Raw genomic sequence first — 283,032 nt, 5'->3', positions numbered from 1 at the left:
AGTCACCAAATATTTAAATATTTAGATTTTCTTCTACTACTTTAAACTAGGTTTGTGCTGCTGTTTAATTATGTAATAACATTGTTTGATCACAGATTGAACCTCTATTAAGCTCTTTTAGTAGGCTATTCCAGTTTGTAATGCTTAGATTTGTAATAGTTTTTGAAAGAGCTTATAATCATTTGTTTTTCTTATATTGTCATACATAACTGCTCTCTTTGCTGTCGTGATGGTTTCAAATGAATGAAGTAATTTTTTGAAGAATTGTCTTTCTTGCCTTGAATATTCATAAACTTTATGGTTTTAAGTCAATATTATCGTCAACTCTGCTTTATGGATAATGTAACGTTCACTAGTTCTTAGTTTTTTTCTCCATGACTTTCGTGCAATTTTCACAAATATGTGGTACATTTTTACAACTCTAAGTAAACAAATTCAAACAGATTCTAAAAAGTTCTAAACTCCAAGCACATGACTTGTGTATATTATTGGGGCTAATCATGTTGATTAGGGTGGTATTCTTTCACTTTTCATCTATTTTGTCTATGCACTTTAATCAACCTGTAATGATAGTATCATAATGTTCAAGACATTGCAGTAATTTCCACATCTAGCCTACTTTGCACAGCTTCCCAGGGAACCATGTCCACCTAAACTGTCGGAGTTGCCACCTACATAGTTTGTAAAGAGTGGTTAAGGTGTAGGCTACTGATGATTTATGATCGTTTTGTTGTTATTCAAGTAAGTACAACCAAAGACGCCTCAACCCCCTGTGGTATTAGAGAGACCCCACCAGTGCTGGTATGTGAGACAACTGTTCATTTGAATGTGGAGTCTGATGATGACAATGCCCTGTACTGTCTGATGAGAGAGGAGGATGAGGAGGAAAGTTCTGATGAGTGGGTGCCGACTGATGAGGAAGATATTTCAAAGGATGGATGTTGCGTTGGACTCCAATTGCTGTGACGACAACCTCTGACAACGAACCACAGCACTCTCACAATAAACCACCTTCCCCACTCTGTCCAGACCGCGGCATGTTCATTAGGTTCAACAGGGATCAAGCCTTACCGCTGCCTAGACTGTAGCAAGCGATGTGTTTCCAAGACCGCTCTCAAGCTTCACAGTAGAGTCCACCAGGAGAGCTATATGCACACATGTAAGTATTGCCTCAAGCAACTAAGGACCAGGCCAGACAAACTGACCCACGAAGAAAGTAATCTGGGTGACAAGAGTCCCTATCAGTGCCCTGACTGCTCGAAGAGATTCAATTATATTAACATACGGAACAGCCATCTTTGGAGCCACCGGTGCCCGAAGAGGTACATTTGTCATATCTGTGGTAATGAGTGGCATCAGGTTCATTATTTCCAGCGACACAGAATGGACCACACTGGGGAGAAGCCCTAGAAGTGCAAGGTGTGTCAAATGTCCTTCAACCAAGTTAGCCACCTCAAGTCTCACATGCGCCTCCATACAGGGGAGCGACCCTTCAAGTGTCAGCAGTGTGAGAAGGGAGGAGGGGGGGGTCAGGTGATAAACTCTGGGACTGAGGAGGACAGACAGAAGGTAGGGAGTAAGGAGTTAAACTCTGGGACTGAGGAGGACAGACAGAAGGTAGGGAGTAAGGAGTTAAACTCTGGGACTGAGGAGGACAGACAGAAGGTAGGGAGTAAGGAGTTAAACTCTGGGACTGAGGAGGACAGACAGAAGGTAGGGAGTAAGGAGTTAAACTCTGGGACTGAGGAGGACAGACAGAAGGTAGGGAGTAAGGAGTTAAACTCTGGGACTGAGGAGGACAGACAGAAGGTAGGGAGTAAGGAGTTAAACTCTGGGACTGAGGAGGACAGACAGAAGGTAGGGAGTAAGGAGTTAAACTCTGGGACTGAGGAGGACAGACAGAAGGTAGGGAGTAAGGAGTTAAACTCTGGGACTGAGGAGGACAGACAGAAGGTAGGGAGTAAGGAGTTAAACTCTGGGACTGAGGAGGACAGACAGAAGGAAGGGAGTAAGGAGTTAAACTCTGGGACTGAGGAGGACAGACAGAAGGAAGGGAGCAAGGAGTTAAACTCTGGGACTGAGGAGGACAGACAGAAGGTAGGGAGTAAGGAGTTAAACTCTGGGACTGAGGAGGACAGACAGAAGGAAGGGAGTAAGGAGTTAAACTCTGGGACTGAGGAGGACAGACAGAAGGTAGGGAGTAAGGAGTTAAACTCTGGGACTGAGGAGGACAGACAGAAGGTAGGGAGTAAGGAGTTAAACTCTGGGACTGAGGATAATTAAAAGGGTGGAGGCTCTAGACCTAAGGAACAGAGGGATGGTCAGGATTCAGGAACCAAACTCATGGCAAGAGAGAGAGAAATTGGAACCAAGAAAGAAGAGGAGCCAGAGCCGTCTACACTAGACGTATAACCCTGAGGAGTTGGTGGAGGAGAAGGAGGAAGAAAGCAACAGTGACCCAGACTTCAACCCAGCAGAGGAGGAGAAAAAGAAGGGCCACAAGATGAGGAAGTGGAAGGGGGAGTGTGAGACCGGACCTCAGAGAAGATTGTGTTCTGTAAGTGTTACTGAGTAGGCTGATACCCCATTTCATGGGTGTACAATCCATAGGCTAGGCTGTATGTACAGTGCAATATGAATGTCAAATACACACAATATACTGACTGGAAAGGTGATTTCCCACAATCAAAGTCCTGCAATAAGAATTAATACTTGTGTAAACTCTACATAGTTGTGCTCTGTGTGTGTTACTGGCTAGGCTGATATCCCATTTCATGGGTGCACAATCCATAGGGTAGGCTGTACATTGCAATATAAATGTTCAATTCACATAGGTTGACTGGTGAGCTTAAAGTTGCCCATTTCAGTGGTATCAGAGTCCTGCATTAAGAGTTAGATGCTAATATTTCTGTAAAATCTTTACAGTTTTGTTCTGTGAGTGTCACTGGGTAGGCTGATACCCCATTTCATGGGTGTACCAGCCATAGGTTAGGGCAGTGCTTATAAGAATGCCCCCAATTCAAATACATCCACAGTGCGATTTCAACAGTTTTTTGGGGGGGTCGAATGAACTAATATAATTGCCTTTTGTTGCATTTATATAACAACATTCCAACATTGTTTAGCATTATCTAGTCCATTGTGGCATGATTCCACCCTTTTTATCCGCTTGGATTAGTCTCAATAGTGGACTTTTATTTCGAAGGCGAACCGCCGATTCCATTATTGTTGCTCACAACTCACTGGTGAAGGAAGTCTACCACCAATAAGAGATGGCGAGACAAAGTTGGTGTACGGTCCCTGGTTGCGGTTTTTACAGAAAATCTAGGGCAACAGGTAATGCATTTCACCGTTATCCAGTGAAAGACCCGGAAAGATGCAAAAGATGGTTAATAGCTGTCAGACATATTAAATACGATGTCAAGACTCCAGTTGCCACTCTGAACAGCCTACGTGTATGTAGCACGCACTTCAGGGAAGATGATTACGAGAGAGACTTTCAAGCAGAAATTATGGGGACTAAGAACAAACGAAGACTCAAAGATGCCGCTGTGCCATCTATTTTTCCATGGACTCGATCGGCAGTACCAAAATACAGAGGAGCGTTCGAGAAGAGAACGCGCGGAGGTAGGCCTTCTCATGGGAGCTGTCGTGCTTGTAGCTAGCGGTTGTTGTCTATCACTGTACTCCCATTGTGGCTCAAATGACTGTGCATGACAATATCCCTTTCGGTGTCTTCCAGGTTCTGGCCTCAATAGAAGGTCTCAATATGACTTCAAAGGTGAATCAACCAGCAACAACAGCAAGCTCCTCGGCCATATATGTGAGTTGAGGAAAGATAGATCTACTGTGACTCGTTCCACATATTTTTTATTTTGCCAGTCCCTTTCCCAATACCTGCTGCAGCCTACAAACTAGCCGTTGATCATGATTCTCAGGTCCATTACTTTACACACAAGAGTCATTGGACGAAGGCGTCTTCTGTACAGGGGAGTTTTGTTACGAGCCCAAAAGCTTGCTCAGAAATCATTGGTCTGAACATTACCCCGCATCGCTTGCGGTACGGTTTTAGTCACATAAAATTACCTCCTCTTTCATATCAGCAAGGGGGGAAAAAACGAGTTTAATTTGATACACACCTTTTATAGGGCTAATTCGTGTTCTCCCACGGCTGTATCACCACGTTACAGCTATCTAGTATGCTCTGAAAACTCGACAGAAGAAAGCCGCCAGAAATGTGTTGTCACTGAAAAAGATGTTGGCTACAACTGTGATAAAGGAGCGTACAGTAAGTGCATATTTTAAATTATGAAAGTAATGGGCTTTATGCTTCTAGAACGGTATCGCAATCCAGTCTACCTCTGAAAGTAACCTTGGACAATTAAGGAGTAACGGTTGACAACATTTGATTTCAGTCCAACTATAAGCATAAGTGGACTATCACCCTCAGGAACCACCTGTAGTTTTTGATTGTCCAAAGGCTAGTTCTGGTCTATTTATTCATAGTTCCGCTGCTGAGCAGATAGCTTCCATGTCATGATTATATTAACATCAGAAATACTTTTTGGATAATGGTCATAACATTTTTACATGGTTTTTGAAAATGGGTGTCCATCCTTATCACGGATGAATATTCACAAACCGTGTTATCCCATTGTTCATTAGAACAAGTCATTTGTCCCTGTTGAACTATCACAGAACATCTTGATCATGGAATTAACACACAATAGTAATGGGATTTGTTTTCCTTCCCCAAGGCGGTGGGAGGGACAGTTTCCCAGGCTCGCCTGGACAGAGAACAGCTCCTAGACGACACTGGTTCCTTGACTGTGGAAATCACTGAGGAGTTGTTTGGCAGTGATCATGATAACAATGATGATGTGGCCACTGCACCTTATGAAGAGGAAGATGTTCTGTCTTCAGAGGAGGAACCTGAGGAACCCAAGAAGAAGAGAAAAAACAAGGATAGTTCAGATGAGTGGGAGCCGTCTGATAAAGAACATACTGAAATACTAATGGACTTTTCGTATGATTCCTCTGAGGATTTGGAAACTGTTGGTTCCTCTGACCTAACAGAAGGGGCCGAAGCTGCTACTTCTCAGACAGACAGAGAGGAAGACGGTAAGCTTGTAGTTTGGTGGTGCGATGAATGTGGAGCTGAGCCTGAAGTCACCTGCACCACACGGAGACATAAGATGCTGTACGCCTGTGCTCTGTGTGTGGGTGAGGGCGAACAGGCTGTTGGATTTGACCAATTCTACATGCGGTTCGATGACCTATCCAGCCTAAAAGTTCATGTGCAACTCGAACACAACACCAAAGTTTGTCAACGCGCACTCTGCCCAGACTGCGGCAGGTATCACTTCAAGAAAGACCACGTGTGTGTACACAAGATCAAGAAGATCCCCTGCCTAGACTGTGGTAAGCTATTTACTTCCCAGACATCTCTCAAGCTTCACATTAGAGTCCACAAGGACAGCTTTGTGCATGCATGCAAATTCTGCCTCAAGAAATTTAAGACCAAGCCAGACACATGAGGAGAGCCATCCCCAAGAGAAGAGTCCTTATCAATGCCCTGACTGCTCGGAGAGATTCAATACTTTTAAAAAACGGAACGGGCACCTTCAAAGCTGCCGAGGGCCAAGGAGGTACATTTGTGATGTCTGTGGCCAAGAATGAAATGGGTTGAATGCACTCAATAGGCACAAAATGCTACACACAGGGCAGAAGCCATACAAGTGCAAGGTGTGCCACATGTCCTTCAACCAAGTTAGCCACCTTAAGTCCCACATGCGCCTCCACACAGGGGAACAACCCTTCAAGTGTCAACAGTGTGAAAAGTGCTTCAATCACAACGTCAGTCTAAAGAACCATGTCCACCGCCATCATGGTCCAGAGTCTCAGGAGCAGGGGGAGAGAGAGAGAAAGCTGACGAGTCAGGAGCTAAACTCTGGAGCAGGGTGGATGCTCTAGTCCTAAAGAACAGGGAGAGGGTCAGGAACCAATCCATCAACCTGAGCAGGAGAGAGAGAAGAGGGAACCGAGAAAGACGAGGAACAAGAGCAGTCAACGCCTGACATCTGACCCTGAGGAGTTAGTGGAGGAGGGGGTGAGGCAGATCAACAGCGACTCAGACTTCAACCCAGCAGAGGAGAGGACCACAAGTAGAGGAAGAGGAAAGGGTAGGCCAAGAGGGAGACCGAGTACCACTGGGAAGAGGAATGGAGCTGTGGAAGATTTAGATTGATCCCCTCAGTGTCGTGTTCATTAGGGCACATCATAACAAAACATTTTACAATGGAAAATGAGAGTACAGATAGAACATTCCTGTTTCACTTTGTTTTGTAGCGTTTCACTCTGTTTCATGCTTACTGAACATGACCCAGAATGAACTCTAACATGAAGTATGGGGTCAATGAGTCTTATAGATTTATGAGGCAAAGGGTTGTTTCTGCTATACAGTTGTATGAAAACACTACTGTAAAGTCTACTTCATTGTTACTAATAGAAGTGATTCAAATCAAATGACACTATTGATATTTACAAAAACATTGTTTGTTACTGGGTTGAAAAAAAATATATATACAATTTATAGTCACCAAATATTGAAATATGTAGATTTTCTTCTACTACTTTAAACTACGTTTGTGCTGCTGTTGAATTATGTAATACCACCTCTATTAAAGTCTTTAGTAGGCTATTCCAGTTTTTCTTATATTGTCATACATAACTGCTCTTTTTGCTGTCATGATGGTTTCAAATGAATGAAGTTCTATTTTGAAAAATGGTCTGTTTCTTGCCTTGAATATTCATAAACTTTATGGTTTTAAGTCAATATTATTGTCAACTCTGCTTTATGGATAATGTAACGTTCACTAGTTCTTAGTTTTTTTCTCCATCACTTTGGTACAATTTTCACAAGTCTTAAGCACGAACATCCAAAAGGATCATCAACATTTCAAAACGCCAAGCACATTTTCGATTGACTGAGTAAAACAAACAAATTCACAAAGTCACTTGTTCAATGCACCAAATCACTTTACATTTGGATACATATTCAATCTAAGTATCTGCTTTTCAAAATGAAATATTCACTTTACTTTTGGTCTGATTATCTTGTAATTTGTTAACAATATAATTATCTCTTAATCAAACTACTCAAAACAAATAACTACTAAACCAAGAGAATGTAGTGCCTAGTTAAATTATTTACATTTACATTTAAGTCATTTAGCAGACGCTCTTATCCAGAGCGACTTACAAATTGGTGCATTCACCTTATGATATCCAGTGGAACAACCACTTTACAATAGTGCATCTAAATCTTTTAGGGGGGGGGGGTTAGAAGGATTACTTTATCCTATCCTAGGTATTCCTTAAAGAGGTGGGGTTTCAGGTGTCTCCGGAAGGTGGTGATTGACTCCGCTGTCCTGGCGTCGTGAGGGAGCTTGTTCCACCATTGGGGTGCCAGAGCAGCGAACAGTTTTGACTGGGCTGAGCGGGAACTGTGCTTCCTCAGAGGTAGGGGGGCCAGCAGGCCAGAGGTGGATGAACGCAGTGCCCTTGTTTGGGTGTAGGGCCTGATCAGAGCCTGAAGGTATGGAGGTGCCGTTCCCTTCACAGCTCCGTAGGCAATCACCATGGTCTTGTAGCGGATGCGAGCTTCAACTGGAAGCCAGTGGAGAGAGCGGAGGAGTGGGGTGACGCTGTGAAGTTCTATATTTATTCCTCATAAATGTATCAATTTGACATGAATTTCTGTTAGAAGGTAAAACCAAATCATGAATGGATGTGGCTGTAAATACTAGGTCATCATTCTCCATCAGCCAGTGTGTGTCAATAGGACAAAGTGGAAAGAGCCACTCTGCTACCATTTGGAATTGTAGTGTACAATGCACTGCTGAAGTGCCTGGGTGGTATATAACAATATATTCCACTCATTATCAGACTTTCATTGATACACTGTAAGCTGTCAAGCAGAGTGACTGGCGATACTGTATCATTTGACAAGTCAAGTAGAAAAGGCAGTCTTGTACAATGTTGCATTGGGCAGAAATGGCATACAACACCGTGCTACGTTTTTACAATAGCCAACTTCTTTACAATACTCCTATTTCTGATGATTTATCCTATGTACAGTACCAATCAAAGGTTTTTCTTTATTTTTACAATTTTCTACATTGTAGAATAATAGTGAATACATAAAAACTATGCAATAACACATATGGAATCATGTAGTAACCAAAAAAGTGTTAAACAAATCTAAATATATTTTAGATTCTTCAAAGTAGCCACCTTTTGCCTTGATGACAGCTTTGAGCACGCTTGGCATTCTCTCAACCAGCGTCACCTGGAGTGCTTTTCCAATAGTCTTGAAGGAGTTCCCACATATGCTGAGCACTTGGTGGCTGCTTTTCCTTCAATCTGTGGTCCAACTCATCCCAAACCATCTGGTGTGGCAGGTAGCCTAGTGGTTAGAGTGTTGGACTAGTAACCAAAAGGTTGCATGATTGAATCCCTGAGCTGACAAGGTGAAAATCTGTCTTTCTGCCCCTGAACAAGGCAGTTAACCCACTGTTCCTAGGCTGTCATTGAAAATAAGAATTTGTTCTTAACTGACTTGCCTTGTTAAAAAAATTGATTGAGGTCAGGTGATTGTGGAGGCCAGGTTATCTGATGCAGCACTCCATCATTCTCCTTCTTGCTCAAATAGCCCTTACACAGCCTGGAGGTGTGTTGGGTCATTGTCTTGTTGAAAAACACCTGATTGTCCCACTAAGCCCAAACCAGATGGGATGGCGTATCACTGCAGAATGCTGTGGTAGCCATGCTGGTTAAGTGTGCACTGAATTCTAAATAAATCACAGCGTCACCAGCAAAGCACCCCCACACCATCACACCACCTCTTCTATGCTTCACGATGAGAACCACACATGCAGAGATCATCCGTTCACCTACTCTGCGTCTAACAAAGACACGGCAGCTGGAATTAAAAATCTCAAATTTGGACTCATCAGACCAAAGGACAGATTTCCACCGGTCTAATGTCCATTGCTTGTGTTTCTTGGCCCAAGCAAGTCTCTTCTTCTTATTGGTGTCCTTTAGTAGTGGTTTCTTTGCAGCAATTCAACCATAAAGGCTTGATTCACGCAGTCTCCTCTGAACAGTTGATGTTGAGATGTGTCTGTTACTTGAACTCTGTGAAGCATTTATTTGGGCTGCAATTTCTGAGGCTGGTAACTCGAATGAAATTATCCTCTGCAGCAGAGGTAACTCTTGGCGGACCTCATGAGAGCCAGTTTCATCATAACGCTTGATGGTTTTTGCGACTGCACTTGATGAAACTTTAAAAGTTCTTGAAATTTTCCAGATTGACTGACCTTCATGTCTTAAAGTAATGATGGACTGTTGTTTCTCTTTGCTTATTTGAGCTGTTCTTGCCATAATATGGACTTGGTCTTTTACCAAATAGGTCTATCTTCTTTATACCTCCCCTACCTTGTCACAACACAACTGATTGGCTCAGACGCATTAAGAAGGAAATAAATTCCACAAATTAATTTTTAACAAGGCGAACCTGTTAATTGAAATGCATTGTTGGTGATTCCTACATGAAGCTGGTTGAGAGAACGCCAAGAGTGTGCAAAGCTGTCAAGGCAGAGGGTGGCTACTTTGAAGAATCTGAAATATAAAATATATTTACTTCTTGATTCCGTATATGTTATTTCATGGTTTTGATGTCTTCACTATTATTCTACAATGTAGAAAATAGTAAAAAATAAAGAAATACCCTTGAAAGAGTAAGTGTGTCCAAACATTTGACTGGTACTGTATGTACTGTATAAAGATAATGCAACTGTAAGACTGACATATTTCTCAACACAAGAAAATAAAGGAAAGCCGCACACTCTAAGAGCTCAGATGCAAAAATTTAATAACCAACGTTTCGACAGCGAAGCTGTCTTCATCAGGGTATATTTCTCAACACAACCTGCCATTGGATACAAATTATAAAAATATTATGTATGGGAAATTATATTAACCATCTACTATTTAGTTCTAAAGAACAGTTTTGAAATGTGTGTTTTGTATTATTTGCTATTGGATTGAATTGTAGTTAAAATGACTAAATTGTGAGCCAATCATTATCTGATGTATTGGGGACCAAAAAAATGTTCTCATGGTATTTCACATAAAACTTTGATTTTGCATGAATGACTCAGGGGTGTGTGAAACCCAAATGAATGCACAGTAAAAGGTTCTGAATATAAGATAGGGGGCATTACAAGTGTTATCAGTTTAGAGTTTTGTAGATAAAAACACTTCACCACATCCTTGTGAAAATAGCACCAATGCGATTGAAAAAAACTGTAATGATGCTTCTAGTATAGTAGTAACATGTTGAACATACCTGCTTCTCTGTCATGTAAAGGGTAGTCAGTTCATAATATCACAACTATCTGCAACAGTCAGAATGTTGCTCCCTCCTGAAGATAACACAGTATTAATCAATACATTTTTCTTATGAAGCCCAGTTGTCAAATACCCTGCAAAAGCAGGCAGGCACCATCCAACCCAAACCTGCAAAACATCATCATCATCCAGTGCTGGAGAGTGGTGATGGCATTTTGGGCCCAGCAGGGGGCACTGGAGCTGTGGAAGTACTGGACTGGAGTATGGGATCAGGATGCTGTTTTGTTATTTCAACCACTCATTTCCCCCCAGAATCATTGCTGAGGAGAGTGGAAGCAGAAATGTTATGGTATATTACCAGGGAAATGGAGGAGAAGGCAAAATGTACCCTCCATCTCATCTACTCAGTGGGATACCGGAATGTTTGACATTGCAGTGACCTTGGATTGAAATTGACATGCAGGGAATACAATTTTTACATTGATTTATATGGCTCAATTGATATAAACATATGCAACTTAGCAGGCAGTTTTATCCAAAGCGAAGTATAGTTTAGTGAGTAGGCTACATACATTTGTTGTATGTGTAGCCTATGTGATCCCTGTTGGAACTACCTTCTAACCGATCAGTGTTGAGGCAACCCTGTCAGTTCCCTTATCATGTATATGTGATCATAATGCAACTGAAATACATTTCCACAATGCTCAAAGGGCTCACCAGACCCATCCTGTGTATAGCATACCTGTTGTGAATAATAAGAATAATGGTGGGGACGCTACTTTATCTTTGTGAAGGCTATATCTTTTGATGTGCAGCCTTGACCAACATGCATTCATTACATACAGCTGCTGCTGATGTTTTTTTTATGTTAAAACCGGATTAATTTTCTCCCCCGTTATTTTTTGTTATTCTTTCTGTCTCTGTGGACGGGCCCAGTGAGAGTGGTGGATGATGTCAGAAATTAGGTTAAAACCTCTTTATTCCTCTGACCCGGTCGGGTAGCAGAAGCCTTTCACAGATAAGCGTCTCTGATGGTCTTTTTTCCTTCACTCTGTTCTGTGGTGCACATTATTCCTAAGTTTCTCTCTCCCTTTCGCTCTCCTCTCTCTCTCTCTCTCTCTCTCTCTCTCTCTCTCTCTCTCTCTCTCTCTCTCTCTCTCTCTCTCTTCACTCTCTCTCTGCCTCTCTCTCTCTTGTTCTCTTTCTCTCTCGCTCACTTTCGTCCCAAAGATTATCTGCAAATGCACTGCCACAAAGCTACAATCCTCTTGACTCCAAGGCTGTTTTCATCCGAGGTTCTCCTCTGTCCGCTCAGTATTTCATGATACTTTACTGTAATAACTTCCCTGTTAATAAAACACATTCCGTGGCTAGTTGGGACTGTTTTCTGCTTGCAACAGCATTGTCCCAACACTTGAATAATTCTCTGAGTCTTTTCTTGAGTTTTGTATTTGGATATCGGGAATATTTTTGTGTCTGTGTGGGAGGATGTGTGTGTGTGTGTGTGTGTGTGTGTGTGTTGGCTACTGTTGTTTTTTAAAATGCCAATGTCAGGTCTCATTAGCTAGGAATGCTGATCCATCCTTTAAAGGAGGTTAAATGCTCATCTCAAGCCTAGAGGTGCTAACCTTCTCTCTTCCTCCCTCTTTCTCTCCATCTCCTTCCTCCTCTCTCTTTTTTCCATCCCTTTCTCCATCTCACTTCTTATCTCTCCATCCCCCTCTCCCTTCCTTTCTCCTCCTCACTTCTTATCTCTCCATCCCCTCTCCTTTCCTTTCTCCATCTCACTTCTTATCTCTCCATCCCCCTCTCCCTTCCTTTCTCCTCCTCACTTCTTATCTCTCCATCCCCTCTCCCTTCCTTTCTCCATCTCACTTCTTATCTCTCCATCCCCTCTCCCTTCCTTTCTCCATCTCACTTCTTATCTCTCCATCCCCTCTCCCTTCCTTTCTCCATCTCACTTCTTATCTCTCCATCCCCTCTCCCTTCCTTTCTCCATCTCACTTCTTATCTCTCCATCCCCTCTCCCTTCCTTTCTCCATCTCACTTCTTATCTCTCCATCCCCCTCTCCCTTCCTTTCTCCATCTCTCTTCCCTCCTCTCACTCCTCTCTCTCGCCTACCTCTTTCCTCTCTCCCCCTCTCTCTTTCTCCCCTCCCTTTATCCCCCCCTCTCTCTCCTTCTCTCTGGGTCTGGGAGTATATGAGCTCACCTGTGAGTGGAGAAAAGAGAGAAGAGAATCCCCTCAGTGAGACCTCTTGTGATTGGAGGAGGAGAATCCTTTCAGTGTTGGGCTTTCTTTCATTTGTGCGGGAAATTCTTTGATGTTACGCGGATACCATTTGAGACCACTGAATAAAATGAGGATTTGCAATTTATGTTCCAGATGAATTTTTTCCTCCCTCCCCTCCCCTAACCGTCTTTTGACTGTGTTATTGGAACGTTTCTTGTTTTCATCTCCAAACCACAGTTCTATTTTCTACTCAAACCAATTTTAGAATTCACATCTTGTGGTGCCCTTCACATTTGATCTGGTTCTGCAGTAAGTAAAACCATCACAATAAACTTTATAGGCTATGTCAATTATATCCTCTTCATGCCTTGGCAACAATAGCCTTCTGATGGAGGCGTTTAGTGGTCCACTTAGCCACAGACCGATAAGACATTGGCAGCCACTTGAAATCAATTGAGCCGTGCCTTTACTCCTCTTTATAAATCCTCACTGCTGCATCTCCAGCCAGCCCCTTCTCAGCCCCATGCATGGATGATTAGGTCAGGCCTGTAGAATGGACCAGCCAGTGAAATAGCAGAAGCTAACATTCCACATTTGAGTTGGAGATCGAGTATGGACAGCCTTCTCTTAACCAACTCAGTGGCCTTGTGGTTAGAGTGTCTGCCCTGACATCGGAAGGTTGGGAGCTCAAAACCCAGTTGAGTCACACCAAAGACTGTAAAAATGGGACCCAGTTTGTCACTGCTTGGCACTCAGCATTAAGGATATACTGTAAGTTGGGGTTAAGGCCCTGTGATAGACTAGTGTCCTGTTCAGGGCTGTGTACATCAAGCTGACTCACACTACAGGAGATGGGCTCCTGTGAGCCATTCTGGCTTGCTCGTGCAAGGCTACTTTACTTCTCTTCTCCAGGGAGCCTATCTCTATCTACTCAATGTTTCATGGCTTTATTTCCTCCGCAGCCCCCCTGTCATCTGAGGTTTTCTGCTCTCTCTGACAGGGCAGGCAGGAGGTGTGTGTGTGATCATTGCTTGCTCATATACACGCAGACCTGAGGTGTGACTCGAGCGATAATGGTGTGTACACACACACTCACTATCCCAGGATAGTAATTTCTACAGACGATATTGCCGTAGACAATATAGACTCACACACACGCAAGGCAACATTGTTTCCCATGTGCACTGCACACACACACACTCCAGCCTAAGTCATCATAAGCACAGTACACACACTTCCTCCCAGAGCTTAAGCCAGCTGATAGCCATCTCTGTGTTTTCAGATGACCAGTGATGACTGATAATCTACGAGCTCTCTGACAAACTATCTTACCACCTAAACATGTCCAATAAGAACACAGATTTTCACTTTTGGTGTGCCCTACTGAACATATTCCTGATGTTAATCCACAATGAACTGAGTCTTTTTAAAAACATTTTTACCTTTATTTAACTAGGCAAGTCAGTTAAGAACAAATTCTTATTTTCAATGACAGCCTAGGAACAGTGGGTTAACTGCCTTGTTCAGGGGCAGAACAACAGATTTGTACCTTGTCAGCTCAGGGATTTGATCTTGCAACCTTTCGATTACTAGTCCAAAGCTCTAACCACTAGGCTACGCTGCCGCCCCTCAAAGTCTAAACAAACATGCAAAGAAGCTTCCGATGGTTTCTGAAGTGCCTTAGCCCCAAATATATTGCTCCAGAGACCTGTGCAAGGTAGAGTGGCTTTGAGAGTCACAATGACTGCACCTCACATCTAACTAGTGAGTGAGTTGACCCTGTATTATGTTTGTCACTATGGTTACCACCCCTGGGTACCTTCAGATGAAGATGTGATGTTGATGCGGATGTTGGTGGTGGTTTGCCCTTCGGCCCCTCTCCTCTGTGTGTCAGCCCCAGAACCCTCATCACGCTTCCCCAGACCTCTGTCACTTACCCCGGGGACTCGCCAGCCAGCCAGGTGAGAAAAGCACGCAACAGGAATAAAAATTACTATGACCTATTTATGTGTGTGTGTGTGTGTGTGTGTGTGTGTGTGTGTGTGTGTGTGTGTGTGTGTGTGTGTGTGTGTGTGTGTGTGTGTGTGTGTGTGTGTGTCTGTGTGTGTGTGTTCGGTCCCTGGAGCAAGGTTGTTTGGTTATAATGGATTTTCGTTATTTTCTTCTCTATATGCTGTGTTTTCAACAAAGAAATGTCACTCCGACGAGCAGATTGGTCGGTATATTTTAAAAAGCAGTAGTACAGCAGTGTCCTGTTGGGTTGTTGGTCACTGCCCTGACAGGACAGAGAATTCAGGGCTGACATCAGCTGTGCACTTGAGATTGTTAGGCTCTTGTTAAGTTAGCTCTCTGAGACTGGACTGTCTCTCTGGACGCCTATGGGGGATTGAATGCTATATGACAGTCGTTCCCAACCCTTTTCTGTTACTGTATTACCAACTGCATTTTGCTGTGCCTGGAGTACCCCTGAAGTACCCCCTCATGTACATTTTACCAGTAAGCCTATGGTCTCATGAGTCTTCTCAAGTGCCCCTTGTGGATAGTCCAAGTACAGGGGTCCTAGAACCCCTGGTTGGGAACCGCTGCTACATGACAAGGCTGTTAATGACACACCAAATTAAAGGGCACATTCCAGGTTGTCGTCATTGTAGTCGTGATGCCCAATTTGTCAGATCTCACAACACCTAGAGAAGTGTTCAACATCTCGGCAACCACATTAATATGAAATAGAAAATATCTTCTTCTGAGACTGCAATGACGACAACCTGGAACACCACCAAAGAAGACGCAATAACGTCAAAGAGTATTTTTCTGTAGCATTTCAATGTTGCCGCCATGGCCTCCTGCTGTTATTTATATTTCTCCTCAACCACGAAACACAACAGTTTAATTACAATAATTCATCGCCATACAGTCAATTAACGAACTTGACAGAGAGAGACGCAGAGATAGAGAGAGAGTAGCGTTCAGGAGCATGCAACTTGGAGTCTAAAAATACCTTCATTGATATGTATCTGGAGTAAATCAAAGAGTACATGCCAAAAATGTCAGTTTTATGTGCTTTCACATTCTCTCTCTCTCTCTCTCTCTCTCTCTCTCTCTCTCTCTCTCTCTCTTCAGCACTCAACTCATGCATAGTGAAATGGAGGGTGATGATTTTGTTGGAGGCTATGGCATGTTTAAAGGAGACCAGGAAGAAAAAAAGGGGGTGGGAGGGTCTGGAGGATAGGAAGTGAGAGGGTTTCCAGGGGGTGGGAGGGTCTGGAGGATAGGAACTGAGAGGGTTTCCAGGGGGTGGGAGGGTCTGTAGGATAGGAAGTGAGAGGGTTTCCAGGGGGTGGGAGGGTCTGGAGGATAGGAAGTGAGAGGGTTTCCAGGGGGTGGGAGGGTCTGGAGGATAGGAACTGAGAGGGTTTCCAGGGGGTGGGAGGGTCTGGAGGATAGGAAGTGAGAGGGTTTCCAGGGGGTGGGAGGGTCTTTAGGATAGGAAGTGAGAGGGTTTCCAGGGGGTGGGAGGGTCTTTAGGATAGGAAGTGAGAGGGTTTCCAGGGGGTGGGAGGGTCTGGAGGATAGGAACTGAGAGGGTTTCCAGGGGGTGGGAGGGTCTGTAGGATAGGAAGTGAGAGGGTTTCCAGGGGGTGGGAGGGTCTGTAGGATAGGAAGTGAGAGGGTTTCCAGGGGGTGGGAGGGTCTGTAGGATAGGAAGTGAGAGGGTTTCCAGGGGGTGGGAGGGTCTGTAGGATAGGAAGTGAGAGGGTTTCCAGGGGGTGGGAGGGTCTATAGGATAGGAAGTGAGAGGGTTTCCAGGGGGTGGGAGGGCCTGCAAAAAGGTTTGAACAGATGTGTGGTTTTTAGGTGATGAAAGAGAGTTTTTTTCTTTTTCACTTGTATTTATTTAACCTTTATTTATACAGGTCGGTCAATGAATAATAATATTCTCAATTTGATACCTTAACCACCTCGTAAGACATAGATGGCCAAAATAGCCAGAACATGGCACTTACCTTTATACCCATTCACAGTATTCAGCCACACATCCGTAAATAAAAACAGACATCTGTTCGACACTCTCTAGGTGTGATAACATGATGCTACACTCGGATGGGCTTTTGATAGGTTTCTAGGACTAGACAATCTGATACAAGCAGACATTCTTGTTTCATCCCCGTCCTGCCCCCACTCAGAGCGTGTACAATAAAGCAAGCCAATCGGGTGACAAAATAAAAATGAGTACAATAACCTAGTTCTGCGTTGAGCACTCACATTATGAATGGTTGTCAATGTGAGCTCAGACAGACCGTAGCCCAGAGAGCACCATCGGCATATCACATTAAAGTTACTCTAGCCTACATAGCTAGACCTGGGTTCAATTAATATTGGAAATAATTTCAAATGCTTTACCTGTGGTTGACTAAGCTTGCCTGGCTTGATGTACCAATATAACAGTCCCAAAACTGCTGACCCCACCCATATAGCACACCAGGCAGGCCAGAGCAAACGCTCAAAGTATTTGAAAGATTTCAAATAGTATTTGAACCCAGGTCTGCATGTAGCCGCCATGCTATGAGGCATGAGGCAATCTTTAGGTTTGCTTTTCTGACTGACATCCTACATAAGAAAAGTAGTTCCTCCAGAGTTATGCTGCTTCAGTTGAATCCACTTGAGAGCCCTGACATCAAGCCATTAAACTTTAACTTACAGTGGTGTTTTAGCTCTTCTGCTTCCAGATTAGCAGTTCAGTGCATTTCTGTGTCAGTTCACTGGGTTGAAATTAATTTCTCCGCTAATTTAGTAATTGCACACGAAAGCCTTTTTATCTATGTGTTGGATAAGCCTTGGTAGCAGCATCAGCCAGACAGTCACTACTATTACCTACAGGTAGGCTATTATGTTTATTACCTTCACACTGATCAGAACACGGCCTATGACATATCTGGCCTCACATGCAGGCTGCTCCACACATCGTCAAGCCAGTTATAATACTGAACAAATGTATTTTTTAAATATCATTTGTTTTTCTTTTTCTTATTAAATCAAGACCCTGTAAAATGTGTCCCAACACCAAGTGTGTCTACAACCTGTAGAAATTGGGCCAACACCAAGCTGAATGTTAGTGCTAGAGCTGCAGCCTGCTCTCTCCATTATAGCTAAGCTGCTTTCACTAGTCTCTGATATATAGGACTTACCCACCTCTCACAGTGGAAGGGACTGTGTATATATGTGCATGTGTGCGTGTGTAGCTGGCTAGTGCTTATTGCAGTGGGTGGCGTCTGCAGCAGAGTGGGGGTGTTTACAGTGCGGGGGTAAGGGGGGCATGATGTGATGTGATGAGGACGTAGCAGGGTGATGAGTGACTCTCCATCCCATAATCTCTCTTTCTCTTTGTGTCTCTTCCCCTTCCTCTCTCTCTCTCTCTCTCTCTGTGCTTGGAGGCCGGAGGAGAGTGACTCAGTGTGTGTCTCCAGTGGCGTCCCCTATCCTCCACTCTCCCTTCCCCTGTTCTGCGAGTGTGTGACAGACTCCCATAGAGACGTTGGCTGGCGTGGGACGGCTGGATGCTGTCTCCTGGATAGACGTGACATCCCTGACATGGCTGCCTAGCCTGCCTCTCGGCGAGATGCCAGTCTGCTGCGGCCCGTCCGGGCATCATTTGGGCATTTACCAGCCAGCACAACATTTCCTGGTTTAGTGAGTCCTCTCCTCACAGGCTCAGACACTCAGCATGGTGTTGTGACACTGTCACTGGCTGATGTTACGCTCATTTGTCAGTTGGTTGCGACGTGAAAACGTTTGTGGTGCTGGTGTGGGACAGCTGGTGTGGGACAGCTGGTGTGGGACAGCTGGATGCAGTATCCTCACTGTGTCCTTTCTGACATCCTGCCTCAGCGCGACACAACAGCAGACTACTAGTGCTGATTAATCCTTTGGACACATTACAAACAACCTCCTCTTACTCATCTGCTTATTGTTCTGTCTAGCATTTCTATTTCTCTTCCTCCAGCTGTTTGTCTCCATTATCTTCAGAGGGTATTTGTAATCGTCTGGAGTCCTGTTGTTGATAATCCTCCCGTTGCTGCAGTGCTGAATCTCTGCTCCAAGGTGGCATTACTGCAACATCACACCAGGTGTTGTGTCTGTTTCTGTTTATGCAGAGCCTCCTGTGCTGTTGCATCCCTAGACATCCCTAATCCTCGGCAACAACACACAATAGTTAATCCCATCAGGGTCTATTGTAGGGTGGGAATAAAGACACATGCTGGGGAAGGGAGTTATTGCTCTAAGGGCTGTTTGTCTGATGTTTGTAATGTGCTCTCACAGAGACAGACGAATCCTAGAAAGCTGGAGGTGGCGCACATACACAACCTTTCAAAGGTTTGGGCTCATTTAGAAATGTCCTTGTTTTTGAAAGAAAAACTTTTTTTTTTGTCCATTAAAATAACATCAAATTGATCAGAAATACAGTGTAGACATTGTTAATGTTGTAAATGACTATTGTATCTGGAAATGGCTGATTTTGAATGGAATATCTACATAGGCGTACAGAGGCCCATTATCAGCAACCATCACTCCTGTGTTCCAATGGCACGTTGTGTTAGCTAATCCAAGTTTATCATTTTAAAAGGCTAACTGATCATTAGAAAACCCTTTTGCAATTATGTTAGCACAGCTGAAAACTGTTGTCTGATTAAAGAAGCAATACAACTGGCCTTCTTTAGACTAGATAAGTATCTGGAGCATCAGCATTTGTGGGTTCGATTACAGACTCAAAATGTCCAGAAACAAAGAACTTTCTTCTGAAACTTGTCAGTCTATTCTTGTTCTGAGAAATGAAGGCTATTCCATGTGAGAAATTGTCAAGAAACTGAAGATCTCGTACAACGCTGTGTACTACTCCCTTCACACAACAGCGCAAACTGGCTCTAACCAGAATAGAATGAGGAGTGGGAGGCCCCGGTGCACAACTATTTCACCTTTATTTAACCATGTAGGCTAGTTGAGAACAAGTTCTCATTTGCAACTGTGACCTGGCCAAGATAAAGCATAGCAATACGACACATACAACAACACAGAGTTACACATGGAATAAACAAAACATACAGCCAATAATACAGTAGAAAAAAAGAAAAAGTCTATATGCAGTGAGTGCAAACGAGGTAAGTTAAGGCAATAAATAGGCCATGGTTGTGAAGTAATTACAATATAGCAATTAAACACTGGAATGGTTGATGTGCAGAAGATGAATGTGCAAGTAGAGATACTGGGGTGCAAAGGAGCAAGATAAATAAATAAATATAGTATGGGGATGAGATGGGCTGTTTACAGATGGGCTATGTACAGGTGCAGTGATCTGTGAGCTGCTCTGACAGCTGGTGCTTAAAGCTAGTGAGGGAGATATGAGTCTCCAGCTTCAGTGATTTTTGCAGTTCGTTCCAGTCATTGGCAGCAGAGAACTGGAAGGAAAGGCGACCAAAGGAGGAATTGGCTTTGGGGGTGACCAGTGAGATATACCTGCTGGAGCGCGTGCTACGAGTGGGTGCTGCTATGGTGACCAGTGAGCTTAGATAAGGCGGGGCTTTACCTAGCAGAGACTTGTAGATAACCTGTAGCCAGTGGGTTTGGCGATGAGTATGAAGTGAGGGCCAACCAACGAGAGCGTACAGGTCGCAGTGGTGGGTAGTGTATGAGGCTTTGGTGACAAAACGGATGGTACTGTGATAGACTGCATCCACTTTGTTGAGTAGAGTGTTGGAGGCTATTTTATAGATGACATCGCCGAAGTCGAGGATCGGTAGGATGGTCAGTTTTACGAGGGTATGTTTGGCAGCATAAGTGAAGGATGCTTTTTTGCGATTTAGGAAGCCAATTCTAGATTTAATTTTGGATTGGAGATGCTTAATGTGAGTCTGGAAGGAGAGTTTACAGTCTAACCAGACACCTAGGTATTTGTAGTTGTCCACGTATTCTAAGTCAGAGCCGTCCAGAGTAGTGATGCTGGACGGGCAAGCAGGTGCAGGCAGTGATCGATTGAATAGCATGCATTTAGTTTTACTTGCATTTAAGAGCAGTTGGAAGCCACGGAAGGAGAGTTGTATGGCATTGAAGCTCGTCTGTTAGTTAACACAGTGTCCAAAGAGGGGCCAGAAGTATACAGAATGGTGTCGTCTGCGTAGAGGTGGATCAGAGAATCACCAGCAGCAAGAGCGACATCATTGATGTATACAGAGAAGAGAGTCGGCCCGACAATTGAACCCAGTGGCACCCCCATAGAGACTGCCAGAGGTCCGGACAACAGGCCCTTCGATTTGACACACTAAACTCTATCAGAGAAGTAGTTGGTAAACCAGGCGAGGCAATCATTTGAGAAACCAAGGCTGTCGAGTCTGCCAATAAGAATGTGGTGATTGACAGAGTCGAAAGCCTTGGCCAGGTCGATGAAGACGGCTGCACAGTAATGTCTCTAATCGATGGAGGTTATGATGTAATTTGAGGAAGCACTTTTTATATAACAGCATACATGTTTTCCCATTTAGCATAGAAGAACATCATTGCTTGCAGTTAGAGTTTATGCCAGGCTAAATAAGACAACTCTCTCTGTCCTCAAAAGAGAGAAGGATGTGAAGAACGCCTTTAGATTTGCTAGTTTGGTCCTTATGAGCTGGCTGGATGTAAGTGGGTGAAGGGACGGTTAGCGGTCACTGGTGGTTTACTGAGCTGCTGACGGTGTGTGAGCCTGGTCTGGCTGGCATCTCGTCTCTAACTTGCTTGACTGGACATGGTGGAGGAAGCCGCAGCACTAGCTGCACTGGCTAGTATAAATAATAGCCTTACCGAATGGGGACCATTAGCTACAGCAGTATTATGTCTGATCTGATGGGGAATTTTGCTCCGGCCAGAGACAGTTCTGAGGAAGAGCTTTTTACATCCATGCTTAACACACAGGCCTCGGAGCGAGTCGGGGCACCCAGAGAGTTGTAGATTGAAACTAGAGCCCCAAGTCTGTCTCATAAGGCTTCTGTTCTATGTCAAATGTTCTTGTAGTTCTACCCCATGTATTAGAAGGAGCATGAAGAGCATGGACCTGGGGTTGAGTGTTTGGGAAATGCTGTTTGAAGGGTTTCGCTACGAGCATCACAATGGTTACTATAGCATAGCTCTTAATAAAACTGAACTGGAAGATTCAAATACTGTGCAGAGCAGTGGAGCACCACAGTCTTTGTCCTGGGCAGGGAGACCCCAGACGTTTCCAATCAAAAGAGAATATTGCATTTATTGGAAAATATGTGTTGTGTCTCTCCCTCAAACAACATGCCCCCTCAAATGAAGTCTTCTATTTTTTGGGGGTTACTTAGACTTTACCCAGGGCCCTACGGCCCTAATTACTGTACTGTAGTCTAGACCCCTCCACAGTATGAAAAGCACATAGTTATATTATTTTCATTTTCATAACCTACAGTACACTGTAATAAAAAAAGGGTGCTACAGAAGCTATGTAGAACCAGCACGGGTTCAATGGCTCTCGCCATGTATGGCCCTCAAGAAGGTTCTAGCTATTGTGGAGGATGAATCAGAATTAGTTGGGTAACATAGATAATTAAGATGTTTTATGTGTATAATATGCTTATGTGATATAATTGTCATTAGAATGTATCCCTTTGGACTCTGGTGTCTTTCAGTTGCACGTTTCCCTCAGCTGGGGCTCAGTCACATGGGGCCCAGAGAGGGGAGAGGCCAGACTTGTCTTTTACATGTCCCTGGTGCTATGCAGAATATCAGAACGGGAAGAGGACAGACACTGGTCTATACAATGAAAACTGTTGACACAGCAGTTGCTGTCTGCTATGTTTAATAGATATCTTTCATACAAAATGTAACCTTTGTGAACTGTTCCTAAGATCTGTTGTTCGTCATGTACGTTGAGAGGGGTGGATCTTGGGTATAAAAGATCTTTGTACTTTTGTGTAACCCCTTTATCAATGGTTCATTAGAGATAGCTCATCATTGAAGGTCAAGTGCTTTTGCAAAAGCATCTTAATTATTAAAGATGTAGTTTTAAGTATAACTCTGAGTGGTGTGTGAAGTTTGTAACTCTCCTCATTTGGTAATGCAGAAATTAGCCACCACACGATACAACCGCAAAGAAGCCTTATTTCTACCCTTTTATTTGTAGAACATAGAGTGGAATATAGCGACTGTGAGAGGTAAAGTGACAGACCAGGCTGTTGGCTGTAAATTACCTGGGTTTTGATGAGTCATAACAGGCTATTAACATAAAGGACTGATTAATCATTCAATCGTAATTAACAAGTAGATGTAAATAATTGATGCTCTCTGTATAGCCACAGCATATTATACAATGATTCATATTCTATATTTCTACTGTATATTCCCCTATAAAAATACATGTTGCTATACTGTACTGAGACTCATATTCCTCATCATACAGTTGTATTTTCTGTTGTTATTAGGGATGCTAGTAGTTTATAATATAATATTACTATTATATACACTTCGCATACAAAACATTAAGAACTCCTGTTCTTTCCATGACATAGACTGACCAGGTGAATACAGGTGAAAGCTATGATCCCTTATTGATCCCTTATTGTTAAATCCACTTCGATCAGTGTAGATGAAGGGGAGGATTGTTAAGCCTTGAGACAATTGAGACATGGATTGTGTATGTGTGCCATTCAGAGAGTGAATGGCCAAGACAAAATATTGAAGTGCCTTTGAACAGGGTATGGTAGTAGGTGCTAGGCACAATGATTTGTGTCAAGAACTGCATCGCTGCTGGGTTTTTCATGCTCAACAGTTTCCCGTGTGTATCAAGAATGGTCCACCACCCAAAGGACATCCAGCCAACTTGACACAACTGTGTGGGGGGATCCTAATGTGTGGTATACTCAGTGTATTAATATCATAATGTAATGATAGCGATGGTATCTGTAGCACTGTGTTAATGCTGCTATTATTCCTTCACATAGTATACCACAATAGGCTATTAGGGATATAGGTTTCTGCAGGACGAGGAGCCCAGCTGTATTTACCATTATCGTTAGTGGTAGTGATAATAGTGATTACACATTATACTGGCTATAGTCTAGTTAATACTATTCCTTCAGACACCACAAATACTCATTACACTATTCGTGTTAGTGCTTTCTGCAGGAGACAGATGGGGTGAACAGTTTAACAGAAAGAGTGCTAAAATCTGAAAATAAATCCACTTTTTGGCCCAGCAGCTAAATCTGACAGTCCAAGTTAGTCTTGAGTTACTGTTGTGGGTAGAGAGCATATGGTAGGCTGGGAATCCGGAATGCAGACTGAGTCTCTAATTAGTTCAATGGTCCAAATGAGGTTACTGCAGTGAAGGAACAAGAGGAGGTGTGTATGTGTGTGTGCGTGCGTTCCTGCGTGGGTGCATGTGTTATTCAGAAGAAGCGGGGCATTAAATGAGCGTAAAACATTCTGCACTGCTTCATTATGTAAAGAAATCAATAAGCTACAGCTAGTTCCATGCTCTCCTCTCCTCCAATCCTGTCTGCCTGTCTGCCTGTCTGCCTGTCTGCCTGCCTGCCTGTGTGCGGTGAACAGATGCTAAACAACGATTGTTCTCCTCTGAAGTTCAACGACTAATTGTTTCTCTGGAGGATCCAACCTTTCTCTACTGTGGCAAATGGAAATGTCATAATGTACCAATGTGTTACTGTTATGTTGGTCTGAGAGAGGAGTGTGCACTGGAGAAGTAACACATTTGTGTTGTGGTTTCAGTTCACCTGAGCCACCGTGGATTTCAGAAAGGCTACATCACGCTCTCACAAACGTGACATGACACCTGTCAAGACTGGGAGATGACTGGATGACTGTTTTTCATCTCTGTTTCTGGTCCCCAGTGCACCAGCTGGCCTGGCCTCATTCCCCAGTCTGATGGAGAAGAGAAAAAACAGAACATCAGAGGCTCTCTCTCTGTCGCTGTGTTCCTCTGTTTCTCTCCCTCTCCTTCCCTCTGTTTCTCGCTTCACTCTCCCACTCCCAGCTCTCTCTCTCTCTCTCTGTCTGTGTTTCTCACTGTAGTCTCTGTTTCCTTGTGTTCCTCTCATCTTGACCATGTAATATTAAAGTCAGAAGGGACAGGCCTGCTGTTTCCACTGAGGAACTTCTCTGAGCGGAGGAAAGAGAGAACAAAATAGGAAAAGACAGAGAGAGTAGAAAAGAGCAAAATAGGAGGAAAGAGAGAGAGCGAGAGGAAAAGAGGAGGAAAGGGAGAGAGCGAGAGGAAAAGAGGAGGAAAGAGAGAGAGCGAGAGAGGAAAAGTGATGTCACACACATACAGCCCAGCCAGCCCAGAGAGATGAATGTGGTCTGACTACATCTCCCCTTTAGCTACATATTAATATTCACAAACTCTCCAATCCTCCTGCGTCGCTGCATCCTCCAAACTGAACCCTGTGAATAAAGGTGGAGGCTATTAGTTTACAACATTGTCAGGAAATACGACACTTTCTGTTGAAGTCGAACAAGAAATAAAGATCTAGAGGTACTATACAGTGTATTCATAAAGTATTCAGAAAGTACTTTTTACACATTATTTTTACGTTACAGCCTTTTTCTAAAATAGATTAAATAAAAAGAATCCTCATCAATCTACACACAATACCCATAATGAAACTTTGTTTTATTTTAGCAAGTTTATTAAATATACAAAACAGAAATATCTTATTTACGTAAGTACTCAGACCCTTTGCTATGAGACTCGAAATTGAGCTCAGGTGCATCCTGTTGATTGATCATCATTGAGATGTTTCTACAACTTGGTTGAAGTCCACCTGTGGTAAATTCAATTGATTGGACATGAATTGGAAAGGCACACACAGCCTATGGTCCCACAATTGACAGTGTATGTCAGAGCAAAAACCAAGTCATGAGGTTGAAAGAATTGTCCGTAGAGCTCCGAGACAGGATTGTGTCGAGGCACAGACCTGGGGAAAGGTATCAAAAAATGTCTGCAGTATTGAAGGTCCAAGAACACAGTGGCCTTCATCATTCTTAAATGGAAGAAGTTTGGAAACACCAAGACTTTTCCTAGAGCTGGCCGGCCCGGCCAAACTGAGAAATCGGGAGAGAAGGGCCTTGGTCAGGGAGGTGACCAAGAACCCAATGGTCTCTCTGACAGAGCTCCAGAGTTCCTCTGTGGAGATGGGAGAACCTCCAGAAGGACAACCACCTCTGCAGCACTCCACCAATCAGGCCTTTATGGTAGTGGCCAGACGGAAGCCACTCCTCAGTAAAAGGCACATGACAGCCCACTTGGAGCATGCCAAAAGGCACCTAAAGCACTCTGATTATGAAAACAAGATTCTCTGGTCTGATGAAACCAAGATTGAACTCTTTGGCCTGAATGCCAAGCACCACGTCTGGAGGAAACCTGGCACCATGCCTACTGTGAAGCGTGGTGGTGGCAGAATCATGCTGTGGGGATGTTTTTCAGCAGCAGTGACTGGGAGACTAGTCAGAGAGAGATCCCTAACAGAGCAAAGTACAGAGAGATCCTTGATGAAAACCTGCTCCAGAGAGCTCTGGACCTCAGACTGGGATGAAGGTTCACCTTCCAACAGAACAATGACCCTAAGCACACAGCCAAGACAATGCAGGAGTGGCTTCGAGACGGGTCTCTGAATGTCCTTGAGTGGCCCAGCCAGAGCTCGGACTTGAACCCGATCGAACATCTCTGGAGAGACCTGAAAATAGCTGTGCAGCGACACTCCCCATCCAACCTGACAGTGTAACGGCTGTCTGTAAGAGGGAACCAAGGTGCAGCAGAGGATGTGTTCATCATTAGAATTTTAATTCAAATAAACAAGAGAACACTACAAAATGAACAAAAACTACAGCATACAGTCCTGTTAGGAAAATACTCAAACAGAAACAATTACCCACAAACCCCAAAGGAAAAACATGCTCCTTATGTGTGACTCCCAATCAGCAGCAACGAGCATCAGCTGTGCCTGATTGGGAGCCACACACATGGCCCAAAACAAAGAAATACCAAAACATAGAAAAAGGAACATAGAACGCCCACCCAATGTAACACCCTGGCCTAACCAAAATAAAGAACAAAAAACCCTTCTCTATGGCCAGGGCGTTACAGACAGAGTTTGAGAGGATCTGCAGAGAAGAATGGGAGAAACTCCCCAAATACAGGTGTGCCAACCTTGTAGTGTCATACCCAAGAAAACTCGAGGCTGTAATCTCTGCAAAGGTGCTTCAACAAAGTACTGAGTAAAGGGTCTGAATAATTATGTAAATGTGATATTGAATTTTTGGGGGGGTCATTATGGGGTATTGTGTGTAGATTGATTTTTAACTTTACATTTTTTTTTTAGCTAGGCAAGTCAGTTAAGAACAAAGTCTTATATACAATGACGGCCTAGGAACAGTGGGTTAACTGCTTTGTTTAGGGGCAGAATGACACATTTTTACCTTGTCAGCTCGGGGATTCAATCTAGCAACCTTTCGGTTACTGGCCCAAAGCTCTAACCACTAGGCTGTTTAATACATTTTAGAATAAGACTGTAACGTAACAAAATGTGGAAAAATTCAAAGGGTCAGAATACTTTCCCAATGTACTGTACATCACATGCATGCTAAAACTACTATTTCTCAGTTTGAATTAGAAGTTGCAATTTTTTTGGTGTGTGTTGAAAATTGTTTTTTTTGAGTAGCCTGGAATCCAAACAGAATAATATCACTCCGTGTCACTATTCAGCTTGGATTCCAGGCTATGATTTGAGGGCAGATAGCTGAAAGCCCATAAACTGTTTGTGGCTGAGAGCCGACCAACTCACATCCAACCCAATACCATGATCTGCAAAGGAAGCCTGGTATAAAATACACTTTATTTTTTTCCCTCATCTTTCTCTTATCTATCTTCTTAGTTCTCACTGCCTAACCCACCCGATCGGCTAGCTACATACTGTAGAGCATGTGTGCAATTAACACTGACCAGATGGTCCAAGTTTTACATTCAATCAATGGGTGTGATGATGAGGTGATGGGGAGGGATGCCCAGTTCTCCCCCAGGGGTCTGACTACATTACAGCATGGCATCAGCATGGCTGCATGGTCACTGATCCGTGGCCACATCCAACATGTTTGATCAGGAGACTCTCTCTGAGGAGGGAAATGTATTCACTTTGAAATTGAAATACATGCTGGGGAGTATAATTACTGTATAGTACTGATAGTGTTGTGTGTGAGACAGGTGATTACCGTATAGTACAGACAATATGTTGAGTGAGACAGGCACCCACGTTGTCATACATTTTTTAAATATAATGCATACATTATTTATGACAAGATGTGGCTGTTAATTTTGATGGTGATTTTATAGGTGGAGGTGGTGGTGGAGGTGGTAATGGTGGTGGTGTGGATGTGGAGGTGGTGTGGTGGTGGAGGTGGTGGTGGAGATGGTGTGGTTGTGGAGGTGGAAATGGTGGTGGTGGTGTGGTTGTGGAGTGATGGTAATGGTGGTGTGGTTGTGGTGTCTGGTGATGGGGCAGGAGTGAATGCACTGGGAGCCCTTAATCAGACCCCTGCACGCCAGCGACACAGGACTATTATAGTCGCCAGCAGTTGGGACTTGAGTGGCAGCTGCTCTCGGCAGACCCCTCGGTGACTTAGCAGCCCTATTTAGGATCCACACTGCTCACCCCAGCTGGGGAGAGGCCTAGAAAAGGTGGCCTAAAAATTGCCAACTCATTCCATCCTGGATAGGCTACCGCACTTATCGGGAGTTCCACTCAGTGGTCGAAAATGCAAAATAAAAGAATTCGCCCTGAAACTGGTGACATGGAACATTAGAACTCTTTTGGACACTGACGATAATAGCGTTCGACCTCATCGGAGAACAGCTTTGATTGCTGCAGAACTAAGGCGCTGACATTGCTGCTCTGAGTGAGACCAGGTTCCTGGATGAAGGTTCCCTGAAAGAGGAGGGAGAATGCTACACCTTCTTCTGGAAAGTTTACCCTCCAGGTGAACAACATCAGCATGGTGTGGGACTGGCAATTAAGAACAGCCTTTTACCTAGCCTCACCAAAACACCTGTCAGCATAAGTGAAAGACGCATATCTCTCCTTCTTCCTTATGCTACTCTTCTCAGTGCATACGCACCAACGTTACCATCTGAAAATGAGGCAAAGGACTGCTTCTACCAGTCACTAAATGAGGACCTTCACCGCATCCCCAGGAATGACAAGATCTTTCTGCTGGGTGACTTCAATGCTGGGACAGAACAACAGGATATGGAACGGAGTGCTGTGTAGGCATGGTGTTGGCCAGGTCAATGAGAACTGCATGAAACTGCTAACTCTATGTGCCGAGCATGATCTCATTGTCACAAACACCTTGTCCCAGCATAAGAACAAATGTGAAACATCATTGATGCATCCACGCTCCAAACATTGGCGCCTAATAGACTACGTCATAGTGATATGTTCTGACACTAATGGCGTACTGCTGACACGTGCCATGAGGTGTGCAGAATGCTGGACAGATTACCGTATGATACTTGCTAAACTCCAGGTGAGAATACGTCCCACCCAACGCCTGCACCATCACAACCTTACTGAACAATGCGCACAGGGCTACTCTCAACAGACCCACATCTGCTACCCTCCGCTAGCAATGCATCACGCAGGGAAGTGCAACCTTGCATGCTCTGCAGAACAAATGAGGGACAACTAAGGCACAGGAAATCCAAATGTATGCAGACAAAAACGACATGCACAATTTCTACAACTCAACTAAAGCTATCTATGGCCCTAGAAGTCGATCCATCACCCCCCTGAAAACAGCTGATGGTCTAACTCTCTAGAAGGACCAAAACCAGATCCTGAGGAGGTGGGTTGACCACTACTCAATCAGCGCTCTCCTACACACCACTCCATCCTGGAAGAACTGCCTGTCCGTCCACCCATTCAAGACCTCAGCCATTCGTCAATCTTCCAAGAGGTGTAATCAGCTATCTGTTCCCTCAAGAACAACAAGACTCCTGGCGCTGACAGCATCCCGGCAGAGCTACTTAAGAAGGGAGGTTACTTCTGCACCAGAACGCTCCGCCTTCCTACATCACTGAGGTTTGGGACCGGGAGATCGTCCCCCAACAGTGATGGGAGGCAAACATTGTCACCAACTATAAGAATAAGGGTGACAAGTCCATCTGCGGCAACAGCCACCATTCTGGCTGTTTCCGGCAAGGTTCTGGTCAAGGTGATGCTACACAGATTGGGGGAACAACATCACAGAGGAGCTGCTGCCAGAGTCAAAATGCGGCTTCAGAAAGAACAGGAGTACGGTCGACATGATATTCACGGCACGGCAACTCCAGGAGAAGTGCCGTGAAAAACATCAGGACCTTTCCAAGGCCTTCGACACTGTGAGCGGGGAACTACTATGGGGCATTCTACTCAAATTTGGCTCTCTAGACATATTTGTCAACATCCTTTGCCAGTTCCATGATGGGATGATGGCTCGGGTGGCAGGAGTCAATGCCCTTTGGAGTAAGCATTGGTGTGAGGCATGGATGTGTGCTGGTACCTGTACTCTTTAACATCTTCTTCCTATGTGTCACCCAGCCTCTCCACAAGGAACTTGAGGACAGCAGAGGGTTTCAGGATGGATGGAAACCTATTCAACATCAGGAACTTGAGCTGCAGTATGCTGATGACTGTGCTCTTGTGGCCCACACTCCGGAAGACCTTCAGTCCGTACTTGTAGTGGCTGTGAGGGTCTATAGCAGGAAGGGATTATCAACACCACCAACATTTACATTTTAGTCATTTAGCAGACGCTCTTATCCAGAGCGACTTACAGTAGTGAATGCATACATTTCATTTCATACATTTCTTCCCTCCATACTTGCCCCCCGTGGGAATCGAACCCACAACCCTGGCGTTGCAAACACCATGCTCTACCAACTGAGCCACCAAGACAGAGGTGGTCTGCCAATGGAGACCCACCATGCCTGTCTTCACTGTTGAACACAAATCACTGGCAATAGTCCCGTCCTTCAAATACCTGGGCAACATCCTCTCGGGGGACTGCAGCATCGACCTCGAAATTCAAAATAGGATCAAGCAGGCATCAGCTGCCTTCGGGAAACTCAGATGCAGGGTCTTCCAAAACAGGGATCTCCACCTCCATAGCAAAGTGGCCGTCTATCAAGCCGTCTGCATCACCACGCTTCTTTACAGCTGTGAAGCCTGGGTCACCTACAGTCGCCACAACAAGCAGCTCGGGCGATTCCACATAAGATGCCTTCAGTGCAAAAATACTTGCTAAGACCAACTGCAAGAGAGGCTATGGTCACTCAACACCAACTGCGCTGGCTTGGGCATGTCATTAGAATGTCTCAGGAGCGCTTGCCGCAGAATATCCTGTATGGCCAGCTACATCTTGGCCGGCGGTCTGCAGGGGGGGCAGATGAAGAGCTACAAGGACCAGCTGAAAATGTTGCTGATGAAGTGCAACATCAAACCCACAGACCTGGAGGATGCTGCTGCCAACTGTTCCACCTGGTGGCAGCTCTGACAGAGCGGTGTACAGAGGTGGGAGGAGGAGAGGAGCACAAAGAAACATCAAAACAGCTCATGACTTCCCCTGCCAACACAGACAGCATATGCCCCACCTACAATAAAGTTTGTGGATCTAGGATTGGACTCTACAATTCACTGTTAACTCTGAAGTGGAAGTCATCATCAGATATGATGGACTACCTATGCGTGCATGGTGGAGGTGGTGGTGTGGTGGGGGTGTGGTGGTAGTTGTGATGGTAGTGGTGATTGTGATGATGGTGGTGGTGTAGTGTTGGTGGTGTGGCGATGGTGGTGGTAATAGTGGTGGTGTGGTGGTGGTGGTGTGGTGGTAATGGTGGCAATGGGGGTGTGGTGGTGGTATGACGGTGGTGGTGGTTTTGGTGGTGGTGTGGTGGTGGTGGCAGTGTGGAGTGGTGTTGGGGGTGGTGTAGTGGTGGTGGTGTGGTGGTGGTGTGGTAGTGGTGTTGGTGGTAATGGTGGTGTGGTGTGTTGAGGTTGGGGTGGTGTGGTGGTGTGTTGTGGTGGTGGTGGTGGAGTGTTGTGGTGGTGGTGTGTTGAGGTTGTGGTGGTGGTGGTGTGTTGAGGTTGTGGTGGTGGTGGTGTGTTGTGGTGGTGGAGTGTTGAGGTTGTGGTGGTGTGTTGTGGTGGTGGTGTGTTGAGGTTGTGGTGGTGGTGATGTGGTGGTGTGTTGTGGTGGTGGTGTGTTGAGGTTGTGGTGGTGGTGTGTTGTGCTGGTGGTGGTGGTGTGTTGTGGTGGTGGTGTGTTGAGGTTGAGGTTGTGGTGGGGGTGGTGGTGGTGTAGTGGTGGTGTGTTGTGGTGGTGGTGTGTTGAGGTTGTGGTGGTGGTGGTGGTGTGTTGAGGTTGTGGTGGTGGTGGGGGTGTGTTGTGGTGGTGGTGGAGTGTTGTGGTGGTGGTGGTGGTGTGTTGAGGTGGTGGTGGTGTGTTGAGGTTGTGGTGGTGGTGGGGGTGTGTTGTGGAGTGTTGAGGTTGTGGTGGTGGTGGTGGTGTGTTGTGGTGGTGGTGGAGTGTTGAGGTTGACTTTGCAGGAGGTGAAATAATAAGAATGATAGAGGTGAGATAGGCCTATAGTTAATTCTGAAGTAGCTAGCATAGGATGAGCAGGTGTTTCGAGGTGGTTAATTGTGTATAGGAACCTTGCCTGAAAACAGTAGACCTAGCATTTAGCTCAAAGGGATAACACATTCTTATGGCGTACAGGAGACTTGTGTTCAAACCAAGTCGGTCATAGAAAACATGTGGCTTTCAACCTATGGAAAATCTTCCTAACCTCCTCCTGACCACACATGCAGCTTCAGCCCCACTGCCATGACTTGAGTTGAAGGTTGTTATGAAATGACCAAAGGAATGACCTTGCACCAAGTGGAGGAGAGAAATCTGATTAGACATTTCCGTGCTTGAGTCAGACGCAACCTGTCACGTAACCGAGCCGACAGTTTGTTGGATGTGAATCCAGGCTAGAAGAACCGTGAACTGCAGTAGTCACACAGGAGGAGGCGGAGTTGGAGTAGCATTATGAGCAACCGTGCTGTTTAAGTGTACAGCTTAGCACTCTCCTGTCTCTCCTATGCTAGCAAATGAGTGTGTGTGTGTTTGTGTGTATGTGTGTGTATGTGTGTGTGTGTGTGTGTGTGTGTGTGTGTGTGTGTGTGTGTGTGAGAGATCATGTTCGTGTACGTGTATGCTTGCGTTGGTCTGTGCATACGTGTGTTTATGTGTGTGTGCGCATGCATGCGTGAATACGTGCATGTGCATTTGTGTGTGTGTTAGCAAGCCAGCTAGCCAGCCAGCCTCCTGTTTGCTGGGCAGCAGATGAGCCTTATCAGTATTCCAGTGGGCACCTCTCCGCTACATGTGCAGCTTTCTCTCTCTCTCTCTCTCTCTCTCTCTCTCTCTCTCTCTCTCTCTCTCTCTCTCTCTCTCTCTCTCTCTCTCTCTCTCTCTCTCTCTCTCTCTCTCTCTCTCTCTCTCTCTCTCGTCAGAGCAGCTGCCATTGGCCATGCTCAGATGGTGATAGTCCTTATAACCAGTCACTGAGGTAGAAATACTCTGGTTTTCATCATGGTTTATTAGCTCAGGGGCTACTGTTTGGAGGGACATAGTCTACTGTTTGGAGAGAGAGAGTCTACTGTTTGGAGGGACATAGTCTACTGTTTGGAGGGACATAGTCTACTGTTTGGAGGGACAGAGTCTACTGTTTGGAGGGACATAGTCTACTGTTTGGAGGGACATAGTCTACTGTTTGGAGGGACAGAGTCTACTGTTTGGAGGGACATAGTCTACTGTTTGGAGGGACATAGTCTACTGTTTGGAGGGACATAGTCTACTGTTTGGAGGGACATAGTCTACTGTTTGGAGGGACATAGTCTACTGTTTGGAGGGACATAGTCTACTGTTTGGAGGGACATAGTCTACTGTTTGGAGGGACATAGTCTACTGTTTGGAGGGACATAGTCTACTGTTTGGAGGGACAGAGTCTACTGTTTGGAGGGACATAGTCTACTGTTTGGAGGGACATAGTCTACTGTTTGGAGGGACATAGTCTACTGTTTGGAGGGACATAGTCTACTGTTTGGAGGGACAGAGGCTACTGTTTGGAGGGACATAGTCTACTGTTTGGAGGGACATAGTCTACTGTTTGGAGGGACATAGTCTACTGTTTGGAGGGACATAGTCTACTGTTTGGAGGGAGATAGTCTACTGTTTGGAGAGAGAGAGAGTCTACTGTTTGGAGGGACAGAGTCTACTGTTTGGAGGGACAGAGTCTACTGTTTGGAGGGACATAGTCTACTGTTTGGAGGGACATAGTCTACTGTTTGGAGGGACATAGTCTACTGTTTGGAGGGACATAGTCTACTGTTTGGAGGGACATGGTCTACTGTTTGGAGGGACATAGTCTACTGTTTGGAGGGACATAGTCTACTGTTTGGAGGGACATAGTCTACTGTTTGGAGGGACATAGTCTACTGTTTGGAGAGAGAGAGTCTACTGTTTGGAGGGACATAGTCTACTGTTTGGAGGGACATGGTCTACTGTTTGGAGGGACATAGTCTACTGTTTGGAGGGACATAGTCTACTGTTTGGAGGGACATGGTCTACTGTTTGGAGGGACATAGTCTACTGTTTGGAGGGACATGGTCTACTGTTTGGAGGGACATAGTCTACTGTTTGGAGGGACATAGTCTACTGTTTGGAGGGACATAGTCTACTGTTTGGAGGGACATAGTCTACTGTTTGGAGAGAGAGAGTCTACTGTTTGGAAGGACATAGTCTACTGTTTGGAGGGACATAGTCTACTGTTTGGAGAGAGAGAGAGTCTACTGTTTGGAAGGACATAGTCTACTGTTTGGAGGGACATAGTCTACTGTTTGGAGGGACAGAGTCTACTGTTTGGAGGGAGAGAGTCTACTGTTTGGAGGGACATAGTCTACTGTTTGGAGGGACATAGTCTACTGTTTGGAGAGAGAGAGTCTACTGTTTGGAGGGACAGAGTCTACTGTTTGGAGGGACAGAGTCTACTGTTTGGAGGGACATAGTCTACTGTTTGGAGGGACATGGTCTACTGTTTGGAGAGAGAGAGTCTACTGTTTGGAGGGACAGAGTCTACTGTTTGGAGGGACATAGTCTACTGTTTGGAGGGACATGGTCTACTGTTTGGAGGGACATAGTCTACTGTTTGGAGGGACAGAGTCTACTGTTTGGAGAGAGAGAGTCTACTGTTTGGAGGGTTGGTCGAGCAGTAGAGGTTGGAGTCACAAATTGTGTGTCTGTGTGTGTGTGCTCATCAATGTGCGAGAATTTGTATACATCCAGTCCAGTTAAATCATTTCCACATCCAGTCCAGTTAAATCCACTGAACCTTTTTTCCAGTACTCTTATCTCTTCGCTGTGTCTGTTTCAACACAGACGGGACAGGGCGGTAGCGACACCACTAATATTCCACCAAGTCCAACATCCTGGGCATGATGATATAGCGGCTGCTGGTCCTGGCATTCTGCATGATACCCCTGTGATACCGCTGTGATTATCTCCTGTAATCTTTAATAATGTCCCACAGTTCAAGACTCAGAGCAATAAGCTGCAGCTGCTCTAGCTAGCTGGCTGTGTGTAGTGGGAAGCATGTGTGTTTTTGTGTGTGGGTGCGTGTGTGTGTGCCTGCGTCCGTGCTTGTGTCCATGCATGAATGTGTGAGTGCCTGTGCACGTCTTTCTTTGTGTGTGTGTGTGTGTGTATGTGTGTGTGTGTGTGTGTGTGTGTGTGTGTGTGTGTGTGTGTGTGTGTGTGTGTGTGTGTGTGTGTGTGTGTGTGAGAGAGAGAGATGAGTACTGAGCAGTGAGCTGGCCCTGCTGGCCCTTATGTCCTGCATTCTGGCCTGTTGTGGCTCTAAGGGACCGATCTTGTGACCTCACGGGATTACCACTTTATCTTCTATGGGAATCATGCCCTCAATCCCCACCCTCTCCAGCCCCCTACTGCCCTCGCCCTCTGGACCCTTCTAGCCCTCTGGACCACTCCAGCCCTCTCTAGCTCTCTAGACCCCTCCAGCCCCCTCTGGACCTCTCCAGCCCTCTGGACCACTTCAGCCCTCTGGACCACTTCAGCCCTCTGGACCACTTCAGTCCTCTGGACCACTCCAGCCCTCTCTAGCTCTCTAGACCCCTCCAGCCCCCTCTGGACCACTCCAGCCCTCTGGACCACTTCAGTCCTCTGGACCACTCCAGCCCTCTCTAGCTCTCTAGACCCCTCCAGCCCTCTGGACCACTTCAGTCCTCTGGACCACTTCAGCCCTCTGGACCACTTCAGCCCTCTGGACCCCTCCAGCCCTTTCCAGCCCTCTCTAGCCCTCTGGACCCCTCCAGCCCTTTCCAGCCCTCTCTAGACCTCTGGACCACTCCAGCCCCCTCCAGCCCTCTGGACCCCTCTAGCCCTCTGGACCCCTCCAGCCCTCTCTAGCCCTCTGGAACCCTCCAGCCCTCTCTAGCCCTCTGGAACCCTCCAGCCCTCTCTAGCCCTCTGGAACCCTCCAGCCCTCTCTAGCCCTCTGGACCCCTCCAGCCCTCTCTAGCCCTCTGGAACTCTCCAGCCCTCTCTAGCCCTCTGGACCCCCCCAGCCCTCTCTAGCCCTCTGGACCCCTCCAGCCCTCTCTAGCCCTTTGGAACCCTCCAGCCCTCTCTAGCCCTCTGGAACCCTCCAGCCCTCTCTAGCCCTCTGGACCTCTCCAGCCCTCTCTAGCCCTCTGGAACCCTCCAGCCCTCTCTAGCCCTCTGGAACCCTCCAGCCCTCTGGACCCCTCCAGCCCTCTCTAGCCCTCTGGAACCCTCCAGCCCTCTCTAGCCCTCTGGAACCCTCCAGCCCTCTCTAGCCCTCTGGAACCCTCCAGCCCTCTCTAGCCCTCTGGAACCCTCCAGCCCTCTCTAGCCCTCTGGAACCCTCCAGCCCTCTCTAGCCCTCTGGACCCCTCCAGCCCTCTCTCTAGCCCTCTGGAACCCTCCAGCCCTCTCTAGCCCTCTGGAACCCTCCAGCCCTCTCTAGCCCTCTGGACCCCTCCAGCCCTCTCTAGCCCTCTGGAACCCTCCAGCCCTCTGGAACCCTCCAGCTCTCTCTAGCCCTCTGGAACCCTCCAGCCCTCTGGACCCCTCCAGCCCTCTCTAGCCCTCTGGAACCCTCCAGCCCTCTCTAGCCCTCTGGAACCCTCCAGCCCTCTGGACCCCTCCAGCCCTCTCTAGCCCTCTGGAACCCTCCAGCCCTCTCTAGCCCTCTGGACCCCTCCAGCCCTCTCTAGCCCTCTGGAACCCTTCAGCCCTCTCTAGCCCTCTGGAACCCTCCAGCCCTCTCTAGCCCTCTGGAACCCTCCAGCCCTCTCTAGCCCTCTGGACCCCTCCAGCCCTCTCTAGCCCTCTGGAACCCTCCAGCCCTCTCTAGCCCTCTGGAACCCTCCAGCCCTCTCTAGCCCTCTGGACCCCTCCAGCCCTTTCTAGCCCTCTGGAACCCTCCAGCCCTCTGGAACCCTCCAGCCCTCTCTAGCCCTCTGGAACCCTCCAGCCCTCTCTAGCCCTCTGGACCCCTCCAGCCCTCTCTAGCCCTCTGGAACCCTCTAGCCCTCTGGACCCCTCCAGCCCTCTCTAGCCCTCTGGAACCCTCCAGCCCTCTCTAGCCCTCTGGACCCTGCAGGTCTGCAGGGTTGTGTGTTTGCATGGCTGGGAATGTGTTTGGAGTCTGTGTGTGTAAAGTGTGTTTTCAGGGGTTGGGGTATGCTGTGCATGTGCATCATGTATGACTGCCCTGGTATGTTTGAATGGGAACTGACCAATGGCTATAACAACAAGTGTCTCTCCATGAGGGAGATTGATGGAGCTGGACCGGGCTGCACCATGCTACGGCCCAGGACATGAACGGGAGAAAGCACCAGGTCATATTGTCAACAAGACAGCATGGTTCATCATTCAGAAACATACAACAAAGTATAAGTTCAAATGTTTTAACTCTTAACTCATTTTACTTGGGAAGGCAAATAAAGTGCATATACTGTAAGTTTATATCAAGAGCAAACAATACTTTTCATGTGAACATGTAATGGAAATTATATGATTAAAGGTTTGACTAAATGATTTCACCCTGAAAATGTATAACCGAGTGATTATAAGGTTAATGTACTAATGTGTGTGCATGGGACAAGCTGAGACTTTAATATTTAGCAATGTAAGTGAGACGTTCAAGGAAAAGGGAAACTGTTAACAGACAGCAGACAACTTGGGACCACGGAGGAACTGATAACAGGAAGAATGGCTCCCCACCCAGGGAGGGGAGAAACCTTGAGGCTTACAGTGGATTGGGTACCAGGTGCAAGATATGAGAAACAATGTATGTGTTGTAGAAAAGTTTGTAAACTGCATCGTCAGTGTTAGAGAAGAGGAGGGGCATTCATATGACCAAATGTCAGGTATAAAAGGCTGTGTACATTGTATAATGGGAGAGCTCTCGTAAATAAACATTCTGACCAATTGTAAGCTGGGTCTCCATCTGCTTCATTCAACCAGAATCTTACACCCTCTGGGGGGCAGACTGAGTAGTTTCATTGAAGTTCGGTTTAAGAACATTGATAACTTATTTCACGTAACAGAACACTGAATCATAAATCATTACTCTATGTGCTTGACATACATCACTTTGTTTTGAGAATTCACCAAGGCTTTGAAATGGGGCCACGCGGACACTCTCTCTCCCTCTTTTCCTCACCTTCTCCCCTTTCTTCCCTCACTCTCTCTTACATCCCTCTCTCCCTCTCTCTCCCTCTTTTCCTCACCTTCTCCCCTTTCTTCCCTCCCTCTCTCTCCCTCCCTCTTACATCCCTCCCTCTTACATCCCTCTCTTACATCCCTCTCTCTCTTACATCCCTCTCTCTTACATCCCCCTTTCTTCCATCCCTCTCTCTCCCTCCCTCTTACATCCCTCCCTCTTACATCTCTCTCTTACATCCCTCCCTCTTACATCTCTCTCTTACATCCCTCCCTCTTAAATCTCTCTCTTACATCCCTCTCTCTTACATCCCTCTCTCTCCCTCCCTCGTATATCCCTCTCTCTCATACATCTCTCTCTCTCTCCCTCTTTTCCTCACCTTCTCCCCTTTCTTCTCTCCCTCTCTCTTCTCTCCCTCCCTCTTACATCCCTCTCTCTCTCTTACATCCCTCTCTCTCTTACATCCCTCTCCCTCTTACATCCCTCTCTCTCTCTTACATCCCTCTCTCTCTTACATCCCTCTCTCTCCCTCCCTCTTACATCCCTCTCTCTTACATCCCTCTCTCTCTTCCATCCCTCTCTCTCCCTCCCTCTTACATCCCTCTCTCTCTTACATCCCTCTCTCTCGTACATCCCTCTCTCTCGTACATCCCTCTCTCTCGTACATCCCTCTCTCTCTTACATCCCTCTCTCTCTTACATCCCTCTCTCTCGTACATCCCTCTCTCTCGTACATCCCTCTCTCTCTTACATCCCTCTCTCTCGTACATCCCTCTCTCTCGTACATCCCTCTCTCTTACATCCCTCTCTCTCTTACATCCCTCTCTCTCGTACATCTCTCTCTCGTACATCCCTCTCTCTCGTACATCCCTCTCTCTTACATCCCTCTCTCTCTTACATCCCTCTCTCTCGTACATCCCTCTCTCTCGTACATCCCTTTCTCTCGTACATCCCTCTCTCTCGTACATCCCTCTCTCTCGTACATCCCTCTCTCTCGTACATCCCTCTCTCTCTTACATCCCTCTCTCTCGTACATCCCTCTCTCTCGTACATCCCTCTCTCTCGTACATCCTTCTCTCTCTTACATCCCTCTCTCTCGTACATCCCTCTCTCTCGTACATCCCTCTCTCTTACATCCCTCTCTCTCTTACATCCCTCTCTCTCGTACATCCCTCTCTCTCTTACATCCCTCTCTCTCTTACATCCCTCTCTCTCGTACATCCCTCTCTCTCGTACATCCCTCTCTCTCGTACATCCCTCTCTCTCTTACATCCCTCTCTCTCGTACATCCCTCTCTCTTACATCCCTCTCTCTCTTACATCCCTCTCTCTCATACATCTCTCTCTCTCGTACATCCCTCTCTCTCGTACATCCCTCTCTCTCGTACATCCCTCTCTCTCGTACATCCCTCTCTCTCGTACATCCCTCTCTCTCGTACATCCCTCTCTCTCTTACATCCCTCTCTCTTACATCCCTCTCTCTCTTACATCCCTCTCTCTTACATCTCTCTCTCTCTTACATCCCTCTCTCTTACATCCCTCTCTCTTCTCTCCCTCCTTCTTCTCTCCCTCCCTCTTACATCCCTCTCTCCCTCCCTCGTATATCCCTATCTCTCTTACATCCCTCCCTCTTACATCCCTCTCTCTCGTACATCCCTCTCTCTCTTACATCCCTCTCTCTCGTACATCCCTCTCTCTCTTACATCCCTCTCTCTGGTACATCCCTCTCTCTCGTACATCCCTCTCTCTCTTACATCCCTCTCTCTTACATCCCTCTCTCTCTTACATCCCTCTCTCTTACATCCCTCTCTCTCTTACATCCCTCTATCTTACATCTCTCTCTCTCCCTCTTTTCCTCACCTTCTCCCTTCTTCTCTCCCTCTCTCTTCTCTCCCTCTCTCTTACATCCCTCTCTCTTCTCTCCCTCCTTCTTCTCTCCCTCTCTCTTACATCCCTCTCTCTCCCTCGTTTCCTCACCTTCTCCCCTTTCTTCCATCCCTCTCTCTCCCTCCCTCTTACATCCCTCTCTCCCTCCCTCGTATATCCCTATCTCCTTCCCTCGTATATCCCTATCTCTCTTACATCCCTCCCTCTTACATCCCTCTCTCTCGTACATCCCTCTCTCTCTTACATCCCTCTCTCTCTTACATCCCTCTCTCTCTTACATCCCTCTCTCTCGTACATCCCTCTCTCTCGTACATCCCTCTCTCTCTTACATCCCTCTCTCTCTTACATCCCTCTCTCTCATACATCCCTCTCTCTCGTACATCCCTCTCTCTCTTACATCCCTCTCTCTCGTACATCCTTCTCTCTCTTACATCCCTCTCTCTCATACATCCCTCTCTCTCTTACATCCCTCTCTCTCTTACATGCCTCTCTCTTACATCCCTCTCTCTTACATCCCTCTCTCTTACATCCCTCTCTCTTACATCCCTCTCTCTCCCTCCCTCGTATATCCCTCTCTCTTTTACATCCCTCTCTCTCTTACATCCCTCTCTCTCGTACATCCCTCTCTCTCTTACATCCCTCTCTCTCTTACATCCCTCTCTCTCCCTCCCTCGTATATCCCTCTCTCTTTTACATCCCTCTCTCTTTTACATCCCTCTCTCTTACATCCCTCTCTCTCCCTCCCTCCCTCGTACATCCCTCTCTCTCTTACATCCCCCTCTCTTACATCCCTCTCTCTCTTACATCCCTCTCTCTCATACATCCCTCTCTCTCTTACATCCCTCTCTCTCTTACATGCCTCTCTCTTACATCCCCTCTCTCTCCCTCCCTCGTATATCCCTCTCTCTTTTACATCCCTCTCTCTCTTACATCCCTCTCTCTCGTACATCCCTCTCTCTCATACATCCCTCTCTCTCCCTCCCTCGTATATCCCTCTCTCTTTTACATCCCTCTCTCTTTTACATCCCTCTCTCTTACATCCCTCTCTCTCCCTCCCTCCCTCGTACATCCCTCTCTCTCTTACATCCCCCTCTCTTACATCCCTCTCTCTCTTACATCCCTCTCTCTCATACATCCCTCTCTCTCTTACATCCCTCTCTCTCTTACATGCCTCTCTCTTACATCCCTCTCTCTTACATCCCTCTCTCTCCCTCCCTCGTATATCCCTCTCTCTTTTACATCCCTCTCTCTCTTACATCCCTCTCTCTCGTACATCCCTCTCTCTCATACATCCCTCTCTCTCTTACATCCCTCTCTCTCCCTCCCTCGTATATCCCTCTCTCTTTTACATCCCTCTCTCTTTTACATCCCTCTCTCTTACATCCCTCTCTCTCCCTCCCTCCCTCGTACATCCCTCTCTCTCTTACATCCCCCTCTCTTACATCCCTCTCTCTTACATCCCTCTCTCTTACATCCCTCTCTCTCCCTCCCTCCCTCGTACATCCCTCTCTCTCTTACATCCCCCTCTCTTACATCCCTCTCTCTTACATCCCTCTCTCTCTTACATCCCTCTATCTTACATCTCTCTCTCTCCCTCTTTTCCTCACCTTCTCCCCTTTCTTCTCTCCCTCTCTCTTCTCTCCCTCTCTCTTACATCCCTCTCTCTTCTCTCCCTCCCTCTTCTCTCCCTCTCTCTTACATCCCTCTCTCTCCCTCGTTTCCTCACCTTCTCCCCTTTCTTCTCTCCCTCTCTCTTCCCTCCCTCTCTTTCTGGGAGAAGGACCACACACACCTGTCACTGATTGGTGTCCCCTGACGGTATTTGGAGAGGGGAGTGAAAAGAACGTAACGCTACCAGGGTTAGATACGACCGCTCCATCAGTATTCAATTCATCACACACACAGACACGCACGTACACACACACATCCAGGGAGTCATACCTTGAGCTCTGCTGTAGTTCAAAACCGCTCTATATGAGTGAATAGAAATGTATATCACTATGAGGATTAAAATGTATGTGGGTAAATGTTAATATAAGGGGTAATATAATCACTATTTTCATAATTTGACTGTATTTATATTAAATATCACGCGGTAACTACAATTATTCATCTCACAACATGGGATGTGATATAGGTTGTTTATTTTGTTTTGTAAATACAGTACCAGTCCAAAGTTTGCACACACCTACTCATTCCAGGGTTTTTCTTTATTTGGACTATTTTCTACATTGAGGAATAATAGTGAAGACATCAAAACTATGAAATAACACTTATGGAATCATGTAGTAACCAAAAAAGTGTTAAACAAATCAAACTATATTTTATATTTGAGAATCTTCAAAGTAGCCACCCTTTGCCTTGATGACAGCTTTGCACACTCTTTTAATCAAGTATGAATAGATCCATTTCATGTTAAATGCTCTGGTATCCAGAGGGAAATTATATGTTTTATACTGTGGTACAGTATTGTGCAACAGGCTGTTCTTTCATGGTGAGTGGGTCTACATAATGATGTGGAGAAGAAACATGTAATACTCTAATTTCTGCTTTCATTTTCTGGTCATTCTGCTGAAATGGAATAACAAATATCCTCTATAATATTAACATACTATTATTTTCTTCTTCTTCTTCTACTTCTTCTTGTTAATTTTCTTCGCTCTCACTCTCGCTCTCCCTGTTTCTCCCCCCCCTCTCTCCTCACCCTCTCTACTTTTTGTCCTATTCAAATCTGAACTCTTCTAAGAATAAATGTGAACAGATGCAAATGAGAACAAGTGATAAAATCAATGTTTAATCAATGCTTATATGGTGAAAAATGCAAATGAGGATGAGTGAATGAATGTTTAATGAAACACTTGTTTAATGAAAAGGACTTATTAAATAGCCAGCGAGCTGACTTAGCGATGTGTGACAGACTGCCCCACAACGGCTCATGAAAGGAGCACCATTATATTTAGGAAAGGAGGTGACACAATACATGTAGATGAGAAAATGCTACTAATCAGTTGGACATGATTGACAGAGAGAGGAAGGGTGTGTGTGTGTGTGTGTGTGTGTGTTTCAGTTCCTCCTCTATGTGTGTAGGATACCATTGTGTAAACAGAGAATCCAATGAAACTTTAATGACATGGGCTTTCTCAGTGACATGTGCATAGCTTTTCTCTCTAGCTGGGTTTGATGTGAGGGCCAGGCTGAGGCCACACAAGGGAGGAGATATTACAGCACCAGTCTCATTAGCCTGTGTTGTCGTATTCTCAGATCTCACACGACAGAGAGAGGGAAGGAAGGAAGAGAGGAAATAATGGATATTTAATCTGGGCTGATCCTGTCTTCTGGATGGAAGCTGTGTGTGTGCGTGTGTGTGTGTGTGTGTGTGTGTGTGTGTGTGTGTGTGTGTGTGTGTGTGTGTGTGTGTGTGTGTGTGTGTGTGTGTGTGTGTGTGTGTGTGTGTGTGTGTGTGTGTCACTGGGAACGCGTGCTGCATGCATACGTGCATGTAGTTTAAGTATGTTTGCTCTACTCCTGGGATTACCTTTCATCTCAATGTTAATTGAGCCTGATCTGCCGCTGAAGTTCACTGTATTAAAAATCTTCGCTGACTACCATCGCCATCATCCTCTGTTCCTGGCCCATTCACCTGAGTAAATATGAAGAGTAATTGGTTAGTTAGCCTGTTAGGGCTAGGGGGCAGTATTGACACGGCTGGATAAAAAACGTACCCGATTTAATCTGGTTACTACTCCTGCCCAGTAACTAGAATATGCATATAATTATTGGCTTTGGATAGAAAACACTCCAAAGTTTCTAAAACTGTTTGAATGGTGTCTGTGAGTATAACAGAACTCAAACGGCAGGTCAAAACCTGAGAAGATTCTGTACAGGAAGTACCCTGTCTGACCATTTCTTCCCCTTCTTGATTATCTCTATCCATTACAAAGGATCTCTGCTGTTACGTGACACTTCCTACGGCTCACATGGGCTCTCAGAAGGCGGCAAAAAGCTGAATCGTGGCTTTGCAGGCTCTGGCTGAAACAAAGTAGCGCGTTTGGGTAGTGGCTGGTTACAGTACTGTGAGACTCAGGCTCGTGCCCGCGTCGACCGAAAGCTTTGTTTTCTTTCCTCTGTTTACCTAAAAGGAGATTCCCGGTCGGAATATTATCGCTTTTTTACGAGAAAAATGGCATAAAAATGGATTTTAAACAGCGGTTGACATGCTTCGAAGTACGGTAATGGAATATTTCGATTTTTTTTGTCACGAATTGCGCCATGCTCGCGACCCTGATTTACCATTTCGGATAGTGTCTGGACGCATACGAACAAAACGCCGCTATTTGGATATAACGATGGATTATTTTGGACCAAACCAACATTTGTTATTGAAGTAGCAGTCCTGGGAGTGCATTCTGACGAAGACAACAAAGGTAATCAAACTTTTGTAATAGTAAATCTGATTTTGGTGAAGGCTAAACTTGCTGGGTGTCTAAATAGCTAGCCCGTGATGGCTGGGCTATGTACTTAGAATATTGCAAAATGTGCTTTCACCAAAAAGCTATTTTAAAATCGGACATATCGAGTGCATAGAGGAGTTCTGTATCTATAATTCTTAAAATAATTGTTATGTTTTTTGTGAACGTTTATCGTGAGTAATTTAGTAAATTGTTAGTAAATTCCCCGGAAGTTTGCGGGGGGTATGCTAGTTCTGAACGTCACATGCTAATGTAAAAAGCTGGTTTTTGATATAAATATGAACCTGATTGAACAAAACATGCATGTATTGTATAACATAATGTCCTAGGGTTGTCATCTGATGAAGATCATCAAAGGTTAGTGCTGCATTTAGCTGTGGTTTGGGTTTTTGTGACATTATATGCTAGCTTGAAAAATGGGTGTCTGATTATTTCTGGCTGGGTACTCTGCTGACATAATCTAATGTTTTGCTTTCGTTGTAAAGCCTTTTTGAAATCGGACAGTGTGGTTAGATTAATGAGAGTCTTGTCTTTAAAATGCTGTAAAATAGTCATATGTTTGAGAAATTGAAGTAATAGTATTTCTAAGGTATTTGAAAATCGCGCCACGGGATTCAACTGGCTGTTGCGTAGCCCAGAGAGGTTATTAAATGGGAACTGACCAAAGTATATGGCAACGCAGGAGGAAAGTAATTGCAGAGGTTGTGGTCGTGTCATATAGTTCATACAGTACAATCTTGATGTGTGTAGAGTACACTGGCATAATCATGCCTACCTTATATGAGGTGTTGAGTAGGAGTCATAGGAAACGGATCAGCCATAGTGACAGTTCTTGTCACGCCCTGACCTGAGAGAGCCGTTTTTCTCTGTTTAGTTAGGTCAGGGTGTGATATGGGGTGGGCATTCTATGTATTGTATTTCTTTGTTTTGAGCCGAGTATGGTTCCTAATCAGAGGCAGCTGTCTATCGTTGTCTCTGATTAGGAATCATACTTAGGCAGCCTTTTCCCACCTGTGTTTGTGGGTAGTTGTTTTCTGTTTTGTTATCTGTGACCTGACAGAACTGTTGACTCGTTTTGGTTTTGTTATTTTGTTTGAGTGTTTCATAGTGAAATAAAATCATGAGCACTTACCACGCTGCGCTTTGGTCCCCTTCTCATTACGACAGCCGTTACAGAACTACCCACCACCAAAGGACCAAGCAGCGTGGTCAGGATGAATGGACCTGGGAGGAAATCCTAGACGGGAAGGGACCCTGGAGGCAGGACGGGGAGTATCGCCGTCCGAAGGAGGAAATAGAGGTAGCGAGAGCAGAACGGCGACGCTATGAGGAACTAGCACGGCAACAACGGAGGCCCGAGAGGCAGCTCCAAAATAATTTTGGGGGGGGGGGCACACGGGGAGATTGGTGAAGTCAGGGTTGAGACCTGAGCCAACTCCCCGTGCTTACCGTAGGGAACTCCCCGAGCAAGCACCGTGTTATGCGGGGATGCGCACTGTGTCGCCAGTGTGCAGCTACAGCCTGGTGCACTCGGTGCAAGCTTCCCACAGTTGCCGTACTAGAGTTGGCATTCAGCCAGGAAGAATTGTGCCGGCTCAGCGTTCCTGGTCTCCAGTGCGTCTCTTCGGCCCAGGTTATCCTGCGCCAGCTCTATGCAAGGTACCCCTGTTCACCAGCACAAACCAGTTCATCCTGTGCCAGCGCTACGCCCTTGCCGGGCTAAAGTAAGCGTACAGCCAGGACAGGTTGTGCCAGCCCTAAGCTCCAGACCTCCAGTGCGCCTCCACGGCCCAGTATACCCTGCGCCTGCTCTGCGCACCCAGTCTCTAGTGCGTCTCCCCAGTCCGGTGAGACCTGTTCCGGCTCCACGTAAGAAGCCTCCAGTGATGATCTATGGTCCGAAGCCTCCAGTGATGATCCATGGCCCGGAGCCTGTAGTGATGATCCATGGCACGAAGCCTCCAATGATGATCCATGGCCCGGAGCCTGTAGGGATGATCCATGGCACAAAGCCTCCAGTGATGATCCATGGCCCGGAGCCTGTAGGGATGATCCATGGCACGAAGCCTGTAGGGATGATCCACGGCACGAAGCCTCCAGTGATGATCCATGGCCCGGAGCCTGTAGGGATGATCCATGGCACGAAGCCTGTAGGGATGATCCATGGCACAAAGCCTCCAGTGATGATCCACGGCACGAAGCCTCCAGTGATAATCCATGGCACGAAGCCTGTAGGGATGATCCACGGCACGAAGCCTCCAGTGATGATCCATGGCGCGGAACCTGTAGTGACGATCCAAGGCACGGCGCCTCCAGAGACAGTCCCCAGTCCGGAGCCTCCAGCAGCAGTCTGCAGCCCGGAGTCTTCAGCAGCAGTCTGCAGCCCGGAGTCTTCAGCAGCAGTCTGCAGCCCGAAGTCTTCAGCAGCGGTCTGCAGTCCGGAGTCTTCAGCGACGGTCTGCAGTCCGGAGTCTTCATCGGCGGTCTGCAGTCCGGAGTCTTCAGCGGCGGTCTGCAGTCCGGAGTCTTCAGCGGCGGTCTGCAGTCTGGAGTCTCCAGCGGCGGTCTGCAGTCCGGAGTCTCCGGCGCTGATCCACGGTCCGGTTCCTCCTCCGACGATCCACGGTCCGGCAATACAAAAGCGGAGGGATCAGCGGGCGGAGTGGGGACTACGCCCCGAACCGGAGCCGCCACCATGAGTAGATGCCCACCCGGACCCTCCCCTATAGGTTCAGGTTTGCGACCGGTATTCCGCACCTTTGGTGGGGGGGGGGGTACTGTCACGCCCTGACCTGAGAGAGCCGTTTTTCTCTGTTTAGTTAGGTCAGGGTGTGATATGGGGTGGGCATTCTATGTATTGTATTTCTTTGTTTTGAGCCGAGTATGGTTCCTAATCAGAGGCAGCTGTCTATCGTTGTCTCTGATTAGGAATCATACTTAGGCAGCCTTTTCCCACCTGTGTTTGTGGGTAGTTGTTTTCTGTTTTGTTATCTGTGACCTGACAGAACTGTTGGCTCGTTTTCGTTTTGTTATTTTGTTTGAGTGTTTCATAGAGAAATAAAATCATGAGCACTTACCACGCTGCGCTTTGGTCCCCTTCTCATTACGACAGCCGTTACAGTTCTATTTATGAGGTACAGAATTGTATTTTACTCTATTTATGTCTGAATGCTGTTTGTATGTATTGTGTGTTCATCTACTGCCTGCTGTAATGCTAATTGCCCCTGGGGGATAATAAAGTAGTTAACAGAGTCTCTATTCTCCTGGAAATAATATGACTGTGTTTGTTCCAATTTACACTTTACAGTATAATGAACTAACATCTGACTGCTCTATTTTCTCTCACTTCCGTACGTAGTTAGCCCTGTTTGGCTCTAGTATTTTCTTAATCTTATATCTCAGAACAAAACTGTCCATATTAGATTATTATTATTTCCATGTCATTCCAGATGGTAGAAACCCCATAGAGAGGGCGGAGCCACACTGGTCAATTATACAGAAATAAACAGTTTTCCCCCAATTACTTCAGATCCTTATTTAGTTCAATGAGCTTTATCCAAGTATGAGCTATCTGCTGAGAGGACAGCTTGCCAAATCCTCCACTCAATCTCCTGTTTGACCTTCCCACACCCCCTCACACACCACGGCTTCACTACCACCCCCACATCCTTCATCCACCTCTCTTTCCCTCTCCATCCCATCCCCTCCGCTACAGTTGTGTAATGGGGAAATGGGCGTTAACAAAAATATTGTCAAACTGCATGGAAAGCATAGGGGAGGAAGGAAGCCTGGTAAGCATATCCAGATAGCCCCATTTGAATTGCTAATTTGAGCTCCAAACTAATAATGTGGCGAGAGAGAAGGAGAGGAGAGACAGAGAGATACATAAAAAGGGGGAGAGGAGAGAGAGAAAGAGAGAGAGAGATGGGGAGAACGAGAAAGTGAGAGAGCTGGAGAAAGAGGGAAGAAAGAGAAAGAGAGTGTGTGAGAGAGAGAGTAAGGGAGAAAAAGAGAGAGAGGTCCTTAATAAAGCAGAAGAGGTTATGTAGCTGTGTAGCTGCAGAGTGATCAAAACATTTTAAAACAGAGCAGCCTTGAGACCCCCCTCCAGCGCACCGCTCCCCCTGCCTCCCTATCTCCCCCTGCCTCCCTATCTCCCCTGCCTCCCTATCTCCCCCTGCCTCCCTATCTCCCCCTGCCTCCCTATCTCCCCCTGCCTCCCTATCTCCCTCTGCCTCCCTATCTCCCTCTGCCTCCCTATCTCCCTCTGCCTTCCCCCCTCTCCCCCTGCCTCCCTATCTCCCTCTGCCTTCCCCCCTCTCCCCCTGCCTCCCTATCTCCCCCTGCCTCCCTATCTCCCTCTGCCTTCCCCCCTCTCCCCCTGCCTCCCTATCTCCCTCTGCCTCCCTATCTCCCCCTGCCTCCCTATCTCCCCCCTGCCTCCCTATCTCCCTCTGCCTTCCTATCTCCCTCTGCCTCCCTATCTCCCTCTGCCTTCCCCCTCTCCCTCTGCCTCCCTATCTCCCTCTGCCTTCCCCCCTCACCCCCTGCCTCCCTATCTCCCTCTGCCTTCCCCCCTCACCCCCTGCCTCCCTACCTCCCTCTGCCTTCCCCCCTCTCCCCCTGCCTCCCTATCTCCCTCTGCCTTCCCCCTCTCCCCCTGCCTCCCTCTGCCTCCCTATCTCCCTCTGCCTTCCCCCCTCTCCCCCTGCCTCCCTATCTCCCTCTGCCTTCTCCCCTCTTCCCCTGCCTCCCTATCTCCCTCTGCCTTCCCCCCTCTCCCCCTGCCTCCCTATCTCCCTCTGCCTTCCCCCTCACCCCCTGCCTCCCTATCTCCCTCTGCCTTCCCCCCTCACCCCCTGCCTCCCTATCTCCCTCTGCCTTCCCTCCTCTCCCCCTGCATCCCTATCTCCCTCTGCCTTCCCCCTCTCCCCCTGCCTCCCTCTGCCTCCCTACCTCCCTCTGCCTTCCCTCCTCTCCCCCTGCCTCCCTATCTCCCTCTGCCTTCCCCCTCTTCCCCTGCCTCCCCCTGCCTTCCCCCCTCTCCCCCTATCTCCCCTGCCTTCCCCTTTTCCCCTGCCTTCCATCTCCCCCTGCCTCTCTGCTGTTCCCCTGCCTCCCTCTCCCCCTGCCTTCCCCTCTCCCCCTGCCTCCCCCTCTCCCCTGCCTTCCCCTCTCCCCCTGCCTCCCCCCTCTCCCCTGCCTTCCCCTCTCCCCCTGCCTCCCCCCTCTCCCCTGCCTTCCCCTCTCCCCCTGCCTCCCCCTCTCCCCTGCCTTCCCCTCTCCCCCTGCCTCCCCCCTCTCCCCTGCCTTCCCCTCTTCCCCTGCCTCCCCCTCTCCCTCTGGTTCTGTTGCTCTGTCACCATCCTCTCAAATCCCCTTTTCTCCCTGTTTTTTGGATGAGAACCCCCATAGCCTGAAAGAGGATGCAAATGTGTGAATGTGTGTGTGACAGAGAGAGAGACAGAGAGAGGACCAGAGGGAGAGAGAAAAGAGAGGAGAGCTTTGTTTGAAATGTTTAAATTGGCCAGGATTTGTGCAAATCCACTGATCATTTTTAAATGAATAAGGAAACATGCTTTTGTCCCCACTAATAGGCTGTCCAGATAGCGTGAAAAGGTCTGCGTTGGGATTGAGTGTGTGCCTGTTTCTGCATCTCTGTGTGTCTGTCTGTCTGTCTGTCGGTGTGTGTGCCTGTTTCAGCATCTGTATGTCTGTATGTCTGTCTGTCTGTCGGTGTGTGTGCCTGTTTCAGCATCTGTATGTCTGTATGTCTGTCTGTCTGTCGGTGTGTGTGCCTGTTTCAGCATCTGTATGTCTGTATGTCTGTCTGTCTGTCGGTGTGTGTGCCTGTTTCAGCATCTGTATGTCTGTATGTCTGTCTGTCTGTCGGTGTGTGTGCCTGTTTCAGCATCTGTATGTCTGTCTGTCGGAGTGTGTGCCTGTTTCTGCATCTGTATGTCTGTCTGTCTGTCGGTGTGTGTGCCTGTTTCAGCATCTGTATGTCTGTCTGTCTGTCGGTGTGTGTGCCTGTTTCAGCATCTCTGTCTGTCTGTCTGTCTGTCGGAGTGTGTGCCTGTTTCTGCATCTGTATGTCTGTCTGTCTGTCGGTGTGTGTGCCTGTTTCAGCATCTGTATGTCTGTCTGTCTGTCGGTGTGTGTGCCTGTTTCAGCATCTGTATGTCTGTCTGTCTGTCGGTGTGTGTGCCTGTTTCAGCATCTGTATGTCTGTCTGTCTGTCGGAGTGTGTGCCTGTTTCAGCATCTGTATGTCTGTCTGTCTGTCGGTGTGTGTGCCTGTTTCAGCATCTGTATGTCTGTCTGTCTGTCGGAGTGTGTGCCTGTTTCAGCATCTGTATGTCTGTCTGTCTGTCGGTGTGTGTGCCTGTTTCAGCATCTGTATGTCTGTCTGTCTGTCTGTCGGTGTGTGTGCCTGTTTCTGCATCTCTGTGTGTCTGTCTGTTGGTGTGTGTGCCTGTTTCAGCATCTGTATGTCTGTCTGTCTGTCGGTGTGTGTGCCTGTTTCTGCATCTCTGTGTGTCTGTCTGTTGGTGTGTGTGCCTGTTTCAGCATCTGTATGTCTGTCTGTCTGTCGGAGTGTGTGCCTGTTTCAGCATCTGTATGTCTGTCTGTCTGTCGGTGTGTGTGCCTGTTTCAGCATCTGTATGTCTGTCTGTCTGTCGGTGTGTGTGCCTGTTTCTGTATCTCTGTGTGTCTGTCTGTTGGTGTGTGTGCCTGTTTCAGCATCTGTATGTCTGTCTGTCTGTCGGAGTGTGTGCCTGTTTCAGCATCTGTATGTCTGTCTGTCTGTCGGTGTGTGTGCCTGTTTCAGCATCTGTATGTCTGTCTGTCTGTCGGTGTGTGTGCCTGTTTCTGTATCTCTGTATGTCTGTCTGTCTGTCGGTGTGTGTGCCTGTTTCAGCATCTGTATGTCTGTCTGTCTGTCGGTGTGTGTGCCTGTTTCTGCATCTCTGTGTGTCTGTCTGTTGGTGTGTGTGCCTGCATGCGTGTCTTGTGTATGTAAGTGTGCAGTGTGTGTGTGTATACGTCTCTACAGCATGTTCAGGCCATCCTCCAGTCTCTCTATGTAGGTAGACGTGACCAGTCCACGCATCAGAAGACGTTCACTATGGCAGAATCAGCATCAGCAGTCACACTGCATACTGTATACACCTTTACAGACGAGCCAGTCTACATGTGATGGGTGGAGAGATGCTCAGTGCCCTACGTCTTACAAGTGATGGGTGGAGAGATGCTCAGTGCCCTACATCCTACAAGTGATGGGTGGAGAGATGCTCAGTGCCCTACATCCTACAAGTGATGGGTGGAGAGATGCCCAGTGCCCTACATCCTACAAGTGATGGGTGGAGAGATGCCCAGTGCCCTACATCCTACAAGTGATGGGTGGAGAGATGCTCAGTGCCCTACATCCTACAAGTGATGGGTGGAGAGATGCCCAGTGCCCTACATCCTACAAGTGATGGGTGGAGAGATGCCCAGTGCCCTACATCCTACAAGTGATGGGTGGAGAGATGCTCAGTGCCCTACATCCTACAAGTGATGGGTGGAGAGATGCCCAGTGCCCTACTTCCTACAAGTGATGGGTGGAGAGATGCCCAGTGCCCTACATCCTACAAGTGATGGGTGGAGAGATGCCCAGTGCCCTACATCCTACAAGTGATGGGTGGAGAGATGCCCAGTGCCCTACATCCTACAAGTGATGGGTGGAGAGATGCCCAGTGCCCTACATCCTACAAGTGATGGGTGGAGAGATGCCCAGTGCCCTACATATGAGACTAGCCACATCATGTGATGCACAGTGGATACCTCACACACCATGGCTGCATCCGAAATGGCACTCCTCCTCTATGCACTACTTTAGGTCAGAGCCCTATGAATTACTGACCAATGTGTACTTGGAATAGGCTGCCATTTTGGACGCAGACATGTATACTGACATCACTCAGGGCCCACTGGATTCCATTGGGTCACACAATGTCTCTAGCTACAATGAATGTGTTCGATGTAGGTCATTGAATGTGATGTGACACTAGCCTGGTCCCATTCTGTATTTGCTGCAGCCAACTCTAGTTTCTATCGTCCGTCATGGCACACATGTGTTTGGCATGACAATGGATGAGCACAGAGAAGTGTGAGTGTGTGAGTGTGTTAGTGTGTGTGTGTGTGTGAGAGAGAGAGAGAGAGAGAGAGAGAGAGAGAGAGAGAGAGAGAGAGAGAGAGAGAGAGACTCTAAGTGAGCCTGGCCTCGCTATCGAGAGAGGCCTCCATTGGCAGACCTGGCTTTCAAAAGACAGGCTATGTGCCCACTGCCCACAAAATGAGGTGGAAACCGAGCTGCACTTCCTAACCTCCTGCCAAATGTATGACCCTATTAGAGACCACAGGAGGCTGCTGAGGGGAGGGTGGCTCATAATAATGTCTGGAACGGAGAAAATGTAATGGCATCAACCACATGGAATCCATGTGTTTGATGTATTTGATGCCATTCCCCTGATTCCGCTCCAGCCATTACCACAAGCCTGTCCTCCCCAATTAAGGTGCCACCAGCCTCCTGTTTTAGAGATACACATTTCCCTCAGATTACACAAACCCTGAAAGAATTTGAAAACAAGACAAATCTTGATAAACTTCCTTATCTATCAAGTAAAATACCACAGTGTGCTGCCAAATCAGCTGGACTTGTGACCACAAGAAAAGGTCAACCAGTGGAGCACAAGCACCATTGTAAATACAACCTATGTGTATCTGTTTATTTATCTTCCCTTTCATACGTAAAACTTTTGCCTCATTGTTACAACAATGTACATGGCCAATGATATAACATTTGAAATTAAACTTTTGTGTGTGTAATGTTTTCTGTTTATTTCCCTTGTTTATTTCCCTTTCGTTTATTGTCTATTTCACTTGCTTTGGCAACATAAACGTTTGTTTCCCATGCCAATAAAACCCATTGAATTGGAGACAGAGAGAGAGAGAGAGAGAGAGAGAGAGAGAGAGAGAGAGAGAGAGAGAGAGAGAGAGAGAGAGAGAGAGAGAGAGAGAGAGAGAGAGAGAGAGACCCAGGGTTCTGCCTCACCTGACAAATGAGGTTAGTTCAGTCACAGCACAGAGTGAATTTGATCATCTTTCTGGTTTAGTACTATTTGATCATCTTCTGACTGCACTCTGTGCTGTGACTGAACTAACCTCATTTGTCAGGTGAGGCAGAACCCTGGGTCTCTCTCTCTCTCTCTCTCTCTCTCTCTCTCTCTCTCTCTCTCTCTCTGTATTCAATTCAATGGGTTTTATTGGCATGGGAAACAAACGTTTATGTTTAGATCTTATCTGTCGGAAAGATATCAGTTTGTCTCTGTGAATGGTTTGTCCTCTGATAAATCGACTGTAAAGTTCGGTGTTCCTCAAGGTTCCGTTTTAGGACCACTATTGTTTTCACTATATATTTTACCTCTTGGGGATGTCATTCGAAAACATAATGTTAAATTTCACTGCTATGCGGATGACACACAGCTGTACATTTCAATGAAACATGGCGAAGCTCCAAAATTGCCCTCGCTAGAAGCCTGTGTTTCAGACATAAGGAAGTGGATGGCTGCAAACGTTCTACTTTTAAACTCGGACAAAACAGAGATGCTTGTTCTAGGTCCCAAGAAACAAAGAGATCTTCTGTTGAATCTGACAATTAATCTTGATGGTTGTACAGTCGTCTCAAATAAAACTGTAAAACTTACTCTGGACCCTGATCTCTCTTTTGAAGAACATATCAAGACTGTTTCAAGGACAGCTTTTTTCCATCTATGTAACATTGCAAAAATCTGAAACTTTCTGTCCCAAATTTATGCAGAAAAATTAATCCATGGTTTTGTTACTTTTAGGTTGGACTATTGCAATGCTCTACTTTCCGGCTACCCGGATAAAGCACTAAATAAACTTCAGTTAGTGCTAAATACGGCTGCTAGAATCCTGACTAGAACCAAAAAATATGATCATATTACTCCTATGCTAGCCTCCCTACACTGGCTTCCTGTTAAGGCAAGGGCTGATTTCAAGGTTTTACTGCTAACCTACAAAGCATTACATGGGCGTGCTCCTACATATCTTTCCGATTTGGTCCTGCCGTACATACCTACACGTACGCTACGGTCACAAGACGCAGGCCTCCTAATTGTCCCTAGAATTTCTAAGCAAACAGCTGGAGGCAGGGCTTTCTCCTATTGAGCTCCATTTTGATGGAATGGTCTGCCTACCCATGTTAGAGACGCAGACTCGGTCTCAAACTTTAAGTCTTTACTGAAGACTCATCTCTTCAGTAGGTCCTATGATTGAGTGTAGTCTGGCCCAGGTGTGTGAAGGTGAACGGAAAGGCTCTGGAGCAACGAACCGCCCTTGCTGTCTCTGCCTGGCCGGTTCCCCTCTCTCCACTGGGATTCTCTGCCTCTAACCCTATTACAGGGGCTGAGTCACTGGCTTACTGGTGTTCTTCCATGCCGTCCCTGGGAGGGGTGCGTCACTTGAGTGGGTTGAGTCACTGACATGGTTTTCCTGTCTGGGTTGGCGCTTTGTGGGCTATACTCGGCCTTGTCTCAGGATGGTAAGTTGGCGGTTGAAGATTTCCCTCTAGTGGTGTGGGGGCTGTGCTTTGGCAAAGTGGGTGGGGTTATATCCTGCCTGTTTGGCCCTGTCCGGGGGTATCATCGGATGGGGCCACAGTGTCTTCTGACCCCTCCTGTCTCAGCCTCCAGTATTTATGCTGCAGTAGTTTGTGTTGGGAGGCTAGGGTCAGTCTGTTACATCTGGAGTATTTCTCCTGTCCTAACCAGTGTCCTGTGTGAATTTAAGTATGCTCTCTCTAATTCTCTCTTTCTGTCTTTCTTTCTTTCTCTCTCTCGGAAGACCTGAGCCCTAGGACCATGCCTCAGGACTACCTGACTACCTCCTTGCTGTCCCCAGTCCACCTGGCCGTGCTGCTCCTCCAGTTCTGCCTGCGGCTATGGAACCCTGACCTGTTCACAGGACGTGCTACCTGTCCCAGACCTGCTGTTTTCAACTCTCTAGAGACAGCAGGAGCGGTTGAGATACTCTCAATGATCGGCTATGAAAAGCCAACTGACATTTACTCTTGAGGTGCTGACTTGTTGCACCCTCGACAACTACTGTGATTATCATTATTTGACCATGCTGGTCATTTATGAACATTTGAACATCTTGGCCATGTTCTGTTATAATCTCCATCTGGCACAGCCAGAAGAGGACTGGCCACCCCTCATAGCCTGGTTCCTCTCTAGGTTTCTTCCTGGGTTTTGGCCTTTCTAGGGAGTTTTTCCTAGCCACCGTGCTTCTACACCTGCATTACTTGCTGTTTGGGGTTTTAGGCTGGGTTTCTGTACAGCACTTTGAGATATCAGCTGATGTAAGAAGGGCTATATAAATACATTTGATTTGATTTGTACTATTGTACAAACAGAGACGTGTGAACCAAAACTACATATCTTACTGTTATAGCCCTTTCCTGCAGGCAATGACCAAAAGTGCCCTCTTTGGCCTCATGGGTGGAATGTTATTAATATTTGTCATGATTTCATTGTTATTAATTTTTAGTTTTTTAATTAAGATGAAATTCCAATGTTTCTAAAGCAAATAGTTTCGTTATATTTCAGTCTTTTGGGATGTATATAAAGTGTAATATTGCGATGCAAACTCAAAATTGAATTCATTTCAACTCTGTATCTGACATGGCTCAGGTGTATTCTGTGAAATACTACCAAGAATTACTCTGTGTGACCCTGATTTAGCCCACTGCAGTAAAATGTTAATCACATGACCTTCTCTTGTGGACGCAAACACAGGGTTAATTGCTTTGAGGGTTACAGTACTACATGAACTGCTACCTGTTTGAATTTTCAACAGCATAGTTAATTTTTAACAACCTGTATTCAGCCATAAAGCAGTTTTTTTCCTCTTATAAAAAAATACAATTTTATACAACAAAATGATTAATTTAACACTGAGTACGCTATGGCTGTTCACATCCCTTCCTCTGTCTGATAACTGACATATTGTTTACTCTAAACTACTCTCAGCTCTGCACTCCTCCACCCTGCACCTGTACCTGCCTGTTTAGACGCCTGCTCGCCAGCCCTGCGGTGTCTGTGTTTGTCGACTTAACTCTGAGCAACACTCTAATCTGCCATTAAGACAGGGGGAAGAGGCTTACTGGTGTTTCTCTTACAAATCCACTCCCAGCCGCCCCACAAGAGCCTAGACTTCACTTCCCACAGGATTAGTGTTGTAGAGCTGGGCTACCATCACCACTGGCAGGAAGACCTGATGGAGGAAGAGAGAGGAGGAAGGGGAAGGGAAAGGGAGATGGAGAGAGGCAAGAGAGAGGAGAGAGAGAGGTAGAGGGAGAGCGAGAGAGGAGAATGAGGGAGAAGGAAAGAACTAGAGAAACGGAGAGGGAGAGGGAGAAGGAGAAGGAGAAAGAGAAGGAGAAGGAGAGGGAGAGGGAGAGGGAGAGGAGGAGGAGGAGGAGGAGCGGGAGAGGGAGGAGAAGGAGAAGGAGAAGGAGAAGGAGAAGGAGAAGGAGAAGGAGAAGGAGAAGGAGAGGGAGAGGGAGAAGGAGGAGGAGGAGAAGGAGAAGGAGAAGGAGAAGGAGAGGGAGAGGAGAGGGAGAGGGAGAGGAGGAGGAGGAGAGGGGAGAGGGAGGAGAGGGAGAGGGAGGAGGAAGAAGAGGGAGGAGGAGGAGGAGGAGGAGGAGAGGGAGAGGGAGAGGGAGGAGGAGGAGAGAGGAGAAGGAGAAGGAGAAGGAGAAGGAGAGGGAGAGGGAGAGGGAGAGGGAGAAGGAGGAGGAGGAGGAGGAAGGAGAGAAAAGGAAAGGAAGGAGAAGGAGAGAGGAGAGGGAGAGGGAGAGGGAGGAGGAGGAGGAGGAGAAGGAGAAGGAGAAGGAGAAGGAGAGGGAGAGGGAGAAGGAGGAGAAGAGGGAGAGGGAGAGGGAGAGAGAGATGGAGAGAGAAGGAGAGGGAGGAGGAGGAGAAGGAGAGAAGGAGAGGGAACTGGGCGAGATAGGTATCTTATTTCCAGAGGGCCTTCCTCTTTGTGCTCTGTGTAAATATCACTTATTGACATTGTCACTTTGTCTCTTACCCCTAAGACCTTATCCAAACAGAGCGTGTCAATCAAACAGGAGATGACTGTCCTCTATTCCCAGCAGCAGTAGTAGCCTATAGGCTGTGAGACACACGGTCGTGATACACTGTCGTGAAACACTGTAGCCCCTGGAGTGAACTGTATAACACTACTGTATAACACTACTGTTATTGTATCACACCACTGTATAACACTACTGTTATTGTATAACACTACTGTTATTGTATAACACTACTGTATACCACTACTGTTATTGTATCACACTACTGTATAACATTACTGTTATTGTATCACACTACTGTATAACACAACTGTTATTGTATCACACTACTGTATAACACAACTGTTATTGTATAACACTACTGTATAACACAACTGTTATTGTATCACACTACTGTATAACACAACTGTTATTGTATCACACTACTGTTACTGAATAACACTACTGTATCACACTACTGTTACTATATAACACTACTGTATTATACTACTGTTACTGTATAACACTACTGTATAACACAACTGTTATTGTATCACACTACTGTATAACACCACTGTTCTTGTATCACACTACTGTATAACACTACTGTTATTGTATCACACTACTGTATAACACTACTGTTATTGTATCACACTACTGTATAACATTACTGTTATTGTATAACACTACTGTATAACACTACTGTTATTGTATCACACTACTATATAACACAACTGTTATTGTATCACACTACTGTATAACACAACTGTTATTGTATCACACTACTGTTACTGAATAACACTACTGTATCACACTACTGTTACTATATAACACTACTGTATTATACTACTGTTACTGTATAACACTACTGTATCACACTACTGTTACTGTATAACACTACTGTATCACACTACTGTTACTGTATAACACTATTGTTACTTTAAAACACCACTTTACTGTATTAGACTACTGTATCACACTACTTTATAACACCACTGTTCTTGTATCACACTACTGTATAACACTACTGTTATTGTATCACACTACTGTATAACACTACTGTTATTGTATCACACTACTGTATAACACTACTGTTATTGTATCACACTACTGTATAACACTACTGTTATTGAATGACACCACTGTATAACACTACTGTTATTGTATCACACTACTGTATAACACAACTGTTATTGTATCACACTACTGTTACTGAATAACACTACTGTATCACACCACTGTATAACACTACTGTTATTGTATAACACTACTGTATAACACTATAGTATGACACTACTGTTACTGTACAACACAAATGTATCACATTACGGTTACTGTATAACACTACTATATCACATTACTGTTAGTGTAAGGCACTACTGTATTATACTACTGTTACTGTATAACACTACTGTATTATACTACTGTTAATGCATTACACTACTGTATCACACTACTATTACTGTATAACACTAATGTATCACACTAATATTACTGTATAACACCACTGTATTATACTACTGTTACTGTATACCACTACTGTATTATACTACTTTTACTGTATTACACTACTGTATCACACTACTGTTACTTTATAGCACTACTGTATTATACTACTGTTACTGTATAACACTACTGTATTATACTACTGTTACTGTATAACACTACTGTATTATACTACTGTTAATGCATTACACTACTGTATCACACTACTATTACTGTATAACACTACTGTTACTGTATAACACTAATCTATAACACTACTGTTACTGTATAACACTACTGTTACTGTATAACACTACTGTTACTTTAAAAAACCACTTTACTGTATTAGACTACTGTTACTCTGTAACACTACTGTATAACTTTACTGTTACTCTAAATCACTACTGTATAACACTACTGTTACTCTAAAACACTACTGTATAACACTACTGTTACTGTATAACACTACTGTATTACATTACTGTTAGTGTAAGGCACTACTGTATTATACTACTGTTACTGTATAACACTACTGTATTACATTACTGTTAGTGTAAGGCACTACTGTATTATACTACTGTTACTGTATAACACAACTGTATAACACTACTGTATTACATTACTGTTAGTGTAAGGCACTACTGTATTATACTACTGTTACTATATAACACTACTGTATCACACTACTGTTACTGTATCAGGTCTCGTGTGGCTCAGTTGGTAGAGCATGGTGTTTGCAACGCCAGGGTTGTGGGTTCGTTTCCCGCGGGGGACCAGTGGGAAATGTATGTATGAATGTATGAAATGTATGCATTCACTACTGTAAGTCGCTCTGGATAAGATCGTCTGCTAAATGACTAAAATGTAAAATGTAAATGTATCACACTACTGTTGCTGTATAACTCTACTGTATCATACTACTGTTACTGTATAACACTACTGTGTCGCACTACTGTTACTGTATAACACTACTGTATTATACTACTGTTACTGTATAACACTACTGTGTCGCACTACTGTTACTGTATAACACTACTGTATTATACTACTGTTACTGTATAACACTACTGTGTCGCACTACTGTTACTGTATAACACTACTGTATAACACTACTGTTACTGTATAACACTACTGTATAACACTACTGTTACTGTATAACACTAATCTTGCTCTATAACACTACTGTTACTGTATAACACTACTGTTACTGTATAACACTGCTGTATAACACTACGGTTACTGTATAACACTAATCTTGCTCTATAACACTACTGTTACTGTATAACACTACGGTTACTGTATAACACTACTGTATAACACTACTGTTACTGTATAACACTACTGTTACTGTATGACACTACTGTATAACACTACTGTTACTGTGTAACACTACTGTATAACACTAATTTTACTCTATAACACTATTATTACTGTATAACACTACTGTTACTGTAGAACACTGCTGTATAAGACTAATATTACTGTATAACACTGCTGTTACTGTATAACACTAATCTTGCTCTATAACACTACTGTTACTGTATAACACTACTGTTACTGTATAACACTGCTGTATAAGACTAATTTTACTCTATAATACTACTGTTACTGTATAACACTACTGTTACTGTATAACACTACTGTTACTGTATAACACTACTGTTACTGTATAACACTGCTATATAAGACTACTGTTACTGTATAACACTGCTGTATAACACTACTGTTACTGTATAACATTACTGTTACTGTATAACACTACTGTTACTGTATAACACTACTGTTACTGTATAACACTGCTATATAACACTACTGTTACTGTATAACACTGCTATATAACACTACTGTTACTGTATAACACTGCTGTATAAGACTAATTTTACTCTATAACACTACTGTTACTGTATAACACTACTGTTACTGTATAACACTACTGTTACTGTATAACACTACTGTTACTGTATAACACTGCTGTATAATACTAATTTTACTCTATAACACTACTGTTACTGTATAACACTGCTGTATAATACTAATTTTACTCTATAACACTACTGTTACTGTATAACACTACTGTTACTGTATAACACTACTGTTACTGTATAACACTGCTGTATAAGACACATTTTACTCTATAACACTACTGTTACTGTATAACACTGCTATATAACACTACTGTGACTGTATAACACTGCTATATAACACTACTGTTACTGTATAACACTGCTGTATAATACTAATTTTACTCTATAACACTACTGTTACTGTATAACACTACTGTTACTGTATAACACTACTGTTACTGTATAACACTGCTGTATAAGACACATTTTACTCTATAACACTACTGTTACTGTATAACACTACTGTATAATACTAATTTTACTCTGTAACACTACTGTTACTGTATAACACTAATGTTACTGTATAACACTACTGTTACTGTATGAGTATTTTTACTCTATAACACTACTGCATCACTGTGACTCAGGCATGAATGACTAACATAGATCTCTCTGACGGCTGTCACTGTCATTTTTATATTTTTCCTTTTAGTCATTTAGCAGACGCTCTTATCTAGTGACTTACAGTTAGTTCATTCACCTTAAGGCATTTAGGTGAGAAATCCACAGATCACAGGCATAGTAAGTCATTTTTTCCTCAATAAAGTAGCTATCAGCAAGGTCAGAGCTAGTAAGGATAAAACAATGAAGATATGAAAAGGTGTGAGTGCTCGTTCACGGAAGTCTTTTTTTTGTCCTTCCGTGATAGTGAAGGGAGCACTGTAGCCAGAGAGTGTGTGTGCGTGTGTTCTCGTGTGTGTTCTCGTGTGTGTTCTCGTGTGTTCTCGTGTGTGTTCTCGTGTGTGTGTGTTCCTGTGTGTGTGTGTTCCTGTGTGTGTGTGTGTGTGTGTGTGTGTGTGTGTGTGTGTGTGTGTGTGTGTGTGTGTGTGTGTGTGTGTGTGTGTGTGTTTGTGTGTGTTAGGGGTCTGTAATGGAGCGGCCCTGACAAGCAGATGGCTGGCAACAGTGCCCAGTTTACCCCCACATCCCTACCTTCCACCCCCCACCCTGGTCTGTCTGTGGACTGGCCCAGAGGGCTACACGACCCACCTGGACAGTGGTGGCTTCCTCCCATACGTACATACACACACACCAGTGGAGGCTGGTGGTATGAGCTATAGGAGGACAGTCTCATTGTAATGGCTGGAATGGTACCAAACACGTCAAACTCATGGAAACCACTTGTTTGACTCTGTTCCATTGATTCCATTCCAGCCATTACAATGAGCCCGTCCTCCTATCGCTCCTCCCACCAGCCTCCTCTGATACACACACCACTGATACTGTGTGGGTAAATTATGTGTCAGAGAGCACCTAATACATTTATCTTAGTAGAAAACCAACCACTTACGCAGAACACTAGCAAGGCAGGCACTACACTATCTAAGTGAAAGGACATTTTCTTCTCCACAGCATCGACGGTACCAAACTCCTCCAATTTCCACCGACCAGTTGCCATGGTGATGGTAAGTAAAGCAACCACCTGTGGGTTTTTCGTTGCTGTAAAGATTCCAGGTAGCACCCACTACAGACATCGATGGATTGACTGAATGAATAATTTACTTTGGCAGAGACTCAGTCCTGAATGAAGAGGCTTACAGGCCTGCTCTTATCACCCTACTGGGCTGAGCCAACCTGACTGCACTGACTTGGTTACACATCCACCACGTCTGCTGAAACTGTCTGGAAAGGACAATGTGAAAAGAAAATATCAGAGCCAGCACAGTACAGTTTGTGTCAACAGAATATTGTGAATCAGGAGTTTTCATTTTTATTTTCTTAGCCAGAATAGTCCCCTCAGTAACAATTGTTTTCCAAGTAGTCCCAGGAGGTATTGGTGACACCAGTGACCCCCAGCCCCAGTGAGAGAGTCCCATGCTCATCCACTCAGAGGGGTGGAAGCAGTGATTCAGGCCTGGGTCAGAGGAGCCGAGACCCCCAGAATCACTCAGCAAGATGGTGGAAGGAAGGACGGACTCCCCTCCTGGTCCTCCTGCTGCTGCTGGATGCCAATCTTCAGAGCTGCCGTCTCAGCTGGGTTAGGAGAGGATGTGTGTGTGTGTGTGTGTGTGTGTGTGTGTGTGTGTGTGTGTGTGTGTGTGTGTGTGTGTGTGTGTGTGTGTGTGTGTGTGTGTGTGTGTGTGTGTGTGTGTGTGTGTGTGTAAGGCAAGGAGGGGATCTTATTTTCCACTGAACAGTACTCAACCCCTGACCTCCCCTCCACTCCACAGTCACCGCCGGCAGTTGCTATGGTTACCACCAGCACCGTTAAGGCGGTAGTAGTTACATCCCCTGTTGTTGGAAGCAGTGCTGCTGTGAAGATTGTAGGAAAAGATATCAAATTGATATGAACCTCCTCCCAAAGTGTAATTGACCGTACTGGAGAGATACAAGCCTCTGTCACTACCAGTACCTATTTCTGGCCTTGAACAAGGTTATGTTTGGTTATCTAAAAATACAATTATGCATGTTTCTGGTCTAGAGTAGGTATGTCTGTGTGTAGTAGTTTGATGTGCAAGGTCCTATCTGGAACCTAAAAGGGTTCTTCGACTGTCTCCACAGGAGAACACTTTGAATAATAATTTTGGTTCCAAGTAGAACCATTTTGGGTTCCATGTAAAACCCTTTCCACAGAGGGTTCTACCTGGAACAAAAAATGGTTTTTACCTTGAACCAAAAAGGATTCTCCTACGGGAACAGCCGAAGAACCATTTTGGAGCCTCTTTTTCTAAGAGTGTAGTGTGTGGGTTGTGTGTGTTTGTGTGTGTTTGTTGACTCGCTGCCAGTGGTTTTTCTCATGCCAGCCTTCAGCCTGGTGAGCGAGAGAGTGAGCAAGAGAAACAGCCTATGGGCTGCGCAGCTGCGTACGGACAGCTCCCATTGGTGGGGGTTAATGAGGTGGCGAGAACATCTGCATTGGAGCAGGCCACGGATGAGTAAAGACACAGTGCCTACCCTGAACTGTGGGAGAGAGAGAGAGCAGTGGCGTCATGCCCATAAGTGGCACAAAGGCTCGTGCCCCCTCAGATTTGTCCTGTTTTTTTATTTATCAAATGTTAAATAACTTACTAAACCTTACTTTTAAGCCCACGTTTTATCTTAATTATTTATAAAAAGATCTGTCAGCGGTATTTTGCAGAGGGACCACACTGACTGGACCAAGCAAAGAAACCCCCCCTATTCTTCCTAGTAAGTGGTTCCTTCCAAGGTGCACAGAGCAAAAAGATGCCTAGGCAGGACACTAGATCCTTTAGTGCGCACAGTATCGTCAGTGGAGGAGGAGAGAGAGTGTAGAGTGACACACAGCATTTGATTTGATTTTAGCTGACGGTGCTGGGCAGGAGGTATGTTTGTAATCAAGTTATGTAGCCTATTGATTCCTTCTTGATGAACAAATAAAAAACATTTTAGTTTTTTCTCTGTAATACTAGCCAACTAGAAATGTTATGAAGTTGACTTTAGCTAGCCAGCTAGATAGATTCCCAATCTCCTAACCTCATAACTAGCTACCAAGCCATTTCAGGCTATCAATCAAGTTAGATTAGCTTGTCTAGCTGGCTTAGCTAAGATAACCTATGCATATACATATTTTTACATAGAATTAGGCATAGCGATTATGGCTCTAGCTGTTTCAGCAGTTTGAGAAATGCTAAATTCTTCAAGTTCCGGGGGGCAGCACCCCTCTGGACCACCCCCCCATCCTCATGTGCTTCGTGTACCCTCTAAAATAATGTGCAAGATGCCCCTGTGAGAGAGGAAGTGGGTGTGTATTTGTGTGTGTTTTGTGTGTGTGTGTGTGTGTGCGTGCGTGCGTGTGTGTGTGTGTGTGTGTGTGTGTGTGTGTGTGTGTGTGTGTGTGTGTGTGTGTGTGTGTGTGTGTGTGTGTCCGTCCGTGTGCGTGTCTCTACGTGTCTGGAAGGAAGGAAATTCATTAGTCAGAATATTATGATTGAATGTAATCTTTCTATATATTATAAATGTTAGTCTGTTAGCATGTAGTATTCATGCTAAGAGTACAAGTACTCCTATGTACTGTTTATGAGTGTGTGCATCCCCGCGCCCATACAATATACTCTCTCTTTGTGGTTCTCTGCAAATGGGATGTACCATGAATCACCAGAGCCCTGACATATCTATACAGTAGTATGTAGCCCATGATTACATATCCCTATTTACACTAGAAAACCCCATGACAATGGACAGTGTTACTATGTAGAGCCTCCAGCAGAGGATTTGACAGTCCGGGCCAATCGTCCTCATTGTCTCCCTCATCCTGAGATTCTATAGAATGAACAGATTAGTCAACCAGGGGGGAATGTGCTGTTTGGTTTGACAAAGGCAAGACAGAGGACGATTGCTTGAGTAAGCGTGTGTACATTTATATGTCTATTTTTGCACATAATGAGAGCAAACGTGTATGCATGTGGATTTGATGAATTGATTTATGGCTTGTGTCTGTGCACGCGCGCATGTGTGTGCATGTGTTTGTGTGTGCCTGTGTGCATGTGTTTGTGTGTGCCTGTGTGCGTGCGTGTGTGTGTGTGTGTTTGAGAGACAGAGAGAGTGAAAGGCAAAGAGAGCCAGCCAGCCAGCCAGCAAGAGAGCGAGAGAAAGCGAGTGAGCGAGAGAGAGAGAGGGTGAATATATTCCTCTATACCTAGCACTCTGGGGTTGAGTCACTGCAGATGGAGCGGCAATCATGCTGCATTGCTACACGCTTCTTTTCACAGCGTTATTTTTTATGACACTCCTCCCTGAGGATGTGCAGGCCTTAAGGAGGCTTCTGACTGTGGCACATTAACGTGGCCTGCTGCCATTACCAAGTGACTTCTTCTCCAACATCCCTATACATAATATTTCTCCTGTGGGTCATTGTGGGTCATTGTGACAATCCTTATAGCACCAGTACATGGAGCATGTGAACAGAATACGCAAATAGAATGGAAATCTCTCTGTCATGCTCTCTCTCTCGCTCCCTTGCACTCCTTCTCTCCCTCTCTCGCTCCCTTGCACTCCTTCTCTGCCTCTCTCGCTCACATGTGCTTTCTCACTCTTGCTTCCTCTCTCTCTCTCAATGCTCTCTCTCTCTCTCTCTCTCTCTCTCTCTCTCTCTCTCTCTCTCTCAATGCTCACTCTCTCTCTCTCTCAATGCTCTCTCTCTCTCAATGCTCTCTCTCTCTCTCTCTCTCTCTCTCTCTCTCTCTCTCTCTCTCTCATACAACATACAGGTAACTGCCAAAATTAAGGAAACACCAACATAAAGTGTCGGCGTTGGGCCACCATGAGTCACCAGAACAGCTTGGCATAGATTCTATAAGTCTCTTCAACTCTATTGGAGGGATCTGACACCATTCTTCCACTACAAATTCTATAATTTGATGTTTTGTTGATGTTGACGCCACTCCAGAATCTCCCGTAAGTGTTGGGTTGAAATCTGGTGACTGAAACACACATACACACAATTTAAACCCCATGCTCCTTGAGACCCCTCTTTCAAAGTAACTGAGATCTCTTCTTCTAGCCATGAGGGCCAAAATAATGGTTAACTGGGCATTTTTACATAGTCTGTGGATGTGAGTACAGAGTATTAGCACCCGCCCCGGCCCCCTCTTTCTCAAAGCTAAGTATTCAGATCAAGTTCTGCACACGTGCTTTTTTACGCACACATTTTTCTACGTAGCTGCTGTTCACACTTCCCCTCCCTTCTCGTTTCTCTCTTTCCTCACCCTCTTCTGAACCATGGTGATGTAGCCTATGTCTCTGCCTCATCTCTGAACAGCTGAAATAAAAACTGTCTTGAGATGTTGCTTCAATATATCCACATAATTTCCCTGCCTCATGATGCCATCTATTTTGTGAAGTGCACCAGTCCCTCTTGCAGCAAAGCACCCCTACAACATGATGCTGCTACCCCCGTGCTTCACGGTTGAGATGGTGTTCTTTAGTTTGCAAGCCTCCTCCTTTTTCCTCCAAACATAACGATGGTCATTATGGCCAAACAGTTCTATTTTTGTTTCATCAGACCAGAGGACATTTCTCCAAAAAGTACGATCTTTGTCCCCATGTGCAGTTGCAAACCGTAGTCTGGCATTTTTATGGTGATTTTGGAGCAGTGGCTTCTTCCTTGCTGAGCGGCCTTTCAGGTTATGTCGATATAGTACATTCATCTCTAGGAGACAGAACGCGTCTCCTTCCTGAGCGGTATGACGGCTGCATGGTCCCATGGTGTTTATACTTGCGTACTATTGTTTGTACAGATGAACGTGGTACCTTCAGGCATTTGGAAATTGCTCCCAAGGATGAACCAGACTTGTGGAGGTCTACAATTATTTTTCTGAGGACTTGGCTGATTTCTTTTGATTTTCCCATGATGTCAAGCAAAGAGGCACTGAGTTTGTAGGTAGGCTTGAAATACATCCACAGGTACACCAGCAATTGACTCAAAGATGTCAATTAGCCTATCAGAAGCTTCTAAAGCCATGACATCATTTTCAGGAATTTTCCAAGCTGTTTAAAGGCACAGTCAAGTTAGTGTATTTAAACTTCTGACCCACTGGAATTGTGATACAGTGAATTATAAGTGAAATAATCTGTCTGTAAGCAATTGTTGAAAAAATTACTTGTGTCATGCACAAAGTAGATGTCCTAACTGACATGCCAAAACTATAGTTTGTTAACAAGACATTTGTGGAGTGGTTGAAAAACGAGTTTTAATGACTCCAACCTAAGTTTATGCAAACTTCCGACTTCAACTGTAGGTCCTCTCGGCGTGTGTCCTCTATGTGTAGGTTCAGGGGGGGTCCCACAGGTCTGGGAGAGTGTCTCGCTGGTCTGGGCGGGGAGTCTATTAATCTGTTGCTCCTGTGTGAGGTGTTGTGGCTGTGGTTGAGGGCGATGTCCTTTACGGTCCTGGCAAAGGTGGACTCAGCGCCTTGTATAGGTGGACCTGGTCATAAAGGCTGTTCAAGTCCAGGGTGGAGTGGTGGGCCAGGTAAACTTGTGGTTTTGAGGCATGGTCACAGGAAATACTTGCATTTACCCACTGTATGGTAGCAGGGTGGAAGTATTTTCATGTTAGCAGGGTGGAGATAACCACTTGTGCATTGGGGAAAGTAGAAGAAGCTTTTTCAATCACTCCCTTCAGTGCTGTGGCCACCCTTTCCTGTTGTGTTCTCAGGTCGTTTGTGCCTGTGTGAATTATTATGTGACTAGGTGAACCTAGTTGGTCCTCAGACAGAAGGTCTAGAGCACTAGGTGTTTGGACAACAGAGTTCAGACACACTGTGATTGGAAAAAAGTTTAGTTTCTTCAATATATTTCCCATTTGAGTCCACAAGGAGTACAATCTGTGTCTTGTGTATGTCCTCAGTGGGTGTGAGGGGGTTGTCAGGAGGGCTATCAGGGTGGCTGACAGGGGGGGTGCTCAGAGGGGGTGAGATCCCCTGGGCTTGGGGTTCTTCATTTGTCTGTTCTGCTGTGATGTCGACGCTATGGTCAGGGTCTGGTGTGGACTGTTCTGCTGTGGTGTCAATGCTTTTGTCGGGAGCTGAGGTGGGCTGTTCTGCTGGTTTCTCTGCGGGGGTGGCCACCTCTCTAGTGAGTTGTTCTCTGTCACACGCCATCCCCCTCACCCTCTCCTCCAGCAGTCTGATCCTCTCCACCATCCCCCTCACCCTCTCCTCCAGCAGTCTGATCCTCTCCTCCATCCCCCTCACCCTCTCCTCCAGCAGTCTGATCCTCTCCACCATCCCCCTCACCCTCTCCTCCAGCAGTCTGATCCTCTCCACCATCCCCCTCACCCTCTCCTCCAGCAGTCTGATCCTCTCCTCCATCCCCCTCACCCTCTCCTCCAGCAGTCTGATCGTCTCCTCCAGCAGTCTGATCCTCTCCTCCATCCCCCTCACCCTCTCCTCCAGCAATCTAATCCTCTCCTCCATCCCCCTCACCCTCTCCTCCAGCAGTCTGATCCTCTCCTCCATCCCCCTCACCCTCTCCTCCAGCAGTCTGATCCTCTCCTCCATCCCCCTCACCCTCTCCTCCAGCAGTCTGATCCTCTCCACCATCCCCCTCACCCTCTCCTCCAGCAGTCTGATCCTCTCCACCATCCCCCTCACCCTCTCCTCCAGCAGTCTGATCCTCTCCTCCATCCCCCTCACCCTCTCCTCCAGCAGTCTGATCGTCTCCTCCAGCAGTCTGATCCTCTCCTCCATCCCCCTCACCCTCTCCTCCAGCAATCTAATCCTCTCCTCCATCCCCCTCACCCTCTCCTCCAGCAGTCTGATCCTCTCCTCCATCCCCCCTCACCCTCTCCTCCAGCAGTCTGATCCTCTCCTCCATCCCCCTCACCCTCTCCTCCAGCAGTCTGATCCTCTCCACCATCCCCCCTCACCCTCTCCTCCAGCAGTCTGATCCTCTCCTCCATCCCCCTCACCCTCTCCTCCAGCAGTCTGATCCTCTCCTCCATCCCCCTCACCCTCTCCTCCAGCAGTCTGATCCTCTCCTCCATCCCCCTCACCCTCTCCTCCAGCAATCTAATCCTCTCCTCCATCCCCCTCACCCTCTCCTCCAGCAGTCTGATCCTCTCCTCCATCCCCCTCACCCTCTCCTCCAGCAGTCTGATCCTCTCCTCCATCCCCCTCACCCTCTCCTCCAGCAATCTAATCCTCTCCTCCATCCCCCTCACCCTCTCCTCCAGCAGTCTGATCCTCTCCTCTAGTGCTCTGTTCTTCTCCTGCTCCTGCTTTCTATATTGTTGAAGTTGTCTCACCACAGTCCAGAGTGCAGATATGTCTCTATCCACCTCCAGCTCTCCGGGTCTGGTTAAGGGGGTGTTGTTGTGCCAGACTGTTGTCTGGGTCTGGGTCTGTGCTGACTGGAGTGTAATCACCTGCTGTTCCAGCTCCACCTGCCTTACCTCCAGCTGGGTAAATGTATCCTTCATTTCAATGAGGGGGTAGTACTCTGTGCTGGGAGGTTGACTTTCCGCTTGGGGTTGCTCATCTGTGGGGTTATACAGTGAGGGAAAAAAGTATTCTCTTTAAAAGTGTGCTCCTAATCTCAGCTCGTACCAGTATAAAAGACACCTGGGAGACAGAAATCTTTCTGATTGAGAGGGGGTCAAATACTTATTTCCCTCATTAAAATGCAAATCAATTTATAACATTTTGACATGCATTTTCTGGATTTTTTTGCTGTTATTCTGTCTCTCACTGTTCAAATAAACCTACCAATAAAATTATAGACTGATCATTTCTTTGTCAGTGGGCAAACGTACAAAATCAGCAGGGGATCAAATACTTTTTTCCCTCACTGTATAATGAAGAGGTCTGGTCTGACCCGCTCGGGGTGGGGGTATCTTTCTCAAGGGAGAGCTTCTCCTGCTGGGCTAATTCTTTGATTAGGTGAAAGTCCAGCTGAAACTGTTTGGGGTTGCCCTGTACTAATACTGTTCCAGACTTATAGAGATTTATATTAGCTGACTCAGAGTCCTAGTTTTCTAGAATTCGGAGTTTCCACCCCTCGTTAACACCCCCCTCTTAACAGAGGGGTAGTGTGATAATATAGCACTGTGCCATGCCAGGGGATGGTCTGGTTAATATAGCACTGTGCCATGCCAGGGGATGGTCTGGTTAATATAGCACTGTGCCATGCCAGGGGATGGTCTGGTTAATATAGCACTGTGCCAGGGGATGGTCTGGTTAATATAGCACTGTGCCAGGGGATGGTCTGGTTAATATAGCACTGTGCCAGGGGATGGTCTGGTTAATATAGCACTGTGCCAGGGGATGGTCTGGTTAATATAGCACTGTGCCAGGGGATGGTCTGGTTAATATAGCACTGTGCCAGGGGATGGTCTGGTTAATATAGCACTGTGCCGGGGGATGGTCTGGTTAATATAGCACTGTGCCAGGGGATGGTCTGGTTAATATAGCACTGTGCCAGGGGATGGTCTGGTTAATATAGCACTGTGCCAGGGGATGGTCTGGTTAATATAGCACTGTGCCAGGGGATGGTCTGGTTAATATAGCACTGTGCCGGGGGATGGTCTGGTTAATATAGCACTGTGCCAGGGGATGGTCTGGTTAATATAGCACTGTGCCAGGGGATGGTCTGGTTAATATAGCACTGTGCCAGGGGATGGTCTGGTTAATATAGCACTGTGCCAGGGGATGGTCTGGTTAATATAGCACTGTGCCAGGGGATGGTCTGGTTAATATAGCACTGTGCCGGGGGATGGTCTGGTTAATATAGCACTGTGCCAGGGGATGGTCTGGTTAATATAGCACTGTGCCGGGGGATGGTCTGGTTAATATAGCACTGTGCCAGGGGATGGTCTGGTTAATATAGCACTGTGCCGGGGGATGGTCTGGTTAATATAGCACTGTGCCAGGGGATGGTCTGGTTAATATAGCACTGTGCCGGGGGATGGTCTGGTTAATATAGCACTGTGCCAGGGGATGGTCTGGTTAATATAGCACTGTGCCATGCCAGGGGATGGTCTGGTTAATATAGCACTGTGCCAGGGGATGGTCTGGTTAATATAGCACTGTGCCAGGGGATGGTCTGGTTAATATAGCACTGTGCCAGGGGATGGTCTGGTTAATATAGCACTGTGCCAGGGGATGGTCTGGTTAATATAGCACTGTGCCAGGGGATGGTCTGGTTAATATAGCACTGTGCCAGGGGATGGTCTGGTTAATATAGCACTGTGCCAGGGGATGGTCTGGTTAATATAGCACTGTGCCAGGGGATGGTCTGGTTAATATAGCACTGTGCCAGGGGATGGTCTGGTTAATATAGCACTGTGCCAGGGGATGGTCTGGTTAATATAGCACTGTGCCAGGGGATGGTCTGGTTAATATAGCACTGTGCCAAGGGATGGTCTGGTTAATATAGCACTGTGCCAGGGGATGGTCTGGTTAATATAGCACTGTGTTCCAGGGGATGGTCTGGTTAATATAGCACTGTGCCAGGGGATGGTCTGGTTAATATAGCACTGTGCCACCAGGGGATGGTCTGGTTAATATAGCACTGTGCCAGGGGATGGTCTGGTTAATATAGCACTGTGCCAAGGGATGGTCTGGTTAATATAGCACTGTGCCAGGGGATGGTCTGGTTAATATAGCACTGTGTCCAGGGGATGGTCTGGTTAATATAGCACTGTGCCATGCCGGGGATGGTCTGGTTAATATAGCACTGTGCACCAGGGGATGGTCTGGTTAATATAGCACTGTGCCAGGGGATGGTCTGGTTAATATAGCACTGTGCCAGGGGATGGTCTGGTTAATATAGCACTGTGCCAGGGGATGGTCTGGTTAATATAGCACTGTGCCAAGGGGATGGTCTGGTTAATATAGCACTGTGCCAGGGGATGGTCTGGTTAATATAGCACTGTGCCACCAGGGGATGGTCTGGTTAATATAGCACTGTGCCAGGGGATGGTCTGGTTAATATAGCACTGTACCAGGGGATGGTCTGGTTAATATAGCACTGTGCCAGGGGATGGTCTGGTTAATATAGCACTGTGCCATGCCAGGGGATGGTCTGGTTAATATAGCACTGTGCCAGGGGATGGTCTGGTTAATATAGCACTGTGCCAGGGGATGGTCTGGTTAATATAGCACTGTGCCAGGGGATGGTTTGTGTGGAATATGAGGTTGCTGATGTTCCCATTTTTATAATAGTCAGCAAAAAAGTGTCTCGTAATTTTCCATAAGGAGCTTCATTTTGTGATCTTTTCTTGTATTATCATTCTTTACATACACAGAGTACTGTATTTAATGACCTCTGAACAGCGGGAGGCAGCTTCTAAGGCCTCTCCATTTGGTTGGAGTAGACTGTTCCACTCTCCTGCCATTGTTGGGCTAAAGGGCTTTGACACCTCTCACTTGACACGTCAGTGCTAATTGAAGTTGTATCAAGCTTGGCAGCCTTAATTTAGCATTCAGTTCTTATAAAGTAACGTCATGTATTTTTCTTCTTGGCTTTTGGAAATAAAATATAGCTTCAGACTAAACATTACTCACTCAGTTCCAGGTAGGATGGTGTTTTCAGGTTTCTGTTGTTTTCCAGAGCATTTGCTGTATAGCGTTGGAATAATAATCTTTGGTAGTTATAAGACTTCCAGGTGATTACGTAATTACGTCCAAAATCAGGTTGTAGGTTTTGAGTTTTGATTTGGAGTGAAGGTTATGTTGTAGAGAGTAGCATCCTGTATATGTCCCTGACAAAAAAAATCTAAATCTATCTTTTTTTAAGAACATGCTTAAAAATGCAGGAGCTCATCTGCTCATGACTCTCTTTCTCTCTCTCTTCCCCCTCTCCCTCTTTCTTTCTCTCTCTCCTCTCTCTCTCTCTCTCTCGTTCTCTCTCTCCTTCCCTCGCTACCTGTAATTCATTGTCTCTTCATTCCTTGTCAGTCATAAGTCTGTAGCTACTTTGGCTGGCCAGCACAAATGAAACTCCACTATCCATCATCAAATATCAGCTCTCAGTACTATCCTCATTCAGTTTGCTTTGGGTGGAGTAAAGATATTGGAACACATACTGTGTAGATTCATTGTTCATGAATTAGACATGGGAATGTTTTTGAAATAGATGTATCACAGTAACACCCTCTGTGGAACAAACCAAAACTGTGTCAGTGCCTCAAAATGCAAGAAGAAACAGCTTCATTACCATTTCTGTGTATTGAGAGTCTCTGCTTTATTGGAAAAGAACACCCTGAACAACAATAGACTGGCAGTATTATCATGTAGGAGGGAGATGGTGGGAAGGGAAGGCCACTGAGTCTCCAGATGTCACGATAGCTCTGGGTGTGTGTGTGTGTGTGTGTGTGTGTGTGTGTGTGTGTGTGTGTGTGTGTGTGTGTGTGTGTGTGTGTGTGTGTGTGTGTGTGTGTGTGTGTGTGTGTGTGTGTGTGTGTGTGTGTGTGCTTGCATGTGTGAGTGAGTGAGTGAGTGAGTGAGTGAGTGAGTGAGTGAGTGAGTGAGTGAGTGAGTGAGTGAGTGAGTGAGTGAGTGAGTGAGTGAGTGAGTGTGCATGGGTGTGTGGATGCGTGGATGTGTGTGTGGATGTGGATGTGTGTGTGTGTGTGTGTGTGTTTGTGAGAGAGTGTGTGAGTACGTATGTGTGTGTGAGTGTGTGGGTGCGTGAGTGTGTGTGTGCGTGAATGTGTGCATGCATTTGTGTGTGTGTGACCTACATACCACTGGTTTACACAACAAGCTCTCACAGCCTCACGTCAGAATTAGACATTCGTCCATGTTTCCCAAACGTCAAATGTTAAAGTGTTTAAGGTTACGTTTAGTCATTAACTCTGAATGGTTAAGGTTAGGGTTACGTTTAGGCATTAACTCTGAATGGTTAAGGTTAGGGTTACGTTTAGGCATTAACTCTGAATGGTTAAGGTTAGGGTTACGTTTAGGCATTAACTCTGAATGGTTAAGGTTAGGGTTACGTTTAGGCATTAACTCTGAATGGTTAAGGTTAGGGTTACGTTTAGGCATTAACTCTGAATGGTTAAGTTTAGGGTTCAGTTTAGGCATTAACTCAGAATGGTTAAGGTTAGGGTTCAGTTTAGGCATTAACTCAGAATGGTTAAGGTTAGGGTTCAGTTTAGGCATTAACTCAGAATGGTTAAGGTTAGGGTTCAGTTTAGGCATTAACTCAGAATGGTTAAGGTTAGGGTTACGTTTAGGCATTAACTCAGAATGGTTAAGGTTAGGGTTCAGTTTAGGCATGAACTCAGAATGGTTAAGGTAAGGGTTATCATAAGGTGAATGCACCAATTTGTAAGTCGCTCTGGATAAGAGCGTCTGCTAAATGACTTAAATGTAAATGTAAATGGTTAAGGTTTGGGAAAGGCTTAAAACAAACATTTAAAAAACGACTTTCTATCGCTGGATTAAAACATGCAGCATTTCGAACCAGAGGCAGATGCTTAGGCCCATTTTCCATCCCTGTCCTTCATTGACTGTTGCCTCTAGTGGCCGATTTCCCTGTCAGCTCCCAACGTCCTCAGACGTGGATGGACGTTGAATACTGACTTGTATCACGGGTGACTTGGCTGGGTTTACATCACATTAAATCATTCTTCCGTCTTCTGACTAATACAACGAGGCATATCACTCCCTCCTCCTCTTTAATGAAAATTACGATAAGGTTCTTGGTGACGGGGAGGGAAAATGCCTTCCCTTGTCTTCTCTGACACTCAGAGGGTTTTGTCTGAAAAGTACTCACAGTATATGTAGATTGGCCGCCCGCTCGGACCAAGGGACGTGACATAACGTAATGTGTGTGTATATGTGTGTGTGTGCGTGCGTACGTGCGTACGTGCGTGTGTTTTTCTATGCTGTGTGTGTGTGTGTGTGTGTGTGTGTGTGTGTGTGTGTGTGTGTGTGTGTGTGTGTGTGTGTGTGTGTGTGTGTGTGTGTGTGTGTGTGTGTGTGTGTGTGTGTGTGTGTGTGTATGAGTGGGGGAGGGGTTATATGTGTCAGTGAGACATTGAGGGAGATCCACAGCAGCTGAGTCCATCTGTGAGTCTGAGTGTGATCATGTGAACATGTGCATGTGGGTGTTTCAGTCAGTCTATAGTCAGTCTATCACTCAGTCCTTTTTAAGAGGTCTGAACTGGAGTAGCTGAATCCTCATGACAGAGTGTGTATGCTGCTCTCCCCAGCTCCTCTTTTAACCCAATAAACCCAGCTCAGTACTGACACACTCTTCAAAGATGACCTCCATTTAGTTTCAAGCACTAATACACATGACATATGATATGGCAGGCTTATTTCCCAGCTCACAGAGGCATAGAGGATGGTATTCTTCTTCTCTCTCTTCCATTTTTCGCTCTCTGCTCTCTGCAGCCTCATTCGCAGAACTGTCACACAGACCAGGTCTCTTTCTCGTCACCAGACACGTTGAGGCTTGTTAAGGAGGGCTTCTCTTTTATTCTTGTGTGTGTGTCTGTGGGGATATGTACAATTTATTTTGTGCTATTTGTGGTACACTTGCATGCACGCTCACACACACATACGCACATATGCACACACACACACACACACACACACACACACACACACACACACACACACACACACACACACACACACACACACACACACACACACACACACACACACACACACACACACACACACACACTAGTATATAATCCATCAAAACACTCTGCATTATGGTTCCATCTTTTCTGGGGTTGTGACAAGCCTTTTTGCTTCACATGGTTGAAATGAAATCCAATTATATCTGTAATGGCTTTCCAACTCTTCATTTTTTTAAGAGCCAGCTTGAATCCTCACTGCGTGGCCTCAATGTCTTCCATAATTCACTGCTATTCTATGGAGAGCTGAAGCGGATAGTGTGTATTTTTTTGCCGAGTTTGTCCCGATCACCCTTATGGGACCATAGTAATGTATAATGTGTGTAACGTGAGTGAACTCTCATCAGACGTTCTGCTTCCATCCCCTGGCAAGTGTGTTCCAGGGTTATAATGATGGCTGTCGATTTGATTTGCATATTTTAATGAAATGGGTTGAATTTATAATTAATCACTTCCCGTATTTATGGGGTAACTTCTGGTGTTTGTCCTTGACTTGTCAGCTTCAACTGTCTTTCTGCCTGACGTATCACACACAGCAGACACAGCAGACACAGTGTTACGCTCTCTGATGGGTACAACGTTGGGATGACACCTTTAAACTTTTATCTGCATTCTAAATCCCACAGCGACCTCTTTTCTGACAGAAGTGTCCTACATAACAAAGATGTTCTCTTCTGGGAGAGAGAGGGTGTGTGTGTGTGTGTGTGTGTTTGTGTTTTTGGGTTTGTGCGTGTGTATGCGTGTGCTTGTGTGTTTGTGTGTGTGCGCGCATGTGTATATATTATGGGTGTGTGTGTGCCCAAATGTGCGTATGTTTGTGCACTTAACTGTGTGTGTGTGCCGGGTTTCCCAAACACCCAATACAGCTATTAAATAAAAGGCTTGACAAATTGAACACGAATAAGGGGAAGCATGTTACCATGGTAGCCAGTAAACCTCTGTGTGTCCTGTGTGAGTTGCTGAGTAGGCAAGGCCAGCATCACCACTGTACTTTACTCTATATAACCTGAGAGTCTATTATCTCAATGCTACACTCTCACTGGTGTCTCTCTCTGTGGTCTCTCTTCAATATAGCCTTAAGTCTTAGCTTAGCAACGTCTTTTGGAGTATTCATTATGTATTAGCTAGTCATGCTAACTTAATGGTAATGGATGGGACTGGGATGAGGCAGAGGCAGGCAGTGTGGGATCAACTTTGGCACTGAGAGCCAAAGGGTCAAAGGTCATGAGTCGTTTATCAACGTCAGCTCTCCCATCGACGCTAATCTGAATGCTAACGTCGCTGACTATTCTCCATCAACGACTCTGGATCCAAATGAGATCATTTGTAGACTTGATTAAAATAATCCATTATCATAGAGCTCAATGTGTAGAACAGACAACATTAAAACACCCCATTATCGCCTGTTCCACCCCCACATCGGTCAGTCGGACTGTCTCGGTGTCATGTGCACATTTGAATCACCAAGCAAACAATGATGAGGCCCTGAAGTCACCTGTCCCACACAAAGCCTGTATGAGAAAAACAAAGCATTTTAGGGATTTGTGTGAGAGAGCATTAGAGGAAATCAACAATGTACTGTATATTCATGTCAAATAACATTTCTGTATGTGTCAGAGTATGTGTTGTGTAATGTTCCTATAGACACTGCTAACCATGTAAATGTGGAACCAGGAAAGATTGATTGATCTCATCGTTCCGGTTTTGGGGGGTAACAGCCACAATATTCTCATGAGAGAGATTACTAATCAACGGCCACAGGCATGACGGTGATGATGGGGATTTTGGATCTAGCTAATATTGGATTGTATGGAGATTAACAACAGCAGCTAGATGATGACTCTCTCTCTCTCTCTTTGTCTTTGTTCACATCTCCATCTGAACTGTGGGGAATCGCTATCTCATTGCTCTGCCTCGTTCTGCCTCGTCTCTCCAGGGGGATTCCCCCTACTATCAATGGAGTCCCATCTACATGGAAATCAAAACTGATGGATGTGCAGATGTGGGAACAGGATTAGAAGGAAAAAAAATATTTCCTCTATACGTCTCGCTCATAATAAGGCACAGGCACGACCTATTACTGAGAACAAACATAACACCGTATCCTGTGAAGGAAGCTATAGCATACATGGTTGGGCAAGCGTGAACATATTAGGGTGGAACGATAACAATGTGGACCATATGTAAGTCCTGTGGACTCCCGCCTCTCTAAACATTTGATTTTCCAGGATGTGGTTCCTTTGTCTGTGTGTTGGAAACTAAGGATTAGTTGTCACCTCACAGGACCCAGCTGCCTGACCACAGTGATGTCACTGACCTGTTTTGTTGTTATTGGCAAGATGGATGAGTATCTAAGAGAGGTACAGTAGGGTGGGCGACGCTGGAGCTGATGGCCAAGGGAGGGGAGAGGGAGGGGAGGGGAGAGGGAGGTGGGAGGGGAGAGGGGAGGGGAGAGGGAGGAGGGAGGTGGGAGGGGGAGGGGAGAGGGAGGGGAGAGGGAGGGGAGGGGAGAGAGAGGTGGGAGGGGAGAGGGAGGTGGGAGGGGAGGGGAGAGAGAGGTGGGAGGTGGGAGGGGAGGGAGGGGAGAGGGAGGTGGGAGGGCAGTGGGGAGAGGGAGGTGGGTGGGTGGGTGGGAGAGGTGTGGGAGGTGGGTGGGAGAGGTGAGGGAGGTGGGAGGTGGGTGGGAGAGGTGAGGGAGGTTGGAGGTGGGTGGGAGAGGTGAGGGAGGTGGGAGATGGTGGGAGAGAGGAGGGAGGTGGGAGGTGGGTGGGAGAGGTGAGGGAGGTGGGAGTTGGGTGGGAGAGGTGAGGGAGGTGGGAGGTAGGTAGGTGGGAGAGGTGAGGGAGGTGAGAGGTGGGTGGGAGAGGTGAGGGAGGTGGGAGGTGGGTGGGAGAGGTGAGGGAGGTGGGAGGTGGGAGGAGAGGGAGATGGGTGGGAGAGGTGAGGGAGGTGGGAGTTGGGTGGGAGAGGTGAGGGAGGTGGGTGGGAAAGGTGAGGGAGGTGGGTGGGAGATGTGAGGGAGGTGGGAGGTGGGTGGGAGAGGTGAGGGAGGTGGGAGGTGGGTGGGAGAGGTGAGGGAGTTGGGAAGGGGGTGGGAGAGGTGAGGGAGGTGGGAGGTGAGAGGAGAGGGAGGTGGGTGGGAGAGGTGAGGGAGGTGGGAGGTGAGAGGTGAGGGATGTGGGAGATGGGTGGGAGAGGTGAGGGAGGTGGGGGTGGGTGGGAGAGGTGAGGGAGGTGGGAGGTGAGAGGAGAGGGAGGTGGGTGGGAGAGGTGAGGGAGGTGGGAGGTATGTGGGAGAGGTGAGGGAGGTGGAGGTGGGTGGGAAAGGTGAGGGAGGTGGGAGGTGGGTGGGAGAGGTGAGGGAGGTGGGAGGTGGGTGGGAGAGGTGAGGGAGGTGGGAGGTGGGTGGGAGAGGTGAGGGAGGTGGGAGGTGGGTGGGAGAGGTGAGGGAGGGAGGTGGGAGGTGGGTGGGAGAGGTGAGGGAGGTGGGTGGGAGAGGTGAGGGAGGTTGGAGGTGGGTGGGAGAGGTGAGGGAGGTGGGAGGTGGGTGGGTGAGGTGAGGGAGGTTGGATGTGGGTGGGAGAGGTGAGGGAGGTGAGGGAGGTGGGAGGTGGTGGGAGAGGTGAGGGAGGTGGGAGGTGGGTGGGAGAGGTGAGGGAGGGAGGTGGGAGGTGGGTGGGAGAGGTGAGGGAGGGAGGTGGGTGGGAGGTGAGGGAGGTTGGAGGTGGGTGGGAGAGGTGAGGGAGGTGGGAGATGGGTGGGTGAGGTGAGGGAGGTTGGATGTGGGTGGGAGAGGTGAGGGAGGTGGGAGGTGGTGGGAGAGGTGAGGGAGGTGGGAGTTGGGTGGGAGAGGTGTGGGAGGTGGGTGGGAGAGGTGAGGGAGGTGGGAGGTGGGTGGGAGAGGTGAGGGAGGTGGGTGGGAGAGGTGAGGGAGGTGGGAGGTGGGTGGGAGAGGTGAGAGGTGGGTGGGAGAGGTGAGGGAGGTGGGAGGTGGGTGGGAGAGGTGAGAGGTGGGTGGGAGAGGTGAGGGAGGTGGGTGGGAGAGGTGAGGGAGGTGGGAGGTGGGTGGGAGAGGTGAGAGGTGGGTGGGAGAGGTGAGGGAGGTGGGAGGTGGGTGGGAGAGGTGAGAGGTGGGTGGGAGAGGTGAGGGAGGTGGGTGGGAGAGGTGAGGGAGGTGGGAGGTGGGTGGGAGAGGTGAGAGGTGGGTGGGAGAGGTGAGGGAGGTGGGAGGTGGGTGGGAGAGGTGAGAGGTGGGTGGGAGAGGTGATGGAGGTGGGAGGTGGGTGGGAGAGGTGAGAGGTGGGTGGGAGAGGTGAGGGAGGTGGGTGGGTGGGAGAGGTGAGGGAGGTGGGAGGTGGGTGGGAGAGGTGAGAGGTGGGTGGGAGAGGTGAGGGAGGTTGGGTTAGAGGGGATTAGGAAACCACACAGTGGCTTCTGATTGATAAACAAAGTGATTGAAATAGATGTATCACAGTAACACCCTCTGTGGAACAAACCAAAACTGGGTCAGTGCCTCAAAATGCAAGAAGAAACAGCTTCATTACCATTTCTGTGTATTGAGAGTCTCTGCTTTATTGGAAAAGAACACCCTGAACAACAATAGACTGGCAGTATTATCATGTAGGAGGGAGATGGTGGGAAGGGAAGGCCACTGAGTCTCCAGATGTCACGATAGCTCTGGGTGTGTGTGTGTGTGTGTGTGTGTGTGTGTGTGTGTGTGTGTGTGTGTGTGTGTGTGTGTGTGTGTGTGTGCTCTTGATGTTTCATGAAACATGGAGATTGCAGACCAAAAGGGAAAGACAGACTCCATCTGTGAAAAGCATTGAGATTACTGTGTGGGTAAGCCAAGAGAGACATGTCAATCAACCACTCTGTTTGTGATACACAAACACCATACTCACGTTCTCTCTCTCTCACACACTCACCCACATACAGGAGAGTGGGGCCATATATAGAGGAGGGGGGCCACCCCAACCCTGCCGTTGCCATTTGTAATGTGAAGGATGGATTGCAGTCAGTAACTAATCAATCACACACAAAGGTGAGAACACAATACTGGTCCATTTGAATAATAGACAGAAAACTTTTCTCTCTTACAAAATATATTCTCCTTATGTTTTGAATTAATGTAATTTAGACATAGATTAGACATTGATGTCAAATTCATATTTTATGGCACAGTATAGAGTCTAGACAAACTTGGATGGCAGGAAACTTCTATTTGATATAGAATGATGTCAGGCAGAAATATCTGTTTTCTGCAGAATGTGCAGATTTTCCCTGCGATGATGAGTAGAGAAGTCCCACACTGCTAGCTAGAGCTCCTACCCCCTACTAGGACCTGCCTCTCTGAAAACAGCAGCCTTCATCTGTACACACACACACACACACACACACACACACACACACACACACACACACACACACACACACACACACACACACACACACACACACACACACACCGACCCCCAACTGTTCATCTATAATGCACAAGGCCTGTTGCCTTGTAGGGCCCGCCGGGTACGCTCAGAGTCCAACTCAAGTCAGGGGTGAGGTGTGTGTGTGTTTGTGTGTATGTGTGTGGGTGTGGGGGGGTGTACCCTTTCCTCTGAGCCCCCCCTACCCGGCCCACCCACCTCACGCAACAACAGAACGGTACAGGTGGTGTCATTGTGGCTGTGTAACAGTGATTGAAGCTGACTGGCTCCCCTACACCTTTCACCCCACTGTTGGAGGGGGAAATAGAAATCAATATGGCCTATGATGAGGAGACTCAATGGGACAGAATGAAGGGATGGAGGGATGGAGGAGGGGGGTGGGGGTGGTCTTGATAGATGGCTGGTTAAGGAACCTGATGATGGCTGGTTAAGGAGCCTGATGATGGCTGGTTAAGGAACCTGATGATGGCTGGTTAAGGAACCTGATGATGGCTGGTTAAGGAGCCTGATGATGGCTGGTTAAGGAGCCTGATGATGGCTGGTTAAGGAGCCTGATGATGGCTGGTTAAGGAGCCTGATGATGGCTGGTTAAGGAGCCTGATGATGGCTGGTTAAGGAGCCTGATGATGGCTGGTTAAGGAGCCTGATGATGGCTGGTTAAGGAGCCTGTTGATGGCTGGTTAAGGAGCCTGATGATGGCTGGTTAAGGAGCCTGATGATGGCTGGTTAAGGAGCCTGATGATGGCTGGTTAAGGAGCTTGATGATGGCTGGTTAGGGAGCCTGATGATGGCTGGTTAAGGAGCCTGATGATGGCTGGTTAAGGAGCCTGATGATGGCTGGTTAAGGAGCTTGATGATGGCTGGTTAGGGAGCCTGATGATGGCTGGTTAAGGAGCCTGATGATGGGTGGTTAAGGAGCCTGATGATGGCTGGTTAAGGAGCTTGATGATGGCTGGTTAAGGAGCCTGATGATGGCTGGTTAAGGAGCCTGATGATGGCTGGTTAAGGAGCCTGATTATGGCTGGTTAAGGAGCCTGATGATGGCTGGTTAAGGAGCCTGATTATGGCTGGTTAAGGAGCCTGATGATGGCTGGTTAAGGAGCCTGATGGATTGGTCTTTAGGATTTCCAGAAATTAGCCAGATATTTGATTGTCGAAACAACATGAGAACATTTACCTCCTCCTCTTACTGAGCGAGGTGAGGTGAGGAAGATATCTGCCATGGCTGGCTGCAGTCTTCATATTCAGGCTGGGATCATTCACTGTAGATATTGTCCAAGATAAGCCTGATGTGTGCTCTCTTATGAGAACTAGAAGTCCATGGGCAACTGGTTTCCCTCTGCCCCTTCCCCCCTTTTATTTTTGTGAAACGCTTAATCCTCTTCCTCTTCCCCTCCCCCTCCAAACCAGACCATCCACTCTAACGGATCCCCCTTTCTACATTATTCTCCGTGCACATAATTTTTTTTCTGTCACTGGGGGCCCACTTTCCCCGCCCACTCCCCTAATTTTAGCTTGAAACTAGAATAGCGGAGCCAAGAAATAGTTAATCCAGGGCTGCTTCTATGATTGGCCGCTGTACACAGCGCTTGAGCCACCTTGAATGAGAGACAGGGGTAACTAGGCAACTTCAACGGCGGTAAAATCATTTAAAAAATAAAATATGTCCACGAAACACTGAAATAGTAAAATTGTCGAAAAATGAGAGGCGACCCAATGTGATTTTATGGTGTGCGTGTCCGGCAAATTGAATTAACGAATGGATTTTCTTCTCTCTAAGAAGCGAAAACAGATCGCGCAAATGAACCGGAACCTGATTTGGATTAAAACGGTTAAACTGGAAATTTCAGCGTAGCTGTCATATGAAAGGGTAAGTGTCAGATCTTTAGTAAACATATTTCATATTATAGGCTATTTTACAATCAAGTTGAGGTTAGGCTATGTTATGTGATGCTAAAGAGCTCACCTACACGTTTTTTTGCCTTGATTTCTGATGAGAATTGTTGTTAGAACTGTATATTAGGTGACCGAATGACAATAATTCGATTTCAGAGATGAAGCTTTATCATTATGTAGCCTAGGCTATTTCTCTGAACTGAATGTTGTATTGCTGTAGCCTACATACCGGATCTTCTGTTAACCAGTCGCAGTTGGCCGGAATAAAATGCGCACAGCCACATTTCCATAATTTTCATTTGAAAGTTGTCTGACTCATATTCTGATGCAGTATGACAGGGGAACATTTTAAGAATAGACTTTAATTTCATCGGAACCACACACACCAGCTCGGTCCAAGGTCCCCTGTTGGAATGACAAGCCCCCTTCAGGCAGATCAAGCTCTCCAAACGACTCACCGGGAGCGTTTTCAAATTGAGTGGATATTTCTATATAGGAAATCGAAATGAAAATACATTTGACAGTAGACTTGTGTTGAACTTAATGATAGATAGGTTACCCTTGTTGCAGTTCAAGCTATGGTACTCGAACAGTATGCTCACCAACTATAACGGTCTGTGAATGCATCCGTTTGAATTGGGATGCAGCGTGCGGTACCTGTGGATGGAACCGAAGCGCTCAGTGACGCCGGGCGGTGTGAGATATCGAAATCTCTGCGGGAAATCATAGAATATGCTTGGGGTCTAGGCCTACTAATCACGGTTCATGGTTCATTCTTGTGAAAAATGTTGATGTTTGGAGGAGCTTTCATGCGCGCTTGGAGGTTGTCTCTGCTGCTTCACCGCGTCAAATCACCCCTTAATTGATGGTCTTGTCTTCTCCTAGAGAGGGTGGTGTGGGTGGGCTGTGTGGAGTTTTATAGGTTAGTGTGTGGAGTCGAGATGTTCTATTTGGATTCTGTTGAAATATAATTAACCAGAAATTCCTCATGCTTTAGACCTTTTATTGATGGCCTATAGTTATCAATATCCTATTTATATGCAATGGACGAGACATTGAAAAGAACCAGACTCAACCAGACATTTTCTTGCGGGAAAAATAACAACCAACCCAGCCATCCATCCTTCTGGCTGGCACTGGACAGTGAATAGGCAGTGAGCTCAGTGTAATTGTTCATCGGACTATCAATAATCACTTCCTACATGGAGGAGAGCGTAGAAGATTGAACCATATGTACAGTATGGTGGTCAGTGGTGATTGCATCAACAGGTCATTTGAAGGAGTGGCTCAACCTTTCAACCAGCGACGACCTCGAAGACAAGTGATAGGAATAAGGCATTACTTGAGTGGCTGGCTGGTATCAGACTGCTCCAGATAGCAGTGGCACAGACTGAATTAGATTCTAACAGCTAATGATGTGAACAACAGAGTGATTGATTGGTTTAGAGGCCTGAGGGCCTGTTTGTGGTGTGGCTCCACTGTTTATCCACAAAGATCAGTGTCAATACTGTAGCACTGCAGGGGGCAGAGTGGCAGGGTTCAGGCGTGTCTTCTTCTATAATCTGACAAACTCAGTAAAGGCCTTTAAAAAAGTCCTGCTACCCATCTGAGCAGAAGCAGTGCGTGAAAACACACGTGCCCGCACGCGCGCACACACACGCACACATTATGTTATTCTGTCCTCGAGGTGGCCTAAAATTCATTTCCATTCAAAATCTTATTTTCCCTAACCCCTAACCCCTAACCCTTTCCCACAACCCAAACCTTAACCCTCACCCTAACCTTAACCCGTAACCCAAACCCTAAACCTAAACATAACTCCTAACCCTAAACCTAAACCTAACCCCTTAGTTCAAAATAGGTTTTGTCGTCATGGGTACGAGGTATAATTTTCCTTGTTTTACTATCCTTGTGGGAACATTTGGGGATTTTAGGTTCCCACAAGGATAGAAGACCCCCCCCCCCCCCACACCCCACACACACATTTTCTGTTGTATTCAGTTTAATGCAGCAGTCCCATAACAGTTCCTTGCAATCCTCTGGTGGGTTGTGAGGCTTAGATGGTACGGCACAAAAACATTGAAGAGTATTAACTTCTGCAGCAAGCAGCTCTTTGTTGCCCTCCCTGTGGAATGTAAACTCCTGACAGCCAGGCAGCAGAACCAGGGAGGGAGTAGGGGAGCTATGCTAACGGATTAGGACTCTAATGCCTTTTCCCCAATCTGAAACTAGTGTAAAAAGAAAAAGAGTGAAATAAGATGTTCTCTTTTTACATTTCATGTTGTTTCCCTGAAATCTGATGTTACAAGAATGAACAACATAGCCTACCTACCCTGTCTGTTGTTATTCCATGAAGCACGCTCCCAATGCTTGCTTGTTTTTGTTACTCTTCTCCACTTTTCCAAAGTGATGTGATTCTTCTTTTGTCCCACTGAAAGCTTTCTTAAATCTGATGTTTTCTCTTCTGTATTATTACTGCAGTAGCATTACCTCAAACTGAACTCCCACAGGACTCCTCCTGTAAGGCCCTGAGGTGCTGCATCTTCAAGAGCAGTGGAAACATACACGAACATGAAGGGCTGTATAGAAGAACATTGTCGCTGCAGCGGCCTAAATCTTTTATAAGAATTTAATTCACTGAGTTAGCTCAAATAAGAATGAACTTTCATTGTGCTCGTATCCCTCTCCCGATCTTGCTTGTCACCATGAAAGAAGATGTTAGCCAGGTGGACAGGTGCAGGTTAGGGGTGAAATGGAGGCGGACATTTTAGATTAGGTACAATGAAGTATTTTGTTCAGATTAAGTGAATTGTGGGAGTTTGTTTCAGGCAGGTGTTTGGTTGGCGTTATGTCATCATGAGAGGTGCTTCGTGTGGTAAATGAAAACATCTTGAGATTTCTATCTGGATTAGGCTATTTTGAGTACATTTTTTTTTCAATTATCCAAATCAAAGTATCCTACACTTTCTATGATGAGAGTTTGAATGATGAGGTCAGCTGATCCCAAATCTGACGACTGTGTCTGAAACAAATGGTGTAGAAAAGTCACAATCATCATTATTTTATTGTGCAGACAGAATACTGGTTGTCATCACAATATCCTGGTGACTGATTTGACCTGAAACATCTGATGAACAGTGAGTGAGAGAGTGGAGTTTGTCAGTGGGTGTGTGAACCACAGAGTCAGACTACAGCGTCTGGCCTGGACACTGAGCCAGAACAGCCAGAACAGCCATCACTCTTTCTGGCCACTCCACTTCCAAGGAACTGCATGGAATCTCCAGTGCATCACTGACACCCACCATCACTGGGGAGATGTAGCATGCCAAACCAATGAATCATTAAGACTCAATTGTCTGGGAGGTGTGAGGCAGCCTGCCATATGCCTCCAGGTTCCAATGCAATCTGTACCAGAGTTTCTACTGTACCATACAATTTGCTATAGTTTTTGTAGTATCACTGTATGACTGTGATATAGCCTACTTATGTGACTTTAAGTCTGCTGATGTAAACCATAATCCAGCTCACAGGTGTGTTTTGGTGTTTTCCAATCGATCGTCTGTATGGGTATATTTTTGGTGGGTTTTTCAATACAAAGCCGCCCAGTCTTTGTATTGATATGAGCCGCCCGCCAAGTCTCAGTACTACTAAAATGAGCTGCCCAGCCCAGTCTCTATTGAAATGAGTCACTGTGACCTTCAGCTCAACTCATGTAGGGCCAGTTGGCACCATATGAAATAACCATCCATCTATTGAAGTATGAGGCTGCGGAGCTGTAGATAAATCTAAAGAGGGCGAGAGAGGGAGTGAGAGAGGGAGTGAGTGAGGGAGGGAGTGAGGGAGTGAGAGAGAGAGAGAATGAAAGAAAGAAATGGAAGAGAGAGGCCTCTTGTCTGTATCCGCTTCAATATTGACTTCACTCCTCACTGCCAAGGAGAGGCAGCATGTGATTGCAGAGATCTATCCATCCCCAAATCTAGTTTGCCTCATCACTGCCAAGGTAACAGACTCACTCACCTCATCACTGCCAAGGTAACAGACTCACTCACCTCATCACTGCCAAGGTAACAGACTCACTCACCTCATCACTGCCAAGGTAACAGACTCACTCACCTCATCACTGCCAAGGTAACAGACTCACTCACCTCATCACTGCCAAGGTAACAGACTCACTCACCTCATCACTGCCAAGGTAACAGACTCACTCACCTCATCACTGCCAAGGTAACAGACTCCACTCACCTCATCACTGCCAAGGTAACAGACTCACTCACCTCATCACTGCCAAGGTAACAGACTCACTCACCTCATCACTGCCAAGGTAACAGACTCACTCACCTCATCACTGCCAAGGTAACAGACTCACTCACCTCATCACTGCCAAGGTAACAGACTCACTCACCTCATCACTGCCAAGGTAACAGACTCACTCACCTCATCACTGCCAAGGTAACAGACTCACTCACCTCATCAGTGCCAAGGTAACAGACTCACTGACCAAGACAAATGGAAGAAGAAAGGGGTAGAGAAGAGCCCTTCAAGCACAGATTCAGTTGTGTGCTATATACATCAAGCAATAGTAATACAACACAGTTCATGTGTTGCATTAGGGATATATTTCTCTCTCTCGCTCTGTGTGTGTGTGTGTGTGTGTGTATCTGTCTGTGCGGGTGCGTGTGTGCGTGCATATGTGTGTGTGTGTACTGTATGTGTGCATGTTTGTGTGTGTCCGTGCATATGTGTGTGTTTATAATGTGCGTGTGTGTGTGTGTGTGTGTGTGTGTGTGTGTGTGTGTGTGTGTGTGTGTGTGTGTGTGTGTGTGTGTGTGTGTGTGTGTGTGTGTGTGTGTGTGTGTGTGTGTGTGTGTGTGTAAAAGTAGGTGAAACCCATTTACGTGGCTGTAGGTTTAGGTGATGAGGGAACTCATCGTCAGAGTAGTTCTGCCCCAGTTTGTCTATTCCAACACGTGCCGTTCCAACTGCAACTCCTCAAGCGTTTTCACCGCATTACCCAGAAACCCCATGTTCGTGTGACCCAATTTATCGAACACTCCTCCCCATTCATCTGCTCTCACAGATGCACTAGTTAGAGGACTAGAGGAGGCTCTGTCAGTGTCAGAGCATTCATCACCTTTGAGTAGTAAGGTCTCTACAGTTTCATCCCTTCACCACTTGATACTAACCTACCTCAGACTAGAGTAGTTCTCCATGTGTGGTTGATGGTGTGAGTCATGTTTCAGGAGTACTAGCTAGATGAAGTGGTGTGTCTGTATGTTTTCCATTTTCAGCAGGAATTTTAATTTACATTTTTTATTTACAGACAGCCAGGGGCACACTCCAACACTCAGACATAATTTAAAAACACAGTATTTGTGTTATTGAGGCCGCCAGATCAGAGGCAGTAGGGATGACAACATGTTATATTAATATATGTGTGAATTGGACCATATTGCTGTCCTGCCTGAGCATTCTAAATATAACAAGTACTTTTGGGTGTCAGGGAAAATGTATGGAGTAAAAAGTACATCTTATCTGTAGGAATGTAGTGAAGTAAATGGAAAAGTTGTCAAAAATATAAATAGTAAAGTACAGATACCCAACAAACTACTTAGGTAGTACTTCAAAGTATTTTTACTTTGTTATTTTACACCACTGGACTCAAATATAGGCTATCAAATATAATGTGATGTGGATTGGAAAAAAGCTGAAAATGACATTGACTCAGTGCAGTTTTCTTCAATCGCTTTGGTGCAATTTTCACAACTCTTAGTACAAAACTCAAAACAGATCATCAAAATGTGTTTGTTTTAAAACTCTAAGCACATTTTTTTTAAATTAAGTACAACACACAAAATCACACAACCACTTTTTCACCAAACTTAATCAGTGTTTCATCTAGAAATATGTTTCACATTGCAATACATGTTCATATAAAGTTATTGGCATTATGTTCACATTAATATTGATATAATTCTCTTCTCATTTGTTAAATACATAATACATTATTACTTACTGCTCTTCCGACTGCTCTTAATTGACAAGCACTTAACCATTTAGTAAACCTATATATTTTATACTAGTTTGTCTACTACAGATTTTGAGAACAACATATTGAAAATGTATGTTTGTAAAGTAGAAACACATAAAGTATAATATACTGTATACTGCAATGTACTATGATGACTATTATGATTTTACTTCACAGTAAGTTTGAAAAAATCTGATTTTGACCAGAGCAGATCATGTACTGTATGTCATGCATTAAGACTCAATTGACTAAACATTCATCCAAAATTAAGTTGCTGGGGTCTTTTTGATGGGGTCACACACTGATTTACTAAAATGTTATTGGCCAATACAGTACTGTAATACCATAATATATACCATTTACATAGCAGACGTTTTTATGCTAAGTGACAACAGTTAGTCCACACATTTGCGTTTCTGACACCAGTGGGAATCGAACCCACAACTCTGGTGTTGCTAGTGCCATGCTCTTACTAACTGAGTGATACAGGACCACTACAATATATAATAAGTACAATAAAATACTGAAAAATACAATGCATGAATATAATACAGGTGGAAGATGTATGATTGCCATCCCCATGAGAGTACTACCGTCCTTCAGGTCATGGATGAGGCATACAATGTCTTCAATCCAGACCTATATCAGGCTTGGATTTGCCATGTCAAAAGGTTTTTCCTCAGGGGCATGAACAATGAAGACATTTACTGTGATTTTGATGAGAACCTGTGGCCAAATGCTCAAGACAGGCTTGATGCCAACTAGTCCCTGCTTAACCTGATGTTTCTAATAATATAATACCTGCCACGTTACAAGTGTTACCAGTTTTGTACAAAGTTTTGAAAATTCACCACATACAGAGCCTTCAGAAAGTATTCAGACCCCTTGACTTTTTCCACATTTTGTTAGGTTACAGCCTTATTCTAAAATGTATTAAATAGTCCCGTCCCCCCCCCCCATCAATCTACATACAATACCCCAGGTTTTTAGAAATGTTTTAGAAATGTTTGAAATTTATAAAAAAATTTAAACAGAAATATCACATTTACATAAGTATTCAGACCCTTTACTCAGTACTTTGTTGAAGCACCATTGGCAGCGATTACACCCTCGAGTCTTCTTGGGTATGACGCTACAAGCTTGGCACACCTGTATTTGGGGAGTTTCTCCCTTTCTTCTCTGCAGATCCTCTCAAGCTCTGTCAGGTTGGATGAAAAGCGTTGCTGCACAGCTATTTTCAGGTCTCAACAGAGTTGTTCGATCAGGTTCAAGTCCGGGCTCTGGCTGGGCCACTCAAGGACATTCAGAGACTTTTCTCGAAGCCACTCCTGCATTGTCTTGGCTGTGTGCTTAGGGTCATTGTCCTGTTGGAAGGTGAACCTTTGCCCTAGTCTGAGGTCTCGAGCACTCTGGAGCAGGTTTTCATCAAGGATCTCTCTGTACTTTGCTCCATTCATCTTCGCCTCGATCTTGACTAGTCTGCCAGTCCCTGCCACTGAAAAACATCCCCACAGCATGATGCTGCCACCACCATGCTTCACCATAGGGATGGTGCCAGGTTTCCTTCAGACATGACACTCGGCATTCAAGCCAAAGAGTTCCATCTTGGTTTCATCAGACCAGAGAATCTTGTTTCTCATGGTCTGAGGGTCTTAAGGTGCCTTTTGACAAACTCCAAGCGGGCTGTCATGTGCCTTTTACTGAGGAGTGGCTTCCGTCTGGCCGCTACCATAAAGGTGGAGTGCAGCAGAGATGGTTGTCCTTCTGGAAGGTTCTCCCATCTCCACAGAGGTTCTCTAGAGCTCTGTCAGAGTGACAATCGGGTTCTTGGTCACCTCCCTGACCAAGGCCCTTCTCCCCCGATTGCTCAGTTTGGCCGGGCGGCCAGATCTAGGAAGAGTTGGTGTTTGCTCTGACATGCACTGTCAACTGTGGTTACCTTATATAGACAGCTGTGTGCCTTTCGTAATCATGTCCAATCAATTGAATTTACCACAGGTGGACTCTAATCAAGTTGTAGAAACATCTCAGGGATGATCAATGGAAACAGAATGCACCTGAGCTCTTTTTTGAGTCTCATAGCAAAGGTTCTGAATACTTATGTAAATAAGGTATTTCTGTTTTTTATTCTAAAAACCTGTTTTCGCTTTGTCATTATGGGGTATTGTGTGTAGATTGCTGAGGATTTGTATTTATTTAATCCATTTTAGAATAAGGCTGTAACGTAACAACATTTGGAAAAAGTCAAGTGGTCTGAATACTTGCTGAAGGCACTGTACTTGTGAAAATAGCACCAAAGCGATTGAAAAAAAACTGTATTTGTCACGTTCGTCGTAAGGATGGGACCAAAACGCAGCGAAGAAAACCAAAACTTAATCAAAAACAACGACGAAAAATAGTCCTGTGAGGCACACAGCTACACACGGAACATCTACCCACAAAAACCCATGGAAAAACACCCCTACTAAATAGGACCTTCAATTAGAGGCAACGAGGAACAGCTGCCTCCAATTGAAGGTCAACCCAATAAACTAAACATAGAAATAGAAAAACTAGAACGAACATAGAAATATACTAACATAGAACATTAACCAAAAAACCCCGAAACACATTAAACAAACACCCCCTGCCACGCCCTGACCAAACTACAATAACAAACAACCCCTTTTACTGGTCAGGACGTGACAGTACCCCCCCCCTAAAGGTGCAGACCCCAGATGAACCTCAAACAAAAAAACACAAAAATAAACACAAAAACAAAAATAATCCCAAACTAAAGGGAGGGAAGGGAGGGTGGCCACCATCACCGACGGTTCTTGTGCTACACCCCCCCAATCCTCCTACTATGGAGGTGGCTCAGGCTCCGGCTTTAGTCCCCAACCTAACCTGTCCACCCCCGCTGAAGGCTCGGGGCTAAGGCGCGTCGCTGGAGACCTCAAGCTGATGCGCGTCGCTGGAGACCTCGGGCTGATGCGCGTCGCTGGAGACCTCGGGCTGATGCGCGTCGCTGGAGACCTCGGGCTGCAGGGTGACTCTGGCTGCGCCGGTTCCGGAATGGAGGGCGACTCTGGCTGCGCCGGTTCCGGACTGGAGGGCGACTCTGGCTGCGCCGGTTCCGGACTGGAGGGCGACTCTGGCTGCGCCGGTTCCGGACTGGATGCCGTCTCTGTCTGTTCCGGACTGTGGGCCGTCTCTGTCGGTTCCGGACTGTGGGCCGTCTCTGTCGGTTCCGGTCTGTGGGCCGTCTCTGTCGGTTCCGGACTGTGGGCCGTCTCTGTCGGTTCCGGACTGTGGGCCGTCTCTGTCAGTTCCGGACTGTGGGCCGTCTCTGTCGGTTCCGACTGTGGGCCGTCTCTGCCGGCTCCGGACTGTGGGCCGTCTCTGCAGGCTCCGGACTGTGGGCCGTCTCTGTAGGCTCCGGACTGTGGGCCATCTCTGCAGGCTCCGGACTGTGGGCCGTCTCTGCAGGCTCCGGACTGTAGGACATCGCCGGAAGCACTAGACGGGGAACTGTCGCCGGAAGCTCTGGACAGGGCACTGTCGCCGGAAGCTCTAGACGGGGAACTGTCGTCGGAAGCTCTAGACGGGGAACTGTCGTCGGAAGCTCTAGACGGGGAACTGTCGTCAGAAGCTCTGGACGGGGACTGCGCACTGAAGGCCTGATGCGTGGGGCTGGCTTTGGAGGCGCCAGACTATTTTCACGCACCTTAAGGCTAGTGCTTGGAGCAGAAACAGGACGTACTGGACTGGGCTGACGCACTGGAGGCCTGGTGCGTGGTGCTGGCTTTGGAGGCGCCAGACTAGAGACACGCACCTCAGGGCTAGTGCGAGGAGCAGGAACAGGGTACACCGGGCCATGAACAAGCACTGGAGGTCTGGAGCGCACAGCCTGCACCACCCGTCCTGGCTGGGTAGTCACAGTAGCCCTGCACGGGTGGAGTGCTGGCACAGGGCGAACTGGGCTGTGCAAAGGCCTGATGGCTGCTGTGCGTAGAGCAGGCGCAGGCGCAGGGTAGCCTGGGCCTAGGAGACGCACTGGTGGCCAGATGTGCTGCGCAGGCATACTCCTACCTGGCTGGATGCCCACTCTAGCACGGCACTTGCGAGGGGCTGGGATCGCTCGCACCGGACTGTGCGTGCCTATGGGCGAGATCGTGCGCACTTCCGCATAGACCGGCGCTCTTCTCCCTGCCAAACGCTCCCCATAACAAGCACGGGGAGTTGGCTCAGGTCTATTGCCTGACCTAGCCACACTCCCCGGGTGCCCCCCCAAAAAATGTTCTTGGGGGTGCCTCTCGGGTTTGCCAATCGGCGCGTATAATGCCTCGTAACGGCGCCGCTCCGCCTTGGCTGCCTCCAGCTCCTCCTTAGGACGTCGGTATTCCCCAGCCTGGTGCCATGGTCCTGCCCCATCCAGAATCTCCTCCCAGGTCCATGACTCTGTATAGTCCTCCTGTTGCTGCTTCCTCCGCTGCTTGGTCCTTTGGTGGTGGGTAATTCTGTCACGTTCGTCGTAAGGATGGGACCAAAACACAGTGGGAATGTGTATACTCATCTTCTTTAATACGACGAAAACCAAAACGAACACTTAATCAAAAACAACGACGAAAAACAGTCCTGTGAGGCACACAGCTACACACGGAACAACTACCCACAAAAACCAATGGAAAAACACCCCTACTAAATAGGACCTTCAATTAGAGGCAACGAGGAACAGCTGCCTCCAATTGAAGGTCAACCCAATAAACTAAACATAGAAATAGAAAAACTAGAACGAACATAGAAATATACTAACATAGAACATTAACCAAAAAACCCCGAAACACATTAAACAAACACCCCCTGCCACGCCCTGACCAAACTACAATAACAAACAACCCCTTTTACTGGTCAGGACGTGACAGTAATGAAATGCCTTGTTTACACCACTCTGTTTTCTCAAATGCGTGGGTTTAATTCGGCCAGAATTCATTGTTGAGTGGCCTTATCTGTGGAGCAGAACCAGTTTTCCATACAGCTGCTGAGGTCAGATCCAGAGGGATAGGACCTACTCTCTCCTATATGATTCTAATGTGTGTGTGTGTGTGTGTGTGTGTGTGTGTGTGTGTGTGTGTGTGTGTGTGTGTGTGTGTGTGTGTGTGTGTGTGTGTGTGTGTGTGTGTGTGTGTGTGTGTCGGTGTGTGTGTGTCGGTGTGTCGGTGTGCGTGTATGCGTGTGTGTGTGTGTGGTAGAGATGTCCTCTGTAGGAGAGGTTTAACCCCATGCAAAGAGAACCATCCTACCCTGGCTAGCTACATAATATTGGCAGAAGGAGCACAATAGCACAGTGTTGCATCGTCAGTCACATCATGCCTCTGACATGATGTCATTGTTCTGCCCCACTTTGTCTGATTCCAGCTCTTCTACATTACTTAAACTCTCCTCTACAGAACTCGTTGTCAACATGTTACGTTAGACAATCATATTTTAAAGCAGGGTTTTCGCTACTGGTCTTGCTGTGCAGACTTTTGTTTAACCATTGCTAAGACAATATGAATAGTTTCATTCCAAAACTCTATATATACATTTTCAGAAATGTTGGTAATTTAGCTTTTATTGTTAAAAAAAATCATGAAAGAGATTGGTGTGTTTTTTCACTATCCAATGCTGGCATGGGTTGTTTAAAATCTATCACTTGATGGTTTCATTTCAGAGAGACAAATAATAATGTTTTGTTGCAGAACGCTGTATATCCACCTCACTCTCAGAGAAGTATGTAGTACTGCTAGGCTTTACACAGTCAAATGTGACAAATAACTACATTTCTTTTAAAGAACTGTACAAATGATACATTTGTGACATCAATATTTTACAAATTCTATACAGTAATATTTTACATTTGAGTCATTTAGCAGATGCTCTTATCCAGAGCGACTTACAGTAAGTGCATTCATCTTATGACAACCACATATCACAGTCAAATATACAGGATACAAACATTCCATTCCACCTAAACAATGGATATATAGCGTTTTGCAAAAAAACACAAAATCTATTAATAAAAAAATCTGAGAACAGTAATATTTTACACACACATGAAGGTACCCATAAGCTATAATTTCTAATTAAAAAGAATTGTAGATATAGTGTTTTGGGAAAAAAATCCTCATATTCTAAATATTCACAAAGCATCTCAGAGTAGGAGTGCTGCTCTATGATCCTTCCTGTCCATATAGTCCATATAATTGTATTCATTATTATCTAAAAGACAACTGATCCTAGATCAGGACTGTTACCCTGAGAGTTGTAAATTCACAGCCAAGTCTTGAGAATTGGAGACCCTTGTTCTGAAGACTTAAAAGTCTTTACTGTACCATGAGCATCCCATATCCCATAGCATCCCAAGCTGACAAGGTACAAATCTGTCGTTCTGCCCCTGAACAAGGCAGTTAACCCACTGTTCCTAAGCCGTCATTGAAAATAAGAATTTGTTCTTAACTGACTCGCCTAGTTAAAGAAAGGTAAAAATGTAATTAAAAAGAAATATCTGGTCGTAGATAACTTTTCATATATTACTAAAGGGGCTAGCCAACCAAGCAATATGTGAGTTCATGACCTTGGCGGTTGGCATTGTAGCGACGGCAAGAATATTTCACTTATCATTAGCAGCATGATTAACTGCCAATGGGCTGTGGTGTGGTTATACCCCTAGCTAATCTCCTGAGTGTGATAACATATGAGATGACAACAGTTTCACACCCAGCTTCACACCTCCCTCCCAGCCTCCCGCCGTGGCGGCTCCATTCGTTGTGGTGCGGCGTGGTGCTTCGCGGCCTAATCACTCATGTGAGATTAATGAGCAACATTGAGGAGACGTTGAGGTGTGTTGGGAGCACACCTAATTACTATAGCTGACAGACTGCACTGCAATAAGAGGGATAGGCGAACATGAAGGAGAGAGTCTGTGTGTGTCTGTGTGTGTGTGTGTGTGTGTGTGTGTGTGGCGTGTGCGTGAAGGAGACCGTCATCACCACCACCACATCAATATCTGGCAGGTAGTTAGTGAACGTGGTTAAGAAATACCAGCCTGCCCTCTGGGCAATGAGGTCAGGTACTGTAAATGTACAACCTTGATTGATATTTGATTGAGTTGTCTGTGAACGTGAATTCAATTTGAAGCCAACCAAACCTTGAAATAATTTTTAATTGAAACCTGGGTTAATTTAAGACAAGAACAATGTTTTGTTTCTTGACTGCATGATTGTCTGTGTTTACTGGAACTGCTCTCTTAGAAAAGAGGTCTTTGGCCTCATCATTGGGACTTCCGGGTTAAACGTGTCACACTCATTCCATGGAGGGCTGAGTGTCCGCGGTTTTCGCTCCTCCCTTGGACTTGATTGATGAATTAAGGTCACTAATTAGTAAGGAACTCCCCTCACCTGGTTGTCTAGAGCTTAATTGAAAGGAAAAAACTAAAACCTGCAGACACCCGGGCCTTCGTGGAATGAGTTTGACATCCCTGCTTAACGGTGTATGTTGATGGCTTTTGGCTAATTCAGTCTAAAAGCCACGTTGTTGCAACGTGATGACGTTGATAATGAGGCATGGTGAAATAACGTTGACACAATGTTTGACTCAACCAATGTTTCCCTGGTGGCTATGTAAAGCATGTTCCAAATGATAACCTTTCAGATGACCTTTCAGATGACCTTTCAGATGACCTTTCAGTTAGTCAACAGGGCAGACTGCCTGGCAATGCCAATGGTTTTTCCCAGTCACTTTGTGCATCAAGACTGTTAGTTATTTTTCGTCTCACAGAAGCGGTTTGTTAATTAAGGTGTTTGACCTTCAAACCACATGACTACAATACTCTACAATCAAGATGTTTTTGTATTAAAATGTATTAAAGCCATATTAAATAACTCTGTCATGACAAAATATTGTGGTCACAGTTGAGTTGACATAGTGTTGGCTCAGCTCATACATGTTTTATTGTATCAATGACCCTTTTGCAATTATGGGAGACATCTCTCAGCTGTTTATTTACTGTTGTTCAAAGATAAACACAGAGATGGAAAAATAACCTTTAATAGTTTCATTAATTACTAGCTGCATGAAATAATGACCACACTGAGCTACTCTGTCTTCTTTTGTAAAGTTCAAAGGAAACTTCCCTCAACTCTCTGTTCATAACTAGGAGAGAGAGAGAGAGAGAGAGAGAGAGAGAGAGAGAGAGAGAGAGGATGATTTCGATGGAGAAAGGCTGGTACAAAAATACAGAGAAAATGAGAAAGAGAGAGAAAGGGAGAGACAGAAAGACAGAGAGAGAGAGAGAGAGAGAGAGAGAGAGATGATTTCGATGGAGAAAGGCTGGTACAAAAATACAGAGAAAATGAGAAAGAGAGAGAAAGGGAGAGACAGAAAGACAGAGAGAGAGAGAGAGAGAGAGAGAGAGAGAGAGAGAGAGAGAGAGAGAGAGAGAGAGAGAGAGAGGGAGGAAAAGGGACTCAGAGCCAGAGAGATGTGTTGTCTTGGTTGAATACGAGGTGGTTGTGTTCCTCCAGGCCTCCTCTCCTGGAGCCGGCCCAGTTCTCGCCCACTGAATGTGCTAAATAGGCTGTTTGAACACACTGTTTAGACACTGAGACATAGCACAATAACAGAACAAATCAACAGTGAATTAAAGACTCCTCAGGGAAGCCATAGAGAGACATCGAAGGGGGTTGCAGCTTCCTACTGCCCAATTACTCATCCTAGGCTACCTTGGTCCAGCCTCTCCTCACACAGACTAACGCACAGCAGCATGCACACTGCCTGTATTTCTAGACATTAGGAGTCACGTTAGGAGACCAGACCTATAGAATGAGACATTTTACATTTTACTCATTTAGCAGACACTCTTAACCATAATTGTTTGTGTAAGTCGCTGTGGATAAGTGCCTTGCTCAAGGGCACAACAACAGATTTTTCACCTAGTCAGCTGGGTGAACCAGTGACCTTTCGGTTACTGTCCCAACGGTCTTAACCGACAAGCTGAGACTTGACATGAAGAACGATAGAAGACTTATAGAGCATATAATGTAGATGTACATGAATAAGTGGGAATTGTCTTTTCTTTTGATCTCTGTAATTTGCTTGGTTTATTACTGTCGCCAAAGCAAGGTAGTTGCTACACTCATTCCTAAGCATAAATATGTCTTTGATGATACAATGGCATAGCATCAATCTCAGCAATATACAGCTATTGAATATAGTTCAAAGAAACCTTAGTAAGACTCATATCTTCTATGATTTATGTGTGGATGCTGTATGTTTTCTTATTTATGTCACATCCCAGACTTGAAGTTCCCTCTTCTCCCTATTAAATGCGGCGCTTTGTGCTGGAAGCTGAGCTGATAAACTGGCTAATGTAGGAGCGTTTTAGAGGGCAGGCCCTCTCTAACCCTGTGCCCACCCATTCCTGGCCCTGTTGAAGCTGTGGCGAACTGCTCCAAGGTTTATTTTGACATAAATTCGCATGGCAAAGAAGCAACTGTGCTGGCAAATACTAATTTAGTTTACCAGCTGTATCCAGTGAACCTGAAGTGATCAGGAGGCAAATTAGTATACTGCTGCAACGCATCACATGAACAGAAGAGAACAGTATGTTTCTTTCACTTTCTCCCTCATTCCTCTTTCTCTTCTCCCTCATTTCTCCCTAATTCCTTTTTCTCTTCTCCCCACACTTTGACCGTTGTGTCTTTTCAGTGGCTAGGCCCAGAGCTCTTCCATCATGTCAGGAATGAGGTTAACTAATGGAGCATGAAGGGGCAGCCTGATATCAGATGCCGTCAGTCCTCTCGGAAGGCCAGACAGACGGTTCAATCAGAAATCTATATTTTTTTGACTGTCTTTGGCTCTATCCAGCACTATGAAAATGACTGTCTCTCTAATCAGTTTCACTGTTAACACCTGGGTTTACATAGTAATGTAACGGCTGTCGTGAGAGAGAGTAGACCAAGGTGCAGCGGAGTTAGTGTTCATCATTGAATATTTAATAGCAGAAAGAACACTATACAAAAATAAGAAAAAACCGACAGCTAAACAGTCCTGTCAGGTGCAAAACACTAACAGAAACAATTACCCACAAAACCCAAAGGAAAAACATGCTCCTTATGTGTGACTCCCAATCAGCAACAACGAACTTCAGCTGTGCCTGATTGGGAGCCACACACGGCCCAAAACAAAGAAATACAAAAAACCTAGAAAACGAACATAGAACGCCCACCCAATGTAACACCCTGGCCTAACCAAAATAAAGAAGAAAAAACCCCTCTCTATGGCCAGGGCGTTACAGTACCCCCCCGCCCAAGGTGCGGACTCCGGCCGCAAAACCTGACACTGAAGGGGAGGGTCCGGGTGGGCCTTCTTACGGCGGCAGCTCAGGTGCGGGACGTGGCCTCTGCTCCACCCTCGGCGTCGCCCTCTTAGGTGGCGCACCTGGCCACGCCGAAGGTCTGGTGGGCGACCCTGACTGCGCCCGGCTGGCGGGCAGTGATGGTTGCGCCCGGCTGGCGGGCGACCCTGGTTGCGCCCGGCTGGCGGCGATGGCTGCGCCCGGCTGGCGGGCGACCCTGGTTGCGCCCGGCTGGCGGGCGTTCCTGGCTGCGCCCAGCTGGCGGGCGTCCCTGGCGGCTCCAGCGGCACTGACTCAGGATTTACCAGGCTGAGGAGACAAGCAAGAGGCCTGGCCCTAGGCACAGGCACAGGACTCACCGGGCTGGCGGGCGGCTCTGACTGCTCCGGACAGGCGGGCGGCTCTGGCGGCTCCGGACAGGCGGGCGGCTCTGGCGGCTCCGGACAGGCGGGCGGCTCTGGCGGCTCCGGACTGGCGGGCGGCTCTGGCGGCTCCGGACTGGCGGACGGCTCTGGCGGCTCTGGACTGGCGAGACCCACTGGAGGCCTAGTCCTAGGAGGCGGCACAGGACGGACCAGGATGGGGAGACCCACTGGAGGCCTGGTCCGAGGAGGCGGCACAGGCTTAACCAAGATGGGGAGACCCACTGGAGGCCTAGTCCTGGGAGGTGGCACAGGACGGACCAGGATGGGGAGACCCACTGGAGGCCTGGTCCGAGGAGGAGGCACAGGCCTAACCAGGATGGGGAGACCCACTGGAGGCCTAGTCCTCGGAGGTGGCACAGGACGGACCAGGCTGGAGAGATCCACTGGAGGCCTGGTCCGAGGAGGTGGCACAGGACGGACCAGGCTAGAGAGATCCACTGGAGGCCTGGTCCGAGGAGGAGGCACAGGATAAACTGGGCTGTGGGGGAGCACTGGAGTTCTAGACTTGATGCTCTTTACCCATACTCCAGGCTGAATGCCCACTTTGGCCCGGCACGGGGGGAGAGCAGGCATTGGGCGAACTGGGCCCTCCCAGCACTCCGGAGACACAGTGTGCAGCGCCGGCGCAGGATAACCTGGACCGAGGAGGCGCACTGGAGACCAGACGCGCTGAGCTGGCACCATCCGCCCTGGCTCGATGCCCACTCTCGCATGGCACTTGCGGGGGGCTGGAATGTAGCGCATCGGGCTATGCACGCGCACTGGAGACACCGTGCGCTCCACAGCATAACACGGTGCCTTACCAGTACCACGCTGCTTCCGGTAAGCACGGGGAGTTGGCTCAGGTCTACCGCCTGACTCCGCCAATCTCCCCGTGTGCCCCCCCAAAAAAATGTATTGGGGCTGCCTCCCGTGTCCGTCGCTCTCCCTTGACAGGTTGTTGCAGTGGTCAAATAATTGATCCCATGTCCAGTCAATCCTGGACTCCAACACCTCCAGCGACCAGGATGCCATGACTTCCCGAGCGCGCTGTTTCCTATAGTCCTCCTTGTGCTGCTTCTTCCTCCGCTGCTTGGTCCGTTTTTGGTGGGTAATTCTGTAACGGCTGTCGTGAGAGAGAGTAGACCAAGGTGCAGCGGAGTTAGTGTTCATCATTGAATATTTAATAGCAGAAAGAACACTATACAAAAATAAGAAAAAACCAACAGCCAAACAGTCCTGTCAGGTGCAAAACACTAACAGAAACAATTACCCACAAAACCCAAAGGAAAAACATGCTCCTTATGTGTGACTCCCAATCAGCAACAACGAACTTCAGCTGTGCCTGATTAGGAGCCACACACGGCCCAAAACAAAGAAATACAAAAAACCTAGAAAACGAACATAGAACACCCTGGCCTAACCAAAATAAAGAACAAAAAACCCCTCTCTATGGCCAGGGCGTTACAAGTAATTGTTTTCCTTACATTAGGCACTGGGGTGCGTCTGATTATCGGTATAATGTTTTTGGAACTATTCCATTGGTTTTATAATGCCAGGCAAGCCAACTGCAGTACACCTAGTATTTGAGAGAAAACAGAAGTAATAATTACATTTATGGGCCCATAATGATCTAGTAAATACTTGGAAACTACCTGGTAACAAAGTACATCATTATAAGCGAATTGTATTACCAATTTAATTCAATAGTAATTTAAAGTAGGCCTAAATAGGCTACCAGAAAATACCGAAAAACCATTTCCACCAAGGCCTTGCACTGTAAAACCTTTTTGTTTGGGCTCACAGATGTAATAACACAATTAATTGGTAGCCTGGAAACAGTGATACATTGAAGTGTAACCTCAAAGACCGCTGTGTGGCTCATATAGAGCGGTTAACCAATTATAAGTAGCTAATTATCTATCCACCAGCAGCAAATTATGTCTTATCTCATAATGGAGGGCTATCAAGCACTTGATAGGACACCAGAGACCAGAGACTATCATTCATTGTGAGAGCTTGATAACAATGGATGAATCCATAGAGGTAACGCCTCCTGAAATGTGTCAAGCCCAAAGAAGAAACCTTGTAAAAACACTCATATTTTAGAACATATTAGGCCTTGAAGTACTGTAGAGAGTACATGGTCGCTGTTGGCTGGGACCAACCTAGGTGACACGAGGTAAAACAGCAGGGTAAGTCTCGCAGGCGCCGGGCTGGCGCTGCAGCTCGCTCAGGCAGGTTGTGACACTCCTGTCCCCATCCATAAGCTGGGGGGCGTTTTGTAACAAAGATGACCGGTGCTAGTTGCCAAAGCCAGTCTGTCAAACAAACGGACCCACCACCCCCAGGCCACGCCAGCCTTGGCAACACAAAAACCCACACAGATGATCTTGGGACAGGCCGGGCCTGCTAGTCGACAGACGGCACACACACAGGCTGGTTCTAGAGGTGTAATAGGTCGTAGCCGGTGATGGATGACCGTTTGACCTCTGTTACCCATCTGTCAGATAGCTGGGGACTAGTCGTAACATCCCAGCCTGATATTACACTGAGATTGTGTTTTAAATGCTGCCTCAATTAACAAATACAGGTCAACTGGAAATAGAATGACATGATGTTGGCTTATATTCACACCTATCAGAAGTTCTGTTTATGACTATTGATGCTGGTTAACATGACTGACGTACTGTACACATAAAGGAAGCTTTAATGTCATGATGGAGATTGAATTTAATATTTCATATTAAACGTATTTATTTATAAAGCAGTTTTTGATGGGATTTGAGTTTTTCCTTTGGTGAAATTCAGAACATCAATTGTGTTTGACATGTGTCAGTATCAGGGGATACAGGCAGTCACAGATAAACATCAAAATGTAAAGATCTGAAGTGAAACCTAACTTGTCGTTTGATTACTATGTATGTCCAGGGAGCTGGTTAAAGATCATTTAATATCTCACCGTGTTGGCAACATCTAAAAAATGGAATCAAAAGAATGTTAAATCAGTTCCAATGTTAATGGAAAAATGAAGTAATATTATAATACTGCATGTGTCGTATTGAATGTCCCGGGGATAATCCTTTTCTTGTCTTTGCAAAAACATACTCTGAGCACATCACATCGTACTCCATTTATGCCGTATGACAGGTTATATATACCTGATACCCAAGGGCTCTGGCTTTGCCATGCAGAGGTGTGTGACTGACTCCCTCCACAAAAATCAATAGCTTACTCAGTGATTGATGTTCTCAGTGATAAGAGGAGAGAGTTGTCATATTTCATCAGGCTTCCTTCCTCACACGGCAAGAGGCTGTATTTGTTAGCTAATCCCGTTACGACGGCAGCACCAGATGTTTTGACTGGAGAAGGGGAGGGGGACAGTCGGGGCAGGGGTGGGGGCGGACTATCCCCTGAGAATGATTTCATTTTTGAAAATATGTTTTACTTAAATCAGCCCCCTGAAATCTCTCTCTCTCTCTCCCTCTCGCTCTCCTCGTCTCCTAAACTGAGTAGAGACACGAGTATGGAGGTGTAGAATAAACGGAAGTGAAATTGACTGACTTCAAAAAGGAAATGTTCGCTCAATCCCTCACACTAGAAACATGAGAAATATAAATGAGCTGAATGAATAAATAAAGTCTCCAGGCTTTGACAGACTGACTCTTAACAGCTCAGAATGAGAGGAGAAGCTGTGATGAACACACACACCAACGCATGACACTCCATCACTCATTAACTCTGACCCAAATCATTAGAGACACTGGAAGCTGTTAAAACACAGAGCAGATTGTGTGTGTGTGTGTGTGTGTGTGTGTGTGTGTGTGTGTGTGTGTGTGTGTGTGTGTGTGTGTGTGTTTTTGAAAGAGTGGTTTGTGTGTGTGCGCGTACGTGTGCGTTTGTGTGTTGGTGCGTGCGTGAATGTGTGCATAAATGTGTGTGACCTACATACCACTGGTTTACAAAAGCTGTCATACATCACATTAAATCACTCTTCCGTCATCTAACTAATACAATGAGGCATATCACAATGAAAATTACATTACGATAAGGTTCTTTGTGACATGGAGGGAAAATGCCTTCCCTTGTCTTCTCTGACACTTGGAGGGTTTTGTCTGAGAAGTACTTATCTGAGAAGTACAGTTGAAGTCGGAAGTTTACAGACACTTAGGTTGGAGTCATTAAAACTCATTTTTCAAACACTCCACAAATTTCTTGTTAACAAACTATAGTTTTGGCAAGTCGGTTAGAACATCTACTTTGTGCATGACACAAGTCATTTTTCCAACAATTGTTTACAGACAGATTATTTCACTTATAATTCACTGTTTCACAATTCCAGTGGGTCAGAATTTTACATACACTAAGTTGACTGTGCCTTTAAACAGCTTGGAAAAATACCAAAAATGATGTCATGGCTTTAGAAGCTTCTGATAAGCTAATTGACATCATTTGAGTCAAATGAAGGTGTACCTGAAGGTGTAATTGTAGACCTCCACAAGTCTGGTTCATCTTTGGGAGCAATTTCCAAATGCCTGAAGGTACCATGTTCATCTGTATCAACAATAGTACGCAAGTATAAACACCATGGGACCACACAGCCGTCATAACGCTCAGGAAGGAGACGCGTTCTGTCTCCTAGAGATGAACGTACTTTGGTGCGAAAAGTGCAAATCAATCCCAGAACAACAGCAAAGGACCTTGTGAAGATGCTGGAGGAAACAGGTACAAAAGTGTCTATTTCCACAGTAAAACGAGTCCTATATCGACATAACCTGAAAGGCTGCTCAGCAAGGAAGATGCCACTGCTCCAAAACTGCCATAAAAAAGCAAGACTACGGTTTGCAACTACACATGGGGACAAAGATTGTACTTTTTGGAGGAATGCCCTCTGGTCTGATGAAACAAAAATATAACTGTTTGGCCATAATGACCATTGTTATGTTTGGAGGAAAAAGGGGGAGGCTTGCAAGCTGAAGAACACCATCCCAACCGTGAAGCACGGGGGTGGCAGCATCATGTTGTAGGGGTGCTTTGTTGCAGGAGAGACTGGTGCACTTCACAAAATAGATGGCATCATGAGGAAGGAAAATTATGTGGATATATTGAAGCAACATCTCGAGACATCAGTCAGGAAGTTAAAGCTTGGTGGCAAATGGGTCTTTGAAATGGACAATGACCCCAAGCACACTTCCAAAGTTGTGGCAAAATGGCTTAACGACAACAAAGTCAAGGTATTGGAGTGGCCATCACAAAGCCCTTACCTCAATCCTATGGAAAACTTGTGGGCAGAACTGAAAAAGCGTGTGTGAGCAAGGAGGCCTACAAACCTGACTCAGTTACTCCAGCTCTGTCAGGAGGAATTGGCCAAAATTAACCCAACTTATTGTGGGAAGCTTGTGGAAGGCTACCCGAAACGTTTGACCCAAGTTTAACAATTTAAAGGCAATGCTACCAAATACTAATTGAGTGTATGTAAATGTCTGACCCACTGGGAATGTGATGAAAGAAATAAAAGCTGAAATAAATAATTCTCTCTACTATTATTCTGACATTTCACATTCTTAAAATAAAGTGGTGATCCTAACTGACCTAAGACAGGGACATTTTACTAGAATTAAATGTTAGGAATTGTGAAAAACGGATTTTAAATGTATTTGGCTAAGGTGTATGTAAACTTCCGACTTCAATTGTACATGACATTATCTGCCTCATAAGCGGACTTGAATCATTCCCCTGGTGAAATGCTCGCAGGACGACAGTGAAACTGTAACGGTCGTCGTACGTCATAGACCAAGGCGCAGCGGGTTGAGTGCTCATCTTAACTTTATTAGAACACGTAACAAACAAAACAAGAAAACGATCGAACGAACAGTGTTGCAGGCTAACACACAGCAGTACAACAACAACTTCCCACAAAGGGACAGGTGAAAACAGGGCTACTTAAGTATGACTCTCAATCAGCAACAACGATGTACAGCTGTTCCTGATTGAGAGCCATACCAGGCCAACAAAGAAATACACAACATAGAAAAACACAGAAAAACATAGAAATACAAAACAAGAACATTACCCAAAAACCCCGGAACACATAAATCAAACACCCCTCTTACATAAATACATATCCTATTAAACCCCGAACCACAAAAAACAAATACCCCCTGCCACGTCCTGACCAAACTACAATAACCAATAACCCCTTATACTGGTCAGGACGTGACAGTACCCCCAAAGGTGCAGACCCCGGATGCACCTCACACAAAAATAAACACAAAATAAACCCCCCAAACTAAAGGGAGGGAAGGGAGGGTGGCTGCCGTCACCGACGGTTCCCGTGCTACACCCCCCCTCCCCAATCCTCCTACTGTGGAGGTGGCTCAGGCTCTGGCCTTAGTCCACCACCTAACCTGTCCACCCCCGCTGAATACCTCTGGCTGAGGCACGTCGCTGTAGACCTCGGGCTGAAGCACTTCGCTGTAGACCTCAGGCAGAAGGACGATTCTGGGAGCTCCGGACTGTAGGACGACTCTGGGAGCTCCGGACTGTAGGGCGACTCTGGGAGCTCCGGACTGTGGGCCGTCTCACTCGGTTCCGGACTGTGGGCCGTCTCTCTTGGTTCCGGACTGTGGGCCATCTCTATACGGGGCACTGAAGGACGATTCTGGGAGCGCCGGACTGTGGGGCGACTCTGGGAGCTCCGGACTGTAGGGCGACTCTGAGAGCTCCGGACTGTAGGCCCCTGTAGGTCACCTGGTTCCGGACTGTAGGCCGTCTCACTCGGTTCCGGACTGTGGGCCGTCTCTCTTGGTTCCGGACTGTGGGCCATCTCTAGACGGGGCACTGTCGCCGGACACTCTGGACGTGGCACTGTCGCCGGACACTCTGGACGTGGCACTGTCATCGGACACTCTGGACGGGGTACTGTCGTTGGAAGCTCTGGACGGGGTACTGCCGGAAGCTCTGGACGGGGTACTGTCGTCGGAAGCTCTGGACGGGGTACTGTCGTCAGAAGCTCTGGACGGGGTACTGTCGTTGGAAGCTCTGGACAGGGACTGCGCACTGAAAGCCTGATGCGTGGGGCTGGTAGTGGAGGTACCAGACTGGAGACACGCACCTCAGGGCTAGTGCGGGGAGCAGGAACAGGACGAGTTGGACTCGGCTGACGCACTGGAGGCCTGGTGCGTGGTGCTGGCTTTGGATGTGCCAGACTGGAAACACGCACCTCAGGGCTAGTGTGAGGAGCAGGAACAGGACGAGTTGGACTGGGCTGACGCACTGGAGGCCTGGTGCGTGGTGCTGACTTAGGAGACGCCAGACTGGATACACGCACCTCAGGGTTAGTGCGAGGAGCGGGAACAGGATACACTGGGCCGTGAAGGCGCACAGGCGGTCTTGAGCGCAGTACTGGCACCACCCTTACTGGCTGGATGCCCGCTTCCCCCTGGCAAATGCGGGGCGCTGGCACCGCGCACACTGGCCTGTGAATGCTCGGCCTCGACGCCGTGTGCATCACCCCATAGCACTGGGCCTGACCAGTAACAAGCTGCCTCCGATAAGCACGGGGAGTTGGCTTGGGGCTTAACCCTGGCCCAGCCAAACTACCCGTGTGCCCCCCCAAAAAAATTGTTGGGGCTGCCTCTCATGCATCCTACGTTGGGCCCGCTCTTCGCTCCACTTTCACCGTTCCTCCCTCACTGTCTCCACCTGTTTCCATGGCAGGGTCTTGTCCCCTGCCATTACCTCCTCCCATGTCCAAAATGTCCTCCACTCCCTTCTCTCCCTGGACCAGGATCCTTCCTCTTCCTGGGCCCGCTGCTTGGTCCGTTGGTGGTGGGAAGTTCTGTAACGGTCGTCGTACGTCATGGACCAAGGCGCAGCGGGTTGAGTGCTCATCTTAACTTTATTAGAACACGTAACAAACAAAACGATCGAACGAACAGTGTTGCAGGCTAACACACAGCAGTACAACAACAACTTCCCACAAAGGGGCAGGTGAAAACAGGGCTACTTAAGTATGACTCTCAATCAGCAACAACGATGTACAGCTGTTCCTGATTGAGAGCCATACCAGTCCAACAAAGAAATACACAACACAGAAAAACATAGAAATACAAAACAAGAACATTACCCAAAAACCCCGGAACACATAAATCAAACACCCCTCTTACATAAATACATATCCCATTAAACCCCGAACCACATAAAACAAATACCCCCTGCCACGTCCTGACCAAACTACAATAACCAATAACCCCTTATACTGGTCAGGACGTGACAGAAACGCTCACGGGGCAACAGTGAAATGCTCGCGGGCGACAGTGAAATGCTCGCGGGGCGACAGTGAAATGCTCGACAGTGAAAGTAAAATGCTCGCAGGGCAGCAGTGAAATGCTCGCAGGGCGGCAGTGAAATGCTCGCAGGGCGACAGTGAAATGCTCGCAGGGCAGCAGTGAAATGCTCGCAGGGCGACAGTGAAATGCTCGCAGGGCGACAGTGAAATGCTCGCAGGGCGACAGTGAAATGCTCGCAGGGCGACAGTGAAATGCTCGCAGGGCGACAGTGAAATGCTCGCAGGGCAGCAGTGAAATGCTCGCAGGGTGACAGTGAAATGCTCGCAGGGCGACAGTGAAATGCTCGCAGGGCGACAGTGAAATGCTCGCAGGGCGACAGTGAAATGCTCGCAGGGCGACAGTGAAATGCTCGCAGGGCGGCAGTGAAATGCTCGCAGGGCGACAGTGAAATGCTCGCAGGGCGACAGTGAAATGCTCGCAGGGTGACAGTGAAATGCTCGCAGGGCGACAGTGAAATGCTCGCAGGGCGACAGTGAAATGCTCGCAGGGCGACAGTGAAATGCTCGCAGGGCGACAGTGAAATGCTCTCAGGCCAACTAGCTCTCACAGTTTCACATCAGAATTACAAGTGTTTAAGTGTTTAAGGTTAAGTTTAGGCATTAACTCAGAATTTTTAAGGTTAGGGTTAAGTTTAGGCATTAACTCTGAAATCTTAAGTTTAGAAATGAACTCTGAATGGTTACGGTAACGGTTATGGTTTGGGATAGGCTTAAAACTAAAATCCTTAAAAACAACTTTATTACTGAAACCTACTTGAAGGTAACAGCGCTCACTGTTGCCCCTAGTGGCAGGTTTTCACGTAATCTTCCGACGTACTCAGGTATGGATGGACATTGAATGCTGACTTGTATCACTTGTGCCCTGGCTGCACAGGCAGCGCAACCCACAGGGCCAGACATTTACATGCTCACACGCAGAGAAACAGTAATGACTAGGCAGGTTGCAGTAACCTGTTGTTTTGGGAAATGTAATGTAATGTCTTTTGTGTCTGGCCTCTGAGTAATAGCAGGGCTGAAGACTCACCTGCAGCGATGGAAGAGAGGAGAGGAGCTATTGCTCTGGACTCGATAGGAGATTTCTCTCTGTCTCGGTTTATCTCTCTCTCTTGCATGCTCTCTCTCTCACACACACACACTCTCTCTCTCTCTCTCTCTCTCTCTCTCTCTCTCTCTCTCTCTCTCTCTCTCTCTCGCACGCGCCCACATACAGTACAATGTCACACAATGTCACAGTAGACGCATGTGCACAATGCCATGTGAGCTACTGAGCAGAGCTGCTCTTTTTGTGGACAGACACAGGGGAGTAGAGGTTTATTCTGTCAACAATGAACCATCACCATGCCAACCACATTGTTGTTCTCGGTGTCAGCCTTGGCCTTGGCTCTGCCCACATGTTAGCAGAAGATGATTCAAGGACATTAAGCACGCTGGTGGTTCCAATTCAAAGTGCGTGTGAGTTTGTGAGGTTGTGTGTGTGTGTCTCTGCGTGTGTGTGTGTTCCAATTCAACGCTCCCATGCCAACATTCTCTCTCTCCACAGTTCTCCTCTAGAAAGTCTGCTTCCTGTTTTTCTTCTGTAATAGAGAGCAAATTACAGGAAACACTGACCATGTATGGGGTGTATAACTTGGTAATGTTGTTTGCTTACAGCTATCTGGGATTCGGTTTTTTTAAGGAAATCGCCAGCCTGCCACTTGTTTTGGTAAATATCAAGAGTTCAAATGACCATGAAACAGATTCCCAGATCCCAGATTGTACCTTTTAAACACAGAAATAACCTTGGTGATCTAGATGGAAACAAACATGTGACAGCGAGACGAGATAATGACTACACAGTTGAGTGATGAATTCATATCTGTCGTTCTCATGCTTTAATTCATGTAATAAGGACTAATGCTGGAATGTGTTTGTCATGTCAATTACCAGTGACTAATTTCACACACACACACACACACACACACACACACACACACACACACACACACACACACACACACACACACACACACACACACACACACACACACACACACACACACACACACGCACACACTGTCATTAGCTAAGGCTAAATGTCTTCCCTGTCTCTTTGACTTCCAGTGCTAATGGAGGGAGGGACAGAGGTGTACAACAGAAGGACAGTCTCTGAAGTGTCCTACCAAAGAGGAATACCAGTACTCAACCTGGACTAAAGAATAATACAGTACAACAACAACCCATGTGTTCTCTTTGGAAGGAGGAATTCACCAATCACTAAATGGGATCTGCACTAAAGAGCAATAGAGGGACCATGTAATACTTGACCTTATTTGAGGAACATCTAGCCACCATGTTAGAACTAGTCTGAAGCATTCAGAAGGACCGGTACAACATCTACCCGTCATCAGCTCTACCAGGATGGGTCCACATTGAAGGAGATCTGAACCCCTGGATCTCTTCACCAAAGAGGAATAACACCAGGCTTCTCACCATGGACTTGGAGGAAAACTCTGTCCTAGACCTGGAGTAGAGGGAGTAGTGGCTCTGTCCTAGACCTGGAGTAGAGGGAGTAGTGGCTCCATCCTAGACCTGGAGTAGAGGGAGTAGTGGCTCCATCCTAGACCTGGAGTAGAGGGAGTAGTGGCTCCATCCTAGACCTGGAGTAGAGGGAGTAGTGGCTCCATCCTAGACCTGGAGTAGAGGGAGTAGTGGCTCCGTCCTAGACCTGGAGTAGAGGGAGTAGTGGCTCTATCCTAGACCTGGAGTAGAGGGAGTAGTGGCTCTGTCCTAGACCTGGAGTAGAGGGAGTAGTGGCTCCATCCTAGACCTGGAGTAGAGGGAGTAGTGGCTCTGTCCTAGACCTGGAGTAGAGGGAGTAGTGGCTCCATCCTAGACCTGGAGTAGAGGGAGTAGTGGCTCCATCCTAGACCTGGAGTAGAGGGAGTAGTGGCTCCATCCTAGACCTGGAGTAGAGGGAGTAGTGGCTCCATCCTAGACCTGGAGTAGAGGGAGTAGTGGCTCCATCCTAGACCTGGAGTAGAGGGAGTAGTGGCTCCGTCCTAGACCTGGAGTAGAGGGAGTAGTGGCTCTATCCTAGACCTGGAGTAGAGGGAGTAGTGGCTCTGTCCTAGACCTGGAGTAGAGGGAGTAGTGGCTCTGTCCTAGACCTGGAGTAGAGGGAGTAGTGGCTCTGTCCTAGACCTGGAGTAGAGGGAGTAGTGGCTCTGTCCTAGACCTGGAGTAGAGGGAGTAGTGGCTCTGTCCTAGACCTGGAGTAGAGGGTGTAGTGGCTCTGTCCTAGACCTGGAGTAGAGGGAGTAGTGGCTCCGTCCTAGACCTGGAGTCGAGGGAGTAGTGGCTCCGTCCTTCCTGGAGTAGAGGGAGTAGTGGCTCTGTCCTAGACCTGGAGTAGAGGGAGTAGTGGCTCCGTCCTAGACCTGGAGTAGAGGGAGTAGTGGCTCTGTCCTAGACCTGGAGTAGAGGGAGTAGTGGCTCTGTCCTAGACCTGGAGTAGAGGGAGTAGTGGCTCTGTCCTAGACCTGGAGTAGAGGGAGTAGTGGCTCTGTCCTAGACCTGGAGTAGAGGGAGTAGTGGCTCTGTCCTAGACCTGGAGTAGAGGGAGTAGTGGCTCTGTCCTAGACCTGGAGTAGAGGGAGTAGTGGCTCTGTCCTAGACCTGGAGTAGAGGGAGTAGTGGTTCTGTCCTAGACCTGGAGTAGAGGGAGTAGTGGCTCTGTCCTAGACCTGGAGTAGAGGGAGTAGTGGCTCTGTCCTAGACCTGGAGTAGAGGGAGTAGTGGCTCCGTCCTAGACCTGGAGTAGAGGGAGTAGTGGCTCTGTCCTAGACCTGGAGTAGAGGGAGTAGTGGCTCCGTCCTAGACCTGGAGTAGAGGGAGTAGTGGCTCTGTCCTAGACCTGGAGTAGAGGGTGTAGTGGCTCTGTCCTAGACCTGGAGTAGAGGGAGTAGTGGCTCTGTCCTAGACCTGGAGTAGGGGACAGGGGGTAGGGGACAGGGGGTAGGGGACAGAGGGTAGGGGACAGTCGGGTTGTGGGCAGTCCAAAGGAGGTAGGGTGTGTGTGATAACCATCCTGGAGTAGGGGATAGGAGAATAGTCCACGGGAGGCAGCAGAGGAGTGATAACCCCATGGTGGATCTGCTGTGAGGAGGACTGAGGACAGGAAGGACCCAGGAGGATGTCATCAGCCGGAGGAGAGTCAGCCAGCTCGGAGCTCAAAGCAGATGTCAAAACCAGCACTCTGAGACGGGAGTCCAGGAGGACTAAAGGTAATAAATCTAGATGCAAACACATTAAATACATGGATGTAATGTATGCTATGAACCCCCCCCACACACACACACACATTAAATACATGGATGTAATGTATGCTATTAACCCCCCCCCCCAAACACACACATTAAATACATGGATGTAATGTATGCTATGACCCCCCCCACACACACAAACACATTAAATACATGGATGTAATGAATGCTATGACCCCCCCCCACACACACACATTAAATACATGGAAGTAATGTATGCTATGACCCCCCCACACACACATTAAATACATGGATGTAATGTATGCTATGAACCCCCCACACACACACACATTAAATACATGGATGTAATGTATGCTATAAACCCCCCCCCACACACATTAAATACATGGATGTAATGTATGCTATGACCCCCCCACACACAAACACATTAAATACATGGATGTAATGTATGCTATGAACCCCCCACACACACACATTAAATACATGGATGTAATGTATGCTATGACCCCCCACACACACACATTAAATACATGGATGTAATGTATGCTATGAACCCCCCACACACACACACACATTAAATACATGGATGTAATGTATGCTATGAACCCCCCCCACACACACACATTAAATACATGGATGTAATGTATGCTATGAACCCCCCCCACAATAACATTAAATACATGGATGTAATGTATGCTATGAACCCCCCCCCCCACACACACACATTAAATACATGGATGTAATGTATGCTATGACCCCCCCCACCACACACACATTAAATACATGGATGTAATGTATGCTATGAACCCCCACACACACACACACACACATTAAATACATGGATGTAATGTATGCTATGAACCCCCCCACACACACACATTAAATACATGGATGTAATGTATGCTATGAACCCCCCACACACACACATTAAATACATGGATGTAATGTATGCTATGAACCCCCCCACACACACACACATTAAATACATGGATGTAATGTATGCTATGAACCCCCCCCACACACACATTAAATACATGGATGTAATGTATGCTATGAACCCCCCACACACACACACATTAAATACATGGATGTAATGTATGCTATGAACCCCCCCCCCCACACACATACATTAAATACATGGATGTAATGTATGCTATGAACCCCCCCACACACACACACATTAAATACATGGATGTAATGTATGCTATGAACCCCCCCACACACACACATTAAATACATGGATGTAATGTATGCTATGAACCCCCCCACACAACATTAAATACATGGATGTAATGTATGCTATGAACCCCCCCACACACACACATTAAATACATGGATGTAATGTATGCTATGAACCCCCCCCCACACACACATTAAATACATGGATGTAATGTATGCTATGAACCCCCCCCCCACACACACACACACATTAAATACATGGATGTAATGTATGCTATGAACCCCCCCACACACACACATTAAATACATGGATGTAATGTATGCTATGAACCCCCCCCCACAATAACATTAAATACATGGATGTAATGTATGCTATGAACCCCCACCCCCACACACACACATTAAATACATGGATGTAATGTATGCTATGACCCCCCCCACCACACACACATTAAATACATGGATGTAATGTATGCTATGAACCCCCCCACACACACACACACACATTAAATACATGGATGTAATGTATGCTATGACCCCCCACACACACACACATTAAATACATGGATGTAATGTATGCTATGAACCCCCCCACACACACACACACATTAAATACATGGATGTAATGTATGCTATGAACCCCCCCCACACACACACATTAAATACATGGATGTAATGTATGCTATGAACCCCCCACACATAACATTAAATACATGGATGTAATGTATGCTATGAACCCCCCACCCCCACACACACACATTAAATACATGGATGTAATGTATGCTATGACCCCCCCCCACCACACACACATTAAATACATGGATGTAATGTATGCTATGAACCCCCCCACACACACACACACACACATTAAATACATGGATGTAATGTATGCTATGACCCCCACCCACACACACACACATTAAATACATGGATGTAATGTATGCTATGAACCCCCCCCACCACACACACATTAAATACATGGATGTAATGTATGCTATGACCCCCCCCACACATTAAATACATGGATGTAATGTATGCTATGACACCCCCCCACACAAACACATTAAATACATGGAAGTAATGTATGCTATGACCCCCCCCCACACACACACACATTAAATACATGGATGTAATGTATGCTATGAACCCCCCCCCACACACACACACACACACACATTATATACATGGATGTAATGTATGCTATGAACCCCCCCCCCCACACACACACATTAAATACATGGATGTAATGTATGCTATGAACCCCCCCCCCACACACACATTAAATACATGGATGTAATGTATGCTATGACCCCCCCCCACACACACACATTAAATACATGGATGTAATGTATGCTATGACCCCCCCCACACACACATTAAATACATGGATGTAATGTATGCTATGACCCCCCCCCCACACACACACACACAAACACATTAAATACATGGATGTAATGTATCCTATGACCCCCCCCCACACACAAACACATTAAATACATGGATGTAATGTATGCTATGACCCCCCCACACACACAAACACATTAAATACATGGATGTAATGTATCCTATGACCCCCCCCACACAAACACATTAAATACATGGATGTAATGTATGCTATGACCCCCCCCACACAAACATTAAATACATGGATGTAATGTATGCTATGAACCCCCCCAAACACACACACACACATTAAATACATGGATGTAATGTATGCTATGAACCCCCCCCAAACACACACAAACATTAAATACATGGATGTAATGTATGCTATGACCCCCCCCACACACATTAAATACATGGATGTAATGTATGCTATGACACCCCCCCCACACAAACACATTAAATACATGGAAGTAATGTATGCTATGACCCCCCCCCCACACACACACATTAAATACATGGATGTAATGTATGCTATGAACCCCCCCACACACACATTAAATACATGGATGTAATGTATGCTATGAACCCCCCCCCACACACACACTCACATTAAATACATGGATGTAATGTATGCTATGAACCCCCCCACACACACACATTAAATACATGGATGTAATGTATGCTATGAACCCCCCCACACACACATTAAATACATGGATGTAATGTATGCTATGAACCCCCCCCCCACACACACACATTAAATACATGGATGTAATGTATGCTATGAACCCCCCCCCCACACACACATTAAATACATGGATGTAATGTATGCTATGAACCCCCCCCACACACACACATTAAATACATGGATGTAATGTATGCTATGACCCCCCCCACACACACACATATTAAATACATGGATGTAATGTATGCTATGAACCCCCCCCCCCCCACACACACATTAAATACATGGATGTAATGTATGCTATGAACCCCCCCCCACACACACACTCACATTAAATACATGGATGTAATGTATGCTATGAACCCCCCCCCACACACACATTAAATACATGGATGTAATGTATGCTATGAACCCCCCCACACACATTAAATACATTGATGTAATGTATGCTATGAACCCCCCCCACAATAACATTAAATACATGGATGTAATGTATGCTATGAACCCCCCCACACACACACATTAAATACATGGATGTAATGTATGCTATGACCCCCCCACCACACACACATTAAATACATGGATGTAATGTATGCTATGAACCCCCCCCCCACACACACATTAACTACATGGATGTAATGTATGCTATGAACCCCCCCACACACATACATTAAATACATGGATGTAATGTATGCTATGAACCCCCCCACACACACACACACATTAAATACATGGATGTAATGTATGCTATGAACCCCCCCACAATAACATTAAATACATGGATGTAATGTATGCTATGAACCCCCCCCACACACAACATTAAATACATGGATGTAATGTATGCTATGAACCCCCCCCCACACACACACATTAAATACATGGATGTAATGTATGCTATGACCCCCCCCCACACAAACACATTAAATACATGGATGTAATGTATGCTATGACCCCCCCCACACACAACATTAAATACATGGATGTAATGTATGCTATGAACCCCCCCCAAACACACACACACACATTAAATACATGGATGTAATGTATGCTATGAACCCCCCCCAAACACACAAAAACATTAAATACATGGATGTAATGTATGCTATGACCCCCACCCACACACATTAAATACATGGATGTAATGTATGCTATGACACCCCCCCACACAAACACATTAAATACATGGATGTAATGTATGCTATGACCCCCCACACACACACACACATTAAATACATGGATGTAATGTATGCTATGAACCCCCCCCACACACACATTAAATACATGGATGTAATGTATGCTATGAACCCCCCCCCACACACACACTCACATTAAATACATGGATGTAATGTATGCTATGAACCCCCCACACACACACATTAAATACATGGATGTAATGTATGCTATGAACCCCCCCCCCCCACACACACATTAAATACATTGATGTAATGTATGCTATGAACCCCCCCCACACACACACATTAAATACATGGATGTAATGTATGCTATGAACCCCCCCCCACACACACATTAAATACATGGATGTAATGTATGCTATGAACCCCCCCACACACACACATTAAATACATGGATGTAATGTATGCTATGACCCCCCCCCACACACACACATATTAAATACATGGATGTAATGTATGCTATGAACCCCCCCACACACACATTAAATACATGGATGTAATGTATGCTATGAACCCCCCCCCACACACACACTCACATTAAATACATGGATGTAATGTATGCTATGAACCCCCCACCACACACACATTAAATACATGGATGTAATGTATGCTATGAACCCCCCCACACACATTAAATACATTGATGTAATGTATGCTATGAACCCCCCCACAATAACATTAAATACATGGATGTAATGTATGCTATGAACCCCCCCCCCCCACACACACACATTAAATACATGGATGTAATGTATGCTATGACCCCCCCCACCACACACACATTAAATACATGGATGTAATGTATGCTATGAACCCCCCCCACACACACATTAACTACATGGATGTAATGTATGCTATGAACCCCCCCACACACATACATTAAATACATGGATGTAATGTATGCTATGAACCCCCCCCACACACACACACACATTAAATACATGGATGTAATGTATGCTATGAACCCCCCCCCACAATAACATTAAATACATGGATGTAATGTATGCTATGAACCCCCACACACAACATTAAATACATGGATGTAATGTATGCTATGAACCCCCCCACACACACACATTAAATACATGGATGTAATGTATGCTATGACCCCCCCCACACACACACATTAAATACATGGATGTAATGTATGCTATGAACCCCCACACACACACACATTAAATACATGGATGTAATGTATGCTATGAACCCCCCCCACACACACACATTAAATACATGGATGTAATGTATGCTATGAACCCCCCACCACACAACATTAAATACATGGATGTAATGTATGCTATGAACCCCCCACACACACACACACACATTAAATACATGGATGTAATGTATGCTATGACCCCCCCACACACACACACATTAAATACATGGATGTAATGTATGCTATGAACCCCCCCCCCACACATTAAATACATGGATGTAATGTATGCTATGACACCCCCCCACACAAACACATTAAATACATGGAAGTAATGTATGCTATGACCCCCACCACACACACACACACATTAAATACATGGATGTAATGTATGCTATGAACCCCCCCCCACACACACACACACACACATTATATACATGGATGTAATGTATGCTATGAACCCCCCCACACACACACATTAAATACATGGATGTAATGTATGCTATGAACCCCCCCCACACACACATTAAATACATGGATGTAATGTATGCTATGACCCCCCACACACACACATTAAATACATGGAAGTAATGTATGCTATGACCCCCCCACACACACATTAAATACATGGATGTAATGTATGCTATGACCCCCCCCCCCACACACAAACACATTAAATACATGGATGTAATATATCCTATGACCCCCCCCACACACACACAAACACATTAAATACATGGAAGTAATGTATGCTATGACCCCCCCCCACACACACAAACACATTAAATACATGGATGTAATGTATCCTATGACCCCCCCCCACACAAACACATTAAATACATGGATGTAATGTATGCTATGACCCCCCCACACACAAACATTAAATACATGGATGTAATGTATGCTATGACCCCCCCCCACACAAACATTAAATACATGGATGTAATGTATGCTATGAACCCCCCAACACACACACACACATTAAATACATGGATGTAATGTATGCTATGAACCCCCCAAACACACACAAACATTAAATACATGGATGTAATGTATGCTATGACCCCCCCACACACACATTAAATACATGGATGTAATGTATGCTATGACACCCCCCACACAAACACATTAAATACATGGAAGTAATGTATGCTATGACCCCCCCCCCCACACACACATATTAAATACATGGATGTAATGTATGCTATGAACCCCCCCACACACACACATTAAATACATGGATGTAATGTATGCTATGAACCCCCTCCCACACACACACTCACATTAAATACATGGATGTAATGTATGCTATGAACCCCCCACACACACACATTAAATACATGGATGTAATGTATGCTATGAACCCCCCCCACACACACACATATTAAATACATGGATGTAATGTATGCTATGACCCCCCCCACCACACACACATTAAATACATGGATGTAATGTATGCTATGAACCCCCACACACACACACACATTAAATACATGGATGTAATGTATGCTATGACCCCCCACACACACACATTAAATACATGGATGTAATGTATGCTATGAACCCCCCCCACACACACACATTAAATACATGGATGTAATGTATGCTATGAACCCCCCACACACACACACATTAAATACATGGATGTAATGTATGCTATGAACCCCCCCCCCACCACACACACATTAAATACATGGATGTAATGTATGCTATGAACCCCCCCACACACACATTAACTACATGGATGTAATGTATGCTATGAACCCCCCCACACACACACATTAAATACATGGATGTAATGTATGCTATGAACCCCCCCCCACACACACACATTAAATACATGGATGTAATGTATGCTATGACCCCCCCACCACACACACATTAAATACATGGATGTAATGTATGCTATGAACCCCCCCACACACACACACACATTAAATACATGGATGTAATGTATGCTATGACCCCCCCACACACACACACACATTAAATACATGGATGTAATGTATGCTATGAACCCCCCACACACACACACACACATTAAATACATGGATGTAATGTATGCTATGACCCCCCCACACACACATTAAATACATGGATGTAATGTATGCTTGACCCCCCACACATTAAATACATGGATGTAATGTATGCTATGACACCCCCACACACACACATTAAATACATGGATGTAATGTATGCTATGACCCCCCCACACACACACACATTAAATACATGGATGTAATGTATGCTATGAACCCCCCCCACACACACACACACATTATATACATGGATGTAATGTATGCTATGAACCCCCCCCACACACACACATTAAATACATGGATGTAATGTATGCTATGAACCCCCCACACACACATTAAATACATGGATGTAATGTATGCTATGACCCCCCCACACACACACATTAAATACATGGATGTAATGTATGCTATGACCCCCCCCACACACACATTAAATACATGGATGTAATGTATGCTATGACCCCCCCCACACACAAACACATTAAATACATGGATGTAATATATCCTATGACCCCCCCCCCACACACACAAACACATTAAATACATGGAAGTAATGTATGCTATGACCCCCCCACACACACAAACACATTAAATACATGGATGTAATGTATCCTATGACCCCCCCCCCACACAAACACATTAAATACATGGATGTAATGTATGCTATGACCCCCCCACACACAAACATTAAATACATGGATGTAATGTATGCTATGACCCCCCCCCACACAAACATTAAATACATGGATGTAATGTATGCTATGAACCCCCCCCAACACACACACACACATTAAATACATGGATGTAATGTATGCTATGAACCCCCCCCCCAACACACACAAACATTAAATACATGGATGTAATGTATGCTATGACCCCCCCACACACATTAAATACATGGATGTAATGTATGCTATGACACCCCCCCACACAAACACATTAAATACATGGAAGTAATGTATGCTATGACCCCCCCACCACACACACATATTAAATACATGGATGTAATGTATGCTATGAACCCCCCCACACACACATTAAATACATGGATGTAATGTATGCTATGAACCCCCCCCCACACACACACTCACATTAAATACATGGATGTAATGTATGCTATGAACCCCCCCCCACACACACATTAAATACATGGATGTAATGTATGCTATGAACCCCCCCCCACACACATTAAATACATTGATGTAATGTATGCTATGAACCCCCCACACACACACACACATTAAATACATGGATGTAATGTATGCTATGAGCCCCCTAACACACACATTAAATACATGGATGTAATGTATGCTATGAACCCCCCCACACACACACATTAAATACATGGATGTAATGTATGCTATGACCCCCCCCACACACACACATTAAATTCATGGATGTAATGTATGCTATGACCCCCCCCACACACACAAACACATTAAATACATGGATGTAATGTATCCTATGACCCCCCCCCACACAAACACATTAAATACATGGATGTAATGTATGCTATGACCCCCCCACACACACACATTAAATACATGGATGTAATGTATGCTGTGACCCCCCCCCACACACACATTAAATACATGGATGTAATGTATGCTATGAACCCCCCCCACACACACACATTATATACATGGATGTAATGTATGCTATGAACCCCCCCCACACACACACATTAAATACATGGATGTAATGTATGCTATGACCCCCCCCACACACAAACACATTAAATACATGGATGTAATGTATCCTATGACCCCCCCCACCACACAAACACATTAAATACATGGATGTAATGTATGCTATGAACCCCCCCCACACACACACATTAAATACATGGATGTAATGTGTGCTATGACCCCCCCCCCCACACACACATTAAATACATGGATGTAATGTATGCTATGACCCCCCCACACACAAACACATTAAATACATGGATGTAATGTATGCTATGACCCCCCCCACCACACAAACACATTAAATACATGGATGTAATGTATGCTAAGACCCCCCCCCACACACACATTAAATACATGGATGTAATGTATGCTATGACCCCCCCCCCACACACATTAAATACATGGATGTAATGTATGCTATGAACCCCCCCTCCACACACACACATTAAATACATGGATGTAATGTATGCTATGAATCCCCCCCACACACACACATTAAATACATGGATGTAATGTATGCTATGAACCCCCCCCCACACACACACATTAAATACATGGATGTAATGTATGCTATGAACCCCCCCACACACACACATTAAATACATGGATGTAATGTATGCTATGAACCTCCCCCCACACACACACACACATTAAATACATGGATGTAATGTATGCTATGACCCCCCCCCACACACACACATTAAATACATGGAAGTAATGTATGCTATGACCCCCCCACCACACACACATTAAATACATGGATGTAATGTATGCTATGAACCCCCCCCACACAAACACATTAAATACATGGATGTAATGTATGCTATGACCCCCCCACACACACACATTAAATACATGGATGTAATGTATGCTATGACCCCCCCCCCACACACACACATTAAATACATGGATGTAATGTATGCTATGAACCCCCCCACACACACACATTAAATACATTGATGTAATGTATGCTATGAACCCCCCACACACACACATTAAATACATGGATGTAATGTATGCTATGAACCCCCCCCACCACACACACATTAAATACATGGATGTAATGTATGCTATGACCCCCCCCACACACACATTAAATACATGGATGTAATGTATGCTATGAACCCCCCACACACACACACATTAAATACATGGATGTAATGTATGCTATGACCCCCCCACACACACACACATTAAATACATGGATGTAATGTATGCTATGAACCCCCACACACACATTAAATACATGGATGTAATGTATGCTATGAACCCCCCCACACACACACTCACATTAAATACATGGATGTAATGTATGCTATGAACCCCCCCACACACACATTAAATACATGGATGTAATGTATGCTATGAACCCCCCCCACACACATTAAATACATTGATGTAATGTATGCTATGAACCCCCCCCCCCCACACACACACACATTAAATACATGGATGTAATGTATGCTATGACCCCCCCCACACACACACATTAAATACATGGAAGTAATGTATGCTATGAGCCCCCCTAACACACACATTAAATACATGGATGTAATGTATGCTATGAACCCCCCCACACACACACATTAAATACATGGATGTAATGTATGCTATGACCCCCCCACACACACACATTAAATTCATGGATGTAATGTATGCTATGACCCCCCCCCCCCCACACACAAACACATTAAATACATGGATGTAATGTATCCTATGACCCCCCCCACACAAACACATTAAATACATGGAAGTAATGTATGCTATGACCCCCCCACACACACACATTAAATACATGGATGTAATGTATGCTATGACCCCCCCACACACACATTAAATACATGGATGTAATGTATGCTATGAACCCCCCACCACACACACATTATATACATGGATGTAATGTATGCTATGAACCCCCCCCCACACACACACATTAAATACATGGATGTAATGTATGCTATGACCCCCCCCACACACAAACACATTAAATACATGGATGTAATGTATCCTATGACCCCCCCCCACCACACAAACACATTAAATACATGGATGTAATGTATGCTATGAACCCCCCCCCCACACACACACACACATTAAATACATGGATGTAATGTATGCTATGACCCCCCACACACATTAAATACATGGATGTAATGTATGCTATGACCCCCCCCCACACACAAACACATTAAATACATGGATGTAATGTATGCTATGACCCCCCCCACCACACACACACATTAAATACATGGATGTAATGTATGCTAAGACCCCCCCCACACACACATTAAATACATGGATGTAATGTATGCTATGACCCCCCCCACACACACATTAAATACATGGATGTAATGTATGCTATGAACCCCCCCCACACACACACATTAAATACATGGATGTAATGTATGCTATGAATCCCCCCCACACACACACATTAAATACATGGATGTAATGTATGCTATGAACCCCCCCACACACACACATTAAATACATGGATGTAATGTATGCTATGAACCCCCCCCACACACACACATTAAATACATGGATGTAATGTATGCTATGAACCCCCCCCCACACACACAAACACATTAAATACATGGATGTAATGTATGCTATGACCCCCCCCCCACACACACACATTAAATACATGGATGTAATGTATGCTATGACCCCCACACACACACATTAAATACATGGATGTAATGTATGCTATGAACCCCCCCCCCACACACAACACATTAAATACATGGATGTAATGTATGCTATGACCCCCCCCACACAAACACATTAAATACATGGATGTAATGTATGCTATGACCCCCCCCACACACACATTAAATACATGGATGTAATGTATGCTATGAACCCCCCCACACACACACATTAAATACATGGATGTAATGTATGCTATGAACCCCCCCCACACACACACATTAAATACATGGATGTAATGTATGCTATGAACCCCCCCCCCCACACACACATTAAATACATTGATGTAATGTATGCTATGAACCCCCACACACACACACATTAAATACATGGATGTAATGTATGCTATGTACCCCCCCCACACACACATTAAATACATGGATGTAATGTATGCTATGACCCCCCACACACACATTAAATACATGGATGTAATGTATGCTATGAACCCCCCCACACACACACATTAAATACATGGATGTAATGAATGCTATGACCCCCCCCCACACACACATTAAATACATGGATGTAATGTATGCTATGACCCCCCCCCCCCACACACACAAACACATTAAATACATGGATGTAATGTATGCTATGACCCCCCCCCACACAAACACATTAAATACATGGATGTAATGTATGCTATGACCCCCCACACACACACATTAAATACATGGATGTAATGTATGCTATGAACCCCCCACACACACATTAAATACATGGATGTAATGTATGCTATGAACCCCCCCACACACACACACATTAAATACATGGATGTAATGTATGCTATGACCCCCCCCCCACACACACAAACACATTAAATACATGGATGTAATGTATGCTATGACCCCCCCCCCACACACACACATTAAATACATGGATGTAATGTATGCTATGACCCCCCCACACACACATTAAATACATGGATGTAATGTATGCTATGACCCCCCCACACAAACATTAAATACATGGATGTAATGTATGCTATGACACCCCCCCACACAAACACATTAAATACATGGATGTAATGTATGCTATGACCCCCCCACACACACACATATTAAATACATGGATGTAATGTATGCTATGAACCCCCCCCCACACACACATTAAATACATGGATGTAATGTATGCTATGAACCCCCCCCACACACACACTCACATTAAATACATGGATGTAATGTATGCTATGAACCCCCCCACCACACACATTAAATACATGGATGTAATGTATGCTATGACCCCCCCCCACACACACACATTAAATTCATGGATGTAATGTATGCTATGACCCCCCCCCCCCACACACACACACAAACACATTAAATACATGGATGTAATGTATCCTATGACCCCCCCCCCACACAAACACATTAAATACATGGATGTAATGTATCCTACGACCCCCCCCCCCACACAAACACATTAAATACATGGATGTAATGTATGCTATGACCCCCCCCACACACAAACACATTAAATACATGGATGTAATGTATCCTATGACCCCCCCCACACAAACACATTAAATACATGGATGTAATGTATGCTATGACCCCCCCCACACAAACATTAAATACATGGATGTAATGTATGCTATGACCCCCCCCACACACACACATTAAATACATGGATGTAATGTATGCTATGACACCCCCCCACACAAACACATTAAATACATGGAAGTAATGTATGCTATGACCCCCACACACACACACATTAAATACATGGATGTAATGTATGCTATGAACCCCCCCACACACACATTAAATACATGGATGTAATGTATGCTATGAACCCCCCCACACACACACACTCACATTAAATACATGGATGTAATGTATGCTATGAACCCCCCCCACACACACATTAAATACATGGATGTAATGTATGCTATGAACCCACCCCCACACACACATTAAATACATGGATGTAATGTATGCTATGAACCCCCCCACACACACATTAAATACATGGATGTAATGTATGCTATGACCCCCCCACACACACACATTAAATACATGGATGTAATGTATGCTGTGAACCCCCACACACACACATTAAATACATGGATGTAATGTATGCTATGAACCCCCCCACACACACATTAAATACATGGATGTAATGTATGCTATGACCCCCCCCCACACACACACACATTAAATACATGGATGTAATGTATGCTATGACCCCCCCCCCACACACACAAACACATTAAATACATGGATGTAATGTATGCTATGACCCCCCCCACACAAACACATTAAATACATGGAAGTAATGTATGCTATGACCCCCCCCCACACACACACATTAAATACATGGAAGTAATGTATGCTATGACCCCACCCCCACACACACATTAAATACATGGATGTAATGTATGCTATGAACCCCCCCACACACACACACATTAAATACATGGATGTAATGTATGCTATGAACCCCCCACACACACACACATTAAATACATGGATGTAATGTATGCTATGAACCCCCCCCACACACACATTAAATACATGGATGTAATGTATGCTATGAACCCCCCCACACACACACATTAAATACATGGATGTAATGTATGCTATGACCCCCCCCACACACACACATTAAATACATGGAAGTAATGTATGCTATGACCCCCCCCCACACACACAAACACATTAAATACATGGATGTAATGTGTCCTATGACCCCCCCCACACAAACACATTAAATACATGGATGTAATGTATGCTATGACCCCCCCCCCACACACAAACACATTAAATACATGGAAGTAATGTATGCTATGACCCCCCCACACACACAACACATTAAATACATGGATGTAATGTATCCTATGACCCCCCCCACACAAACACATTAAATACATGGATGTAATGTATGCTATGACCCCCCCACCACACACACATCAAATTCATGGAAGTAATGTATGCTATGACCCCCCCCCACACACACAAACACATTAAATACATGGATGTAATGTATCCTGTGACCCCCCCCCCCACACAAACACATTAAATACATGGAAGTAATGTATGCTATGACCCCCCCCCACACACAAACACATTAAATACATGGATGTAATGTATGCTGTGACCCCCCACACACACATTAAATACATGGATGTAATGTATGCTATGAACCCCCCACCACACACACACATTAAATACATGGATGTAATGTATGCTATGAACCCCCCCCACACACACACATTAAATACATGGATGTAATGTATGCTATGAACCCCCCCACACACACACATTAAATACATGGATGTAATGTATGCTATGAACCCCCCCCACACACACATTAAATACATGGATGTAATGTATGCTATGAACCCCCCCCCACACACACACATTAAATACATGGATGCAATGTATGCTATGAACCCCCCCACACACACAAACACATTAAATACATGGATGTAATGTATCCTATGACCCCCCCCCCACACAAACACATTAAATACATGGATGTAATGTATGCTATGAACCCCCCCCCCCACACACATTAAATACATGGATCTAATGTATGCTATGACCCCCCACACACATAAATACATGGATGTAATGTATGCTGTGAACCCCCCCACACACACAGACATTAAATACATGGATGTAATGTATGCTATGAACCCCCACACACACACACATTAAATACATGGATGTAATGTATGCTATGAACCCCCCCCACACACACATTTACACATTAAATACATGGATGTAATGTATGCTATGACACCCCCCACACAAACACATTAAATACATGGAAGTAATGTATGCTATGACCCCCCCCACACACACACACATTAAATACATGGATGTAATGTATGCTATGAACCCCCACACACACATTAAATACATGGATGTAATGTATGCTATGAACCCCCCCCCCCACACACACATTAAATACATGGATGTAATGTATGCTATGAACCCCCCCACACACACATTAGATACATGGATGTAATGTATGCTATGAACCCCCCCACACACACATTAAATACATGGATGTAATGTATGCTATGAACCCCCCCCACACACACATTAAATACATTGATGTAATGTATGCTATGAACCCCCCCCCCACACACACACATTAAATACATGGATGTAATGTATGCTATGACACCCCCCCACACACACACATTAAATACATGGATGTAATGTATGCTATGACCCCCCCCACACACACACACATTAAATACATGGATGTAATGTATGCTATGAACCCCCCACACACACATTAAATACATGGATGTAATGTATGCTATGAACCCCCCCCACACACACACTCACATTAAATACATGGATGTAATGTATGCTATGAACCCCCCACACACACATTAAATACATGGATGTAATGTATGCTATGAACCCCCCACACACACATTAAATACATTGATGTAATGTATGCTATGAACCCCCCCCCACACACACACATTAAATACATGGATGCAATGTATGCTATGAACCTCCCCCCCACACACACAAACACATTAAATACATGGATGTAATGTATCCTATGACCCCCCCCCCACACAAACACATTAAATACATGGATGTAATGTATGCTATGAACCCCCCCCCCACACACATTAAATACATGGATCTAATGTATGCTATGACCCCCCCACACACATTAAATACATGGATGTAATGTATGCTGTGAACCCCCCCACACACACACAGACATTAAATACATGGATGTAATGTATGCTATGAACCCCCCCACACACACACACATTAAATACATGGATGTAATGTATGCTATGAACCCCCCCACACACACATTTACACATTAAATACATGGATGTAATGTATGCTATGACCCCCCACACACATTAAATACATGGATGTAATGTATGCTATGACACCCCCCCACACAAACACATTAAATACATGGATGTAATGTATGCTATGACCCCCACACACACACACATTAAATACATGGATGTAATGTATGCTATGAACCCCCCCACACACACATTAAATACATGGATGTAATGTATGCTATGACCCCCCCCACACACACACTCACATTAAATACATGGATGTAATGTATGCTATGAACCCCCCCCCCCCACACACACATTAGATACATGGATGTAATGTATGCTATGAACCCCCCCCACACACACATTAAATACATTGATGTAATGTATGCTATGAACCCCCCCCACACACACATTAAATACATTGATGTAATGTATGCTATGAACCCCCCACACACACACATTAAATACATGGATGTAATGTATGCTATGACACCCCCCCACACAAACACATTAAATACATGGAAGTAATGTATGCTATGACCCCCCCCACACACACACACACATTAAATACATGGATGTAATGTATGCTATGAACCCCCCCCACACACACATTAAATACATGGATGTAATGTATGCTATGAACCCCCCCACACACACTCACATTAAATACATGGATGTAATGTATGCTATGAACCCCCCCACACACACATTAAATACATGGATGTAATGTATGCTATGAACCCCCCCACACACACACATTAAATACATTGATGTAATGTATGCTATGAACCCCCCCCCACACACACACATTAAATACATGGATGTAATGTATGCTATGAACCCCCCCCACACACACATTAAATACATGGATGTAATGTATGCTATGACCCCCCCACACACACACATTAAATACATGGATGTAATGTATGCTATGACCCCCTAACACACACATTAAATACATGGATGTAATGAATGCTATGACCCCCCCACACACACACATTAAATTCATGGATGTAATGTATGCTATGACCCCCCCACACACACAAACACATTAAATACATGGATGTAATGTATCCTATGACCCCCCCCACACAAACACATTAAATACATGGATGTAATGTATGCTATGACCCCCCCCACACACACAAAACACATTAAATACATGGATGTAATGTATGCTATGACCCCCCACACAAACACATTAAATACATGGATGTAATGTATGCTATGACCCCCACACACACACATTAAATACATGGATGTAATGTATGCTATGAACCCCCCCACACACACACACATTAAATACATGGATGTAATGTATGCTATGAACCCCCCCACACACACACACATTGAATACATGGATGTAATGTATGCTATGAACCCCCCCCCCCCACACACACACATTAAATACATGGATGTAATGTATGCTATGAACCCCCCACACACACACATTAAATACATGGATGTAATGTATGCTATGAACCCCCACACACACACACATTAAATACATGGATGTAATGTATGCTATGACACCCCCCCACACACATTAAATACATGGATGTAATGTATGCTATGACCCCCCCCACACACACACATTAAATTCATGGATGTAATGTATGCTATGACCCCCCGCACACACACAAACACATTAAATACATGGATGTAATGTATCCTATGACCCCCCCACAAACACAAACACATTAAATACATGGATGTAATGTATGCTATGACCCCCCCCCACCACACAAACACATTAAATACATGGAAGTAATGTATGCTATGACCCCCCCCACACACACACATTAAATACATGGATGTAATGTATGCTATAACCCCCCCACAAACACACACACATTAAATACATGGATGTAATGTATGCTATGAACCCCCCCCCACACACACACATTAAATACATGGATGTAATGTATGCTATGAACCCCCACACACACATTAAATACATGGATGTAATGTATGCTATGAACCCCCCCCACACACACACATTAAATACATGGATGTAATGTATGCTATGAACCCCCCACACACACACATTAAATACATGGATGTAATGTATGCTATGAACCCCCCCCACACACACAAACACATTAAATACATGGATGTAATGTATCCTATGACCCCCCCCCCCACACAAACACATTAAATACATGGATGTAATGTATGCTATGACCCCCCCACACACACATTAAATACATGGATGTAATGTATGCTATGAACCCCCCCACACACACACACACATTAAATACATGGATGTAATGTATGCTATGAACCCCCCCCACACACACACATTGAATACATGGATGTAATGTATGCTATGAACCCCCCCCACACACACACACATTAAATACATGGATGTAATGTATGCTATGACCCCCCACACACATTAAATACATGGATGTAATGTATGCTATGACCCCCCCACACACAAACACATTAAATACATGGATGTAATGTATCCTATGACCCCCCCACCACACAAACACATTAAATACATGGATGTAATGTATGCTATGACCCCCCCCACACACACATTAAATACATGGATGTAATGTATGCTATAAACCCCCACACACACACATTAAATACATGGATGTAATGTATGCTATGAACCCCCACACACACACACATTAAATACATGGATGTAATGTATGCTATGACCCCCCCCACACACACACACATTAAATACATGGATGTAATGTATGCTATGACCCCCCCACCACACACACACATTAAATACATGGATGTAATGTATGCTATGACCCCCCCACACACACATTAAATACATGGATGTAATGTATGCTATAAACCCCCACACACACACATTAAATACATGGATGTAATGTATGCTATGAACCCCCACACACACACATTAAATACATGGATGTAATGTATGCTATGAACCTCCCCCCCACACACACAAACACATTAAATACATGGATGTAATGTATCCTATGACCCCCCCCCACACACACACATTAAATACATGGAAGTAATGTATGCTATGACCCCCCCACACACACATTAAATACATGGATGTAATGTATGCTATGAACCCCCCCACACACACACACACACACATTAAATACATGGATGTAATGTATGCTATGAACCCCCCCCACACACACACATTGAATACGTGGATGTAATGTATGCTATGAACCCCCCACACACACACACATTAAATACATGGATGTAATGTATGCTATGACCCCCCCACACACATTAAATACATGGATGTAATGTATGCTATGACCCCCCCCACACACACAAACACATTAAATACATGGATGTAATGTATCCTATGACCCCCCCACCACACAAGTAATGTATGCTATGACCCCCCCCCACACACATTAAATACATGGATGTAATGTATGCTATAAACCCCCCCACACACACACACATTAAATACATGGATGTAATGTATGCTATGAACCCCCCCACACACATTAAATACATGGATGTAATGTATGCTATGACCCCCCCCCCCCACACACAGACATTAAATACATGGATGTAATGTATGCTATGACCCCCCCCCCCACACACAAACATTAAATACATGGATGTAATGTATGCTATGAACCCCCCCACACACACACACACATTAAATACATGGATGTAATGTATGCTATGACCCCCCACACACATTAAATACATGGATGTAATGTATGCTATGACACCCCCCACACACATTAAATACATGGATGTAATGTATGCTATGACCCCCCCCCCCACACACAAACACATTAAATACATGGATGTAATGTATCCTATGACCCCCCACACACACACATTAAATACATGGATGTAATGTATGCTATGAACCCCCCCACACACACACACATTAAATACATGGATGTAATGTATGCTATGAACCCCCCCACACACACACATTGAATACATGGATGTAATGTATGCTATGAACCCCCCCACACACACATTAAATACATGGATGTAATGTATCCTATGACCCCCCCCACACAAACACATTAAATACATGGATGTAATGTATGCTATGACCCCCCCCCACACACACACAAACACATTAAATACATGGAAGTAATGTATGCTATGACCCCCACACACATTAAATACATGGATGTAATGTATGCTATGACACCCCCCACACACATTAAATACATGGATGTAATGTATGCTATGACCCCCCCCACACACAAACACATTAAATACATGGATGTAATGTATCCTATGACCCCCCCCCACCACACAAACACATTAAATACATGGATGTAATGTGTGCTATGACCCCCCCCACACACACATTAAATACTTGGATGTAATGTATCCTATGACCCCCCCCCACACAAACACATTAAATACATGGAAGTAATGTATGCTATGACCCCCCCCACACACACAAACACATTAAATACATGGATGTAATGTATCCTATGACCCCCCCCCCACACAAAAACATTAAATACATGGATGTAATGTATGCTATGACCCCCCCACACACACACATTAAATACATGGATGTAATGTATGCTATGAACCCCCCCCACACACACATTAAATACATGGATGTAATGTATGCTATGAACCCCCCCACACACACACACATTGAATACATGGATGTAATGTATGCTATGAACCCCCCCACACACACACACATTAAATACATGGATGTAATGTATGCTATGACACCCCCCCACACACATTAAATACATGGATGTAATGTATGCTATGACCCCCCCCACACACAAACACATTAAATACATGGATGTAATGTATCCTATGACCCCCCCCACCACACAAACACATTAAATACATGGAAGTAATGTATGCTATGACCCCCACACACACATTAAATACATGGATGTAATGTATGCTATGAACCCCCCCACACACACACACACATTAAATACATGGATGTAATGTATGCTATGAACCCCCACCACACACACACATTAAATACATGGATGTAATGTATGCTATGAATCCCCCACACACACATTAAATACATGGATGTAATGTATGCTATGAACCCCCCCACACACACACATTAAATACATGGATGTAATGTATGCTATGAACCCCCCACACACACACATTAAATACATGGATGTAATGTATGCTATGAACCTCCCCCCACACACACAAACACATTAAATACATGGATGTAATGTATCCTATGACCCCCCCCCCCCCACACAAACACATTAAATACATGGATGTAATGTATGCTATGACCCCCCCCACACACACATTAAATACATGGATGTAATGTATGCTATGAACCCCCCCACACACACACACACATTAAATACATGGATGTAATGTATGCTATGAACCCCCCCACACACACATTGAATACGTGGATGTAATGTATGCTATGAACCCCCCCACACACACACACATTAAATACATGGATGTAATGTATGCTATGACCCCCCCACACACATTAAATACATGGATGTAATGTATGCTATGACCCCCCCCACACACAAACACATTAAATACATGGATGTAATGTATCCTATGACCCCCCCCACCACACAAACACATTAAATACATGGATGTAATGTATGCTATGACCCCCCCCCACACACATTAAATACATGGATGTAATGTATGCTATAACCCCCACACACACACATTAAATACATGGATGTAATGTATGCTATGAACCCCCCCCCACACACACACATTAAATACATGGATGTAATGTATGCTATGAACCTCCCCCCACACACACACAACACATTAAATACATGGATGTAATGTATCCTATGACCCCCCCCACACACACACATTAAATACATGGAAGTAATGTATGCTATGACCCCCACCACACACACATTAAATACATGGATGTAATGTATGCTATGAACCCCCCCCCACACACACACACACATTAAATACATGGATGTAATGTATGCTATGAACCCCCCACACACACACATTGAATACGTGGATGTAATGTATGCTATGAACCCCCCCACACACACACATTAAATACATGGATGTAATGTATGCTATGACCCCCCCCACACACATTAAATACATGGATGTAATGTATGCTATGACCCCCCCCACACACAAACACATTAAATACATGGATGTAATGTATCCTATGACCCCCCCCACCACACAAACACATTAAATACATGGATGTAATGTATGCTATGACCCCCACCCCACACACACATTAAATACATGGATGTAATGTATGCTATAAACCCCCCACACACACACATTAAATACATGGATGTAATGTATGCTATGAACCCCCCCCACACACATTAAATACATGGATGTAATGTATGCTATGAACCCCCCCCCACACACAGACATTAAATACATGGATGTAATGTATGCTATGACCCCCCCCCACACACAAACATTAAATACATGGATGTAATGTATGCTATGAACCCCCCCCACACACACACACATTAAATACATGGATGTAATGTATGCTATGACCCCCCCACACACATTAAATACATGGATGTAATGTATGCTATGACACCCCCCCACACACATTAAATACATGGATGTAATGTATGCTATGACCCCCCCACACACAAACACATTAAATACATGGATGTAATGTATCCTATGACCCCCCCACCACACAAACACATTAAATACATGGAAGTAATGTATGCTATGACCCCCCCCCCCACACACACACATTAAATACATGGATGTAATGTATGCTATAAACCCCCCACACACACACACATTAAATACATGGATGTAATGTATGCTATGAACCCCCCCACACACATTAAATACATGGATGTAATGTATGCTATGAACCCCCCCACACACAGACATTAAATACATGGATGTAATGTATGCTATGACCCCCCCCCACACACAAACATTAAATACATGGATGTAATGTATGCTATGAACCCCCCCACACACACACACACACATTAAATACATGGATGTAATGTATGCTATGACCCCCCCACACACATTAAATACATGGATGTAATGTATGCTATGACACCCCCCACACACACACACATTAAATACATGGATGTAATGTATGCTATGACCCCCCACACACACACACATTAAATACATGGATGTAATGTATGCTATGAACCCCCCCCCCCCACACACACACTCACATTAAATACATGGATGTAATGTATGCTATGAACCCCCCCCCCACACACACATTAAATACATGGATGTAATGTATGCTATGAACCCCCCCCCACACACACATTAAATACATGGATGTAATGTATGCTATGAACCCCCCCCACACACACACATTAAATACATGGATGTAATGTATGCTATGACCCCCCCACCACACACACACATTAAATACATGGATGTAATGTATGCTATGAACCCCCCACACACACACATTAAATACATGGATGTAATGTATGCTATGAACCCCCCCACACACACACATTGAATACATGGATGTAATGTATGCTATGAACCCCCACACACACACACACATTAAATACATGGATGTAATGTATGCTATGACCCCCCCCACACACATTAAATACATGGATGTAATGTATGCTATGACACCCCCCACACAAACACATTAAATACATGGATGTAATGTATGCTATGACCCCCACACACACACACACATTAAATACATGGATGTAATGTATGCTATGAACCCCCCCCACACACACACAGACATTAAATACATGGATGTAATGTATGCTATGAACCCCCCCACACACACACACACACATTAAATACATGGATGTAATGTATGCTATGAACCCCCCCCACACACACATTAAATACATTGATGTAATGTATGCTATGAACCCCCCACACACACATTAAATACATGGATGTAATGTATGCTATGACCCCCCCCACACACACATTAAATACATGCATGTAATGTATCCTATGACCCCCCCACACAAACACATTAAATACATGGATGTAATGTATGCTATGACCCCCCACACAAACATTAAATACATGGATGTAATGTATGCTATGAACCCCCCCACACACACACACACATTAAATACATGGATGTAATGTATGCTATGACCCCCACAAACACATTAAATACATGGATGTAATGTATGCTATGACATCCCCCCACACAAACACATTAAATACATGGAAGTAATGTATGCTATGACCCCCCACCACACACACACACATTAAATACATGGATGTAATGTATGCTATGAACCCCCCCACACACACATTAAATACATGGATGTAATGTATGCTATGAACCCCCCCCACACACACACATTAAATACATGGATGTAATGTATGCTATGAACCCCCCACACACACATTAAATACATTGATGTAATGTATGCTATGAACCCCCCACCACACACACATTAAATACATGGATGTAATGTATGCTATGAACCCCCCCACACACACATTAAATACATGGATGTAATGTATGCTATGACCCCCCCCACACACACACATTAAATACGTGGAAGTAATGTATGCTATGACCCCCCCACACACACATTAAATACATGGATGTAATGTATGCTATGAACCCCCCCACACACACACATTAAATACATGGATGTAATGAATGCTATGACCCCCCCCACACACACACATTAAATTCAGGGAGGTAATGTATGCTATGACCCCCCCACACACACACATTAAATACGTGGAAGTAATGTATGCTATGACCCCACCACACACACATTAAATTCAGGGAGGTAATGTATGCTATGAACCCCCCCCCACACACACATTAAATACATTGATGTAATGTATGCTATGACCCCCCCCCCACAAACACATTAAATACATGGATGTAATGTATCCTATGACCCCCCCCACACACATTAAATACATGGATGTAATGTATGCTATGACCCCCCCCACACACACACACATTAAATACATGGATGTAATGTATGCTATGAACCCCCACACACACATTAAATACATGGATGTAATGTATGCTATGAACCCCCCACACACACATTAAATACATGGATGTAATGTATGCTATGAACCCCCCCCACACACACATTAAATACATTGATGTAATGTATGCTATGAACCCCCCACACACACACATTAAATACATGGATGTAATGTATGCTATGAACCCCCCCCACACACACATTAAATACATGGATGTAATGTATGCTATGACCCCCCACACACACACATTAAATACATGGATGTAATGTATGCTATGACCCCCCCCACACACACACATTAAATACATGGATGTAATGTATGCTATGAACCCCCCACACACACATTAAATACATGGATGTAATGTATGCTATGACCCCCCCCACCACACACACATTAAATACATGGATGTAATGTATGCTATGACCCCCCACACACACACATTAAATACATGGATGTAATGTATGCTATGACCCCCCCCACACACACACATTAAATACATGGATGTAATGTATGCTATGACCCCCCCACACACACACATTAAATACATGGATGTAATGTATGCTATGAACCCCCCACACACACACATTAAATACATGGATGTAATGTATGCTATGAACCCCCACCACACACACACATTAAATACATGGATGTAATGTATGCTATGAACCCCCCACACACACACATTAAATACATGGATGTAATGTATGCTATGAACCCCCCACACACACACATTAAATACATGGATGTAATGTATGCTATGAACCCCCCACCCACACACACATTAAATACATGGATGTAATGTATGCTATGAACCCCCCCCCCACACACACACATTAAATACATGGATGTAATGTATGCTATGAACCCCCCCCACACACACATTAAATACATGGATGTAATGTATGCTATGAACCCCCCCACACACACATTAAATACATGGATGTAATGTATGCTATGACCCCCACCACACACACATTAAATACATGGATGTAATGTATGCTATGAACCCCCCACACACACACATTAAATACATGGATGTAATGTATGCTATGAACCCCCCCACCACACACACATTAAATACATGGATGTAATGTATGCTATGAACCCCCCACACACACATTAAATACATGGATGTAATGTATGCTATGAACCCCCCACACACACACACATTAAATACATGGATGTAATGTATGCTATGAACCCCCACACACACATTAAATACATGGATGTAATGTATGCTATGAACCCCCCCACACACACACATTAAATACATGGATGTAATGTATGCTATGAACCCCCACACACACACATTAAATACATGGATGTAATGTATGCTATGACCCCCACACACACATTAAATACATGGATGTAATGTATGCTATGACCCCCCACCACACACACACATTAAATACATGGATGTAATGTATGCTATGACCCCCCCACACACACATTAAATACATGGATGTAATGTATGCTATGAACCCCCCCCCCCCCACACACACACACATTAAATACATGGATGTAATGTATGCTATGAACCCCCCACACACATTAAATACATGGATGTAATGTATGCTATGACCCCACACACACACACATTAAATACATGGATGTAATGTATGCTATGACCCCCCACCACACACACATTAAATACATGGATGTAATGTATGCTATGAACCCCCCCCACACACACACATTAAATACATGGATGTAATGTATGCTATGAACCCCCCCACACACACACACATTAAATACATGGATGTAATGTATGCTATGACCCCCCACACACACACATTAAATACATGGATGTAATGTATGCTATGAACCCCCCCACACACACACATTAAATACATGGATGTAATGTATGCTATGAACCCCCCACACACACATTAAATACATGGATGTAATGTGTGCTATGAACCCCCCACACACACATTAAATACATGGATGTAATGTATGCTATGAACCCCCCCCACACACACATTAAATACATGGATGTAATGTATGCTATGAACCCCCCACACACACACACATTAAATACATGGATGTAATGTATGCTATGACCCCCCCACACACACATTAAATACATGGATGTAATGTATGCTATGAACCCCCACACACACACATTAAATACATGGATGTAATGTATGCTATGAACCCCCACACACACATTAAATACATGGATGTAATGTATGCTATGAACCCCCCACACACACATTAAATACATGGATGTAATGTATGCTATGAACCCCCCACACACACACACATTAAATACATGGATGTAATGTATGCTATGAACCCCCACACACACATTAAATACATGGATGTAATGTATGCTATGAACCCCCCCCACACACACACAATTAAATACATGGATGTAATGTATGCTATGAACCCCCCCCACACACACATTAAATACATGGATGTAATGTATGCTATGAACCCCCCCCACACACACATTAAATACATGGATGTAATGTATGCTATGACCCCCCCACACACACATTAAATACATGGATGTAATGTATGCTATGAACCCCCCCACACACACACATTAAATACATGGATGTAATGTATGCTATGAACCCCCCCACACACACACACATTAAATACATGGATGTAATGTATGCTATGAACCCCCACACACACATTAAATACATGGATGTAATGTATGCTATGACCCCCCACACACACACATTAAATACATGGATGTAATGTATGCTATGAACCCCCCACACACACATTAAATACATGGATGTAATGTATGCTATGAACCCCCACCACACACACATTAAATACATGGATGTAATGTATGCTATGACCCCCCACACACACACATTAAATACATGGATGTAATGTATGCTATGAACCCCCCACACACACACATTAAATACATGGATGTAATGTATGCTATGAACCCCCCCACACACACACATTAAATACATGGATGTAATGTATGCTATGACCCCCCCCACACACACACATTAAATACATGGATGTAATGTATGCTATGACCCCCCACACACACACACATTAAATACATGGATGTAATGTATGCTATGAACCCCCCCACACACACACACATTAAATACATGGATGTAATGTATGCTATGAACCCCCCCACACACACACACATTAAATACATGGATGTAATGTATGCTATGAACCCCCCACACACACATTAAATACATGGATGTAATGTATGCTATGACCCCCCACACACACACATTAAATACATGGATGTAATGTATGCTATGAACCCCCCCACACACACACATTAAATACATGGATGTAATGTATGCTATGACCCCCCACACACACATTAAATACATGGATGTAATGTATGCTATGAACCCCCCCCACACACACACATTAAATACATGGATGTAATGTATGCTATGACCCCCCCACCACACACACATTAAATACATGGATGTAATGTATGCTATGAACCCCCCCCACACACACACATTAAATACATGGATGTAATGTATGCTATGAACCCCCCCACACACATTAAATACATGGATGTAATGTATGCTATGACACCCCCCCACACACACACATTAAATACATGGATGTAATGTATGCTATGAACCCCCCCACACACACATTAAATACATGGATGTAATGTATGCTATGAACCCCCCACACACACATTAAATACATGGATGTAATGTATGCTATGAACCCCCACACACACATTAAATACATGGATGTAATGTATGCTATGAACCCCCCCACACACACATTAAATACATGGATGTAATGTATGCTATGAACCCCCCCCACACACACATTAAATACATGGATGTAATGTATGCTATGAACCCCCCCCCCACACACACATTAAATACATGGATGTAATGTATGCTATGACCCCCCACACACACACATTAAATACATGGATGTAATGTATGCTATGACCCCCCCACACACACATTAAATACATGGATGTAATGTATGCTATGAACCCCCCCACACACACATTAAATACATGGATGTAATGTATGCTATGAACCCCCCCACACACACACATTAAATACATGGAGGTAATGTATGCTATGACCCCCCACACACACACATTAAATACATGGATGTAATGTATGCTATGACCCCCCCCACACACACACATTAAATACATGGATGTAATGTATGCTATGAACCCCCCCACACACACATTAAATACATGGATGTAATGTATGCTATGAACCCCCCCACCACAACACATTAAATACATGGATGTAATGTATGCTATGACCCCCCACACACACACACATTAAATACATGGATGTAATGTATGCTATGAACCCCCCACACACACACACACATTAAATACATGGATGTAATGTATGCTATGAACCCCCCCACACACACACATTAAATACATGGATGTAATGTATGCTATGAACCCCCCACCACACACACATTAAATACATGGATGTAATGTATGCTATGAACCCCCCCCACACACACATTAAATACATGGATGTAATGTATGCTATGAACCCCCCACACACACATTAAATACATGGATGTAATGTATGCTATGAACCCCCCCACACACACATTAAATACATGGATGTAATGTATGCTGTGAACCCCCACACACACACACATTAAATACATGGATGTAATGTATGCTATGACCCCCCACACACACATTAAATACATGGATGTAATGTATGCTATGAACCCCCACACACACACATTAAATACATGGATGTAATGTATGCTATGACCCCCCCCACACACACACATTAAATACATGGATGTAATGTATGCTATGAACCCCCACACACACATTAAATACATGGATGTAATGTATGCTATGACCCCCCACACACACATTAAATACATGGATGTAATGTATGCTATGAACCCCCCCCACACACACATTAAATACATGGATGTAATGTATGCTATGAACCCCCCCCCCCCACACACACATTAAATACATGGATGTAATGTATGCTATGACCCCCCACACACACACATTAAATACATGGATGTAATGTATGCTATGAACCCCCCACACACACATTAAATACATGGATGTAATGTATGCTATGAACCCCCCCCACACACACACACATTAAATACATGGATGTAATGTATGCTATGAACCCCCCACACACACACATTAAATACATGGATGTAATGTATGCTATGAACCCCCCACACACACACACACATTAAATACATGGATGTAATGTATGCTATGAACCCCCCACACACACATTAAATACATGGATGTAATGTATGCTATGACCCCCCCACACACACACACATTAAATACATGGATGTAATGTATGCTATGACACCCCCCACACACACATTAAATACATGGATGTAATGTATGCTATGAACCCCCCACCACACACACATTAAATACATGGATGTAATGTATGCTATGAACCCCCCCACACACACATTAAATACATGGATGTAATGTATGCTATGACCCCCCCCACACACACACATTAAATACATGGATGTAATGTATGCTATGAACCCCCCCACACACACATTAAATACATGGATGTAATGTATGCTATGAACCCCCCACCACACACACATTAAATACATGGATGTAATGTATGCTATGACCCCCCCACACACACACACATTAAATACATGGATGTAATGTATGCTATGACCCCCCCCACACACACACATTAAATACATGGATGTAATGTATGCTATGACCCCCCCCACACACACACATTAAATACATGGATGTAATGTATGCTATGAACCCCCCACACACACACACATTAAATACATGGATGTAATGTATGCTATGAACCCCCCACACACACACACATTAAATACATGGATGTAATGTATGCTATGAACCCCCCCACACACACATTAAATACATGGATGTAATGTATGCTATGACCCCCCCACACACACACATTAAATACATGGATGTAATGTATGCTATGACCCCCACACACACATTAAATACATGGATGTAATGTATGCTATGACCCCCCCCACACACACACATTAAATACATGGATGTAATGTATGCTATGAACCCCCCCACACACACATTAAATACATGGATGTAATGTATGCTATGAACCCCCCCACACACACATTAAATACATGGATGTAATGTATGCTATGAACCCCCCCCACACACACATTAAATACATGGATGTAATGTATGCTATGAACCCCCCACCCACACACACATTAAATACATGGATGTAATGTATGCTATGAACCCCCCCACACACACACATTAAATACATGGATGTAATGTATGCTATGAACCCCCCCCACACACACACATTAAATACATGGATGTAATGTATGCTATGACCCCCCCCACACACACACATTAAATACATGGATGTAATGTATGCTATGAACCCCCCACACACACACATTAAATACATGGATGTAATGTATGCTATGACCCCCCCACACACACACATTAAATACATGGATGTAATGTATGCTATGACCCCCCCACACACACATTAAATACATGGATGTAATGTATGCTGTGACCCCCCACACACACATTAAATACATGGATGTAATGTATGCTATGAACCCCCCCCCCACACACACATTAAATACATGGATGTAATGTATGCTATGAACCCCCCCCCACACACACACATTAAATACATGGATGTAATGTATGCTATGAACCCCCCCACACACACACATTAAATACATGGATGTAATGTATGCTGTGACCCCCCCCCCACACACACATTAAATACATGGATGTAATGTATGCTATGAACCCCCCCACACACACACATTAAATACATGGATGTAATGTATGCTATGAACCCCCCCCACACACACACATTAAATACATGGATGTAATGTGTGCTATGACCCCCCCACACACACACACATTAAATACATGGATGTAATGTATGCTATGAACCCCCCCCCACACACACATTAAATACATGGATGTAATGTATGCTATGAACCCCCCCCCACACACACATTAAATACATGGATGTAATGTATGCTATGAACCCCCCCCCACACACACACATTAAATACATGGATGTAATGTATGCTATGAACCCCCACCACACACACACATTAAATACATGGATGTAATGTATGCTATGAACCCCCCACACACACATTAAATACATGGATGTAATGTATGCTATGAACCCCCCACACACACACATTAAATACATGGATGTAATGTATGCTATGAACCCCCCCCCACACACACATTAAATACATGGATGTAATGTATGCTATGACCCCCCCACACACACACATTAAATACATGGATGTAATGTATGCTATGACCCCCCACACACACACATTAAATACATGGATGTAATGTATGCTATGAACCCCCCCACACACACACATTAAATACATGGATGTAATGTATGCTATGAACCCCCCACACACACATTAAATACATGGATGTAATGTATGCTATGAACCCCCCCACACACACACATTAAATACATGGATGTAATGTATGCTATGAACCCCCCCACACACACATTAAATACATGGATGTAATGTATGCTATGAACCCCCCCACACACACATTAAATACATGGATGTAATGTATGCTATGACCCCCCCACACACACATTAAATACATGGATGTAATGTATGCTATGAACCCCCCCCCCACACACACATTAAATACATGGATGTAATGTATGCTATGAACCCCCCCACACACACATTAAATACATGGATGTAATGTATGCTATGACCCCCCACACACACACACATTAAATACATGGATGTAATGTATGCTATGAACCCCCCCCACACACACATTAAATACATGGATGTAATGTATGCTATGAACCCCCCCACACACACACATTAAATACATGGATGTAATGTATGCTATGAACCCCCCCACACACACATTAAATACATGGATGTAATGTATGCTATGAACCCCCCACACACACACATTAAATACATGGATGTAATGTATGCTATGAACCCCCCACACACACATTAAATACATGGATGTAATGTATGCTATGAACCCCCCCACACACATTAAATACATGGATGTAATGTATGCTATGACCCCCCCACACACACATTAAATACATGGATGTAATGTATGCTATGAACCCCCCACACACACACATTAAATACATGGATGTAATGTATGCTATGACCCCCCCCCACACACACACATTAAATACATGGATGTAATGTATGCTATGAACCCCCCACACACACACATTAAATACATGGATGTAATGTATGCTATGAACCCCCCACACACACACATTAAATACATGGATGTAATGTATGCTATGACCCCCCCACACACACATTAAATACATGGATGTAATGTATGCTATGAACCCCCCCCACACACACACATTAAATACATGGATGTAATGTATGCTATGAACCCCCCACACACACACATTAAATACATGGATGTAATGTATGCTATGAACCCCCCACACACACACATTAAATACATGGATGTAATGTATGCTATGAACCCCCCCACACACACATTAAATACATGGATGTAATGTATGCTATGAACCCCCCCCACACACACACATTAAATACATGGATGTAATGTATGCTATGGACCCCCCACACACACACATTAAATACATGGATGTAATGTATGCTATGACCCCCCCACACACACACACATTAAATACATGGATGTAATGTATGCTATGAACCCCCCCACACACACATTAAATACATGGATGTAATGTATGCTATGAACCCCCCACACACACACACATTAAATACATGGATGTAATGTATGCTATGAACCCCCACCACACACATTAAATACATGGATGTAATGTATGCTATGACCCCCCCACACACACACATTAAATACATGGATGTAATGTATGCTATGAACCCCCCCACACACACATTAAATACATGGATGTAATGTATGCTATGAACCCCCCCACACACACACACATTAAATACATGGATGTAATGTATGCTATGAACCCCCCCACACACACATTAAATACATGGATGTAATGTATGCTATGAACCCCCCCACACACACATTAAATACATGGATGTAATGTATGCTATGAACCCCCCCACCACACACACATTAAATACATGGATGTAATGTATGCTATGAACCCCCCACACACACATTAAATACATGGATGTAATGTATGCTATGAACCCCCACACACACACATTAAATACATGGATGTAATGTATGCTATGAACCCCCACACACACACATTAAATACATGGATGTAATGTATGCTATGAACCCCCACACACACATTAAATACATGGATGTAATGTATGCTATGAACCCCCCACACACACACATTAAATACATGGATGTAATGTATGCTATGAACCCCCCCCCACACACACACATTAAATACATGGATGTAATGTATGCTATGAACCCCCCACACACACACATTAAATACATGGATGTAATGTATGCTATGAACCCCCCACACACACACATTAAATACATGGATGTAATGTATGCTATGAACCCCCCACACACACACATTAAATACATGGATGTAATGTATGCTATGAACCCCCCCCACACACACATTAAATACATGGATGTAATGTATGCTATGAACCCCCCACACACACACATTAAATACATGGATGTAATGTATGCTATGAACCCCCCACACACACATTAAATACATGGATGTAATGTATGCTATGACCCCCCCACACACACACATTAAATACATGGATGTAATGTATGCTATGAACCCCCCCACACACACATTAAATACATGGATGTAATGTATGCTATGAACCCCCCCACCACACACACATTAAATACATGGATGTAATGTATGCTATGAACCCCCCCACACACACATTAAATACATGGATGTAATGTATGCTATGAACCCCCCCACACACACACATTAAATACATGGATGTAATGTATGCTATGAACCCCCCACACACACATTAAATACATGGATGTAATGTATGCTATGAACCCCCCACACACACATTAAATACATGGATGTAATGTATGCTATGAAACCCCCCACACACACATTAAATACATGGATGTAATGTATGCTATGAACCCCCCCACACACACATTAAATACATGGATGTAATGTATGCTATGAACCCCCCCACACACACACATTAAATACATGGATGTAATGTATGCTATGAACCCCCCACACACACATTAAATACATGGATGTAATGTATGCTATGACCCCCCCACACACACACATTAAATACATGGATGTAATGTATGCTATGAACCCCCACACACACACATTAAATACATGGATGTAATGTATGCTATGAACCCCCCCACACACACACATTAAATACATGGATGTAATGTATGCTATAGACCCCCCCCACACACACATTAAATACATGGATGTAATGTATGCTATGAACCCCCCCACACACACACACATTAAATACATGGATGTAATGTATGCTATGAACCCCCCCACACACATTAAATACATGGATGTAATGTATGCTATGAACCCCCCCACACACACATTAAATACATGGATGTAATGTATGCTATGAACCCCCCCCACACACACATTAAATACATGGATGTAATGTATGCTATGAACCCCCCCACACACACACACATTAAATACATGGATGTAATGTATGCTATGACCCCCCCACACACACACATTAAATACATGGATGTAATGTATGCTATGACCCCCCCCACACACACATTAAATACATGGATGTAATGTATGCTATGAACCCCCCACACACACACATTAAATACATGGATGTAATGTATGCTATGAACCCCCCACACACACACATTAAATACATGGATGTAATGTATGCTATGACCCCCCCCACACACACACATTAAATACATGGATGTAATGTATGCTATGAACCCCCCCACACACACACATTAAATACATGGATGTAATGTATGCTATGAACCCCCCACACACACACATTAAATACATGGATGTAATGTATGCTATGAACCCCCCCACACACACATTAAATACATGGATGTAATGTATGCTATGACCCCCCCCCCACACACACATTAAATACATGGATGTAATGTATGCTATGACCCCCCCACACACACACATTAAATACATGGATGTAATGTATGCTATGAACCCCCCCCCACACACATTAAATACATGGATGTAATGTATGCTATGACCCCCCCCACACACACATTAAATACATGGATGTAATGTATGCTATGAACCCCCCCACACACACATTAAATACATGGATGTAATGTATGCTATGAACCCCCCACACACACACATTAAATACATGGATGTAATGTATGCTATGACCCCCCCCACACACACATTAAATACATGGATGTAATGTATGCTATGACACCCCCACACACACACATTAAATACATGGATGTAATGTATGCTATGAACCCCCCCCACACACACACATTAAATACATGGATGTAATGTATGCTGTAGACCCCCCCACACACACATTAAATACATGGATGTAATGTATGCTATGAACCCCCACACACACACACATTAAATACATGGATGTAATGTATGCTATGAACCCCCCACACACACATTAAATACATGGATGTAATGTATGCTATGAACCCCCCCCACACACACATTAAATACATGGATGTAATGTATGCTATGAACCCCCCACACACACATTAAATACATGGATGTAATGTATGCTATGAACCCCCCCACCCACACACACACATTAAATACATGGATGTAATGTATGCTATGAACCCCCCCCCACACACATTAAATACATGGATGTAATGTATGCTATGAACCCCCCACACACACACATTAAATACATGGATGTAATGTATGCTATGAACCCCCCCACACACACATTAAATACATGGATGTAATGTATGCTATGAACCCCCCCCACACACACACATTAAATACATGGATGTAATGTATGCTATGAACCCCCCCACACACACATTAAATACATGGATGTAATGTGTGCTATGAACCCCCCCACACACACATTAAATACATGGATGTAATGTATGCTATGACCCCCCACACACACACATTAAATACATGGATGTAATGTATGCTATGACCCCCCCACACACACATTAAATACATGGATGTAATGTATGCTATGACCCCCCCACACACACACATTAAATACATGGATGTAATGTATGCTATGAACCCCCCCCACACACATTAAATACATGGATGTAATGTATGCTATGACCCCCCCACACACACACATTAAATACATGGATGTAATGTATGCTATGAACCCCCCACACACACATTAAATACATGGATGTAATGTATGCTATGACCCCCCCCACACACACACATTAAATACATGGATGTAATGTATGCTATGAACCCCCCCACACACACATTAAATACATGGATGTAATGTATGCTGTGAACCCCCCACACACACACATTAAATACATGGATGTAATGTATGCTATGAACCCCCACACACACATTAAATACATGGATGTAATGTATGCTATGAACCCCCCACACACACATTAAATACATGGATGTAATGTATGCTATGAACCCCCACACACACACATTAAATACATGGATGTAATGTATGCTATGAACCCCCCACACACACATTAAATACATGGATGTAATGTATGCTATGAACCCCCCCACACACACATTAAATACATGGATGTAATGTATGCTATGAACCCCCCACACACACATTAAATACATGGATGTAATGTATGCTATGAACCCCCACACACACATTAAATACATGGATGTAATGTATGCTATGAACCCCCCACACACACACATTAAATACATGGATGTAATGTATGCTATGACCCCCCCCACACACACATTAAATACATGGATGTAATGTATGCTATGAACCCCCCACACACACACATTAAATACATGGATGTAATGTATGCTATGACCCCCCCCCACACACACATTAAATACATGGATGTAATGTATGCTATGAACCCCCCCACACACACATTAAATACATGGATGTAATGTATGCTATGACCCCCCCACACACACACATTAAATACATGGATGTAATGTATGCTATGAACCCCCCCCACACACACATTAAATACATGGATGTAATGTATGCTATGAACCCCCCCACACACACACATTAAATACATGGATGTAATGTATGCTATGAACCCCCCACACACACACATTAAATACATGGATGTAATGTATGCTATGAACCCCCCACACACACACATTAAATACATGGATGTAATGTATGCTATGAACCCCCCCCCACACACACATTAAATACATGGATGTAATGTATGCTATGAACCCCCCACACACACACATTAAATACATGGATGTAATGTATGCTATGAACCCCCCCACACACACATTAAATACATGGATGTAATGTATGCTATGAACCCCCCACACACACATTAAATACATGGATGTAATGTATGCTATGAACCCCCCACACACACACATTAAATACATGGATGTAATGTATGCTATGAACCCCCCACACACACATTAAATACATGGATGTAATGTATGCTATGAACCCCCCACACACACACATTAAATACATGGATGTAATGTATGCTATGAACCCCCCCACACACACACATTAAATACATGGATGTAATGTATGCTATGAACCCCCCCCACACACACATTAAATACATGGATGTAATGTATGCTATGAACCCCCCCACACACACATTAAATACATGGATGTAATGTATGCTATGAACCCCCCCACACACACATTAAATACATGGATGTAATGTATGCTATGAACCCCCCCACACACACATTAAATACATGGATGTAATGTATGCTATGAACCCCCACACACACACATTAAATACATGGATGTAATGTATGCTATGAACCCCCCCACCACACACATTAAATACATGGATGTAATGTATGCTATGAACCCCCCCACACACACACATTAAATACATGGATGTAATGTATGCTATGAACCCCCCCACACACACATTAAATACATGGATGTAATGTATGCTATGAACCCCCCACCACACACACATTAAATACATGGATGTAATGTATGCTATGAACCCCCCACACACATTAAATACATGGATGTAATGTATGCTGTGAACCCCCCCACACACACACACATTAAATACATGGATGTAATGTATGCTATGACCCCCCCACACACACATTAAATACATGGATGTAATGTATGCTATGACCCCCCCCACACACACACATTAAATACATGGATGTAATGTATGCTATGAACCCCCCACACACACACATTAAATACATGGATGTAATGTATGCTATGAACCCCCCACACACACATTAAATACATGGATGTAATGTATGCTATGAACCCCCCACACACACACATTAAATACATGGATGTAATGTATGCTATGAACCCCCCCACACACACACATTAAATACATGGATGTAATGTATGCTATGAACCCCCACACACACATTAAATACATGGATGTAATGTATGCTATGAACCCCCCCCACACACACACATTAAATACATGGATGTAATGTATGCTATGACCCCCCCCACACACACATTAAATACATGGATGTAATGTGTGCTATGAACCCCCCACACACACATTAAATACATGGATGTAATGTATGCTATGAACCCCCCCACACACACATTAAATACATGGATGTAATGTATGCTATGAACCCCCCACCACACACACACATTAAATACATGGATGTAATGTATGCTATGAACCCCCACACACACATTAAATACATGGATGTAATGTATGCTATGAACCCCCCACACACACATTAAATACATGGATGTAATGTATGCTATGAACCCCCCACACACACATTAAATACATGGATGTAATGTATGCTATGAACCCCCACACACACACATTAAATACATGGATGTAATGTATGCTATGAACCCCCCACACACACATTAAATACATGGATGTAATGTATGCTATGACCCCCCCCACACACACACATTAAATACATGGATGTAATGTATGCTATGAACCCCCCCACACACACACATTAAATACATGGATGTAATGTATGCTATGAACCCCCCCACACACATTAAATACATGGATGTAATGTATGCTATGAACCCCCCCACACACACACACATTAAATACATGGATGTAATGTATGCTATGAACCCCCACACACACATTAAATACATGGATGTAATGTATGCTATGAACCCCCACACACACACATTAAATACATGGATGTAATGTATGCTATGAACCCCCCCACACACACATTAAATACATGGATGTAATGTATGCTATGAACCCCCCACACACACACATTAAATACATGGATGTAATGTATGCTATGAACCCCCCCCACACACACATTAAATACATGGATGTAATGTATGCTATGAACCCCCCCCACACACACACATTAAATACATGGATGTAATGTATGCTATGAACCCCCACACACACACATTAAATACATGGATGTAATGTATGCTATGAACCCCCACACACACACACATTAAATACATGGATGTAATGTATGCTATGAACCCCCACACACACACATTAAATACATGGATGTAATGTATGCTATGACCCCCCACACACACATTAAATACATGGATGTAATGTATGCTATGAACCCCCCCCACACACACATTAAATACATGGATGTAATGTATGCTATGAACCCCCCCACACACACATTAAATACATGGATGTAATGTATGCTATGAACCCCCCACACACACACATTAAATACATGGATGTAATGTATGCTATGAACCCCCCCACACACACATTAAATACATGGATGTAATGTATGCTATGAACCCCCACACACACACATTAAATACATGGATGTAATGTATGCTATGAACCCCCCCCCACACACACATTAAATACATGGATGTAATGTATGCTATGAACCCCCCACACACACATTAAATACATGGATGTAATGTATGCTATGAACCCCCACACACACACACACATTAAATACATGGATGTAATGTATGCTATGAACCCCCCACACACACATTAAATACATGGATGTAATGTATGCTATGAACCCCCCACACACACATTAAATACATGGATGTAATGTATGCTATGAACCCCCCACACACACATTAAATACATGGATGTAATGTATGCTATGAACCCCCCCCCACACACACATTAAATACATGGATGTAATGTATGCTATGAACCCCCCCCACACACACATTAAATACATGGATGTAATGTATGCTATGAACCCCCCACACACACACATTAAATACATGGATGTAATGTATGCTATGAACCCCCACCCCACACACACATTAAATACATGGATGTAATGTATGCTATGACCCCCCCCCCCACACACACATTAAATACATGGATGTAATGTATGCTATGAACCCCCCACACACACATTAAATACATGGATGTAATGTATGCTATGAACCCCCCCACACACACATTAAATACATGGATGTAATGTATGCTATGAACCCCCCCACACACACATTAAATACATGGATGTAATGTATGCTATGAACCCCCACACACACACACATTAAATACATGGATGTAATGTATGCTATGAACCCCCCCACACACACATTAAATACATGGATGTAATGTATGCTATGAACCCCCCCCCACACACACATTAAATACATGGATGTAATGTATGCTATGAACCCCCCCCACACACACATTAAATACATGGATGTAATGTATGCTATGAACCCCCCCACACACACACATTAAATACATGGATGTAATGTATGCTATGAACCCCCCACACACACATTAAATACATGGATGTAATGTATGCTATGAACCCCCCACACACACATTAAATACATGGATGTAATGTATGCTATGAACCCCCCCACACACACATTAAATACATGGATGTAATGTATGCTATGAACCCCCCCACACACATTAAATACATGGATGTAATGTATGCTATGAACCCCCCCCCACACACACATTAAATACATGGATGTAATGTATGCTATGAACCCCCCCACACACACATTAAATACATGGATGTAATGTATGCTATGAACCCCCCCCACACACATTAAATACATGGATGTAATGTATGCTATGAACCCCCCCCACACACACATTAAATACATGGATGTAATGTATGCTATGAACCCCCCACACACACACACATTAAATACATGGATGTAATGTATGCTATGAACCCCCCCCCCCACACACACATTAAATACATGGATGTAATGTATGCTATGAACCCCCCCCACACACACATTAAATACATGGATGTAATGTATGCTATGAACCCCCCCCACACACACATTAAATACATGGATGTAATGTATGCTATGAACCCCCCCACACACACATTAAATACATGGATGTAATGTATGCTATGAACCCCCCACACACACACATTAAATACATGGATGTAATGTATGCTATGAACCCCCCCACACACACATTAAATACATGGATGTAATGTATGCTATGAACCCCCCACACACACATTAAATACATGGATGTAATGTATGCTATGAACCCCCCCACACACACATTAAATACATGGATGTAATGTATGCTATGAACCCCCCCACACACACACACATTAAATACATGGATGTAATGTATGCTATGAACCCCCCCACACACATTAAATACATGGATGTAATGTATGCTATGAACCCCCCACACACACACATTAAATACATGGATGTAATGTATGCTATGAACCCCCCACACACACATTAAATACATGGATGTAATGTATGCTATGAACCCCCCCCACACACACACATTAAATACATGGATGTAATGTATGCTATGAACCCCCCCACACACACATTAAATACATGGATGTAATGTATGCTATGAACCCCCCCACACACACATTAAATACATGGATGTAATGTATGCTATGAACCCCCCCCACACACACACATTAAATACATGGATGTAATGTATGCTATGAACCCCACCCCACACACATTAAATACATGGATGTAATGTATGCTATGAACCCCCCCACACACACACACATTAAATACATGGATGTAATGTATGCTATGAACCCCCCACACACACATTAAATACATGGATGTAATGTATGCTATGAACCCCCCCACACACACACACATTAAATACATGGATGTAATGTATGCTATGAACCCCCCCCCACACACACATTAAATACATGGATGTAATGTATGCTATGAACCCCCCACACACACATTAAATACATGGATGTAATGTATGCTATGAACCCCCCCACACACACACATTAAATACATGGATGTAATGTATGCTATGAACCCCCCCACACACACATTAAATACATGGATGTAATGTATGCTATGAACCCCCCCACACACACACATTAAATACATGGATGTAATGTGTGCTATGAACCCCCCACACACACATTAAATACATGGATGTAATGTATGCTATGAACCCCCCCACACACACACACATTAAATACATGGATGTAATGTGTGCTATGAACCCCCCCACACACACATTAAATACATGGATGTAATGTATGCTATGAACCCCCCCCACACACACATTAAATACATGGATGTAATGTATGCTATGAACCCCCACACACACACATTAAATACATGGATGTAATGTATGCTATGAACCCCCCACACACACATTAAATACATGGATGTAATGTATGCTATGAACCCCCACACACACATTAAATACATGGATGTAATGTATGCTATGAACCCCCCACACACACACATTAAATACATGGATGTAATGTATGCTATGAACCCCCCCACACACACACATTAAATACATGGATGTAATGTATGCTATGAACCCCCACACACACATTAAATACATGGATGTAATGTATGCTATGAACCCCCCCACACACACACATTAAATACATGGATGTAATGTATGCTATGAACCCCCCACACACACACATTAAATACATGGATGTAATGTATGCTATGAACCCCCACACACACATTAAATACATGGATGTAATGTATGCTATGAACCCCCCACACACACACATTAAATACATGGATGTAATGTATGCTATGAACCCCCCCACACACACATTAAATACATGGATGTAATGTATGCTATGAACCCCCCCCACACACACACATTAAATACATGGATGTAATGTATGCTATGAACCCCCCCACACACACATTAAATACATGGATGTAATGTATGCTATGAACCCCCCACACACACATTAAATACATGGATGTAATGTATGCTATGAACCCCCCCCCACACACACATTAAATACATGGATGTAATGTATGCTATGAACCCCCCCACACACACACATTAAATACATGGATGTAATGTATGCTATGAACCCCCCACACACACATTAAATACATGGATGTAATGTATGCTATGAACCCCCACCCACACACACATTAAATACATGGATGTAATGTGTGCTATGAACCCCCCACACACACATTAAATACATGGATGTAATGTATGCTATGAACCCCCCCCACACACACATTAAATACATGGATGTAATGTATGCTATGAACCCCCACACACACACATTAAATACATGGATGTGATGTATGCTATGAACCCCCCCACACACATTAAATACATGGATGTAATGTATGCTATGAACCCCCCCACACACACACATTAAATACATGGATGTAATGTATGCTATGAACCCCCCCACACACACATTAAATACATGGATGTAATGTATGCTATGAACCCCCCACACACACACATTAAATACATGGATGTAATGTATGCTATGAACCCCCCCCACACACACATTAAATACATGGATGTAATGTGTGCTATGAACCCCCCCCACACACACACATTAAATACATGGATGTAATGTATGCTATGAACCCCCCCACACACATTAAATACATGGATGTAATGTATGCTATGAACCCCCACACACACATTAAATACATGGATGTAATGTATGCTATGAACCCCCCCACACACACACATTAAATACATGGATGTAATGTATGCTATGAACCCCCCACACACACATTAAATACATGGATGTAATGTATGCTATGAACCCCCCACACACACATTAAATACATGGATGTAATGTATGCTATGAACCCCCACACACACATTAAATACATGGATGTAATGTATGCTATGAACCCCCCCCACACACACATTAAATACATGGATGTAATGTATGCTATGAACCCCCCCACACACACATTAAATACATGGATGTAATGTATGCTATGAACCCCCCACACACACATTAAATACATGGATGTAATGTATGCTATGAACCCCCCCACACACACACATTAAATACATGGATGTAATGTATGCTATGAACCCCCCACACACACATTAAATACATGGATGTAATGTATGCTATGAACCCCCCCACACACATTAAATACATGGATGTAATGTATGCTATGAACCCCCCCCACACACACATTAAATACATGGATGTAATGTATGCTATGAACCCCCCCACACACACACACACATTAAATACATGGATGTAATGTATGCTATGAACCCCCCACACACATTAAATACATGGATGTAATGTATGCTATGAACCCCCCCACACACACATTAAATACATGGATGTAATGTATGCTATGAACCCCCCACACACACATTAAATACATGGATGTAATGTGTGCTATGAACCCCCCACACACACATTAAATACATGGATGTAATGTATGCTATGAACCCCCCCACACACACATTAAATACATGGATGTAATGTATGCTATGAACCCCCCACACACATTAAATACATGGATGTAATGTATGCTATGAACCCCCCACACACACATTAAATACATGGATGTAATGTATGCTATGAACCCCCCCCACACACACATTAAATACATGGATGTAATGTATGCTATGAACCCCCCCACACACACATTAAATACATGGATGTAATGTATGCTATGAACCCCCACACACACATTAAATACATGGATGTAATGTATGCTATGAACCCCCCCCACACACATTAAATACATGGATGTAATGTATGCTATGAACCCCCCCCCCACACACATTAAATACATGGATGTAATGTATGCTGTGAACCCCCCCACACACACATTAAATACATGGATGTAATGTATGCTATGAACCCCCCCCACACACACATTAAATACATGGATGTAATGTATGCTATGAACCCCCCCCACACACACATTAAATACATGGATGTAATGTATGCTATGAACCCCCCCACACACACATTAAATACATGGATGTAATGTATGCTATGAACCCCCCCACACACATTAAATACATGGATGTAATGTATGCTATGAACCCCCCACACACACACACATTAAATACATGGATGTAATGTATGCTATGAACCCCCCACACACACATTAAATACATGGATGTAATGTATGCTATGAACCCCCCACACACATTAAATACATGGATGTAATGTATGCTATGAACCCCCCACACACACATTAAATACATGGATGTAATGTATGCTATGAACCCCCCACACACACATTAAATACATGGATGTAATGTATGCTATGAACCCCCCCCCACACACACATTAAATACATGGATGTAATGTATGCTATGAACCCCCCACACACATTAAATACATGGATGTAATGTATGCTATGAACCCCCCCCACACACATTAAATACATGGATGTAATGTATGCTATGAACCCCCCCCACACACACATTAAATACATGGATGTAATGTATGCTATGAACCCCCACACACACACATTAAATACATGGATGTAATGTATGCTATGAACCCCCCCACACACACATTAAATACATGGATGTAATGTGTGCTATGAACCCCCCCCCACACACACATTAAATACATGGATGTAATGTATGCTATGAACCCCCCCCACACACACACATTAAATACATGGATGTAATGTATGCTATGAACCCCCCACACACACATTAAATACATGGATGTAATGTATGCTATGAACCCCCCCACACACACATTAAATACATGGATGTAATGTATGCTATGAACCCCCACACACACATTAAATACATGGATGTAATGTATGCTATGAACCCCCCACACACACACACATTAAATACATGGATGTAATGTATGCTATGAACCCCCCACACACACACATTAAATACATGGATGTAATGTATGCTATGAACCCCCCCACACACACATTAAATACATGGATGTAATGTATGCTATGAACCCCCCACACACACATTAAATACATGGATGTAATGTATGCTATGAACCCCCCCACACACACACATTAAATACATGGATGTAATGTATGCTATGAACCCCCCCCACACACATTAAATACATGGATGTAATGTATGCTATGAACCCCCCCCACACACATTAAATACATGGATGTAATGTATGCTATGAACCCCCCCCACACACACACATTAAATACATGGATGTAATGTATGCTATGAACCCCCCACACACATTAAATACATGGATGTAATGTATGCTATGAACCCCCACACACACACATTAAATACATGGATGTAATGTATGCTATGAACCCCCCCCACACACACATTAAATACATGGATGTAATGTATGCTATGAACCCCCACACACACACACATTAAATACATGGATGTAATGTATGCTATGAACCCCCCACACACACATTAAATACATGGATGTAATGTATGCTATGAACCCCCCCACACACACATTAAATACATGGATGTAATGTATGCTATGAACCCCCACACACACACATTAAATACATGGATGTAATGTATGCTATGAACCCCCCACACACACACATTAAATACATGGATGTAATGTATGCTATGAACCCCCCCACACACACATTAAATACATGGATGTAATGTATGCTATGAACCCCCCCCCACACACACATTAAATACATGGATGTAATGTATGCTATGAACCCCCCACACACACATTAAATACATGGATGTAATGTATGCTATGACCCCCCCCCACACACACATTAAATACATGGATGTAATGTATGCTATGAACCCCCCCACACACACACATTAAATACATGGATGTAATGTATGCTATGAACCCCCACACACACATTAAATACATGGATGTAATGTATGCTATGAACCCCCACCACACACACATTAAATACATGGATGTAATGTATGCTATGAACCCCCCACACACACATTAAATACATGGATGTAATGTATGCTATGAACCCCCCCACACACACACATTAAATACATGGATGTAATGTATGCTATGAACCCCCCACACACATTAAATACATGGATGTAATGTATGCTATGAACCCCCCACACACACATTAAATACATGGATGTAATGTATGCTATGAACCCCCCCACACACACATTAAATACATGGATGTAATGTATGCTATGAACCCCCCACACACACATTAAATACATGGATGTAATGTATGCTATGAACCCCCCACACACACACATTAAATACATGGATGTAATGTATGCTATGAACCCCCCACACACATTAAATACATGGATGTAATGTATGCTATGAACCCCCCACACACACACATTAAATACATGGATGTAATGTATGCTATGAACCCCCCCCACACACACATTAAATACATGGATGTAATGTATGCTATGAACCCCCCCCCCACACACACATTAAATACATGGATGTAATGTATGCTATGAACCCCCCCACACACACATTAAATACATGGATGTAATGTATGCTATGAACCCCCACACACACACATTAAATACATGGATGTAATGTATGCTATGAACCCCCCACACACACATTAAATACATGGATGTAATGTATGCTATGAACCCCCACACACACATTAAATACATGGATGTAATGTATGCTATGAACCCCCCACACACACACATTAAATACATGGATGTAATGTATGCTATGAACCCCCCCCACACACACATTAAATACATGGATGTAATGTATGCTATGAACCCCCCCACACACATTAAATACATGGATGTAATGTATGCTATGAACCCCCCCACACACACACATTAAATACATGGATGTAATGTATGCTATGAACCCCCCACACACATTAAATACATGGATGTAATGTATGCTATGAACCCCCCACCCCACACACACACATTAAATACATGGATGTAATGTATGCTATGAACCCCCCCACACACATTAAATACATGGATGTAATGTATGCTATGAACCCCCCCCACACACACACATTAAATACATGGATGTAATGTATGCTATGAACCCCCCCACACACATTAAATACATGGATGTAATGTATGCTATGAACCCCCCCCCACACACACATTAAATACATGGATGTAATGTATGCTATGAACCCCCCCACACACACATTAAATACATGGATGTAATGTATGCTATGAACCCCCCCACACACACACATTAAATACATGGATGTAATGTATGCTATGAACCCCCACACACACATTAAATACATGGATGTAATGTATGCTATGAACCCCCCACCACACACACATTAAATACATGGATGTAATGTATGCTATGAACCCCCCCACACACACACATTAAATACATGGATGTAATGTATGCTATGAACCCCCCCACACACATTAAATACATGGATGTAATGTATGCTATGAACCCCCCCCACACACACATTAAATACATGGATGTAATGTATGCTATGAACCCCCCCCACACACACATTAAATACATGGATGTAATGTATGCTATGAACCCCCCACACACACACACATTAAATACATGGATGTAATGTATGCTATGAACCCCCCACCACACACATTAAATACATGGATGTAATGTATGCTATGAACCCCCCCCACACACACACATTAAATACATGGATGTAATGTATGCTATGAACCCCCCACACACACACATTAAATACATGGATGTAATGTATGCTATGAACCCCCCCCACACACATTAAATACATGGATGTAATGTATGCTATGAACCCCCCACACACACACATTAAATACATGGATGTAATGTATGCTATGAACCCCCCCACACACACATTAAATACATGGATGTAATGTATGCTATGAACCCCCCCACACACACATTAAATACATGGATGTAATGTATGCTATGAACCCCCACACACACATTAAATACATGGATGTAATGTATGCTATGAACCCCCCCACACACACACATTAAATACATGGATGTAATGTATGCTATGAACCCCCCCCCCCACACACATTAAATACATGGATGTAATGTATGCTATGAACCCCCCCCCACACACACATTAAATACATGGATGTAATGTATGCTATGAACCCCCCCACACACACATTAAATACATGGATGTAATGTATGCTATGAACCCCCCCACACACACACATTAAATACATGGATGTAATGTATGCTATGAACCCCCCCCCACACACACACATTAAATACATGGATGTAATGTATGCTATGAACCCCCCCACACACATTAAATACATGGATGTAATGTATGCTATGAACCCCCCCACACACACACATTAAATACATGGATGTAATGTATGCTATGAACCCCCCACCACACACACATTAAATACATGGATGTAATGTATGCTATGAACCCCCCCCCACACACATTAAATACATGGATGTAATGTATGCTATGAACCCCCCACACACACATTAAATACATGGATGTAATGTATGCTATGAACCCCCCCACACACACACATTAAATACATGGATGTAATGTATGCTATGAACCCCCCCACACACACACATTAAATACATGGATGTAATGTATGCTATGAACCCCCCACACACACATTAAATACATGGATGTAATGTATGCTATGAACCCCCCCCCACACACATTAAATACATGGATGTAATGTATGCTATGAACCCCCCACACACACACATTAAATACATGGATGTAATGTATGCTATGAACCCCCCACACACACACATTAAATACATGGATGTAATGTATGCTATGAACCCCCCACACACACATTAAATACATGGATGTAATGTATGCTATGAACCCCCCCACACACATTAAATACATGGATGTAATGTATGCTATGAACCCCCCCCACACACACACATTAAATACATGGATGTAATGTATGCTATGAACCCCCCCACACACACACATTAAATACATGGATGTAATGTATGCTATGAACCCCCCACACACACACATTAAATACATGGATGTAATGTATGCTATGAACCCCCCCCACACACACACATTAAATACATGGATGTAATGTATGCTATGAACCCCCCCACACACACACATTAAATACATGGATGTAATGTATGCTATGAACCCCCCACACACACATTAAATACATGGATGTAATGTATGCTATGAACCCCCCACACACACATTAAATACATGGATGTAATGTATGCTATGAACCCCCCCACACACACATTAAATACATGGATGTAATGTATGCTATGAACTCCCCCCACACACACACATTAAATACATGGATGTAATGTATGCTATGAACCCCCCACACACACACATTAAATACATGGATGTAATGTATGCTATGAACCCCCCACACACACATTAAATACATGGATGTAATGTATGCTATGAACCCCCCACACACACACATTAAATACATGGATGTAATGTATGCTATGAACCCCCCCACACACACACATTAAATACATGGATGTAATGTATGCTATGAACCCCCCCACACACACATTAAATACATGGATGTAATGTATGCTATGAACCCCCCACACACACATTAAATACATGGATGTAATGTATGCTATGAACCCCCACACACACATTAAATACATGGATGTAATGTGTGCTATGAACCCCCCACACACACACATTAAATACATGGATGTAATGTATGCTATGAACCCCCCACACACACATTAAATACATGGATGTAATGTATGCTATGAACCCCCCCCCCCACACACACACATTAAATACATGGATGTAATGTATGCTATGAACCCCCACACACACATTAAATACATGGATGTAATGTATGCTATGAACCCCCCCCCCACACACACATTAAATACATGGATGTAATGTATGCTATGAACCCCCCCACACACACATTAAATACATGGATGTAATGTATGCTATGAACCCCCCCCACACACACACACATTAAATACATGGATGTAATGTATGCTATGAACCCCCCCACACACACATTAAATACATGGATGTAATGTATGCTATGAACCCCCCCCCCCCACACACACACATTAAATACATGGATGTAATGTATGCTATGAACCCCCCCACACACACATTAAATACATGGATGTAATGTATGCTATGAACCCCCCCACACACACACACATTAAATACATGGATGTAATGTATGCTATGAACCCCCCACACACACATTAAATACATGGATGTAATGTATGCTATGAACCCCCACACACACACATTAAATACATGGATGTAATGTATGCTGTGAAGAACCCCCACACACACATTAAATACATGGATGTAATGTATGCTATGAACCCCCCCACACACACACATTAAATACATGGATGTAATGTATGCTATGAACCCCCCCACACACACACATTAAATACATGGATGTAATGTATGCTATGAACCCCCCCACACACACACATTAAATACATGGATGTAATGTATGCTATGAACCCCCCACACACACACACATTAAATACATGGATGTAATGTATGCTATGAACCCCCCACACACACATTAAATACATGGATGTAATGTATGCTATGAACCCCCCCCACACACACACATTAAATACATGGATGTAATGTATGCTATGAACCCCCCACACACACACATTAAATACATGGATGTAATGTATGCTATGAACCCCCCACACACACACATTAAATACATGGATGTAATGTATGCTATGAACCCCCCCACACACACACATTAAATACATGGATGTAATGTATGCTATGAACCCCCCCCCACACACACACATTAAATACATGGATGTAATGTATGCTATGAACCCCCCACACACACACACATTAAATACATGGATGTAATGTATGCTATGAACCCCCCACACACACACATTAAATACATGGATGTAATGTATGCTATGAACCCCCCACACACACACACATTAAATACATGGATGTAATGTATGCTATGAACCCCCCCACACACACACATTAAATACATGGATGTAATGTATGCTATGAACCCCCCCACACACACATTAAATACATGGATGTAATGTATGCTATGAACCCCCCACACACACACATTAAATACATGGATGTAATGTATGCTATGAACCCCCCCCCCCACACACACACAATTAAATACATGGATGTAATGTATGCTATGAACCCCCCACACACACATTAAATACATGGATGTAATGTATGCTATGAACCCCCCCCCCCACACACACACATTAAATACATGGATGTAATGTATGCTATGAACCCCCCACACACACATTAAATACATGGATGTAATGTATGCTATGAACCCCCCACACACACACATTAAATACATGGATGTAATGTATGCTATGAACCCCCACACACACATTAAATACATGGATGTAATGTATGCTATGAACCCCCCACACACACACATTAAATACATGGATGTAATGTATGCTATGAACCCCCCACACACACATTAAATACATGGATGTAATGTATGCTATGAACCCCCCACACACACACACATTAAATACATGGATGTAATGTATGCTATGAACCCCCCACACACACATTAAATACATGGATGTAATGTGTGCTATGAACCCCCCACACACACACACATTAAATACATGGATGTAATGTATGCTACGAACCCCCCCCCACACACACATTAAATACATGGATGTAATGTATGCTATGAACCCCCACACACACACATTAAATACATGGATGTAATGTATGCTATGAACCCCCCACACACACACATTAAATACATGGATGTAATGTATGCTACGAACCCCCCACACACACACATTAAATACATGGATGTAATGTATGCTATGAACCCCCCACACACACACACATTAAATACATGGATGTAATGTATGCTACGAACCCCCACACACACACATTAAATACATGGATGTAATGTATGCTATGAACCCCCACACACACACATTAAATACATGGATGTAATGTATGCTATGAACCCCCCCCACACACACACATTAAATACATGGATGTAATGTATGCTATGAACCCCCCCCCACACACACATTAAATACATGGATGTAATGTATGCTATGAACCCCCCCACACACACATTAAATACATGGATGTAATGTATGCTATGAACCCCACACACACACACATTAAATACATGGATGTAATGTATGCTATGAACCCCCCCACACACACACATTAAATACATGGATGTAATGTATGCTATGAACCCCCCACACACACACATTAAATACATGGATGTAATGTATGCTATGAACCCCCCCCCCACACACACACATTAAATACATGGATGTAATGTATGCTATGAACCCCCCCACCACACACACACATTAAATACATGGATGTAATGTATGCTATGAACCCCCCACACACACACATTAAATACATGGATGTAATGTATGCTATGAACCCCCCCCACACACACATTAAATACATGGATGTAATGTATGCTATGAACCCCCCACACACACACACACATTAAATACATGGATGTAATGTATGCTATGAACCCCCCCACACACACATTAAATACATGGATGTAATGTATGCTATGAACCCCCCCACACACACACACATTAAATACATGGATGTAATGTATGCTATGAACCCCCCCACACACACATTAAATACATGGATGTAATGTATGCTATGAACCCCCCCCACACACACACACATTAAATACATGGATGTAATGTATGCTACGAACCCCCCACACACACACATTAAATACATGGATGTAATGTATGCTATGAACCCCCCACACACACACACATTAAATACATGGATGTAATGTATGCTATGAACCCCCCCCACACACACACATTAAATACATGGATGTAATGTATGCTACGAACCCCCACACACACATTAAATACATGGATGTAATGTATGCTAGACCCCCCACAACACATTAAATACATGGATGTAATGTATGCTATGAACCCCCCACACACACACATTAAATACATGGATGTAATGTATGCTACGAACCCCCCACACACACACACACATTAAATACATGGATGTAATGTATGCTACGAACCCCCCCCCACACACACACATTAAATACATGGATGTAATGTATGCTATGAACCCCCCACACACACATTAAATACATGGATGTAATGTATGCTATAACCCCCCCACACACACATTAAATACATGGATGTAATGTATGCTACGACCCCCCCCCACACACACACATTAAATACATGGATGTAATGTATGCTATGAACCCCCCCACACACACATTAAATACATGGATGTAATGTATGCTATGAACCCCCACACACACACATTAAATACATGGATGTAATGTATGCTATGAACCCCCCCCACACACACACATTAAATACATGGATGTAATGTATGCTATGAACCCCCACACACACACATTAAATACATGGATGTAATGTATGCTATGAACCCCCCCACACACACACATTAAATACATGGATGTAATGTATGCTATGAACCCCCACACACACACATTAAATACATGGATGTAATGTATGCTATGACCCCCCCCACACACACACATTAAATACATGGATGTAATGTATGCTATGAACCCCCACACACACATTAAATACATGGATGTAATGTATGCTATGAACCCCCCACACACACATTAAATACATGGATGTAATGTATGCTATGAACCCCCCCCCACACACACACATTAAATACATGGATGTAATGTATGCTATGAACCCCCCCACACACACACATTAAATACATGGATGTAATGTATGCTATGAACCCCCCCACACACACACATTAAATACATGGATGTAATGTATGCTATGAACCCCCCCCACACACACATTAAATACATGGATGTAATGTATGCTATGAACCCCCCACACACACATTAAATACATGGATGTAATGTATGCTTGCCCCCACACACACATTAAATACATGGATGTAATGTATGCTACGAACCCCCACACACACACATTAAATACATGGATGTAATGTATGCTACAAACCCCCACACACACACACACATTAAATACATGGATGTAATGTATGCTACGAACCCCCCCACACACACACATTAAATACATGGATGTAATGTATGCTATGAACCCCCCACACACACACATTAAATACATGGATGTAATGTATGCTATGAACCCCCCCCCACACACACATTAAATACATGGATGTAATGTATGCTATAAACCCCCCCACACACACACACACACACATTAAATACATGGATGTAAGGTATGCTACGAACCCCCCCCCACACACACACACATTAAATACATGGATGTAATGTATGCTATGAACCCCCCCCCACACACACATTAAATACATGGATGTAATGTATGCTATGAACCCCCCCCCACACACACACATTAAATACATGGATGTAATGTATGCTATGAACCCCCCCCCACACACACATTAAATACATGGATGTAATGTATGCTATGAACCCCCCCCCACACACATTAAATACATGGATGTAATGTATGCTATGAACCCCCCACACACACACACATTAAATACATGGATGTAATGCATGCTATGACCCCCCCCACACACACACATTAAATACATGGATGTAATGTATGCTATGACCCCCCCACACACACACACATTAAATACATGGATGTAATGTATGCTATGAACCCCCCCCCACACACATTACATACATGGATGTAATGTATGCTATGAACCCCCCACACACACACATTAAATACATGGATGTAATGTATGCTATGACCCCCCCACACACACACACACACCACATTAAATACATGGATGTAATGTATGCTATGAACCCCCCCCACACACACATTAAATACATGGATGTAATGTATGCTATGAACCCCCCCCACACACACACACATTAAATACATGGATGTAATGTATGCTATGACCCCCCCCCACACACACACATTAAATACATGGATGTAATGTTTGCTATGAACCCCCACACACACACACATTAAATACATGGATGTAATGTATGCTATGAACCCCCCCCCACACACACATTAAATACATGGATGTAATGTATGCTATGAACCCCCCCCCACACACACACACATTAAATACATGGATGTAATGTATGCTATGAACCGCCCGCCCACACACACATATACACACACACACTCGCAGTGGCTCACACATGCCATTGGTTTTAATGTAAACAGCCCATCTATCTACCTACCTCATCCCCATACTGTATTTATTTATTTATCTTGCTCCTTTGCACCCCAGTATCTCTACTTGCACAGTCATCTTCTGCACATCTACCATTCCAGTGTTTAATTGCTATATTGTAATTACTTCACCACCATGGCCTATTTATTGCCTTAACTCCCTTATCTTACCTCATTTGCACACACTGTATATAGACTTTTTGTTTTCTTTTGTTCTACTGTATTATTGACTGTAAGTTTTGTTTATTCCATGTGTAACTCTGTGTTGTCATATGTGTCGAATTGCTATGCTTTATCTTGGCCAGGTCGCAGTTCCAAATGAGAACTTGTTCTCAACTAGCCTACCTGGTTAAATAAAGGTGAAATTAAAATAAATAAAAAAATAAAAAAATACATTTGCATGAATACACCCACATGCATACGCGTACACACACACATCCAAAGGGAAGGTACAAATGGAGTTATTATATTCTATTGCATTCCAACCCACCCACACACCAGATGGGAAGGTATGGTAAAAACTGTACATACATGTTACAGCAACCCACACAAAGCACACAGACAAAATGTACACTGTATTCTCACAGACTACTAACCACATCCCAATAACACACACACACATTTATTGACTAAATGAAAAGACAGACACTTGCGTGTTTGGCTGTGAGCAGCGACACACTTCTGTCTGCATTAATAGTGAGTCATTGTAGACGTGGATACATGTCATTCCTCCAATCAGAGAAACCTTCAGTCAGCCTTCAGTCACAGAGAGGAAGAGAAAGGGACAGAGACAGAGGGAGAGCGATAAACAGAGAGAAAGAGAGAGAGATAGAGGGAGGGAGAAAGAAAGAAATAGACAGAGATAATGAGAGGGAGAAAGAGTGAGAGACAGAGATGCATAGACGACGAGAGAGAGAGAGAGAGAGAAAGAGAGAGAGAGAGAAAGAGAGAGAGAGAGAGAGAGAGCCTCCAGGGCTGGCCTGCTCCACCCAGAGACTCATCCAGATGCAGCAGCAGATCTAGAGCAGCTATTGGCTGTAGCCAGGGGGGTGGTAGTGTCATGATTTAGGTGTCATGGACAGGGAAACTCACACCCTGTCGCTTTGATGAACACCATAAGTGATGTAATAGGCCGAGGCAGCCTCGGAATGATCGCAGTGAGATTGAAATCAGATTGAATTGGCTGAGAGGGAATAAAGAGAGAGTTGAGAGAGAGGGAGAGAAGTAGAGAGAGGAAGAAAAATGTATTATGCTTGCTTCTCTCTCACTCGCTCCCTGTCCTGCTCTCCTTTCATCCCTCCTCACTCCCTCCCGCCCTCTTGCCATCTCTGCATACATGAATAAAGCCACTCCAGTGGTACAGTAAATATGCCTTCTCCTAGAACAGAATCAGCAGCAGGGCTCTGGGGCCAGGTCCTCTGGGGCCGTTTTACTGGATCTGTCCATCGGATCACACCAGATAAATGGTCGGGCTGGCAGAGAGCCTATCAATTTGAGTTAAGTGGAGGAGGGAAGAGAGAGGTAGGCTTATTACACACATGGTAATGTGATGCGACGCGATGGGCCACTGGTGGAGAGAGAATGGACAGGCTATCAGAGCATGTTATCAGGGCAGGCTTTAGCATGTTAATCAGATGTGCTGCTGCTGCTTAGATTTATAGTAATGGTAATGGGGTTAGCATGGAGATTGATGCACACTGTCATACAGCCCTGGGCTCAGAGAGGTGACTGACGGGGATGGATGGATGGATGGATGAGTGGATGGTTGGGTGGATGGATGGATGGATGGATGGATGGATGGATGGGTGGGTGGATGTATGGATCAGTGGGTGGGTGGGTGGGTGGGTGGTTGGATGAGTGGATGGTTGGGTGGATGGATGGATGGTTGGATGGGTGGGTGGGTGGATGGATGGATGGATGGATCGGTGGGTGGATGAGTGGATGGTTGGTTGGGTGGGTGGGTGGGTGGGTGGGTGGGTGGGTGGGTGGGTGGGTGGATGTATGGATGGATGGTTGGATGGATGGATGGTTGGTTGGGTGGGTGGGTGGGTGGGTGGGTGGGTGGATGTATGGATGGATGGTTGGATGGATGTATGGTTGGATGGGTGGGTGGGTGGGTGGGTGGGTGGTTGGATCGGTGGGTGGGTGGGTGGGTGGTTGGATGAGTGGATGGTTGGTTGGGTGGATGGATGGTTGTATGGATGGATGGATGGATGGATGGATGGATGGATGGATGGATGGATGGATGGATGGATGGATGGATGGATGGATGGTTGGTTGGATGGGTGGGTGGATGTATGGATCGGTGGGTGGGTGGGTGGGTGGGTGGTTGGTTGGTTGGTTGGATGAGTGGACGGTTGGTTGGGTGGATGGTTGGATGGATGAATGGATGGTTGGATGGGTGGATGGATGGATGGCAGAGCTTTATACTAAGCCTGTACTTGTTTGGCTAGGTGGGTGGGCGGATTATAAAGTAGGTTAATATAAGTGTGTTTTCAGTGGAAATTTGGCTATTTCTCTCATTGTGCTTCATTTTTCCTGTGATATCTCCCAATAAAAAAAGAAAATATGTAATATACTTATAAATGAAAAGAGGTTCAACCCATCCATAATAAGGACAAATCCTTTTAGCCTTTTATATTTGAGCCTTTTTGTCTGAGAGATTTGATCCATGGTGTTCTCTAGCCAGACCAGATGTTAGAAAATCCAACCCTTACTGCAGTGTGTGTGTCTTCCTGCCTGTGAAGGTAAAGGTAAGCCTCCCCTCTGCCCATCGATGGAATTGCTTCACATGCGTGACTTCACTCCATCTCCATAGCAACTGTGGCTCGTCAACTGTAATCTGTGCAACAAAAAAATTCAATTCGACAAAAGAAGGGGAAAAAAAGCCTCAGCATATATCTACAGTTAGTAAGTATTGCAATGGCAGAGTTGAAAGATGCCCTAGATTTAAACATCATTATAACCCCATACATTTTAGCTCGACTTCATCTTCTCTTCCAATCACAATTAGGTAATGGTGACACTTTAAACTCCCTCTAGTTATTAACCAGTTTATCATCAGAAGTCCCACTATGCCATCATAGGCTACTCAGAGGTGTCAAGCACCGACATGTTTATTGAGAAGGCAGTGAAGTGAAATATATTTTATATATTTAGTCAATAATAGATTCTATCTTCTAAGTTGTTATATTGAAAAAATATCAAATTGGGGGCACATGCCCCCTCAGTTTCAATAGGCATGACACCTCAGATCATACTTTTGTCATCATTTCTGTAATGATTCTGTCATTTACCCCCTGCTAAAGAGTCACCTGATCATCACAACCCAGCCAAAGCACATCAATACATTTAGCAGACGCTCCTATCCAAAATGTCTTATCGTAGTGAGTGCATACATTTTCATACATTTTTCATACTTTTTTCAATAGTTGTGTGTAACTGTGATGTGATCAATGTGATCAATGTGATGTGATCCACTGACTGTATTGATGATGTGCACAATGCCTAATTGGTTTAACTAGCTCTGGTCCAGGGCATTAGTGTGGCTTGCTAACGCTGAGCCTTCAGCAAAGGTGCACAAACACCCTGGAACAGAGCTAAGTGTATCCTACTTCCCAGTCTGTGTCCATGGAATCCAGTAATGTGTGCTGATGTTTAGTAAAAGTGTGTGTATGTGACGTGTGTGTGCTGAGGCTTGTGAATGTTACTTCATCCACACACGCAGGGGATGGAAAGGAAGGCAAGGAAAGAGGAGACAGATGGTGCAGACAGATTTGTCCTACTCTACTCTACTCTACTCTACTCTACTCTACTCTACTCTACTCTACTCTACTCTACTCTAGTTTACTCTACTCTACTCTACTCTACTCTACTCTAGTTTACTCTACTCTACTCTACTCTACTCTACTCTACTCTACTCTACTCTACTCTACTCTAGTTTACTCTACTCTACTCTGCTCTACTCTACTCTACTCTACTCTGCTCTACTCTACTCTACTCTACTCTACTCTACTCTACTCTACTCTACTCTACTCTACTCTACTCTACTCTGCTCTACTCTAGTTTACTCTACTCTACTATGCTCTACTCTACTCTACTCTAATTTACTCTACTCTGCTCTGCTCTACTCTACTCTACTCTACTCTACTCTACTCTGCTCTACTCTACTCTACTCTACTCTACTCTACTCTACTCTACTCTACTCTTCTCTACTCTACTCTACTCTACTCTAGTTTACTGTACTCTACTCTGCTCTACTCTACTCTACTCTAATTTACTCTACTCTGCTCTGCTCTACTCTACTCTACTCTCGTCTGCTCTGCTCTACTCTACTCTACTCTACTCTACTCTACTCTAATCTGCTCTGTCCTAATCTGCTCTGCTCTACTCTACTCTACTCTACTCTACTCTGCTCTACTCTAATCTGCTCTGTCCTAATCTGCTCTGCTCTACTCTACTCTACTCTACTCTACTCTAATCTGCTCTGTCCTAATCTGCTCTGCTCTACTCTACTCTACTCTACTCTACTCTACTCTACTCTACTCTGCTCTACTCTAATCTGCTCTGTCCTAATCTGCTCTGCTCTACTCTACTCTACTCTACTCTACTCTACTCTACTCTACTCTACTCTACTCTACTCTACTTTTCTCTAGTCTACTCTACTCTACTCTACTCTACTCTACTCTAGTCTACTCTACTCTAGTTTTCTCTACTCTATTCTACTCTACTCTACTCTACTCTAGTTTTCTCTACTCTACTCTACTCTACTCTACTCTACTCTACTCTACTCTACTCTACTCTAGTTTGCTCTAGTTTACTCTAGTCAGGCCTTCATATTTTATGCTGCTTCTTAGCCCCAGCAGACCAGAAGAAGATAGGACAGGAGAACTTCTGTAAGAATAACTGGCTAAAGCGGAGTTGTGAATGAACTCTCATGAATGAACACTCAGACGAAGTGACATACATTTAAATTGCACATGTATACATTCATATTATCAATAGACAATGATGCACAAATAGATGGGTAACATCCTCGTAACGTTCAAAGGTTCATCTTTATTGGATGCTGGGCTCCCGAACCAAAGTTGCAGTTGCCAACTACTCGTATCTGGAGGGCCACGTATGACTCTCCATCTGGTGCCATCCTGCCATCTGTCCTTTCCTCGTCCCCATTTTACTGAGGTGGGGGGCACAGACACTATCTTCTCACAGCCAGCTAGTCCATTGACTCCACTCCGTAACTAGTATGGAGCAGGGCTAGCATGGCTAGCGGTAATTGTTCTCTCAATAGGCTGAGGTATTTTCGTCTCAGGTGGGTAATTGGAGTGCTTTAGTCTGAATTGATCCAGAAACCAGTTACACTACTGCACCCATGCTCTACTACACCCACAAAGCAAACAAATCAAAATGTATTTGTTACATGCGTCGAATACAATGGGTGTGAAATGCTTGCTTTTGAGCCTTCCTGAACGATGCAGAGTATTTTTTTTTTTAGATAATAGTAGACAAGCGGAATAAAATACACAACAATGGAGCTATATACAGGGAGTACCAGTACCAGATCAATGTGGAGCTATATACAGGGAGTACCAGTACCAGATCAATGTGGAGCTATATACAGGGAGTACCAGTACCAGATCAATGTGCAGCTATATAGAGGAAGTACCAGTACCAGATCAATGTGGAGCTATATACAGGAAGTACCAGTACCAGATCAATGTGGAGCTATATACAGGAAGTACCAGTACCAGATCAATGTGGAGCTATATACAGGGAGTACCAGTACCAGATCAATGTGGAGCTATATACAGGGAGTACCAGTACCAGATCAATGTGGAGCTATATACAGGGAGTACCAGTACCAGATCAATGTGGAGCTATATACAGGGAGTACCAGTACCAGATCAATGTGGAGCTATATACAGGGAGTACCAGAACAATGTGGAGCTATATACAGGGAGTACCAGTACCAGACCAATGTGGAGTTATATACAGAGAGTACCAGATCAATGTGGACCTATATACAGGGAGTACCAGAACAATGTGGAGCTATATACAGGGAGTACCAGTACCAGAACAATGTGGAGTTATATACAGGGAGTACCAGTACCAGATCAATGTGGAGCTATATACAGGGAGTACCAGTACCAGATCAATGTGGAGCTATATACAGGGAGTACCAGTACCAGATCAATGTGCAGAGGTATGAGGTATTTGAGGTAGATATGTAAATGAAGGCAGGGTAAAGTGATTAGGTATAAGAGGAAGAATAAAGAACAGAGTAGCAGCAGCAGCATATGATGAGTGTGTGTGTGTGTGTGTGTGTGTGTGTGTGTGTGTGTGTGTGTGTGTGTGTGTGTGTGTGGGGGGCGTGTGTGTGGGGGGTGTGTGTGTGGGGGCGTGGGTGTGTGTGTGTGTGTGTATGTGCGTGTGTACACTATATATAGAAAAGTATATGGACGCCCCTTCAAATGATTGGATTCGGATTATTCAGCTACACCCATTGCTGACAGGTGTATAAAATCAAGCACACCGCCATGCAATCTCCATAGACAAACATTAGCAATAGAATGGCCTTATTGAAGAGCTCAGTGACTTTCAACGTGGCACCGTCTTAGGATGCCACCTTTCCAACAAGTCAGTTTGTCAAATTTCTGCTCAGCTCGAGCTGCCCCAGTCAACTGTAAGTGCTGTTATTGTGAAGTGGAAACATCTAGGAGCAACAACAGCTAAACTGTGAAGTGATAGGCCACACAAGCTCACAGAACAGGAACGCCGAGTGCTGAAGCGCGTAACGCGTAAAAATCATCTGCCCTCGGTTGCAACACTCACTACAGCGTTCAAAACTGCTTCTGTAAGAAATGTCAGCAGAAGAAGTGTTCGTCGGGAGCTTCATGAAATGGTTTTCCATGGCCGAGCAGCCACACACAAGCCTGAGATCACCATGTGCAATGCCAAGCTTCGGCTGGAGTGGTGTAAAGCTCGCCGCCATTGGACTCTGAAGCATTGGTAATACGTTCTCTGGAGTGATGGATCACACTTCACCCTCTGGCAGTTAACAGACTAATCTGTGTTTGGGGGATGCCAGGAGAACGCTAACTTCCCGAATGCATAGTGCCTACTGTAAAGTTTGGTGGAGGAGGAATAATGGTCTGGGGCTGTTTTTCATGTTTCGGGCTAGGCACCTTAGTTCCAGTGAAGGGAACACTACAGCATACAATGACATTCTAGATGATTCTGTGCTTCCAACTTTGTTGCAACAGTTTGGGGAAGTCCCTTTCCTGTTTCAGCATGACAATGCCCCCATGCACAAAGTGAGGTCCATACAGAAATGGTTTGTCGAGATCGGTGTGGAAGAACTTGACTGGCCTGCACAAAGCCCTGACCTCAACCCCATTGAACAGCTTTCGGATGAATTGAAACTCCGACTGTGAGCCAGGCCTAATCGCTCAACATCAGTGCCCGACCTCACTAATGCTCTTGTGGCTGAATGGAAACAAGTCCCTGCAGCAATATTCCAACATCTAGTGGAAAGCCTTCCCAGAAGAGTGGAGGCTGTCATAGGTTCCAAGATGGCATAGCAGTCGGACGTGTGTGTTTGTCTCTGTCTTATCCTGTGTCTTATCCCATGTAAATAGCCGGTCTTTTTCATATATATCTTAATCTCACTTTATATCTACGAACTAAATATACTTTGCTGCAACCCGGCACACCCAATGTGGTACGGATCTGCTATTTTTATTCCTTATAACTGGAACTTCCATCAGGAGCTAGCCAGCTAACTAGCTACTAGTCTTTGTTAGCCACGGCTAGCAGTCTTCACCTTTTTCTCGGTCACCAGCCAGCCTTAACTCGAATAATACCTGCCAGTCTGCACAGCGCGATATCAACCCAGAGCATATTGGACTGCTTCTCTCATCACCGGATTCCTGCCACTGTGGATGATTACACCGGATCATCGCAGCTAGCTAGCTGCAAACGAGTGGCTACTGTTAGCTAACGCCTCTGTCCCAAAGCAAGCACCAGCTAGCCTTGAGCTAGCCTCGAGCTAGGCCCATATACCAGCTAATTCTAGAGCTACAATACCTCCTTTGCCAATTGGTCTGGACCCTTTATTGTCATCACGGAGCCCAGCCAATCCATCACGACTGGACTGCCGATGTGGTCTCAACAGGCTATTCTGTTACGATGTCACCGAAGAACCATCTACTAGCCCCGGCCCACTAGCTTTTCTGAACGCTGTGTCCCCTGCTCGCCTAGAGTAGTAGTGACTACCGAACGGCACCCTGACTCACCTATTGCTGCTCTTTTGACCCTAATATCACTCGGCTACACAGCTGATGCCCCCTGGACTGTTTCAATAACACGGTACCTCATTTTGTTTATCTGTCGGTCCCAGCCTCGAACTCAGGCCCTGTATGTACCTAACTGACCCGCTCTGCCCATTCATCGCCATTTACTCGTTGTTGTCTTAGCTCTCCTTATCAACACCTGGCATAATGTCAATATGCCTTGTCTACTGCTGTCTTGGCAAGTTCTTATTGTATTATTTCACTGTAGAGCCCTCAGTCCCAATCAAAATGCCTTAGATAGCTCTTTTGTCCCACCCCACACACATGAGGAGACCTCACCTGGCTAAACTGGTGCCTCCAGAGACGAAACCTCTTTCATCGTCACTCAACGCCTAGGTTTACCTCCACTGTACTCACATCCTACCATATCATTGTCTGTACATTATGCCCTTAATCTATTCTAACACACCCAGAAATCTGCTCCTTTTATTCTCTGTTCCCAACGCACTAGACGACCAGTTCTTATAGCCTTTAGCCGTATCCTTATCCTACTCCTCCTCTATTCCTCTGGTGATGTAGAGGTTAACCCAGGCCCTGTAGCCCCCAGTTATACTCCTATTTCCCAGGAGCTATCATTTGTTGACTTCTGTAACCGTAAAAGCCTTGGTTTCATGCATGTTAACATCAAAAGCCTCCTCCCTAAGTTTGTTTTATTCACTGCTTTAGCACACTCCGCCAACCCTAATGTCCTAGCCGTGTCTGAATCCTGCCTTAGGAAGGCCACCAAAAATTCTGAAATTTCCATCCCCAACTACAACATTTTCCGCCAAGATAGAACTGCAAAAGGGGGTGGATTTGCAATCTACTGCAGAAATAGTCTGCAGAGTTTTGTCATGCTACCCAGGTCTGTGCCCAAACAGTTCGAGCTTCCACTTTTAAAAATCCACCTTTCCAGAAACACGTCTCTCACTGTTGCCGCATGTTATAGACCCCCCTCAGCCCCCAGCTGTGCCCTGGACACCATATGTGAATTGATTACCCCTAATCTATCTTCAGAGTTCATACTGTTAGGTGACCTAAACTGGGATATGCTTAACACCATGGCCATCCTACATTCTAAGCTAGATGCCCTCAATCTCACACAAATTATCAAGGAACCTACCAGGTACAACCCTAAATCCGTAAACATAGGCACCCTCATAGATATCATCCTGAACAACCTGCCCTCTAAATACACCTTTGCTGTCTTCAACCAGGATCTCAGCGATCACTGCCTCATTGCCTGCGTCCGTAATGGGTCCACGGTCAAACGACCACCCCTCATCACTGTCAAACGCTTCCTAAAACACTTCAGCATGCAGGCCTTTCTAATCGACCTGGCCCGGGTATCCTGGAGGGATATTGACCTCATCCCGTCAGTAGAGGATGCCTGGTTGTTCTTTAAAAGTGCTTTCCTCACCATCTTAAATAAGCATGTCCCGTTCAAAAAATGTTGAACTAAGAACAGATATAGTCCTTGGTTCACTCCAGACTTGACTGCCCTTGACTAGCACAAAAACATCCTGTGGCGTACTGCATTAGCATCGAATAGCTCCTGCGATATGCAACTTTTCAGGGAAGTTAGGAACTAATATACACAGGCAGCTAAGAAAGCAAAGGCTAGCTTTTTCAAACAGAAATGTGCATCCTGTAGCACAAACGTCAAAAAGTTCTGGGACACTAAAGTCCATGGAGAATAAGAGCACCTCCTCCCAGCTGCCCACCGCATTGAGGCTAGGAAACACTGTCACCACCGATAAATCTACGATAATTGAGAATTTCAATAAGCATTTTTCTACGTCTGCCATACCTTCCACCTGGCCACCCCTACCCCGGCCAACAGCTCTGCACCCCCCACAGCAACTTGCTTTTGAGCCTTCCTGAAAGAGCTGCAAAATCTGGACCCCTAAAAATCAGCTGAGCTAGACAATCTGGACCCTCTCTTTCTAAAATTATCCGCCGCAATTGTTGCGACCCCTATTACTAGCCTGTTCAACCTCTCTTTCGTATCGTCTGAGATCCCTACAGAGGAAAGCTGCCGCGGTCATCCCCCTCTTCAAAGGGGGAGACACTCTAGACCCAAACTGTTACAGATCTATATCTATCCTACCTACCCTGCCTTTCTAAAGTCTTCGAAAGCCAAGTTAACAAACAGATCATTGACCATTTTGAATCCCACCGTATCTTCTCCGCTATGCAATCTGGTTTCCAAGCTGGTCACGGGTGCACCTCAGCCACACTCAAGGTCCTAAACGATATCATAACCGCCATTGATAAGAGACAATACTGTGCAGCCGTCTTCATTGAACTGGCCAAGGCTTTTGACTCTGTCAATCACCGCATTCTTATCGGCAGACTCAACAGCCTTGGTTTCTCAAATGACTGCCTCGCCTGGTTCACCAACTACTTCTCAGAGTTTAGTGTGTCAAATCGGAGGGCCTGTTGTACGGACCTCGGGCAGTCTCTATGGGGGTGCCACAGGGATCAATTCTCGGGCCGACTCTTTTCTCTGTATACATCAATGATGTCGCTCTTGCTGCTGGTGATTCTCTGATCCACCTCTACGCAGATGACACCATTCTGTATACTTCTGGCCCTTCTTTGGACACTGTGTTATTAACAAATCTCCAGACGAGCTTCAATGCCATACAACACTCCTTCTGTGGCCTTCAACTGCTATTAAATGCAAGTAAAACTAAATGCATGCTCTTCAACCGATCGCTGCCCGCACCCTTTCTCCCGTCTAGCATCACTACTCTGGACGGTTCTAACTTAGAATATGTGGACAACTACAAATACCTAGGTGTCTGGTTAGACTGTAAACTCTCCTTCCAGACTCACATTAAGCATCTCCAATCCAAAATTAAATCTAGAATCGGCTTCCTATTTTGCAACAAAGCATCCTTCACTCATGCTGCCAAACATACCCTCGTAAAACTGACCATCCTACCGATCCTTGACTTCGGCGATGCCATTTACAAATTAGCCTACAACACTCTACTCAGCAAATTGGATGTAGTCTATCACAGTGCCATCCGTTTTGTCACCAAAGCCTCATATTCCACCCACCACTGCGACCTGTATGCTCTCGTTGCCTGGCCCTTGCTTCATATTCATCGCCAAACCCACTGGCTCCAGGTCACCTATAAGTCTTTGCTAGGTAAAGCCCCGACTTATCTCAGCTCACTGGTCACCATAGCAGCACCTACCCATAGCACGCGCTCCAGCAGGTATATTTCGCTGGTCATCCCCAAAGCCAACTCTTCCTTTGGCCGCCTCTCCTTACAGTTCTCTGCTGCCAGTGACTGGAACGAATTGCAAAAATCACTGAAGCTGGAGTCTTATATCTCCCTCACTAACTTTAAGCATCAGCTGTCAGAGAAGCTTACCGATCATTGCACCTGTACACAGCCCATCTGTAAATAGCCCACCCAACTACCTCATCCCCATATTGTTATTTATTTTTTTGTTCCCCTGTATCTCTACTTGCACATTCATCTTCTGCACATCACTCACTCCAACGCTTAATTGTAATTATTTCACCACTATGGCCTATTTATTGCCTTACCTCCCTAATCTTACTACATTTGCACACACTGTATATAGATTTTTCTATTGTGTTATTGACTGTACGTTTGTTTATCCCATGTGAAACTCTGTGTTGTTTGTGTCGCACTGCTTTGCTTTATCTTGGCCAGGTCGCAGTTGTAAATGAGAACTGGTTCTCAACTGGCCTACCTGGTTAAATAAAGGTGAAATAAAAAAATGTAATACAAATAAAAAAGAGTAGCAGCAAAGGGGGGACCAACTCCATATTAATGCCCATGATTTTTGGAATGAAATGTTCGACTAGCAGGTGTCCACATACTTTTGGTCATGTAGTGTATGTGTGTGTGTACAGTATATGTATGTATGTGTGTGTGTGTGTGTGTGTGTGTGTGTGTGTGTGTGTGTGTGTGTGTGTGTGTGTGTGTGTGTGTGTGTGTGTGTGTGTGTGTGTGTGTGTATGTTGTCTTGTGTCATATGCGTGTGTGTGTTATGTGTTTGGGTTTTGTGTGAGAGTGTGAGTGTATTGTTTGTGTGTGTGTGAGTGTGTATATAGTGTGCATACAGTGCCTTCAGAAAGTTTTCACACCCCTTGACTTATTACACATTTTGTTGTGTTCCAAGGTGGGATTAAAAATAGATTTAATTGTCTTTTTTTGTCAACAATCTACACAAATACTGTAAATGTAAAAAACGTGAACATTTGTAAAATACCTGTATATCTTAATTAGATAATTATTCCACCCCCCGAGTCAATACATGCTAGAATCCCCATTGGCAGTGGTTACAGCTGTGAATATTTCTGTGTAAGTCTCTAAGAGCTTTGCACATCTGGATTGTTAAATATTTGCAAGCTCTGTCTAGTTGGTTGTTGATCATTGTTTGACAGCCATTTTCATAGATTTTTGAAGCCGATTTAAGTCAAAGCTGTAACTAGGCAACTCAGGAACATTCATTGTCGTATTGGTAAGCAATCCACCGTATATTTGGCCTTGTGTTTTATGTTGTTATCCTGCTGAAAGGTGAATTTGTCTCCCAGTGTCTGTTGGAAAGCAGACTGAAAGAGGTTTTCCTCTAGGATTTTACCTGTCCTTAGCTCTTTTACGTTTATTTTTATCCTAAAAAACTCCCTATTCCTTGCCGATGACAAGCACGCCAATAACATGAGGCAGCCACCACCATGCTTGAAAATATCAAGAGCGGTACTCAGTGATGTGTTGTGTTGTGTTGGATTTGCCCCAACATAACGCTTTGTATTCAGTACATACAATTAATTAATTCTCCTTTTCTTTTGTTGCAGTTTTACTTCAGTGCCTTATTGCAAACAGGATGCATGTTGTGGAATATTTTTATTTTGTACAGGCTTCCTTCTTTTCACTGTCATTTAGGTTAGTATTGTGGAGTAACTACAATGTTGCTGATCCATCCTTAGTTTTCTCTTACCACGGCCATTAAACTGTGTAACTGTTTTAAAGTTACCATTGGCCTCATGGGAAAATTCCGGAGCGGTTTCCTTCATCTCCGGCAACTGAGTTATGAATGACACCTGTATCTTTGTAGTGACATTGTGGGGTGCTGCGTGTGGTCTGGTGACACACAATCTAAATGTAATCCATTTAAAATGTATCCTGTAACACAACAACATTTGAAATTCAAGGGGTGTGAATACTTTATGAAGGCACTCTATATAGCCTTATGAGTGTGCAAAGTGTCAGTGCAAGATAGGGTCAACGCAGATAGTCCGGGTAACTATTTAGCAGTCTTATGGCTATTTAGCAGTCTTGTGGCTTGCGGGTAAAGGCTGTCTCGGAGCCTGTTGGTCAATTTGCCAGACTGTAGCAGAGTGAACAGTCTATAGTTTGGGTGGCTTAAGTCTTTGGCAATTTTTCGTGACTTTCTCTGACATCGAGGTCCTGGGTGACAGGGAGCTCGGCCCCAGTGATATACTGGGCCTTCCGCACTACCTTCTGTAGAGCTTTGGGTCGAAGACGGTGTATTTTCCATACTAAGCGGTGATGCAGCAAGTCAAGCTGTTCTCGATGGTGAAGCTATAGAACTTTTTGAGGATCTGAGGGCCTATGTCAAATCTTTTCAGCCTCCTGATGGGGAAGAGGCACTGTCATGCCCTCTTCACGACAGTGTTGGTGTGTGTGGACCATGTTAAGTCCTTAGTGATGTGGACGCCAAGGAACTTGACGCTCTCGACCTACTCCACTAAATCCCTGTCAATGTGGATGGGGGTGTGCTCTTCCCTCTTTCTCCTCTAGTACACAATCAACTCCTTGGTCTTACTGATGTTTGGGGGAGAGGTTGTTGTCCTGGCACCACACTGCCAAGTCTCTGACCTCCTCCCTGTAGGCTGTCTAATCGCCATTGGTTTCCAATAAAACGGAGGGAAGTGCCGGTCGATTTTCTCTTCATCTCAGTCTCACCAGGATGCCAGCCCATTTATCGCATATACACCTGCAGCAGTTTGGTAGCCCATGAAACAAAGGAATAACGTCCGGTGTGAACAAAGGAACAGCTGTGTTGGAGTTGAAGTCAGATTAAAAATAGTCTGGGTAGCCATTTGATTAGATGTTCAGGAGTCTTATGGCTTGGGGGTAGAAGCTGTTTAGAAGCCTCTTGGACCTAGACTTGGTGCTCCGGTACCGCTTGCCATGCGGTAGCAGAGAGAACAGTCTTTGTCTAGGGTAGCTGGAGTCTTTGACAATTTTTAGGGCCTTGCTCTGACACCGCCTGGTAGAGAGGTCCTGGATGGCAGGACGCTTGGCCCCAGTGATGTACTGGGCCGTACACACTACCCTCCATACCAGGCAGTGATGCAACCCGTCAGGATTCTCTCGATGGTACAGCTGTAGAACCTTTTGAGGATTTGAGGACCCATGCGAAATCTTTTCAGTCTCTTGAGGGGGAATAGGTTTTGTCGTGCCCTCTTCACGACTGTCTTGGTGTGCTTGGACCATGTTAGTTTGTTGGTGATGTGGAAACCAAGGAACTTGAAGCTTTCAACCTGCTCCACTACAGACCCGTCGATGAGAATGGGGGCATGCTCGGTCCTCCTTTTCCTGTAGTCCACAATCATGTCCTTTGTCTTGATCACGTTGAAGGAGAGGTTGTTGTCCTGGCACCACACGGCCAGGTCTCTGACCTCCTCCCTATATGCTGTCTCGTCGTTGTCGGTGATCAGGCCTACCACTGTTGTGTCATCCGCAAACTTAATGATGGGGTTGGAGTCATGCCTGGCCGTGCAGTCATGAGTGAACAGGGAGTACAGGAGGTGACTGAGCACGCACCCCTGAGGGGCCCCCGTGTTGAGGATCAGCATGGCAGATGTGTTGTTACCTACTCTTATCACATAGGTGTTCCTTTTGTCCAGGTGGGAAAGGGCAGTGTGGAGTGCAATAGAGATTGCATCATCTGTGGATCTGTTAGGACGGTATGCAAATTGGAGTGGGTCTAGGGTTTCTGGGATAATGGTGTTGATGTGAGCCATGACCAGCCTTTTCGAAGCACTTCATGGCTACAGATGTGAGTACTACGAGTCGGTAGCCATTTAAGCTTTTTGTGCGTATGGAACATTTCTGGGATATTTTATTTCAGCTCATGAAACATGGGACCAACACTTTACGTGTTGCGTTTATATTTTTGTTCAGTATACTATGAACCTTCTGTACAAAAAAAAGAAAAAAGAAACACAAAAAAATATCACTAAATAGCAAAAGTCAGAACTCTTAAGATGTCGGCCTTCTCCGTCAGTGCCATCTTTTGTACGCTCTACTACAGTACTACACCCACGCTCTAGTACAAAAAGTGGGTCCTAGCAGTGGCTGCTATACTTTGATGTAGCTCTAGCCTAGCAAGCTACTTTGCACATTTCAACTCTCTGAGACTTCAAAAACACTGACTAGGGAGCAGTGATTCCTCCAGGGGACAAGAGTGTGTGTCATATCTCTCTTCTTCCGAAAGCTAGAAACATCATTTAAACAACATCCCCATCCCCTGCAGCGGCTGGCTCCCAAATCCTGCAACAGTGTAATGCACTCACCATGATGTGAACCCTGGGCATATACTGCAGGGATTATCATGTTTTATCTAGACTCTGTTTCTAGATGCTGTAGCAACACTTGCATTTCCTATGCAGGGAGGGCTGCTTGGGGTTTTTGTGGCTCTTTGCATAAATCCACAAAATCTCTCCTCAAGTGTGATTACACAGTTGGCATACAGTACAAGGTAAAGCACCAATCTGCTTAGGGGACTCAGAGGATGGAAGCACTGGACGAGACAGTACTATAGTAGTACAATATATTTTGTTAAGACTTGATGAAAGATGATATACGGTGTCTTTTAGAAAGTATTCATACACCTTGACTTACTTCACATTTTGTTGTGTTACAGCCTGGATAACATTTATTTGTTTTCTCACCCATCCCCACACAATACCCCATAATGACAAAGTGAAAGAAAGTCTAATTTATAGAACATTTTATTCAGAAATATCTAATTTACAGTGCATTCGGAAAGTATTGAGAATCCTACCCTTTTTCCACATTTTGTTACGTTACAGCCTTATTCTAAAATGGATTAAATAAAAAATGTTCCTCATCGATCTACACACAATGCCCCATAATGACAGAGTAAAAACAGTTAAATAAATAAATAAACAGAAATAGCTTATTTCTGTTTATTTATTTTGCTATAAGACTCCAAATTGAGTTCTGGTGCATCCTGTTTCCATTGATCATCCATGAGATGTTTCTACAACTCGATTGAAGTCTACCTGCGGTAAATTCAATTGATTGGACATGATTTGGAAACCAAAACATTTCTGTACCATTGAAGGTCCCCAAGAACACAGTGGCCTCCATCATTCTTAAATGGAAGAAATTTGGAATCACAAAGACTCTTCCTCGAGCTGGCCGCCTGGCCAAACTGAGCAATTGGGGGTGTCCTGACTCCCTGTGATCACTAAAGATCCCATGGCACTTATCGTAAGAGTAGGGGTGTTAACCCTGGCATCCTGGCTAAATTCCCAGTCTGGCCCTTATACCATCACGGGCACCTAATCATCCCCAGCTTACAATTGGCTCATTCATCCCTCCTCTCCTCTGTAACTATTCCCCTGGTCGTTGCTGTAAATGAGAATGGGTTCTCAGTCAACTTACCTGGTAAAATAAGAGTAAAATAAAAAATGACAAAAATCGGGGGAGAAGGGCCTTGGTCAGGGAGGTGACCAAGAACCCGATGGTCACTCTGACAGAACTCCAGAGTTCCTCTGTGGAGATGGGAGAACCTTCCAGAAGGACAACCATCTCTGCAGCTCTCCACCAATCAGGCCTTTACGGTAGAGTGGACAGACGGAAGCCACTCCTCAGTAAAAGGAACATGACAACCCGCTTGGAGTTTGCTGAAAGGCACTTCAAGGACTCTCAGACTATGAGAAACACAATTCTCTGGTCTGATGAAACCAATATTGAACTCTTTGGGCTGAATGCCAAGTGTCACGTCTGGAGGAAACCTGGCACCATCCCTATGGTGAAGCATGGTGGTGGCAGCATCATGCTGTGGGGATGTTTTCAGCAAATTAACAGCACAAAATGGATGTGTAATGTAGTTTCTCTCTAATTGTTGAAGAACATGCATGTCAGCTGATACTGTATGAGGCAGGTCTGACCTCCAATGCTCAGTGACTATAGTTGGTTGTTTAGCAACAAAACCAACGCTTGCGCAACTATGGGGCAAAACAGACAGGGTTGGCTTAGATTGTTGACAACATGTAAAGCTATATTTCGTCTCCATGAATACATTTGCGCAATACAAATTTATTGTTACAGGTATTGGTTAGCTAGCTAGTGAATTTTAGCCATATTAGCATGGACATGAAATCAGTCAAAAACTCCTCAAAACAAGACATAGTATCATGAACAAGATGAAACGAGCTGAAACGAGCCACTTACTATTCCCCACATGGCAGTTTCTTGTCATTCTTGCTAGCAACCTGGCCATCCAGAATCACAACGCACTGACTTCTGCCCAATGGAAGCACTCACATGGTTTTCGTGACGTTGTCAGCTAACACATCTATATGACCCTCATTATCTAGGCTTCTCCTCTAGCAAGGAAACAAGCATGAATTAGACCCCATATTTGGCATTCACTTACTGTACTTGGATAGTTTAATGACTTTAGCATCTTCAAGCCCTCTCCCCCCTTTAGAGAGTTGAGCCCTCTTGAATTAGTGAGCAAGTGTGCATAGCCAAGGCGACGACAGGCTCTCCACGTTTCAACTGAGCCGTCTTCATTCGCAGGGCCACTTAATTTAGCTTTTTTCCCCTTCCCAATTTCTATTTAATTTTCCTGGGGAATAGAAACACTGACAAGACATTTCACTGAAATATTTAGAGAGGAGTGAAACTCAAATTACATTTCTGTAAGATGTAGTATGTGGATGGCATCTGTTTTCAGCGGTGGAATAAGCTCATTTGGTGTAATATGGTCTTAGTTCGCGGCTTGATGGTTTTTGTTAGGGATATTAAAGGCTGTCCTGCTTCTCTTCCACAGAGCTTAGCCATGCAGCCGGTTTAAAATGCCCTGCAAACTGATGTGATGAAGGGTGTATATAGTCTCTTGGCCTAGAATAGTGAGGCAGAGCGGGGCCTGAAATAGTCTCAGCTAAACTCTCCAAGGTGCCGTCGACCTTGATTTGAAATACCACTATGTGTGTGTGTAAGCAGCAGCAGAGAGTCGCTTAATACTGACAAACCACCTACAGGTTATGTAGAGACAGGTTACTCACAGACACAGACAAGTGGAGGGTTTGGGCAAACATAATCAAAACCTGGCGGACAGCGGAGGGGAAGACTAAATGAGAAAAATGTCAGTGTCAAGGCGATGGTTAGGTGTCTGGGGGACTGGGGGAGGACGATGACAGACAGAGAGAGAGGCCAGACATACCAGAAGAGCCTGTAGATCTGTCCTCCATCGTCCACACCTCACTCACACTCCCTCTCTCCATCTCTCCCACTCTTTCTCCATCTCTTTCCAACTCTCTCCCCCTCCGCCTCTCTCTTCATCAACCATGGGGGGCTTCTGGGATTGTGGGTGTGCGTTGGACCGAGATGATTCCTCTCAATAGCAGCCTTTCATGCTGTTTGTCAACAGCCAACAGTGCCCATGGGAACAGAGGTGTGCAGTGCTCAGAAATCAAGGAGGATCAAGGCACTCTTCATGATATTAAAATGCCTTTATTGCAGTGGAGTGTTGTTCAATAGAACAGATTCTAAAAAGCCGCTGACGTGTTTCGGCGTCATAGCCTTTGTCAGGTAGACAGTGATGAAGGATGATGCTCAAATTGTCTCCACAGACATTTCATATTAATATGAAATATGTATTTTCCCACATACTGTACCCCTCCCTCCTTACACACACACATGCACGCAGACACGCACGCACACACACACCTCTTAAACCTCTCCCTCTCTCTCTCTCCCTCTTTCTCTCCCTCTCTCTCTCTCTCTCTCCCTCTCTCTATCTCCCTCTCTCTCTCTCTCTCTCTCTCTCTCTCTCTCTCTCTCTCTCCCCGCAGGTCAGGACCGCACTGAGACGGGGCTGATTAAGCGTTTCCGTGGTGATGGCGTGCGCTACAAGGCCAAGCTGATCGGGACTGATGAGGTGACAGCGGCACGCGGGGACAAGCTGTGCCAGGACTCCATGATGAAGCTCAAGGTATGTGTGTGTGTGTCTGAGGAGAGGGTGGTGGTATTCAGGTGTAGAAGAAGAAGTGAATTCAGCCATCTCTATTGATGCGTCTTTGCAGGAGCCAGATGTAGTTACAAATCCATCTACAGAAGAGAGAATATGGATGGTTTTATTATGTCTCTTCAACCATGCTGGAGACATAGTAGCATTACCTTACAGCCAGCAGGCAAAGCCATTTCCTGCTCTGATCTTCTCATATCAAATGTAGTTGCTCCACATGTCCAATAACACAACAAGCAGGAGTTTTGTAGATCCATGCTGTGACATTTGAACAGTGACCTGCCTATGACTCCCATATCCAGCAGTCACTGCCAGTTACAGTCAATGTTCTCAGGTCAATACAGGCATTATATTATATAGACAGGCAGAAGATGGGGATGGAGGGATGGAATAGAAGAGGGCGATGGAGGGATGAAATAGAGGAGTGGGATGGAGGGATGAAATAGAAGAGATCGATGGAGGGATGAAATAGAGGAGCGGGATGGAGGGATGGAATAGAGGAGGGGGATGGAGGGATGGAATAGAGGAGTGGGATGGAGGGATGGAATAGAGGAGGGGGATGGAGGGATGGAATAGAGGAGGGGGATGGGGGGATGGAATAGAGGAGTGGGATGGAGGGATGGAATAGAGGAGGGGGATGGAGGGATGGAATAGAGGAGGGGGATGGGGGGATGGAATAGAGGAGTGGGATGGAGGGATGGAATAGAGGAGGGGGGATGGGGGGATGGAATAGAGGAGTGGGATGGAGGGATGGAATAGAGGAGTGGGATGGAGGGATGGAATAGAGGAGGGGGATGGGGGGATGGAATAGAGGAGTGGGATGGAGGGATGGAATAGAGGAGGGGGATGGAGGGATGGAATAGAGGAGGGGGATGGGGGGATGGAATAGAGGAGGGGGATGGAGGGATGGAATAGAGGAGGGGGATGGAGGGATGGAATAGAGGAGGGGGATGGGGGATGGAATAGAGGAGGGGGATGGAGGGATGGAATAGAGGAGTGGGATGGAGGGATGGAATAGAGGAGGGGGATGGAGGGATGGAATAGAGGAGGGGGATGGAGGGATGGAATAGAGGAGGGGGATGGAGGGATGGAATAGAGGAGGGGGATGGAGGGATGAAATAGAGGAGGGGGATGGAGGGATGGAATAGAGGAGCGGGATGGAGGGATGGAATAGAGGAGGGGGATGGAGGGATGGAATAGAGGAGGGGGATGGAGGGATGGAATAGAGGAGGGGGATGGAGGGATGGAATAGAGGAGCGGGATGGAGGGATGGAATAGAGGAGGGGGATGGAGGGATGGAATAGAGGAGTGGGATGGAGGGATGGAATAGAGGAGGGGGATGGAGGGATGGAATAGAGGAGGGGATGGAGGGATGAAATAGAGGAGTGGGATGGAGGGATGGAATAGAGGAGGGGGATGGAGGGATGAAATAGAGGAGCGGATGGAGTGATGAAATAGAGGAGCGGATGGAGGGATGGAATAGAGGAGGGGGATGGGGGGATGGAATAGAGGAGGGGGATGGAGGGATGGAATAGAGGAGGGGGATGGAGGGATGAAATAGAGGAGCGGATGGAGTGATGAAATAGAGGAGCGGATGGAGGGATGGAATAGAGGAGGGGGATGGGGGGATGAAATAGAGGAGGGGGATGGAGGGATGGAATAGAGGAGGGGGATGGAGGGATGAAATAGAGGAGGGGGATGGAGGGATGGAATAGAGGAGGGGGATGGAGGGATGAAATAGAGGAGCGGATGGAGGGATGGAATAGAGGAGGGGGATGGAGGGATGCAATAGATGAGGGGGATGGAGGGATGAAATAGAGGAGCGGATGGAGGGATGGAATAGAGGAGGGGGATGGAGGGATGGAATAGAGGAGGGGATGGAGGGATGAAATAGAGGAGTGGGATGGAGGGATGAAATAGAGGAGCGGATGGAGGGATGGAATAGAGGAGGGGGATGGAGGGATGAAATAGAGGAGCGGATGGAGGGATGGAATAGAGGAGGGGGATGGAGGGATGAAATAGAGGAGCGGATGGAGGGATGAAATAGAGGAGCGGATGGAGGGATGGAATAGAGGAGGGGGATGGAGGGATGAAATAGAGGAGCGGATGGAGGGATGAAATAGAGGAGCGGATGGAGGGATGAAATAGAGGAGGGGGATGGAGGGATGAAATAGAGGAGTGGGATGGAGGGATGGAATAGAGGAGGGGGATGGAGGGATGAAATAGAGGAGGGGATGGAGGGATGGAATAGAGGAGTGGGATGGAGGGATGGAATAGAGGAGGGGGATGGGGGGATGGAATAGAGGAGGGGGATGGAGGGATGGAATAGAGGAGGGGGATGGAGGGATGAAATAGAGGAGTGGGATGGAGGGATGAAATAGAGGAGGGGGATGGAGGGATGAAATAGAGGAGGGGGATGGGGGGATGAAATAGAGGAGCGGATGGAGGGATGAAATAGAGGAGGGGGATGGAGGGATGAAATAGAGGAGGGGGATGGGGGGATGAAATAGAGGAGGGGGATGGAGGGATGGAATAGAGGAGGGGGATGGAGGGATGGAATAGAGGAGGGGAAGGGGTCTCTATTGAGCTGCCTCTCTAAGCTTGAGGACTTAATCCACCAAATGGAGAAGCCGATTGTGGATTGACGACAGCTATAGACACCTCTCTCTCCTCTATTCAGTCAATCGATCTTTGTTTCCCACTCTGTAGAACAAACAGAGGGTGAGAGGGAGGGAGTTTGATGGTTGATGAAGCTCAGATCTGGAGAGGGGGATATAGTGAACTGGTTGTGTATGGGGTCGCTCGCTCAACCCTCCTCAACGTGACTGGGGTTCCTGGGTTTTCAGACGTGTTCAGCATTCACGATGACGTTCTGTCTTCTTTTCTCTTTTCACACAGCTTATTTACATGAAAGACATGTCAGGCTTGCGTTAGTGAGGGAGGGTCGTGCCTCCATTTGAGTCTGAGAAACATGCTGGAAATGTTAATTGTTTTTGTGGAAAGAAAAAGGAGCTGAGATCCATGGGAAAATCTGCTTTAAAGGCTCCATGGTTCTTCAGGCAGCAAGATGTGACAGAAGTGTCCCGGCGAGGTGAAGGTTAGGCTACGGTCGGTCAGCAGAATACATTCAGTCAGAGAAACTTCAAGTCGCTACATGGTAGTTTGGCAGCTTGTGTCACAAGGTGCAGGCAGCAGAACCCTACTTAACAAATCAGCCTCTTAAAAGCTCAACAATAAAAGACTCAGTGGTGAAAAAGAGAAACTGTGTTGAGAGAATGAAAGTTCAAAAAGAGTAACATTGAAGAGCCTTCTGTCGTATTGCACCTCATTAAACAGCTGTCACCCTCTTCCTTCCCTCTCCTCATCGTCCCGTCATACTTACCTGAGTCGTGAGTCGATGGCACGCTGCTGTCTTTCACGCTGAGAGTATTTCCCTTCATCTCCCTGTGTCTCTTCCTCTCCTCCAGGGAATGGCTTCGTCAGCGCGCTCCAAAGGAGAGCACAAGCAGAGAGTCTTCCTCACCATCTCCTTCGGAGGGATCAAGATTTACGACGAGAGATCAGGGGTGAGTGAGTGATGAGGCTCCACAGTGTAGCGGCGCAGCCAGGTCTAGCCCCAGCTGCTGTGAACCTTATAGGACATCCAGAGGGCAGAGGCTAATACAAGTTTAATCACAGTCATGTAGAAGAAAGGCAGCCATCTTGTGTGCCTACCTGGCATATGGTGCAGTTGACATGACAGGGAATACAACAGAAGCCGTCTAGGCGTGCTGTATGGTGGCTAATGTCTGATGATAAACACCTGTCTACTGTAATGACAGTGTGTATATGAGGGATGGGATGTTGTCCCCTTCCCCCTCCTCCCCTCCATGCTATGAGACAATCTGCCTCCCACCCTCCTCCCTCAGGGCCCAGAGGGCTGCTGTTCCAACCCCCCCCAACCCACCATCCTGAGGCTGCTCATCGCCGCTATCCGCTAGTTAGCCCACAGTTCAACCCTAATCATCATCACTGCTAACTGCTAGCCTAACTGCCCCATAGCTCCACCTCAACTGTCATTAAAGGGGGAAGAATATCATGAATTACTCAATACTGTTACTGTATAGACCCGCTCCTCATCGTTGGATATTTGATGACTTCCCTTTTTATTTTGTTGGATAGTGGTGCCACCTGCCAATTGCCGCCAGCCCTGTCATTTATCAACAACAGCTATATAATAACCCTCATTGCCCCATAGTGTGTATGTGTGTGTGCGCGCGTGTGTATGTGTGTGTGCGCGTGTGTGTATGTATATGTCCTATCCCTAACCCTCATCACCGCTGGCGTCTCTGTCATTTTGTTTGAGAATCATTGTTCCCCCAATGCTCTTTCATTTTATAAACGGATTACCCCAACACCACTTCATTTCCCCAACAATCATTATGGTAAAATATGGGGCTTATCCAGCAGGATGCAGCGTTGCAGAACGTTCACATAGGAATGTGTAATGTAGTAATGTACTGTCATCTAGACTATAGAACAGTGTCAGCTCTAGTACGATTTAATACTCTGTTCTCATCATTACACTCCACTGAAGAAGCCCTAGGTCATTTCTTAGTAGCTCCTCCCTATTGCTCGAAGCTTATCAATGCTATTCGTGGAGCAGCAGGTGGGCGGAGATGAGTGACAGCCCAACTACTGTGTGTGTGTGTGTCTCCATGCACATTCCTGAATACACACTACCGGTCAAACGTTTTAGAACACCTATTCATTCAAGGGTTTTTCTTTATTTTTACTATTATCTACAAAAGGACAAATTTCCACTGGTCTAATTTCCATTGCTCGTGTTTCTTGGCCCAAGTAAGTCTCTTCTTATTGGTGTCCTTTAGTAGTGGTTTCTTTGCAGCAATTAAACCATGAAGGCCTGATTCACACAGTCTCCTCTGAACAGTTGATGTTGAGATGTGTCTGTTACCTGAATTCTGAAGCATTTATTTGGGCTGCAATTTCTGAGGCTGGTAACTCTAATGAACTTATCCTCTGCAGCAGAGGTAACTCAGGGTCTTCATTTCCTGTGGCGGTCCTCATGAGAGGCAGTTTCATCATAGCGCTTAATGGTTTTTGCGACTGCACCTGAAGAAACTTTCAAAGTTCTTGAAATCTCCGAATTGACTGACCTTCACGTCTTCAAGTAATGATGGACTGTCGTTTCTCTTTGCTTTTTGAGCTTTTCTTGCCATAATATGGACTTGGTCTTTTACCAAATAGGGATTTCTTCTGTATACCACCCCTACCTTGTCACAACACAACTGATTGGCTCAAACACATTAAGAAGGAAAAAAAATCCGCAAATTAAACTTTTAACAAGGCACACCTGTTAAGTGAAATGCATTCCAGGTGACTACCTCGTGAAGCTGGTTGATAGAATGCCAAGAGTGTGCAAAGCTGTTATCAAGGCAAAGGGTTGCTACTTTGAAGAATCTCAAATATATTTTGATTTGTTTAACACTTTTTTGGTTACTACATGATTCCGTATGTGTTATTTCATAGTTTTGATGTCTTCACTATTATTCTACAATGTAGAAAATAGTAAAAATAAAGAAAAACCCTTGAATGAGTAGGTGTTGTAAAACGTTTGACCGGTAGTGTGTGTGTTAGTGTTAGTTGTACTTGTGACCTGGGTGTTCAGCGCTGCCCTGCGGGTGTACCATGCTCTGTTGACAATGCATATTTTGGCATATTGCACAATAAACAAAAACAACTTCCCCCCAGGCTAGAAAGATCTTCAAAATAAGTGAAAATGGGTTGTGTGTGTGGAGTCTGCACACACACACACACACACACACACACACACACACACACACACACACACACACACACACACACACACACACACACACATCCTGATCTGCTGTTATCCATGCAGTAAATGTGCTGTGTCTCATATTCCAATTGTGAGAGCTGGAAATTAGGAAAGAAAGGAAACAATGGTAAATGTGTCAGTCATCCCTGTCAACAGTAAGACAAATAGAGAATAGCCCATTTCCATCTGCCTTCCTTTCTTCCCTGCTGCGGTGTATCTGGACCACCATATTGCCATAGTATTAGAATTAGCAAAGAGCTGTAGCCTACTTACCCTGAACTCCTAGTTCACTCCCTCATTTTGGAACAAATAATTTTTTCAAGAATTGATGAAATTCATAGAAATGCATTGAGTAGAGCCAAGAGTTCTCTTAGGCAGGTGACATGGGTCTAACTAAACTATAAAATCAGGACCTTGGCCCTACAGTATCCAACATGTGTCTCCAAACCACCTCCATTTAGTTTTGGTTCATTTCCTGCTTTGGATCTGCCACTTCCTTCTGTTTCAAAGATCTCCTACATTACTTCGTACCCAAAATGTATGTCACTTCCTCCGTGTGTGTTTTTAGGTTCTGCTGCATCACCACTCAGTGCATGAGATCTCCTATATTGCCAAGGATACCCGGGATCACCGGGCCTTTGGCTACGTCTGTGGGAAGGAGGGACACCACAGGTTTGTGGCCATCAAGTCTGGCCAGTCGGTGAGTACAGGACCCGAGTTCATTACCTACCCTTCTTGTAGGGACTCAACTCAAGTACCAGGAATGAGGTGTACAGTGGTATTAGTTAGGAATAACATTACAGCCCAAGTTAACACATTTACAATACAATACTAACAGGGACAGACTGACCATAGAACAATTTTGGCAAATTCCAAAGCCAAAAAGAGTTGACCTGCCAGTCCATCTGCAAATCTGTGGGTCAAAACCACCAGAAATATGCAATAAATATGCAATAAAATTGAATGTTATCAAAAACAAAACAGCTGATTAAAAAACGGTTAAAAACACTTACAAACAATGAAATATGTACGTATTTACAGAAGCTCTCTGAAGGCTGCTACTAGGGTGCCGTGTGACCAGTGTAACAAATGTGATCTTTGCTCTCTCCTGCGTTGTGTAATAAAGGAAAGGCCAGCCAATGGTCCCAGTTGATAATATATACAGTACATAAATAGATAGCACATTAGATTTGCAGGGCTCAATGCTCTTGATGGCTGTCGATAGCTGCAGATAACAACAACTCCGTATTAGCAGGGCACTAATATGATCCGTGTACGGTTCGTTCAGTCAATATCCGACCTTAAACAACTAAGACGGATAGTCATTTAGACTGCATGAATAAATTATTCTTATGTCACATGTCAGTTGGTAACCAGTTTATAATAGCAATAAGGCTTTGTGGTATAAGTTTGTGGTATATTCTGCTTCACGTAGTGCTCTCCCTCTTGCTCTCTCTCTCTCTCTTTCTCCCTCTCTCGCTCTCCCTCTCTCTCTCCCTCCCTTTCTCTCTCTCTTACTCTCTCTCTCTCTCTCTCCCTCTCTCTCTCTCTCTCTCTCTCTCTCTCTCTCTCTCTCTCTCTCTCTCTCTCTCTCTCTCTCTCTCTTTCTCCCTCCTCTCGCTCTCTCTCTCTCTCTCTCCCTCCCTTTCTCTCTCTCTCTCTCTCTCTCTCTCTCCCTCTCCTCTCTCTCTCTCTCTCTCTCTCTCTCTCTCTCTCTCTCTCTCTCGCTCTTTCTCCTCTCTCTCGCTCTCCCCTCTCTCTCTCTCCCTCCCTTTCTCTCTCTCTTTCTCTCTCTATCCCTCCCTTCTTACCCCCCTATCCCCCTCCCCCTCCCCTCCCCTACCCTCTCTCTCTCTCTCTCTCTCTCTCGCTCTTTCTCCCTCTCTCTCCCTCCCTCCCTTTCTCTCTCTCTTGCTCTCTTTCTCTCTCTTGCTCTCTCTCTCTTTCTCCCTCTCTCGCTCTCCCTCTCTCTCTCTCCCTCCCTTTCTCTCTCTCTTGCTCTCTCTCTCTCTCTCCGCTCTTTCTCCCTCTCTCGCTCTCCCTCTCTCTCTCTCTCTCTCCCTTTCTCTCTCTCTTTCTCTCTCTATCCCTCCCTTCTTACCCCCCCTCTCCACCTCCCCTCCCCTACCCTCTCTCTCTCTTTCTCTCTCTATCCCTCCCTTCTTACCCCCCTCTCCCCCTCCACCTCCCCCTCCCCTACCCTCTCTCTCTCTTCCTCTCTCTATCCCTCCCTTCTTATCCCCCCTCTCTCTCTCTCCCTCCCTCCTTCCCTCCCAGGCGGAGCCACTGATCATTGACCTGCGTGACCTCTTCACGCTCATCTACGACATCAAGCAGCGAGAGGAGATGGAGAAGAAGTCCCAGAAGGACAAGCAGTGTGAGCAGGCCGTCTACCAGGTAAACAACAACAACACAACTGTTACCATAGCAGCTATGCATCACAATAACACGCCGATTTGAGTGTACCCATGAGTGTAGTCTACCAGGGAAATTGCTGTGGACAATACTGTCCAGGCTCTGTCTGTTCTAGTGATTCTAATTCTATGACCAGAGAACACTTCCTGTTCTTTCACTGTTCAACAGAGCTCTCTTCAACCTTCAACCACTCCACTGTGAGATCCCACTGCATACAGTATAAATGAGGATTATTCATAGAAACAACTGAATGTGAATGCTTTCAGCTTTGGCTGTGTATGCAGACTGCAATACAAATGATTTTAGTGTACTTGCTATACTATACATATGTTATAATGAAACAGGACTCCATGCAGCAGAAGAGTCCCGTCAATGTAAATGGCCTAATGTAATGTATACCTGTGTCTACAATGGAAGGAATTATTATGTAGGAAATATTACTGAACTGTACAGTAACGTAGACAAAAGTATATATTCCCCTGAGCATAGCAATTCATTTTTGTCCTCTCTAATGGACATTGGCTTTTGCTCTGTATTTCTAAGGGCATACATGCCACTGTGTGAGGTCCTGTTGTCGCTTTGAGAGTACATTCTGTGCTTTTCTATGACATTATATGTGTGGCGGTGTCACCTTGATATTTCTTTCTGGTTCTTCAAAATGAAAAATGACACAATTAGTTTGATATTCAGACTGTTTCGAATAGGTAAATATCTCAGGAATAGTTTTAAAAGCAGTGTAATATATATATTTTACGAAAAATAAGAGCTAAATAAGAGCTTGTTAATAAGTGTTCTCTGTAGTCGACATTAGGATGCGCTAACTATGTTTTTGACCTACTGTCCCCATTTACTGTAATGTTAAATGTATCCTATTACTATCAACCATTTACTGTAATGTTAAATGTATCATATTACTATCAACCGAGTCCTAATTGACACATACAAAAATAAATAAATACAAATATTTGTGCACTTTTGCTTCTTTCTAACATGTTTTGTTTCCTCCCCAAAACGTTTTTTTTTTACTGTGTCTCAGGAGGATATAAATAGATGAAACGTCTCTCACTTCTGAGTTCCTAATACCTAATAGGATAGGCCTCTTTTCCCCCAAGCCAATGGTTGATGTCCTTGCATGCTCTTGGTCTGTTGTTCTTGCTCTGTTATTCTCTCTGTTCTTCTCTCTGTTCTTCTCTCTGTTATTCTCTCTATTATCTCTCTGTTATTCTCTCTGTTCTTCTCTCTGTTATTCTCTCTATTATCTCTCTGTTATTCTCTCTGTTCTTCTCTCTGTTATTCTCTCTGTTATTCTCTCTATTATCTCTCTGTTATTCTCTCTGTTCTCTCTGTTCTTCTCTCTGTTCTTCTCTCTGTTCTTCTCTCTGTTCTTCTCTCTGTTCTTCTCTCTGTTCTTCTCTCTGTTATTCTCTCTGTTCTCTCTGTTATCCTCTCTGTTATTCTCCCTGTTCTTCTCTTTGTTATCCTCTCTGTTATTCTCTCTGTTATTCTCTCTGTTCTTCTCTCTGTTATTCTCTCTGTTATTCTCTCTGTTCTCTCTGTTATCCTCTCTGTTATTCTCTCTGTTATTCTCTCTGTTCTTCTCTCTGTTCTTCTCTCTGTTATTCTCTCTGTTCTCTCTGTTATCCTCTCTGTTATTCTCCCTGTTCTTCTCTTTGTTATCCTCTCTGTTATTCTCTCTGTTATTCTCTCTGTTCTTCTCTCTGTTATTCTCTCTGTTATTCTCTCTGTTCTCTCTGTTATTCTCTCTGTTCTTCTCTCTGTTATTCTCTCTGTTATTCTCTCTATTATCTCTCTGTTATTCTCTCTGTTCTTCTCTCTGTTCTTCTCTCTGTTATTCTCTCTATTATCTCTCTGTTTTTCTCTCTGTTATTCTCTCTGTTCTTCTCCCTGTTCTTCTCTTTGTTATCCTCTCTGTTCTTCTCTCTGTTCTTCTCTCTGTTATTCCATGTCTTGTTCTCTCTGTTCTTCTCTCTGTTATTCTCTCTGTTATTCCATGTCGTGTTCTCTCTGTTATTCTCTCTGTTATTCTCTCTGTTATTCTCTCTGTTATTCTCTCTGTTATTCCATGTTGTGTTCTCTCTGTTATTCTCTCTGTTATTCTCTCTGTTATTCTCTCTGTTATTCCATGTTGTGTTCTCTCTGTTATTCTCTCTGTTATTCTCTCTGTTATTCTCTCTGTTATTCTCTCTGTTATTCCATGTTGTGTTCTCTCTGTTATTCTCTCTGTTATTCTCTCTGTTATTCTCTCTGTTATTCTCTCTGTTATTCCATGTTGTGTTCTCTCTGTTATTCTCTCTGTTATTCTCTCTGTTATTCTCTCTGTTATTCTCTCTGTTATTCCATGTTGTGTTCTCTCTGTTATTCTCTCTGTTATTCTCTCTGTTATTCTCTCTGTTATTCTCTCTGTTATTCCATGTTGTGTTCTCTCTGTTATTCTCTCTGTTATTCTCTCTGTTATTCTCTCTGTTATTCCATGTTGTGTTCTCTCTGTTTTTCTCTCTGTTATTCTCTCTGTTATTCTCTCTGTTATTCTCTCTGTTATTCTCTCTGTTATTCTCTCTGTTATTCTCTCTGTTATTCTCTCTATTATCTCTCTGTTATTCTCTCTGTTCTTCTCTCTGTTCTTCTCTCTGTTATTCTCTCTATTATCTCTCTGTTTTTCTCTCTGTTATTCTCTCTGTTCTTCTCCCTGTTCTTCTCTTTGTTATCCTCTCTGTTCTTCTCTCTGTTCTTCTCTCTGTTATTCCATGTCTTGTTCTCTCTGTTCTTCTCTCTGTTATTCTCTCTGTTATTCCATGTCGTGTTCTCTCTGTTATTCTCTCTGTTATTCTCTCTGTTATTCTCTCTGTTATTCTCTCTGTTATTCCATGTTGTGTTCTCTCTGTTATTCTCTCTGTTATTCTCTCTGTTATTCTCTCTGTTATTCCATGTTGTGTTCTCTCTGTTATTCTCTCTGTTATTCTCTCTGTTATTCTCTCTGTTATTCTCTCTGTTATTCCATGTTGTGTTCTCTCTGTTATTCTCTCTGTTATTCTCTCTGTTATTCTCTCTGTTATTCTCTCTGTTATTCCATGTTGTGTTCTCTCTGTTATTCTCTCTGTTATTCTCTCTGTTATTCTCTCTGTTATTCTCTCTGTTATTCCATGTTGTGTTCTCTCTGTTATTCTCTCTGTTATTCTCTCTGTTATTCTCTCTGTTATTCTCTCTGTTATTCCATGTTGTGTTCTCTCTGTTATTCTCTCTGTTATTCTCTCTGTTATTCTCTCTGTTATTCCATGTTGTGTTCTCTCTGTTTTTCTCTCTGTTATTCTCTCTGTTACTCTATTTGCCTCTGTATGTTCTTGCTCTGTTCTTCTCTTTATCTGTCTTCTACTTGTTATGTAAAATGTTCCTTCTCTTCAACCATCACACAGACCATTCTGGAGGACGAGGTGGATGATCCAGTTTACCAGGTAGGTCGCCACACAACACCTACACAGCCAATCAGAACTAGCGATGGAACCCCATGTAACGTTTACACTCTAGCTTCTACAGACACAATTGTTTTCACGTGATTAATTCTATAGAATTAAAAACACTTAATCCTTAATGTAAATATCTGCCACTGATCTGCTTTAATTAATGATTCATGATACCCAAACCATCTCAGTAATACGCAGTAGACCAACCATCATAGTAGATGGTTTTGTTCAACCATTTGACTCTCCCATTGCCAGTGCAGTGTTGTAAAACCATATATTTTCAGTTGATCTGTGTATATGTACTGATTTTCTTCTAAAGACCTATCTGACCCTGACTGGTTGTTCTCCCCTCTTGCTTTTGGCTGAAACTGGAACATGATACTCTACTCTGTTGCTCACACTGAATACAGACAACACTAACCCTTACTCTGAATGCTAATGTTCAGTGGTTATGCCCCACCCCCTTCAAAACACTTCTAATGTTTGCCCCTTTAGCTTTTACTATAACTGTATGCCTGAAAAAAAAACATTTAATTTGCAATTCTGTAGTAGCATTGGCTGTTTTGTTTTGAATACAAGACTCCAATGACCATTGGGCACAATCCTAACTTGAGATCTGGGCGTGTAAGCGATTCAGACTTTCGTGTAAATCAACTAAGTTACAAGCGCAGATCTCAAATCAGTATTAGGCCCTCTGTGTCTAGGTGGTAGTGGAGATGGAGATCAGAAGTCTTAGACCTCTACAGTACCTGTTACCACTGCCTGACCAATTACTGTACTCTCTCCTCTCCTCTTATCTTCTCTCTCTCTTTCTTTCTTTCACTGTTTTTCTCTCAATTTTGTTTCTCTCTCTGTCCCTCAATCTTTCTCTCAATCTCTTTCTTTCTTTCTCTCTGTCTCTCTCCCCCATCTATCCCGTCATCCTCCATCCCTATTGGCCCCACCCACTTCCTTTGTTGTAGTACATTGTGTTTGAGGCTGGACATGAGCCCCTCCGTGGCCACCAATCAGAGGAGAGCGTTTACCAGGTACAATACCAAGCCCCGCCCCTTACCTTTTGTAGAGTAGTCAACCCAGAGCTTTGTGTTACAATAGAATATATATGTTTGTTAGAGAGCAGAGCAGAGGAGTACACTCTGGATATTATTATTTTTAAATAGTATACTCACAACGTTCCTAATGTAAATGATGAATAACATCTCAAATCCATAGTTCAGTGAAGTGCAGTAGAGGCCAGTTATTTTGTCAGACCAATTCATCAAGGCTTCTCTAGAGTCTATATGGGCTCCCTGCAGACATCCAGAGGTTTGACCTTCCCGTTTAGTTCAAGGGACCAAGAGCATCTTCTAGGAACCTAGAATGTGATTTAATCTGCCCCCCCTCCTCCTCCCTCCTCTCCTCCCTCCACCACTTCCCTTCTCCTCCCTTCACCTCCCTCCTCCTCTCTTCTCCTCCCCCTTCTTCCCCCCTCCTCCTCCCTCCTCTCCTCCCTCCACCACTTCCCTTCTCCTCCCTTCACCTCCCTCCTCCTCTCTTCTCCTTCCCCTTCTTCCTCCCTCCTCCTCCCTCCTCCAACTCCTCCTCCCTCTATCTCCCTCCCCTACTCCTCTGCTCCCTCCATCACCTCCATCCTCTCTAATTTACCCCTCCTCCTTCACCTCCCCCTCCTCCTCCCTTCTCCTCAACTCCTCCTCCTCCATCTACCTCTCGCCTCGCTCCTCCTCTCTTCTCCTCCCCCTCCTTCCTCCCTCCTCCTCCCTTCTCCCCAACTCCTCCTCCTCCATCTACCTCCCGCCTCCCTCCTCCTCTCTTCTCCTCCCCCTCCTTCCTCCCTCCAACTCTTCCTCCTCTTCTCCCTCCATCACCTCCCTCCTCCTCTCTTTACCTCGCCCCTCCTCCCTCCATCTCCCCCTCCTTCCTCCCTCCCGCCTCCTTAAACTCCTCCTCCTCCTTCCGTCTCCCTCCCCGCTGCTCCCTCCCCTCCTCCCTCCTTTCTCCCCTCTACTCCTTCATCCTTCCTCCTCTCCTCCTCCTCCCTCCTCCTCTCCCTCACCTCTCTGAAGATGTAAGCTGCATAGAGATTAATCACTTGCCATGCCATTTGATTTCTGAATGAAACAAGATCAATAGACAAGAAGAAATTGCAGCCCAATGCCAAGTTAGCCAGCCAAAAGAGAGAAAGGGAGGCCATATTGTTGAATACGGTTAATAGATGAATGTGAGGAAAATAAAAAGAGGAGAGAACAGGACATGATCCCGCGTTGTCACTTTCCATAGATTTAAACCTCTGGTTAAACATTGTATAAATGGAGAAAACCAGCTGTGTGCTCTTAATGTCCAAACAGAGAAGTAGCATGCACAATCTGACAGCATTGCTTACAATCAATATGGATTCAAGTAGAATTGATTCGAGAGCGGTACAACTGTGGAATTGTATTTGCATAACATTGCTTTTAGACCAGACCACAGTATCACCATGTGTAGACCAGAGATCCATTCTGAAATGATGACAGAACAGTAGCTTTGAGACACTGCAGTAGAAAGGATTCTTTTTTTCGTTCTCAGCCTTGGTAAATGGTGTTGCTCACTGTATTGTTTTATTTTGACTGGACCTCCAACTCAGGTCCCTACCGCAACCAGTCAGCAGAAGGGAGAAGGGATCTATGACGTCCCAAAACGCCATTTTATGACTGTAGGTGTTATGTTTTAGTTTTTTTGTTCGTCCACTCCCCCCACTGGCAAACCTCTCTGTCTCTCTCAATGGAAAACCTCCCCTCTTCTTTAGCTTCCATTGATGAACCCCGTCTGTGTGACCACTGTTATACACAGTATACACCCACAGACTGGTTATCGACAGGTTATTATCAGTGTGTATCTAGGTCATGGTTGCCTGCCTGTGCACTAACTATCTGATATAGATTTTCCTGGCCGAGGAATGATACATAGAAATAGAATCTATTGCTTTGGAATGATCCGTTGGATCTCAGTCAACTCTAGAGGTATGATGATAAAATGATATTCAGGACTTATGCATAACCTGCCACAACAGATTCATGATTTGTCCCTCAAGCTTGGATGTTGCACCAGCTACAGATAGAGTCTTTGCTTCAAATCCTCCACACAATTGAAAATATGACTAGGAGGACTATTAGACATCAAAAGGCGTAATGTCTTAAAGACAGACGTTTTTTTGTCATTTTCAGTCTCAGTTGAATAGTGGGTTGTTCCATCTTCCTGGGAGGTGAATCTGAGAGGTTTGCTGGTGGAGTTGTTGTTTGTTTGGTGGAGCTGCATGCAGTCAGACAGAGGGGTCTCCTAGGTTACCACCCCACTCATAAAAACACCGTACCTGTATGCAGAGCAAATATATATTTTTTTACAGCAGATTCATTTCTACCACAAAAAATAGACAGGTCATGGATTAACTGTTAGTTTTGATGAGTTTCCACCATATCAGATGCACTAGTCGTTCTTCTCCAAACCATCATCTAAACATTTATTTAAAGCTGGAATCTTTAATGGGGAAACTTCCATGTTTGTTTGTGATATTACAACAACAAAGAAGTTACTGTAAACAACCAACACTGTTTTTCTTCTCTGACATCACTGCACGTGCGATAGACGAGCACAATATGTATCAACAAATGTTGTACCATGCTGCTCAAAGCTCCTCAGCTGGGCAACAAACGGTGGTGGGGCGGCTAGTGGATCCGTCTTTATATACTGCAGGATTCCATTTTTAAGCCCATTGGTCAAGACGTACATGGAAACAGAAGAATGTGTGCATACTTTTTCTCTTTGCGTTTTTCCTGTGCTGATAGTTCAGCAGCACATCAACAATCTATGGTAGCTACACTGTCCTCCTGCTATCTCTCCCCAACACACATCATGCTAGCTGGTGTTGTATCAGTAGCTGCCTCCATATCTCTAAGAGTTACTGCTTGTCTGTTCATTCAGTTGGAGCTCTACGAGAGCCTAGATGCCCCAGCCCTAGCCTGACATGTTCAAGTTCAACTTTATTTGTTGTATGTACACGATTCACAAGTAAACTTCAACTTGAACGTGTGTGTCACTCTGCCAGCCTGCCAGTCTGCCGGAGGGGAAGGCCTATAGAACTATAACCACACTACCTTACCACACTACCTCCACACTAACGTGCCTCAGCCCCCTTAAGGTTAAATGAGACTGTCAGACCAATACATCATGTATAACAACAATATGGTGTAATGTATGTACTGTATATGATTGGTTTCCTCCACACAATTCAAAGAGGGTATAGATAATGTTATGTTAACCCCCCCCACACACACACACACACACACACACACACACACACACACACACACACACACACATACTGATTGCTGTTTTCCCCTCACTTTCTCTTTAAAAAAAATGTGTGTGTGTGTGTGTCTTTATTTATTGCATGCAAATCCTGTGTGTGTTCCCGTGGTGATACATTGTCTGCTTGTGCATGGCACCTGTAGTCTGTGACATACTGTACATTTCATGTGTCTAGCTGTAGAACCTCTGTCCGTCCTCCCTACCTCCTCTGTATTGTAATTATACTGTCAGAGCGCTGGACGTATATGGCCAGGGGGGTGAGACGGAGTAGTAGGAACGGTCACGTCTGCAATATGGGTCAGGTGGTTATATTGTCTTGGAGGAGGAACATGGTGGCCACAAAAAGCACATGTATACAGCCTGAATCCTACCAGCTAATGATATCATATTATCTTGTGTTTTAGGGGAATCACAATGGTAATGCATCATGGGACAATAGGGGATGATTTGATTGGTAGAGACGGACAGAGGAATATCTAATCAGCATTCGTTAGATTGGACTGAATAACCCTTTTACCCAGCCAATTACAGAGCACCATGAGAGATTCATTTTAGATCCATTTTCTGATAATGAAATGAGAGGAAAGAAGAGCTAGATGTTTCTAAGCATCTACAGTACAATTCTCTACAGTACACACACACACACACACACACACACACACACACACACACACACACACACACACACACACACACACACACACACACACACACACACACACACACACACACACACACACACACACACACACACACACACACAGGAGCACAGGAACACACACACACACAGGAACTGTCACTGAAATGTCACTGTTCTCTTTCTCTGACCCTACCTTTTATCCCTGCACAGAACATCAACCACTTTGATCTGTTCGGAGACATGTCCACTCCGCCCTCGGTGAGTAACTGACCTTCCCATTCAAAATCATTTTGTATTAAGAATGATTTGTTGTGATTAGAGTAATACAGATGCTTTTGACTACAGGATGGCTCAAGTAAATAGATTGCATGACCTCTATTCTAAGTAAATAAATTGCAGGACCTCTATTCTAAGTAAATAAATTGCAGGACCTCTATTCTAAGTAAATAAATTGCAGGACCTCTATTCTAAGTAAATAGATTGCAGGACCTCTATTCTAAGTAAATAAATTGCAGGACCTCTATTCTAAGTAAATAGATTGCAGGACCTCTATTCTAAGTAAATAAATTGCAGGACCTCTATTCTAAGTAAATAGATTGCAGGACCTCTATTCTAAGTAAATAGATTGCATGACCTCTATTCTAAGTAAATAAATTGCAGGACCTCTATTCTAAGTAAATAAATTGCAGGACCCATTATTCTAAGTAAATAAATTGCAGGACCTCTATTCTAAGTAAATAGTCACAATGATCCCAGTGAAAGAATACAGTAGGTGCCTGGTTTAGACGTGTGTGTGGATGATTTGCCTTCAGATGCCCCCATCCCCGGCCAACACTTTGGACCCCAGCAGGAGCCACCACCAGCCCCAGCACCAACACCCCCCAGAGATGTTCACCGGCCCCTTCAGCCCCACATCTGTCCCCTCAGGGTACATGACCATGGGGCCAGTCCAGGCAGCCCAGTGGGCCCAGCAGGGATCCTTCTCTGGCCAGGCCCAGACCCTGGCCTTTGGGGTGCAGGGGCCCCTCCAGGTGACCCAGGTCCTCCCGGGAGGCCAGCCTGTCATCTGGAGCCAGGCCAACATCTTCCCTGCCACCCAGCAGCAGTGGGCCGCCATGGCTGCCTACATGCCCGCTCAGGCCATGGGTGTGGGGGGTCACCACCTCCCCATGATGGTGCCCATCACCACCGTGTGCCCTGGCCCCCAGGGCCTACACTGTGACCTCTCCTCCACCCCCTCCTCGGCCATCACCAGCCCCCAGCACCAGGCGATGGACCCCGCCCTGCTCCAGCAGCTCCAGCAGCAGCACAGCCTCAGTGGGGATTCTGACGCAGGAGAAGGCCCCTCTTCGCTGGGCCTTGTCATGGTGGGCAGCAGGTGTGGAACACCTGGGCCGATGAGTCCCACTTCAATGGGTCTGGGTGCTGTGGGCAGGTGTGAGACGCCTGTTAGCCTTGTCATGATGGCGAGGTGTGAGACGCCCGGCCCTGGTCCAGTGAACGTGCCTCCTGATACCCTGGTCTGTAGCCAGCTGTGCCTGGGGTCACCGGCTGTGATGTCACCATTGGCCTTGACCCAGGAAGAGGAAGGCAGCTGTAGTGACCTTGACCTCTCTCGGATGACCTTGAGTCCTGGAACGTCCACCTCACCCTCCACTGACTCAGGTAAGCTCTCCCTACTGCCAGTCTCTGCTACATTCATACTAGACTAGATAGATAGTTACAGCAACCCAAACCTTAACCTAACCCTAGCCCTACCCAAATTGATAACGTTCAATGCTTTATGTGAAAAAGGTACACCCAACAACCAACACTCCTATACCGCCAACTCTCTCTCTGCAGCGTCCACCCCAGCCCCCCAGCCTGGACCGTCCTCAGACTCAGCCTCGTCCCAGACCAGTGACCCCCCCACAGACCACTCTCCCATCCAAACACAGGCCACACCCCCCAGCACCAGGGAGGATGGCTCGGTGAGTCTTGAATAAGCTGCTCATGATGATATAATGATCTATGAAATAGTTGGTGGATAGTTGTCTTAATGGCTGAACTTATTGCATTAACTTGTATCTGTGGATTATACTCGTGTGGTATTGACCATGCTCTCTCTCTCTCTCTCTCTCTCTCTCTCTCTCTCTCTCTCTCTCTCTCTCTCTCTCTCTCTCTCTCTCTCTCTCTCTCTCTCTCTCTCTCTCTCTCTCTCTTTCTCTCTCTCTCTCTCTCTCTCTCTCTCTCCATGTAGGGCTTATGCACCAGGGCTCTGTCTCCCTGTCCATCCGGTGATGCTCCACCTGATTCTCCCCAGGCCCAGATCTGTCCACAGGAAGACAGTTAGAGAACACTGGGCTCTGGGTGGGTCTCCTCTCCTCACCACCCCTCTCCTCTATTCTCCTCCACTCTCCTCTCCTTTCCTATACTCTCCCTCTCTTCAACCACCCACTTCTCCCCTCTCCTCCCCTCTCCTCTCCTTCCCTCTCCTCATCCCACCCCTCTCCCTCTCTCTCCACCCCTCTTCTGTTCTGTTGTCCAACCTTTTTGTATCCCCTTAAGGCTGCTTAAAACATCTCTGTTTTATTGATTGGTCTAACAACCCTTTACCGCTCAGTTCTCCTTCTCTGTGTCTGTCTGGGGTTTTTCCAGAGACACAGATCTCTTTTTTGTCTTTGAGTCTCTCTCTGTGTCTTTGCAGCTGAATGGTTTTCAGCCAATTATTTTGTTTAAGACTTAATTTATTATGGCTCTGCAATACGTTGTAAAATGGAACATTTCTGCATTGATTCTGTATGAGGACGTAAGGAACAATACTGCCACCTGCTGTCTATAGGCTCATAACTACACATATTTCACACATGAGTATATCTGAAATTCAGTGTGTGTGTGTGTGTGTGCATGTGCATGTGTGTGAGTGTGTGTGCCTTGCTTGTATGTGTTTTAATGCTGGTCCCTCCCTTTCCAGGAGAAGGAACCTCTGTGATCGTCAGGAGGATAGAAGAAGATGAGAGGAGAGGAGGACAGTGGACTGAGAGATGAAGGAGAGGAGACTCTAGACTCCTATGTCCCTCCTAATAACTTGATTACACGGATCACTGTTCTGTTCTGGAGAATGCTGATATTGGCAGCCTAAAGCAGCAATATCATAGGATTGGCTTCTCCCCTGATCTGGACAGCACAACCCCCCCCCCCCAGCCAATCGGAAGCCTTTTCTCCCATGAAGTGACCTATGATCTTTGACCAAACTGTAGCAGTGGGTCGTTACCACAACAACTTCCTGCCACAGGTCAGAGGGGGGAGACACCTTATCTATCATGTGACCTGGGAGGACCAATCAAACTGCATGGTCAGGATGAGGATTCTAATGGGTTCTAAGGATGAAATTATTTTTGGGGTGATTTTGAGGAGGATTGGTGTCCTATGGGGTTATACCCTTCGTTTGGAGAACTGCCACCCGCCTCAGAGTACTCACTGTGTGGAACAGATGGATTTGCAAAATGTTTTCAAACAGCTGACTTGTCCCATTGGCATGAACAGAGTATGTATTGTGGATCCAGCGAAACACAGCAGAGACTGCGAGACAACTGTTCTCCATAGCTTCAAAGCTTCCTTTTCGATGCTAAAAGATAAAAATGTAATTTTTATTTTGTAAGCTGCGACTTCTGAGTTGATGCTTCTGAGTGTTTTATGGATAACGAAAACAGCTTCGAGGCATCAGTTGAGAATTCCTGTTTGCCAAACTTCTATTTTGTAAATAAGATTTCCTCAAGACCCCTTAAACCGGAAACTCTGTGCCAAAAGATAGGTCTGTCGTCTGCCTCTCTGACACTACCTACCTGTGGCTCTCTCAACTTTAAAGCAATGCCCTACCAGCACCTCTGTCTGTATTGTCTGGATGTTTGCTTTGCTTTCTTGCCAATTTATTTTAATTTTTTTACTTTCTGTTTCTCTGTTGGGTTTGGTCAGCCAGTCTGTGACATATGAACTGTGAATCTGTGTTACATAGCCATTGAATCAAAGCAACGATGGTGATACCTGCTACCTACGTATGACGTAACTCACTCTTTTGAAAATAAAATGGCCCTCCTCACACACAAAATAAAAGAAAAGATCCACAGGCCAATAAAGTCCCTGTCACTTTTACCTGGGGGGGCATAACCTTGCTTTTAACTGTTTTAGACTACTGAACAGGTGTACTACCCATCCTTCAATGTTTGCTTTCAATCTCTATGTTGACCTGCTCTACTACTACCAGACCTGGGTTAAAATACTATTTAAACCTTCCAAATACTTTTGAGCGTTTGCTTTAGCCTGCCTCGAGTGCCATGTTGGCAGGGTTTGCACTTTTGGGACTTTTCTATTGGTTCCATAGCAACGGGCAAGCTCAATCACACACCGCTAAAGTATTTGAAATGATTTGAAATAGTATTTGAACCCAGGTCTGCTGCACATGGGTGGTTTTTAGGAATCAAACCAATAAGCTAGTTGTGACGGCCCAGCCAGCAGTAGACTCCAGAGTGCTTTACTATGCCTTATTATTATTGGTTGTGTTGCGTTGTCCCGTCACTGTTATATCGTCATGTCATTGTATTACAGTAACACGGTTGATTCATGCAACTAAAGGTTTGGGGCATATTGTAAGTCTGTCTGCTCCACGGAGTTACAAATGGCAAAATGTGGTGACTTTAGAAGATTATGAAAGAATAGAGATATTATTGCTATTTACTTCTAGACTATGATGATAATAACTGTAACCCTGCTCTTATAAGAAAATGCTAAATTAAATGGTCCAACGATATTTTGTACATTTTATTTAGGAATTCCAACAGTCATGAAAAGAGAAAAGGACTTTTGTACGTATATTTCTTCCCATTCACTGTTCTACTAATCCCCACTGTTCAGTCACAAATAAAATATCATGTGATTCCCACTTTGCTCCTGAATATTTGATTATGCTGCCAGTCAAACATTTTTTAGCACTCTAAACTGAATATCACTCAAGCCGTGCTTATTTACACCTTGCACTAACATGTACGTTTCGGGATCTGATCAGTATGTATGCAGATTATTTGACCGATATTCTTTCAAATATACAGTATGAATTTATTTATTTTAAGACAGTTACTGATGCCATAAGTCAAAGACCTATCTGTCAATGATTTTAGAGGACGGTATAATGATGATTTAAATGGTTTACCGTCCAGATCTGTTTACACTTGATTGATATCCAGACACAATGCGTGTCTAGCCCCCTTTATTCCTGGTTATAACATGCGCCCTTGTCCTGCACTTGTACACATTCTGACTGTGCCCACATTTTTAGACTGGAGTAGATGATTAAAAGACACATTGTGATCTGATTGTGATCAGATCTTCCTGACCACCTTTGGAGGTAGTCAGGGACCTATTGTTTCTGGATATCAAATCAAGTGTTCACAGATCTGGAAGGTCAAACCATTCTGCTTCACAGGTTGGCATTTATTGGGATGACTTATATACTGGAGGCAGCTCTGCAGAGTGGTCACTAGCTGGCACAGCCACAAAGTCATAAAATCTGATTTTAAACCTAACCCTAACCTTAACCACAATGCTAACCCTAATGCCTAACCCTAACCTTAAATGTAGACCAAAAAGCGAATTTGTGTTTTCATTCATTTTGACGATAGCCAATTTTGACTTTGCAGCTGACCCATCTAGCAGAAATCGCTAGATGGGTCAGGATTAATGACAATAAACATCATCGTGCTTCTGTTTCATTATTGTTTCACTAATAGCTAATTATGCTGTGTTTGTAACCAATTGGGAAGGTGGTATTTACCACATACGACTGAGAGAAATCCACTTCAACGGCCCTCCAACTGGTAATTACTACTGGGAAACATGTCTGCCATCCTGAGGTCCAACTTCTCCCACATGCTGACCTCTGATGTCACATACTAAGGAAACATCGAGCATTTTATGGAGTTAAATGCAACAACAAAATATTATTTATAAAAAGCAATCTATTAATATACTTTTTGAACACTATACTTTCTTTCAAGCATGATAGCTGTACTTTTGGTTACCCACATGATTACAAACATAGCATTATTCAGTTTGGATTCCAGACAGGACATTTGTATTTTGTTCCAACTCAATGGATCCAACAGAGGGTGCTGTGTTCCTGTTACAGTATTACCAGGGTTGTGTTCATTAGGGCAAAACCAGGGTTGTGTTCAATGTGACAAACCAGGGTTGTGTTCATTACGGCAAAAGCATTAAGGAACATTTGGGATTGGAATTTCAGTTTACTCCCCGAATTGACTGAAATGGAATTGTCACCAAACCTGAAGGTCCTAAAAGACAACTGAACACACAGTGTGTGTTGACTAACTGGTCAGGGAATGGGCGCAGGGAAACTCTGCTCGGGAAGCTAGACATTGGGAAACACAAAGTACACAAGTCATGTTTGTTGGAGTGTTTATTTGATGATTTCCCAGAGCAAAAAACCAAAAGACTGACCCAGGGTCAGAGCGTAACGATGAGTCTATGTCCCCGATAATATTAATCAGTGTCTTTACAGACAGACCTACTGAACATTCACACACACACACACACAGTTGTGTCAGTCCTGATCCACCACTACCTTGTTCTCTGGATCCATGTTGATCCATGTCAGCCCATGTTACTGTCTCCTACTCTGGTAAGACCTTCATTAAGTCTATGTGTGTGGAAGATATAGATACAAGGGCAATGTCCTCTACAAGCATCACGACTCTATACAGTTGACAGACAATGTATGATTTAGTGTGAGGTTCATTTGCAGTACACTTACACCTGATCGTAAGGTTTTAGCTTGAAGCCTTATCTGGGTACAACGAGAGGGAACATTATTCTGGATTTAAACTGTGGACTGTTGAAATCAATGACACGGTCATTAGAGAATCAAACATGGTGTGTGTGTTATCAGGAGGAGGAACAGATGGATGATGGTGCTGATGTCTTCTGCTTTTAACCCAACCCCTCTGAATCAGAGAGGTGCATGGGGCTGCCATAATCAACATCCACATCTTCAGCACCCAGGGAACAGTGGGTTAACTGACTTATTTAGGGGCAGAACAACAGAACTTTACCTTGTCAGCTTGGGGAATCGATTCAGCAACCTTCCGGTTACTGGCCCAAAGCTCTAACCACTCAGGGGCGGAAATCGCGGGGGGGACGGGGGGGACACGACCCCCCCATCCTGGGAAAAATATGATTTGTCCCCCCAATATATCACTGAAACATAACTATGTAATTTAAATAATATTAATAATACGCAATGAAAGCAATTGTGCTGATTATAGACACTTAACAGCGCGTTTTTAAGTTTCAAAAGATTGCGACCCCCCCACCCTTTTCCTCACAATGGTTTGATCCACTGGCAAGGTAACAGAGGGGTCGTAGCCACTGTCTGAAAGGCACTCAATGAACGTAACTGACGTGAGTTTAATCCAGTCAATCGCGCACACACACTAGCTGAATATGCACAGCTAGCGCGCAAATATTAACTATTAAGCTAGCTAGTACCTATTCCATTTATGTGGCCTCGTCAAAGATGGAATCTTTGCTATGGTTAATTTATTCCGAGATCAGCATGCAGATGACGTAAGTTAGTGCTTCAAAGTCCCTGTGATAAGGTTAGCGATAAACTGATTTAACCCAGGTAGCAAAGATTATAGCAAACACCACTGAAACTGAATTGGTGCTCGCTAGCTTTGCAAATTCAGCTATTGTTGGAAGCCAGCCAATATGAAACAAACTATTAAAATTACAAAAGGTTGCAGCATATGTTATGTAAATGGTGAACTCATACAGCTGTCAACTCTTGTCATTTTAATCCGTTTCACATTTGCTAGCTACCTTTTAGATCGAAGCCCAAATAGAATGATAAAAGATAAGATGATAGAAGCCCATCTCCTACTGTAAATAACCTACACACTGTGTGTGTGTGTAGCCAGCCAGCCAGGTAGAAAAATGGCAGAAAAATAAAAGACGGACATCAGAGTATTTTTCACTACACCAAAACGCAAAGTAAGAATCCTAGTAGCCTAATATCTCAAAGACTAGTTGATAAAATGTTCATAAGAAAGAAATGAAATTCTAATGGAAATGTTTCACAATGATGTCATTAGGCAGAGCAGGCAACAGATTGCACACAGACAGCAGAGTTGGGGACAGATATGCAGGGACAGACTGGCAGAGACAGGGAGTCTCAGGTAAGTTTGTTGAGTCTTTGTTTGGCAACATTATGAAAGGTTCTCCATTTTTTTTACTTGTAAAATAGGAACATAATTGGAAAATGCCATGGATACCCCCACTCAACTTAAACTGGTGACTGAACTAAGATTTGTTAAAGGCAATGGTATTGCTGTTGTGAATAGTTGTGTAGTTTTGGGTACCGGTAGTTAGGAGTACGGCAAACACCTTATTTCTTTGGTTCCTCAATATACATTTACCATATTACAATGTAGGCTATGTGTTACAGCACTACTTTTGGTGTCCCCCTCAGGAATTGCTCTTGAGAAAATGTCATGTAATTGTCCCCCCCAAAGTTGATATCAGATTTTCGCCCCTGTAACCACAAGGCTACCTGCTGCCCATGATTATGATGATGATGGTAGTGATGATGATGATGGTGGTGATGATGAGAAAGAGGAGGTTGGGGAGGAGGATGTTGATAAACCTGTTAGTGGAGAGTCTAGGTGGAGAGTCTAGGTGGAGAGTCTAGGTGGTGCAGGTTGCTGTTTGTAATCCACTTTGCATGGATAAAGACAATGGGAGTAGTTAACCAATGATAACGAACGTGTGATATACTTCACATTCTGTGTATTAATTGGGTGATGCAGCCTTCTGTGAGAAAAGGCCTTACAGTAAGTGGGACACTGGCATAAAGATTGGTTATACTATAGCACTCAAACTGTTTTCAATTATATTTTATTCTCTCTCTTCCTCCCCCATCCCCCCACCTCTCTATCTCCCCTCCCCCCCTCTCTCTGACTCCCTCCCTCTGTCTGTCTGTCTGTCTGTCTGTCTGTCTGTCTGTCTGTCTGTCTGTCTGTCTGTCTGTCTGTCTGTCTCTGTCTCCCTCTGTCTGTCTGTCTCTGTCTCCCTCTGTCTGTCTGTCTGTCTGTCTCACTCTCTGTCTGTCTCCCTCTGTCTCTCTGTCTCCCGCTGTCTGTCTCTCTCTCTGTCGCTCTCTCGCTGTTTGTCTTTTTCTCCCTCTGTCTGTCTCTGACTGTCTCTCTCTCTGTATCCCTCTCTCCCTCCGTCCGTCCATCCGTCCGTCCGTCGAATAACCTTACAACTACCTCAAAGACAAACACTACATTTATTTAACCCTTTCACTTTTTGATATTTATTTTACCTTTATTTAACTAGGCAAGTCAGTTAAGAACAAATTCTTATAAAAGATCTGCAAAGAGGAGTGGGACAAAATCCCTCCTGAGATGTGTGCAAACCTGGTGGCCAACTACAAGAAACGTCTGACCTCTGTGATTGCCAACAAGGGTTTTGCCACCAAGTACTAAGTCATATTTTGCAGAGGGGTCAAATACTTATTTCCCTCATTAAAATGCAAATCAATTTATAACATTTTTGACATGCGTTTTTCTGGATTTTTTTGTTGTTATTCTGTCTCTCACTGTTCAAATAAACCTACCATTAAAATTATAGACTGATCATTTCTTTGTCAGTGTATTTGATACACTGTCGATTTTGCAGGTTTTCCTACTTACAAAGCATGGAGAGGTCTGTAATTTTTATCATAGGTACACTTCAACTGTGAGAGACAGAATCTAAAACAAAAATCCAGAAAATCACATTGTATGATTTTTAAGTAATTAATTTGCATTTTATTGCATGACATAAGTATTTGATCACCTACCAACCAGTAAGAATTCCGGCTCTCACAGACCTGTTAGTTTTTCTTTAAGAAGCCCTCCTGTTCTCCACTCATTACCTGTATTAACTGCACCTGTTTGAACTCGTTACCTGTATAAAAGACACCTGTCCACACACTCAATCAAACAGACTCCAACCTCTCCACAATGGCCAAGACCAGAGAGCTGTGTAAGGACATCAGGGATAGAATTGTAGACCTGCACAAGGCTGGGATGGGCTACAGGACAATAGGCAAGCAGCTTGGTGAGAAGGCAACAACTGTTGGCGCAATTATTAGAAAATGAAAGAAGTTCAAGATGACGGTCAATCACCCTCGGTCTGGGGCTCCATGCAAGATCTCACCTCGTGGGGCATCAATGATCATGAGGAAGGTTAGGGATCAGCCCAGAACTACACGGCAGGACCTGGTCAATGACCTGAAGAGAGCTGGGACCACAGTCTCAAAGAAAACCATTAGTAACACACTACGCCGTCATGGATTAAAATCCTGCAGCGCATGCAAGGTCCCCCTGCTCAAGCCAGTGTATGTCCAGGCCCGTCTTTAGTTTGCCAATGACCATCTGGATGATCCAGAGGAGGAATGGGAGAAGGTCATGTGGTCTGATGAGACAAAAATAGAGCTTTTTGGTTTAAACTCCACTCGCCGTGTTTGGAGGAAGAAGAAGGATGAGTACAACCCCAAGAACACATCCCAACCTTGAAGCATGGAGGTGGAAACATCATTCTTTGGGGATGCTTTTCTGCAAAGGGGACAGGACGACTGCACCGTATTGAGGAGAGGTTGGATGGGGTCATGTATCGCGAGATCTTGGCCAACAACCTCCTTCCCTCAGTAAGAGTATTGAAGATGGGTCGTGGCTGGGTCTTCCAGCATGACAACGACCCGAAACACACAGCCAGGGCAACTAAGGAGTGGCTCCGTAAGAAGCATCTCAAGGTCCTGGAGTGGCCTAGCCAGTCTCCAGACCTGAACCCAATAGAAAATCTTTGGAGGGAGCTGAAAGATCGTATTGCCCAGCAACAGCCCCGAAACCTGAAGGATCTGGAGAAGGTCTGTATGGAGGACTGGGCCAAAATCCCTGCTGCAGTGTGTGCAAACCTGGTCAAGAACTACAGGAAACGTATGATCTCTGTAATTGCAAACAAAGGTTTCTGTACCAAATATTAAGTTCTGCTTTTCTGATGTATCAAATACTTATGTCATGCAATAAAATGCAAATGATTTACTTAAAAATCATACAATGTGATTTTCTGGATTTTTGTTTTAGATTCTGTCTCTCACAGTTGAAGTGTACCTATGATAAATATTACAGACCTCTACATGCTTTGTAAGTAGGAAAACCTGCAAAATCGGCAGTGTATCAAATGCTTGTTCTCCCCACTGTATATTAGTCTGGAATTGACTGCTTCTGATATTGTCCCAGACTCTTAATTGAAATAAAGCTAATAGGAGCGGCAGGTAGCCTAGTGGTTAGAGCGTTGGGCCAGTAACCAGCAGGTAGCCTAGTGGTTAGAGCGTTGGGCCAGTAACCAGCAGGTAGCCTAGTGGTTAGAGCGTTGGGCCAGTAACCAGCAGGTAGCCTAGTGGTTAGAGCGTTGGGCCAGTAACCAGCAGGTAGCCTAGTGGTTAGAGCGTTGGGCCAGTAACCAGCAGGTAGCCTAGTGGTTAGAGGATTGGACCAGTAACCAGCAGGTAGCCTAGTGGTTAGAGCGTTGGGCCAGTAACCAGCAGGTAGCCTAGTGGTTAGAGCGTTGGGCCAGTAACCAGCAGGTAGCCTAGTGGTTAGAGCGTTGGGCCAGTAACCAGCAGGTAGCCTAGTGGTTAGAGCATTGGGCCAGTAACCAGCAGGTAGCCTAGTGGTTAGAGTGTTGGGCCAGCAGGTAGCCTAGTGGTTAGAGGATTGGACCAGTAACCAGCAGGTAGCCTAGTGGTTAGTGTTGGGCCAGTCACCGAAAGGTAGCTAGATCAAATCCCCGAGCTGAACAAGGCAGTTAACCCACTGTTCCTAGGCCATCATTGTAAATAAGAATGTGTTCTTAACTTAAAGTAAAATAATTGGAAGTGTTGTGCCTGTGTTACAGTATGTTTTCATTGTTGAGTCTTTTATAGTGACAGTGAGAACTGAGGAGATAAAACATATTCGGCGCATGTGACAAATAAAACAATTATTTGATAATCAAGAATATCTTTAACTGTTTTTATTTCTGAACAAACTTTTTGACCCTCATCTTTCTGGCCAGATAAAGACAGTTGGTAACATAATGAACATCATTGGTATTCACTCCTACTTCCTGGTGTAGTTTTGAAATCTGTGCCCCCTGCTGTGCTGTGACCCGTCTGGCTGGTGACATCAACAGCGTTGGTTCTGGGAGGAGGAGCCAAGGCAGGCGGCGCCCCCATCTGGCTGGGGGTTGTCACATGACCGTCGGCGCGTCTTACTTCCTGACTGACAGGAAGACCACGCCCCCCAGCAACTCCAGGCCCCGTCCGTCGTGGAACCTATCAGACGACAGAATGCCAGGCTCTGTGTCACCCACTCATCTAAGTCTCTACATATACTAACTCAAGAGCATAGTTACTGTAGTAAGGTGTGGCACTTGCTGTCATCTGATGGCAGATATAAGTAACTGCATATAATAGCACTGTTACGCCCACCTTTCCTGAGGGTGTCCTCGCAGGCTTCCCCTCTGAAGCCCTGCTTGCAGATGCAGCGGCAGGAGGTCTGGGAGAGGACAGGGATGCCGTCATGCCTGCAGGGGGCACAGCGACAGGAGTTGAACTGGAGCAGGTACTCCTCCCACGCCCTCCTCAGGTGGACCAGCCGTGCCCCCACGTGGTCCCCCGCTGTGCTCAGACGCACCAGCTCAAATATGGGCAGGGTCTGGGAGAGGAGGGAAGAGGAGACCATGCTTGATGAGTTACTTGATGTGTTTGTGCATATTGAATGTACTAAGTAAACACGTGCAAAAGTACCATGTTTCAAGTAGCATGCACAGATGTAATGTCCAGCACCATCTGTGTGCTGAATACACAATGTATATATACACTGGTTGACTGACAGGGGCCACTGTGAAGCCCCGCCGCCGCCATCTTGGCACTCCCCCACCATTGTAAAAAATATTCTGGAAGCTATAGAAATGCATTTATGAATGTCTACATTTGTTTTTGTCATGTTTATTTTATTACAGACTTTTCAATTATGTTATGTGAGCTAAACATACATTATACACAAACATTTCTTAAAGTACAATTTTTTGAAAGTTCTAATGTTACTGTCCCCACTACAACAACAAAAAATACTTAAAAACGTGTAATTTTGTCCTTGAAACATTTAATTGAAATACTGTAGAATTCCATTAATTCCTATGGAGGACTGCTCCTACTGGGGAGTGCCAATATGGCCGACCGATGGCTTCAAAGCCTCTCAATGGCCAATACATAGCGTCAGCAATCCAGGGTTTATATACATCATTGGCTATATACAGTGTGTTTAGGTATATCTGTAAGTAAATGCTATTATACCTCATACTCAATGAGCATTGGGTTGTACTTGAGAGAAAGGCCCCACTTCCTGTATGTGTCAGGGTCCTTGATGGCCAGCAGACCCCCACTACTTTCTGTGCTGCCCCCCTTCACCAGCGTCACAATGTCCTTGATCAAACTGGAGCTGCCATCCATCTCTGGGTTACAGAGGGAAATCATTAATTACCCACCTGGGTCCATCTCAATTCAGTAAACTCAGGAAGTAAACTGCAATTCCAGTAAACTTACTGAATGAACTGATTTGAAATGGAATAGACCCTATCCCTGTTACCCACAATTGCTCTAACTGAATGTTACTACCAGAAAGTCAGAAAGTTGAACAACAATATACATTTGAAATGAGCTAGAAATCTGGTGTTGTTAGAAAAAGTAGGAAATGTTAACCAAGGTGTCCTTTGGTATCTGGTGTTGTTAGAAAAAGTAGGAAATGTTAACCAAGGTGTCCTTTGCTAGATAAGGTCGGTTGGGACGATCACACACCTTTTTCATAAGAGCCAGTGCTTTTGCAACCTTTGAGTTCAAGTTTGCCTCCAACTTCTACCTGCTTCGTCTTGCCTATAGGACTGCTTATGCCAATGGATCCACCCAAACACCCTTTAAGTTGTCCCGCATTAATCTCTGTTAAAAGACAAGAGCAAAAACAAGTTTTGGAATAAGCATTACATTTACACAGAAATGGACTCTTCAAATATACCATTGACTATAATAACTCACATGATAATATTATATGGTTCCTTCCAAAATATAGAAAGGTCTACAAATCCTTCACACTTTTTCCACCACTGACCCAATCTGAAACCTCGCTCACTCATTCAACGACAGCATCACAGAAATAAAAAAAGACACCATACTAGATGTTTCCATGGCGGTTGTGTTGACGACCGCCACATACTCCAGGGTCCCTCCCATGATGCCCTGGGTGACGTAGTGCGTTCCGTAAGTGTTGAGGAAGCGGGAGTACATGCCAAAGTCATACTTCTCCTCAGGAAGCTCCATGAGGGACAGGTACATGTCTTCATGAAGCATCAGCCCCTCACTCCTCATCTTAAACTGGGCCGTCTGAACCTTAGACTGTAACCTGATGAAGCCAAGTTCCTGAGGGACAAAGGAGAACACATAATCAGAACTATATTTGTATAGAGCTTTTCAGCTTCATACATGTTCAAATGAGAAATGTAGGACTCAGGGGTTTCATTTCAGGATGGATGTTACGTCCCGTCTGTTCTCGTTCACTACCCTTCATGGATCTGAGAAAACAAGGTTGTAGGCAACAGCTTCCTGGAGTAAAACACAGCCAGGGACTAACTACAGGTGTGTTCCCTGGGTATAAAGAGGCTGTTTCGGGGTATTATTTAAGACATATTATTTTACCTGATTGGTGTATTTTGTTAGATTTTTTAGAAACTCAGTCTCCACATTCCCTGATACTCCAAACTCCACGTACTGAATCCCAACAGTAACACCCAGATTAAAAGAATTTTCCGTCTTTCTGGCTTTCAGTAATGTGGCCAAATCTTCATAATACTCTGAGGAGCCTTCAGAAGTAGCCTGGGCCTAGAATAACGCAAAAATCACAAAACACATATGACTTTTTTCAAATATCATTGATAAGTTGAGCATTGTAAAAAGTTTACATTTTGTGACATGATGATGCATACAGTACCGTACCATGAAGCGGTATGTATGGAAGTTGTAGGGTTTACGATAGTTTTTCTCATCCTCGTTATAATGTAAATTCTCACAGAAGGCATCATATATGAGTTTTCTCCATTCTCCATTGTAGACATATTCACACTGTCCTCCATAGTATTGTGGGTCAAGAACGTGGTCCACAAATTCTCCTGTCAGTATGTTAAAGCTAGGAACATAAAGAGCAATACTTTGTTGTTTCAAATGAGGTGTGTGTGTGTGTGTGTGTGTGTGTGTGTGCAGCACAAACAGCAACATGTCTTTTGTGTGTCAGATGCATCCTGTTGTTCCCACTTATCATGACTGTTGATTACCCCTGTCCTCTGACCCCTGACCTCTGCTTACCCCTGAGTGCCGCGGCCAGCTCCAGGGATGGGTAGCAGTGTGGAACACTTGTCCTGTCTGTAGTCCACCTGTTCACAGTCCTTCTCATCAGACTCGTCGTCACAGTCGACCTCATCGTTACAGCGAAGCGCCTGGCTCACACAACGACCTAAGGACGGATGGATGGACAGACACACACACACACGCACACACGCACACACACACACGTGCTCATTACAAGCATGTATGCACACACACACACAAACCCACATGAAAACCACATTAAACATTTGGAGATAAAAGAAGACTCAACACATTGTATGCTTGGCTTGAGGTTGGAGGTGATGTATATTGTGTACTTACCTGTGGCATTGCAGGTGAATCTTTCTCCACAGATGTCTGGTTCCCAACACACTGCCTGTGCTGTGGGGCATGCCAGCTCTTCCCACTGACTGTCCAAACATTGTCTCCCACCAAACTGGGACGCTTTCTCCATGTAACGGAAACGAAACTGGCAATATAAATAAAGAACACAAATATGAGAATTGTTTTAGTGGAACAGCAGATCATTGTGTATCATAGAAACTATAGTTTATCATTTAGTCCCAAGCCTTGAACATGAACCGTATAATGAGAAGCAACCCTTTACCTTCTTGTCTGTGCAGGAGTCACAAGGGCTCCATGACGACCACATTTTCATCTTACAGTTGATAGGAGCTGGTTTGTTTACACTCCTGACCCTCCTAATAGCAGATTGCCCTGCTCTTCAGTCAAATACAAATACCATTACAGTTTCAAGCTTCACACACATTTTAGATTGAAGTAGAGCGATTCCACAACAGCGGGAGCAGAAAATGTTTTTGTTATCTTAGAATTTCTGGCAATTCTCACATAGAAATGTAATTGGGAGAAAGTATGTGTGATATGCTTTTTAGATTTACATAACAAACCATTCTTTTTTTTATCATGATGAAAGTTGCCATTATTGGCCCTTTTTAGACCTATACATGCCTAAACATGATCTGTGAACCGTACATGATACAGACAACATCTGGGAGTCGTTATACCCCTGACAGTGTGCTCTAACATATGGAGTATGTCTAGATTCTGAAATACACATTTTCACACAAATTTATTCTACATAACAAAATATGAATATAAATATCTCAGAACTACCATTTTTGATTTTGTTCATTTTAAGTACAAGTAGATCACATTTCCAAAGTGGGCTCTGCTAATTCTGAAATTCTGATCAATTTTATGAACACCAGCAATACTGTAAATGGTAAATGGTTTCTATGGGAACGCCCTCTGCTGGTGATTTGCTGAATATGCAATCCTAAAGGAGGGCTGTGATTGGTTAATGACAGTATAATGTCAATTTATATGTATAAAATGGGTCATATCATTAAAAGTACCAGTGCCACTCTGGAAATGTGATGGGTTTGAAGAGTGTATTGTTTCAAACATTATGTCTAAAAAAGAGCTTAATCAAAAAGGGTAGTAATGAAATATTCATTTTAAATAGTTTTAATGTTGAATAAATTCATGTGAAAATTTGTATTTCAGAATCTAGACATACTCCATATGTTAGAGCACACTAGGAGTATAATGACACCAAGATGTTGTCTGTATCATGTACGGTTCACATATGATAGGGTCTGACAGGAGGCATGCCTAGTGGTTAAGATCGTTGTGCCAGTAACCGAAAGGTCGCTGGTTCAAATCGCCGACTAGTCTAACAATGTGCCCATGAGCAAGGCTCTTTACCCTAGTTGCTCTGGATAAGTGTGTCTGTAAAATGCATGCACTCGGTGCGGCACACCGCATCAAGCCATCTCTGAAATGTACACAAATACCTGCACTATACAGCATTTATATTCATACTGATAATGCACATCAGCTGTATACAGTACCCATTCTCTTATAGCTCTATGCTCATTCTACCTTGGTGTACATAATGTATGTAAACTTTGTGGAAACTCTGCTGTCTGTATTCTCTCTCTAAATGATCATCATGATTTTCTCAGAAATGGTTTGTGATACAAATGAAAAAAGTATTTCAGTCATTCTACCTCCCAATGAAGTTTCAGTGTGAGAATTGCCAGAACAATATGAGATACCAGAAATAGTTTCTGCTCCTGCTGGAATCACCCAGTAGTAGTAAATAAAAGTAGTAGTATTTCTAGTAAAAACTACGGAAATCTACCTGGTTTCAGCCATATTCCATGAGTTCTCCGTTGCCTCTACAGTGAGAGATTTGTTTAAAACCAGCAGCAGAATGTAGGAGCCCAATAATGCACATATCAGTCTATCCATATTAGAAATAAAAGAGCTCCTTGATGAAAATGAGCTCATGTTAAGCTTTGTGTAGATGACTGATAGTTGTCATCCTGGGGAAAGTGCACTCATGTCATAAGACAGACTCTCCAGTCCACAATAAATGATTGATCAAGGGTAAACACATGCTCTAACAGTTGGGAAATATATTTTTCGTAATATCACACACATAGGCCTACACAAGCACACCCCATCCTGGCCCACTCACTTCCAAAATTCGCAGTACAAAACACACACACACACACACACACACACACACACACACACACACACAGGTCATTCCATGAATAGAGCATATTTTGAGTAGTGTAACTTGGTTAAACAAAACTAATTTCACCTCATTTTAATGTTCTGTCATAAAGAGCACATGTTCAACTTTATACAACAAACGTGTTTGGGGGAATGTAAGCGTGTTGTGTGCAACGTGGAGGGGAAATTGAATTGTTAAAACATAGACTATTTATGGGTAACAAGGTTGACGTGATACACGCCGTACACGCTCAGTCACTGAAAACAACATTTAAAGAACAGTTTCACCATATTAAAACAAGAGTTCAGTTCACGTAATAGGGTTGACCTTAAAAGGAGGGACGAAAGTAAATGAATCACTAATCACATTAAATAAATAATGATCTTCAGAAATGACTGTCAAAGCAACAATAACTAGGGCTTTACAATGATGGTGAAAATCTTTGAGGACATGTATTTCCATTGTTAGAGCGGTCACTCGACTATTTTGTCAATATAATAGGCAATGTTTGAGTCATGGATAACTGCCTACATAAAGCGTGTCTGAAGTGGGCGTGTCAACAGAAGTGGGAGGCTCAATAGTGGGTGTATGGAACGCAGATCAGCTAATTGTGCAGATTTGTTGCCACGCAAGACTATTTTGCATGGCTCTTCTCCAGGTACGCTGACAGCGGACGGACGAACATCTGGGCCCAGGGTATGTTGACTTCCTGCTCTTGTTCTGGGAAGAGTGAAGGCTGATACCCCATGGAGCACTCAAAAGGGGAGAGTCCCGTGAACGAACAGGGAAGAGTGTTCAGGGCATACTCCACCCAGACCAGTTGTCGGCTCCAGGTAGTGGGTTGGTCGAGACGAGGCATATTAAACTTGTTTCCAGGGCATGGTTTGCTCGCTCCGACTGGCCGTTGGATTGGGGATGGAATCCGGAGGACAGGCTGGCCGACGACCCTATAAGGGTGCAGAACGCCTTCTATAATAATACATAAATAAATAGATGAAGAGAAGCTTTATTGACTCACTGTGAAACCCACAGATTAACGGGAACAGTGCTGTGGGTAACTCTTCCAGTGGAGTAGCCGTCCAGTGCTCTAGCGTCCATGGGAACAGAGAGGAGTTGAGTGGGGATACCTAATTCAGAAACTAGGGTAGCATCCATAAAGCTCTCATCTGCCCCAGATGGACACAAAGCCAGACCCAGATGCAGACACAGGAGGCAGATGGTTTGAGTTCTGATATTTATTATAATCCAAGGGATAGACAAAAGGCAGGTCGGGACAGGCAAGAGTTCATAACCAGGTCAAAGTCCAAAACTGTACAGGGCGGCAGGCAGGTTCGAGGTCAGAGGCAGGCAGAATGGTCAGGCAGGTGGGCACAGAGTCAGGACAGGCAAAGGTCAGACCCAGGAGGACGAGAAAAACAGAGACTGGGGAAAACCAGGAGCTAGGAGAAAAATGCTGGTTGACTTGGCAAACATTACAAACTGGCACAGACAGAAAACACAGGTATAAATACACAGGGGATAATGGGGAAGATGGGAGACAAGCACAGGCGAAACAGAACAGGGTAGACAATATGCTGCACTAAAATACCAAATAAGCCATTGCTAACCAGAATAATGTCATACATCGATATAAATGAATGCTTCGATCTAGTTGACATTGAGAAAGTGGTCGCTGTCGTCTCTGCTTCTTTCGCGGTGCAAAGACGTTTAGGGGCCGAGGAGAAAATGCAATAACAAAACAAACAACAAACAGAAAGATTTGTTGTGCAAAATGTCCAAATGATATCAGTTTTACCGGTTGTAAGAAAATACAAACCTGTGAAAACGACCCAAAATCATGTTTTTGATAAGATCTCAGTTCGGCTTGGATGCATGCATATTTTATGTGGTTGAAATAACTCGGCGGTTGAAATAGGCTACTATCAGCTTTTATTACGCAGATAAAGACAGTACCTCTACAGACAGACGTGTGCATTTGCATTCTCTCAAGTTGCTGAAAGAATTACATCATATTTCTCCACTCCTGTTCCCAAGTGAAACATTTGGTCTATCATTTTAGCCTGCTGCAAGAAATGTTTATTTCTGCAGGAGTTAATATTAAGGCTATGTGAGAGGTTATAGACCTGCAGTGTCCAGATTTCAGTTTCTATTTAACACATGAGAAAATTAGCCTACAATTCCCTTGACGTGGCATAGGTCTATTTGAAGTCCCGTTCGGGTGACTCGAAATTGTATATCGCCTCACAATGATCACGTAGGCTATAACATAACCTGCACTGCTATCATCCTTTTACCACTACACCAAATCTTTCCCAAACATGACTTTTCTGGCCCTCCCTTCTCTTTATTTTCAACTCTCCATTTCGCAGCTTTTCTCTTATTGAATTAAACTCCAACATTGTACTTTTTGCCTACATAGAAGTTAACTTGTTCTGCCAGTTCCCAAAAGCATTTGGCGATAAGCGTTGGCTATTTGGCATGGTATAGTTAGGCCCTAATGCCACATTGCCTAAATAATGAAATAAAAAACGAATATAGATATAAATTGCACAAGAACGATACATTTATGGAGGTATTGTTTCTCTTTATTCAACCCGAACTTTATCCAGACAATATTTCATAACCCTAAACCCACCCTCCCCGCTGGGACTGCGGGTTACGAGTCAACCCGCTGTTGATCTACTCACTTCTTTTGCAACGCACACTGTCTGACACACTCCAAGTATGCAGTTCCCATACTTCCAATCTTTGGCTATAAAGGCCCAGACTTCTGTAGAGGCAGATACGTCCTATGGCACCAAACCTTGTGTTTAGCCTATAATATAACTATAATACCATACAATTGGCATTTATCCTATAATCAATAGATCACTAGATATCATTGCGACTAATTAAAACACAGGTCCTTATAGAACACTCAAATCTGATAAAATCTACGTTTCAAGAAAATTACACTTTCTTCGCGTGCACACGTGACATCATTCAATAAGGTCATGCGCACCTCCGAGGAGGTTTATTGCGGTATCTCTCTATTTGTTTGCAACTTCAGAGAGTTCAGAAATCAGTTTATCAGAGAATGCGTTCAATTTTGTGGCTACGTCGACATCATGAGACAGTGAACTGAAACGTGTCAAATTGCGTAAAATAACTACATTTTATTGTCAGTTCATGAAAGTAACGAGGAACAATGGAACAGGTAATGAAATTCGAGATGATCTATTGCTGCCTCATCGATCTATTTGCATATCTGTTGGATGTTGTTATTTTTGCTCTTTGCAAGGTCAACTCGCGATTTATCCGAAACGGATTGCAGTTGGTTTTCTGTATGCACAGCGAACAGTATTTTAGTATACTATGAAACAACTGAGTAGTACATGTTATCTGCTGTACCATCCATGAACAACTGGTGCCTTATAATAATTATCCTTGTGTTATCTATATAATTAGTTGAATGCACACAATGTTATATGCTGAGGTAGAAACAATTATTACTTACAAACAATTGTAGCCTGTTTAAGCGTTTTTAACTAATCACTATAGTGATCTCATTGATCCTAGGAGGGACCAATCAATGTCAAAGCACTGAGGGCCAAGTTTCAGGAGGAAGCCAGAGCCCAGGCTCAAGCCAGGCACCAACACCGACCTGCCATTGCTGAGAAGCCCAGACGGCTCCCATCCACTGTTCCTGGGGAGCAATGCAGCACCCTGATGAGCCCCATCCACTCTGCTGTGGAGAACAAACCTGTCATCCCCAGGGTCATCTTCAGGGATGGGACCAGGGTGTCCGGGGGCAAATGGCCCGTCTCCTTCCCTGCACTTGTACTGCAGGCCATCCCACCAAAACCACCAACACCACCACACCAGAACAGTCTCCACAATGGTGGAAGGGACTGCACAGCGACAGCCAAGAAGTCCTTCAAAGACCGCCACTTGCCTCTCGTACTGCCTGGCCTGCCTTTGAAGGAACAGAAAACCGATTTGCCACCTCATAAAGAGGTCCCACCTCCTACAAAATGCAAGAAAAAGGGTTTTCTGCTCCACCACCCCTTCAAGTCAACCAAAGCCTCCAAGGTTGGTGGTGAACCTGCAGAAGAGCCTGCGTATGTTGGTTTGACCACCAACAGACATTCAGGAGCTCCAGTAGAGGGACTTGTGATGGACAGGAATAAGGCTGACGATAGGCTGCCACTCCAGATGGAACATTCTAGCACGGAGTGCCAAACCTCCGGCCCAGACATCACCGTCACCACTCCGTTAGAAGGCCCAGGTGAAGACTCATCCTCTATGCTTAGTGCGACCCAGTTCTTCAGCACATTGGAGAAAGGCAAGAAACGATTCTCACCTAAGCACCTGTTGGTGTACGCCAGACCCAAGAGCCTGCGTTCCAATGGGGTACATCTCTCAGACCATAGCTCTACCATGGACAAGGGAGTTCATCTACCCTCTACAGATTATGAGAGTCATGCCCCAGAACATGACCTTCCAGCCCCTTTGCCCGTCTGTCGCCAGCACCTCCCTTGTGGTTCAGCTCTGCCATTCTTCAAGATGAATGGCTCTTCCCGCAGTAAGTCATCTCAGATTCAGAACAATTTTGCGACGTGGTCATTTTGTATGGTCATTCTCATGTTCTGTTTTGCAACAATAGTGTTAGTTAATGAGGTATGATTGCATAGTTGAGATACAATTGCTCTCTTCATTTTCTTAGGACTAGAGACTGCATCAGAGAAACCGTTTGGCCGAGATAGAGCAGAGCTTCTGCTTGTAAAATCTGATGGACTTCCCCCTCCTCGTCCAGCCAGGAAACTTCTACCTGACCAGGGGTCTCTGGGACCTTTGCCGATGAAACCTCCAAGACCTCCATGGGTAGATCTCAGATGTTACCACCCAACCACAGAACATCACAGAGGTACTTTCACTTCTATTTTCGACCAGTTGTGGTCAATTCCACGGTAAGTGACAGACTCAGATTTTTCACTTTAGAATCAGTCTAAACAAAAACCAATGATTGCAAAGTTAAACAAAGCATACAACTCTATGCACAATGACTTCTTTTAACAATTTCCAAACAATGTTTTACAAAAACATTTATTTGAAGAACCGTGCTGATTCAAAGACGTTAACCGAATGACTGCACAGTCAGTGAAAGTACAGTAAAAACCGTCATTCTGTTACCAAACTTTGCATAATGTCCATTAGAATAAAGTGAGGTGTCAAGTTAAAGAATGTATATTGATGTAAAATGCAATTTACTTCAAAGATAATTGATGTGTGCTGTTCATTGAGCTCAAGTCAAATGTCTATTTTGTTGTTTTGCTTGCAGAGTTGACTTCAGCGGTTGAACTTGAGCCATGTGAGGATCCACAATCTGAGCCTCCATCCATTGCTAATCCTGAACTGATTGTTCCAGAGTTTCCGGAATTTGAGTTGAATTCAGAACTGGAAACTGCAGAAGGCAATGCATTCGACCTCGCAGCTCTAGAACTAGAAGCTACAGAATTTGGAACCCCTGATAATCCAGTAGATCTAGACTTGGGGGTTCCAGATTTTCTATCCCCTGAATGTGAGTTACCATCTTGTGAGCCTCCAGAAATTCCCAGCTTTGACCATCGAGCCCTGACCCTCAGCAGTCATCATGATCTAGTTCTTTCAGAGTTCTTGGCTCAAACGTTGGAGTTTCCAGCTTCAGTTCTAAAACCTCAAGTTGTTTCTGAGCTGTCTGCTGAAATGGTGCCTGTTGAACCCTCGTTCACAGAGGACACTGACCAGGACTCCGCTTCGGCTGAATTTACTCATTCAGGACTGACGTCGAGGTAAACTGCTTGAAAACTGCTTGAAAACTATCATCTTATTTTTGCTAAATACTATAGTCTGCTGAAGTGTCTCACCAGGGATTGTGTGGGGACAGAAACTACTGAGTATTTGGTATAGTGAACTTAAGTTCAGCTCTGTGAAGTCCGTTATTCCTCTTTACACCTAACCTCTGAAATGTCCTCTCTTCTAGTGTCTGTCAACAGGAGAACTATTATGAAACCTGTGATAATGTGTATGAAGTTGTTGAGAACACCAACATGTTCACTCTCAGTCAAAACTCACACAAACGTAAAGGCCCACCAAAGAGTAAGACACTACATATGTTTAATTTATTTAATTGAGAGCCCATATCAATATACCAGTATCTATAACATTCAGCCATTTTTTTTGATGAGCTATTTACCTTTTGTCAAAGCCTACTCTAATTCAAAGAGGGTGTGTTTATGATTTGTTCCAAATGTTATGTTTTTCAAATTCTCTTTTAGATCCATATGGGGACCCCCATCCAGTGGTAAGTGACACAATTTTACTGCAGAGTTTATTTCGGTAACTGAATGGTTGGTGCTGTTGTGTATAAAAAATGATTCTTTGTTTTCTGTTTGTATCTGAAGAAGGAGGAGCCTCGAATGCACATATGGCCCCGGAATCCATGGTATGTCGGCTCTAAAAGATGGCCCAATTATTCAAATATTGTAGTTGTTGCACAGGCAAATTAACCATAAGTAAGCCCAAAAAGAGATTGTATTTCAAAAGAACATAATTTCATACCTTGGTTACATTGATACACAATGACGCATCTCTTTTTATTTGTGGGTATACTTGGGAACAAATTTCCTTCACAATCATTTTAGCTGAATTCCTGGTGATTTAAAAAAAAATAAAAAATATTAATTTTTTAATATTCTCTTTTTTTTGTGAGTTTACTTAACTTTGGGGGCCAAATCGCTAGTGGGTTGATTTTGCCGAATCACTAGCGGGCCTGTTGCTGACCCCTGGTGTACATCCCCCTCCATATGTATTTGGACAGTGAAGCAAACTTTTTTGGGAGGGCTCGATACTCCAGCATTTAAAACATACACGTTAAATGTTTTGAAATGAAAGCATTTTATTTATCTAGTCCCCCCCCCAATTTGAAGAAGTCATCAATATTTAGACAAATGAATTTCTAGTGTATTAAATTATTCCTAACACACACTGACCAGCACAACGTCAAGCTTGTAACTCTACAAACTTCTTGGATGCATTTGCAGTTAGTTTTGGATTATGATTTACATTATTCACCATTCAGTTCCTATTGGGTATCGTGCCATGTTGTAGTCACTTTTAGTGTAAGTAAGAATAGATGTTTCTGAACACTTCTACATTCATGTGGATGCTACGATGATTATGGAGGATCATGAATGAGTTGTGAAAAGGTTATGGAGGCACAAAGATCCTAATGCCCATAAAATACTAAACTCCCCTCCCCATTATTGGTAATGGTTAGAGGTTAGCATGATTTGTTGTAGCCTCTGTAACCTTCTCACTGCGTCAGACATTGTTCATGATTTTTCTTAATTTAGAAGTGTTCAGAAACATCTCATCTACTCACTTGTAAAGAAAATTGTTCCAGTCATCGCCATTCAGTTACTATTGGGCAAAATATAACGCAACCAAAACAAACTGAAAATGCATCAGCGAGTTTGTAGTCACAAACTTGATGTAATATTGGTCCAGACATTAAACCTTTTGACTACTTTAATACCATATAAGTGAATTTGTACAAATACTTATGCCACCTTCAAATGGGGGGAATAGATACATAAAGTGCTTTAATTTCTAAATGGTTAAACAGATGTATGAAAACACCCTCAAATAAAAGGTGGCATTCTGTACTGTCGCCTCATGAAACTTTTTATCTGAAAGTATAGAGCCACATTAAAAATGTTGGCTTCGCTGTCCAAATACATATGGAGGGGAGTGTACATCATGTGCACAGGTATGTTTGTCATCTCATCTCTCACTGTTGCTTCAATTAAAGAGAATCATCAAATTCATCAATACCTCTAATATTTGGTTCCACTTCATAGCATGTCAGTTAGATTCATGTTTATATAATAATTATATATTGTTCTCAGTAAGGAAAAACAGAGCCCTGAGAACCACGAGGACAAGGATCAGAAGAAGAGAGCGAAGCACCGCCTCGAGAAGGAGAAGAAAGAGCAAAAGGAGAGGGAGAAAAAGGAGAATGAAATGAAGAAAAAATTCAAAGTAATTCTGAGCTTGTCACATGTAGGCTTAGTGAGATATTATCATACTAGCTATCAGTTTAAAAGTTGCTGTGTCATGTGTATCAGGCTCATAGGTCAGTCTTGTTTTGGTATTTTGTGGGTCCATCTTTGTTTGCCCATAGGTCAACACGTTGACAAACAATATTTCAAGAAGCTATCCACCATGTTGACCTAAAATGTTCCAGGATAATAGCAGTCAAATTTGCATTCCAACTACTCAATTGTGAAATTTGAACTTTTGGATCCAATATGGCACCCATTAACGTTCCCAAAACACTCCACACCAAACAAAGTTTGCCAAACTATGGCTGTGGTTACTGTGTAATGTCTGTGTTCAGGTGACTGGCCAGGAGGAGGCGATGTACCATGCCAGGGTGACAGTGGCCAGTAAAGTGCGTAAGAATGACCTGCCAGTGAAGAGTGGTGACACGGTTAGCATCATCCGAACCACCAACTGCCCCAAAGGAAAATGGCTGGCCCGTGACACCAACCACAAATGTGAGTTTGTCAATGTTGTATTATTGTTGTTTAACGGCCTTTGGGGGGGTTCAGAAAGAGTCTCAGAGTAGGAGTTCTGATATATTAAAAAAAAGAATACAAAAATTAGGGAATGCTGATATAACATTAGGATTAGTTTTTCCCTTAAGATCATCAGAGTAGGTGCTTTTTGAATATGGCACAGGTCAGGAAAAACTCTGGCTAAACTGTGGCCCAAATTATTATCAGGCTTCAGTTATTCACTGCTCTATCTGTTGCTGTTGTGGCTGAGTTTTTTTTCCCTGTTTGATCGTTCACTTTTCCAGATGGCTATATCTCTGTAATGAATGTGGAGCTGAATATCAAAGAGATGCTGGAGCTAGGGAAGAAGGCTCAGGCTGCTGGCCGAGGAGGCACAGAGGGAGATACCATCAGCATTGGGAGCAGGTACACAACAGAATGCAACAGCCTATTGTTCAGTACTGTACATCAATTCCAAACATATTTTGTTGTACAGAGAAATATTCACTGTTCTTAGGAATAAAAAAAAAATGGAATGCAAAATGAAAGAATTGAAGCATGTTGTCATAATCGGGGTATTTATATATTTTATTTACTCACTCCCTTTGGTTCCGTGCCCTTCCTATTCTGTCTCCATTATATTTTACAGATCATCTAATCATCATCCCATGCTACACAGCAGCTGTAAGTCTTCAACATGCTTACAGACAGTTCTGTGTAAAAACTGCATGATTGATAATCAACTGACACATTGATAAAGTATTGTCTGAGACACATTGAAAAATCTGCCTACATTTACAAAGGATTGGAGTTCTGCAGAAGCACAACTGATTGATATAACCCAGAGTATTTTTATCAGTTGACTTTATGATTGTCAATGATATTTATGATAGTAAAGGAATTCCATGCATTTTAGGCAGCAGGCCTGCAGTGTGGTGTTGTGCCAAAGCTCTTCCCATTGGCTATGGTGGTTTTGGTGGTTTTGCAGCCTATCATGCTCTCTGTCTCTCAGTCACAGATGACGATGAGGAGTGGACATTAGACGAAGAGACCCTGTCCCCCTACATGGAGAACCGGTGAGACTTTCTGCACTGTCTGGGAAGCAGTCAAGCAATCCCATTCTTATTTGGAAAGCCCTTTTTTTTTAATTGTCAAATGCTTAACAGCAGTGGTTCTTCATTGGTTTTGCCTCGGGACCCAAGTGTGTATGTGTATATGTATGTGTGTATATATATATATATATATATATAATCTCAATGCAATCTGGAAAACAATTGACTACAAATATGGCATTTAAATGGCCCGGGAACAACATTTCCACCTTTTTTTTTTTTTCATTGTCAATAATTCAATTTTGCCCATATTCTTGTAAACGAATGTTAGTAAGCTCACTTGTTTGACTACAAAATCAACCAATCCACTAAATAGTGCTGCTAATAACTTTTATATTGAAAATACTGTGATTTGACGAAACCGTTCTCAGAGATTTAAATGACTTTCTACCTGGTCTTAGTCATTTTAAATTCAGACGAGTATTTTATTCATCCCCCCCAAAATTCACACACTAAAAGTGGCTCAGTGGTCTAAGGCACTGCATCATAGTGTAAGCTGTACCACTAGAGATCCTGGTTCCAGTCCAGGCTCTGTCGCAGCAGGCCGCGACTGGAAGACCCATGGGGTGGCGCACAATTTGCCCAGCATCGTCCGTGTTAGGGGAGGGTTTGGCCGGCAGGGATGTTCCTGTCTCATCGCACATTAGCGACTCCTGTGGCGGGCCGGGTGCAGTGCACGCTGACATGGTCGCTAGGTGTACGGTGTTTCCTTCAACACATTGGTGTGGCTGGCTTCGGGGTTAAGCGGGGGTTGTCAAGAAGCAGTGCGGCTTGGCTGGGTTATTTCGGAGGACGCACGGCTCTCAACCTTTGCTTCTCACAAGTCCGTACGGGAGTTGCAGCGATGGGACAAGACTGTAACTACCAATTGGATACTACAAAATTGGGGAGGAAAAAAACCTCCTGCGACCCCACCAGTTAAATGGCTGCTTTACAGTTCATGTTTGATTCAGCAGTGGTATTTCCACAGAATTTCTGTATAGATAATTGATGAAAACTTTTGAAGACTGCATATAAATTAAAGTTTGTTTTTCTAGGAAAAGCTGAGCGAAGGACTGATATATTTAATCAGTTTTCTTATGTATTCTTTAGCATTCACAATCGGACTGTCTCAATGCCTGATATGCGTGAGTATGATTTCTATGGTATATATCCATGTCTTTTGAAGTTATAGATTAGATTTTTGATTCAGACGTCTGGATGAGAGATGGTGTACCTGCGGTCTCAGGTCTTCATTCTACTGCCCATATACTTATGGCAGACCATTTCAATCACGCCTTCAAAGACCACTCCCCCCATTTCTACTCCCCCTTCACCCTCTTTTCATCCCTCTCTCTCCTGTCCCCTCTCACTGGCAGTCTGCAGCCATGCTAGTGCCCACCACACCCTTATTGATGGCAGCATAGAGGACCCCCACACACAGTAAGTCTGTACTTTGTCTTTACTGTGATGCCAAATTCAAATGTTATTTATGCAGCCTTTTTTACCACAATGTATCACAAAGTGCCCTAACTTAGGTTTCTGTCTTCAGAACCAGACATGAGGCTCTTCAGAAGTTAGCCATCTTCTTTCAGAACAACAAAGCTGGCATCAGTGACACAGCAGAAGACCGAGTGCCAACCCCTACAAAGTACAGTATATACAAATTGCATTACAAATCCTCACTGCAATCGTTCTAATCCGTTATTCTAATTTTAAAACTTTTTTTTGCTTTGTCTTCTGAAGTGCTGAAGCTCCAAGTAAGTAGCTGGATACTGACTTCTCTATGGCTGGGTTTGCTATCACCTCGCATGTCACTGATTGTGGTGAGGTTGAAAAGTAAACTCTCACTCCAGCCAATGTTTGTGGGACTTCATGTTTTATGTTTATGTCCATCTACAGGCTTCCTATGTGTTGTGGAGCCTCCATACTCGTAAGTGAAGATGGTGTGTGTATATTTCATGCATTATCCTCATTGGTCCTAATAGCCCTTGAGGTAGTAGTCTAGCTTGGACCAAAATGTATGTACCTGTTTTCTATGGCAGAGACCAGGAAGTGGTTTTTGCAGATTTTGAACTACTTCCCCCTCCAGTTCTATATGCAGATTTCCTGTGACAGGTCAGTACAGACTAACACTAATGGCACAGGGGTTTTCCCTGGTCAGATCATTATGGCCAGGAAAAACTGCACTGGTCCTAACTTCTCAGAGCATTAACAAACTCTTTCTCTGCTCTCTAGCTTCACTGACTGAGAGAACTAAAGGAGAGCACAACAGTTTCTTCTCCCATGATTGGCTGAGTAACCTGACCATTACTGATGCAGGCCAGGCAGCCAGCTGACCAACCCCACACATATCACTCTGCCTTAGGCCTGGAGAATTAACTCCAGATGAACCACTGTCGTTCTAGATCCAGATGAACCACAGTCATTATAGATGTATAAAACTAGCTCGATTAAACCATTGTCATATATATCTCAGATCTGCCACTAGATCAGGGCCCAGTTTTTCTAAAATTATCGGGTAGAATTAAAAGCATAGAAATATAATTAATAGAACTGTCTGTATTATATTTGAACGGGGATGCCCATTCTATTTCTATGCCTTTTAATCCTATCCAATTGCTGAAATCCGATCAGATAACTTTTGAAAACTGGGCCCTGAATATCAAGTAGCCTCTAGGGTTTTTTCCCCAGTATGTTCCACCATGTCACTTTTGATGGGCTTCCTTTCTTTGGGGGGGTTGTGTGTCCTTTTTGTGCAGTTATTATTAGTGAAGTATGTTTGACCTGATGCCTTTATTTTCTCTCTAGATCACATTTGTTTTGATAGTTGTTGTGTGGTTGCTTAATGCTTTATCCATTGCATGTGTACTGTTATACAAGGATGTTTAGATCAATTGTTTTTGTTCTTGTTGCCTTTGACTATGAACACAGTAAATGATTCACTTATTTCTGTTCATTGATCATTTTGGCACTACTGAATGGGAAACGATGTAGGTACTCAAGTCTGCACTTTCCATAACACAATGGTGAAATGGCGCATTGTTTTGGGTACAATGCCTTGGTCAAGAATGTATAATCATTTTTTGGCTCTTCACACTTGTTTTGGTCTGTTTGTTAAAAATATCTGCTTTTGATGTCCAATGTATCACCTTTCTGTAAAGCATCAAATAAATGGTCATATTTCTAGTCTAACAGAGTAACACTTTTTTTCAGAAGAGGGCACGCTACCCTGTTGCAAAAACTGACTGAAAAAACTATTAAAATCAACAGAGTGACTTCACTTCTCACAATGTATCCAATCTATGTCACAATGGCTGTACTGAATTTAGAGATGATAGTTCAAGTAAGGCAGCTGCTGTCAGCCAGTTGAAGATTATAAAGGGGAAAAACCTGGTTGGTTAGACACTGGCCAGAGTTTCTGACAGGGCTGGGGTAGTCGCCGGCTGTTAGTGATGTGTCGTTCGCGAAGAGCCGAATCTATTTATAAAAACATTAAGATATGAATAATCAAAAGATTTAAATTAATATAATGAACTAATTCAAAGAAAGAAAAAAAATAATATAGGCCTAAATGCTCAAGCGCACACATTCGTTCTGTCTGCTCAGACTAACAACCTCACCTGTTCCTGTTAATCAGACATGCAGTGTCAACCAATGAACCAAAGATGCATGAGGGAGGGCCGAGCCAACTCACTCACAGTCACACACTTAGCAGCCAAGGAGAGAGAGGAAGGACAGCTGTGAAATGAGTTGGAAGCACAGTAGCATTTGGATGCATTTTAATAATGTAGACAATGTTAGAGCACAGTGTAGAATTTGCCAAAACCAAATCTCATTTAAAGCCGGTTCTACGCACAACCTACACCGGCATATGAGAACTGTGCACCCAACTGTGAAGCTAGCTGTAGCGGAGCTTCGAGAAACTAGCGGGCCTGCTAGTGATAGTGGTGGAGCCAGCACCTCCACACGTGGAGATGTATCCACTCAGTCAAGTAGGCCTACTCCGCAACCCACAGCATCGCAGTCTTCTATGGACCGGTTTATGACAAAGTCTATGTCTGTAGCAAAACAAGGCCAAATTGATATTGCATTAGCTAAAATGATCGGCACCGATTTCCAGCCATTTTAGATCGTGGAGGACAGAGGTTTTAGAAATTATAGCAATAGTCTAAATCCAATGTACACAATTCCAAGCAGGAAAAACCTTTCAAAATCACTTATTCCACAACTGTACAAGAGCACACAGGCTTCAGTGTGGGAAAGAGTCCAAAAAGCTACTGCAGTTTGCCTTGCCACTGACTGCTGGACATCAACGGTAACCACTTCCTACATGTCGGTTACATGTCACTTCATTGAAGATTTTTCGATGTCTAGCTGTCTTCTGGACTGCTTTGAGTTCAGTGACAGACACATCAGAGAACTTGGCAGAGGAACTGTTGAGTGGCCAGAGAATGGCAAGTAGATGGAAAAGTGGTCTGTTGTGTTAGTGACAATGCAGCTAACATAACCAAAGCCATGAACATTTTAAAATGGACCCATCATCCATGTTTTGCCGACACAATCAACCTGATTGTAAGAGATGCTCTGAAGGTGATGAAGCCCACTGTGGACAAAGTGAAATCAGCTGTGGAATACTTCCACAGGAGCACAGTAGGTGCTGAAAAACTAAAGTCTACACAATGCCAGATGGGGATGCCTGAGCTGAGGCCTAAACAAGACTGCACTACAAGGTGGAATTCAACATTTTGTATGTTGAAGCGGTTTCTTGAGTCAAAGGATGCCATCATCTCTACCCTGGCCATTGTCAATGTACCTGCTCTGACCCAAGAGGATTGGGAGGTGGTGGAGGAGGTGTGCAGAGTCCTGGGAACCCTTAGAGCAGGTCACTGTGGAGATCAGTGGAGAGAGGTACCGTAAGCAGTTATTACTACATTATTTAATCCAGTATTATATATGTATATGAGCAGTAGATGAGAATGCATTGTCAGTAGACAAAACATGAACCTGAACTAATAAGTTACTATCTTTTCAGCTATGTGACAGCCTCAAAAATGATACTCCTGTCTAAGGGTCTGCAGCAAATCACAGCTAGCCGCCAGAGAGAAGCAAATGTAACTACAGGACATGTGACAGAGTTGATGGACACTATGTTCATCAATGGACAGAAAGTTTCAAGTTGGGATGCTGCAGGTTTGCATATTGTTATTTATTTTCCTTTGATGTGGTGGAATATTATATTATTATGTTGTTCAGATTGTATTCGTTTTGAATTGTTACATTTATATCCACTTTGTTTGTATACATTAAAAAAGTTATAATTTAAACGCACATGTGTAATAGCATCCTTCTTTTTTACATTCATTTCAATTTGTGGGATGCTGCAGTTTTGCAAATTTTTATTTATTTTCTTTGATGTGGTGCAATATTCTATTATGCTGTTCAAATTGTATTCGTTTTGAATGGTTAGATTTATATGCACTTTGTTTATATACATTAAAAAGTTATACTTTACATGCAAATGTTTAATAGCATTTTTTTTCATAACAAACCAATGCATTTTTAAATACATTGTGGTTAAGGTAGAGTATGATTTCATTTAATAATTTAATTAGAATTGTTTTAACACCAATCATAGTCAAACTATCGCAAACTGTTTGACTTGAAAAAATACAAAACATATTTTTTTTAAAGAGCCGTTTGGGAGCCAAAAGAGCCGGTTCTTTTTGGTGAGCTGAGCCGAACGAGCCTGCTCACTGAAAAGAACCGGAATGCCCATCACTACCGGCTGTAGGGGGAGGTCCGTGGGTCTTGTAGGAGGCGGTCACCGGAGGTGGGAGCGCAACTAAACCTTCGGTGGTCCTCAAGGATTATTAGAAGCTGGCTCAACAACGAAAGTCACAGAGCGAGCAGAAAAAACGGGAAAGAAATAAACCCTTGCAGTTGACTTGAAGGTCAACATTTCTATCAGAAAAACCGGCACATCTCATTTGAATTTATCAGCACAATATATGGAAAACTATTCAAAATCATCTCTCAGCTGATGGTAACTCAATAACTGACTAGGAGAAGTTAACGGGACTGCAGGCTGCAACTTTGCCACGCTTTCTTTCTTTAATTTGGAAAACCATTCAAGGGGCCTATAAATGCAACGCTGTTTAATTTATGAGAAGACAATGGCACAAGAGACAAGGAATGGAGGAAGCTCTTCCCGGAATAACAACAACTGTAAAGACAACAGCAGGAGAAAGTTGCTGGTCGGTATGGATCTCGTCTGCTTGTTTTTAGGTGAGATTTTCTGCCTTTCATTTCTATAGATGTTTAATGATTTTCGGATGTGAAGTAAGTCGACATGTTTTTTATTTGCATAAAATCTGGCTATGCGAAATAGCATATGTTGTATTGTTTTTATTAATGATGTTATTCATGTTAATAAGCAGCATAATGTTCTGGGACAATATTAGTTTGTCATCATAGTCGAGCTAGAGTGTTTATCCCATAATTATGTCAAGTCCAGAAAGTGGCAGGCTAATAATAATAATTAATCCAAGCAATCTCTGAGCAATGTCATTCTTTATCCAAGATATATATATATGGGGTAAGGGCAATAGAGAGACAGATATATATATATATATATATATATAACAGCAAAAATAGTTGAAATGTTTTCCCCCCCAAGAAAGACAATAATTTCTCATGACAATATTTGTCCAGAGTTATTTGAATGCCATTGCCCACAATGTAAATGGGAAAGCGTAATTGATAAATTGTTACAAGAGGGTTGTATTTTTACTTGTTGCACTCATTTGGCCTGTTTTAATATTTTACAGAATGTCTCACATTCCACAAGCCAGGAATTCTATTGAAGTGACATCTGGTGTGTGTGTGTGATTAAAGGAAAGTGGTGACAAGGTCAGCCATATGTTCAGCTAATGTTCTGGGTGCCATATATTTCCCTCTCTCTCTCTTTCTGAGCTAGGAGTGAATGATTCCTTACCAGGCTCAAAAACACTAAGGTGGGGAAGTACCAAACAGCTCAAAGGTGAATGAATCAGTAATTCCAAGAAAGACCCTAATAAGTCTTCTGATCCAAGGCCTAGTAGTCTTTGATCTGCTGGTGACTTGACACAACACCTACAGTACAAGGTGTTATGATATGCATTTCAGAGACATCATTTTTATCCCTTGACAGTTTGAAAGTATTATTCCTTTGATGGGTTGAAATGTATAATACAATGCTCAAACAAATTAAGGGAACACTTAAACAACACAATGTAACTCCAAGTCAATCACACTTCTGTGAAATCAAACTGTCCACTTAGGAAGCAACACTGATTGACAATACATTTCACATGCTGTTGTGCAAATGGAATAGACAACAGGTGGAAATTATAGGCAATTAGCAAGACACCCCCAATAAAGGAGTGGTTCTGCAGGTGGGGACCACAGACCACTTCTCAGTTCCTATGCTTCCTGGCTGATGTTTTGGTCACTTTTGAATGCTGGCGGTGCTTTCACTCTAGTGGTAGCATGAGACGGAGTCTACAACCCACACAAGTGACGACTCAGGTAGTGCAGCTCATCCAGGATGGCACATCAATGCGAGCTGTGGAAATAAAGTTTGCTGTGTCTGTCAGCGTAGTGTCCAGAGCATGGAGGCGCTACCAGGAGACAGGCCAGTACATCAGGAGACGTGGAGGAGGCCGTAGGAGGGCAACAACCCAGCAGCAGGACCGCTACCTCCGCCTTTGTGCAAGAAGGAGCAGGAGAAGCACTGCCAGAGCCCTGCAAAATGACCTCCAGCAGGCCACAAATGTGCATGTGTCTGCTCAAACGGTCAGAAACAGACTCCATGAGGGTGGTATGAGGGCCCGACGTCCACAGGTGGGGGGTGGGCTTACAGCCCAACACCGTGCAGGACGTTTGGCATTTGCCAGAGAACACCAAGATTGGCAAATTCGCCACTGGCGCCCTGTGCTCTTCACAGATGAAAGCAGGTTCACACTGAGCACGTGACAGACGTGACAGAGTCTGGAGACGCCGTGGAGAACGTTCGGCTGCCTGCAACATCCTCCTTCATGACCGGTTTGGCGGTGGGTCAGTCATGGTGTGGGGTGGCATTTCTTTGGGGTCCGCACAGCCCTCCATGTGCTTGCCAGAGGTAGCCTGACTGCCATTAGGTACCGAGATGAGATCCTCAGACCTCTTGTGAGACCATATGCTGGTGCGGTTGGCCCTGGGTTCCTCCTAATGCAAGACAATGCTAGACCTCGTGTGGCTGGAGTGTGTCAGCAGTTCCTGCAAGAGGAAGGCATTGATGCTATGGACTGGCACGCCCGTTCCCCAGACCTGAATCCAATTGAGCACATCTGGGACATCATGTCTCGCTCCATCCACCAACGCCACGTTGCACCACAGACTGTCCAGGAGTTGGCAGATGCTTTAGTCCAGGTCTGGGAGGAGATCCCTCAGGAGACCATCCGCCACCTCATCAGGAGCATGCCCAGGCGTTGTAGGGATCATACAGGCACGTGGAGGCCACACACACTACTGAGCCTCATTTTGACTTGTTTTAAGGACATTACATCAAAGTTGGATCAGCCTGTAGTGTGGTTTTCCACTTTAATTTTGAGTGTGACTCCAAATCCAGACCTCCATGGGTTGATAAATTGGATTTCCATTGATTATTTTTGTGTGATTTTGTTGTCAGCACATTCAACTATGTAAATAAAAAAGTATTTAATAAGATTATTTCTTTCATTCAGATCTAGGATGTGTTGTTTAAGTGTTCCCTTTATTTTTTTGAGCAGTATACATGGAGGTTGAATTTATTACTGTGGTGAAGACGTAGTATTCAACTTCTACAGGGTTACTGACTGAGTTGACTGTGTCCCATGGGACATGGCCACTTCTTACCCCACAACTGTTTAGTAGAAATAGTCTCTGATAAGGTTATCTCAGGTCAGTAGAGGTTCTTCTGTCAACAAACTTCTCTGTCTCTCTATTGCCCTGCAAATGCAGAAATACAGTGCCTTGTTACATTACAGCCTTATTCTAAATTGGATTAAATAAAATAAAATCCTTAGCAATCTACACACAATACCCCATAATGACAAAGCGAAAACAGGTTTTTAGAAATGTTTGCAAAAACAGCAATAATTATTTACATAAGTAGTCAGACCGTTTGCTATGAGACTCGAAATTGAGCTCAGGTGCATCCTGTTTCCATGGATCATCCTTGAGATGTTTCTAGAACTTGATTAGAGTCCACCTGTGGTCAATTCAATTGATTGGACATTATTTAAGTTCTCACCATTGACAGTGCATGTCAGAGCAAAAATCAAGCCATGAAGTCAAAGGAATTGTTCATAGAGCGCCGAGACAGGATTGTGTCGAGGCACAGATCTGGGGAAGGGTACCAACAACATGTCTGCACCATTGAAGGTCCCCAAGAACACAGCGGCCTCCATCATTCTTAAATGGAAAATGTTTGGAACCACCAAGACTCTTCCTAGAGCTGGCCTGCCTGGCCAAACTAAGCAATCGGGGGAGAAGGGCCTTGGTCAGGGAGGTGACCAAGAACCCGATGGTCACTGACAGAGCTCTAGAGTTCCTCTGTGGATATGGGAGAAACTTCCGGAAGGACAACCATCTCTGCAGCACTCCACCAATCAGGCCTTTACGGTAGAGTGGAAGGATGGAAGCCACTCCTCAGTATAAGGCACAAGACAGCCCGCTTGGAGTTTGCCAAAAGGCACCTAAAGACTCTCAGACCATGAGAAACAAGATTATCTGGTCTGATGAAACCAAGATTGAACTCTTTGCCCTAAATGCCAAGCGTCACGTTTGGAGATAACTTGGCACCATCCCTACGGTAAAGCATGGTGGTGGAAGCACCATGCTGTGGGGATGTTTTTCAGTGGCAGGGACTGGGAGACTAGTCAGGATCGAGGCAAAGATGAACGGAGCAAAGTACAGAGCGATCCTTGATGAAAACCTGCTCCAGAGCGCTCAGGACCTCAGACTGGGGTGAAGGTTCACTTTCCAACAGAACAACGACCCTAAGCACACAGCCAAGACAACGCAGGAGTGACTTTGGGACAAGTCTCAATGTCCTTGAGTGGCCCAGCCAGGGCCCAGACTCAAACCCGATCTAACATCTCTGGAGAGACCTGAAAATAGCTGTGCAGCAACGCTCCCCATCCAACATGACAAAGCGTGAGTGGATCTGCAGAGAAGAATGGGAGAAACTCCCCAATTACAGGTGTGCCAAGCTTGTAGCATCATAACCAAGAAGACTCAAGGCTATAGTCACTGCCAAAGGTGCTTTAACAAAGTACTGAGTAAAGGGTCTGAAATACTTTTGTATATGTCTTATTTTATTTTATACATTTGCAATCATTTCTAAAAACCTGTTTTTTCTTTGTCATTATGGAATATTGTGTGTAGATTGATGAGGGGAAAAAAAGATTTAATCCATTTTAGAATAAGGCTGTAACGTAACAAAATGTGGAACAAGTCAAGTGGTCTGAACACTTACCGAATGCGCTGAATGTGTTTTTATTTTTGAAGAATATAACTTGTAAATGCCTCATGAGCTTTAGTTCAACTGTCACACTCCATTAGAACCCAAAATATACAGATGTTTTCTACAATGTTTGTAAACATAGTAAATGTAAATAAACACTGTATAGTCTCAAAACATGGTTAAAACTATCATTTTGAAATCGTGGATAGTCAGTCCTTGCATCAATAGGACTGTCTATGAATTTGAGAGTGGTTACATTTCTCCAGCCCCATCCCCCAGCTTTTTACCAAAACAGTGGCTGGGAGGAACTTTGTTATTGTTTCAGCTGCTGATTGCCACATTAAGCATTCATCACAAATATTTTTGGCAACCACAATTCAACACACATGTGATCTTTTCCCCTCCGTTCCTCTCTCCCAGCAGTCTGTGGAATTATGAGAGTATAGGAACAGGGTTTGCCCACAGCACCACGACCAGACAGACAGGGAGTAGTTTATGTGGGGGTACTGCCTGCCATGCACACAAGGGTACAAGTAAAAACAAGGGCATCTGTATATACTCTATCATACATGTAGTATACACTAAGTATGTCAGTGGGCGAGCATTGGCAGCAAGTGGAAAATGTGTCTGTTTATTTTAGCTTCAGCAACTGGTGTTATGGTAAATGCCCCAAAAATATGGTGGAATTTAATTCATTCAATGCAAGCCTCTATTTGCCTGTTCCAAACATTGATTGTAGTTTCCATAGTGGAATTGACGCCACAAACTGTAATTCTAAAAAGTCCTATAGGCGTGCTTAAGAATTCTTATAACCCAATAAGCTCAAGGTAAATGTTTCTCGCTTCCAATTTTCCATGAGAGAAAGCAAAGCAATCAGTTGTTTGAGTACTAACTCCTCACTTCGAGGAAGTTGTTTGGTTATACCTTACTGGGGCTTTGAAGTAATCCGCTACGATGATAGAAAAGCCAAATAATAAATAGACCACCATTTTGATTTTGGTAAAAGAAAATTCTACCTGCTCACTCATGCCCTTTTTAATTAGGGAGTGTTTACTGCTTTCTGTTTTTTGGGGGGTCAGTGTAGCTAATGCATTAGACATGCGCCTCTCGGCTGGTGTTGTTCTTGGCAACCAGCGGGGCACTAGTTTTCCCTCGCTTGTGTGAAGCGAGTAAAACGGGAAATCCCAAGATGTCTTGCAGAATGCTGATGCTGCACTGTCTGGTGGCATGGGACGTCAGGTTTGGGGGCCTCAGGAAAAGACAACACAGGTGAATCATGGGAAAAACAGACTTAGTAACATCTCAATTTCCTTTTATTTAAATTGCTCTCATTTTTACTCGCCAGCCTACTCTGTGAGTCTTGGATCTGATCATGTGTTTAAAGGTGGTCAGTGAGATCAAGACACCAGGATTAACGCCTTGCACATGCATAGCTGTGCTGAGACCAGGGCCCTCTTTCTTTCTTTCCACTGGCCTACATCCACTGGCTTAAAGTACTTAAGTAGTACTTTAAAGTATTTTAACTGAAGTATTTTTTGGGGGGTACTAATACTTTACTATTTATTTTTTGACAACTATTACATTTACTTCACTACATTCCTAAAGAAAATAATGTACTTTTTAGTCCATACACTTTCCTTGACACCCAAAAGTAGTCGTTACATTTTGAATCCTTAGCAGGACAGAAAATTGTCCAATTCACACTTATCAAGAGAACAACTCTGGTCATCCCTGCTGCCTCTGATCTGGCGGACTCACTAAGCACAAATGCTTCATTTGTAAATGATGTCTCAGTGTTGGTGTGTGCCCCTGGCAATATGTAAATTTTAAAAAAAAACAAGAAAATTGTGCTGTCTGGTTTGCTTAATATAAGGATTTATTTTTATTATTAATACATTTCCTTTTCCTTTTGATACTTAAGTATATTTTAGCAATTACATTTACTTTTATACTTAAGTATATGTAACCGATGTGAAATGGCTAGTTAGTTAGCGGTGGTGCGCGCTAATAGCGTTTCAATCGGGTGACGTCACTCGCTCTGAGACCTGAAGTAGTTGTTCCCCTTGCTCTGCAAGGGCTGCGGCTTTTGTGGCGCGATGGGTAACGATGCTTCGTGGGTGTCAGTTGTTGATGTGTGCAGAGGGTCCCTGGTTCAAGCCCAGGTTGGGGCGAGGAGAGGGACGGAAGCCATACTGTTACATATATTTAAAACCAAATACTTTTAGACTTTTACTCAAGTAGTATTTGACTGGGTGACTTTCACTTTTACTTTTACTTGAGTCATTTTCTATTAATGAATCTTAACTTTGACTCAAGTATGACAGTTGGGTACTTTTTCCACCACTGCCTACATCATCAGCAAGCAGCGGTCCCAAGCTGCCAAGCCAAGCACTGTGCTGTGAGAGGAATGTCTGCTGATTCCTTCCCATCCCAAGGGCCATGAAAAAGGACCAGCGGATTAGACAGTCAATATCGGATGGTACTAAAAGTAGGTTTTCTCTCTGCTACAGCTCTAACACCACTGAAAACACCTACTGTAGCTTCAAATGGTCTTCTGGATTATTGTTGCTCCTGTCGGAGTATTTGTTTGAATAGTAATAGTAAAAACAGTAACAGTAATAATGTGAATCATGTTGATTCTTGGATGTGAGGGAGGAAGGCCAGTGGAGGAGTGGTTAGGGTCTGGTCTGGGGTTCCCACCAGGCAGAGAGACTGGCCTGTAACATGAGCTGTTTCCAGCTGGGCCTTCAAAGCTCAGGCAGCTTGGAGCAGGGCAAGGGGAGCCAAGCATACTGAGGCGTGTGTTGACATTTGGGTTTGAAGACATCAAGCCCCCTGCCTCAGCTCTGCAGCACCCAGGCCAGCACTCCCAGTTTGACCTCCCCCCCCACCCCGGCCTCAGCCTATACCCAGAGAGAAGGGGTGGGGAGGTCAAACTGGGGGTGCTGGCCTGGGTGCTGCAGAGCTGAGGCAGGGGGCTTGATGTTTGTTTTTCTTTGTATTCATACATTTCAGAATTATTCAAGAGGTTCACTTCAAAGCGTCAAACATCAGTAAAGGTCCACTTTGATGTGATCGAGCGAGAGAGTATGTTTTCTGTCAGGGGGTTGGACAGTCCTCTCCTGGGTACCACTTTTCCCCTTTATCTGTAAAAGTTCCTTTCAAGTTTGGGGAAATAACCAGTCCTCTTGGCCTACATTTTATTTTCTCATCCAATATCTTTGTTATTTGTTTGTTGTAAAAAAAATTTATAAGCTCTTTTACCTCTGGCCAAAGACACTAATTAGATTTGACAAAAACACCCTTCAGGCACCTTTAAGTCTCATCCTTGAAAGGCTGTTTGCTGGTAGAGGAAAGAAGAGGTTGAAGGCTGATAGCGCCGCCATGTTTTTCCCACTTTAGTTATCTGTGATGGATACCATCCAACCCTTTTAGTACTAGCTCCCTCCGTTTGATGTTGGTTATTCATGGTATGATGGGTGCTACAGATTCTAACAATGACAGATCTTTCCTTTTCTTGGCTGCCATGTCAGTGAATTTCATTTTGTTTATACCATTTTTCAGGAGTTGCTGTTATTAAGTTAATATTGTCAATGGCCAGGTCATTTGAGTACACAGAGACGGGATAACAACATCAGGATGTTCATGTGTTATCTGGTGGTAGAACGAGAGGCTCTGTTACTTCAACTGATATTTGGTAGATTATTTGCTGTAGCCTACATGTCCACCTGATATTTTCCTAAAATTGAACATGGTACAAGTCCAATTATGATCACTGTATCATTTTATATTACACAAATGTACAACGTTATCAGCTGAGGTTTGTGTGAAGAAAACGTTGATCAATGTTATGATGACGACTGCATAACAACAGTTCCCTTCCAGAGCCCATGCAAGCGTATTTGTCCGCCCCTGGTAAGTGTGTGGGTGTGTCTTTCTGTGTTTGCTGTGTGAGCGTTGTGGGTCAACTGCAGAAATACAGGTTGTGTGTGTGTGGTGTGTTTGTATGCCAGTTAGAATACATGGGCTGACCCCAGCTCTCGTGTGTCTGTCTGTGTGCAGTGATACTCTTTGCTGCCTTTCTGCACAAGTTTCCCATCGTGCCCCACCGGAGGGGCTTGTTCTGCAATGCCAGAGGCATCAGCCTGTCCTATAAGAGCAGCACGGTGCCCACCACTGCCCTGGTCGCTGTCGGGTTCACTGTGCCCGTCACCTCCGTAAGTCTTTAGCATGGCGCAGCAGCAGGAGGGACAGGGAACACATACAGGGGACTCACTCCAACTTCACCCAGGCACTAACTGGCTATCTAAACGTGTCCGTACACACTTATAGCTTCCTAACATTTACTAGTTGGGGATCACCTTTCTAGTCATGCCAGTTGGCTATAGCAGAAACAGACCAAGGTCAGTAGGGGATTCCATTGGGCCAAAATACATTTAGAGTGAGAAGTGAGACCCCCATATTCCCTGTCTGTTCATCGCTGTGCCATCTACCTGTAGACACTCCTCTGGGAGGCCCTTATTGACCCTCTCGTTCTCTGTCTCCGCACTCTCTTCCTCTCCTTCTTTTCTCTCTCTCTGCCTCACCGCTGCTGTGTGTACATAGCTGGCCTGCCTTTCCTGATCATAGAGACTAGTGCTGTCCAGCCCTACCACCGAGGCTTTTACTGCAACGATGAGTCCATCAAGTACGCTGCCAAACACGGAGACACCATAAGCGACGCTGTGCTTTCTGCTGCTGGCATTCTTATCACCATCCTTTCTGTAAGTCACTATAACTAGCTAATTAGCCTCAGTCCCAGTTCAGTTTGTTCTGCGTTGGCCAACTCTTATGTATAAGACTTTGCATTGGAGTTGTCAAGACAGCACAAACAGATCTGGGATTCAGGCTACTCACTAATGTATGTTCACCCGACTTTTCACCTCATCGTCTCAGCAGTGTACACCGTCACCTACTCACTGTACTGTGTGTCTACCGGGCCACCCACTGTGTGTCCCAGTCACTGTACTATGCGTCAACTAAATGTTACCGCGGATCGAGTCACCTTTGAACTATCATGTCTAGTGAATGTTATCAAGGATCAAGTTTGTTGGTTTTTTGACCACCATGCCAATACACATCATTCAAAGTTGAACTTTCTCTGAGTGCCTACATGCTCACTGACAGATTGCAGAATTAGTATCTTATGGTGCATTTCCATACAGGATTTACCTCAGTGTTTTACCCAAAAAGCTCAGACTTATCTGTTTCCATCCTACATGGGACGGCATCCATTTCTAAATGGGCCACTAGTACTTTCAAGCTTTCATTTACGTAACAATGGCGAACTGTGAACTTTAACATCTTCTCACAAAGCAACGGTTTTGATTATGCACAGGTTGTTGATTCTGCCCTTCATTGCCAGCCCTAGCTATGGAAACAATTTCCCTAGGATAACATAAGGGTGTATACACTAGTGTAACACTCGTGTTATAGTCGAAAACAGCATTATTGACTATGGTTTTCCAGACCTGTCAGGCATTTTAGTGTTCTGAGTAGCACTAGATAAGAGCAAATCAGAATCGACATTCACCAGTTGGTTTTGCTGTTAGTGTTATCTTGATTGGTGTGATTAAGATGGTTCCAGTGTTGAAGGTGTTATAAAAGAGTTTAGAGGGTTGAAGTGTTAAATGGATCAGGCTGTTGCTGTTTACTGTAAGATGACTGAAGATCTGTTGCTGGTGTAGGGCTCCCTCTCACTGAAGAGAAGTCTAACCTTTGGAGTGCAACGTTCTTGAACTTTCAGATAGTAATATATTATGTAGAACAGACATGCTTCTCTGTCCTATAGAATAGGGTCAGATGATCATGTTAGCTGCTCTATTCAAGACATTTCTATCCTCAACATTCTGTAAGGTTGCATTCCACTGAACAGACCCAGTCAGGGGTTGAGGCGATTGGATTGGTTTGCATGGTGAGAAGGATCTCCCTGGGCCTGTGTAATTATGGTTGACGCAATGGTTGTTCGGTCAAACGCTGTGATTCACGGGCCTGGAAATGTGGTGGATGGCACAGGAGAAGAGCTGTAGGCTCATTTTCTTCTTCTGAACGTGACGTTAAATTCCATGTTCCCCAGAGGCCCAGAGCCTTTTGGCTGGCCTTAGACTTTCTTGAACTCTTGGAAAACTCTTAGCATTAGGTCATTTAATGCTTCGTTGCCCCTCGGATAAAGCGGAGAGAGAAGCTGCCTGTCTTAAATTAAAGGCATAGAGGCTGTGTCCCTTGAAATTGGCACTGCGTAAAAAACATCTCTGGAAAGAAAAACAACTCTGGGAGTGTACGAGTTTACTTTTTATCATTTGTGAGACAACTAGACATTTATGAGACAAGCCACGAGACAACCTCTTCCCCCCTTTGAATATCTCGGCGGTTACAACTGTAACAGTTACATAAAGTTACTACAAAGCCATTTTATTCACATAGTTGATCTTCTCTCAGTCACACAATGAGAACCAGATGTATTCTTTTCTCTCCCATGAAGCAGCTGGGTTGGATCAGCCGGGCTCTAAAGGGCTCCAAGGTGGAGAGAAAGAAAGAAAGAAGAGAAACGTACATGTTATCAGCTTGTAAAATCTCCCTATAGGACTTTCCCCCCAAGGAATGTGGTTTTTTTTTAAAAGCGACGTTTTTTCGCCCAGACAAGAATTTTGCGATGAAACCGAGATACTAACAAGAAAACACCCAGACATCCACTAGTGAAATCAGAGCCCTGCGAAAACAAGTCAGCTGGTGAGGTGGAAAACTAACTAGCCCCTGATGTGAGCCTGCTCTGGCCGAATCTGGACACCATGTCGCCTAGCTCAGCGTTTCTCCTTATTAAAACCAGAAGTGCTGCCCCCGCCCTCCCTCTCTCTCTCCCTCCTTCCCTTTCTCATTCCCTTCTCAATTCCTCTCCCTTTTCCCTCCTTTTCTCCCTTCCCTCACTGTTCTCTCCCTCTCTCCCTTCCTCTATCTCTTCTTCTCTCCCCTCTGTCTGTCCCTCCTGTCTCACTCTCTTTCTCCCTCCCTCTCTTCCCTCACGCCTCTCCTCACTCACTCCCTCCCTCTCTAATTCTCCATCTCTCTCTCCTTCTATCCCCACTCACTCCCTCTCTCCCATTTGTCAGTGGCCAGGAGGTGGATTAGAGTGGTGTAGGGAAGGGAAATGCATTTGAACTAGAACAGCTGTAGTGAATTATTGGAGTCCAGTCCACGTCCCCTAGTCCAGTCTACGTTTGTTTATTTACCCACTGAAAACCTCTGCATGTGCTGTCCACGACTCACATACTCACTCCCCCTCACATACTGTAGCTATACATTTCGTTTTTGATGTTAATGGTACTGACCAAGGGTTTGATCTGTAGTGTTTTTATGGACGTTTTCCTCAAGAACAAACAGAAACATTTGTATGTCTTAGATGTAAGGCTTTTTGTCCTCACGCAAGGCAAGTTCACAGTATTGATGTCACTGTTCATATCACATTCTGATTACTCCTAATATTGTCCCTCTCTGCTCTCTGATCTGTCTCACCTGCTTTACTTCTGTGATTTACTGAATTCCAAGTGTGTATTAGATGTCTGATACTCTATCATACGGTATAGTTAGGAAATGAATACGCGGTTCAGTTTTGTTGACATAGGAAAAGTGTCTTCATAACTACTATGGAACAGAGAACATACAGTAATTGTATGCTATACTAGCAGTCATTTGACTGCCCCAGGTCTACAGCAGCCATCTTTGTGGATGACCTGACTGATGAGCCATATATACATGCAGAGTTCTGTGTATTTCTGTATCCTCTCCTTGATCCCTCCTGTCAGATCATCATTGGTGAGAGATAAAGTCATGTAATCTACAAAGATGGCCGCCGTAGACTCCGGGTCCATTAATGACCATTTCACTGCCACAGCGGCCATCTTGTACTGTCGATTACATGACCATATCCTCTCCTTGTTCCTTCCCCATCAGATCATCATTGGGGAGAGCTATAGGATTCACTACCTGAACGAGGGCTCCAAGTCCTTCATAGGGAACCCCTACATCTCCGCCCTCTACAAGCAGGTGGGCGTGTTCATCTTTGGCTGCGCAGTCAGCCAATCGTTCACGGACATCGCCAAGGTGTCGGTGGGCCGTATGCGACCCCACTTCCTGGACGTGTGCAAACCCGATTGGTCCACCATTAACTGTTCCCTGGGCTACATCACAGACTACCAGTGTCATGGGCCTGAGAGCAAAGTCCAGGAGGCCAGGTACATTATTCTGACATGACTCCATTGTGATTGTGAAACGTCTATGTAGTGCTTATGAAGACTTTATGAATGCTCTATAAAGAAACGTATAAGTTATGCTTAGTTTAAAGTGATACTGGTTATATTTCATGGAAAGTGAATGCTTAGTTCAACACCCAGGAGAAAGGCATACCTGGATAGCAACAACAACACTGTATTAACATGTTTATTCTCTCCTTTTCAGGAAGTCGTTTTTCTCTGGCCATGCATCCTTTTCCATGTACACCATGCTGTATCTGGTGGTGAGTTACTGTTATGTGTCTTAGCCAAATGCACAGACACACACGTGGTTAACGGACGTCACGCTGCTTCATTAGCGAGTACCGCTTCCTCGTAATTCGACTCACACTGAGACTCGAACCCAGGACCTCTGCTTTGCTAACATACATGGCGCCCTCCCGAAGCGTCTGACCAGTCGCGCTACACGAAAAGCTAGCTAGGCTGAGGAATACATTTCACACATCCCCATGTGCCACACGCGCGCGCGCGCACACACACACACACACACACACACACACACACACACACACACACACACACACACACACACACACACACACACACACACACACACACACACACACACACACACACACACACACACACACACACACACACACACACACACACACACACACACACACCTCTACTTGTCACCCTGTGTTGATTCATTTCCCCTCTGTCTGGTCCTCCCAGTTCTACCTGCAGTCCAGGTTCACCTGGCGTGGAGCCCGTCTCCTGCGCCCCCTGAGCCAGTTCACCCTCATCATGATGTCTTTCTACACCGGCCTGTCCCGCGTCTCCGACCACAAGCACCACCCCACAGACGTCCTGGCTGGCTTCGCACAGGGAGCCTTGGTGTCCTACTGCATAGTAAGTTCTATAACTATGACTTACTGCATAGGATGATATGGTACTGCATATACAAATTACTGTATACATAATGCAGTTATGCAGTCTGTATCAATAACACGCCTGACCTGTTTTTACTGTATCATTTATTATTGACAATATTCCAAAATAAATCTTGTTTTTTCCTATCCCCCAGGTGTTTTTCGTATCTGACCTGTTCAAGCCCAGAGGCAGGAATTCAGCTCTACCAGTGACCCCAGTAAAGAACCCCACCAACCCAATGACAGACATCAGAGAGAGGAGCAACCACCTCACCATGGCATAGTAAAGACCACTAGAGTACAGCTACCTACCGCTCTAGGTTTTAAAGATCACTTACTTCATCTACTGGTCTGTACTGGATACATTCAACAACCAGCCAAAGCAACAAGACTGAAAACTGACATGTCTGTAAGGCACAGAGAAATAATAAACTGGAAAACATTTGAAAAAAGAGGAGAGTTGTACACACACACACACACACACACGTTGTGCCTTTTGAACAGCCAGCAACACCCATGTTGCTCACCATCTCATCTGACATGTGAATGTGGAAGAACGTGGGGAGCACGGCTCTCAATTGTTATGCGGAGGACTCTGTTTCTCGATCGTGCTTTCATTAGTGAAGGTCTCCATGGAACCTGCTGCTCTACAGATTGACTTGGTCTGGTAACTTCAGGAAACATGGATTCAGGCTCATAATTCTGCCTATGACAGAAACACATGAACAGAAACAAATTCCTTGATTACAGGAAGGATGTTTATTTTATGAATAATCTTTGTTATATAGACGAGCTATAGCACTATATCCAAACTCGATATTTGATTTGATTGTCACCACTTGAATAAACTGAAGTGAAGCTTTTTTGTAAAGCTTTGTATTAAAATCAGCTTTTAGGTCTCCTGAAATGTAGTTTGTATAGAAGTGTAGTTATAGGTAATGGAGGTGTAGTAGTGTATACAGTAGATAGACAGGTGGGTCTCTTTCTGCTGGTTGGGACGAGCCTCCACTGAGCCCTGTAATGAAATAACTGTGTGTGCCAGATGGCTACTCACAAGTGTGAGGACAGAGTGACTGTGAGTGTGTGAGTGTGTGTGCGCGTGCACTGCCATGAGTGTGTGTATGTGCGTGTCTGTCATGTGCCAGTATCTGAATGTCATGTCTATATTTGAGTGAGTTGGTGTGTCTTGTCATAAATGCTTCAGGTTGAAGACCGGGAACATGAGGCTGCTTCAACAGACGTTTATATTAAAAACAGGAAAACTGTGGAATTATACTTTCTTATAGCTTTGTGATACATTGTGTAATGATTCACAGATACTGTGCCAACGGCACCAACAACAAAAAGAACCCCATCTCTGTGACTACGTAGTATATCCTGTCCTTTCATGTCATTTCAACCACACAGCAATATCTGTTTTATTTTTTTAGATAATTTATGTATCAGAGAATTATGTACAATATCATTTATCTACCTTTTCATGAAATATCCACTATGAATTTTGACGTGTCGATGCCTGTGTAATTGTGCTGCTTCAACAAGCAATGATTGCCAGAAGTAATTTAGTGAAATTACAACTTTTGTGAGTATTCAAACTTTGTAAAATAGCTTTTTTTTAAAGACAGCTTCAATACATGTATATTAAAATAACCTTTTAATATTTTTGCATTGTCCTTTTTGTATTTTCTTCAATAAAAATACAAGCCATATGTGTGAATGGAATATGTGCAGTGTAATAAAAAAAAAAAACATTATGTTAAGAGTTTTTGTGCTATCTTTTCATGTCTTTCTTCACTTTGACTGCGACAAAGGCATAAAAAAAACTTACAGGAGGGTTGATAGTGAAGCGGAGCAGCTCTCTCCAACTGCGTGCGAGGGTGAGATCTGGGCGTAGGTTCCAGAGTCTATGGTAGATTTCCGTTCTGTGCTTCACTTCCTGAAGGGGAAATAGTGTGCATTCCAGCTTTTAACCCATGTCCCCAGTGGTAAACTGTAATAATATAGACCATGCGGATGAGTATGCCACAGTGGTACACTGTAATAATATAGACCATGATGGTGAGTATGCCACAGTGATACACTGTAATAATATAGACCATGATGGTGAGTATGCCACAGTGTTACACTGTAATAATATAGACCATGCTGGTGAGTATGCCACAGTGATACACTGTAATAATATAGACCATGATGGTGAGTATGCCACAGTGATACACTGTAATAATATAGACCATGATGGTGAGTATGCCACAGTTATACACTGTAATAATATAGACCATGCGGATGAGTATGCCACAGTGGTACACTGTAATAATATAGACCATGATGGTGAGTATGCCACAGTGATACACTGTAATAATATAGACCATGATGGTGAGTATGCCACAGTTATACACTGTAATAATATAGACCATGCTGCTGAGTATGCCACAGTGATACACTGTAATAATATAGACCATGATGGTGAGTATGACAGTGTTACACTGTAATAATATAGACCATGATGGTGAGTATGCCACAGTGGTACACTGTAATAATATAGACCATGATGATGAGTATGCCACAGTTATATACTGTAATAATATAGACCATGATGGTGAGTATGCCACAGTTATACACTGTAATAATATAGACCATGATGATGAGTATGCCACAGTGATACACTGTAATAATATAGACCATGATGGTGAGTATGACAGTGATACACTGTAATAATATAGACCATGATGGTGAGTATGCCACAGTTATACACTGTAATAATATAGACCATGATGATGAGTATGCCACAGTGATACACTGTAATAATATAGACCATGATGGTGAGTATGCCAGTGTTACACTGTAATAATATAGACCATGATGGTGAGTATGCCACAGTGATACACTGTAATAAAATAGACCATGATGGTGAGAATTACACAGTTATACACTGTAATAGTATAAACCATGATGGTGAGTATGCCAGTGTTACACTGTAATAATATAGACCATGATGGTGAGTATGCCACAGTGTTACACTGTAATAATATAGACCATGCGGATGAGTATGTTGCAGTGATACACTGTAATGATATAGACCATGATGGTGAGTATGCCACAGTGATAAATTGTAATAAAATAGACCATGATGGTGAGAATTACACAGTTATACACTGTAATAGTATAGACCATGATGGTGAGTATGCCACAGTGTTACACTGTAATAAGATAGACCATGATGGTGAGTATGCCACAGTGATAAATTGTAATAAAATAGACCATGATGGTGAGAATTACACAGTGATACACTGTAATAATATAGACCATGCTGGTGAGTATGCCACAGTGATACACTGTAATAATATAGACCATGATGGTGAGTATGCCACAGTGGTAAACTGTAATAATATAGACCATGCGGATGAGTATGCCACAGTGATACACTGTAATAATATAGACCATGATGGTGAGTATGCCAAAGTGATACACTGTAATAATATAGACCATGCTGGTGAGTATGCCACAGTTATACACTGTAATAATATAGACCATGATGGTGAGTATGCCAGTGTTACACTGTAATAATATAGACCATGATGGTGAGTATGCCACAGTGTTACACTGTAATAATATAGACCATGCGGATGAGTATGTTGCAGTGATACACTGTAATGATATAGACCATGATGGTGAGTATGCCACAGTGGTACACTGTAATAATATAGACCATGCTGGTGAGTATGCCACAGTGATACACTGTAATAATATAGACCATGATGGTGAGTATGCCACAGTTATACACTGTAATAATATAGACCATGCTGGTGAGTATGCCACAGTGATACACTGTAATAATATAGACCATGATGGTGAGTATGCCACAGTTATACACTGTAATAATATAGACCATGCTGGTGAGTATGCCACAGTGATACACTGTAATAATATAGACCATGATGGTGAGTATGCCACAGTTATACACTGTAATAATATAGACCATGCTGGTGAGTATGCCACAGTGATACACTGTAATAATATAGACCATGATGGTGAGTATGCCAGTGTTACACTGTAATAATATAGACCATGATGGTGAGTATGCCACAGTGTTACACTGTAATAATATAGACCATGCGGATGAGTATGTTGCAGTGATACACTGTAATGATATAGACCATGATGGTGAGTATGCCACAGTGATACACTGTAATAATATAGACCATGATGGTGAGAATTACACAGTTATACACTGTAATAGTATAGACCATGATGGTGAGTATGCCACAGTGTTACACTGTAATAAGATAGACCATGATGGTGAGTATGCCACAGTGATAAATTGTAATAAAATAGACCATGATGTTGAGAATTACACAGTTATACACTGTAATAATATAAACCATGATGGTGAGTATGCAACAGTGTTACACTGTAATAAGATAGACCATGCGGATGAGAATGTCAAAACTATACAATGTAATAATATAGACCATGATGGAGAGTATGCCACAGTGACACACTGTATTAATAAAGACCATGATGGTGAGTACGACACAGTGATACACTCTAATAATATAGACCATGATGATGAGTATGCCACAGTGATACACTCTAATAATATAGACCATGCGGATGAGAATATCACAGGGATAAACTGTAATAATATACACCATGATGGTGAGTATGCCACAATGATACACTGTAATGATATAGACCATGATGGTGATATGCCACAGTGTTAAACTGTAATAATATAGACCATGATGATGAGAATGTAAAAAATATACAATGTAATAATATACACCATGACCGTGAGCATGCCACAGTGATACACTGTAATAATATAGACCAAGATGGTGAGTATGCCACAGTGATACACTGTAATAATATAGACCATGATGATGAGTATGCCACAGTGATACACTGTAATAATATAGACCATGATGGTGAGTATGCCACAGTTATACACTGTAATAATATAGACCATGCTGCTGAGTATGCCACAGTGATACACTGTAATAATATAGACCATGATGGTGAGTATGACAGTGTTACACTGTAATAATATAGACCATGATGGTGAGTATGCCACAGTGGTACACTGTAATAATATAGACCATGATGATGAGTATGCCACAGTTATATACTGTAATAATATAGACCATGATGGTGAGTATGCCACAGTTATACACTGTAATAATATAGACCATGATGATGAGTATGCCACAGTGATACACTGTAATAATATAGACCATGATGGTGAGTATGACAGTGATACACTGTAATAATATAGACCATGATGGTGAGTATGCCACAGTTATACACTGTAATAATATAGACCATGATGATGAGTATGCCACAGTGATACACTGTAATAATATAGACCATGATGGTGAGTATGCCAGTGTTACACTGTAATAATATAGACCATGATGGTGAGTATGCCACAGTGATACACTGTAATAAAATAGACCATGATGGTGAGAATTACACAGTTATACACTGTAATAGTATAAACCATGATGGTGAGTATGCCAGTGTTACACTGTAATAATATAGACCATGATGGTGAGTATGCCACAGTGTTACACTGTAATAATATAGACCATGCGGATGAGTATGTTGCAGTGATACACTGTAATGATATAGACCATGATGGTGAGTATGCCACAGTGATAAATTGTAATAAAATAGACCATGATGGTGAGAATTACACAGTTATACACTGTAATAGTATAGACCATGATGGTGAGTATGCCACAGTGTTACACTGTAATAAGATAGACCATGATGGTGAGTATGCCACAGTGATAAATTGTAATAAAATAGACCATGATGGTGAGAATTACACAGTGATACACTGTAATAATATAGACCATGATGGTGAGTATGCCACAGTTATACACTGTAATAATATAGACCATGCTGGTGAGTATGCCACAGTGATACACTGTAATAATATAGACCATGATGGTGAGTATGCCACAGTGGTAAACTGTAATAATATAGACCATGCGGATGAGTATGCCACAGTGATACACTGTAATAATATAGACCATGATGGTGAGTATGCCAAAGTGATACACTGTAATAATATAGACCATGCTGGTGAGTATGCCACAGTTATACACTGTAATAATATAGACCATGATGGTGAGTATGCCACAGTGATACACTGTAATAACATAGACCATGCTGGTGAGTATGCCACAGTTATACACTGTAATAATATAGACCATGATGGTGAGTATGCCACAGTGATACACTGTAATAATATAGACCATGATGGTGAGTATGCCACAGTTATACACTGTAATAATATAGACCATGATGATGAGTATGCCACAGTGATACACTGTAATAATATAGACCATGATGGTGAGTATGCCAGTGTTACACTGTAATAATATAGACCATGATGGTGAGTATGCCACAGTGTTACACTGTAATAATATAGACCATGCGGATGAGTATGTTGCAGTGATACACTGTAATGATATAGACCATGATGGTGAGTATGCCACAGTGGTACACTGTAATAATATAGACCATGCTGGTGAGTATGCCACAGTGATACACTGTAATAATATAGACCATGATGGTGAGTATGCCACAGTTATACACTGTAATAATATAGACCATGCTGGTGAGTATGCCACAGTGATACACTGTAATAATATAGACCATGATGGTGAGTATGCCACAGTTATACACTGTAATAATATAGACCATGCTGGTGAGTATGCCACAGTGATACACTGTAATAATATAGACCATGATGGTGAGTATGCCACAGTTATACACTGTAATAATATAGACCATGCTGGTGAGTATGCCACAGTGATACACTGTAATAATATAGACCATGATGGTGAGTATGCCAGTGTTACACTGTAATAATATAGACCATGATGGTGAGTATGCCACAGTGTTACACTGTAATAATATACACCATGCGGATGAGTATGTTGCAGTGATACACTGTAATGATATAGACCATGATGGTGAGTATGCCACAGTGATACACTGTAATAATATAGACCATGATGGTGAGAATTACACAGTTATACACTGTAATAGTATAGACCATGATGGTGAGTATGCCACAGTGTTACACTGTAATAAGATAGACCATGATGGTGAGTATGCCACAGTGATAAATTGTAATAAAATAGACCATGATGGTGAGAATTACACAGTTATACACTGTAATAATATAAACCATGATGGTGAGTATGCAACAGTGTTACACTGTAATAAGATAGACCATGCGGATGAGAATGTCAAAACTATACAATGTAATAATATAGACCATGATGGAGAGTATGCCACAGTGACACACTGTATTAATAAAGACCATGATGGTGAGTACGACACAGTGATACACTCTAATAATATAGACCATGATGATGAGTATGCCACAGTGATACACTCTAATAATATAGACCATGCGGATGAGAATATCACAGGGATAAACTGTAATAATATACACCATGATGGTGAGTATGCCACAATGATACACTGTAATGATATAGACCATGATGGTGATATGCCACAGTGTTAAACTGTAATAATATAGACCATGATGATGAGAATGTAAAAAATATACAATGTAATAATATACACCATGACCGTGAGCATGCCACAGTGATACACTGTAATAATATAGACCAAGATGGTGAGTATGCCACAGTGATACACTGTAATAATATAGACCATGATGATGAGTATGCCACAGTGATACACTGTAATAATATAGACCATGATGGTGAGTATGCCACAGTGGTACACTGTAATAATATAGACAATGCGATAAGTATGTCACAGTGATACACTGTAATAATAAAGACCATGATGGTGAGATTGCCACAGTTATACACTGTAATAGTATAGACCATAATGGTGAGTATGCCACAGTGTAAGAATGTAATAATACAAACCATGCGGATGAGTATGCCACAGTGATACACTGTAATAATGTGGACCATGATGGTGAGTATGCCACAGTGGTACACTGTAATAATATAGACCATGCGGAAGAGAATGTCAAAATTCTGCAATGTAATAATATAGACTATGATGGTGAGTATGCCAAAGTGATACACTGTAATAGTATAGACCATGATGGTGAGTATGCCACAGTGGTACACTGTAATAGTATAGACCATGCTGGTGAGTATGCCACAGTGATACACTGTAATAATATAGACCATGATGGTGAGTATGCCACAGTTATACACTGTAATAATATAGACCATGATGATGAGTATGCCACAGTGATACACTGTAATAATATAGACCATGATGGTGAGTATGCCAGTGTTACACTGTAATAATATAGACCATGATGGTGAGTATGCCACAGTGTTACACTGTAATAATATAGACCATGCGGATGAGAATATCACAGGGATAAACTGTAATAATATACACCATGATGGTGAGTATGCCACAATGATACACTGTAATGATATAGACCATGATGGTGATATGCCACAGTGTTAAACTGTAATAATATAGACCATGATGATGAGAATGTAAAAAATATACAATGTAATAATATACACCATGACCGTGAGCATGCCACAGTGATACACTGTAATAATATAGACCAAGATGGTGAGTATGCCACAGTGATACACTGTAATAATATAGACCATGATGATGAGTATGCCACAGTGATACACTGTAATAATATAGACCATGATGGTGAGTATGCCACAGTGGTACACTGTAATAATATAGACAATGCGATAAGTATGTCACAGTGATACACTGTAATAATAAAGACCATGATGGTGAGATTGCCACAGTTATACACTGTAATAGTATAGACCATAATGGTGAGTATGCCACAGTGTAAGAATGTAATAATACAAACCATGCGGATGAGTATGCCACAGTGATACACTGTAATAATGTGGACCATGATGGTGAGTATGCCACAGTGGTACACTGTAATAATATAGACCATGCGGAAGAGAATGTCAAAATTCTGCAATGTAATAATATAGACTATGATGGTGAGTATGCCAAAGTGATACACTGTAATAGTATAGACCATGATGGTGAGTATGCCACAGTGGTACACTGTAATAGTATAGACCATGCTGGTGAGTATGCCACAGTGATACACTGTAATAATATAGACCATGATGGTGAGTATGCCACAGTTATACACTGTAATAATATAGACCATGATGATGAGTATGCCACAGTGATACACTGTAATAATATAGACCATGATGGTGAGTATGCCAGTGTTACACTGTAATAATATAGACCATGATGGTGAGTATGCCACAGTGTTACACTGTAATAATATAGACCATGCGGATGAGTATGTTGCAGTGATACACTGTAATGATATAGACCATGATGGTGAGTATGCCACAGTGATAAATTGTAATAAAATAGACCATGATGGTGAGAATTACACAGTTATACACTGTAATAGTATAGACCATGATGGTGAGTATGCCACAGTGTTACACTGTAATAAGATAGACCATGATGGTGAGTATGCCACAGTGATAAATTGTAATAAAATAGACCATGATGGTGAGAATTACACAGTTATACACTGTAATAATATAAACCATGATGGTGAGTATGCAACAGTGTTACACTGTAATAAGATAGACCATGCGGATGAGAATGTCAAAACTATACAATGTAATAATATAGACCATGATGGAGAGTATGCCACAGTGACACACTGTATTAATAAAGACCATGATGGTGAGTACGACACAGTGATACACTCTAATAATATAGACCATGATGATGAGTATGCCACAGTGATACACTCTAATAATATAGACCATGCGGATGAGAATATCACAGGGATAAACTGTAATAATATACACCATGATGGTGAGTATGCCACAATGATACACTGTAATGATATAGACCATGATGGTGATATGCCACAGTGTTAAACTGTAATAATATAGACCATGATGATGAGAATGTAAAAAATATACAATGTAATAATATACACCATGACCGTGAGCATGCCACAGTGATACACTGTAATAATATAGACCAAGATGGTGAGTATGCCACAGTGATACACTGTAATAATATAGACCATGATGATGAGTATGCCACAGTGATACACTGTAATAATATAGACCATGATGGTGAGTATGCCACAGTGGTACACTGTAATAATATAGACAATGCGATAAGTATGTCACAGTGATACACTGTAATAATAAAGACCATGATGGTGAGATTGCCACAGTTATACACTGTAATAGTATAGACCATAATGGTGAGTATGCCACAGTGTAAGAATGTAATAATACAAACCATGCGGATGAGTATGCCACAGTGATACACTGTAATAATGTGGACCATGATGGTGAGTATGCCACAGTGGTACACTGTAATAATATAGACCATGCGGAAGAGAATGTCAAAATTCTGCAATGTAATAATATAGACTATGATGGTGAGTATGCCAAAGTGATACACTGTAATAGTATAGACCATGATGGTGAGTATGCCACAGTGGTACACTGTAATAGTATAGACCATGCTGGTGAGTATGCCACAGTGATACACTGTAATAATATAGACCATGATGGTGAGTATGCCACAGTTATACACTGTAATAATATAGACCATGATGATGAGTATGCCACAGTGATACACTGTAATAATATAGACCATGATGGTGAGTATGCCAGTGTTACACTGTAATAATATAGACCATGATGGTGAGTATGCCACAGTGTTACACTGTAATAATATAGACCATGCGGATGAGAATATCACAGGGATAAACTGTAATAATATACACCATGATGGTGAGTATGCCACAATGATACACTGTAATGATATAGACCATGATGGTGATATGCCACAGTGTTAAACTGTAATAATATAGACCATGATGATGAGAATGTAAAAAATATACAATGTAATAATATACACCATGACCGTGAGCATGCCACAGTGATACACTGTAATAATATAGACCAAGATGGTGAGTATGCCACAGTGATACACTGTAATAATATAGACCATGATGATGAGTATGCCACAGTGATACACTGTAATAATATAGACCATGATGGTGAGTATGCCACAGTGGTACACTGTAATAATATAGACAATGCGATAAGTATGTCACAGTGATACACTGTAATAATAAAGACCATGATGGTGAGATTGCCACAGTTATACACTGTAATAGTATAGACCATAATGGTGAGTATGCCACAGTGTAAGAATGTAATAATACAAACCATGCGGATGAGTATGCCACAGTGATACACTGTAATAATGTGGACCATGATGGTGAGTATGCCACAGTGGTACACTGTAATAATATAGACCATGCGGAAGAGAATGTCAAAATTCTGCAATGTAATAATATAGACTATGATGGTGAGTATGCCAAAGTGATACACTGTAATAGTATAGACCATGATGGTGAGTATGCCACAGTGGTACACTGTAATAGTATAGACCATGCTGGTGAGTATGCCACAGTGATACACTGTAATAATATAGACCATGATGGTGAGTATGCCACAGTTATACACTGTAATAATATAGACCATGATGATGAGTATGCCACAGTGATACACTGTAATAATATAGACCATGATGGTGAGTATGCCAGTGTTACACTGTAATAATATAGACCATGATGGTGAGTATGCCACAGTGTTACACTGTAATAATATAGACCATGCGGATGAGTATGTTGCAGTGATACACTGTAATGATATAGACCATGATGGTGAGTATGCCACAGTGATAAATTGTAATAAAATAGACCATGATGGTGAGAATTACACAGTTATACACTGTAATAGTATAGACCATGATGGTGAGTATGCCACAGTGTTACACTGTAATAAGATAGACCATGATGGTGAGTATGCCACAGTGATAAATTGTAATAAAATAGACCATGATGGTGAGAATTACACAGTTATACACTGTAATAATATAAACCATGATGGTGAGTATGCAACAGTGTTACACTGTAATAAGATAGACCATGCGGATGAGAATGTCAAAACTATACAATGTAATAATATAGACCATGATGGAGAGTATGCCACAGTGACACACTGTATTAATAAAGACCATGATGGTGAGTACGACACAGTGATACACTCTAATAATATAGACCATGATGATGAGTATGCCACAGTGATACACTCTAATAATATAGACCATGCGGATGAGAATATCACAGGGATAAACTGTAATAATATACACCATGATGGTGAGTATGCCACAATGATACACTGTAATGATATAGACCATGATGGTGATATGCCACAGTGTTAAACTGTAATAATATAGACCATGATGATGAGAATGTAAAAAATATACAATGTAATAATATACACCATGACCGTGAGCATGCCACAGTGATACACTGTAATAATATAGACCATGATGGTGAGTATGCCACAGTGATACACTGTAATAATATAGACCATGATGATGAGTATGCCACAGTGATACACTGTAATAATATAGACCATGATGGTGAGTATGCCACAGTGGTACACTGTAATAATATAGACAATGCGATAAGTATGTCACAGTGATACACTGTAATAATAAAGACCATGATGGTGAGATTGCCACAGTTATACACTGTAATAGTATAGACCATAATGGTGAGTATGCCACAGTGTAAGAATGTAATAATACAAACCATGCGGATGAGTATGCCACAGTGATACACTGTAATAATGTGGACCATGATGGTGAGTATGCCACAGTGGTACACTGTAATAATATAGACCATGCGGAAGAGAATGTCAAAATTCTGCAATGTAATAATATAGACTATGATGGTGAGTATGCCAAAGTGATACACTGTAATAGTATAGACCATGCAGGTAAGTATGCAACAGTGATACACTTTAATAACAGACCATGATGGTGAGTATGACACAGTGATACACTGTAATAGTATAGACCATGCAGGTAGTATGCAACAGTGATACACTTTAATAACAGACCATGATGGTGAGTATGACACAGTGATACACTGTAATAGTATAGACCATGATGGTGAGTATGACACAGTGATACACTGTAATAGTATAGACCATGATGGTGAGTATGCAACAGTGATACACTGTAATAATATAGACCATGCAGGGAAGTATGCCATAGTGATACACTGTAATAACATAGACCATGATGGTGAGTATGCAACAGGTGTACACTGTAATAATATAGACCATGCTGGTGAGTATTACACAGGGTTACACTGTAATAATATAGACCATGCTGGTGAGTATTACACAGGGTTACACTGTAATAATATAGACCATGATGGTGAGTATGCCACAGTATTACTGTAATAATATACACCATGCAGGTGAGTATGCCACAGTGGTACACTGTAATAATATACACCATGCAGGTGAGTATAACACAGTGGTACACTGTAATAATATACATTTACATTACATTTAAGTCATTTAGCAGACGCTCTTATCCAGAGCGACTTACAAATTGGTGCATTCACCTTATGATATCCAGTGGAACAACCACTTTACAATAGTGCATCTAAATCTTTTAAGGGGGGGGGGGTTAGAATGAGTTCCTTTATCCTATCCTAGGTATTCCTTAAAGAGGTGGGGTTTCAGGTGTCTCCGGAAGGTGGTGATTGACTCCGCTGTCCTGGCGTCGTGAGGGAGCTTGTTCCACCATTGGGGTGTCGGAGCAGCGAACAGTTTTGACTGGGCTGAGCGGGAACTGTGCTTCCTCAAAGGTAGGGGGGCCAGCAGGTCAGAGGTGGATGAACGCAGTGCCCTTGTTTGGGTGTAGGGCCTGATCAGAGCCTGAAGGTATGGAGGTGCCGTTCCCTTCACAGCTCCGTAGGCAATCACCATGGTCTTGTAGCGGATGCGAGCTTCAACTGGAAGCCAGTGGAGAGAGCGGAGAAGCGGGGTGACGTGAGAGAACTTGGGAAGGTTGAACACCAGACGGGCTGTGGCGTTCTGGATGAGTTGTAGGGGTTTAATGGCACAGGCAGGGAGCCCAGCCAACAGCGAGTTGCAGTAATCCAGACGGGAGATGACAAGTGCCTGGATTAGGACCTGCGCCGCTTCCTGTGTGAGGCAGAGTCGTACTCTGCAAATGTTGTAGAGCATGAACCTACAGGATCGGGTCACCGCCTTGATGTTAGTGGAGAACGACAGGGTGTTGTCCAGGATCACGCCAAGGTTCTTAGCACTCTGGGAGGAGGACACAAGGGAGTTGTCAACCGTGATGGCGAGATCATGGAACGGGCAGTCCTTCCCCGGGAGGAAGAGCAGCTCCGTCTTGCCACCATGATACACTGTAAAAATATAGACCATGATGGTGAGTATGCAACAGTGATACACTGTAATAATATAGACCATGATGGTGAGTATGCAACAGTGATACACTGTAATAATATAGACCATGATGGTGAGTATGCCACCATGATACACTGTAAAAATATAAACCATGATGGTGAGTATGCCACAGTGGTACACTGTAATAATATAGACCATGCAGATGACTATGTTACAGTGATACTCTCCAATAATATAGACCATGATGGTGAGTATGCCAAAGTGATACAATGTAATATTATAGACCATGATGGTGAGTATGCCACAGTGGTACACTGTAATAATATAGACCATGATGGTGAGTATGCCACAGTGTTACACTACAATAATATAGACCATGCGGATGAGAATGTCAAAATTCTGCAATGTAATAATATAGACTATGATGGTGAGTATGCCAAAGTGATACACTGTAATAGTATAGACCATGCAGGGAAGTATGCCATAGTAATACACTGTAATAACATAGACCATGATGGTGAGTATTACACAGGGTTACACTGTAATAATATAGACCATGCTGGTGAGTATTACACAGGGTTACACTGTAATAATATAGACCATGATGGTGAGTATTACACAGGGTTACACTGTAATAATATAGACCATGCTGGCGAGTATTACACAGGGTTACACTGTAATAATATAGACCATGCAGGTGAGTATGCCACAGTGTTACTGTAATAACATAGACCATGCATGTGAGTATAACACAGTGGTACACTGTAATAATATAGACCAAGATTGTGAGTATGCAACAGTGATACACTGTAATAATATAGACCATGATGGTGAGTATGCCACAGTGTTACACTGTAATAATATAGACCATGCGGATGAGTATGTTGCAGTGATACACTGTAATGATATAGACCATGATGGTGAGTATGCCACAGTGATAAATTGTAATAAAATAGACCATGATGGTGAGAATTACACAGTTATACACTGTAATAGTATAGACCATGATGGTGAGTATGCCACAGTGTTACACTGTAATAAGATAGACCATGATGGTGAGTATGCCACAGTGATAAATTGTAATAAAATAGACCATGATGGTGAGAATTACACAGTTATACACTGTAATAATATAAACCATGATGGTGAGTATGCAACAGTGTTACACTGTAATAAGATAGACCATGCGGATGAGAATGTCAAAACTATACAATGTAATAATATAGACCATGATGGTGAGTATGCCACAGTGACACACTGTATTAATAAAGACCATGATGGTGAGTACGACACAGTGATACACTCTAATAATATAGACCATGATGATGAGTATGCCACAGTGATACACTCTAATAATATAGACCATGCGGATGAGAATATCACAGGGATAAACTGTAATAATATACACCATGATGGTGAGTATGCCACAATGATACACTGTAATGATATAGACCATGATGGTGATATGCCACAGTGTTAAACTGTAATAATATAGACCATGATGATGAGAATGTAAAAAATATACAATGTAATAATATACACCATGACCGTGAGCATGCCACAGTGATACACTGTAATAATATAGACCATGATGGTGAGTATGCAACAGTGATACACTGTAATAATATAGACCATGATGGTGAGTATGCCACCATGATACACTGTAAAAATATAAACCATGATGGTGAGTATGCCACAGTGGTACACTGTAATAATATAGACCATGCAGATGACTATGTTACAGTGATACTCTCCAATAATATAGACCATGATGGTGAGTATGCCAAAGTGATACACTGTAATATTATAGACCATGATGGTGAGTATGCCACAGTGGTACACTGTAATAATATAGACAATGCGATAAGTATGTCACAGTGATACACTGTAATAATATAGACCATGATGGTGAGTATGACACAGTGGTACATTGTAATAATATAGACCATGATGGTGAGTATGCCACAGTGGTACACTGTAATAATATAGACCATGATGGTGAGTATGCCACAGTGTTACACTACAATAATATAGACCATGCGGATGAGAATGTCAAAATTCTGCAATGTAATAATATAGACTATGATGGTGAGTATGCCAAAGTGATACACTGTAATAGTATAGACCATGCAGGGAAGTATGCAACAGTGATACACTTTAATAACAGACCATGATGGTGAGTATGACACAGTGATACACTGTAATAGTATAGACCATGCAGGGAAGTATGCCATAGTAATACACTGTAATAACATAGACCATGATGGTGAGTATTACACAGGGTTACACTGTAATAATATAGACCATGCTGGTGAGTATTACACAGGGTTACACTGTAATAATATAGACCATGATGGTGAGTATTACACAGGGTTACACTGTAATAATATAGACCATGCTGGCGAGTATTACACAGGGTTACACTGTAATAATATAGACCATGCAGGTGAGTATGCCACAGTGTTACTGTAATAACATAGACCATGCATGTGAGTATAACACAGTGGTACACTGTAATAATATAGACCAAGATTGTGAGTATGCAACAGTGATACACTGTAATAATATAGACCATGATGGTGAGTATGCCACAATGATACACTGTAATACTATCGACCAAGATTGTGAGTATGCAACAGTGATACACTGTAATAATATAGACCATGATGGTGAGTATGCCACAGTGGTACACTGTAATAATATAGACCATGCAGATGACTATGTTACAGTGATACTCTCCAATAATATAGACCATGATGGTGAGTATGTCAAAGTGATACACTGTAATATTATAGACCATGATGGTGAGTATGTCAGAGTGTTACACTGTAATAATATAGACCATGATGGTGAGTATGCCACCATGATACACTGTAATATTATAGACCATGATGGTGAGTATGCCAAAGTGATACACTGTAATATTATAGACCATGATGGTGAGTATGTCAGAGTGTTACACTGTAATAATATAGACCATGATGGTGAGTATGCCACCATGATACACTGTAATAATATAGACCATGATGGTGAGTATGCCACAATGATACACTGTAATACTATCGACCAAGATTGTGAGTATGCAACAGTGATACACTGTAATAATATAGACCATGATGGTGAGTATGCCACCATGATACACTGTAAAAATATAAACCATGATGGTGAGTATGCCACAGTGGTACACTGTAATAATATAGACCATGCAGATGACTATGTTACAGTGATACTCTCCAATAATATAGACCATGATGGTGAGTATGCCAAAGTGATACACTGTAATAATATAGACCATGATGGTGAGTATGCCAAAGTGATACACTGCAATATTATAGACCATGATGGTGAGTATGCCACAGTGGTACACTGTAATAATATAGACCATGCAGATGACTATGTTACAGTGATACTCTCCAATAATATAGACCATGATGGTGAGTATGCCAAAGTGATACACTGTAATAATATAGACCATGATGGTGAGTATGCCAAAGTGATACACTGTAATATTATAGACCATGATGGTGAGTATGCCACAGTGGTACACTGTAATAATATAGACCATGATGGTGAGTATGTAACAGTGTTACACTGTAATAATATAGACCATGATGGTGAGTATGCCACCATGATACACTGTATTAGTATAGACCATGATGGTGAGTATGCCACAGTGGTACACTGTAATAATATAGACCATGATGGTGAGTATGCCACAGTGTTACACTGTAATAATATAGACCAGATGGTGAGTATGCCACAGTGGTACACTGTAATAGTATAGACCATGATGGTGAGTATGTCACAGTGTTACACTGTAATAATATAGACCAGGATGGTGAGTATGCCACCATGATACACTGTAATAGTATAGACCATGATGGTGAGTATGTCACAGTGTTACACTCTAATAGTATAGACCATGATGGTGAGTATGCCACCATGATACACTGTAATAGTATAGACCATGATGGTGAGTATGTCACAGTGTTACACTGTAATAGTATAGACCATGATGGTGAGTATGCCACCATGATACACTGTAATAGTATAGACCATGATGGTGAGTATGTCACAGTGTTACACTGTAATAGTATAGACCATGATGGTGAGTATGCCACAGTGGAAAATGTGTACATTCCCATAAGAGAATGTGACTCTTGGAAGACGAGAGCTGAAAGAGATCCTAATAACGTACATTAATAGTATTGTTACGACTACAATCCCTATTGGAAAATGCATTCCCTTTAGGTCATTCCATAGGCTACTATTCAATTTCTGAAGAATCCATTCTCAAATGTATGAGCAACATAACTATACTGTAGATCTGGCAGTGTCAGCAAGGAGCTTATATGTGATTATGGCTATAAGTTGGAAAGCTTGCTTACTCTAGTTATGACTCAGTCACAACCATTTCCTGATGTCCCTAAAGAAGTGTGTTCTTCATAGTTATGGCTATTTATACTCTTGCCAGTTATGGTATTTGCCCACCATCGTTTTCCTGAGTAGATACTTGGCACAATTTAGGACTGAGAGGCCTGAGCAGTAACAGTGCCTTAAAACCTCAGTCAGTTTTGTCTCTTTCTGTTTCTATAAACAACGCTAGTGAAAGTTACATAAAGGGAACATGGAGCTTTTTTTCTGAGAGGTGAAACGCTATTGACGCACAACTTTTTATTGCTACCAAACATGGCTGTCTCTTTAATCTATATTTTTGAACTACTGCCATAGAAGTCATAATAGTTAGAGGAAGATTAAGAATGCATTTACAGTGTCTGAACTCTATTTCTCCATGAAATAAATGTCCTTGTCTGATGAAGACAGTGGCCAAGAGTCTAATAGATATTCAGAAATGTGATGTGAAGCCTTCTTGAACCCCTTGGTTATGCTCAGACGGTAAAGGTTTATCACTAGTCCGAGGGAACTACAGGTTCAATGAAGGCTTCATAAACCCTTCATAAGGCCTTTATAGATGCTTCAGAAATCACTCTGTGTGCCAGTTCGACCAATATGTGTTGCAATGATTTGGAGTGAAATGTTTTACTTCAAGTTTTTCCTCTTTGTTTTGACCAAACGTGTTTTATTGTTTCAGTTAGGGTCACTAAAAGGCTTTTTTGGTGGTTTTCTTATAAACATTTATGTGTTGCAATTATTGGGAATGAAATGTTTGGCTTGAGGTTGTATACACAGTACTTTTTAAACATTCATATGGCCACAACAGACAAGCCATTTCTGGGAATTCTCCTCATGTTTTTAGTTTTTTTCATCGAGAGAAAGAACAATTTCTTCATCAACAGTCCTAAGCATACTAATAATGGAATCTCTTAGATGTGGTCTTTAAACAAAGAGGCTAATTTGTTGTTCGCGTTTTCCCACAGTCAAACGCCTATTATGTGTGCAGTCGCATTTTTGTGTTGAGTGTTGCCCTGACTGCATTCCTCACATGCAGTTAGCTCTGTGGAACTGTTGTGGTCACCTCTGAAGTCACATTTGAAGATTTTATTTTTCTTGTTTGGTTATTCAAAAGGGCCCCCTTCTGCTCTTGAAATGCGAAACTTGAAGCGAAGCACAAATGTTATCAATTAAAACGACTGAAGCGGTTTGTTTCTATCACACAAACAAATTAGGAGATTTGCTGAGAGGGCTCTGCTACATTCTCTGAGCTGCGTTTTACAATGTGTGAGCTGTTATTTTGATGTGAGGTCTTATAAATGTGGAAAGTGGAACAACATACACCAACCATTAGAAGTAACATGTCATATTAAAGTCCACTGATAGCGAGCATAACAAACGAGCTAAAGGGATAAGAGAAGAAGAACAACAGCAGCCAGTGTACATCGTTTGAAGAGTGCAGACCTAAGTGAGGAAGATAATTTTCTCCATTCGAGATCTCTCATATGGTCTGTCAGTTGTTGATGTTGCTGAGATCCTCCCTCCCTCCATCCCTCTGACAGATTGGGGGTTGATAGGAAATAAAGCACACCCACAACGCGCCCATTGCCCCCCCCCACGTATGCACACAGCTGATAGGTGACCTCATTACGTGGGTCTCTACTCAACATGCTCTGCACAAATCACAGGCCTTCACCCATGAGACACCAACCAGCACCAGACTACGAGAGGATAGTCAGTGTGCGTCATCGCACACATAAACACACCCACGAGCAAGGACACACACACACACTTTATACCTCTTTCCATCACCCTACATAACCTTCCTGTTTAACCAGAGTATTTGTTGCCTATTAATGTTTTATGTGAAAGGTCTGGAATAAACGCTGGGCACTTGGGTGAGGAGAAAGAGTCAAGTATCAAAGACTTATGTACAAGGAGAGTTATCATTAACATGCATGTCAATCTCTCCTGGCTCAAAGTAGAGGAGAGATTGACTGCACCACTACTTGTCTTTGAGAGAGGTATTGACATGTTGAAAGCACCAAACTGTCTGTTCAAACAACTAGCACACAGCTCGAACACCCATGCATACCCCCACAAGTCATGATGTCTTTTCACAGACCCTGACGCCAGAACAGACTATGGGAAGCGCACAGTACTACATAGAGCCATGACTACATGAAACTCTATTCCTCATCAAGTAACTCAAGCAATCAGATAAAACGACAACTTACTGAACAACACGGACCGTGAAGAGACATAAACAGGCACACACACATGCTAACACACACATGCTAACACACACACACACACACACACACACACACACACACACACACACACACGCTCTACACAGTATATTGTAATGTGATATTATTGTATTGGGATATTATACATTTTGTATTACAGATATCTAGTGGAAGAGTAATGGTGTAATAATGTGTTGTATGATGTACTGTTTCAGAAAAATAAATGGTGATGTAATTGTCTTAATCTTGTTTGGACCCCAGGAGGAGTAGCTGCTCCCTTGGCAAGAACTATTGGGGATCTAAAAACTAATACAAATACATGGGCAGTGAAGTGAAATATTCTGAATGTTGCAGATAGATATGTAATAAATAGAGTTGACACAATTCCCTATTCTACATGACAGACAATCACATCTGTTCTACACCATACACAACCGTTCAAAAATCTTTGGGGTCAATAAGAAATGTCCTTGTTTTTGAAAGATAAGCACATTTTTTGTCCATTAAAATAACATCAAATTGATCAGAAATAAAGTGTAGACATTGTTAATGTTGTAAATGAATGACTATTGTAGCTGGAAACGGCTGATTTTTAATGGAATATCTACATAGGCGTACAGAGGCACATTATCAGCAACCATCACTCCTGTGTTCCAATGGCATGTTGTGTTAGCAAATCCAAGTTTATCATTTTAAAAGGCCAATTGATCATTAGAAAACCCTTTTGCAATTATGTTAGCACAGCTGCAAACTCTGATAAAAGAAGCAATAAATCTGGCCTTCTTTAGACTAGTTGTGTATCTGGAGCATCAGCATTTGTGGGTTAAATTACAGGCTCAAAATGGCCAGAAACAAAGCACTTTCTTCTGAAAATCGTCAGTCTATTCTTGTTCTGAGAAATGAAGGCTATTCCATGCGAGAAATTGCCAAGAAACTGAAGATCTCGTACAACGCTGTGTACTACTCCCTTCACAGAACAGAGCAAACTGGCTCTAACAAGAATAGAAAGAGGAGTGGGAGGCCGCGGTGCACAACTGAGCAAGAAGACAAGTACATTAGTGTCTAGTTTGATAAACAGACGCCTCACAAGTCCTCAAATGGCAGCTTCATTAAATAGTACCCTGAAAACACCAGTCTCAAAGTCAACAGTGACGAGGCGACTTCGGGATGCTGGCATTCTAGGCAGAGTTGCAAAGACAAATCTCAGACTGGCCATTAAAAATAAGATTATGATGGGAAAAAGAACACAGACATTGGACAGAAGAACTCTGCCTCGAAGGCCAGCATCCCAGAGTCGCCTCTTCACTGTTGACGTTGAGACAGGTGTTTTGCGGATACTATTTAATGAATGTCTTCATGACTGTATATATACACATTACTATATGTGCTGCACTTTTCCCTTCATTGGATGACACAGTCTAGTCATATACAGTACCAGTCAAAAGTTTGGACACACTACTCATTCAAGGGTTTCTTTATTTTTACTGTTTTCTTTATTGTAGAATAATTGTGAAGACATCAAAACTATGAAATAACACATATGGAATCATGTAGTAACCAAAAAAAGTGTTTAACAAATAGTTTAAACAAGTTGCCACCCTTTGCTTTGACAGATTTGCACACTCTTGGCATTCTCTCAACCAGCTTCACCTGGAATGCTTTTACAACAGTCTTGAAGGAGTTCCCACATATGCTGAGCACTTGTTGAATACGTTTCCTTCACTCCACGGTCCAACTCATCCCAAACCATCTCAATTGGGTTGAGGTTGAGTGATTGTGGAGGCCAGGTCATCTGATGCAGCACTCCATCACTCTCCTTCTTGGTCAAATAGCCTTTACACAGCCTGGAGATGTGTTGGGTCATTGCCCTTTTGAAAAACGAATGCGTCCCACTAAGCCCAAACCAGATGGGATGGCTTAATCACTGCAGAATGCTGTGGTAGCAATACTGCTTAATAAGTGTGCCTTGAATTCTAAATAAGTCACTGACAGTGTCACCAGCAAAGCACCCCCACACCATCAAACCTCCTCCTCCATGCTTCACCGTGGGAACTACACATGTGGAGTTCACCTAGTCTGCGTCTCACAAAGACACAGCGGTTGGAACCAAAAATTTCAAATTTGGACTCAGACCAAAGGACAGATTTCCACCGGTCTAATGTCCATTGTTCGTGTTTCTTAGGCCAAGAAAGTCTGTTCTTATTGGTGTCCTTTTGTAGTCGTTTCTTTGCAGCAATTTGACCATGAAAGCCTGACGATGGCTGACGTTTTATTGGCTCTTAACCAACGTGCTGTTTTGTTTGTTTTTCGCATTGTTTAACTTATTTTGTACATATTGTTGCTGCTACCGTCTCTTATGACCAAAAAGAGCTTCTGGACATCAGAACAACGATTACTCACCTTGAATTGGACAACGAGTTTTTCTTTAATGAGTCGGACGAGAGGGATTTACTCCAGACACCCTAACAGGCCTTCATCTCCGTCATTCGCAGGAGAAAGAGAGAGGTTTTGCGGAAGGAGATTGGGGTGCCTTGTGAGGATCAGGCGACGAGTGGCTAATCTGACTTTGCCATCCGTACTATTGGCAAACGTACAATTGCTGGATAATAAATTGGATTACCTAAAAGCATGTGTATCCTACCAACAGTACATTAAAATCTGAAATATCTTATGTTTCACAGAGTCGTGGCTGAACGACGACATGAATAACATACAGCTGGCGGGTTATACACTGTATCGGCAGGATAGAACAGCAGCCTCTGGTAAGACAAGGGGTGGCGGTCTATGTAAATAACAGCTGGTGCACGATATTTAATGAAGTCTCAAGGTTTCGCTCGCCTGAGGGAGAGTATCTCACGATAAGCTGTAGACCACACTATCTACCTAAAGAGTTTCTGTATTTTTCGTAGCTGTCTACATACCATCACAGACCGATGCTGGCACTGAGCTGTATACAGCCAAAAGAAAACAGGAAAATCCTCATCCAGCTCCTAGTGGCCGGGGACTTTAATGCAAAGAAAGTTAAATCAGTTTTACCTAATTTATATCAGCATGTTATATGTGCAAACAGACAGGGAATTTTTTTAATTTATTTATAAATAAAAACTCGACCACTTTTACTCCACACACAGAGACGCGTACAAAGTGCATCGATGACATCGTCCCCACAGTGACTGTACATACCCAAACCAAAAGCCATGGATTACAGGCAACATCTGCAATGAGCTATCGAATTGTACTACACCGGCTCTGACGCTCGTTGGCCATGGCAGGCCTTGCAAACCATTACAGAATACAAAGGACAGCACAGCCGAGAGCTGCCCAGTGACACTAGCCTAACAGACAAGCTATATTACTTCTATGCTCGCTTCGAGGCAAGTAACACTGAAACATGCATTAGGGCACCAGCTGTTCCGGACGACTATGTGATCACGCTCTCCGCAGCCGATGTGAGTAAGACCTTTAAACAGGTCAACATTCACAAGGCCGAAGGGCCAGACAGATTACCAGGACGTGTACTCAGAGCATGCGCTGACCAACTGGCAAGTGTCTTCACTGACATTTTCAACCTCTCCCTGTCTGAGTCTGTAATACCAACATGTTTCAAGGAGACCACCATAGTCCCTGTGCCCAAGAACACCAAGGTAACTTCTCTAAATGACTACCAACCCGTAGCACGCACACCTGTAGCCAAAGTGCATTGAAAGGCTGGTCATGTCTCACATCAACACCATTCTCCCAGAAACCCTAGAACCACTCCAATTTGCATACCGCCCCAACAGATCCACAGACAATGCAATCTCTATTGCACTCAACACTAACCTTTCACACCTGGACAAAAGGAACACCTATGTGAGAATGCTATTCATTGACTATAGCTCAGCTTTCAACACCATAGTGCCCTCAAAGCTCATCACTAAGCTAAGGACCCTGGGACTAAACACCTCCCTCTACAACTGGATTCTGGACTTCCTGATGGGCCGCCCCCAGGTGGTAAGGGTAGGTAACAACACCATCCGCCATACTGATCCTCAACATGGGGGCCCCTCAGGGGTGCATACTCAGTCCCCTTCTGTACTCCCTGTTCACTCCTGACTGCACAGCCAGGCACGACTCCAACACCATCATTAAGTTTGTCGATGACACAACAGTGATAGGCCTGATCACCGACAACGACGAGACAGCCTATAGGGAGTAGGTCAGAGACCTGACAGTGTTGTGCAAGGAGAACAACCTCTTCCTCAATGTGATCAAGACAAAGGAGACGATTGTGGACCACAGTAAAAGGAGGACCGAGCACACCCCCATTCTCATTGACGGGGCTGTAGTGGAGCAGGTTGAGAGCTTCAAATTGCTTGGCATCCACATCAACAAAGTAACATTGTCCAAGCACACCAAGATAGTCGTGAAAAGGGCACGACAAGACCTATTCCCCCTCAGGAGACTGAAAATATTTGGCATGGGTCCTCAGATCCTCAAAAGGTTCTACAGCTGCACCATTGAGAGCATCCTGATGGGTTGCATCACTGCCTGGTATGGCAACTGCTCGGCCTCCGACCGCAAGGCACTACAGAGGGTAGTGCGTACAGCCCAGTATATCACTGGGGCCAAGCTTCCTGCCATCCAGGACCTCTATACCAGGCGGTGTCAGAGGAAGGCCCTAAAAATTGTCAAAGACTCCAGCCACCCTAGTCATAGACTGTTCTCTCTGGTACCGCAGGGCAAGCAGTATCAGAGTGCCAATTGTAGGTCCAAGAGGCTTCTAAACAGTTTCTACCTCCAAGCCATTAGACTCCTGAACATCTAACCAAATGGCTACTCAGACTATTTGCATGTAATGATGGACTGTCGTTACTCTTAGCTTATTTGACATGTTCTTGCCATAATATGGACTTGGTCTTTAACCAAACAGGGCCATCTTCTGTATACCACCCCTACCTTGTTACAACACAACTGATTGACACAAATGCATTAAGGAAAGAAATTCCACAAATTAACATAAGACACACCTGTTAATTGAAATGCATTCCAGGTGACTACCTCAAAAGTTGGTTGAGATAATGCGAAGAGTGTGCAAAGCTGTCATGAAGGAAAAGGGTGGGTGTTACGTACGCGTCTAAGAAGTGGAAACGCAACACACTGCTACATCAAATCCCCGTGGAGTGAAATAGGTATGGGACTGTAGGAACAGTAAGGAAGAGAATTTACCGTTTACTAGGAATTTATTGCTTCCTTCACACGGTAAATTTGGGGAAAAGGGGCTGGATGGAACCAAAGCAAAGAAAGTAAATGTCAAAGCCTCCTCTCCTACCTTACCTGCCTACCCACTACTTACCTAACTTACCACCACCTGGTGCTCCAACCAAAATACAGGGTGTGGGCCACCCAGGTCTTACCTAGTGTGTATAGCCACAAATGAAACAGAATTTAACAAACAATTTTACAACAAAAAAACCTGAGAAACACAGGACATAAAATAGGCTCTATCTGACTGAGCAACAAACTAACACAGAACATAACCATTAGCTCTCAGCAACAACCAACATAGTACATCCCAATTCTCTCTTAACAACCAACACAGGACACACTAATCATATCTCTCTCAGCAACAACCAACATAGGACATACCAATTCTCTCTTAACAACCAACACATGATATAACCCTCAGCTCTCTTCTGAGCAACAGAACACTGGCTTATATAGTTGGAAGAAGGAGTCTAATGGGATACAGCTGTATCCTGACGAGGGGGCGGGGTCAGCTCTCCAATCATCGATGTGGCCGACCAATCAGCTGCTTGGAGGGAATTTCAGGAAGCCCATCCTGAAATACACACATACAAAACCACAACACAGAAACTGGGGAACGTAACAATGGGTACTTTGAAGAATCTCAAATATAAAATATATTTTTTATTTGTTTAACACTTTTTTTGGTTAGTACATGATTCCATATGTGTTATTTCATAGTTTTGATGTCTACACTATTATTGTACAATGTAGAAAATATAAACAACAAAGAAAAACCCTTGAATGAGTAGGTGTGTCCAAACTTTTTACTGGTTCTGTACAGTAACAGCTAATTACATTGTGACATTTCGATCTTTGACACTGTTTCACACAGTACCCCCCGCCCCAACCCACTTACCCCACCCCCTCCCAGCCCCTTTAGTCGACTTCCAACCCCAAATCCCAAGGCCTTTTCCCCACCTCATTTCTTTTTCTTGCCAAAGAACTTGAACAAATGACCTCCATGTGTGTGTGTGAAGGAGCCCCATGGGAAGGAGCCAAGAAGAATATATTGCTGACTGAACACAAACATTGACTTCATCAAAAAGCAAACTCTGATGTTCTCCATATGGTCACCTGGTACTGGCCCGCCATTCACTGCCACTGACAGAAAGGACTGCTACATACGTATGTCGCTTCACTGGTGGGTTTAACTAACCATCCCAATCACCCATCCCACATATGTAGCCTACATACAGCATCTGACATAGAAAGACTGGTGTGTGTTGTCAGTGACACCGGTTACACAACTCATGATATGTCTGTGTGGGTTTCTTTGGAACGTTACGGGGGAACTTCTTTAACAAAGGAGAAAACTAAAGGAGTCAAACAATAACAGATGTATAATTCCATACACAACAAGGTTCGAATGTTAGAAAAGTCTGAGCCATAGGTTGAGAAACTTCGAAACAACATCCTCGACTGTGTAA

General features: G+C 43.9%; 5 protein-coding genes across 11 annotated transcripts; 4 read left to right on the top strand and 1 right to left on the bottom strand.

Moving 5' to 3' along the window:
• The first annotated feature begins 3,239 nt into the window (after nt 1-3,239).
• Nucleotides 3,240-6,835, top strand: LOC106569419 (zinc finger and BTB domain-containing protein 17). The gene is made up of 3 exons (XM_014140761.2): nt 3,240-3,627; nt 3,743-3,823; nt 4,758-6,835. The coding sequence occupies exons 1-3, from the start codon at nt 3,481-3,483 to the stop codon at nt 5,535-5,537; spliced, it is 1,008 nt and encodes a 335-aa protein (XP_013996236.2). The 5' UTR covers nt 3,240-3,480; the 3' UTR covers nt 5,538-6,835.
• Nucleotides 6,836-83,630: 76,795 nt separating this feature from the next.
• Nucleotides 83,631-212,822, top strand: LOC106569298 (disabled homolog 1). 4 transcript variants are annotated; one of them, XM_045694235.1, is made up of 14 exons: nt 83,631-83,972; nt 111,256-113,417; nt 191,012-191,151; nt 194,652-194,750; nt 197,595-197,726; nt 199,304-199,423; nt 202,873-202,911; nt 203,883-203,948; nt 205,544-205,612; nt 208,115-208,162; nt 208,717-209,569; nt 209,747-209,874; nt 210,144-210,253; nt 210,858-212,822. In XM_045694235.1, the coding sequence occupies exons 2-13, from the start codon at nt 113,327-113,329 to the stop codon at nt 210,234-210,236; spliced, it is 1,878 nt and encodes a 625-aa protein (XP_045550191.1). In that variant the 5' UTR covers nt 83,631-83,972; nt 111,256-113,326; the 3' UTR covers nt 210,237-210,253; nt 210,858-212,822. The 4 variants fall into 4 exon arrangements, with proteins under 4 accessions (XP_045550191.1, XP_045550192.1, XP_045550193.1 ...); XM_045694236.1 differs by lacking the exon at nt 203,883-203,948; XM_045694237.1 differs by lacking the exon at nt 205,544-205,612.
• Nucleotides 212,823-219,997: 7,175 nt separating this feature from the next.
• c8a (complement component 8, alpha polypeptide) lies at nt 219,998-225,821 on the bottom strand. The gene is made up of 11 exons (XM_014140504.2): nt 225,580-225,821; nt 224,020-224,134; nt 223,734-223,881; nt 223,392-223,539; nt 223,026-223,215; nt 222,729-222,911; nt 222,209-222,452; nt 221,838-221,975; nt 221,337-221,494; nt 220,470-220,695; nt 219,998-220,313 (listed from the first exon to the last, which is right to left on the bottom strand). The coding sequence occupies exons 1-11, from the start codon at nt 225,726-225,728 to the stop codon at nt 220,165-220,167; spliced, it is 1,848 nt and encodes a 615-aa protein (XP_013995979.2). The 5' UTR covers nt 225,729-225,821; the 3' UTR covers nt 219,998-220,164.
• A 651-nt stretch (nt 225,822-226,472) lies between these two features.
• Nucleotides 226,473-238,819, top strand: si:ch211-188c16.1 (uncharacterized). Of its 3 annotated transcripts, none has more exons than XM_045694233.1 (19): nt 226,473-226,656; nt 229,519-230,524; nt 230,666-230,866; nt 231,281-231,770; nt 231,962-232,077; nt 232,257-232,282; nt 232,383-232,423; nt 233,889-234,021; nt 234,380-234,539; nt 234,845-234,965; nt 235,189-235,223; nt 235,552-235,615; nt 236,744-236,778; nt 237,010-237,073; nt 237,183-237,281; nt 237,377-237,390; nt 237,533-237,563; nt 237,676-237,748; nt 237,869-238,819. In XM_045694233.1, exons 1-18 carry the CDS (start codon nt 226,549-226,551, stop codon nt 237,743-237,745), a joined length of 2,814 nt encoding a protein of 937 aa, XP_045550189.1. In that variant the 5' UTR covers nt 226,473-226,548; the 3' UTR covers nt 237,746-237,748; nt 237,869-238,819. The 3 variants fall into 3 exon arrangements, with proteins under 3 accessions (XP_045550189.1, XP_045550190.1, XP_013995980.1); XM_014140505.2 differs by lacking the exon at nt 226,473-226,656 and adding an exon at nt 228,971-229,156; XM_045694234.1 differs by lacking the exon at nt 237,377-237,390.
• A 2,607-nt stretch (nt 238,820-241,426) lies between these two features.
• LOC106569302 (phospholipid phosphatase 3) lies at nt 241,427-257,019 on the top strand. Of its 2 annotated transcripts, none has more exons than XM_045694232.1 (6): nt 241,427-241,918; nt 250,221-250,375; nt 254,145-254,425; nt 254,649-254,706; nt 255,161-255,337; nt 255,513-257,019. In XM_045694232.1, exons 1-6 carry the CDS (start codon nt 241,777-241,779, stop codon nt 255,639-255,641), a joined length of 942 nt encoding a protein of 313 aa, XP_045550188.1. In that variant the 5' UTR covers nt 241,427-241,776; the 3' UTR covers nt 255,642-257,019. The 2 variants fall into 2 exon arrangements, with proteins under 2 accessions (XP_045550188.1, XP_013995983.1); XM_014140508.2 differs by lacking the exon at nt 250,221-250,375 and adding an exon at nt 250,764-250,921 and having other exon boundaries at nt 241,432-241,918.
• Nucleotides 257,020-283,032: the final 26,013 nt, after the last annotated feature.

The sequence above is a fragment of the Salmo salar genome, chromosome ssa14, assembly GCF_905237065.1.
Source record: "Salmo salar chromosome ssa14, Ssal_v3.1, whole genome shotgun sequence".
Lineage (NCBI taxonomy): Eukaryota > Metazoa > Chordata > Actinopteri > Salmoniformes > Salmonidae > Salmo > Salmo salar.
The sequence above is the reverse complement of the archived record's forward strand: the minus strand, read 5'-3'. Positions and strand labels throughout refer to the sequence as shown.

What these genes read in the sequence shown, in the direction of transcription:
- LOC106569419 (XM_014140761.2), top strand. Translation starts at nt 3,481, where the DNA reads ATGATTACGAGAGAGACTTTCAAGCAGAAATTATGGGGACTAAGAACA. An exon ending in CGAGAAGAGAACGCGCGGAG is followed by an intron (nt 3,628 to 3,742) that starts GTAGGCCTTCTC and finishes GGTGTCTTCCAG; the next exon opens with GTTCTGGCCTCAATAGAAGG. An exon ending in CAAGCTCCTCGGCCATATAT is followed by an intron (nt 3,824 to 4,757) that starts GTGAGTTGAGGA and finishes TCCTTCCCCAAG; the next exon opens with GCGGTGGGAGGGACAGTTTC.
- LOC106569298 (XM_045694235.1), top strand. Translation starts at nt 113,327, where the DNA reads ATGTCATCAGCCGGAGGAGAGTCAGCCAGCTCGGAGCTCAAAGCAGAT. An exon ending in ACTCCATGATGAAGCTCAAG is followed by an intron (nt 191,152 to 194,651) that starts GTATGTGTGTGT and finishes CCTCTCCTCCAG; the next exon opens with GGAATGGCTTCGTCAGCGCG. An exon ending in CCATCAAGTCTGGCCAGTCG is followed by an intron (nt 197,727 to 199,303) that starts GTGAGTACAGGA and finishes CTTCCCTCCCAG; the next exon opens with GCGGAGCCACTGATCATTGA.
- c8a (XM_014140504.2), bottom strand. Translation starts at nt 225,728, where the DNA reads ATGAGCTCATTTTCATCAAGGAGCTCTTTTATTTCTAATATGGATAGA. An exon ending in ATTCACCTGCAATGCCACAG is followed by an intron (nt 223,540 to 223,733) that starts GTAAGTACACAA and finishes ATCCGTCCTTAG; the next exon opens with GTCGTTGTGTGAGCCAGGCG. An exon ending in CACTGGCTCTTATGAAAAAG is followed by an intron (nt 221,495 to 221,837) that starts GTGTGTGATCGT and finishes TCTGTAACCCAG; the next exon opens with AGATGGATGGCAGCTCCAGT.
- si:ch211-188c16.1 (XM_045694233.1), top strand. Translation starts at nt 226,549, where the DNA reads ATGGAACGCAGATCAGCTAATTGTGCAGATTTGTTGCCACGCAAGACT. An exon ending in ACCATCAGCATTGGGAGCAG is followed by an intron (nt 234,966 to 235,188) that starts GTACACAACAGA and finishes TATATTTTACAG; the next exon opens with ATCATCTAATCATCATCCCA. An exon ending in TCCCATGCTACACAGCAGCT is followed by an intron (nt 235,224 to 235,551) that starts GTAAGTCTTCAA and finishes TCTGTCTCTCAG; the next exon opens with TCACAGATGACGATGAGGAG.
- LOC106569302 (XM_014140508.2), top strand. Translation starts at nt 241,777, where the DNA reads ATGCAACGCTGTTTAATTTATGAGAAGACAATGGCACAAGAGACAAGG. An exon ending in TCTCGTCTGCTTGTTTTTAG is followed by an intron (nt 241,919 to 250,763) that starts GTGAGATTTTCT and finishes GTGTGTACATAG; the next exon opens with CTGGCCTGCCTTTCCTGATC. An exon ending in CCTTGGTGTCCTACTGCATA is followed by an intron (nt 255,338 to 255,512) that starts GTAAGTTCTATA and finishes CCTATCCCCCAG; the next exon opens with GTGTTTTTCGTATCTGACCT.